This window comes from Sinohyriopsis cumingii, chromosome 9, assembly GCF_028554795.1.
Source record: "Sinohyriopsis cumingii isolate HCF-2022 chromosome 9, ASM2855479v2, whole genome shotgun sequence".
NCBI lineage: Eukaryota > Metazoa > Mollusca > Bivalvia > Unionida > Unionidae > Sinohyriopsis > Sinohyriopsis cumingii.
Window position 1 is genome coordinate 96,434,029 of NC_142969.1, and position 260,592 is coordinate 96,694,620.

Sequence of the window (260,592 nt, forward strand, 5' to 3'; positions counted from 1 at the left end):
CCATAAACTGTAAATTTTATATCAGCAGTATATATTTTCCAGTATTGGAAGCGTAAAAACGTTTCTCTTCTTGTACTGCCTCTTTGTTATTTGGTTAAATAGATATTAGAAAATAACGATTGACACATAGGCATACTCAATGTTTTCTAATTCTGATATATTTATTCATATACATATTGTATCAACAGTATAAAAAAATTAAATATTGTAAGTATTTGCCATTTATTTGCCAGTCTTTATTCTATCCATTTCTTTTCCAAACACTTACTGTAATTCAATTTTTTTAGAAATTTACACGAAGAAATTTCACCCTCAGTAAGAAAAATATAGAGTAGAAGTAGCAATAAAATTTCAAGAAAATAAAACCTCCATTTTTAAAAATATTTAATTATATAAAGAATAAAAAATCAAAACAGACTTAACAAACATTACTAATTCTTATATATTGATTTATACAAAATTTGTATCAAGAGTAAATATTTTCATTATTGTAAGTATATATAACGTATCTATACCGCCTTGCCCATCCTTACGTTTCTAATTCCTTCTCTCAACACTTGCAGTAATTAAATATTTATAGAAATTTACATGAGGACATTTCAATGTCATTAAGGATAAAGGAGATTATTATTAACTTCCATATGTAAAATATTTAATTATTTAAAGAAAGAACGACCAACACACGACAATCAAACATTTCTATTTCTGATAAGTTATTTTTATATATGGTGTATCAACATGAAATATTTTCCAGTATTGTATGTATATAACATCTACGCACCATCTTTATACACTTCTATTTTTCCATTAGTTACTATCTGTACACGAGAAACTAACTGCATCAGTTTTTAATGAGATAATTTTTATATGCAAATAATGATGAGACGACTCCATTCTTTTGAGAAAAGTCATTATTGAATATTTACAATAATTCACTGAATATATTTTTAAAATGCGAAGATTATCACATACACAAAACAAAAATGTCCAATTTGTATATGTTTATTGTATAAATTTTCTATAAACAGCGAATATGTTCCACTATTGTCCGTTTAAATGTCTATACCGTCTTTGCAGAGTCTTTGTCCGTCTTTGCGCGTCTTTGCGATATTAGTAGGACCGGAAAAGACACTTGAGATCAATCGTTCCATCGAGTTCGAATTTTGTTAGGGGAAGTCACTCAAGAAAAGCAAAACGTAGGAAAGCAACACTGTCTCCACAAGAGGTTGAAACTCAATCAGTTTTTGAAATTTAAATGTACTCCGTACAACCTGTCCTTCTTTTTATAAAAGTTAAGTTTTTAGCAGCAATTTTTTAAAATAAATAAACAAATGCCTGGTTAATACTACAGTACAACAGTTGCACTGTTTTAAAATTATTATATTTATACTGCAGCATTAGAGTTACATCTGAGCAATCAAACTTTATTTGCATTTATTGAATTCGTACGAAGTTAAAATAAAGTGGTTGATCGAATGATCAAAACGGAAGTAATCGGAACGGACAGTAAAAGTGGGTTTATTGGTCTTTTGAGTCGAAGAATTAAGCTTTTAATTGATCAAACATCCTTTATTGTTATTTTGATAATTTTGTTCTTATTAAAACAGATAAGTCTTACGGCAACGGGATTTACCCTAATCGACAGGGGTTCGTTACAAAGAAAATGTGGAGTATCCGTCCATAAATCAAGGGATAGGAGTCTAACTTGTAACAATATAACACTGTTAGAGGTTAAAACTCCCAACCCTTGATTCATGGACGAATACTCCAGATTTTCTTTGCAACGAACCCCTGTGCCCTACGCTACCACAATCAACTAAAATCTGTCATAATTGACTGCAAAAATACCACAGTCAACCATACTTAGCACAATTTGCCACAAACGACTATAACCACACCACATTATTCTATAATCAAGGTTAAAATACAACAGAAATTATCAGAATTGACTAGCGGTGATATGATACACCAGTGATGCGTATCAATACAATTCATGTTAACAGTCTACAATATGATACATTATTGATTCTGATCAAATTGATGGTCTTTTCATCTTTTCAAGGTCTCCCGCTAGTAGGATGTTGACATATTGGTTGTATTTTTAGTAGCCTGGAACGCTGTATTATCGCGGTACTTAATGTTCTTATCGGTACATATTAAAACTGTTTTGCTATTGCTGCTTACTTATTACTTATAAAGTTTCAATAACTTTCCCTCTTTCTATTCCTATAAGAATGCTTTGTCAATCGAAGCTCATAAATGTAAATATAACAGCATATGGTGACTGACCTAGATTAACGTACCATGGGGGAACAGCTCTATATTATCGTGGTATTTGCCTAAGTTACATGTGGTAGCATGCAGGTATTATAATAAATATAAAATACCACTTACCTATGAAAAGAAATGTCCACGCTTGTACTGGCATAATATTTCCAAAATAAATTAAAGGATCCAATAATAAAATCAAACACACATATGTAATTCAACTGTAATTCCATAAATAGCAAAATTACAAATTAAAAGCAATTATTATTTAACTTTATATGAATTTTAAATGCAATGTGGGCAATGAAATGTAAATATATAACAACTATTGTTAATATTATTATTGAAATATTACTGATTTCAAGAATGTTTAACTGTTATTATATTCTTATATATTTATGAGAAGTATGGTCTTAAGCAACATTTTGTAAATTTTGGTCCATATTAGCTACCATGAAATGAAATTGCAACCTTAACCTTGTAAGGACATGTATGACACAAGCAGTATATGACCTATACTCATCAAACATCAGACAATACACTGAATATATTTTCATAATCAAAGCCAATGCTGGTATAGCAAGTTCCACTGGAGTTTTCTATATGATGATAAACGTAAATGATTGCACTTTACAAAAATAGTGATGTTCATTCTTTTTCATTGTAAACTTATAACAAATGTAGACATTTTAGAGGATATTGTGCTGTACGATATTTGCGTACTTACTGGCTACAGCTTTATATATGTAAACAACTGCTAGACGGCGCATGTCCAAAATTAGTCGAGAAATCCCATTTGCTGCGATAATATAGAGCCCCTGATAATATAGTGTTGGAGTATATGTAGATTACTTACAGACATATGTGTAGACATATCATCAGTTCTTTCTTGACAAGATGAAAAAAAACAATTACAAACAGTCTACCTGTTTGGTATCTGTTTTTTTATTCATTTGTTATGCCTTTCAGGTTGCTCCATTTCATCAGGTGCAGGGCTCATCTCAGTCACCATTCCTTTTGTTTTGCACTGTATGAATGCTTTGAAAACATTTTATCATACATGCCAACCATAAAGCTTTTAGCATGGTCATTACACTTTTCTTTACCAGATTATATCTTACGCTCACCTGTGCAGGGATCGTCCTGGGCTTCGCCAATGTCGCAAATTGCGATTTTATTTCCTTCTTGGCGACAAAAATATCCCATCTGGCGATTTTTTTGGCGACATACGTTTTGGTTATTTAATTTGTACATACAATCATGGATTTGGACTGGATAAATTAAAAGGCAGAACGAAAGGAAGCCACAAACTTGACTAAGCAATGCATTGGTATCAATCTGTTACACAAACAATCCTTTGTTCTTATTGACAACCCCATCTTTACAGTACATTGTTACATCATAATCTGCTTATGCTGACATCTGGGCTGAGTACTGTATGCTGCGATACAGTCAATCATGCTACCGCACTATACCTACAACTGACCGACTTCTGAAGACGCGAATAGAACAGATACAATTAATTGTATGGCTAATCCTTCTGTTTTTTTTTATACATATACCAATACAATAGTTTTGCTGAACCTTCATAGAAAACTGATAAGCTTTGAAGTACCGACAACTGTGTATGAATACAAAGCAAATGGAAACAATCTAAATCACAATTACATCTGTCGCCAGTGCAGCATTTTACTCATTGACCTTTTCCTTTTGCCATCAGTCCTGTGTTACGGCTGCAGAGACTTAAACTCCGCAACAAGAAATAGCAAAAAAAACCAAAAAAAAAACAACAGTTTTGCATAATTAATAATAATTATTTATTTCTCAAAATACAGGAGTGAAAGAATCCCGAAGTTGGGTGTGAATTTATGCTTATATATACGGTCCAATATTGCCAGGTGTTGACTCGTGTAAGTTTCATTCGTGGGAATGGAGATCCTATTTTTCTTGTCGAGAAAATTTATACAGCATTCAGTGATCATTCTTGGGATTTAGGAAGCAAATCGCTACAAGCTTTGTGAAGCTAGCCATAAAAGGGGGGGGGGCTGCTGAGAGACTACTGGTGTCACCTGTCAGCACTGTACACTGTGAACGTGGATTCAATAAGATGAACTTCATAAAAACTGACATCAGAAATAAGCTCTGCATCTCATCTCTCGAGAATTTAATGAGAATCAGCATGTACAGATGTGAAAAATTAGACTTTGAAACTGCATTCAACAAGTGGGCAACCCTAAAATCGCGACGGATCTTCATGTAACACTTTGTAACATTTTGTTAATGCTTCTTGTAATTAAAGTATTAACTAATCCATCTTTTGTAATTTTCATTGCCTGTTACATTAATAGACTAAATTAACACTTGGAAAAATGTACACTACTTTTTTTGGCGACACTTTTTGAAAATTGGCGACAAAATATTGAGGTTGGCGATTTTTTTGGCGACAGCTTTTTAAAAGCCAGGACCATCCCTGCCTGTGTATGGATTACACTCTTCTGATACATTAAAAATGAAAAATAAAGCAATGAGTTGTGTCTGTCATTTATATTAACATAATTTTAATTCCACTCATCTTAAAATTGTAAGAAAATACCAGAAAGAAAGACTGCTGCATGAGAATAGTGGAAGAGCTAATTTGTTGAGCATTGATCTACATATAATTTCCTAATTTTCTATTTTTAGCAGCTGTAATTGACCCATTTCCAAGAAAACAGACAGGTTCTTTAATTTGAAACTATGCCTTGCAGATTCATTATATTTTTATTCAAGATAGGTAGTGGACCAGTCTGTACTTTTAATGAAAACGGCACCATATATTAAGTAAGCTTTTATGGTTTGACTTGTAGATGAAACTTCTTAGAACTGATCAGTCTTTTTAAACTAAAATAAACATTACTGATCAGAAAAAGGACAATCAACACTGCTTTACAGATTTGTAAAAAATGAATATGAGAGTGACGCAATACAGCACTCAGGTTGAGCACTTCATCATGCCGAATTTGTGGACTTCACAAAGATTCAACAAAAGTTAAGCATACAGACTAGTTAAAGTTAGTGTTGAATATAAATAATTTTTCAGTTTGTTTTGTTTTGATATTGTGGTTTTAATCCACATTTGCCTACTTTTCCAAATATTTTGACCCTTAGATCCAGGTTAAAAGCAAAAATAAACATGTAAATTTTTAGCTCCTTTGACATACCCTCAAGGAAGTAGGATTATTAATAATGGTACTTGTAGTACATTGACTACACCTTTTGTGCTCAGATTATGTTTATTTGGCCCATTATATTAACAACAATTATGCTTACAACTCTCTCAGGGATGGCATGGTATGATTTTTTTTACCAGACTTGAATCAGATTGTTCTTACTATAGTCTGTTTTTTTTATATCTCCGATCTGTTTTTTTTTAAAAAAAACGGTCTATCTGCTCCCATTCTGCAATGACCCTTGTAAATTATTCATCCCATATATTAGTTAGTACACAACTCTCGTAAAGATTATTCTGATTGTTTGAAGGTTTAAATTCATCCAATGAATCTTCGTGTAATGGAAACTGATGGCAATGGAAAGAAGAAGCATGCTTGAAAAACATGGCATCCCGAGTTGTTGAGAGAGACCATGACACAAAAAGTTTATATAAAGGTTTAAAAAACTTATGGAAATGGGAATGGCTGGAGCGAAAAGTTGACCGAAATTTAGTGGGTCAGTTTATGAGAAAACTGAACACTAGAGGACTGCTCATTGGTTCACAAAAGTAAAGGTGTATTTTCTTTGGGAGCCAATAGTAACTGCTCAAAGAATGATCCATGTGGATATCATCCTGCTGTAGTCTACACTTCTTCAGTTAGGGTGACTATTCCTAGTTATTTTTCCTTCGCTGGTTGTAATACCATAAGCCCCCTGCCCCAATCTGGTAAGCTCAGCAACACAATAGCAACAGTTTACATATTGCTAAGATCGAAATATATTTTTTTTAATGATTGAGTACTTATCTGTGACAAGTGCCAGATTTCATCCTCCTGCTCTGAAGTGATGTCCTTCTAGTTAAGGAATCACCATATGCCAAGAATGTAACTTATAATCCTTTTTATTACTGTTGAGTGTATATAACTTATAGTCATTTTTATTAATGTTGAGTGTATTTATGTAAAGTCCTATTATTCCTGTTGAGTATATGTAACTTAAAGTCCTATTTATTACGGTTGAGTGTATGTAACGTAAAGTCCTTTTTATTATGTTGAGTGTATGTAATGTAAAGTCCTTTTTATTACTGAGTGTATTTAACTTAAAGTCATATTACTGTTGAGTGTATGTAACTTAAAGTCATATTATTATATGCTCATTTTTTTCCCTGTTAACTTTACATTTTCAGAATCGTTCAGTATTAACCGATACTGAACTTGCACGACAATACACATATAGCATTCACGTGCATAAAGGAACTACTTTCTATTGTAAACAATCAATGGACACAGACGCCAGCACTTTTGATTTGTACACAAATCATGTACACTCGCGTAAGAGGCTTTTTACGTTGTGGTTGTTTGAATTTATTTCTGAATGAACTAAAACAGATGTTTTGTGGACTGCCACATACCAGTTGCTTTGGCACATTCCACGTTGATACAGTGTTATGGATTTAGGCTAGCTACAGTATATAACAGACACAAGATAAGGTCCTTACAAATAACATACAAGTGACAAGTCATATACTCTCTTCTTTAGCTGGTGATAAGAATGGCAAAATAAAATATACTTAGTTTTACATCCTGAATTTCCTCAAAATGTATTTTCTTAATTCTGCAAATCCGAATTGCATGAGCCATGTCATAGGTTTTCAATCTGGATTACACATTTCAAAATTGTGCTATAATTTAGATGATAAGTGCAATTGCATCCTCCTTACTGCACTCAAAATGAAATAAGCATTAAATTCCATAGCGTCTTTTTGATAATTGCAATTGAAAGACTTCATATTTTTCCAACATTATAATTTCAAACATTCAGTGACAGAAACAGAAACACATTTGCAGATGTCAACATGCTTCTCTCTAGCTTCAGTGTCATGTATTTCATGTGGAATCGTCACATACAAATCCAGTCCATAATCATGAAATTTCCTAGAATCGCGAAAAATACCAAAATCTATTCATTCCAGATCAAATTCTCTTAATTCAGTCAGTGGTATTTTCCATCCTGAAAAGAGTACTGGCACTGCTGTGCTCTGCATGCCCTTCAAAGGCATCATCTTCACTTTGAACCAGGGGTCAATTTCAAAAGGACCAGGTCATTGTGAGTTGTTGTTGTTGTCTTGGGTTTAACACTATTTTCAGTGCATGATAGGCTATACCTTTGCATGGTGATAAATATTTTCCAGTCCTTAAAGTGGAATAAAATTAGACTATATTATGATTATAAAAGTAATTTTAAAACATCAGTATACAAATTATTAAAATTATTTATCATTTTTCAGATTTCTTATGAAAGGCAAACAAAATGGAGGCAGAGGTGCTGAGAGAAGTTCCAGAGTCATTGAAGAGGCTGGTTCGACTGATTGTTCGTGGATTCTATACCCCAGAACATGCCATTGTTATTGACATGCTTGTTCGCAATCCTTGCATGAAGGAAGAAGATTTATTGGAGCTCCTGAAATTTGAACAGAAGCAACTGCGTGCCATAGTGAATTCACTGAAGAATGATAAATTTCTTAAATCAAGACTCAGAGTTGAAACAGATGAAGAAAAGAAAATGAAGAAACACAACTATTACTTTATCAATTATCAGGTGTTTGTCAATGTTGTCAAGTATAAACTGGATCATATTCGGAGAAAAATCGAAATGGAAGAGAGAGACAATACCAGTAGGGCATCGTTCAAGTGTCCAAGTTGTCAAAAGACATTTACAGATCTGGAAGTCGACCAGCTGTTTGATTTCATGAGCCAAAAGTTCATGTAAGCCAAGTCAAGTTTATGCTGCATATACATTCCATCTAAACCTATCTCTTTCTGCTACATTTCACTGCATGCATGTGCCATTAAGGTACTAATTAAACATGCACCTGACCTGAGAAAGACTGAATAATAGGAACAGACAATGCAAATACATCCATATTCCTTTATTGTTATGAAGGGAGGCATCATATCTTTGTTGTTAGAGCATCAGGTTCCTAACCTAAGGGTTACTGGTCCAATACTCACCCAAGCCAGCTTAGATCAGTGACATGGTGTGTCCTTGAGAAATGCACTTAGGTCCCATTTCATTGCCAGTGATGCACTCAAAGTAACATTAAATCGAACAAGCAAGTGTTATTAATATGCATACCTCTATTTCATTGGAAAGGTTTGAATTTGTACTTGTCAGTACATAAGTAAACAGCTACATCAGAATATCATCTTCTAAAATTGACATGTTCACAAAATTACATTGTCTGTATTTGAGTGAGCTATTGTGCTATGATCCATTAATTGTGACATGTTCACAAAATTTCATTGTATTTAAGTGAGTCATTGTGCTATGACCCATTAATTGTGACATGTTCACAAAATTACATTGTATTTGAGTGAGTCATTGTGCTATGACCCATTAATTGTGACATATTCACAAAATTACATTGTCTGTATTTGAGTGAGTCATTGTGCTATGACCCATTAATTGTGACATGTTCACAAAATTACATTGTATTTGAGTGAGTCATTGTGCTATGACCCATTAATTGTGACATGTTCACAAAATTACATTGTCTGTATTTGAGTAAGTCATTGTGCCAGTAAGTGTAGCAATAGACTATCTCTCCCTTTAATTGAAGCATGGAAATTTGTGTCAAGGAAGTTTTTCAATTTTTATCTTGCAGAGGAGTTCTGAAATTTGACAAATTATATGCCATAAAATAAAACCAAATTACCCAAGAATCAGAAAATTCCCATTTACCATGCTTAATGGTTTCCTTTTGTTTTTAGCTCTTGATTTATCATCACAAACTAGAATAAATGTGGTTGCAGACATTATGGGTAAGTTCATCCATTTCTTCAAAGTACAAACATGGTTTCTATAGTACTGAGCACTGTGTGATACCAGTACCATAATGGCAGAGTGTCACTGAACACTGGATGAGGCCAATACCATAATGGCAGTGTTATTGAGTACTGGACAATATCAGTACCATAATGGCAGTGTCATTGAGCACTGGGTTTATGTCAGTACCATAATGGTAGAATATCATTGAGCATTGGGTAATAGCAGTAACGTAATGGCATGGTGTCATTGAGTACTGGACAATATCAGTACCATAATGGCAGTGTCATTGAGCACTGGGTTTATATCAGTACCATAATGGTAGAATATCATTGAGCATTGGGTAATAGCAGTAACATAATGGCATGGTGTCATTGAGTACTGGGCAATATCAGTTCCATAATGGCAGTGTCACTGAATTCTGGATGAGACCAGTACCATAATGGCAGTGTTTTTGAGTACTGGGTTTATATCAGTACCATAATGGTAAAATGTCATTGAGCATTGTTGATGTCAATAACGTAATGGCATGGTGTCATTGAGTACTGGACAATATCAGTACCATAATGGCATGGTGTCATTGAGTACTGGGCAATATCAGTACCATAATGGCATGGTGTCATTGAGTACTGGGCAATATCAGTACCATAATGGTAGTGTCATTGAGTACTGGGCAATATCAGTACCATAATGGCAGTGTCATTGAGTACTGGGCAATATCAGTACCATAATGGCAGAATTTCATATGATCATAATATGGTCATGTCTTTTAAAACTGTCATGGAAATATCTATAGACTGATTCTTGATCAGGGTAACTTTGCTAACATTATTGATGATATGTGTAACATCAGTTTCTTAATCAGCTAAATAATACCATCTATTGTTTTTGATTTAATTGAATCAGGATCTATCTAATTGTTAGTGATCATAGAGGTACATTCAGGCTGGTTACAAAATTTAAGTTTTTCAAAAGAACTGTCTGGTTCTTTCAGAGATGATATGAAGAATTTAATCATCTGATTAAAAACTTAAATTGATTGGATTGTTCACTTCCTGTTATAATGTGAACATTGCTTGTTAGTTTATTTGGAACAACCCTTTTTAGCACACCTCTGTTAATTCGTACACAATAATAATTGGATATTTACTACTCTTTTGTAGTGTTATTGATAACATTTAATTATCTTGCCTTTTGTGACATTTCTCAAGATTTTTTACATAAAATACATGAAGGACTAATATGTCTAGAGTCATCTAGGCATGCCATCAGTCATCTAGAGGATATGAAGTAATCTAGGGTATGATTTTAGACGTGTATGCCTCCAGTCATCTAGGGTATGTCTTGAGTCTTCTAGGGTATGCCATCAGTCATCTAGAGGATATGAAGTAATCTAGGGTATGCTTTTAGTCATGTGTATGCTTCCAGTCATCTAGGGTATGTATTGAGTCATCTAGGGTATGCCATCAGTCATCTAGAGGATATGAAGTAATCTAGGGTATGCTTTTAGTCATGTGTATGCCTCCTGTCATCTAGGACATGACTTGAGTCATCTAGGGTATGCCATCAGTCATCTAGAGGATATGAAGTAATCTAGGGTATGCTTTTAGTCATGTGTATGCCTCCAGTCTTCTAAGGTATGTCTTCAGTCATCTAGGGTATGTCTTGAGTCATCTAGGGCATGCCATCAGTCATCTAGAGGATATGAAGTAATCTAGGGTATGCTTTTAGTCATGTGTATGCCTCCAGTCTTCTAAGGTATGTCTTCAGCCATCTAGGGTATGTCTTGAGTCATCTAGGGCATGCCATCAGTCATCTAGAGGATATGAAGTAATCTAGGGTATGCTTTTAGTCATGTGTATGCCTCCAGTCTTATAAGGTATGTCTTCAGTCATCTAGGGTATGTCTTGAGTCATCTAGGGCATGCCATCAGTCATCTAGAGGATATGAAGGTAATCTAGGTTATGCTTTTAGACATGTGTATGCCTCCAGTCATGAAGTGTATGCCTTCAGTCATCTAGGGCAGGGGTCAGCAACCTTTTGATAATAGTGTGCCAAAGTAGGATTTCGAATTCATTCAGCGTGCCAGCAGCCTATATTCCTATAAGTCTACCGGAAAATGTTGTTCTTTTTCATCAAGAAACACCATAATTGCTTCCAGACAAGAAACGAATCTATTCAAGACTTTACCTTGACTAAGCCAGCGAACATTGCTGTACAACAGGAGATCTGCATATTCACTCTCAATTTCTTCTAGAAGAGACTTGAATTGCCTGTGAATCAATGAAGAGCGGGAAACTATAAAGTTGACTGTCTTAACAACAGTTGCCATCACATAGTGCAAGTCCAATGATGAGATCTTTGCACACAAACTCTCCTGGTGTATAATGTAATGGAAGTTTAATAGTCGATGTCCAACGTGATTCTCAAGAAGTGTGACGAATCCTTTCTTTTTGCCAACCATTGCAGCAGCACCATCAGTTGTTACACAGAATAATTTATTCAGCTCGATGTTCTGATTTTTGAAATAGCTTACGAATGCAGTCAGAATGTCCTCTGCTTTGGTTGTATCAAGAAGAGCTAACAAGCAACACAACTCTTCACAAATACGATTATTTTCACAATATCATGCGACTACAGCTAGGCATGACAAGTCATTCAAGTCAACGCTTTCATCAAGAGCAACACTAAATACAATAGCTTGATTTAATCCAGTCGTTTGTTTAACTGTTAAATTTCAGACAAATCAGTTATGCGCCTCTCAATTGATCTTGCAGAAGCTGGTATTTCTTGAATCCGAGACAGTATAGTTTCTTTATTTGGCAAATCACTGAACATAATTTCAGCACAGCTCAAAACAGTTTCTTTGATGTACTCTCCATCTGTAAAAGGTTTGCCTTTCGAAGCCACACACTGAACAATTTTGTAACTACATTCAGTAGCTTTATTCTTCATTCCAACTGCTTGATTCAAAATACCAGTTTGTTTCTTGCAACTGGAAATAGCCCTTTTGATGGCTTCACTTTTCTCTTCAGAGGTTTTAAACTTGGATTGATGTTTGGTTTCATAGTGTCTTTGTACACTAGACGTACGACACACAACACTTTCACAACAGAAAGCACAAACATCACGATCCTTTTGTTGTATAAATCCATATTCTTTTGTCCAATTTTCTTGAGATGGGCGTTGATCAAGTTTTTGCCTTTTTTCGGCTATTTTAGGGGTACTGTAGTTAATACAAGAACATAAGAAATATCAATAAAACTATAAACGTTTAACACGTTGGCCGCATCCCTCAGTAGCGGCAGCATGCAGTGACTGGTGTAGCGCCTTCGGTGCCACACTAATATAGCCTGCTGCTAGACAGTGAAAGCGGACATGTGGCAAAACCTAGTTAATGGAAGAAATATTAAGAAAATGATATGGTGCCGTCCAGTGCACGCAGCAGCCATTATGCTGACGTACGTTGTTTTGACTTGCATTGAAAAAAATCTTTTTTTCCACTTATTACCTTTTTGGGGGGTCTTCCACGTGCCATTGAAAATCGCTCTGCATGCCAAGTCTGGCACGCGTGCCGTAGGTTGCCGACCCCTGATCTAGGGTATGCCATCAGTCATCTAGAGGATATGAAGTAATCTAGGGTATGCCTCCAGTCATCTAGGGTATGTCTTCAGTCATCTAGGGCAGTAGTTCCCAACCTGTGGCAGGGTTATTCCAAGGGGTTATTTGTTTAGCACAGCTATTATCATATGGAGGTCCATGAAATTTGTAAGAAGTGGTCATCATACTTGAAAAGATTGGGAACCACTGATCTAGGACATGCCATCAGTAATCTGTGGTATGCCTCCAGTCATCTAGAGTATGTAAATAAATTTCAGTACATCCAATCAAAAAGCAATGATCTCAATAAATTTTGCATTTCACATTAGTCTCATTTTGGAATATGCATTAGAAGTCGAGTCATCTTGTGTAAATTCTGAAAAACGATACAGTTTGAATTCACAACAATCATTACTTATCTTTGTAAATGTGCAAGCAGCAATGGTGTCTGCTCTAAAGCTGGCTGGAAATCTGTTCAGTAAAGGAGGGAAATAAAAAAAATGTATGCATATTTTTTAAAACCATTAATGAAAACTGTCCAGATTATATGAGAGATCTCCTGGGGATGTCTCATACAGTCTGAGAAGTTCAAACAAATTAGTGAAACTTCAAACTCTAATTTCTTTATATCAAAACTTGTAATTAGCCAGCAAGATAAACTAAATGTTAAGGCATGTTCTTTTGTACCAGTTTATCTTACAATTCTATGTACTCAGAAAATACACATTCCACCTCTTTCAAGATATGTATTTTGACTAATGAAAAGATCAGAATGTTTGCTACACATTTGTAAATGTCCAGCAGTAATATTGTGTACATGTACAAAAAGAAGCGGAATTCACATAATGTCCTTTGTTGATACATGCTGGTATACCATGTATTTCAGGTGCTTTGCCATTTGACAGCAGGTCAGTTGCCATTTGACAGCAGGTCAGTTGCCTTCTCAGTTTCAGTCAGAGGTGGAGGATAAAAAAATAATAATGTTGATTTCCATATCAGGCAGTTTACATGTTTCCTCCTCATTTTTGGATGACTGTTGATTGAAGATGTTGTTAAAGTGTTCTGCCCATCTTTGAAATAATCTTTTCTTTGTCAGTGAGCAGTGTTATTCTGTCATCACTCAGTATTTGAGATGTTTTTGATGACTGGCCAATATCTTGCCTTCAGAGCATCATGAAAGTTTCTCACGTTATTCCTGTCTGCGTTGGACTGAATCTCATCTGCCTTGTTGCTCAGCCGTAAGTCTTGCAATGCTCTGTGTTTGCATTGGACAGTCCTCTTGATGTTGTTGAAGGCCGCCTTCTTAGATGATGAATGCTGCTTTCTAAACAGATGTTTCTCGTTCAGAAGTCTCTGTATGGCAGCTTTGTTTTGTCAAACCAATTCTATTGTTTATGTGTGATGGGACCCAGGGTTTGGATGCAGCTTAGTAAAAGTTTCTGAAGGATACCAGGTTTTCCTTTTCATTTTTGGAGTTTATGTCAGTTGTTTATAGTTGGATGCACAGTTCTTCAACAAATGCCTGTGTTCACATTCTCCTGTTTCATTTTAGACATGTTAAACTTTTGGGGCACTCTTTTGCCTTGTGGTCATCTGCAAGGTTGAACCTGGATATTGAGCTTGGAGACTATGAGCCTATGGTCAGTCCAGCATTCTGCACCTCTTGTGGCTTTTTCACTCGGATATCATGCCTGTCTCTTCTCCAGTCAATGACATAATCAGTGAGAAGCCACTGCTTAGAGCATTGTGCATCCAAGACATCATGTTGCAGTTTGGAGGCAGAAGACTGTGTTGGTAATTTGGAGGTTGTTCAGTGCATTTCATCAGTAGGAGAGCTCCTCTGTTGCTGCATTTTCCAAGACACCTGGTCATTTTCTGGTGATCTGTGCCAAATCTAGCATTGAAGTCACCAAGGATGATAAACTTGTCTGCCTTCAGTACTTCTGTGATAAGAGACTCCAGGTCTTCATATAATTTGTCTTTGATTTCATCTTGGTGGGTGAACAGGTGATGAGGACAATCACATGTCTTTTTTGAGACGGTGGGAGTCTCATTTGCATTAGTCTGCCATTCATGCTCTTTGAGTGATTTATGAAATTGCTGACTAGCGGTGATTTGATGGCAAACCCAACATCAGCTTCATATTGCTCTTTATTTTGGGCACTGTGGTAGAAGGTGTAGCTGGCTCCTGCTTGGGTGAGTTGTCCTTATTCAGATAGTTGAGTTACACTCAGTGCTGTTATCTGAATGTTGAATCTGGCTAATTTTCTATGAACTAGAGCTGTTCTCCTTCCTGGTTTTTCTACTGATTCACTTCCATTAGTGTGTGCACATTCTAGGCACTAATGGTGAGTTGTGCCACCTTCATCTTCTTGTTAGGTTTTTAACTGCTAATATGGGATCCCCATCAGATACAGTGTGCTGACCTGGGTTAAGTTGAAGCAGGTATTGTGTAGGGCACCTTCATCATGCTATGGAGGTGAGCAGTGTGATCCTAAGAAAGGCTGCTCTGTCACCAATGGTGCTGATAAATTCTGTTGCTGCTTTTGTCCAATGAAAATGACCCTGTGCTTGGAGCCACCTGTGCGCATTGCCACAGGACTTGAAGCTAACTGATGGGGACAGGGAATAATGTCATGATGTGTGCGTGAGTTGGATTAAGGTGAGGGAAAGTTGTGCAGTCACATGCACTTTCTTGTCCAAGTTTGTCTGAACCCAGTGGCACAACAATGTTGAGATGTCTGGAGACAAGTCCAGCTGTAGTGGATGGTCATCAGTTACTAATGCACTTGAGCTGATGCCCAGGAGTATCGACTCCACATTTCCTTCTGCCTTCACAGCTAGGGGATGAGTGTATCTGCTTGGCTGCCAGATCCATGAGAAAGGACTTTCCAAAGGGAGCCTGGTGTAGCTGTCCACTATGGGTCAACAGTCACATGCTGTACCATATATTGTTACTTTAAGCAGTAGGCATAACCTGGTCTGACTAAGGAAAACAATAGTGACTCTTTATCTAGTCCATGAATTAAAGTGCCAACAAGTTTATAGAAACAATATTAAATGAATTCATAATATTTTCTTATCTTTTACTTTGTGAATGAAAAAAATGGAAGTCCAAATTTGCTTGATAGAGACTTTATAGCAGAAAGTGACTTAAGCTTTTGGTAATGCATGGAAAAAAGATTTACAAGTGTTTGTGGAATTATTAGTACCTTGTGGCTGTTTTTGAGGTCAATAGTAGGCAACATAAATATGACTGGTTTGCCAAAAGTGCTACATTTTGTACATGCATATAAATCTTGGCACACAAACATTTTTTCTCTCTCTTGTCCCAATATTTACAGCCATTACGGTAGTCCTGTTGCAATGGATTATTTAGTACTTGTATATGCTTTACCCTTTTTAGCATTTGTGTTTCATTTTATGGGGAACATTTGCCATTTACCTTTCATCTTGTAAAAAATATTGACATATTTCAAAGAGTTTATCATCCTGAAGATTTTAGAAATTTTCTACCTTATTATTTGTACAGCTTTATTAGGATCATTACCTTTTATCTTGTAGGGCAACATATTTATATTTATTTGAAGGGTTTACCATCTTAGGATATTTAGCAATGTTTTCCTTTATATCTTTAAAACTGAACTTTCAATGATGATTGTCACTGTATTGACAGGATTTGTGCTGACATGGCATTAAACCCTATACATACATATCAATAGATCAGAATATATAGCCAGGATTGTGCTGACATGCCGGTAACCCTATGCATAAATACATGTAGATCAGAATATATAGCCAGGATTGTGTTGACATGCCGGGAACCCTATGCATAAATACATGTAGATCAGAATATATAGCCAGGATTGTGTTGACATGCCGGGAACCCTATGCATAAATACATGTAGATCAGAATATATAGCCAGGATTGTGCTGACATGCCAGTAACCCTATGCATAAATACATGTAGATCAGAATATATAGCCAGGATTGTGTTGACATGCCGGGAACCCTATGCATAAATACATGTAGATCAGAATATATAGCAAGGATTCTGCTGACATGCCGGTAAACCTATGCATAAATACATGTAGATCAGAATATGTAGTCAGGATTGTGCTGACATGCCAGTAACACTATGCATAAATACATGTAGATCAGAATATATAGCCAGGATTCTGCTGACATGCCAGTAACCCTATGCATAAATACATGTAGATCAGAATATATAGCCAAGATTGTGCTGACATACCAGTTAGCACTTTGTGTAAATACCAATAGATCAGAATTTATGGCCAGAATTGTGTTGACATTTGATGAACCCATATACATGTACATGTTCATTCCAATTAATCACAGATGGATAGCACCTGCATTGTGCTAATTTGCTGCTTTACTATATATATGTATACACATAGACCACAATTTCATTTTGCCAGGGTTGTGCTCACATGAATTTAAACTCCATCCATACATACCAATAGATTAGAATATATAGTCAGGTTTGTGCTGACATGCATATAAACCCTGTACATACACTAAATCATAATATACAGCCAGAATTTAGCTGACATGCTGTTAAACACTTTACATATATACCAGTAGATTATACTTTTGCAATGCCAGGAGTGTACAGACATGCGTACATAAATCACAAACTATCAGTAAATCAGAATTTCTAACACAAGCTTTAAACCATTCATTGTTACCTGATGTTTCATGTAATTATGGTTACGGCCCACTTTACAAGAAGGTTTGACATTGTTATGTGATAGACCATTTTCTGTTATGACCCTCATTTCAAGCAGATGTTACAGAGATGGAATACTGCATCACTCCAGTTTTATTACTATATTCTAGATGTACAATATGTAACACAGACGTAGAGGAGGAAGAGGGGGCATTGAACAAGACAGACGCACGGACACTGTTGGCCAAGTTTAATGAGCAGATTGAGCCAATATATGAACTCCTGAAGGAGTGTGAAGATATCAAACTGGCACCAGAGCTCTTAGAGCCAGAACCTGTAGATATTAGGACCATCCTGGGGTAAGTTGCTATATCGGTGATACCAATTGCAAGAATTGCCAACGGCAACAATACAAATTGTCAGATAGTGATTTATAAAACAACAGTAATTTGTCTCCGGATTTTTGCCTAGAAATCATAGATGACTGTTAGGATAATATATTTTCAAGGTTATATAAGTGATGTAAGGGACTGCTTTGAATTTCTTCACAAAGAACATACATAATTTAACAATAAATCAAACTTCTTTTTGTTTGAAATGAAAAAAATTCAGTGTAATAAGGAAATTGAAAAAGAAAATACTTTTAAGTAATAACTGAACATGTTTCTTCCTTGCTCAGAGCATAAATATCTTAAAGAGTTCAAAATTTTCAACAGTATGACACTACCTTCATAGACTAATGTTGATCGGGTCATGTGATATGAGAAGACTGGTGTAGATGGGTGGTAATTCAAGCCCCTTGCCCCTTTTTTGTGTTGGCCTCCACTGTCATATTTTGATCGCCTCCTTTACCTTCCTTTTCCATATGTTGTCCTCTGATGTGATCACCATGGTTTGATTGGGGATGATGGAGCACCCTATATTGCTACACTGTTCATGTATGACTGATGACTCTCTACTGATTTGTTCCTTAATCCTGGTTTCTACCACTGCATGTTTCCACGATGTAATCTTTCTCTCAATCATTACATTTGATATAATAAACCACACCACATTACAAATTTTCAGTTTTGTCCTTCACATGTGCAAACTGTTGATCACATCAGAGAACAATATATGGAAAAGGAAGGTGAATACAACAACTGAGGCCAACAGTAAGCAGGGGCTTGAATTACCACCCATCTACACCAGACTATTCTCCTCGTATCACGTGACATTTATAGGTCACAGGATCAACATTAGTCGATGGTGAAGACAGTATGATATTTCCAAAAATTTCAAACTCTAAAGAGAATCATATTTCAGCATGGGAAATTAATAATGATCTTTTAATAATAAGTTAGTACTACAGTTGAATAGTTGTTAGTTCTAGAATATCCTTTCTCTAGTACACGTGAGAATCAAACATATCAAGGTTTACAGTGCAAAATTTCGCAGCTATTTGGTATTTAAGAAATACTGTCGTCATCCCTGCAAGATTTTGAGTGATTTGAAATTCCATAAGGCAGCTGCATCAGGATGTCATCTGGTGAACCCCCAAAAATAGTTAAAACCATTATACAGGTGTTTTTTTTCTTCAAGTGTTGAGTATTTACAGGTCAAATTTGTACTAAAGAAGATTGATTAATGAGCACTAGATAAAACAGATTAATTAATTTGGAGAACACCTCATTATAGTGTTTTGTAAAATCAACTGCTTCTCTGGTGTTCCAGTACTTGCCCTTTTTTCATTTTCTAAGTTGTGTCTTTATTGTCACAACAGTGCTATAAGGTGTTGCACTTGAGGTCATATCTTCAAGATCACAGTCATGGCTGAATGTTTTAAGTTTTCCGTCACATGTTCTTATCTGGACTATGTCATCTTGACAAGAAGAAGAAAACAAAAAAACTTTCAAAGCGTATGAGATAATTGAATGAAATTTTACATATGTATAGATCATCGTCATGTTTCATGCCAAGGTCAGGACTGAATATTTTAAATTTTCACTCATACTTTCCTTTCCATTCAATAACTTTCAGGTCATTTTGAGATTAATGGATATAATTGACACTTTCCTTTCCACTCAGTGACTTCAAGACTATTTTAAATTAATGGATCTCACTTTCCTTTCCACTCAGTGACTTCAAGACTATTTTAAATTAATGGATATAATTCTCATTTTCCTCTGAATTCCATGACTTCAAGACTATTTACAATTAATGGATATACTATTTTCAGGGCATTTGAGATTAATGAATATTATGGTATACTTATGCATCATTATTTGAAGGTCATCAAGGTCATGGCACAATATTATAAGTTTTCCATGAAACTGTTCAGTTCACTCTATCACTTTAAATCACTTTACGATAAAGAATGAAACTGTCTGTTTAATGTCACTGATTATCTGGTAATCAAAATAAGCATGATGATAAGAAAGTCAAAGACCAAGAATTTGATTAGGATCTTCTGTAATCAAATGTAAATGATTATTAGTTTTATTTCTTTAAAATTTTTGGGACAAAATCTTCAAGGTAAACTTAACAATATGGACACTTGCTTAACAGATCCTTTCATTGTTTGGTAACAACCCAAGCGCCAACAACATGGCAGACAAAAAATGTGCAGGCAAATTCTATGACATAATGGGACACAAATAACTTGACCTTTATAAATAACTTGACCCTTATCAAGTATATGAAAATGAGATTTCTGTAACAGAAGTACCGAAAATATCTTGAACTGATTAAATCAGTAGTTGATAAATTACGATGAAGCAGTCATCGATTGTAAACTTCAGTAGATTCCCAACACTACATATTATACATCGTTGTTCGAAGGTGTCTAGCATACTACATTATCTTCAAGGTCAAGGTCATTGGTCAATATTATAACCTTAGAGTATTGTGATTAAGAGATGAAACTTGGCCCCTTATTATCAAAATTTATTGAACAGGAAGTTTAAGCTAAAGGTAAAAACCTGAAATTTAGATATAATGCTTGGAATAAAATTAATTCTGTGAAATGAGCAGTTCAAGAGGGTCAGTAAACCTGTTCATTTCAATAGAGGGAATAAAATTACATCATGAGCACTAAAATATTTCCAGGAAAAAGAATTATCCTTTAGAATCCAAATAATTTGACTAATAATTATAACTCCAAACTGTCACAACAGACACTTTCCAGATAATAAAATAAGCCCAACTGAGATCTCTCTCTCTCTCTAAGCATCACCATTAAAACTTACTAATGCACAATTTCACAAAGCCCAGAATTGCAAAATGGAGGCTGTTTACATATAAAAAAAATCATGGAGCCCCAGTATGACCTTGATAAAAACCAATCATTTTACTCCAAGAATACAAAATAAATAAAAAGTTGTTTACTTCTCTCACTGATTTCTAATCACAGTTGGGAATTAGGTCAGCTTTAGGTGTTTACAACTGAAGTTTCAACGTCAAACTATCTTCTGAAAACATATCGAGTTCCTAGTAAACAAAACCACATTATTTTGACATGTAATGAAATTAAAAATAAAAAGATTTTTAAACTTATAGACAGTCAAATATAAATCAGATCAAATATACATAAGTTGGTGTATTTTAGTGTTTTTTTATTCAGTCTTCTGGGACAAGGTCACAAGTTGATATTTTTAATGATTTGTTTTGACTATTTATTATGAAAGTTCTTTGAGGTTTTGGAATGAACCATGGCACTCCTTTATTTCCCTGATGGCTTTTCACCTTCAGTGTCTGTCACAAATTTTTCCACTTTTCTAAACTTTTCTCTAATGCCCTATACAGTAGAGACATGCAACTTGTTGACTTTCCATATCTGCCAAATAACTTTACAGCTGTTGTGAGGTTCATGTTGATATTTCATCATTCACCACAGTAGACATGGATGCACATTGACTGAATTTGATTGTTATTTCTATTCTTATAACTTATGTAATATAGTCATTCCAATTGCATCTAGTTCTAGGTCACGAGGTACCACTAACAAGCCCCAAGACGGGGAGGGTAAATGGAGTGGAGACCAGACTAAAAGAACATCCTATGGTTACTCAGAGAGCACAGTCAAGATCTCTCTAAATGAGAAGAATACCGAGCAGGATGTGGCAAAGAAAGAGAGACCTGTCTGGATGGTACAGAGCACTGTAGATGGAGTGTCATCCATGGAAAACAAAGACATGGTAATTTTGATAATTTTGGTGTATTACTCTCAAGACTAATGAATCTAAGATAAAATAAGAGATGATAAGTTGTTTATAGTATCAACATATTTATTAATCAGTCATTTTAAAGATAACTTAACCGTAAATATTTGCATAGCTTTAACTTTTTCATGTTAAAAATCCTTTTACATTCAGTGTGAATACATCATCTCACCCCAAAAGGAAGGATAAGTCGAACACCCCTTGTATTCACAGTAGAGTGTTGCTGCTTCCAAAAAGAAGGAAGTGCACCACTCCTTTCACTCCCAGGGTAATGTGTCACATCCCCCTATGAGAAATAGCTCCTGCACACTTAACACTTCTAGGGTGGTGTGTTGCACTCTGCTGGATGGGTTGCCTAACTGATCACTGATAAATGTCTGGTGACTGGTTGCCAGTTACTGGTCAGATCATCCCAGTGACCAGTCAGATCATACTGGTCACCAGTCATCAGCCACTGGTGTCATCTCATACCAGTTGCCAACTTTCCAGCAGTCATTACTCAAAGGCTTCATGGTATGGGGAAAGGGATGAGACTAAGTTCCACCCTCTCCTTACCCCACCATCACACTTTGTACAGGATTTGTGGTCTGCACATTGAGTCCAGACCTGGAAAAGGGATCAGATCAGTATCCCCCTCCCTTTCCAATTATCCCACTGAATCCTTTCGGGATGTGGGACCTTCCATCTCAGAGTAATTGGTCCCTTATGCCCCCCCTCCCTTTAGATACTGGATACTGGACCCAGAGTAGAGGTGATGCCATGGCTTGTGTTTTGCCATCACCAAGGTTGGAGGCACAGCATCATTCTGTTAGGCCCATCAGCTCCTCATTTGGATGGGTAGGAAGAGATCTGGTCCATTGGTAAGGCAGTAAATGAAGTTTCCCACCTCTTACCCAAGGATTTGTGCCCAAAACCATCTGGTTCCTAGACCCAGAAGATCCTTTATATTTTGTAAAAACCTCAACCACAACCAGATCTGCCTTTTTCTCATCCCTCCACGATTGAGGAAATACCACAGACGTCTTGAACAGGCCAGGGCATGACTCTGTGATATAGAGGGTAGTCCATTCTTCCCTCTATCTTCAGACTTATGGTCTCTGCTTTGAGTTACTGGGTAGATTCCCTGAAGTGGCCATTAAAATTCTCAGGTGGATGCAGATGCATCCCAAGTGGGTATAAAAACTGGAACCTGTGCCATTAAAACACTTTTTTGGTAACCATAGCTTCTTGTGCTGACCTCTTCTCTGCTTTTGTTTTAGTATGCTGAAGGAGACTGCACTGACTCTAGACATTTTTGTTTGTGGTGGAGGCTGTGGCCAAGACATCCTGCCATGTGCTTTCTGTTTCAATGGTTTTATAGCCAGAACCACTGCGCATCTGCTATGTTCAGAGGACTCTACCCTACCATGGCTTCACTAGATTTAAAGGATCATCTACATAGGTCTTTCACTCCTGCTCCTGACTTATTGCAGTTGGCCAGGAAACATGCTGATGTGAATTGTCCTAGGGACCATCCATTAAATTCATTGACCAGATGCAACCTCATTCAGTGCATGACCTCAAATAGACATCAGTGTACACGGGGTTCATGGCATGGAAATCAGCAAAGAGTAACTAATTCAGCTGCACAATATCAAAAGTTAGGTTATGCCTATTAAAATATGGTTGGGGGTGGAGGCTTAAACTTATTAATTATGCAATACTTACTGGTTTTTTTACTTTCTACATAAAAGACAATTATAGCACATTGTCTTATGACCAATACATCAACATTAGATGATTCTGTATATGTATAAAAGATGAAAGAGTAACTTGTTGCATATGAGCATAAAAACCACCGTCATTACCCACACACACACTTTGGCAAATACCTAGCTGTACTCCAAAAACAGGTTAGCATACATATGGAGCCAGTCTAAAACCAACAGGGCCTCCTCTTTACAGTTCTACTTGTCCAAGTGGCCAAGTTCATCTATATAGATGTGCTCCAAAAATAGGATTGTCTTACACCTGGAGTCTACCTGAAGTCAACAGTGGCTACCCTTCTTTATAAATATACTTGCCCAGCTGGCTTGTCGATCATTTATACATAGCTATGAACTGAATAGTGCTTTACCAGGAGCCTGACTAAAGCCAACTAGTGCTAATATTCTTGTATTCACCTATGTGGCTTGTTCACTTTTTAGCTGTTGCTATAGAAAACAAAATTATCTTGGTAGTCCTATACCTGGGTCCTGTCTGAAGCCAACAAGATTCCTCTTCCTTGTAGAACACCTGCCCAAATGGCTTGTTGAAATTGTTTACATATCTGTGGTCCAAACCCAGGATAGCCTTACAGCAGGAGCCTAAAGTCAAAATGATTCCTCTTTAAAGAGCTACTTGCCAAAGTGGCTTGTTGATATTTTATACCAAGCTTAACTCCAAAACCAGGATAGCTAACAACATGAGCCTTGTCGAAAGCTAGCTGGGGCTCACTTATCTTTATAGAACAACAGTGTGACTCTGCTATAGCACACTCCATTATAACATGAATTCAGATATAACACGGTTGTGGCGTGGCTCCCGAAATTTATATACATTTATTTTGCGCTTACACGAGAAAAATAATCTTTAATAAAAGTACCAAAAAAAGAAGTTTATTATCATTTTGGGGAAGAAATCATGCATGAATAATACAAGATGATCGTGGCCTGGTTCCTGAAATTTTATATGTATTTTACTTCTTAAAAGTACGAAAAATAACTTATTGAAAGTTTATTCTGGAATTGCATAGAGCTTTGCCAATGTCGCAAACTGCAATTTATTTTTCCGTATTGTGGCAAAATATACCATCTGGTGAATTTTTTATTAGTGACACTGTTGGCTGTTTAAACTTGTATATACAACCATTGGTTTGGAGTGGAGAAATTCACAGGCCCCATGAAAGGAAGCCACAAACTTGATATAAAATGTACTGAAATTTATCTATTGTTACATAAACAATTTCTTTGTCCATATTGACAAACCATCTTAACAGCGCATTGTTATATCATAACCCACTTATGTTGACATCCAGCATGAATACTGTATGTTGTGAGATATCCGCTTTTATTGTTGTTGACATTTCTGGTAACAGAAATCAACCTGACGAGGCATTATCTTGTAATCTATCTTTTGTCAGATTTTTGGCCGCTCGCTAGTAATTAACATATTTACATAGACTGACATTTGCATGCGGATGGTAAGTAAACTTCCTTTTCTTTTCGCTCAGAATTAAATCCTTCATAACACTTTCATTTTCTGTGTAATTCCATGTCATCAGACCAGAACACCTGCGTCTCTATCATCTGTTGACCCTTTGTTAAATTTCTGTTTGAGTCTCAAATTCAGCCAATGTGGGTATGTGGGAAAGCTTGCTAGTAGCTTCTCGTGGGTTGGTGGTTCTTTCCGGGGTTTTCACGGGTTCTTCCTCCACCATTAATACTGGCCACCATGTATAGCCTATCGTGTGCTGAAAAATGGCATTAAACCCCACAACAACAACAAATCCTTCACAACACTCACACTTTCCATACTAATCCTTGTCATTAGACCAGAACACCTGCATCTCTATCATCCGTTGACCCTTTGTTAAATTTCTGACGCTTGGATGGAAGGCAGCATCACTCCACTACCACAAATGTAAAAAGAAAACAAAACAAAACAAGAAAACAAAACAAACAACATATTGCTTGTTGGTCTGTTCAATAGGTAGAGAGGAATAGTAACTACAGTCAACCTTTGAAGCACTGATTGTTATAAAAACTTACTAAGCAAATGGAAAAAACATCAGCCTCAGTCATGCAGTACAATTATTTGATGTTGCCGCCACAATAAGAAACGGGTATTTGTTTGGTTCTACAAAGCTGTCCTTCAGCAGTGACTTCAATAATGCATGCACCTTTCATCAAAGAAACCCGACTACAAGCTTCAATATAAACAAAGAACTTTTCTTCGAAGGAAGTCAGTACCAAACTTACATAAAAGCAATAGGATCTTATGGATTTCTTTATTTTCCAACATGACTGGAACACGTTTGCTGTGCCTTGAAAGTTTCCTTTTTGCAGGAACTTTTTTATGCTTATGAACACTACCAACATCGGCTTAAAACTCAAACTAACTTTTATGGACTTGGGACGTACTAAAAAGTAAATGTGCTTCATCATTCGTTACGTGATTGTGCTATGTTTTTCCACTGAATTCAGACTTATATGACCTGTGACAAAATTATTGAATATTTTAAATCTGTGTGTATGCATATATTCAATAGAATCACTTCATGGGTGAGTACACGGTCTTGATGCTATTCATGCTATACATTAGACATGTATATATAAACAGTATACATGTATATGTACCAATCCATGGTTCTCTAAATAAAGTAAAATGTTATATATGCCTTCTCTGCTTTCACTACAGGTGTATTTCCCATTTAATATGCATCGATTTAAGATGGTATCTGTGCCAATGAAGCATGTATTTACTGCCTGCATTTATTACCTACCCCACCCCACCTCCCACAATTTTTTTGGGGTACATGCATCATTTTCTTTAGCTAACTGACTTGGTTGCTTATAACATGGTTCGGTCTATAACACGGTTGGGTTCTATGGCTCCCAACTACCATGTTATAGCAGGGTGGCCATCCTGATAATGTTATTGTTACTTCTCTTAAATGGAAATTCATTTTGACATGGTGTTTTCATCAGAAGAGTTTTTTAGTGTCTAGTGATCCTAAATGACTCTCAATATGCACATCATGATGGCCACCTTGAACTTTGTTTTCTCTGCTTTTCCCAAAGGGATGGCTTTATCACCATGGGGTTTTCAACAAAAGAATTCATATGCTACCTAGTTGGTCCTAAGTGAAAATGGTGCCACTGGTCCATTGATTATGGCTGCTATGTCAGCAGTCTTGAAAATTGTGTTATTGCATCTCTTCCTCAATGGATGGTGACATTAACATGGGGTTTTCACCAAAAGACTTCTAATGATGTTTGTTTGGTACTGAATGAAAACGTTGCCAATTTGACAGCCACTATGTCCACCACAGCATTTATTTGAAAATCATTGTCGCAGAAGAATATCAGAAATAGTTTCAACACTCAGCAGTCAAAATGGTTTTCAATTGAATTCCTGGAATTCTTTTCACTCAGTAGGGCAACAGTCCATTTGAGGGACTTTTGTTTGGTCTCTGCATTATAAAGGACACTAGCCCATAAAGAACAAATTATTTGTTGTTGTTGTTGTAATGGGGGTTTAACGCCCTTTTGCTGCACAAGATAGGCTATACATGGTTTCCAGTATTAATGGTGGAGGAAGAACCCGGGAAAACCCTGGAAAGAACAACCGACCCACAAGAACCTACTGGCAAGCTTTCTCACATACTAACATTAGCCAAGCCCGAGACTTGAACACACACAGACAGAGGTGAGATGACAGTGATCCATAACTGAGCTCTTTAGACCGCTCAGCCACTCCGGGCACCTCAAATTATTTGTAAGAGTATATCCAGGATTTTGTCTGCATCAGGTTTTATTGAGATGGAGGAGGTTTGTTTTGTTTAAAGATGGTCAGCTTTCTCAGTTTATCACTGTGAAATGTACTATTTTAACTAGACTATAGTTAGGAGTTGGACTGAATCCTCTAAGCCTTTCAAAACAGGACACTGCCTTAAGTGTCCTTTATGTAGAGGTTTACTGTTTTTAACTCGGTGTGACATTTTAAGTCCTCTGATGATATTAAGCTGGTCTGTTGTTGTAAAACCAAAGCTTATGGCACAACTCGATCTATACATTGTGACATAATTAATATGATGTCACTTTTGACCAAGGTATATGTTAGCACTCTACTAGAAATTGGATGTGAAATGAAGAGATTCTGAATTTGGCCTCTAATCAAATAATGAAAAAGAAACATTATTATACAATTTTAATCATTACAATAAAAATGATATAAAAGAAAAGGATGAAGTCAACAAAAAGCATACATAACCTTTGGAAATCTTGGGTTATTTATTACCTGCTACAAATCAGCCATGTTGCAAAGACAATATGAATAATTATGACATCCTGACCAACATACCCACTATGTTGTATACATTTTAGATAAGAGAAAGGAGTCTGTGATTTTCCATCTGTACAAATATTTAATATTTTTAAACTTTCATTCGGCTGTTATAATTGTATATACCAATAGTGACATACTTTTTTATGTAATGATCCTTTCTTGTGAATACTCAGCTGAAAGTAGTGCAAGAAAATGTACACCAATCATACATTTGTGTGATTTTGGATTGTTTGGATCTTTAGCTTATGTCAAAGCATGAATCTTAAATACTCCAATATTTCAGAAGTGTTCACTGTTTTGTTTTTTGATCAAACAGTTCACACAGCTGCTTATTAGATTTTTAGAATTAAAAGAGGGAAAGGAATAATAATTTTACTTTGAGAATATGATCGTAATGATAATTTTACTGACCACCATTTTAATTTAAGTTTGAAGATTGTTATACTTCACACCCATAGGAACATTTTCTCATTTTTGGAAAATGTATCTAGAATGTAACCTTGGAATCTATATTATTACATGTACATGCATCCTTTCAGAGTGTATTGACCATCTTTCACATGTGTTTGTGTAGTTCTCACCATATTAAACCCAGTTTCACAGTGTAACATCCAAGTGCTTTAAGTGTAGTCTAGCTGGTGTTCTGCTTTGGTGTGACTATTAGCTTGTGATAGATTTATGACAGATGTGGGTTTTGGTGTGAGTATTAGCTTGTGATAGATTTATGACAGATGTGGGTTTTGGTTTGAGTATTAGCTTTGTGGATTTTGGTGTGAGTATTAGCTTATGATAGATATTTTTGACAGATGTGGGTTTTGGTGTGAGTATTAGCTCGTGATAGATTTATGACATGTGGGTTTTGGTGTGAGTATTTAGCTTGTGATAGATTTATGACAGATGTGGGTTTTGGTGTGAGTATTAGCTTTGTGGGTTTTGGTGTGAGTACTGGCTTGTGATAGATATTTTTGACAGATGTGGGTTTTGGGTTGAGTATTAGCTTGTGATAGATTTATGACAGATGTGGGTTTTGGTGTGAGTATTAGCTTGTGATAGATTTATGACATGTGGGTTTTTGTGTGAGTATTAGCTTTGTGGGTTTTGGTGTGAGTATTAGCTTGTGATAGATTTATGACAGATGTGGGTTTTGGTATGAGGATTAGCTTGTGATAGATTTATAACAGATGTGGGTTTTGTGGAGAGAGTCAGATACACAAGGGCGTATACTAACATTCATGGTATTGAGTCTGGAATGTGAAATGGAATTAGCACCTGTCACATGAGGAGCAAGAATTGCTTGAACTACACTAATACTTTAAAGCATGCGTGCATGTGTGTGTGCAACTAAACTACACTCAACGTAACTTCACTAGCACATATTTAGTACAGACAACCCATTTTGTGCATACATTTACATCAGGAATTTAAATGGAACCATTTTATGCTAAATTAATATGTAAACTGATATTTTTTATCCATGTACATGTTGCCATAGTAATCCCATGTATCACAGGTGGATAAGACTGTTCTCTTCAGCTTGCGTGGCACTGTGTTAGAAAAAAGATTTTGTACAGGGATAAAAATACAAATCTTCATCTGCAGGTTGACTTGATAGAAGCTGGAACATCTAGACCTGACACATCTCAGAAGACAGATCTCAATGAGATTGAAACCCTCCTGATTCTTCATGAAAAGAAAAATGCAGGTGCCATTGCGATGCCAGCTATTCCAGGTGAGGAGAGTTCCAGTAGTGATTCTGATGTAGAGTCAACAATCAGGCCCTCAGTATCAGGCGCAGGTATGTGTACAATCAAAGTTATGTGTATGTTCAAACATTATTTGTCCATACATATTTTATCAATAATTCATAAGTCAAAATATAATGAGCAAAGTAAAGGTGTAAAGGATATTCCATTTTCTAAGTAGGGTCGAGTCATACCAAAGTCTTACAAAAATGGTACTAACAGCTCCCTCACTTGGTGCTCAGCATTAAGAGGTTAGTGTTGGGACTGGTCAGCCTGGTGTCAGGATAATGTGACTGGGTCTGCTGCATGATGCCCCAGTGCTAGACATCACTATAAACTGCCACACTGCAGACATCGTAGCGGTATGGCTGAAATTTTTTTAAAGCTGTGTTAAAAATGCAAATCACATACACACATACACACATGAAAGCTTGACAAGTGCATTAATTTTTCAAGGAATATACTGTACAGTTCTAATTCCAATCCTCAGTTGGTCACATTTACCCTTTTATTGTGCTTCATTTATTCCGGTATTTAACTCTTAATGTACTTTACACTGCTGTTTATCGGTGGTCTTATGTATTCAGCTAGATTTGTATCATTTAGATATTTCATACAAATACTTTAAATTATATCACTTGATAGAGTTATTTTTTCTCCAAAAATTTATCTCTAGATTTAACTTAAACATAGCATTTGGTTTTATCTGAGACATGCTCAGTGATCTTTTGTTTTATCAGGTTCATAAACATAGCTGCCAACCCTCATGAATTTGGTGTGAATTTCACGACTTTTTCAGCGATTCATGGATTCATGCTGTAAGCCAAAAATTCACGAATTTTCCAATCCTCAATTGTTTTAAATCTTTAATAAAATAACTGATTTCCCGTTCAGCGCTAGTCGTGATATTCGCAGTTGCCAAAACGGTCCGGTACTGCTGGTCACGATATTAGTAGATCTACAGCCGATTAGTACAGTTGGCCCAGTAACAAGCATTTTAGCCTCTTTTAATCTATATGTATAAGAGTAGTTTTACAAATGCTTTTGAGAGAAACTGGGGCTTAACCGGAAATTTGCTCCGCGCATGCGTCAAAACACTGATTTGACTTACCATTCAGCCTCGCATGTAAGATTTTGAAAATGTCTTCACCACCAAGGAAAAAGAAATGTATTACTCAAAAAGTGAAGTTTAATTTGGAATATATCAAAAATTGGCTGTGCATTCTGCCATTAAACATTGGTATTCATTGATTCTTCATGCGCTCAGTGTGTCATCGCAGAGACGATGTGAGGAAGAATGTCGGTTGCAAAAAAAACACGTAGAAGTTGGGAAAATTAAGAATTCGCAGATTTCATCTCTGGAATATTTTAAACCATTTGCGGCAGACCTGCAGGCTACCAACGCTGAAGCATTATTTGTGAGTTTTCTTGTCGAACGCAATCTACCTTTATCAGCTGGAGCATGCTAAACATTTGTTCTGACAAATGTTCCCAGACTCGAAAATCGCTTTTTTTCGTGTGGAAGAACCGAAAATGCTGCAGTTCCTGTGCATTACTCATAGCAACAGTGACAGCGTAAGAATATTTTCTTTAGTGAGGAAAATTAAGGCAGACATTAGGGCCTGCTTAGCTGCAGAAAATTTGTCAGCAATTTTAGTCCCCAAGATCAACCTGCAGGCAATAAGTCGGAACTGTTTAGAAAACAAATTTACGATCAAGCAGTTGAGGAAGTTCAAGTCTGCCACAGTATAATGTCTTGATAAATAAATATTTCTGCATATGTGTAGTGTTTTATATTTATTTTGCGAACTTGATATAGTGTAGTATTGACGGTCGGAGTGGTCAGAGTGGATGGAGTTATTGTCATGGTTTTTTTCACGAATTCATGTCCAAATTCACAACTTTTTATCCCTATTTTCACTAATTGTGAGCCTGGAAGGTTGGCAGCTATGCATAAATAAGAATTATGTACAGCTTTTACAGGTATCTTAGAAAAAAATTATTTTTTTTACCAAATTTGATATGTTGCAGTTTTTCAAAAATATCAACGATTGTTTCAGTCCTCATTAGTTAAATGGATAAAATGCTCATCTTTTCTGATTCAGTTTTGAGCAAACTTGGAATAATTTGATATATGATTAAAATCTCCGACAGGTTCAACAATGAGCATGATCTATGCATATTATTAGATGATTTTGATTAACTGACCTTTGTTTCCACTCTGGCTGGAGGCCATTTTTCTGATCCAATTTTGAGCAAACATTATGATCTTATTCAGAGTTGATAATGTTTATTAGCGAAGTGATCTTACATCATCTTCGCTAGCCAAGGTTCCAATAACCCTATCTACACCTTGGCATATTGAGCAGATAGTTCTGTGCTTTGGGTTTGTGAAAATCTGATGCAGCAGCAAACCACCACATCCAATCAGTATTAAGTTGTTCAAATTTGAACACTGTTCTTGTGATCGAGAAAAGGGGAGCACATGACTTGAATAGGCTGATAAATAGGTAATTTTCCATTGCCAGTCTGTGTTTGCACAAATGCCTTTCACTCAAATACACATGTAACGGCTTCCCTCTGGTGCATAGTCATACCTTCGATGTTAAACTTACAGTGTATCCATTTTAGGTCAATTCTCACCACCGTTTTTGGCCGATGTACAATGCACAAAGCTATTGGTTAATTGGAATTAATACTAAGGGAGGCAACACAAGAAATCCAAAAGATATCGTTAGGACAAAGCACCACTATAGTTGTTAGATATGCCAAGGTGTTGATAAAAATATTGGAACCGTGGCCAGCAAAGATGATCTTACATGTGATTGGCATTTATTTAATAGTTATTTAGTTATGTATATCATGAAGATCTCAGGTGAGTTTGATAATGAGAGAGATACATAGCATTCTAATGAACTGATCCTGCATCTTGCATCTGATTGGCTGAACTTGTTACCAGTCTGGAGGCTATATTTCTGGTCTGATTTTGATCAGTCTTGGAATATAGGCTTTTTTTGTCATCAAGATCTTGAACAACATCTATAATAGGAGATGCATGCATATTTAATGAAGTGACCTTGCATATGATTGACTGAGTTTGTTACCACTCAGGAAACCATATTTCGGATCAAACTTGAAATATGGGCTATATCATAATGATCTTGGATGGGTTCAGTAATGAGTGAGAATCTCTGATGTTAATGATGTAATCTTGTATCTAATTGGCAGAACTTGTTACAACTTTTGGAAGTCAGGCTATTAGATTTAATTTGGATTAAACTTGGTATATGGATACTTATCGTCAGAGTCTTGGTGAGCAAAATCCATGCATGTTAATGATGTAATCTTAAATCACATCAATTGATCTTGCTACCACTCTTGAGATCATACTTCAATTTTGATGAAACTTTGAATATAGGCTTATATGATGAAGATCTCACATGAGTTGAATAATCCATGCATATTGATGAAGTCATTTTATGTGATCAGCTGATATTGTTACCAATCTAAAGACTTTATTTCTAATCTACTTTTGCACAGACTTGGTAAATAGGCTTAAATCATCAAGATCTCATATGAGCAAAATCCGTGCATACTAATGAAGTGATTTGATCTTATTTTTATCGAAACTGTCTTGTTAAAAAGGCTTATATCCAGGCCTATAATATGTTTTTAATGAGCAAGATATACAGATATTAATTAGATGATCTTCATGTGATTGGCTGAGCATCAAATCAAATGAGAGACTATTTCTGACTTGATTGTAATCATACTTGATAAATAGGCAAATTCTGTCAATATCTTAGATGATTTTTATTTTAGATGTGAGACCTATGTTTATTTATGAGGCGATTGTTTTTTTTTTTACTGTTCTTGAGACTAAAGTTTTAATAGCATTTTGATCCGACTTCATTAAAGAGAACTCTGTCTTCTTGACTGAGAAGGACTATGAATGAAATCGGTTTATATTATAAATGATGTAACATTGTATTTGATTGGCTGAGCTTTTCAGCATTCCCACAGTTATATTGATGATCAGATTTTGATTAAACTTGTTGAATAGTCTTATGTTGTCTAGAGAATTGATGTATTTAATTACACATATACTATATACTAACTTATAAGTCAAGTCAAACTTAAAACAACAACAAAAAAATGATCTGCCATAGCATAATGCACATGCAGATTAGGATCTGTGTTGTTTGTTCTAATAGTTTCACCTAACAAAATGCACAGACCCAGATCTGCCATTATGCACATGCAGATCAGGGTCTATGTTGTTTATTCTACTGGTTTCACCTAACGAACTGCACAGACCCAGATCTGCCAGTGCATAGTGTGCTGGCAGATCTGGGTCTGTGCACTTTGCAGTTGGACTTGACTTATGAGTATATATGGTATTCCTGATGTAATCTTGTATCTGATTGACTAAACTTTTTACCACTTGAGAAACTGAATTCCAATCCAATTTTGTACCACTTTGGTTATAAAAAGCCTTGCATTATCAATGTTGTACACAGGTTTAATAAGTGAGGTCCATGCGCAATGCATCTAATTGGCTGAAGAGACCTCTAGAGCAGAAGAATAGATTTCTGATCCAATTTCTATTGAACTATTGGTATTATAATGATCTTGGATGAGCTTGATTATGACCAAGTGACCATGCATATTAATGTTATCCATGCAATGTTTTAATAACATATGGAAGAAATAATTTAGTTTCCACAGCCAGAAACTATTGCTTATGCTGCCGGTAGGTATATGTTATTGAATTGTTGTGATGTTAATGAAGTTATTAACAACTGTGGGCTTGAGGGCAGTTCAAAATGTCCACTATTTACGTTGAAGGTCTTTTTATAGTATGCAACAGAAAATGACCAGGGCTGTTCTGATTGTTGGCATGCAGTGTGACCACAATCTGAGTCAGTGTTGTTCACATTTTGTACATTGTACATGGATATGTATAGTGTTGTTCACAGTTTGTACATTGTACATGGATATATACAGTGTTGTTCACATTTTGTACATTGTACATCAATATATACAGTGTTGTTCACATATTGTACATTGTACATCGATATATACAGTGTTGTTCACATATTGTACATTGTACATCGATATATACAGTGTTGTTCACATTTTGTACATTGTACATGGATATATACAGTGTTTTGCTACCATTTCAGATGTGGAAGAAATGGAAAGTGAAGATGATGAAGATTCTCCTATGGTGACAGTGGATGGTAGAAAAATTGCAGTTCAGGACATAACACCAGAAATGGTGAACAAAATGACGCCAGAGGAACGAGAAGAATACATCAAATTGTCAAAAGAACTGTATGCTGACATGTATGAGTGATATGAGAAACAGGATTTTAATAAAAGCTTCAATCGTCGAATCAACTTCATCACTAATTTAATTTATTCTTATGTTAAAGATGAATTATGTACTGGCCCATTATTGTAGATAAAAATGCATGAAACGCTGAATGGTTTAATTATTCAAACATTTTCCACAGTGATGTCCTAATCTTCTAGCACTCACTGGTGTTATGGATAGTTTTCATGCATAAATTCTTGCCACATTGACCTGCATGATAAAAAAATTCATAAATAGACCCAGGACACCAGCAATGCCAACATGGTCCATATTATGGGATAGCTATATAAAATCAAAACCTGATATCATTCATTGACCCAAGAAGTCAATGCAAGCTCATAGCAAATGAAGTGTTTGCACCCCAACCTCAAATTTTACTTGCATTTTTCATGTTCGATGGTAATTTTAGACCAGAGGTGGGCAAACTTTCCAGTGCAAGTGCCACATACACAAATTTACACCTAGTTGCGGGCTGCTTAGTTCATTAAGTAAAATAATATTTGAAATAGCATAAACAAAAGATTTTTCTAAATAACATCTAATTAATTTTCAGTTGTTAATATTTGAAAACTTAAACGTAAACTTCAAAAGAAGCACATTTATTTGATAAACAGAGTAACATAAACAGAGTCAGTGCGAATGATGACTTGTTCCTAGGCTGTATGAAAACCCTTGGTGGGCCGCATGTGACCCATGGGCCATAGTTTGCCCACCCCTGTTTTAGACTGTGCTATTCGCAGTGCAAATGCAGACACATTATCTGGATGACAATTTATTTAAAAAATATTGTTCCATTCAAAATTGTTGCCTCTTATGTTGTTGTTTAGATATATTTATTTTATTTGCCTTGAATCCATCAAGCTTATTGTTGTAATTGGCTAGCTCCAATTTCTAACTGACTGTAGGTATTTCATTGTATAGATACTGTGATGTAACTAGGGTAGGTGTACATGCCTATATACTATAATGTAGTGAGGTGTACATGCCTCAAACCAATTTCCAGACAATACAAGCCTGAAACACCTCCATATATTTAATTTTATAAAAAATGAAGCTCAAGAAGTCATGTGATTGCCATAAGTTAGAGTTTGACAGGGCCCAATTTACTGAATTGTACCCTACGACCTTAAACATTTTAAACAAAATATGTTTTGCACATATTAACTAGAAAATGGCAGAAAGGAAATTGTCTTCTATGCAAAACTAATAGAATTATTACTTTAGAAAAGTGACTATTTTGTATATTTTGTCACAAACAGGATTGCATTTGTATATATTGTGTGTTGGTTGCAGTTTTTAAAAGATTTAAAATTGTGTGCAACCTCAGATGCTTCTTGTCCTTTCTTCACCATCATGGGATCATCACATTAGCAAAATTGTTTGATGCTTGAATGTGAAGAAGGGATTTTGTAATTACAGATTGTGTGATTTTATGTTAATTGCCAGAGATACATTAATTGCCAGTGATACATTAATTGCCAGTGATACATTAATTGCCAGAGATGTAACTTTTACGTTCTGGAGCAAGTTATTTGTTGGAACAGGTTATCTAAAGTGTACCAACTTAACAAAATGGGACCACACAGTCAAATAAATAATGTGCTTTCAAAGTAATTTTAGATAGATAAAAACCAGTTTCTAATTTTTCATTATTGTTCCAGTGATGATGACAGCAGCAACAAAACTTGACGGCAGAGGTAATCACAATGGTCTAGCTAATTGGGAGATCAAAATTTAGTGAACAAATAACAGAATATCAGATCACGTTGGAACATTGGTATACTGCTGTGTTGGACTATATATATATATATATATATATATATATATATATATATATATATATATATATATATATATATATATACTCAAACCTGATCACAAAACACAGCTCTTGCTGAAGCAAAATTCTGTCAAAGTCTGTTTTATGGCACTTGAATCAGGATTACAGTATCTGGCAGTGGTTCAAACTGTCTATCTGTATGACTGATGTAATTACTCCCAATATTCAGCCATGCAGATTGACAGCCACACCCCTCTTTGCAAGAAAACCTAAGTAAAACTGATGCACCTTTTAATTCTTTGTGAACACATGAAAACTTCAGAGAAAAACTGTATTGTTGACTTCAAGGGAAAAATGTATTGTTGACTTGGTAGAAAAACTATATTGTTGACTTCATGGAAAACTGTTTTATTGACTTCAGGGAAGAAACAGTATTGCTGACTTCATGGAAAAAATCCTATTATTAACATCATGGAAAACTGTTTTGTTGCTTTCATGATAAAAAACTATGGTTGGCTTCATGGAAGAACTATATTGCTGACTTCATGGAAAAACTGTATTGTTTATGTCAGTAAACTTTCTTAACTAATTGGAGTGTTTCAACCCCATGAATGTAAAAATGTTTTTCTGATTTATACAATCCATAAAAGACAGGGCATGCAAATTTTCCTTAAGCTGCTAAAGGCAGAGTAGCTTTAGTAAATTGATAATATAGAATGATCCACTCTTTAAACAATCTACACTCTTTGAAAAGAATGATCCACTCTTTAAACAATGTACACTCTATGAAAAGAATGATCCACTCTTTCAACAATGTACACTCTATGAAAAGAATGGTCCACTCTTTAAACAATGTACTCTGTATGAAAAGAATGATCCATCTTTAAACAATGTACACTCTATGAAAAGAATGATCCACTCTTGAAACAATGTGCACTCTGTGAAAAGAATGATCCACTCTTTCGACTATGTATACTCTATGAAAAGAATGATCCACTCTTTAAACAATGTACTCTGTATGAAAAGAATGATTCACTCTTTAAACAATCTACACTCTTTGAAAAGAATGATCCACTCTTTAAACAATGTACACTCTATGAAAAGAATGATCCACTCTTTAAACAATGTACTCTGTATGAAAAGAATTACCCACTCTTTCAACAATGTGCTCTTTATGAAAAGAATGATCCACTCTTTAAACAATGTACACTATGAAAAGAATGACCCACTCTTCAAACAATGTACACTATATAAAAAGAATGATCTTTCAACAATGTTCACTCTATGAAAAGAATTATAAAATCTTTCTACAATGTACAGTCTCTGAAAAGAATCATCCATTCTTTCAACAACGTACACTCTATGAAAAGAATGATCCACTCTTTCAACAATGTATGCTATGAAAAGAATGATCCACTCTTTCAAAAATCAAAAATGTACACTCTATGAAAAGAATCATCCACTCTTTCAACAATGTACACTCTCTGAAAAGAATGATCCACTCTTTAAACAATGTACACTCTATGAAAAGAATGATCCACTCATTCAAAAATGTGCACTCTATGAAAAGAATAATCCACTCTTTCAAAAATGTACACTATGAAAAGAATCATCTACTTTTTCAACAATGTACACTCTTCTTGATTTTGGCACATGCTTCTTGTATAATGACAACATCTGGCATTGATAGCACAGTGTTGGGATGAATAAAGTATTTAATAGTCTTTTTGTTTCCATGGGGATTTATGGGTGTTTTAAGATACAGTTTAATTTATAATTTATAATCCGTGACGGAGAGCGCTTTAGACCACTAGGGGCCCCGAGAGTGATGTGTAACTTAGTGACTAAACAATTTAGATTCGCCACTGGAGTACGATCATCTCTGCAGCAAGTACACTTATTACCTCCAACAAAAAAGAGGTATAAAAACCGGCAACCATGCCACAACCTTTATCAGTGGAGATACAACAGATTCCAAGAAGAAAATGAATGAGAGTATTCAAACTGTGAAGGATTCCCAACACTTATTATGAGAACTGTGTCCCATGTATTGGTGTATGTCTTTGTGACTCTCTTTATGGGATTTTGTTTACGTGCCGATTTCTTGTGGGCTCTTTAGGAACAGTAGTTACCACCAAAAAATCATGAAATTGGTCCCTTTAAATGTCCACAAGAGATTCAGTCTGTTAAAACCCTTGTGCTTTCATCTGGATACTTCTTGATCTCTATGGGAAAACAAGATTCGTCAACTTTTAGATATTGAAGATGTGTTTGACGATGTTTGTATAGCTTGTGACATGAACCTCATTGGACAGATGTGCGTGACTACAAAAGTTGGGGTATCAAGGCATGGACCAAAGAAGTGGCAAATTATGCGAAGGAGTTGTGATCCTAAATTAAGATGTTCAGTGAAAAAAGTAACTTTTAAACCTGTGTTAGTGACAGTGTCAGAAGAAAAAGAACCCGTCAACGAGGACAACCACTCCATTCAGGACAGGACTGTCATGGCCATTCTCGAAAGGCAATTCCGGGAGGACACCAGTGTAACTGTACCCAATGTAGAGACTGTAAGATTATTACACACTGTCCCTAGGACACCTTTGTAACCAAAAACGTGTTGTACAGTCACTTGGTTATATTACACTTTGATTGTTGTGTGTGTATTTTATAGCTGTCCTTAACTATTTGGCTTTTATGTAATTTTGTCTTTGTGTTGTTCTATTTTTAAAAAAAATCAATAAACGTGTCTTGAAAAAGGATAAAAAATCTTGTCTTGTCTGTCTTCATGTCAAAAGTGACATTCCTACACAACTATGGCTACATCTGCTGCCTCTGCTCCCTCTTCATCCACTTTCAAACTCATCGACGAAAAATTAGATCATGCCAGTTGGGAGACCTTGTATCTTCACCATCCCTTGAACATGTTAATTGCCTGACCCATCAGTTCAGGCAAAACCAAATTTGTCATAAGTTTGATCGAACATAAACATCATTTGATCGATCGTCCACCTCAACGGATCATGTGGTGTTACAGTGAGTGGCAATCGGCGTGCAGTCTCATGCGATAATGTCAAGGCGATTCCGTTGTGTTTGTGGAAGGCATTCCTGGCAATGACGACAAGACCATGTCTGACCCCAGTCAGACCAATTTGGTCATTTTTGACGACATGTTAGGAAAAGACGATGAAGAAATTAAACTGTGGTTAACGCGCAAAGGGCATCGTCATAATGGCAGTGTCATTTACATCAGCCAAAACTTGTTTCAACAAAGTAAAGCCCATCGCACCAGTAGTCTTAATGCTCATAACGTGGTCTTGTTTAAAAGTTCTAGAGATAAATCGCAAGTGCAAGGCTTAGACAAACAGTTAGGAATGCCTTGGCTGACTCATGTTTACGATGATGCCACTCAAACCCCACAGGCCTATTTACATATGGATTTAAAACCCACCCAACCCGATTATTTGCGATTTCGTACGCGTCTGCTTCCCCACTGGTGCCAAGACGGAGGGTTTGTCGTGTACACGTTCCCGTCGTCGACTTAACAACAACAACAACAAAAATCTATAATAAACAAAATTCGGATACTTTGGGTCTGTCTTTCTCCTCGTCAACATGACGTCCCATCAGTCTCATCTTCCCGTTAAATTGATTCGTGCCTTGTACGGCATCAGTCGCGAAAAAGATCCAAAAAATTCGTGCTCGTGTCTTGGAAGTCATTCTCAAAGAAGTTTTACAATGGTTTCGGTGACAAATCCTCAATTACTGCAACGCGTCATTCACATCCCTCATCAAACCAAACTCTTTTATGAGAGAAACAAAGTAACCTTTACGCAACTGGCCGATCCTTTCATCGACACTCAAACCAAAAAGCAAATCATTTTGAAACCCGTAAGTAGCGGTTCGATATGAGGTGGCATCAGTCGCGCCCACTTAAAATGGGATCCCATGGCTCCAAAAGTCCTACCCATGAAAAAAGCCAGTCCCAAAAAAAGCCAAACTGACCCAAAAGAAAAAGAACAGTGGTCTCAAGACCAGGTTACATCCCCAGAAAAAGGAAAGTTCCCAGAAAACGAAAAGCTCCCAGAAAACAGTTTCTACCCGTAAGAGATACACTTCGGCAAGGGTGCAACCTTACATTCGCAAACCACGACCTTCAGTAACAGTGACAGCATCTCCAGTAACATCAGGTTCTTCCACTTCTCCGTTGTTGGTGATGCCTGCCGAACTCAATTTGAAAGCCGTTCTTCCTCATATGATGAAACAATGGACACCAGAGTCTCCAAGAACGTCTCCTCCAGCAGTGACATCCTCCTCTTCTTTAGCTGCTCTAGCAGTTGCGCACAAAGTACCTGCCCCAAAAATCAAAGTTCAAGAGAGATTGGGCATGTTGCAGTGTTTAGTGAATTTGTCCAAGCAAGAGCTGACCCGATTTAGTCCTCTGCGAACTACTCCACGACGCATGATACCTGTCATCAAGTTGATAAGACATAAAGACAATCAGTGGCGATGCATTCCAGTATAAAAGATCTATTGTAAAGGATGGAGATCAATGTATTGTGCTCCTGAATGCCCAGAGATGTCCCCACAAGATGCGCACATCATCAACATCATTGTTCTTCTGTCCAAAAAGGAAAGGGAAAAAGAAACGGACAGTCACATGATCCGAAACAAAACTTATCTAAGTATCGACGTCACACCCAGAAGACGCAGTCGAAAGAAAAAGAGGAGCAACCAAAAGGGATAATGTTTGTCAAAACTTCTCAGCCAAATAAGATAAAATGACACATGTCAAGCGATGGAATTCAGTGTATTTGTTGCTCCTGAACCGACATGTCCCCTAAAAGAAGTACACACCACTCTCTGACTAAAAAAGGTAAGTAAAAGAAAGGACTTCCTCCTCGTTTAGGTAAACATTGGGACATATTGTCTGTCCTGTCCAAATCTCTTTCACCCATGCGAAAACGACTCATTCAAACAGCTTCCAAAGATGTCATCGATCCAGTGAGTGAATGTTGTCTGAATGTCTTGAAAGGCACAATACCTTTGTCTAAACACTAGAAAGAATGCTTAGCCAAACATCGACAGGTTCTTCGCAAAAGGATCCAAATGAATATGCCCATCTGTCAAAAGAAAAATATGATGGTGCAACGCGGATAATTTATTTTAGGACCTTTTGTCAAAGGAGAGCGGAAGAAATGCTGCGAAGACTCCTGGGATGTGTTTTACCCATGGGTCCAAGAAAAAAGAACCAAGTAGATAAAAGAGAGCTCTGGAGTCAAACGTTATCCGACTTGCCCTTTGGAATCGAATTGAAGGGCGAAAACGTACTCTAGTAAGTTACAAAAGATGGATGGAATACCATCGTTGGCAAGAACAACAGACCCTGCATTGGCCTCCCAATCCTTATTTGTCCGAGATGTTCCAGTTACACAACGAATTGCAATCGTTGATGGATCGCAACAACTTGTCCGAAACAGAAAAATCGCAAAGGTACGATCAACTTATGCAACGACAGCAACTCTTTCACCAGAATGCTTTAGGTGAAACAGCTCTAATACTCTGAAAGATTTTAAGGCCCTGATGAAACGTCCATCACCACCACCAATCCCGGAACGGTCATAACAGGTGCAGTGCCACGAATGCCTGAGGAAGAAGATGTACGAGAAGTCTTTCAAAAACCGTCAGCAGCTTATATTCCTAGTAATATTGCATCGCCCTTGTTGACCCCTTCCCCCACTCCCCAACTAGAAGAACTTAAAGCTTGGGTTAAAAACATGTTGTCCACTCCTCCTTCGACGGAAGTAAAAAAATAAAAATAGGGGAAACCAGAAGTGAAAAAAGAAGAGAACACCAAAGCCATCCCAATGCCACCACCATTACTACCGCCACCACTATCCTCGACTTCTACTATCGTGGCACATCGGACACGTAAACCCGTTTCCAAACCACCATTTCGCCCCATCCAAGGTAGCATCAGTGAAGAGTGAATGACTTATTAAAAATCGGAGATGTTAGTCAGTATTTACTACGATCCAGCCGATCCTGCAGGTTTTGGAGATAAATCATATCGTGCAGCCAAAACTCATCTGAAAAGTGTCCGTTTACCTCAAGTGCAATGATGATTACAAGAACATGCCACATACACTTTACACAAACCCATTCGACCAAAATTTTAAGACGTTGCACACGAGTGGAGGGCATCGAACATAAATGGCAAGCCGATTTAGCCGATGTCTCTCATTTGGCGACCTGCAATCGTGGCTACAAATATATGTTTTGTGTCATCAACGTCTTTTCTAAATTTGCCTGGGTTGTGCCATTGACTTCCAAATCAAGCAGTGTGTTAGTGCGAACCCTCCAACTGGTCTTGAAACAAAGATGTCGTCAACCTCTATGATAGGAAACCGACAAAGGCACCGAATGTTTGAAATAATCTTTCCAAAAAGAATTGAAGAAACGTGACATTCATTTTTTCACCACCGAGAATCCCAAAACCCAAGCCAGGATCGTGGAACGTTTTCAACCCACCTTGAAAGAACGCATTTGGAAATATTTTGCGCATCAACACTCTCAAGTACATCGACGTCTTTATCGCACGTGGTCCAAGCGTACATCCAATCCTACCATCGCAACATCGGATGTGCCCCCCCCCCAAAAAAAAAAAACAAAATGGACTCCCGACAACTAAGTGACTGCTTTTAGGCACTTGTTTGGTACGTCCCTGACAGTGGCTGTCTCCAAGAAAAGTGTGCATTGGCAAAACCAAACGCACTTTCGACAAAGGTTACTTACCTAACTTGACCATCGGATTGTTACATATCACCAGACGAGTGCGTGGCCTTCATCCTGTCTTCTATTTATTGGAACACATGAACGTGGAAGTGTTAAAAGTAACGTTTTACTTGACCGAGTTACAATGCGTGACCAAAAAAGAAGACGAAGTATACGACATCGAAAGTATTCCCGAACGAAGAACCCCTAAAGTGAAAAAACAACGTGTCAAAGAAGTCAAAGTATGTTGTAACGGATATCCTCCCAGTTTTAATTCTTCGATCGACGCTTCGCAAATCATTGGCTATAAAAAGAAGTAACCATCATGCCGCTATCACGGCAGTGACTAATCCTTCACCTAGTTCTTATCTGCAAGATCTGCAAAAGCAACCCTTGTGGGTGTGGTGTGGAGAACGTGTCCCTAAAACGCAAATCGTCTTTTTCTGTCAAATTTTTGTGGTGTATTGTGGCATCGTTGCTGCCATTGCCAATCTCAGTTTTCAGCAATGATACAAACAATTGTGAACCGTATTACTGAGCAGTTGCATTGGTTATCTTCTCCACCATCCTTCTCTGAAATACTCATCAAACCGAAACAACAGGATCCTTGCGTCCAACGTCAGTCACCACTAGATCACGAAGGCCATTGGGAAGTGGCTTTGGTGGAAATGGTTTACCCTACACAAATCAAAAACATCACTGAAACTTAAAACATTTTCCAGTTGGATATTCTGAACATTCAATTGCAAGAAGAGATGAATAAAATCAGTTCTTCAGGTGAAACATATACAGCAAGCAATTCAGCATTCGGCATCTACACGTTGAACATTTCGGCAGGCTATTATTTTAGCGGTGAACATTTGGTGGACACAATTGCTGACAGGTTCGAGGCAGCATTTTGAAAAGCCCTGAGCAGAGCAAAAAAAGTGTTAAGATTGTGCACCATAAAATGGCTCGTCGCCTACTGGTGAAATGATTGGATACGGAAACGTTGTCCATCAGGTTTAACGGTAGTTTGTTTGAAATTTTGGGTAGACATCAACAGATGGTAGCACAGAATCTGAGCCCTAAGATCAACAGTAATATGGATTTTTACAGGGCTTTTGGATCTCCTTAATAACTGAACCAAAAACTCAATTTGATTTTTGTGTATTCCGATGTTATGGAGTACAACATAGTGGGACACACCTCCGTACCGTTATTACGTGTCATTCCTTTCAAACTGGATTCTACCACGACCAATGATCCGGGAGGTGGAAACACCTATCACGTTAACCGCGAATTTGTACATCCTCACTATTTACCCGCCAGCATGTCGTTTTTAAACACTATCAACATTGCTATAAAAGAAGATCTGGGAGAAAATATTCCATTCTCCCAAGGGTAAGTCACGGAGAAACTCCATTTTCGAAAATGATTATCCAACGAGTTGTAATCATGTATCCAGTGTACCGAGGAGTCGCTCGACACCGAGGACATGATTTAGGAGATACGTGAAATCGGCCTTTTGTTCGGTGCCCCCCCCCCCTTTTTTTTGAACCCGATTGTGACATAAGGATTGCACGCCTTGAAAGATGTCGCATTGATGCACAGTAAAGAATTTCTCCAAAATGTCATCATCGACAAACAAAACCCCAAAGAAGCTGACGAGAAACTCCTATGAATGCCATGGACGCTATCGAGCCAGGCATTTCTGCTTCCCTGACCCCACAACAAGAAAGAGATGACGAAGATACCCTTCCAGAGGCCTTCACACGCCTAGAGCTAAAAAGACCAAGAAAAGAAAAACCGTCCGAGACGTTTTTGATTATAAAAAAAATAGAGAGGAAAGAAAGAAAGAAAATGATGCACCGAGAGTCTTGCGCATGTTCCAAATCGGAACTGGATCTGTTTGCCATGCCACAATGTGATTCAACGGTCGACAAAACAAAATCAAAAGACCCAATTAACATTTAGAACGTTTGCATTTAGACATGTCGTTGCAAGAGAAGTATTTGCTGAACGGAGTAGATGTCAGCCTGAGACTGAATCGTAGCAATGCCGCTTTCCATTTGATAGCTGAGTCTGCCTATTACAAAAGTCATTCAAAATGTCAAACTCCACGTGCGTCGTGTGGAAGAGTTACCTAAAGTGGGAACCGACACCAGTCACACTTTGAGCATAACGACCACCAAGTATCCGATACAACGCGTGGAAGTGAAAACTTTTACCATTCCCGCTGGACAGGAATCGATGACCGAAGATCATCTGTTCCAAAGACAGTTACCCAAATGTGTGATCACTGGTATCGTCAAAAATATAGGCTTCAATGGAGCCTTGGTGGAAAATACTTTTGAGTTCAGCACTAGAACGCGTCCAAGATCGAAGTCAGTCGAGATGGGAAAACCTTGTGTACCAGGCCTTTCGAACCTGACTTTAGTGACGAAAAGAAGAATTTCTTGAGATTGTACTTGTCCCGGTACGAAGCAACGGGACAGTTAGGAATATACACCAGTCACGGCATTTACGAGGATTATGCAGAAGGTTACACTTTGTGCGCCTTTGATTTCACTCCAGACCAAGGCAGCGACGACGGACATTTCCACCCTATAAAATCCGGCCAAATTCGTGTGGAACTTCAGTCTGCAGAGCCAATATCTGTAAACAACACAGTGAACGTCATCTTGTATGCCGAATTCGACAATTCCATAGAAATTAACAGTTTGAGAGAAGTCATTCTAGATTATTATATTCAATGGAAGACACTTATCCCTCTTAGAATGGTGAAGAACCTATGGAAATGGCATGGGATGATACCGTGGAAGCAGAACCCCAAGACAAAGACGAAGAGGACATAGTGATGAAGTTCGTTTATAACATTTAGAATCCTATTTTTGCCAGACACCTGACGGATAAAATTACGGAATTGATCAAGAAAGATTGCTTTGGATGTCAAAACGATCATTCCAGTCAATTTTAACACGATAAATGTTTGATGATGAGTCAAGAAGAAAAATGGGACGAGTATCTGGAGAACGGTTGGAGTCTCATCTCAGAAGAAGCCGTGTTGCATCAGTGGTATAAAGACTTGCGTGATAATTCGTCTCCTCCACTGATTGCTCCAGAGATCCATCACATCGAAGCTGTTTTGGCTCAGAGTTCAGAGACAAAGCGAAGAAACATATAACTGTCAGGGATTTTCAAGCAAAAAATCTGGATTGAATTGAAAACTTATCATTATCTGTGGGGGGAAAAACAAGAAAAAACAACAAAATAACAAGAAATGGATACCTGTGAACTTTATTATCTTTTGAACCACAGTTCGTACACTGCCTCTTGGAATCCAGTGGTGTGTGCTAAAAATGAACTTCCTCATCGCAAACCTTAAGGCTGTGTAGCCGTCTACTTCCCTAAAGAGGGTTGTGTGGAGTATTTTGATTCGTATGGATTACCACCTTTACAAGACAACATCATCGATTGTATGTGAATGAATGCCTAGAGGACACGATTCAATAATATGAAATTACAAGGCACAGATTCCATTGTGTGTGGACAATATCCAGCCCGACAAGCTGTTTCGACCTGCAGAAGAGGCCCAGCAAGCCTGCCTAACCGTTTCGAACTGCATATGAGGCCTAGCTGCCTAGAGTATAAATATCCATATCTCATTACTGACCTAGACCCAAGGACTTATCCCCTAAATGACCTTTTCAGCTTAGACGAATGGAGATCAGCCCTTAGAAATTAGAAATCCCCCTCCCCAGGAGAAGACAATCTAGGATATGAAATATATAAGAACAAACCAAACAATATGGAATAAATCATATTAATATGATTAATCAATCATGGCAGACAGGACCAGTTCCCCACAAATGGAAACAGGCTATAGTTATCTCGATCCCAAAAGCTGGCAAGGACCACACATAAATATCCTCATACAGACCAATCTCCCTCACGGATACTGTGTGCAAGGTGATGGACACAATGATAAACAACAGACTCAAACATCACCTTGAAAGCAACAATCTTCTCTCACAAAACCAAAGTGGCTTCCGCAATTAAAGATCCACTCTAGACCAACTAATAAGGCTCGGGTCTCGCACCAGACTAGTTTTCAATGCTAAACGAAAATGCGATCGACACCTCATAGCTATTTTCTTAGACCTTGAGAAAGCCTTCGATCTAGTTTGGACTAATCATCTCATTGCCAAATTGAACCACTATGGAGTCAATGGCAACATGCACAAATGGATCAAAAACTTCTTAAAAGACAGACACATCAGAACCAGAAAAAGTGCACAATATTCAGAAGAATATGTGCTAGAGAATGGCACCACACAAGGAAGTGTCCTAACTCCGACCCTATTAAACATCATGATAAACGGCCTAGAACGTTCTGTTGACCTCAGTAAAATCGATGTATCACAATTTGCTGATGACAGAGGCATATGGAAAGCGGGCAACCCACTTTAACTAACATAGGCAAATGGGCTGCTAAATGGGGGTTCAAACTATCTAAAGGAAAAACAACGGGAATACTATTCTCCCCCATAAAGAGTATATTATAGAACCACCAAACCTATACATCCAAGGCGAACTAATCAAATTTGAAAATTCGTGAAATTTTTAGGTATGTACTAATGTCAATACTTCTTATGGAATCATCACATCACCCAATTAGTACGAAAATGTAACGGAGACCTTAATCTCCCGAAAACCATCAAAGGTTTAGAATGGGGTGCAGACCAAGACACAATGGTACTCTACAGGGCCTTAATTAGATCCAAACTGGATTATGGATGTCAGATCTATGCATCTGCCAAACAATCAATTCTTAAACGCCTTGACATAATCTAAGCAAAATCTCTGTGCATATGTACAGGCACACTCTAAAATACCTCAGTCTAAAGAAGAACTATAGATCCTTACAGGCGGAACATCCTTAACATTAAGAAGACAATAATTAACTTTAAGATATGCAACTAGAATTTCCATACACAACTCCAGCCATCCCACAAGTGACATCATTAACTAATGCAACATCCCATTTAGACACCTCCCACAATCTGGGGAAAAGATTATGTAAAGAACTACAACTCGACTGCCTTCGTGCAGAATCAACACGATTTGCAGACCCTACTCCATGGACTAGGAAAAACATTAATATCAAAGCCATAGCAATAACCTTCGTATCCAAAGAAGAACAACCATTAGAAACAAGATCAAAGATCCTGACTATATTAGACAATTCTTATAAGGAATTCGTGAAAATATACGCAGATGGGTCAAAATCAAACAACCCAGACAGAACTGCTACAGCACTCACTATTCCGGAATTGAATATGGAAATAAGAAGCAGACTCCCGGATAATTGTTCAATATACACCGCAGAATTTTTGGTCATATTTGAAGCAGTAAAGACAGTATACCAACATAAATTCCAGAAAACATTAATAATAAGTGACTGAGTGTGCTAACAACCTTGGAAACAGGCAACTCAATGGGGCGTGAAAACCTCCTGAAAAAAAGAAAACTTGCTAGTTAACAGCATGGAAAAACGAGACCAAATGGTACAATTCATGTGGGTCGCCTATAAACATCCCAGGTAACGACAAGGCCGACCTAGCAGCAAAGAACGCACTAAGCGAACCATAACTGGCCCACATTGATTACAGCGTCCCAGAATTATACAGCATATATCCAAACAAAATCGCCTCTAAACCCAGTGTGATACTTGCCCCAAAGGATGTACGCTGTACTTGATACAAAAAACAGTGAGTCGCAAAAGCAAAGCACTAAAAACCAGTATCAAACAAAATCAACGGATCATTAACCAATTAATACAGAGAAGAAAAAAAAACCTACTTGCAAGTAGTATGGGGAAACATGTCCTGGCTAATTGTGGAAATGGATCAAAATGCCCCCACTGCGTTGATGATGAAGATCTTCAGCGTGTTTTCAACATATGCCCGAGATATGAAGAACAAAGGAAAAAATTAACCATCACATTAAAGAAAATTGGCTCAACATATACCTACCCCGAACAACTTTATCAAACTAATCATAACCCCAATCAAACAAATGTTGCCATGTTCATCTTCCTCAAGGAGATTGACAAAATCGACAAGATATAACCCTACCTATTATACTCAGACCGGCTTGACATCTCATAAGTCCTATATATACTTACAATTAGCCACTTACTCAACCAAATCACCCCTCCGCTAGTTTCATGCATTGAAACAGGGGGGAAGTGGGTGCGGAGCTAGTATAAGGTTTATCGCCCAAGTAGGGGCGTGTACTGCCAAATGCGGTCTGATGCTGCACCTGCACTCATCACCCATAATGGCACCCTGGACCCATCACCCACAATGGAAATTGGGAAACAGAAAAACGATCCCGGATGTAGGGCGTATCCCTTCCACTCGGTCCGGCATACCTTTGCCACTGCCAGAAATGTACCATATAAATGAGTGCGTGTGGGCCATTCCTACTCACCAGGAGTCACGTGAGATATCAATGTCTCGAAATCGGACTAATCAAATAGCACTTCCTAAATGCATTAGTACAGTGGGTAAGTGGCACTATTCATTCCTCCTCGAAAAAATCAAATAGCCCCAAACAAGGCACTAACTAATCGTAAATGCCCATATGGGTGCAAATGACTTTAATTAAAACGACTGACTGACTGACTGGGTGCAATCCCACACATGATAGCCTTTCATACAGGTCGAAAGGGATTTATTGTCCCACGACCTGTCGGCTAAATCAAACAGCACTCTATGAGTGCATTAATGCGTTGGAGGAAGTGGCACCATTCCTGCCCCCTCGAAAACATCAATCAGCCCCTCGTGGGGGCACTATCTAGTCGTAAATGCCCATAGGGCACAAACGAATCTAATTTAAATTCAGTCAGTAAAAAATTAAGTCTGACCATCCAATGTCGACTCATTCACCTATGAAGATGTCTTCTAATTTAGCTAACTAATCGAAGCCTACGTGCATATACATCGTGTAAGGCAAAGCCTGATACCCAAACCTGAAGAGACAGAGAATGTCAAGATGCTGAAAGTGGCCGAAGACCTGATAGAAGATGTCTTCATAGAGGAAATCAAAAAGGAGAAAGAAAAATGGACTTCAGAGGCAGAGAGAGCAGGGAGAGTAGCAGCAGCAGCAACAACAGCAGCAACCAGACAGGAGGTTTTATCGACTGCCGTGTTCTCCTTCTCTTTCCGAAGAAGCCGGCCCTATCCTGTGGGAAATCCTGCTGCTAGACGGGGACGCAATCTTAGACGATGAAAGATTGCATAACTCCCCCTCTACAAAAACAACCCTTTTCAGGCTACCTCAATACTCTAGAAAAGACATACTAGTCGAATTGCCAAAATGTGTTTATTTGTGTTTGTCTGTACGTTAAAAAAATAGAAGAGTGTATATAAGTACTTCGTTTTTTATTTTATGTATAAAAAAATAGAAGTGTGCCTATCCACACTTCGTTTTCATGTCTTGTCAAATATTGCTTTTTGTGTTTGTAAGTAAAAATAGTCAACTTGAGTGGTTTTAGGTCCGCGTGTCCCATGGTCATTTTTTGGGGTGATGATATGGGTCTTCTGAATTTGGTATCAGGTGGATGTTTTCCTTTATACACGCACTTCACACGTATAAAGGTAAACGTCCTTCAGTCTGGATAGCCATCGTTAGTTCATCAACTTCTAGAAAAAATTAGCGAAATTGTTAGAACTTCAGATGCACCTGGAGTATGCAAGGCGGCTTTTAGATGACCTGGCAAAGGAGGCCATAGCCGAACAAGCCAGGATAGAGGAAGAGGAAGAGGAAAAAAGAAAAAGAAGAGGAGAAAAAGAAGAAAGGGTTCCTTCCTCACCTCAGGCTAAGACCTCTATGTGAGGTCAAGCCTGATGTGAGAACGCTTCCACAGCCAGTACCAGCACCACCACCACATCCTCTGCCACCAGTACAAAGAGCAGTGGTTCGCCAGACCAAAAACTGGGAAGAGAAAATAAGGAGACCTCATCATCCACGTATGTGGCATAGGAGAAGACAGACAGAAGTCTTCACTATTCCACAAAGTGTAAACTGGGATGATGAGGCCACTCATCCCCCTTCCACGCTTCCAACCACTCAAATCAATTGGAACAACGACTGGAGCCTCCGATATGTCTGCAGTACCCGGATTGGGAGATGTCACTATTAACCGGGTGCATATGAAATTCTAAAAACCGATCCTTCTCATGGCAATCCAGATCTCTAGAAAAGAGACACTATTGAAGTTACCAATTATTGTATATGTGGAGTAATGCGATTATAAACACTCACTCCTTTCCTAATGTGTGTGTGTGTGTGTTTGTTTGTTTGTATGCGTACGCGTACGTTGTATGGATAGTAGATTTGGGGTTTGTATGCATTCGCGTACGTTTGTGTGGATAGTAGACATTGTGTTTCTTCTCCTTCCCGTGTGTCAATAGTGTATTTTGTGGTTTGTATGCGTTCGCGTACGTTTGTGTGGATAGTAGATATTGTGTTTCTTCTCCTTCCTGTGTGTTGATAGCATATTTTGGGGTTTGTATGCGTTCGTGTACATTGTGTGAAAAGTATAGATTGTGTTTGTATGCGTTCGCGTATGTTTGTGTGGATAGTAGATTTTAGGTTTGTTTTTTTTTCCTCTTCCCGTGTGTAGATAGTATATTCTGAGGTTTGTATGCGTGCGCGTACGTTTATGTGTGTAGTAGATTTTGGGTTTGTGTGCATTCGCGTACGTTTGTGTGGATAGTAGATATTGTTTTTCCCCTTTGACACATAAAGTCGAGCGTTCATCATTCGCGCCATTCAACATTGAATACACCAAAATTGCAACTAACCACATTGACAAAATGAAGACGTTGCAAGAAACAGCAGACGATCTGGGCATGGTGGAAGAGATGTTCCTGAAACTAAATGATGACTACTATTATAGTCCCTACCGTCTCAAAATGGAAATCAACAACTTAAAGAAGTCAAAGGAAAGACTAAGAGAGTTATTGAAACAGGAAAAGGAGGAAAAGGATGACGAAGAAGATAAATTAAGAATGAGAGCATGGAATTTAAAAAAATAGAAAAAGAAGAAGAAAATGAAAGGAAGGAAGGGAAAAAGGAAAAACAGGAGAAAAAAAAACTGAAAAAAGAAGAAAACAGCAATAACAAAACTAAGAAGATGGTGCAGGAAAAGAAGAAACTAGAAGAAAAAAAGAACAAAAAGAAACCCAAAGGCCCTTATCAGGGCCACTCATATGCTTCGAAAAGATTTGCTTTCTTGCCGAAACGATTTTTAGTCGATTTTATAGTTTAGGTGTGATAGATTGATGTTCATCAATCTATGTATATGTGCTATATCTGTCGATGTCATGTCTATATTGTATTTGTCTCTCCCTAGAGCAGCGAGTATTCAGGTCACACCCTTGCCATATTGTTGCCAATGTCCAGTACCGTGACGTCACCTCACCTGTTCCATTCATATTCAACCCAACTTTCTCTTGTCCGTAAATATACCAATATTCCCCATGTTAAATTCCCATTGACCGTGAACAGCGGGGGGGGGGGGGGGCTGGCTGAATAACCTTGTCCGTAAGCATCCCCAAAGGGTTCTGTAATGTATTTTCCTATTGTCCGTAAACAGCCCCTCCTTCACTACTTATATATACATACTCACCGATGGCAAACTGAAACTATACTAGATCATTAAAGTATAGTCTTTCTCTACAACTGTGTCAACCCACGTTCATGTTGAACATTTTTGGTTCAGTTGTACACGAAAAGGTAAGGACTGATCCTAGCCCTTGCCCTTCATTGTTTCATAGTTGAGTTAGTAATTTTTAAATATGATTTTTTTTTTAAAAAATGTTTTTTTTATAAGTTCTTTCTTTGAGTATTTATAAGAGGACTTTCTTTCACGCCCTTGTACTGAACAAATAGGATGTTTTCAAAACGTCCGTGCCACGAGCATATGTATTGGTGAGTGCGCAAGTCATGCCATCCATTGTCAACTCAACATAAAAGTCAACAATGAGTCAGCCAGTGCCAGTGTGTAAGACGGTGTATTTGTTCCAGAGGGTTGAGCACCTCTGCGCAAAGCAAAAGAGTACTACGAGAACAAAACGTATTAAAGAGAGATGATATCCTTCTTTGACGATGAAAGAGAAAAGATATAGAGACCTCAGCAGAGGAGAAGAGCGAACGAGAAAGGACTAAAAGGAAACAACATCAGCAACGTGTCTCACAACAGTTAGAGAGGGTACGATATAAATTGAGACAGACATGGGATGAAATAGAGGAACAACAGAGATGGCAAGAACAGATAAAACTAATTTCTAGTTCCCACAACAGAATATTGGTAAATGGAGGCAGATAGGACTAGTTTTAGACTGTCAGTGTCCTTCGGTGGATAGACCGACTTTGACGAGATACACCTCTCCTGTCAAGCCCGGCCCAGGAGGTGCAGTTGTCCAAGATAGCATTAATGATATTGGACATCAACCAACGGTTCTTTTCAGGGCCACCCAGATCTGTTAATAAAAGAAATGATACTCATTCGTTGCTAATAGTCGTGTGTCATTGTCTTTGACTAAAACTTAAATCCGTAAGAATGGTTGTGTGTGAAATATTTGAGCACTCATGTTTATGTATATAATATGCAAGCACTCATATCCTTGTATGTCACGTGTGTAGCATGTGAGCAGTCATACCCTTGTATGTGATAGTAAAGAAGTATATTTGTGTATATAATATGTAAGCGCTCATACCCTACATAAGTATATTTGTGTATAATAGGTAAGAATTCATACCTTGCATGTGATCGTATATTAGTATGTTTGTGCATAGCGTGTGAGCACTCATACCCTTGTATGTGATAGTACATAAGTATGGTTGTGTGTGTAGCGTGTGAGAACTCATATCCTTGTATGTGATAGTACATAAGTATACTTGTGTGTATAATATGTAAGCACTCATACCTTGTAGGTGATAGTACACAAGCATGGTTGTGTGTATAATATGTAAGCACTCGTACCTTGTATGTGATAGCACATAAGTATGTTTGTGTGTGTGTAATATGTAAGAACTCATGCCTTGTATGTGATAGTACATAAGTATATTTGTGTATATAATATGTAAGCACTCATACCTTGTATGTGATTAAGGCCGGCGCTACCATATAGGCAAACTATTCAGCCGCCTAGGGCGCTGATTTCAGGGGGCGCATTTCTCTAAATCAGTAACAGTTTTGAAAAAGAAATAAATAAATTACAGTTTTATTGAGGGTCGTTTTATTATCCTGGTTTATTTCATACAGGGACGAATAATCGGGTAGATTCAGTCTGACGGAAACACAAGGCTGACCGGAACAAGCAAAATGAGTGAGTGAAAATCGCGCGTATACGAAAGTTTCAAATGTTGAGGGAAAAAAATTTAAAAAATGTATTGTTTATAAATTTTGAAATTGATATTTTCCGAGGGGGGGGGAGGGTAGTGCGCCAGAATCTAACCTTGCCTAGGGCGCCAGATAGTCTGGCGCCGGCACTGTATGAGTAGTGAATGGGGATACTTTACGGACAATGGGAATTAGCATTAAAAACACCCCTGGGACACTTTACGGACAATGGAAATTTAACATGGCGAAAAATCGTGGGACACTTTACGGACAAGGGGAATTAACATGGCGAATAAATCGTGGGACACTCTACGGACAAGGGGAATTTAACATGGGAATAAATCGTGGGACAATCTACGGACAAGGGGAATTTAACATGGGATTTTTTTTAAAAAAAAAGGGGTAGGCAATGGAAAGGCTATCTCTTTTCGAGAAATATGACTGGCCCTGAAAAGGGCCTTTGGGTTTTTTTCTGCTTCTAATTTCTTCTTTTCCTCCACCAAGTTCTTATTTTATCTCCTACACTCTTCTTCTCTTTCTTTTTTTTCTTCTCCTCCTCTTCATTCTTCTTCTCTTCCTCCTCTTCTTTCTTCCTCTTTTCATTTTCTTCTTCTTTTTCAATTTTTTCGTTCCAATTGCGTATTCTTATTCTTTCCTCTTCATCCTCCTTCTCCTCCTTGATCTCTTTCATGACACCACTAATCTTGTCCTTTGCTTTCCTTAAGTTATTAATTTCCATCTTCACACGATGGGGACTATAGGAATAATGGTCTTCAACCAGTCTTAATAGCATCTGTTCCATTATTCCTAAGTTGTCTAAAACGTCTTGCAAGGTTTGTATTTTGTCGATTTGGTTTGACGCCATCTTCTTTTTATTCTTTGCAGAATGGTTTGAACAACGAACACTGTGGGTTCTTATAGTGAAAGTGCGGACGTGAAGGAAAACATCCCCCTAATAACATAAATTTGATCTTACCTAGATCATGACTAACATCGCGGGGACGTAAAGGAAAACATCCCCACTTTTCTCATTTCATATAATATAACCCAAACTATACTCTCCACATACGCTAAGAAACAATAAAGAAACCCATAATCTACTATTCACACAAACTTACTTTATTAGTTACTAACACAAACACAAACACACAATCACATACACTTCCACTATTAATAAAGAGTTAGTGTTTATATTCACACTACTCTACCTACACACATTGGCAAATCGATCGTTATTTCTTTTCTAGAGTATTGGGTAGCCCTGAAAAGGGCTGTTTTGTTTGGAACTTCATGGACACCTGGTTAATGGTGGCACCTTCCAGGCCTGGCGCCACATACACATCTTATCCCCCAGTTACTTTTTACCTTTTGGGGGGAGAGAGCAGAGGCAGGATATGTCGCTTCAGAATCCCAATTTTCGCTCTCTGGGATTTTGAAATTTCTTCTCTCCTTTTCCTCCTCCTCTTCTTTGTTTCTTCTTTCCTCTTTATATCTTCTTTCTTCTTCTTCTTCTTTATATCTTCTCTCCTCCTCTTCTTTGTTTCTTCTTTCCTCCTCTCTTATCCTTCCCTCCTCGACAATGGCTTCCGCGGCCAGTTCATTTAATATGCGCCTGGCATATTCCAGATGCACATGAAGCTCCAACAGTTTCTCAAGTCTCGTGTTCATTTTTTGGTGTTGATCAATCAACAAGGGTAGCTGGACTTCCGAACGAGTTTCAATTTATACTGAAAGCGCGGACGTGAAGGAAAACATCCCCCTAATAACATAAAATTCATCTTACCTAGATCATGACCAAAAGTAAAAACAACAACGCGCGGACCTAAAAGAAACACTCACTCACTTTTTATGCTACCCATTACTATTTTAAAATTTTTTTATAAATCACTTCAGTAGACTATCCACATACGCAAATCAATCCAATCTAACCCCAAATATACACCTCAAACAGCCCAAAAAAAAACAAAAATCATTTTAATCTACTATCCACACCAACCTACTTGATCACTTACAAACACAAACACACAAACACACCAACACATACCCTCACATTTTTAAGAAAGAGTTAGTGTTTATTTTCACACTACTCTACCTACACACATTGGCAAATCGATCGTTATTTCTTTTCTAGAGTATTGGGTAGCCCTGAAAAGGGCTGTTTTTTTGTTTTGCTATGGCATTCTTTTTTTAGTTTCTAAGAATGCGATGTCCTCTGAGGATAGACTTTCTGGCGATAGGTCTGCTTCTTCGGAAAGAGAAGAAGAACTCTTTGGTGTCGATACGACAATCGACAAAGCCTCTGTCAGGTTCAGGTTGCTGCTGTTGTTGCTGTTGTTGCTGCTGTTGCTGCTGTCTCTGAAGTCTGTACTTCTCTGTCCATTCTTCTTTCTCCCTGTTCATTTCTTCTCTGAAGAGCTCTTCTATCAGGTCTTCAGTGATTTTTAACATTCTCACATTCTCTATTTCTTCTGGCTTCGGTATCGGACTGTGTCTGACCCTATGCAAATTCACGTAGGCTTCGTTGAGCTTAGCTAGTTTGGAACACATCTTCGTAGGAGGATGAGTCGACAATGGATGGTTAGACTGGAAACAACCCCGGTTCTTAAAGTCAAAGCGCGGACGTGAAGGAAAACATCCCCCACACGGTTTTCGAGCCGCAACGTTCAGTGAGTGTCATGAGAGGGATAGTAAGAAATGAAAGAGCATCAATCCAACATTCTTATAGCTAAACAAACCACAAAGGCATTTTTTTTCAAAACACAACATTTTTTATTCAAAAATCACTTAACACTAAACAACAACATTTCTAACATTTTTTAACAATAATCCAACATGATAACATCAAACAATTTTTTTCAAATCACTAACATTTTTTTCTCAATAGACAATCTACTTTAAACAGGGCTGACAACGTTGTGAATGAAATTGTGATTTCCACTGTTGGAAATCATTAGGCCATTGATGGACACTACGTTTCCTAGCTTGAGACAAAAGATAAGCATAATGGTCACAAAACCATCGATCTACTTTCACATCGTTTCTAGCAGAAGAACGAGGATCGAAATGAGTCACTAAATGTTCTAAGGAATAGCCCAGGCTGCGATGATGTAGAAAATACACACAGTACTGTCCGCACACCAAGGAATCTGTGCCTTGTAATTTCACATTATTGAATCGGGTGGTTTGAGCATTTCTTCTCATAAAGTCGATGATATCGTCTTCCAAAGGGGGCAATCCGTACGAATCGAAATATTCCACACATCCTTCTTGAGGAAAGTAGACGGCTACCCAGTGGGTTCCTGGGAGATGACTGTCGTCCGTGTTGATCACGTAAGCTTGATGGTCTTTAGGTTTGCGATGAGGGAGTTCATCTTTAGCACAGACGACAGGATTCCAAGAAGTCGTATACGAACTGTGGTTCAAAAGGTAATAAAGTTCCCAGGTATCCATTTGTGTTTGTGTGTTTTTTTCTTCTTCACAGGTAATAATACGTCGTCAATTCGATCCTGACTTTTTGCTTGAAAATGTCTGACGAATAAACGGTTATTCGTTCTGTTTCCTCACTCTGATTCAGGAGAGCTTCGATACGATGGATCTCTTGAGTGGTTAATGGTGGACAAGAATGTTCACGCAAGTCTTTATACCACTGGTGCAACACGTCTTTGTTCGAGATGAGACTCCAAGCTTCGTCCAGATACTCGTCCAATTTTTCTTCTTGACTTAACATTAGACATTTATCGTGTTGAATTTGACTGGGATGATCGTTTTGACATCCATAACAATTTTTCTTGATCAATTCCGTCATTTTGTCGACCAAGTGTTTGGCAAAACAGCAGACTAAATGGGCTTCTTGTTCAGGCCATCTCGACTTCATTATGATATCTTCTTCGTCTTTATCTTGAGATTCTTCTCCTTCCACGGTCTCCTTACATTCCATCTCCAAAGTTTCTCCACTAGGTAATGAGGGATAACAGTCTTCCATAGCTTCTAATAATCTAGAATGACTTCTCTCAAACTGTTGATTTCTATGGTATTATCGAATTCTGCATACAGGATGACGTTCACTGTCTTGTCCAGTTCTTTTGCAAACTGAAGTTCCACACGAATCTGGCCAGATTTTATAGGGTGGAAATGTCCCTCGTCGCTGCCTTGGTCTGGAGTGAAATCGAAAGCCCACAAAGCATAGCCTCCTGCATAATCCTCATACTCAATGCCGTGACTGGTGTTGGTTCCTAACTGACCGGTAGCTTCGTACAGGGACAAGTACGATCTCAAGTAATTCATCTTCGTGGGATCAAAGTTAGGTTCGAAAGGTCGGGTACACAAGGTCTTGCCATCGCGACTGACTTCGATTTTCTTCACTAAAAAGTGTTGAAAGTTGAAAGGATTTTCTTTGAAGGCTCCGTTGAAGGCTGAATTCAGGACCATACCAAGGATTAAACGCTTGGGTAGCTGTCCTTGAAACAGATGATCTTCGATCATAGAATGCTGTCCAGCAGGAATGGTGAATGTTTTCACTTCCACACGTCGTATGGGATACTTGGCGGTCGTTCTGCTCAACGTTTGACTGATGTCGTTACCTACTTTGGGTAACACTTCCACGCGTCGTACGTAGAGTTTGGCCTCCTGGATTATGCTTTTAGGAGCCTTATCAGGTTCAGCAGCTATCAAATGGAAAGCGGTACTGCTGCGATTCAGTCTCAAGCGGACATTCACCCCGTTCAGCAAATATTTCTCTTGCAACCACATGTCCAAATGCAAACGATCCATCAGTTCTAAACTTTTCTTGTTTAAGATTTTGTCTTCTCTTGCCTCAAAGCTGGGATTGCTTCCATCTGTTTTTTCGAACTTCTTCGCTTCGTCAGCTACCCACAGCACGCAGGCATTGAGATGACTATCCTTGGCATCTGTTCCGTACGTCAAGAGATTTTCCAAGTAGGCACGGTAAGGGTATGTATCCATGCTGCTGCTGACTAGTTTGTTATTCAAGTACAAATCCACTGAGCTGAACAAGGAATGCATGAAATTGTTGACGGGAGCTATTTCGTCAGCGTCATCTACTCCACTATCATCTTTTTTTAGAACTTGGACTTTCAAGTACAAGTAACTGCTATTCAGATCGATGTAATCTTCGGGCTGTCCTTTGATTTCAAACTCGATGGGAGCGGAATCGGTCAATGAGGAGACGGGATGAAATTCCACCCATTGGGATTCTTGCATGGTCATCATGGTGGGGGGCATGGCAAACAGATCCAGTTCCGTCTTGGAACAAGCGCAAGACTCTCGGTGCATCATTTTGTTCTGTGTTTCAATAATCGAAAACGTCTAAGTCTCGAACGGTTCTTCTTTTCTTGGCCTTTCTAGCTTGAAGCCTGGTGAAAGGGTGTTTTCTTCGTCGTCTCTTTCTGCCTTGTCCTTGCAGAATGCCAGACTCGGTAGCGTGCAGGACATTTATAGGTGTGTCTCGTCGGCCCAAAATGTCTTTGCCCGTTTGCAGCAAGACATTTTTGCCTGCCCTCATGAAGGTTTCTTTAGGGTTTTCTTTGTCGATGATGACATTTTGGAGAAATTCTTTGCCTTGCGTTAGTGCCGCATCTTTCAAGGCGTGCAATCCGCGTGTCACCATCGGTTTCAACACCGGGGCCACTGAACGAAAGGCCGATTTTAACATGTCTCCTAAACCGTGTCCTCGCTGTCGAGCCACCCCTCGGTACACTGGATACATGACTTACTTACGAATCGTGAGAGAACCGTTTTCGAAAATGGAGTTTCACCGTGACTTTTCCTTTGGTGAATGGAATATTTTGTCCCAAATCTCCTTTTATAGTAATGTTGACCGTGTCCAAATACGACTTGCTGACAGGTAAATAGTGAGGATGGACAAATTCGCGGTGGACGTGATAAGTGTTTCCACCTTCTTCGTCAGCGTTCGTGGCAGAATCCACTTTGAAAGGAATGACACGCAGTAACGGTACGGAGGTGTGTCCCACCACGTTGTATTCCACCACATCGGAGTACACGAAGATCAAATTCAGTCCTTGGTTCAGTTCTACCGGGAAACGAAAATACTTGGCAAAAGAGTCGTTGTCATAAATGACTGGTAATTCGGGGTTTTTTTTTTTGTTCTCCTATCTTCCTCATCTCCGTGTCACCGCCCAATATGTCAAACAATTCAGGACAAAATAAGAAAGACATGAATTTTTTGGACCCCTCAGAAAATTTCATCAGAAAGCGACGAGCTATTTTGTGGTATTCCAGGGTGACACTTTTTTGGACATTCCCCAAAGCTTTATGGAACACGCCATTAAACTTGGAGGCTATGGCGCTGACCAAATGATGACCACTGAAATAATAGCCTGGGAGAATGGACAAGTTGTAGGTCCACGTTTTAGTTTTGTCATCATAGGTTTTATTGCTATATGTGCCAATCTTATCCAACTCCTCTTGCAATTGTTTGTCATGAACTTCTACCTTAAAATAATTTTGATTGGGAATGACATTGTGGACTTGGGTTGGGTGAATCATTTCCACTAAAGCCACTTCCCAATGGGCTTCGTGATCTAAGGGGATGGCTTGAGGTAATTTGGCCGTGTAACAGCACAACGTGTTGTTGGGAAACACCTCCATGGAACTGTCACTGGGTAAGGTTAAGTAAAATTGATTTTGGTGACTCATAATTCCAGAGTTCTGTGGCTGTCCGAGGGAATATTAGTGGATGTCAGAGGTGTGTCTCCGCCCAAAATGGGGTTCTGGTTGTGGTTGTTGTTGGAGTGGTGACTGGCACTGGCACTGGACACAACGTTCCCGTTCGAGGAGAATTTCAGGGAGGGATTGGGAAGCAGGTAACCGATGCAACTGCTCAATAAAATGGTCCACAATTGTTTGTCTCCTTGTTGCAAACTCAAATTGGCAATGGCTGCCCCGATGACACAATACACCACGAAGATTTGGCAGAAAAAGACGATTTGCGTTTTAGGCACACGTTCTCCGCACCACACCCACAAGGGTTGTTTTTGTAAATCTTGCACAGAAGAACTAGGGGAAGAAGGAGTGGTCGACGTAGCTGCGTCTGCTGCTGTGTGAAAGGGCATGATGGTCACTTCTTCTTTTTATAGTCGATGACTTGCGAAGCGTCGATCCAAGAATCGAAACTGGGTGGATATCCTTTCCAACGTACTTTGACTTCTTTGACACGTCGTTTGCCCACTTTACGGGTTCTGCGTTCGAGAATGCTTTCGATGTCGTACACGTCGTCTTCTTTTTTGGTCACACGTTGTAACTCGGGCAAATAAAACGTTCCTTTGAGTACTTCTCCGTTCATGTCTTCCAATTTATAGACGGCAGGATGACGGCCATGCACTCGTCCAGTGACGCGAAACAGTTCGGTCGTCCAGTTAGGTAAGTAACCTTTGTCGAAAGTGCGTTTGGTTTTGCCAATGCGCACCCAATCTCCTACGGCCAACTCTCCACTTTTCTTGGGGACAGCCCTCGTCGGGGACGTACCGAACAGGCGCTCAAACACCAGCACTTCGTTGTCGGGAGTCACGTCTTGCGGGGCACGTTGGATGCTTCGATGGTAAGATTGGTTGTACGCTTGCACCAGGTGCGGTAAGATGTCGATGTACTTCAGAGTGTGGTGATGCGTAAAATATTTCCACATGCGTTCTTTCAAAGTGCGTTGAAAACGTTCCACGATGCTGGCTTTGGTTTCGGGATTCTCGGTGGTAAAAAAATGAATGTCACGTTTCTTTAATTCTTTTTGGAAAGCTTGGTTCAGAAATTCGGTGCCTTTGTCCGTTTGCCATCGAAGAGGGTGACGACCGCTTTGTTTCAACACCCGTTGCAGGGCTCGCACTAACTCGCTGCTCGATTTGGAAGTCAAGGGCACGACCCAGGCAAATTTGGAAAAGACGTCGATGACACAAAACAAATATTTGTAGCCACGATTGTAGCTGGCCAAATGAGAGACATCGGCTAAATCGGCTTGCCATTGATGATCGATGCCTTCCACTCGGGTGCGACTTCTGGCAAACTTGCGTCGAATGGGTTTGTGTAAAGTGTAGGTAGCTTGTTCTTGTAACCATCGTTGCACTTGAGGTAAACGGAGACTTTTCAGTCGCGTTTTGGCAGCACGATACAATTTTTGAACTCCTGCGTAACCTGCAGGATGCGAGGGATCGTAGTAAATGCTGGCTAAGACTTTTTCCATTTTTTTGTGTTTGTGTGTTAATAAGGCACCCACTCTTGGAAGAGGCTACTCTTTTTCTCTTGGGGTATTTTCTTGGATTGCAAGGCTTTGCGTGTGCGACCGGCAATAGGTGTCGAAGAGGAGGAGGATGTCTGAGCGGGGGATATCGGTTCTTGTTTCACTTCTGTCTTCACTTTCTTTTTCTCTTGTGAGGAAGAAGGGGTGGTCATCATCTTTTTAATCCATCCAATTCTGGAGGTAGGTGGTGTTGTTAACTTGCGTACTTTTTCTGGTGGAGTTTGAAACCCTTCTTCTTCTTCTTTTCCTTTTTCTTTCTTGACCACTGGTACCGGTACTGGTACTGGTACTGGTGATGGTGTTGGACTTTTCATCAAGGTCTTAAAATCTTTCAGAGTGGGTAGAGCTGTTTCGTCTAAAGCTTTCTGGTGAAAGAGTTGCAGTCGTTGCAAGAGTTGACCATACTTTTGCGATTTTTCTGTTTCGGACAAATCTTGGCGATCCATCAAGGATTGCAATTCGTGTTGTAACTGGGACATCTCGCTCAAATTGGGATTGGGAGGTAAATGCGGGGTGCGTTGTTCTTGCCACCGATGGTATTCCATCCATCGTTTGTAAGGCACTAAAGCTAGTTTTCGTCCTTCCATGGGGTTATCAGGGGTCGATTCTGAGATCTTGGGACTTCCGAAGGCCTTTTTATCTTGCTCCCACCAGTCCTCCCAACATGGTTCCCAAGACTCCTTTCAGTATGGGGCCTAACAAGAGAGGTAAAATGCCTCCACGTTGGACCAACATCTTCTTTTTTTGACGAATGGGAATTTTCTTTTGAACCATTTTCCGAAGAACGTGACGATGTTTGCCTAAGCATTGTTTCTGGTGTTTGGACAAAGGGATCGTGCCTTTCAAAACGTTCAAACAACATTCGCACACGGTATCGATGACCTCTTTGGAGGCCGTTTGAATGAGTTTTTTTCGTAGGGGTGGAGAAGCTTTGGACAGGACAGATAACAGGTCCCCATGTTTGGCTAAACGTGGTGGCAGTCCTTTCCTTTTCTTTCCTTGGGGTTTTCTGGAGGGTGACATCTTTGAGTCTTTAGGAGCACCTAAAAACACTGATACCCTACTCGGTCACAGGCCTTTTTTATACTGGAACACGTCGCCACTGATTGTCTTTACGGCGTATCAACTTCATAACAGGCATGACACGTCGTGCAGGGGTACGCAACGGACTAAATCGAGTCAGTTCTTGCTTGGACAAATCCAGTAAACTTTGTAACATGCCCGATCTTTCATGGACTTTGATTTTGGGAGAAGGTACTTTGTGAGCAGCAGCCACTGCCGCTAAATGGGAAGGTCCTGCCACTGGGGAAGTTCTTTTGGGGGTCATCAACGGAGAAGTTCTTGGTGTGATTAACGTCTCCAAATACTCTTCAGTTCCTGGTGACATCAACGGAGAAGTGGACAAACGTGAGGCTGTCGGAGACACAGTCACCGCTGTGGCAGGTCGTGGTTTGCGAGTGTAAGGTTGCGTCCTGGCCGAAGTGCCTCTCTTGCGACTAGTTTTCTTCTTCTGTGGACTTTTCTTTTTCTGGGGACTTTTTCTCTGTTTCTTTTTCTGGGGGCTTCTTTTCTTTTTCCGGGGTGGTGTCTGGTAAGAGGAGGGTCCCGCCACTGGAGAAGTTCTTCTCTTTGGGGACCTGGTCTTTTTCTTCTTGGGGCTTCGTTGGACTTTTGTCTTAGGGATAACTTTGGGGGCATTAGGATCCCATCTTAAGAGTGAGCGAATGATGACCCCGCCTAGAGTACCGCTCCCTCCAGGTTTCAAAATGATTTGTTTTTTGGTTTGAGTGTCGATGCGGGGATCGGCCAGTTGGACCAAAGCGACTTTGTTTCGATCGAAAAAGCGTTGGGTTTGATGAGGAATCTGAATGATTCCTTGGAGTAATTGACGTGCCGTCACCGTAAACCATCGTAAGACTTCTTTGAGACTAGCTTCTAAGACACGAGCTCGTGTTTGTGGATCTTTTTCTCGACTGATGCCATACAAGGCACGAATCAATTTGACGGGAAGATGCGACTGCAGGGACGTCATGTTCACACTGTGTGAGACAGACGAAAAAGGGTCTGAGGTTTTTATAGATTTTTTGATGGGGAGTGAAATGAAGTCGAGGACGGAGACGAGTACAGGACAGGCCCTCCGTCTTGGCACCAGTAGTGAAACAAGTGGGTACGAAATCGCAAATCCTCGGGAGTAGTAGGTTTCAAATCGACGAGTAAATAGGCGTGTGGTGTTTGAGTGGCATCGTCGTACGCCTGAGTCAGCCAAGGCGTTCCTAACTGTTTGGCTAAGACTTGCACTTGCGATTTATCTCGAGGGCTTTTAAACAAGACCACGTAATGCGCATTGAGACTGATGGTGCGATGGGCTTTACTTTGTTGAAACAAATTTTGGGTGATGTAAATGACACTGGCATTACGGTGATGCCCTTTGCGCGTGAACCACAATTTAATTTCTTCTTCGTCTTCTCCTAACATGTCGTCGAAAATGACCAAATGGGTTTGACGGGAGTCAGAGACGATGCCGTCGTCTTCTTTAGGAATGCCTTCCACAAACACGATGGAATCGCCTTGACTTTCTCGCAAAAGGCTGTACGCCGATTGCCACTCTTTGTAACACCACACGATCCGTTGAGGGGGCCGATCGATCAAATGATGTTTATGTTCGATCAAACGTTTGACGAATTCGGTTTTGCCTGAACCGCTAGGTCCAGCAATGAGCATGTTAAAGGGATGGCGAAGATACAAAGCCTCCCAACTGGCACGATCTAAGTGTTCGTCGATGACTTTGACAGTAGAGGAAGAGGGAGCAGAGACAGCAGAGGTAGCCATGGTGTGAGAAATGTCACTTGTGACACGAAAAACAAACAAGACAAGAGTTTATATACTTTTTTCAGAACACGTTTATTGAATGTTTCAAATATGAACACGAAAGACAAAAATACATACAACCCAAATAGTGATGTACAGGAATATAAAACACAGCAAAGCGATCAAAGTGGAATATAAACAAGTGTCTGTACAACATGTTTTGGGTAACCAAGATGTCCTAGGGACAGTGTGTAATGTTCTTACAGTCTCTACATGAGGTATTGTCACACAAGTGTCCTCCCGGAATGACCTTTCAGGAATGTCCACGACAGTCCTGTCCTGAAGCGAGTGGTTGTTCTCGGTGACGGGTTCTTCTGGCACCGTCACTAACACAGGTTGAAAAGTAACTTTTTTCCTTGAACAACTCTCGTGCATACTGGGCCACTTCTTGGGTCCAAGCCTCAAAACCCCCCTTTTTCCAGTCACGAACATCTATCCAATGAGGGTGTAAGTCACAAGCTACACACACATCGTCATACACGTCTTGGGTAGCTAAAAGTTGACGAATCTTTTTTTCCTGTTGAGGTCGAGAAGTATCCAGATGAAACCGCAAGGCTTTGAGCAAAAGGAGTTTTTCGTGACCATTTAAGGCCATGGAGGTGGTAAGTACTGATCGTAAAGAGTCCACAAAGAATCGGCTGGTAAACGAAATCCCAGAAAACAAGTCACTAAGACACACACCACTTGTCGTCCCAAATTGAATGGATAAAGTTCTTGTAATAATCGATGGTAATGATCCACGGTTTGAATATGGTCATTGAGTTCCTTCCACGGAATCTGTTGGATGACATGTGACATAAACCGTGGCATGGCAGCCTGTTTTTATATTCTCTTTTTTTTGGATGCAATACACGTACTTTCTAGCCAGAGATCTTCGTTCTCCAGTAGGGAATCTAAATCTTGCAAACTGTAACCGAAACGTCAGAGTTCGATTAGGTGTTTCCTCTTCCGCTAAGCAGATTCCACGTAAAATATGTTTGTAATCCTTTAACTTGTCTTCCTCAATGCGTTGCACTAGGTGAATCTCGAAGTAACCATAATCATGAACATGTCGATCATTAGCGACCTCAAAGTTTTGAACAATGTCTGACCATTGAAAGAATTTCTGACGAATCAGTTCTCTTATACCATTCAGGTACCAGTGGTTAAAGATCTGGTGACGTAACGGATGCAATTGTTCTTTACGTTTCACTTGTATTTTGACCAGCTCTCGGTAAATGCGTTCTCTCAACTCCACAGGCAAAGCACGAATGTTCTCTAGCAAAGTATCCATGAATAGGTCATACTAAATCCTCTTTGGTCTGACACAAGAAATGTACTCTTTGCACAAACATGGTTTTACTTCAGTGTCGAATTTAAATCGTTGAGTCACTAATCTACACATTACAATTCGTTCAGAAGTTTCCTCTTTCACCAAGTTGACATTGTGTTTAAGATGTTGGTAATTCGTTAACTCTTCCTCTGGAATTCGATGCAGTACGTTTACAATGATGTAGTAGATAGAATCGTCCATACCAAACCAATCCTTTTTAAAACTAGAGGATCGTTGATCAATGTCCGTCCGATGGAACACTTTCAATTGAATCAGTCCTTGTATAGCCTTCAGGTACCAGTGGTTCAAACACCGGTGACGTAACGGATGCAATTGTTCTTTACGTTTCACTTGTATTTTAACTAGTTCTCGATAAATGCGTTCTCTCAACTCCACAGGCAAAGCACAAATGTTCTCTTGTAAAGTATCCATGAACAGATTATTATGATAAGAAGTTACTTCAATGTCTCGGTCCCACTAAGGGTAAGTAATGACAATTCGGTGACCATCGAGCATGTTCTACGTAGGCCGAATCTTGCGGTTCCCAGTGGTGAAGTGACACACCGCAACTGAAGCACTTGACTTTATCTCCTTCGCTCAAGTAGAAAAATCCGGCTCTGGCTAATTCTTCGGGGGTCGGTCCTCCCAGATACTTTGGCCATTTTCCTTTGAACGATTGAAGACGATTTTCAAAGTCGCAGTATTCCGACAAACGCACAGGAAACGAATATTCGTCTTTCACAGGTTCGTTTCGATGAGGGTTGGGTGACAGGAACAGGAGTTTGCTCAGGGCTGGATGACATCCGTAGGGGGGTAGACGTGATGGTGAACATTCCCCTTTAAACCCGGTAAAATGTCTAAGAGGACGAGCGGCATCACTTTCGCATCCCACAGGTTTGACACGCACAGCATCACTTTCCATGACAGGGGTAGTGAGAACAAAGTTCCCATGATGCTTTACGGCATCGCTCAGGTCACAACGTACAGCATCGTACACATCGCAAGGCTCACAATCGCACTCGTCTGCAAACTCCGTTACGCAATTACAATGGTAACCGCATGGACAATCGCAGTTTCCTTCCGGACATTTTCCGTCGCAATGCATGGGTCTTATCCATCCAGTATTAGTCACACCAGAGGAAGATACAACTTTTTTACAATCCCCAAACTGGAACGATGTCTCTTTCAAAGTATTCATCTTGTTCGCTCGATCTTGGTAGTCCCAATGAACTATCGATCTTGCCTAGGGTTCCTTTTTTATATACAGACCAATACCGACGTGACCGTACGGTAAGGTGAAATGATTGGGAAGTCGCACTCGCTTCTGGTACACGATTTGATAGACTTTTTCCAAGGGTCGACTGACGATGTGGTGAGTGGGTAAACGTACAATCTTGTTCGGTTGATAGGTGGTCACTTTAAAGTTTCCATCCTCTCCCGATTGCAAGGCTTCTTTCAATACCCCAAAGTTGACCACTCGACTGGTACGATAATTCAGAGTCAGTCCTTTCACTTTGCACGTCGTGTGCACTTCTCCTTGTTTGTCACGGTATTCGTAGCCGTAATTTTTGGGACCGCCACTGACGAAACTTAGAATCTTGTCGTCGGGATGCTCGTCTGTCCAGGCTCCTAAACGGTCTCCTTCGATGTTAGGGTGATGTTGAATCGGGTGATGGATGTAAATGCAACTGTCCGTGTCAAAGTACAGGACACGTTCTTCTAACAGTTCTAAAGCTTCGTACAATTTTAAGCGAGCATGGGCTGTCACGTAAGCCGCAATGATGACATTTCCAAAAGGGTCGTCTTGTACAAAGTCCAGATCTTCTTCGTAATTGACCAAGATCAAATTCTCTCGAACGACGTCCACGTGTTTCATGTATTTGGTTTTGTCGTGAATCATCTGGAAGTAGCGGGAAGGTTCTGTCAAATATTCCGTCTTGGGTAAACACGGTCGTTGTGCCATTTTACCCCACAAGCAATTTAACATCACTTTGGCAAACGATCGCCTGCCTTCGTTTTTCTCGATGTGGTCTAAAGTGATGCCTTCTTGTTCGTAGTATTTCTCTTTGAATTGTATTTGGTCTTCGGGAGTGTGACACCAGGAAGGATAGCCGCTGGCTTCTTGCTTCAGTTTCAGAAAGGCATCCACGTAGTCGGCGAAAATGCCTTTCTGAGTAGGGTCACCCTTGCGGTATTGTTGTGTCTTGGGAAAGTGGCAAATTTCGTACACTTCTAACAGTTGGTATCCCATGTCCAAAGCTTTGAACAATTCTACGCTGACCCAGGTTCCCGTCAAGGCCCGTTCTTCCTGGCTGTGCTGACAAGCTTGGTCTTGGTTGCACGTTTCGGCACAAGTACGGCACAAGGGAAACATCAGTTTGCCTTGACAATGGTGAGGTAAGACGGGATGGTATAGGTTCGTGGGAGGCAAAACTTTGCACTTGATCAAGCCTTCGTATTGTCGAATGTTTTTCAGGTCGATGTGTTCCGTCAGCAATTGTGGGTGCCCTACGGGAAAACGACAATATTTGCACACGTAGGGATACAGCGAACACACGTCCAAGTATTTGATTTCTTCTCCTTTCTCTTCGTCGGCTTGGTACAGCAAACAGGTAGCATTGGTCCTTCCTCCGTACAAACTATCCCTCGGGTTCAGCGGATCCATGAACTGGTAACTTTCCACGGCACGTTTAAACTCGGGATCGGTTTTCAAACGGTGATCGTACTCGTGTTCCCACATTTCCACCACTTGGTATCCTTGCTGTTCCAACTTTAGGCGTCGCTGACAAGTGTCCTGGTACAAGTCTTCCATGGTTCGTTGTAAAAACTGATTTTTAGTGCTACGATCAGGGTAACAGACGGGACATCCGTGAAATAAGCAACCGTTAAACTCGTACACGATCTTGGGGTTTTCTAAGTCCCAGCCATCGACCGAATACGTTCCGATGGTCTTTTCACCCCCTCCGTTGCGGGCATGCTGAATCCACTTGTCTTCCTTGTCGCACAAGTAATGTAACCAGCGTAAGGCTTTGACCGAGTATTGACGTTTGACAAAGTGGGTCGTTTGAGGGCTGATGACAACCACTGTGTTTTCAGGCATGAATCGTTGGCGGTACACTAAGGAACACGCTTTGGCAATGGTGCAAGCTTCTTTCAAAGGATCGACCCCTCCGTGTTCCATGAACAGTTCTCGAAATTTTCCACAGCAACGCCGTAAAATGTCCACGTCGGAACGACAATACTTTAGCATTTCTTCCTGAAAGTCGAAAGGGTCCGAGGCGTGAGCCTGGTACCAAGCGTAGAAAGCTTCTCGTTGTTCGGTACGCATGTTGTCGGGGTCGTAATAGTGAGCCTCAGGTAAATGGGGTAGAACGGCGTGTTGATTGGCTTCCGTATTGAAAAAGTGTGGAAAGTACCCTTTAGCCATTTCTGTCATTCCAAACGTTTTAGGCATTCGACTCAAAGGCATGGCCAAATAGCTCATCGAATCTTTAAACTGCACTTGTCCCACTTGCATGAAAATGATTTTGGCTCCGTTCAAAGTCACTTTAGGACGCTCGGTGCCTTGTTCCGTATAGTATCTGAGAAGAAACTGTCCATCGTATCCGGAGAAATTGTGAGCCATCACCGTGGCATGACGATGACAATCTCCGTAACGTTCGATGTCCTCTTGGCTCCACGTCTTGTCGACTGGGTCTAAGACCCATTTGGCAAAATCGGCTAACGTGTTCGGTCCCCGAAAGATTTTTTCACGTCCTCCGGGAATCTTGCTGCAGTGAGGACAATGACTGAAGATAGGTTCTTGAATACACTTCTCGCACGCTCGATGAGCCACGCAGAAATTAGGAATGTGAATGCCAGTCTCTTGCATGCATTCGAAATCGAAAAAGATGAAATTGCCTTTCTTCTTGTGACCGTCCTCTTTCTCTGGTGGGGGTTGGTATTTTTGCACGTAACATTCGTGTTCCAAGTCCACGATGTGATGACAAATGTGACATTTCTTTTTTCCTGAACATACGTGTGCCTTGACACTATTGGTACGTATGCCTTGTCCACACGTAGAGCACAATCTCAGGAGTTGACAAGCGCATTTTTTCTGTGAACCTTGCGTCTTCAAATGTTGTTGGTAACAGGTAGGGCTGACAAACGTGCGCAGACAAGTGGAACAAGGCACTGGTTCTTCGCTCAGACAGGGTGAAGAGGCCAAACATCCTGTGCATTTCGATCCACAATGCTTGTGTTGCTCTCGATTGTTATAACCATGGTCACATTTCTCACAGTAATAACCGTATACTAGGAATCCGGTGATACTGGTAATGGTATCGAAATGGTCATCGTGATGATAAACATGAATGTATTTTCCGTCCTTAAAATCTTGGCCTCGAAACAATAGAGGCCCGCGCATTTATTGAGGGTGCACTTTCAAGGTGTATCGTGGAGCTAGGACATCTTGCAATTTTTGCATCTCAGGAATGCCGCAGGGTGTGTCTTTGGGCAGTCCGGCTTGTTGTAACAGGAGTTCTGCTTCATTTCGTTGTTTGGCTCGGTCGGAACGTTGAATAGTGTCCCAGGTTCTTTTCCATTCTTCCGTGTCGTTCTTGTTGGCATAGGTTCGTCCCACCACGATGGCACGGGCTAAGCACATCTGGTCATGAGGGTTGTCAATTCGGACGAGACTCTTTTTGGTGTTGCGAAGGTCGTCCACCAATAACATCTTTTTGCGTCCTGTCCCTTGAGGAGGAGAGACGTGGGTCATGTCCAGTGTGGCTTTACCATCGGTGATGTCAAACTGATCATTAGATTGTTGTACGTGTTGAATCTTGTCCATGACTTTGGAAGCAGTCAATTCTGCAGGGGTGCTAAACTCGATCCAAACAGGGGATTTCAAACCGTCGTGTTGTATGGAAAGTCTCAAGCGATCGTCTTCTTTGGGTTGACATTGTCGCTTGAGTGCGGTGAGCAAAGAATCCCACACCTCGGTGATGAACACTTCTGCTTTCTCTAACGGTACTTCAGCCTTGAAATCTTTAAACTTCACCGTGTATTTGTAAGCCGTGGTTCTAAATTTTCTAGAGGAGCGCTTTTCCGTCTCTCGAATGGAATAGTACTTTTCAGGGTTGACAAAGGGTGGTGGACTTGGTTTAGAGGGTTCGGATTCTGGTTCACTCATGTCCTCTTCAAAATCACTGGCATGAATTTGTGCCAAGATTTCAGCCCTGGTACGAGGCGATAGATCACGTTTCTGCCTCTTACTTCTTTCTTCTTCTTCTTTCTTCTCGAATGAATGGGATCGTTTCATCTTGAAAGCAAAAAGTCAAATGACTCAAGTTCAAACACCATAAACTACTTTATAGTCATGGCAGACCAGCGTATATAAAAGGGTGTGTGTCTTGTCCTTTCACTATTCATTTCACTCTCAAGCCGAGCACAACGATGGAAGAGACTAACCAGATGGAACGTTTCGTCAGAGCTTTGCGAGGGGTCATTAGAAAATTCTCTTCAGACCAGCCTACGGACTACTCTCCTTCCTTTAGAGATAAAAGTCAAGATACTTGCTATATCTGTCAGAAGAAAGGGCATTGGTCTTCAGAGTGTCCAGACCGTGAAAAAAGAACAAAAACAGGGACTAAAAAAGACAAAAGTCAAGATACCTGTTATTATTGTAAAGAAAAAGGACATTGGTCTCCAGATTGCCCAAAAAAGAAACAAGAGGAGTCAGAAGAAAAAAAGGATTCTTCAGAAGAAGAGAGGGATTCTTCTAAAGAAGAGAGGGATACTTTAGAGGAAGAAGAGGAAGAAAAAAGACAATTCTATTTACAAGAGGCAAAGAAACAGGAGAAGAAGAAAAGAAGAAGGGAAGAAAATGAGGAAAAGACGGTGAAGAAATTCAAAAAACAGAGAGACTAAACAAGGAGAAAGAAGAATTTAATGAACTTTTAATTAAAGTGTTGTGTTGTGAATTGTGAATTGAATTGTAAAAAATGGAGAAAAGAATAAATTAATGATATAAGGTAAGTGTCTTTGAGTTTTGATTTTAAAATAAGAAGCTACACTCACGCACTCATACACAGACACGTACTATAAGGTAAAATGGGTGGGGTTTTTTGAGTTATTGGCAAATTGAAATTGTATTTCTTTTCGAGAAATGTGGGTGGCCCTGAAAAGGGCCTTTTTTGGTGTAGGGGTGAGTTTAAGCAATCAACTTTAACTGCCTTATGCCTTTGCCACGGCCAAGGCCTACTTCTGGACTGCGTAATGTTGATGATGATTGGGTTGAAATCACTAAGGGTGGTACGGTAGGCTTAGTCACAGGGTTGACGTGTTTAGCTCCGGAAGGTCGTATTCTCTTCGGTCGTGATAAAGAAGTCTGATACATTTGTTTCAGACTTCTTAACTCCGCTAAAATGTCCAACAGTACCGTGACCGTTTGATTTTCACCCTCTTGTTTCTTTGCTGCTACTTCTTCTTGCTGTTGCTGCTGTTGTTTTTTTTCTTACCTCTTCTTCTTGTTGCTGTTGCTGTAGGAGAAAAGCCTGTTCCGCTTCCTTTTGTCGTTGTATAAATTTCTCCAATTCTTCTTTCTGTCTCTGTCTAAAATTTTCCACTTGCGGTAATGAAGAAGGTAACGAAGGTTCCGGAACAAATTCTTGCGAGGAGAGAAAATCCACAAAATCCCAATTCACTTTTTCTGAAAGTAAGTCCGAGTTCCCTTGGGCAGTCTCCCCTGCTGGTGCACCCCAATGGATCGTTTTCTGAGTTTCCGTCATGTTGAATCACTGTCGCATAGATTGACTGCACACAAGCGCTAGCTACGTGACGTCACAGACTACTCTCTTCGGATTGGATGCGGGCTGACTGAATTCTGTAACGCGTGTTCGGATTGGTGAATGAACTCAATCCGTTTCAATCCTTCCTGTCCCTATAAATAAGCGCCGTTCACTGCATTGATTCACCTATTCTCGGAGCCTCAACATGTGGACAGACGTTGAATCTTCAACCCTTGTGTCAACAATGATGTTCAGGACGGACATGCTCATGTATGTCCGATCCAAGTGGACCGTTGTCCACAGGACCAACAGCAGCCTGTGGATAAGAAGAGTCTATATAGAGAGACAAGGTTGCCTCAAGAGGACTCTGATGTATGGCCCTGCTGTAAGACGAAGTTTGAGGACAAGAAGATGTCGCAAATGCCCTTTATGTTAAGGGCATATTAACATAAACCAAAGGCCCTTTTCAGGGCCAGTCATATTTCTCGAAAAGAGATAGCCTTTCCATTGCCTACCCCTTTTTTTTAAAAAAAAATCCCATGTTAAATTCCCCTTGTCCGTAGATTGTCCCACGATTTATTCCCATGTTAAATTCCCCTTGTCCGTAGAGTGTCCCACGATTTATTCGCCATGTTAATTCCCCTTGTCCGTAAAGTGTCCCACGATTTTTCGCCATGTTAAATTTCCATTGTCCGTAAAGTGTCCCAGGGGTGTTTTTAATGCTAATTCCCATTGTCCGTAAAGTATCCCCATTCACTACTTGTATGTGATAGTACATAAGTATGGTTGTGTGTGTATCATGTGAGCACTCATACCATTGTATGTGATAATATATAAGTATATTTGTGTGCATAATATGTAAGCACTCACACCTTGTATGTGATAGTATATTAGATTAGCATGTGTGTGTGTGTGTGTGTGTAATATGTGAGCATTCATACCCTTGTATGTGATAGTACATAAGTATATTTGTGTGTCTAGCATGTGAGCACTCATACCTTGTGGCATATTGGGTAGTAGGTATTTATGTGTGAACATTCCCACACTTTTCAGGCTATGTGTTAACACTCATATTCTTTTCGTGGGTTAGGAGGTTTGTTCTGGTTATTACATGAATGGGTTTTGGTCAATTTGAACGGCTTATTGGTCAAAAAGTCTAGTATAATATTACACTTCTCCCAGTGCTTCAATTTTGTAAACAGTTTATAGGATGAGTGTGAAATTCATGTTAATTTTAACATTACATTTCCGTTGTTCCCATATCGTCATGTTTGTATTCAAGACCAAACACTATTTCTTGGGGAAAATGGGAAATCTAATGTCAGTGTTACAATTTCATTTCCATTAGTCGCCTGAGTGTCATTTTTGTATTCAGAACCAAAACCTAATTCTATGGACGATTGGAATCTCGTGATAATTTTATTGTTACATTTTTCCTTGTTCAGTGTGTGATTTTCAAACTAAACCTATGAAGAATTTTGACATTCCCGTTCCCATTTAATCAGTAACATTATATTAATCCTGTGGAATAATATTAAATTCTCATTGTCCCGGACCTGTCCATCTATTCCAGAGCGGCCTATTCAAGATGGCGATCGTAATGTGAATTCCCATTATTTCAATGCCGAACCATCTTCAATAGGCAGGTTCCTGTACAATTAACCCGTCTAAAGGGTCAAATGTTGGTGCCCAGTATGTCTCCTTTATTCTTCAAATAATAATAATAATAATAATAATAAATGTCACCATTGCTTACCAAAAAAGTCCACGACCCCAAAAATTCAAAACTGGATAATACAATATGAATCATTCCTTCAATGGCAAGAAAATCTTATTATTAGTTGTCTAGGCTTATTTCTGCATACAACATGCATTCCCAATCCATTTCACCATCATGTGATTTCTCTTAAGCTTCGTTTACTTTGCTTAATTTTGTTTTGTACCTAAGCTCATTTTTATATTTGTGTTAACATGGCTTCTATCATAAATGACTTTATTGAAAAATCTATTTTAAGAAATTAAAAATAAATGAATGAAAAATTACCTTAACGAGCTGATCATCAAAATATAAAATACAAATACGACAATTAGTTTTCCATGCGTGTACTGCTGAAAATGGTTTTTGCTTAAGGGTACTAAGTTCGGAAAGTTCAAATATGAGCAGAAAAAATAAAGGAAAAAGTGTTTCCGGAGTCTATATCAAGTAGTTTTTGGCATAACGCGCGAGACTGGGCTAACGAAAGACATTATCTAAGTGATATGCTACCCTCTGCAGTTGCAGTTCGCAGCATGCAAAATTATCATGAATTTATACTAATATGTTGGCAGAGGACCTTTCACACAAGTTCGTCTACTTGATCATTGAGAGCTGCCGCATGATATTTCAGAGAAAGAAAAAAAGAGTTCCTATTATTAATTTTCTTTGTTAGTATTCCATTTGCTTATACTTCTAAATCAGATAATAACAAAACAATTCCTTCGCGTCTGCTCTTCACGTGTTGCTGTTTGCTACTTGTCGGGTACTTCAAAAAGGACCAGAGTAAGCGATAATGGGTACTTGTAATCCTGAACAAGCGGTAACTGTCTACATGTCAATATTTGGCCACTGCTTGACTTCAGTTGGTTTATTATCGAGTCAGTACATGTGCTTGTCGCAGGTTGAATGAGAAAGGGTAAACACTCCACTGCCTGTATAACATGAAAATCTTAGTACTGTTTACTTCTCCGTATACTTATTCAAAAAGCAAATCGTTGCTTATCACTTAAGTTGGAATGAGACGGCAGAACTTGAGAGTGGGAAGATAAATTCAGTGTTGACTTTTGGAGTTGTAAGAGTGTATTTTAAGAATGAAAAGTGACATGGGAAAAGGTAAAATTTTGGGATATCCTAGTTAAATTGGTTACGAGTTATGAATTCTGTTGACAAATATCCCCGTCCCTCAGAGGAGTCGCGCCTGGCAGGGGGATTAAGGAGGAGGCATGTGTCTGTGGTATTCGATGAGGGACATGTAGGGGCACGAAGCGAGACGGTGCAACCCCTTATTCTGGACTGGCGTGGACATGGGGGCCGACACCCTACCGTCAGCAGCGTCGAGTTTGACCGGCAGCTGGACAAGGTGGCAATGTGGTTGGAGAGCTGGACACACGATCAGGTTGGTATATATTTACTTCGCGAGAATTTTATTACTTGAATATACTTTTATGTTAAATTAGGTGTATTCATATATAAGAAAACCAAAACAAAGCGTTGATAATAGACCCATATTTGATGCTGATCAAAAATCATCCGATAAATCCGTTGCTGTTACATATTATGTTGATGTTTACCTAGTGCAGTATATACAGTATGAGAGCTAATCCATAAATTAATTAACAAAACTGGTAACTTCTTGTCGGGAACTTTCATTAACCAGGGCATATATTTCTAAAGAATATGAACTAATTTTATATATATATATATATATATATATATATATATATATATATATATATATATATATATATACGTTTCAAGTTTACTGTTTGAAAGATTATTACCGTTAGCTAAAACATCGCTTTCTCAAAATTCTTCAAAACATGTAAATTGAGTATAGAGGATTAACACTATCTGCCCTCCTCTTCCGCCCTGTAGTGTAGGCATATGTCTTGTGCCCTGTAGTGAAGGAAAACGTATTCTGCCCTGTAGTGTAGGCATACGTCTTCTGCCCTAAGAATACCAGTCATAAGTGAAATCTAAAATGTAACAACAAAAAGTTTGACCATGTTTTTTAGCCATACAAAATAGAGAGAAACTTAGTAATAAGTAAGTTCTAAACGTCCACAATCAGCAGGTCTTGTTAAAAATATATAAAAGTGTTGATATAGATGTCAGTACATTCGAGTATAAATGAAATCAATTGTATTTGTTAAATTAGGTGTATTCATATATAAGAAAACCAAAACAAAGCGTTGATAATAGACCCATATTTGATTCTGATCAAAAACTTCAAAAATCATCGATAAATCCGTTGCTGTTACATATTATGTTGATGTTTACCTAGTGCAGTATATACAGTATGAGAGCTAATCCATAAATTAATTAACAAAACTGGTAACTTCTTGTCGGGAACTTTCATTAACCAGGGCATATATTTCTAGAGAACATGAACTAATTTATATATATATATATATATATATATATATATATATATATATATATATATATATATATATATATATATATATATATTCATGAATGCCCTTGGTCATTATTAAGATTTACTACCCATCCATTTGGTACTGATTTCATATTACACAAATACTGACTACATGTGGGTTCATACAAGTTATGTCAGTGTTCAGAGAGAAAAAGGAAACAAAGTTAATATATTGTTGTATCTACATGCTAGTATATATACATGCTAGTATGTATTTTGGTTTGGTGAGCACAAGATAGATCAGTTTTCCAACTAAATATGTTGTTAACCTCTTTAAATAATTTTTTATTATTATTAAAATATGAATAAGTGACCAGGGTCTGAAAATTATTGAGGTCCGAGTTTGAGGAACAATTTTTGAGGCAGTGGACCTGTAATTTATTACCAGCAGTAACCCTTCAGACCTCATTCTTCATTTTTGCTTTAAATTAAATAAAATGGGCTGTTTAATTCTAAATCTGCTATAAAAGCTCTACAAGTAATGCAAGCAGAAATTGATTGTTGATTAGTGTGAGATTTTTATTGTTACATATTTCCAGAAATCAATGGAGTGAGCACCAGTCAGCATGATTATTTCTCAATCAACCTAACCTGCAATGTAATCTAACTGAAGCATCTACATGTACTGTTTGGATTTACCAAATTTGGCATGTTACACCAATGCTTACCTTATGTGGACCTGGACTGTATAGGGTCCTGTCAGATTTGGACCAGTGAGTCAGAAACAGAATTTTAGAACCCTGAGTGACTGAAAATTTATATTTATACTTATTGGGAATGATTAATACAATATTGACATCTGTATTGTATTTAAACCACCTTTATGTGTTTCGCATTGGATCCAGCTTTGTCAGGTGACTATTTGTATCTGTATTCTTTGGTACATTAACAGCTAGAACATCCCATGGATACATATCAGTTGTGTATCATGTGTTAATAGGTATTTACCACATATATGTCTGTGAAAGCATTTGTTGGTTATACGAATATCCTGTTATTGGATTTTGGTGTAGGTAAGCATCACTGACACTGAGAGGGTGGGGGTGAAGTTGTCCCTTTATGAAAAAATATGTTGCTGGTTCCTGTCACTTCTGTTTTATGCAGCAAAGTCTCTACTTGGTATACATCTTTTTCCTGCACAAAACAGAAGTGACAGGAATCAGAAACATATTTTTTCCAATGTTATACCATTTGGGAGCACATGTCACTTAGACCTGTGCAGACAATTTATTTTGACATTAATAAGCATGGCTGGTAATGTCTTAAAATAATAAAGGTGTCAGAGTCTGAGTACTCTCAGTCGTATCAGTGTTGGTTTTAATGGCACTTTTAACGCATTGCTTGTGATATCATGCAAATGTTATGTGGGCTAAGTGCCCTTCCCAAGGGTATGCTGAGACAACTTACCCAGGCTGGTCTGAGTGGGTATTGAACCTATGATACTTGAATTGCAGTCTGATGCTTTACCAACTGAGTTACCATGGCTCCCTGTCAGGTCAGATTAGTGCATTATGAACAATTGAAATTCCGTCAGACCATGTGATTCCATCAGACCATGTGCATTTCCATGCTGATTATTTCATCACAGTGAAAGAAAGGTTGGTTTAGATTCAGTATAATCAACCAGACAGCTCTGTGTATGTCAGTATTGCAAAATTACCATTAACAATATATGCTTGTAAGGATAGGGTCTAACAGCACATCAGAACAATCCTAGCTGTATGATGCCAAGTAAATTTAAGTATTGCATAAAAAAGATTCAAACAAGTATAAAGGCAAGAAAATGGTAAAATCCCTAAAATACAAATTCCTTTACAGTAGAACCTCTCTTGAAAGACAACCCCTTTTGCTAAAAATAATGTTCTCTTAAGACAGATCATAATGTTATATAAACTGTAAATTTGTGCATTGATAACACAGCCTCTCAAAACAGGTTTTAATGGTATAAACCATACGTTTAAAAAAAATTTCATGACCATCTCTGGTAGTAGATTTATGGGACTTATCTCAGGGCAAAGAGGTTGCCTCCATTTGTCAACGTTTTAATTGCATCACTGTACAATTTCACAGCAATCTGATTATAAGTACTAGTTGTGTAGTTGTTATATGGATTTGGCCCAAGTCTGTATTGTTCTGAAACAATTCAGCATACACTGAGAGGGCAGTTAGAAACAAATCAGCACAGTCTGGTTTCAAGGTCATCCCAAAACAACACAGCACTACATTAGGGTTAATATTACATGCATCAGGCTTATTCCAAATCTGCCAGCCTATGGGGGTATGGCAGGTCAATGAAAAGGAGGGTACTTTCAGTCACCAACTGACAAATTACTTCTTTTGTAGAAATAATCATTACCTGAGTTTAGATTAGAGATTATAAAACATTTTTGACAGTGACTTTATTTAGCATTCCTATGTCATTAGTTGAAAGTTTGACAATATTTCAACAGTGACACTGATCAATGATGGCCACAATATAATCAGCTTCTTTGTGTTAATACGGTATTGAATTTTCATTTTTATAGCAGTAATGCATCTACAGTCCAAACTTAATATTCCTATTGTAATTGGAGTACCAGTCTGATTCTTTGTGCATATCCAACAAATGGAATATTTTCTCTTCTTTGGAGAATCACATGTATACATATGTATGGGCACTCAGTGATTTTAATCTTTGTAGTTGTCTTTTAGCTTATTTTCTTCTCAAATGCATCTGTTTTGGTGTGGTTTGCGTTATCTTATTCCCATTACATTTTCTGTTTTGTGTATCTGCATCGATTTTTACTGTTTTTGAGAGGGTTTTAGCATCTTGGTTAGTGAAGCAGTGCTTCAGTAAATTTATCCCTTGTCTTAATAACAGATGCAAATAATTGTTTGTCCCTTTAATATTTTGGTGTTTCCCCAATTTGTTACAGAGGCAGACTCATTATCCCTAGCCAACTGGATACTATTGCAGTACTGCATGTACTTCATTGTAAGGCAATATCACGATAAGGCAGTATACACTATGCTAGGCTTAAGATTAACTTTTTTCAAATGCATGTGTCTTTGTGAGTGTAAGATTTAGATTTTTAATGTAGCTTTAACAATTTTTCAGTCATACCGCTACAATGTCTGCAGTGTGACCGACCAGTCCTAACTCTAACTTCTTAATGCTGAGTGCCAAGCGACGCAGCTGTTAGTACCATTTTTGTAAATCTTTGGTATGACTCATCTGGGGATCGAACCCATGACCTCCTGCATCCAAGGTAGCCGTTCTAGCCACTAGGCCACTGGAGCAGTCACTTTTTTAAATGCTAGCATTTGATGTTAAATTTTTTCAACTTGCCAAAGTCAGGCTCTTTTCAATGTACACATGCATACTGAATAAAAATGAAACTTCTAATTAGTTATTTAAGCTAGTAATTCAATAATTGTAAGTAGAAATATGCTAATTGCTGGTGTCAATTTCAATCTCTGTCTATGACAGCAATGCACAGTATTAAAATCAATATTGTTCTAAACTGCCTGTGTTAGCTAATGGACAACACTATAATGAGGGAATCTGTATTATAATGAATAAATTTCAAATTATAGATATTTCCCTATGTTTAAAATATCTTTTAATTAGTAGTGAAATGCTTTACACTGTCATCGGGTAAAGGCATGCTTATAGTAAGGTCTCAGCTTTTGCATAGAACATTATATGGAGAAAATATACATGTTTCTACAGGAAATATACATTTGCTACAGGAAATATACATGTTTGTTAAGGAAATATGCATATTCGCTACAGGAAATATGCATATTTGCTACAGGAAATATACATGTTTGCTACAGGAAATTATGTTTGTTACAGGAATGATGTATGTTTGCTACAGAAAATTATGATTGTTACAGGAAATATGCATGTTTGTTGTAGGAAATATACATGTTTGCTGCAGGCAATTATGTTTGTTACAGGAACGATGTATGTTTGCTACAGGAAATTATGATTGTTACAGGAAATATGCATTATTTTTACAGGAAATTGATGCTGGAGTCTAAGTTCCACTATAATGAATGTCACTATAATAAGGAATGATATTTACCACAATAACTACTGATTGATGTTCTTGAGTTGCTTTAGCTTAGTGGATAGAGCATCGGACTCCTACTCCATTGGTCATGGGTTTGATATCTGTAAAGGTCAACTGCCTTGGTATGACTTTACAAAAGCCACTTATCTCCCATTTGCTCGGAATGATACCAGTCCACAGGTCAACTGCGTTGGTGTAACTTTGGGAAAAGGCACTTAGCTCCCATTTGCTTGGAATGATGTCCAGGTCAACTGTCCTTGTTTGACTTTGGGAAAGCTGGTAATGGCCTGGCACATAGCTGCCATTTTCAGATCAGCTGCCTTGATTTGACTTTGTTAAATTGTTAAATGGCACTTAAGTTCCCCCAGTAAAAAAAATTTTCGTACTCTACAGAGATTCAAACCCAGGTCTAAAGGTAAACGGCACCCATTGCCTTGCCCGCACACATGAGCCCATATTCCCTCACTACTAAGCTCACATCACCAAAAAATGATGTTACTCAGTCGGTGTTATGTGCACTCATGTGTAGCAGACACACTCACCTGACGACCCAGTAATTAATTCTCATGTCTCTACACAGGCATTCTGGATTCCTATTAATAGAAATCAAGGTATATAGAATTAATTATAGAGAATCATAAATATATACCAGACAGAACAGAAAGTGCTATCCCTGGATTCTGTAGAAGAATGCTTGATAATAGTAGGCACAATTAATATTTTAATGCAAATAATACTATCGTACAGTTTAGAGAATTTTTAATTCATACTCTACAGGGATTTGAACCCAGGTCTGCGAGTAAATGGCACCCATCACCTTGCCTGCACACATACTATCATACAGGTTAGAGAATTTTTGTGCCTGCACACATGATCCCATATTCCCTCACTGGACTAAGCACGCATCACCAAAAAATGATGTTACTCAGTAGGTGTTATATGCACTCATGAGTAGCAGACACACTTTCATGATGACCTAGTAATTATTTCTCATGTATCGACACAGTCATTCCGGATTCCAATGAAAGAAATCAAGGTATATAGGATTAATTATAAAGCCTTATAAATATACACCAGACAGAACGGAAAGTGCAATCAATGGATTCCTATAATGGAATGATTCAGGGATAGCACTTTCCATTCTGTCTGTTGTATATTTATAATTCTCTCTCTTGCTCTCTCTCTCTCTCTCTCTCTCTCTCTCTCTCTCTCTATATATATATAATTTATTTTTTTCCCATTAACTTCCATTTCCTTGGAACAATACCTGTCAGGTAAGCTGCCTTGGTGTTTGCATGGAAAATGTACTTAGCTCCCATTTCCTTCTCGTGGGTCGGTGGTTCTTTCCGGGGTTTTCCGGGTTTTTCCTCCACCATTAATACTGGCCACCATGTATAGCCCTATCGTGCTGAAAAATGGCGTTAAACCCCACAACAACAACAACAACAACAAAGCTCCCATTTCCAAGTCAGTTGCCTTGGTGTAACTTTGGGAAAAGCACTTGCCTCCCATTTCCTCAGAATGATAGGAAATAATGCAGTGAAAGTGCTATTAAAAACCAACAGACAAAGCAACCCTTATAGGCCTATAATAGGCCCAGCAGGGTAATACTTTACTGTGTCAGTGTTCCTTTTATCTGTCAGTGTATAAATAAAATAAGCATATAGTATGCTCTTTTTACTCCAACTTTGTAACATTTGAGGGAATTGAGACTTCTTTACACCTGAATACAATCGGTAGGTTTGGTGAAGTTATAATGCTATTAGACCACAGACCAAATGATATAAGAAGTACATGTAACAAGTACAGAATTCAATGACTGGTATTATATTTCTTGTTCCTCATTAAATAAAGGGATGTTTTTCAATATTTCTAGCAGAAGACAACTTAAGAAAGGGGACCAGAGAAGGGATGAGTGCACTTGAATTTGTCTTGTCCCGGACACATTTACATTTGTTCATGTGTCAGGATTTAATGATTGGCATGTAGACGTGGTAGATGACACTAAGCATCTCGTATTAAACTGGTTACACAAAACACTTCAAATCAATTTGATTCACTTAACTCAGTTTAGAGAGTGAAACACCAAAAATGGAAATATAATAAGTAATTAAATGGAATTTGTACAAACATAGATACTAAATAATATCAATTTTAGGTAGAAGGTTTATTTAAATACTTAAGACTGTAATGTTTTGTATATATTGAAAAATGAATACAACTTTAAAACCTGAATTTGAAACAGTTCAATTTAAAAATATACAAATACACTGTATTATTTTGAGATCTTTTGTAACAGTATTTAAGGTCAAGTTATGTACACAAATTTTAAAGTGTAACTTGTTATACACACTATCATTAGGTCAGTATTTAAGGTTAAATTATGTAGACAAATTTTAAAGTGTAACTTGTTATGCATGATATCATTAGGTCAGTATTTTCTGGATATTTGGTCATATTTAGTGTGCCTGTGATACATTAAAATAATGTTCCCACAGTTGTACAGACTTATCTTCCCTGTGATACATCAACATTATATTCCCACAGTTGCATGGGCTTTAAAAAAATGTCCCTGTGATACATCAAAATAATGTTCCCACATGTGTATGGGCTTAATGTCCCTGTGATACATCAACATAATGTTTCCACTGTTGTATGGGCTTAGTGTGCCTGTGATAAATCAAATAATGTTCCCACTGTTGTATGGGCTTAATGTCCCTGTGATACATCAAAATAATGTTCCCACAGTTGCGTGGGCTTAATGTCCCTGTGATACATCAACATAATGTTTCCATTGTTGTATGGGCTTAATGTCCCTGTGATACATCAAAATAATGTTCCCGCAGTTGCGTGGGCTTAGTGTGCCTGTGGAACATCAAAATAATGTTCCCACTGTTGTATGGGTTTAGTGTGCCTGTGATACATCAAAATAATGTTCCCACTGTTGTATGGGCTAAGTGTCCCTCTGATACATCAAAATAATGTTCCCACAATTATAAGGGCTAAGTGTCCCTGTGATACATCAAAATAATGCTCCCACTATTGTATGGGCTAAGTGTCCCTGTGATACATCAAAATAATGTTCCCACTGTTGTATGGGCTAAGTGTCCCTGTGATACACCAAAATAATGTTCCCACAATTATAAGGGCTAAGTGTCCCTGTGATACATGAAATTAATGTTCCCACAATTATAAGGGCTAAGTGTGCATGTGATTCATTAGTGCTTAATGTTCGTTACTGTGGGGTAAAAGATGATACTGTGGGGTCAGAATGTACAAGTTTGAGGTTGCAGTGGTATGATAAAAGAATGCTTGGTGTTCTTTCCTGTGGGCTACAAAGATGATACTCTGATCAGAATTAGGAATCAATGAGATATAATAGGCATGGAAAAAAAAATTAATTTACTCACCCATGGGATATTATTTTACATGTGCTAAATGTTAAACATTGTCAAAGTTCTGTGCTTATTACATGTAGAAAATGTCTATAGATTTATTCTAAAGGGGCAAATCTGCATCTACTTGGCCCAGGAAAAAGTAAGTAGTAAAGATTTCCTGAGCCAGTTTTTACATACATACATACATACATACATACATACATACATACATACATACATAATACATACATGCATGCATGCATGCATCCATCCATCCATACATACATACATACATACATACATACATACATACATACATACATCCATCCATTCATCCATACGTACATACATACAAACATACATACATACATACATACACACACATGGGGCCCCGAGTGCCCGAGTGGTCTAAAGCGCTCTCCGTTACGGATCACTGCCATCTCACCTCTGTCTGCGTGGGTTCGTGTCTAGGATTCAGCTAAAGTGGGTATGTGAGAAAGCTTGCCAGTAGCTTCTCGTGGGTCGGTGGTTCTTTCTGGGGTTTTCCTGGGTTCTTCCTCCACCATTAATACTGGCCGCCATGTATAGCCTTTCGTGTGCTGAAAAATGGCATTAAACCCTACAACAACACACACACATACATACAACATACATACATACACCAAGCTTTTGTTTCCCCTCCTGAAGTGTTTTTGTTTCTAAGTATGTCCTGCATCTGTCTATGTTATTGTTAATGGCAGAAAAATAATTCTCTTTTCCAATTCTCACAACCTGGATCATTCATTATGTTTTTGTGGTCTCATAAATCATGTAAGTCACATTACTGAAGAGCCATATACACTGTCTGGCACTTAAAGAATTTATCAGTTACAATCTTATTATTTTTGTTTCTATTGCTTTAATTGTTTTGCAACGTGAATGCAGTTCATTGTAGCTGAGTTACTATCTGCTATTTGTGTTAGTTTTGTAGAAAGTATTGTTCTCGGTGTGGAGTGATTGATTTCTTCCTAATTGTTTGTAGAACTTAAACTTTCATGCTAAGACAGTTGAGTTAATGGGTACATGAATGACACTATTTTACCTTTATATCCAAAGTTTCCATGTTTGTATTTTTTCTTTAAGTTTCAAGTACAAGTGAACTACAATGAAGCTATATGTTTGATTTTTCTAGATATAAAAGGTACCCATGCTATACCCTAAATCTACATAAATATGGAGTAATGTTGTTGTTGTTGTTGTTGTAGGGTTTAATGCCATTTTCAGTACAAGATAGGTTGTACATGGCGGTCAGTATTAATGGTGGATGAAGAACCCGGAAAGTACCACTGACCCACGAGAAGCTACTGGCAAGCTTTCTCACATAACCACATTAGCCGAATCCGAGACTCGAACCGACGCAGAGGTGAGATGGCAGTGATCCGTAACGTTGAGCACTTTAGACCATTCGGCCACTCGGGGCCCCAAATATGGAGTAACTACTTAATAATTTTTGTGCATTCAGCAAAGTTTATGGTCGCTAATAGTTTATAGGAATGGATACTGTACTTCACTGATTAATTAGTTTTGCAGTATTTTTACAAGTTTGGTGAAATGTCTGCTTTGTCTATAGTATAATTGAGGAAATAAAATAGGCATTTATAAATTTAATCCTGAGATAAAATAGGCATTTATAAATTTGTTCATAGGATAAAATAGACATTTATTAATTTAATCATGAGATAAAATAGGCATCAATATCCTGTGATAAAATAGGTATTTATAAATTTATTCCTGGGATAAAATAGGCATTACTAAATTTGTTCATAGGATAAAACAGGCATTTATAAATTTGATTTTGGGATAAAATAGGCTTTATAAATTTTATTTTTGGATAAAATATGCATTTATAAATTTAATCATGTTATAAATTTGTTCACCGGATAAAATAGACATTTATAAATTTAATCCTGGTATAAAAAAGGCATTTATAAATTTGTTCACCGGATAAAATAGTCATTTATAAATTTAATCCAGGGATAAAATAGGAATTTATAAATTTGATCATGGGATAAAATAGGCATTTATAAATTTGATCATGGGATAAAATAGGCATTTATAAATTTGATCATGGGATAAAAAAGGCATTTATTAATTTAATCCTGTGATAAAATAACCATTTATAAATTTGATCATGGGATAAAATAGATATTTATTAATTTAATCATGGGATAAAATAGGCATTTATAAGTTTAATCATAGGTTACAGTAGGAATTTATAAATTTGATCATGGGATAAACTATGCATTTATAAATGTAATCCAGAGATAAAATAGGCATTTATAAATTAAATCTTGGGATAAAATAGGCATTTATAATTTAATCCTGGGATAAAATAGTCATTTATAAATTTGATCATGGGATAAAATAGACATTTATTAATTTAATCATGGGATAAAATAGGCATTTATAAGTTTAATCATGGGATAAACTATGCATTTATAAATGTAATCCAGAGATAAAATAGGCATTTATAAATTAAATCTCGGGATAAAATAGACATTTATAAATTTAATCCTAGGATAAAATAGGCATGGATAAATTTAATCCTTTGACAAAAATAGACATTTGTAAATTTATTCATGAGATAAAATAGGCATTATTACATTTAATAATGATATAAAATAGGCATTAATCAATTTAATCAGGAGATAAATTTGGCAATAATAAATTTAATCATGAGATAAAATTGGCATTAATAAATTTAATCATGAGATAAATTTGGCAATATTAAATTTAATCATGAGATAAATTTGGCATTAATAAATTTAATCATGAGATAAAATTGGCATTAATAAATGTAATCATGAGATAAAATTGGCATTAATAAATTTAATTAGGAGATAAATTTGGCATTAATAAATTTAATCAGGAGATAAATTTGGCATTAATAAATTTAATCATGAGATAAAATTGGCATTAATAAATTTAATCAGGAGATAAATTTGGCATTAATAAATTTAATCATGAGATAAAATTGGCATTAATAAATTTAATCAGGAGATAAATTTGGCAATAATAAATTTAATCATGAGATAAAATTGGCATTAATAAATTTAATCAGGAGATAAATTTGGCAATAATAAATTTAATCATGAGATAAAATTGGCATTAATAAATTTAATCAGGAGATAAATTTGGCAATAATAAATTTAATCATGAGATAAAATTGGCATTAATAAATTTAATAATTACTTTTTTGAAACATAATTTCAATATGCAGGACAGTAAACAATTTTTCAGCTGATTCCTGACTTTTCCTATGTACATGCTGGAAAAACTCATTTTGAAATCTTTTTGAATTTTTTTCTCTGCAATTTGTAATAGCATCTGTTGTTAAATAGTTATGATATATATCATTAAATGACTAAATATTAATTTCACAGTTCAGTGTTCAAGAATGTTAGTATAATAACCTGTCAGAATTTATCACAGCTTTTCAGTAGTCGGAGTAAAATTAAAAGTGATTTTAAGAACCCAGAAAACAAAAAGTTTATAGCACTGAGTCCTATCAGATGCCATTTAGGAGTTTATAGCATGCACTCTGATCACATGGCATTCAAGAGTTTATAGCATGCATTCTGATCACATGTCATCCAAGAGTATATAGCATGGAGTCCTATCATATGCCATCCAAGAGGTTATAGCATGCAGTCTGATTACATGTCATTCAAGGGTTTCAGTTTATAATTATTCTTTCTTTCATGATGCAGTAGAGTATAGAATTGCAATTAGTTATAAAGATCATGATATAAAATAGTATACAAATGTCAGCAGTCATAAAGACCATGATATAAAATAGTATACAAATACCAGTATTCATAAAGACCATGATATAAAATAGTATACAAATACCAGTAGTCATAAAGACCACGATATAAAATAGTATACAAATGCCACTAGTCATAAAGACCATGATATAAAATAGTATACAAATGCCAGCATCATAAAGACCATGATATAAAATAGTATACAAATACCAGTAGTCATAAAGACCATGATATAAAATAGTATCCAAATACCATAAGTCATAAAGACCATGATATGAAATAATATACAAATGCCAGAATAGTCAGTAAAGACCATGATACAAAATAGTATACAATTACCAGTAGTCATAAAGACCATGATATAAAATAGTATAAAGTAGTATGCAAATACCAGTAGTCATAAAGACCATGATATAAAATAGTATACAAAATATTATTAGTCATAAAGACCATGATATAAAATAGTATACAAATACCATAAGTCATAAAGGCCATGATATAAAATAGTATACAAATATAATTAGTCATAAAGACCATGATACACAATAGTTTACGAATGCCAGCAGTCATAAAGACCATGATATAAGATAGTATACAAATACCAGTAGTCATAAAGGACATGATATAAAATAGTATACAAAATATCATTAGTCATAAAGACCATGATATAAAATAGTATACAAGATACCAGTAGTCATAAAAACAATGATATAAAATAGTATACAAAATATCATTAGTCATAAAGACCATGATATAAAATAGTATACAAAATACCAGTAGTCATAAAGACCATGATATAAAATAGTATACAAAATATCATTAGTCATAAAGACCATGATATAAAATAGTATACAAAATGACATTAGTCATAAAGACCATGATATAAAATAGTATACAAATACCAGCAGTCATAAAGACCATGATATAAATTAGTATACAAATACCAGTAGTCATAAAGACCATGATATAAAAAAGTACATAAATGCCAGCAGTCATAAAGACCATGATATAAAATACATATATACAGATACCAGTAGTCATGAAGACCATGATATAAAATACATGTAGTATACAAATACCAGTAGTCATAAAGACCATGATTTAAAATAATAAAATAAAATAGAGACAAACAGTCACACATATAATCATTTTGTTATAAAGGATATACAGTGTATCAATTTAAATTATACAATTATATATAGTGCATTGGCATTAAGTCCATTAGGATACAAAGTGTCTAACTTACGAATCCAATAAGTTTCTTTTATGAGTCTATTCATGTCACCATGCACAGTATCTATTGGCATGAAAGAAAAATCGAGTAGAGAGTGATTATTGGTGTTAAAGTGTGTTGAAATATTAGAGGAAAACTGAGGATCTCTATAACTTTTTATATGAAAGGAATGATTATTCATTCTGTTAGTAACTTGTTGAAGTGTTTGTCCAACATATTGCATGCTACATTTTTTACAGGTTATCAAATAAATCACATCAGTTGATATGCAGTTAGTGTTATCACATAGAGAAAATACCTCTTTTGTATTAGCACTACTGAAAGAAGTACTTTCTCTTATGTTTGCACATTGAAAGCACTGGTGTCTGTTACATTTAGATGACGAAAAGTGTCTTTTTTATTTTCTGTCTGTTTAATTCTAATTAAAAAATCTTGCAAATTCTTGGGTCTTCTTCAAGCGAGAATTGGTTTAATTTTGTAAAGTGATTTTATGCTGTTTTTATTGGCTAAATTTAGGAGACTATAATATTTATTAATTATATGACCTATATTAGGTAATAAAGGATTATATTGTGTTGCGAAAGGAGTTACATCCTTCTCTTTTTTACATTCCGCTGTGTTTAAAGCCTCATGTTGAGTAACATTACAGGCTTTGTTCAGCGCAGAATCAATTATATGTGTAGGATAATTTCTATTTTGGAAATATGTTTGTAAGTTATTCAACGAATTTTGTAATTGACAATCATCTGAAATGATACATCTGTATATTTTGGCCTGGCTCTATGTTATACCATTTTTACATGACATGGGATGACATGAAGAATATTCCGCATATTGGTGGATATCAGCTTCCAAGGTATGAATATTTGTAGAGATAGTGTTATCAATATTTTTTATGTCATTTACATCTAAAAATGAAACACGTGTACTAAGATGCAGTATGAGTAAATTTAATCGTCAGGTGAAAATGATTTAGGCGATCAATACATTTTTTCAGTTCTTCATTTGAATGGTGACAAATCATAAATATGTCATCTAAAAATCTGAACCAAACAGATGGATTAAACTTTTCATTTTGAAGAAAATCTTTGTCCAATTTACCCATGAAAAGGAAGCATATGAAGGAGCCATAGGATTACCCGTTGCCGTACCCATTATTTGGATGTAATTCATATTATTAAATTGAAAATAATTGTTTTCCAAGATAAGTTTTATTATTTTACAAATATCTTCACTAGATAGTGTGCTTTTATTAGGATTGTTATCAAGAAAATATTTACACACTTCAATACCATCTGCATGTGGAATGTTGGTATCTAGTGATGTTACATCTAATGATAAAAGGATTGAGTTATCAGATAGCTGTTGAATAGACTTCAACTTTTTAATGAAATCAGTAGTATCTCTAATATATGAAGGAAGTGATTTGATTAAAGGTTGTAAAACACTATCAATAAATTTGGATAGGTTTTCAGTATATGAATTACAACCTGATATAATGGGTCATCCTGGATAATTTAAAGGTAAATTATGGCCAGGATTTTTATGAGTTTTGGGTAATATGTAGAATTGAGGTGTACGTATGTTAAGAGGGAAAGTATCAAATTCCTCATATATGGAATTATTATTTTTAGCAATCTCATTAATGCATGTTGAAATTTTCGATTTAATTTCTATTGACAGCATTTTGTTAATATGTTTGTAGTATTTTTCATCATTTAACTGACGTTTAACTTCTTTAACATAATCTTCTTGATTCATAATAATAATAGCGTTTGATTTATCAGCCTTTTTAAAAACTATACTGTCGTCATTCATTAGATTATATAAAGATTTAATTTCACCCTTAGAAATATTGCTATCATATGATATAGCTTTTTATGATTACCAGTTAGCATGTCTTTTGTGATCGTGTCAATATAAAAATCTAAATATGAATCACGTCCACTAGGTGGTGTAAAAGATGATTTAATTGTGTTAAAATAACCCTTTTTTTTAGATTGAAAAGATATTGATTTACTCTCTGAATTGTTGTATGCTTTGTCATTAAAAAAATTATTTTAATTTTAGGTGTCTAGAAAAATTAAAAATTTATTCAGCTAATTTAATTTTATTGTGACATTTTGGTTTGGGACAAAATTTTATCCCTTTGCCTTACAGTATATAGTCATTATCAGTTAATCTTCTACGTGAAAGGTTTAAGACTGTTTCTTTACCTCTCTTAATTTGTCTTCTTTGCTTTATTTCTTTTTTTCCACTCTCTTCTACTTTTGAATCTGTGGTACCTCCTATTCTTTTGTCTTGTGATGTCATCTCTATTAACCCTTGTAAAATCTTTACCAGGTTTGTCAGTGTCTTTCTCATGGTCACTCAGTTTCTGATTCCCCCCCGTTTTACGGCTTCTTTCTATGTCTTCTTTGTTGTGCCCTGGGGAGTCAAGTTTTTTCACTGTTGTTCATCATATTGATTCTTGTTTGAATTTACAAAATTCCTATTTATGTTGACTCTTTGGTTTACTGATGTTTTGGGAGGTGCTATATGTCTATTACTGTTCGTTTCTGTAGTTTCTTTGGGTTTTGAATACTTCCTTTCTTGCTGTTCATTATTCTGTTGTTGTGATGATTTGCTGCTTTTCTGCTGCTGCCTTTTCGGTTGTTTATGGATTATATGCTGTTCTCCAGTTTTTTTAACTTGCTGATTTTTCTCTTCTTTACTCTTTCATAAATTGTTCAGTTTTTCATTCTGCTTCAGAAGTATATCATTTTTCACTGATTCTGTTTTCTGATATACTTCTTGGTCGAAACTGAAAAAGCTTTGCCCATCTAGTTTCTTCCTCAGTTCATCCCATACATTTTCCATCTGTTTTCCAACGTTTTGTAATATTTTTTGTTGTTCTTCTGCTAATCTCTCACTTATGTTTAGCGAGACTTTTTGTAACAGACTGTCGATAGAATTTTGGAAATCTTCATTTCCGCTTCCTATGTATATCTTCAGTTTCAGTCATAAACGTGATGGAATGATACCCTCCTCAACACATTTGTTCAAGAAACTGCTGTGAAGGCAGCTTTTCATTTGTTTTTCAGATAGTTTTAGTATTTGATATTTCAATGACGTCATTACTCTTGGCGGATCATAATTTGATGCCATTATGCTGTTGAAAAATTTCAGAATTGTGATAAAAAAACAACACAAACACTGAAAATTCTGTGCACAGAATTTTCGGCGTTTTTGTTGTTTTTTTTTAAATCACAATCATGATTTAAAATAGCATACAAATGCCAGTAGTCATAAAGACCATGATATAAAAATGTATAAATAATGTATAAATATATAGTATGTCTATCAATCATTTACAGGTACAGTAAAATGTAATTCAAGGTGTAAATGAGCCACTTTGAAATTCATGAAAATTATTGTAAAAATGAAAATATAATCCAATTTATTGTAATTGTTCCATCAATTTGTTTCAGAGATGTCATGTGATGGAGGGACTTATACAAAGAAGTAATTTTAACCAGTTCCAGTTTCTGGCAACAGCGTTACAGCCAATGCTTCACAGAGACTTTATGTACACAGCTCAGTCCCGATTCCCAGAACAAGATTTTCAGCCCCTCAGTACTCACACAAGCAGACGGCTCAAGGTAGGAGCACTGTTGAAAAATGTATTTTCTTTCAGAGATGAAAAAATTGTTTTAAATATACCTCTGAAATTATACCACTGTTTTATACCCCCACACAAATGTGGTTTGGAAATTCAGTGTTACTATGGCTGAAATTATTAATTAATATATTGATGCATCAATACTCTTTCCAAATGAATTTCTTATATCAGTACAAGAGCTGAAAAATTGAAACAAAACAATTCTTACCCCATTTACCTTGCATGCAGTCATGAGTAATTATTAATTTTTTTTTATTTTGTATTCTATGAAAATTTATCTAAGACAGTATTTGTCTATGCATTCATTTTTGTCAGATTTTTAAAAAAGAGCAGAAAATGTGACACCCACTTCCCTAACACAACTCACATGGTTTGAAATTTGCCTCCCCCCCCCACTACCATGCAAATGCTTCATCCCCATAAGTATGTTCAGCCAGTGATAACATAAGTCAGCATGAAAGAAACATTCCAGGCTGGTTCCTCATGTATGTTCAGCCAGTGATAACATATATTAGCATAAAGGAAACATTCCAGACTGGTTCCTCATGTATGTTCAGCCAGTGATAACATATATCAGCATAAAGGAAACATTCCAGACTGGTTCCTCATGTATGTTCAGCCAGTGATAACATATATCAGCATAAAGGAAACATTCCAGGCTGGTTCCTCATGTATATTTAAATACTTTACTGATCATTAATAACCACTTTTATGCAAAGCTTCTCTGTTGCTTCATATCTTGTTTACTTGCATTATGTGAAGGCCACACTTCAATTGTGTTTAACGCAATGAAATATATTACATTAGTTTCTGGTTGGCAGTTATTTTTTGTTCAACCAATAACAACCAATCAGAACCTAGTTTATTCACTGCGTGACACACCAGAAGCATTGCGTCAAAATACAATCTAGATAGACACAAAGAAACAGATAAGCTTCATGCAAAAGTGGCTATTAAATGATCTGTGAGGTAGGTATAAGTCAGACATTGGGAACAAGTTTGGAATGTCTCTTTTTAGGTGAAATATGTAATCAGGTACTGTAAGTCCCAACAAGAAAAAAAATGAGCACAGGATTGTCAAGGAAACTGTTTCCAAACCACATGAGTTATAGTCAACTTGTTATATTCTTCTAGAGGGCCAGTAGGTGTTCTTAATAATTTCATTTTTCACTGACAAGAATTAGTACAGTATGATGGGGCTTGTTGTTAGTCATCTTTGCTCCCACACTTGGACTTGTTCTAGATGAGATTTACTTTGCATACAATAATTGCACTGTTTCTTCTGTTTTGAAGATACAACTGTTTAAGTGAAGACATGAAGTAAGATTTTTTTAAAGCATTCATGCAGCGCAAAACAATAGTTGTTGTGAGTCCTGCATCAGATCAAATCGAGCAGCTGGAAATGGCTTATAAGGTTGAATTTAAATCACTGACACTAACCAGTTGTCTGTTTAGAGGGTATTTTAATCATCTTTTCAAGGATGGGCAGTACCAGATTAAGGCCTTCCAAGGTCCAAAGCATTGAAAATATTATGGTGCCCCACCCCTTTTCCTAAAAAATGTGAAACTCAAGAAAACAATATTAAAAGCTAAAAAGGTGGGAAAATACTAGTGTTGTCATCATTCCAAATCAAAATACTTGTACATGCAGATCGAAATGGTCATATCATATTCACTAATTTTTGTCATCCACAATTAATTTGAATTATTTTCTGGTGCCCCTGTTGCAGTTTGCTTAATGGGTAATCCAGCACTGGATGAGAAAGGCATATGAACAGATAAGTCTGTGTCTGTTTGTAATATGCATACTGGATGAAACGGGCATATGAACAGATAAGTCTGTGTCTGTCTGTAATATGCATACTGGATGAGAAGGGCATATGAACATATAAGTCTGTGTCTGTCTGTAATATGCATACTGGAAATAGGAGCAGTATGTCAGCATTTATAAAATGGCACCACCCTACCAATAACAGACCTTCAGCAGATGATAAGATCATCAAGTTTATCAATAATGTATCATATCATAGGCTGTGCATAATGAATCATATCGATACATGCCACAGGTGTGTAATTACAGCCCTAAGTGTTACCATGTCTGTCCATCAGTCCAGTTAAGTGTTAGTTTAGGTCAGTTTTGCAGGACTTTGGTGGGACATCTCTAAATAATTTCAGAATATACAGCAGTGAAATCCACAAACATCAGTCAGTTTATTCATCATTATAAAGTCCAAAGCATGCCTAAGGAGGAGGAAGAGGAGGCAACTTTGCATTTAGTTCAATTTTTTGGGCACTATTACCTTTAGAGTCACCTAACTTGGAATGTTATTGCATCATGAGGAGTAACACAGTCATCATTTTTAGCTAGGTTGCTGTGACCAATATTTCAGTCCAGTGATATTGTTTAACATTTGCATTCAGCTCATTTTCTCAGTCATATTGTCCATGGAGTCACATAACCGGGTGAGATGATGATTTATATGGCTATCAGTGAAAACTATTGTAACAAATATTTCACAGTCAAGTGATTTTTGTTAGTTTTAGTGTTTAGTTCATTTTCTGTTGGTCTACATTTGCATTGAGTTCTTTTTCTCAGACACTAATACTTTCGGAATCACTTAAGTTGGTATTAATATTCATCATTTAGAGTACTATACCTTCAATGAAAATTAGGTTACTGTGGTCTGTACATGACATTCCAATAAGTTTGGTTAACATTTGCATTTAGCTCATTTTCTTGACACAATTATCTGGATAAAATGCTTGGTTTGTAATTGCATCATGAGTACTTTTTTGTAACAGCCATCAGTGAAGACCGAGTCACTGTCACCTGCAATTCATGGTTCAGTGATTTATGCATGCCTTTGCATTTGGCTTGGCTTCTTTTAGTAAGGGCTTGTGTTTTTGGTCATTTTATAAGACACAATTTCTCTTTGAGTCATATAATTTGTTCTGTCGAGTTTGAAAGGAACAGAAAATTGACAAGGATCGGTTACATTAGTCATGGTTTGCAGTCTCAGCCAGTTTCCTTATGAAATAATATCAGGTTATTACATTGATGTAATAATATCAGATTATTACATTGATGTAATAATATCAGATTATTACATTGATGTCTTAGTCAATTTGCAACACACATAACATGAGTTGCATTCAGTACTTTTGGATACATTTTAGACACTGATAACCACAAAACATTTTACAAGAAAGGAAACGAAACTTCTATTGTATAAAAGAATCACAAAAATTATTTTGAAGTACCTCACGTCACAGCTATTTATTAAAATTCTAACATGTCATAAATTCCAACATGTCATAATGAAAATCAGTGAATGTTGTAATGCATATTTCTTAATGTTAGACTTACATGGCTCTAGTGTCACGAACTCTTGAATAAAATAATACTTTTGTTTCAGTGATAAAACTTAAATACATTTAAAGGTAAGTAATATACATGCATATGTTATGGGGCATGTTGGAATCCATGAAAATTCTGAATCACCCAAAGGTCAATTGAAATTCTAATCTACCCTGATGTAGTTTGGAATTCCTATTACTAGGACTAATGGGAATTGAGCTTTCAATGGGGCAAACTGGAATCATGCACAAGTTTTGAACAATGTTTGTATTTTGAAGAACAAACCAACAGGGAAACAACACTGGGTATAACTGCCCATATAATGCTCAAATGGAGAGCAGAAACTATTTATACTTGATTGAGTTAGGCCTAAATGCAGAAAAGTAACTATTCATAATCTAGTGAGTTATGTCCTAATGCAGAGCAGAAGTAATTAATACTTTAGTGAATTATGCCCAAATGTAAGGCAGTTACTATTCATACTTAAGTGAGATATGCCCAAATGTAGAGCAGTAACTAAATGTCAAACAGTAAACTGTTAATACCCTAGAGGGTTAGGCCTAAATGCAGAACAGTAACTAGTCATACTTTAGTCAGTTATGACATACTCTGATGCAGAGTAGAACTAGTCATAATCTAGTGAGTTATGTCCTAATGCAGAGCAGAAGTAATTAATACTCTAGTGAATTATGCCCAAATGTAAAGCAGTTACTATTCATACTTATGTGAGTTATGCCCAAATGTAGAGCAGAAACTATTTATACTCTAGTGAGTTAGGCCAAAATACAGAACAGTAACTAGTCATACTCTAGTGAGTTAGGCCAAAATACAGAACAGTAACTAGTCATACTTTAGTGAGTTATGTCATACTCTAATGCAGAGCAAAAGTAATTAATACTCTAGTGAGTTAGAGCAGTAACTAAATGTCAAACAATAACTAGTCATACTGTAATGAGTTAGGCCCTAATTCAGAGTAGGAACTATTTATATTTGAGTGAGTTATGCCCAAATGCATAGCAGTAACTAGTCATACTCTAGTGAGTTAGGCCCTAATGCAGAGTAGGAACTTTATCTCTTGTGAGTTAGGCCCAAATGCAGAGCAATAACAAGTCATACTCTAGTGAGTTAGGCCCAAATGCAGAGCAATAACAGGTCATACTCTTGTCAGTTTTTAATGCAGCAATGTCTGTATTTTTTCCAATACTTCTTGCTAGAGTTCACACAATATCTTTGAGTTCCATAAATGGAACATGTAAAACATTTTAAATGACAACCCTGCAGATGTTCTGGCTTTACAAAATTGAAGATCTTTTTATGTTACATTTGAGAAAAAAAAACACAAATATGTGATAGAGAAGTAAAAATTAATCACTTTTTTCCAGATCCCAGATCACCTATTGTGTAACAGCTTTTGTTTACCATTATTTGATATTGCTTTGTACCATTGTGGTACTTGTGTAAATAACTGTCTACTTTAGTATTTGACATTTATGCATTAAGAAAATGATATTTTTAAATGGTAATTTTGGCTTATTCAGAATGAACTCATTGTGACAGCTGCCATTTTACATTATTTTGCAAATTGACAATCTTTCATACCAGGAATTCATCCATAACAAAACTCTTTATAAAATATCATAATAAGCATTGTTCTTCCTTCCCAATGGGGGGCCCTGAGTGGACGAGTGGTCTAAAGCACTCTTCGTTACGGATCACTGCCATCTTGCCTCTGTCTGCGTAGGTTCGAGTCTTGGTTTTGGCCAATGTGGGTATGTGAGAAAGCTTGTCAGTAGCTTCTCGAGGGTTGGTGGTTCCTTCCGGGGCTTTCCCGGGTTCTTCCTCCACCATTAATACTGGCCGCCATGTATAGCCTATCATGTGCTGAAAAATGGCGTTAAACCCTACAACAACAACAACAAAAATCCTTCCCACTGGAAAATAGGGCCTTCAGTGCAGCACTGTATATGTGATGGTCTTGGGCTAATCTGATTTGCTTCTCTCCAGGAAAAGCAGATGTTCTTAAGTTTGGTGTCCAGGGTTGTTTACCAAGTCATGGCTGATCATCCTGTTCAGTGTTTGCCTTGAGGGTTTCAATCCAGGGCATTGTGTGTAATGTTGGGCTGGTTGCTCTCCAGGGTACATACAATCCATTTCCACTTGCATTCCTTAATGGTGATGGTTGTAGGTTTATGTTGTGTCCTCGACCATAACACCTGGTTAGGGATTCAGTCTTGCCATCTATGTGCAGGATTTATCTGAGACAAGTAATGATGAAGACCTGTAACTTATCTTCCAAGTTCTTTGTGTGGTCCAGGTTTCTGTCCCATAGAGCAGCTTATTTGATATTGGAGTTGAACAATCTAAGCTTTGTTTTCTGGTGTATGTTATCATCCTCCGCCCCCAGACTGGTCTGAGAGTGCTGAAGGCATGGTGTGCCTTGGCAATCCTGACCTTGGTGTCCTCATCTGTTCCTGACTTGTTCACAGAGCTGCCAAGGTATGTGGACTTATCAACATTCTTAATGTCTTGTACTTTTAAGAGAACAGGTGCATCCTGGTTTGTTTTTTGTCTTGTTGGCATTGATCTCCTTGCTATTGGTTCGGGCTGATCTCTGGTGAGATCTCTGTCTTTAATTGCATGCACTAGAGTGTGTGTGACAGTAGTCCAATATCATCTGCAAAGTCTAGTTTCCTGTTTTGGGTTCAAGGTCCACTTTATTCCTTGTGGTTAATCCATCATGACCTTCATTACCCAGTCCATCACTAGTGAGAATATCAATGGTGATGGTAAGCATCCTTACCTGACATCAGCGTCTACACAGAAAGAAGTACCGGTAGACAAATATTTGTTGTGTATGACATGACAGATTGTCTTTGTAGTGGCACTAGATAATCCTATCTTCTGTGGGATGCCATAGCACCTCAAAATTTTCCAAATGATGCTTCTGTCTAACATGTCAGCAAGTGTCCACTTTTCTTTCCTTTCCTTCTTCTTGAGTTCCTTATTCTTTATTGAATTCTTGAGTCATATCAGACGATCTGTCAGCACAGGTTTGTTATTGCTACTCCTCACAAACTACTTGGAAGAATGCCAAGAAACTTAACTCACACACACATTCATCCCAAGATTCAGTTGGTCTATAACCAAAATGGTGCAGTTCAAACATCCAGTGGCCATCTTGACAATCTTGTTATATCTATTCCTCAAGAAGAGAAAGTTATATTGAAATAAGGTTTTGCACCAATTTCTGCTTGGTTCTGAATGAAAATGGAACAGATCTGACATCAATATGTCCATCTTGAAAATGTTTATAACTGCTTCTGGATGGAAAATTATACTAACATAGAATTTTCACCAAAATACTTTTTATGATGTTTTGAATGTCATATATGAAAATGATGCCTGCCATTATGGTCATCTCGAAAATCTTTTTATAGTCACTTGCACTCCATCTGGATGGATGGTCATATCAATATGGTGTTTTCATAAGAAAACATCTTATGATATCTAGTGGATACTAAATGAAAATGGTTCTGATCTTACATGCAATATGGCCACCATGATCTTGACATTGAGGAAAGTTGAATGGTACTGATCTGACATCAAATATGACCACCATGTTCTTGACATTGAAGAAAGTTGAATGGTACAGTACTGATCTGACATCCAATATGACCACCATGATCTTGACATTGAAGAAAGTTGAATGGTACAGTACTGATCTGACATCAAATATGACCACCATGTTCTTGACATTGAAGAAAGTTGAATGGTACTGATCTGACATCCAATATGACCACCATGATCTTGACATTGAAGAAAGTTGAATGGTACTGATCTGACATCCAATATGGCCACCATGATCTTGACATTGAAGAAAGTTGAATGGTACTGATCTGACATCAAATATGACCACCATGTTCTTGACATTGAAGAAAGTTGAATGGTACTGATCTGACATCCAATATGACCACCATGATCTTGACATTGAAGAAAGTTGAATGGTACTGATCTGACATCCAATATGGCCACCATGATCTTGACATTGAAGAAAGTTGAATGGTACTGATCTGACATCAAATATGACCACCATGTTCTTGACATTGAAGAAAGTTGAATGGTACTGATCTGACATCCAATATGACCACCATGATCTTGACATTGAAGAAAGTTGAATGGTACTGATCTGACATCCAATATGGCCACCATGATCTTGACATTGAAGAAAGTTGAATGGTACTGATCTGACATCCAATATGGCCACCATGATCTTGACATTGAAGAAAGTTGAATGGTACTGATCTGACATCAAATATGACCACCATGTTCTTGACATTGAAGAAAGTTGAATGGTACTGATCTGACATCCAATATGACCACCATGATCTTGACATTGAAGAAAGTTGAATGGTACTGATCTGACATCCAATATGACCACCATGTTCTTGACATTGAAGAAAGTTGAATGGTACTGATCTGACATCCAATATGACCACCATGATCTTGACATTGAAGAAAGTTGAATGGTACTGATCTGACATCCAATATGGCCACCATGATCTTGACATTGAAGAAAGTTGAATGGTACTGATCTGACATCAAATATGACCACCATGTTCTTGACATTGAAGAAAGTTGAATGGTACTGATCTGACATCCAATATGACCACCATGATCTTGACATTGAAGAAAGTTGAATGGTACTGATCTGACATCCAATATGACCACCATGTTCTTGACATTGAAGAAAGTTGAATGGTACTGATCTGACATCCAATATGACCACCATGATCTTGACATTGAAGAAAGTTGAATGGTACTGATCTGACATCCAATATGGCCACCATGATCTTGACATTGAAGAAAGTTGAATGGTACTGATCTGACATCAAATATGACCACCATGTTCTTGACATTGAAGAAAGTTGAATGGTACTGATCTGACATCCAATATGACCACCATGATCTTGACATTGAAGAAAGTTGAATGGTACTGATCTGACATCCAATATGGCCACCATGATCTTGACATTGAAGAAAGTTGAATGGTACTGATCTGACATCAAATATGACCACCATGTTCTTGACATTGAAGAAAGTTGAATGGTACTGATCTGACATCCAATATGACCACCATGATCTTGACATTGAAGAAAGTTGAATGGTACTGATCTGACATCCAATATGGCCACCATGATCTTGACATTGAAGAAAGTTGAATGGTACTGATCTGACATCAAATATGACCACCATGTTCTTGATATTGAAGAAAGTTGAATGGTACTGATCTGACATCCAATATGGCCACCATGATCTTGACATTGAGGAAAGTTGAATGGTACTGATCTGACATCCAATATGGCCACCATGATCTTGACATTGAAGAAAGTTGAATGGTACAGTACTGATCTGACATCCAATATGACCACCATGATCTCCATGATCTTAATATCAAGATAAGTTGAATGATCTTCAGTTCATGATATCAAGTTCAATGTCAGTGGCCATGATGAAGAAATTTGTGCTTCACTTACAGGTATCAGCAAACATGCTACTGCTAACATCGAAGAAAATGTTTCTGCTACCAAATTTGGTACATTGGAATTTCACAGTAATATCAGAGATGGTTTCAGTACTCAGCAGTTGGAAAGAAAAATGGTCTTCTTTGATTCCTCTAATTTTTTTCTGGCCAGTAGGGTACAAATCCCTTTAGGGACTCTTGTTTTTTTATTTGGTTGATCATTTTCAATTTAAATAAAAAAAGAAGGCATATATATATATATATATATATATATATATATATATATATATATATATATATATATATATATATATATATATATATATATATATTCAAAGTAGCACAAGGCCAATACTTTAATGTTTGTACCTAGTTTTAAATAATGGTGAACTGAGGTTACCTGTAGATTCCAGTCTGCCTCAGTTTTAAATTCCAGATCTGCACTAATTTCTGCTATATCCAAGAGATAAATCAGAATTTTCATCTGTCTAAGGGCAGACTCAGATTTTAATTGAGCCTGGGTGATTTGGATTTGCCCCAAATACATATGCATTTCAATATCGCTAATTCAACTAATTAATACAAAGCCTAATTTACTTAAAGTTTCTGTACAAACTTTATAGATGAAATATTTTCTTTATAAACTCAATAACTAAAAAATTATAATCATTTCATAGATTCATGTTGATAAAGATTTGTAACATCTAATACAACTGAAGCAGCTTCTCATTTCTCACCATACTAATACTATAGCTACACACATTTAATACACAGTGTTTATTATTAAACAATAATTTTCATATTTATCAAACTAAGCGTTCTTAATCTACAGGAGGAAAAATGTACGGAAGCTATCAATACAGACAAAAACATAAGTGGTGTTTTTGTATTTGCACTTATGTACAATTCGCAGCCAGTTTCATAGAACAGAAATCTGACATCACATAAAGCACCTGCAAAACTGAGTCTACACTGTTTATATAAAATCAGAAATTGGACAAACATTGTAGACTCTAATTCGCACGTGCCTTATATGACAAGAGTTCATTAGATCCTAATGATGAAATTGGTTTCATGGAAATGCATATTGACCCATGGGCCTCATCAGTATGCTGGAGGCCAAAACAGGATAAATTTTTAAGGTTGCAGGCTGCATGAGCAAGAACAGTTCCTTATCACTTATTATTTATATCAATTGAACAGCATATTTTCAAAAGAAATGCCTACATTGCCATTAGCCACACATGTGAAGGATAGGGCCTGTGGATTGCAGGTTGGACAAACCTGTTCTAAAATAGTCTTAATTGTAACCTTAGCCTGCCTTGGATGTATGCAATGTGGCACTGTTTCACTGTGCCACATTGAAATAGCAGATCGTCTACATCAGGGGTCGGCAACCTATTTTACATTGCGTGCCACATTTTCCCCGATTAATTACAAAATGAACGAGCGAGTGCCACCAATAAGAGAGTATCACTGTTAAATTTAGATTTTTGGCTGCCCTTTGCGTGCAAAACAAAACCTCCTTGTGGCATGCATGCCATAGGTTGCTGACCCTCTGATCTATATCCTCACTTGAAATGGGTTTCAAGGGCATATTCTTGTTTTAAAAAATTTCATTGGATAGTTGTGCATGATGAGAAATAGTGATGTGCATGCACAATCCATGTACACCACTTCATGTCATTTTTACATAGCCCCAATTCTGTAAATCATTAAATTTTCACAATTTCATAAAATTTAATTAAAATGAGTTATAATTTTATGATGGTCATTGAGACAGCTCTTGGTAAATTGTTTGATAACTAACAAATTAAAAATACACATAAAATGTGCAGCAAAAGAAGTGATTGTCTTTTCATCAGTGTGTGATTTAGATTTTTAACGTAGCTTTAACCATTTTCCAGTCATATCGTTATGATGTCTGCAGTGTGGCAGTTTAAAGTGATGTCTAGCACTGGGCCATCATGCCGCAGACGTGTAGCATGATGTCCCACCCAGTCACATTATCCTGACACCAGGCCGACCAGTCCTAACACTAACCTAGAGAGGCAGCTGTTAGTACCATTTTTTGAAGTCTTTGGTATTACTCGGCCAGGGTTTGAACCCACGACCTCTCGCATCCGGGGTGGATGCTCTAACCACTTGGTCACAAGACCGGTCCTTTTCATTAGATAAAATTGCTATAAATTTGATTGTGCAGTGTAATGAAAAATACAAAGTCGACATTAAATGTTCAATACAAATAATTTTTGCTGTTCCCATGTAATTATGACCTTGATGCAGACAAAAGAAAAAGGGGGGATGAAGCAGGTGAACAGATGGAAATATCATCCATCAGTGATAAGTAATGCATGATGCACACTCCAATAAAAGTGCATCTCTGATTAGGTACAGGTGGACCATTTGAATCTCGCATGTACACATGAGGGTACTAGAATATTTTGGCAAACACAGCAGGTGGCAGTTTAAGAAATCAGAACATAACAAAATTCCAAGCCAAATAATTAAAGGATGTATGAAATAACTGATCATCATTAATATATGGCAGGCATTGTAGCACATAACTGGTTGTCTTTACTTTATTGCAGGCATGATAGAACATAATACTTGTACAAATTTTCCTTAGTAATTTCCTAACATTTTATGATTTACAATATACATGTATACAGGAGTGCCTTGATATTAGATTTAATAGCCAGATCAGACTATAAAAAATAGTTCAACAATAGGTCCGACTGCCTATTCTGATTACAAATTGTATTCTAGAAAGTGACAGACTGCTTTTTGGACTACAGACAGTTTTCTTACAGTATGTCAGACTACCTATTTGGACTAGAAACAGTATTTTAACAATAGGTCAGACTTCCTGTATGGACCATAAACAGTATTCTAACAGTGGGTCAGACTGCCTATTCTAGACTATAACTATTATTCTAACAATGTCAGACTGCCTATTTGGACTGTAAACAGTATTTTAACAATAGGTCAGACTTCCTGTATGGACCATAAACAGTATTCTAACAGTGGGTCAGACTGCCTATTCTAGACTATAACTATTATTCTAACAGTGGGTCAGACTGCCTATTTGGACTGTAAACAGTATTTTAACAATAGGTCAGACTTCCTGTATGGACCATAAACAGTATTCTAACAGTGGGTCAGACTGCCTATTCTAGACTATAACTATTATTCTAACAATGTCAGACTGCCTATTTGGACTGTAAACAGTATTTTAACAATAGGTCAGACTTCCTGTATGGACCATAAACAGTATTCTAACAGTGGGTCAGACTACCTATTTGGACTGTAAACAGTATTTTAACAATAGGTCAGACTTCCTGTATGGACCATAAACAGTATTCTAACAGTGGGTCAGACTGCCTATTCTAGACTATAACTATTATTCTAACAATGTCAGACTGCCTATTTGGACTGTAAACAGTATTTTAACAATAGGTCAGACTTCCTGTATGGACCATAAACAGTATTCTAACAGTGGGTCAGACTGCCTATTCTAGACTATAATTATTATTCTAACAATGTCAGACTGCCTATTTGGACTGTAAACAGTATTTTAACAATAGGTCAGACTTTCTATATAGACCATAAACAGTATTCTAACAGTGGGTCAGACTGCCTATTTGGACTGTAAACAGTATTTTAACAATAGGTCAGACTTCCTGTATGGACCATAAACAGTATTCTAACAGTGGGTCAGACTGCCTATTCTAGACTATAACTATTATTCTAACAATGCCAGACTGCCTATTTGGACTGTAAACAGTATTTTAACAATAGGTCAGACTTCCTGTATGGACCATAAACAGTATTCTAACAATGGGTCAGACTGCCTATTCAGGCTATAAACAGTATTTTAATGATAGGTTAGACTGACTATTCAGACTATTTTGACTATTAATAGTATTCTAACAACAGGTCAGACTGCCTATTCAGACTATAAATAGTATTCTAACAAGAAGCTAGTCTATCTATTTGGACTATAAATATTATTCTAACAATAGATCAGACACCCATTTGGACTATAAATAGTATTCTAACAATGGGTCAGACTGCCTATTCATACTATCAATATTATTTTAAAATAGGATCAGACTGCCTATTTGGACTTTAAATAGTATTTTAACAATAGGTCAGAATGCTTATTTGGACTATAAATAGTATTCTAACAATGGGTCAGACTGCCTATTCATACTATCAATATTATTTTAAAATAGGATCAGACTGCCTATTTGGACTTTAAATAGTATTTTAACAATAGGTCAGAATGCTTATTTGGACTATAAATAGTATTCTAAAAATGGGCTAGACTGTCTGTTTGGACTATAAATAGTATTCTAAGAGTGGGTCAGATTGCCAGGTTGAATTATAAAAAGTATTATTTTAATAGATCCAGCTGCCATGTTGGAGGCTTAAGTATTCTAATAATAGGTCAAACTGCCAGGTTGGACTATAGAATATTCTAATAATAGGTCAAACTGCCAGGTTGGACTATAGAATATTATAATAATAGGTCGAACTGCCATGTTGGACTATAGAATATTCAAATAAAAGGTCAAACTGCCAGGTTGGACTATAGAATATTCTAATTAAAGGTCAAACTGCCATGTTGGACTATAGAATATTCAAATAAAAGGTCAAACTGCCAGGTTGGACTATAGAATATTCTAATTAAAGGTCAAACTGCCAGGTTGGACTATAGAATATTCTAATAAAAGGTCAAACTTCCAGGTTGGACTATAGAATATTCTAATAAACGGTCAAACTGCCAGGTTGGACTATAGAATATTCTAATAAAAGGTCAAACTGCCAGATTAGACAATAAAGAGATGAGAAGAAATTCAAAGAATTTGTCACCACAAAATTACAATGGATACAAATATCAGATTTTAATTTTATTGATACCAAACAGCTAGTACAACCCTCCATGTACTTATTATACATCATGAGTGAGACAATTATATATCAGGCATTTAAAGAAATAAAACTTCTTTACACAAGTTTGCACAAGGCCCAACCACATAATTTCGTTTTGCACCAGAAATAAACACAGGTCCCAGGTAATTATAGTTTTGCTTTGTACAAGGCAAACATTGGTAAAGGTGTTTCTAGAGACCTCTATTTACCAGTATCATTACATTTCATTTTTTTCATCTCGTAGCAAGTTTACAAACTTTTTTATTGTAGAGGTTGTATTTGTTCCATAATATATTATCAGCACTAGCTGTAAGAACATTGTTCAGTCAAGAGAAAGGCATGATGTGGTTTTTTTTTCTTTCTTTTCTTCTTAATAATATTCATTAGTATGGTGCAGCCAAATACATTGGTCTATTTGTATGGCAATGATGTTAAAGTTAATATTGTACAGAACTAAGCATGTTCTAGAAGGTCTCAGATTTTTCTGTATTACATGTATTTAGTTTAAATCCTAGAGACAGATTTTTCTGTAGTATGTCTTTTTGGTTTGACTGTATACTAGAGACAGATTTTTCTGTATTACATGGATTTTATTGGACTAAATACTAGAGACTGATTTTTTTGTATTACATGTATTTGGTTGATTTTTCTTTCTCAGCCATGCGACAGTGAAATCTAGCTGTTTTGCTAACCTTACTTTCTTATCTCAGTCTAGTCACCTCAGACCAGCCATCTCAGTCAAGGTGTCCACATGCTCAGAACTATTTTAAATGAAAGAAACCCGCTATCTTCTGCTGTGCCTGACATAGTTATTTTAAAATCAAACAACAGCAACAACTAATATATAACAAAAACTTAATAACTTAAGGTAAATCCATGTTTGAGAACACACCATACAAAAACATTTTGAGAGAGACAAATGCACACGCATATGATGTCGAGCTTTTTGGTATTATGCTAGTTCGTTACACACAAAATGGTCAGTTTTATCCTAAATGCAGGCCTAGCTCAATACATTTTCAGGTCAGTGTCATTAAATGTAGCTAAAGCTACATAACTAGTTTTAAATACTTTGTGTGAAACAAATTATATACTGTTAACTACATTTAATGACGCTGACCTGAAAATTGACTGTGCTACAGAGAGGATAAAATTCTCAATGTTGTGTGAAATGAACTATGACAGAAAACTCTCATCCATAAATATAGACTCATAACCTCCCAACTCTCTTAATAACTACGGAAAAGTTTGTACCAGCGAGAAATGTGTTATGTCAAACATGCTTTGTTCTAATTTTGTTAAGCGTATCCATTGTGCCCCAGTTGAATAAAAGATATACTTACAATATTTAATGACAAGTAATGCACTTACCAGCCAGAAGGAATCATTTATCTGTCAATACCTTAATCCATAAGCAGATTTCACTGTAGCACTTGCCATATTTCCAAGACAGAAAAATAAATTTTCAAAGAACCAGTGAACTTGGAATTTTAGCACATGGTTATCTGCCAGGGTCCGTATTTGGAGGGTCTTTTATACACAGGGATAATTTTACAATTAATATTAAGGACAACCCAAGTTTGTCACAGACAGTTTCACCTCCTCCACAAAAAAGGAGTTATATACGTTAGTGACACTGATCACTAATTACCTGTGAATAACCCAAGCATGGACACTCATGCTACATGTAACTTTTCGTTATAATAATAGCCTATACACTACAGCATAGGTGTGGGCCCACAGCATTGATTTATTATTTATAATATAATTTTCTAAATTGGGACTGATAAAAATGAAATATTTTCTTGTAATAAATATTAACTATTTATTGTTGATTTCATATAACATCCATATATTAAATGTGATAATGATTCAATACCATGTAACGTTTTATGTTGTTATGTTTTTTGGCTCATGCATACAAACTGTATACTTCGAATGACATGCCACAGTCCTCATTAATTTATTTGTATTAATGCACCGTATGTAAAGATTGGCATGTGCACTATATTGCACATGTGAGAAGTTCTTTTTTACTTTAAAGGGAATCATTGAGTGAGAAAAAGAATCTATGTTGGGGTTTGGGCCGAGACAAGGAAATCGCAGTCGTGGGGGTACATTATATGTCTCCCCCCCACCCTTTGGCAAGCCTTGTGGGGAGACAAATAATGTAACCCCTTGACTGGGATTTCCTTGTCTCAGTCCAAACCCCAACATAGATTATATTTATTTGCTAGAACTAAAAACACTAGACACAGATTTTTCTGTATTGCATGTCTTTGGTTCAACTAAATACCTCAGAATTTGTTTCCATATTACATGCATTTGTTAGAATTAAAATTACATATATTTGGTTTTACAAAAATATATAGATTTTTCCAAATTACATTATTTAGGTTAAATACAAGAATTAATTTTTTCTTTATTAATTGTATTTGGTTAAAATACTAGAGACAGATTTTTCCATATTACATTATCTAGTTTAAATACTAGACATATATTTTTCAGTATTGTCTATACACGTATTTGGTTCAACTAAATACTAGAGCGAGTTGCTTAAATTTAATTTACCGGTAGATGCTTTTATTTTCTTCTGCTTTTGGTGATGGGGATATAAATGGACTTTTCTTTATGTCCTTCTCTCTGTCTTTACTTTCATACATCTTTCATTCTGCATGATATCTCCCTTAGTCATTATTGAATTCCATCCAATTTGGTATGTAGCTATGAGACTTTGGCTGAGTTCAGTTGTTAGTGTTTAGTGACATTATTTTTCTGAGTTATTGCTCATGGCTGTCCCACCAACCTGCTTTTGTTTTAGAAAAGTAAGTCATTAAATTATTATTGATTTTGGTTCCTATTTTGAATGAATTTTGATATTAACAAACTTTTGGCTGAGTTCAGGTGTCAATGTTCAGATTCACCTTTTAGTGGAGTTACAGCCATGATTGTCAGACCTACCCACACCTGTTGTCAGTGCAAGAACTCTCTTAATTAATATTGGATTTCATCCTAGTTTTGTATGTATCAATAAGACCTTGTCTGAGTTCACTTTTCGGTATTCAGTCTCATCATTTAGCAAAGTTATTTCTCCTGATTTTCAGACCACCCAAAGTCCTTTTCTGTACAGTAAATTCCATGATTATTATTGAATTTTAATCAAGTTTGGTATACAGCTTTATATTGTTCAGACCTTGGCTACAGTCAGTTGTTACCCTTGTCATGTGTGGCCGAGTGGTCTAAAGCGCTCTCCGTTACGGATCACTGCCATCTCACCTCTGTCTGCGTGGGTTCGAGTCCAAGGCTCAGCTAGCGTGGGTACGTGTGAAAGCCTGCCAGTAGCTTCTCGTGGGTCGGTGGTTCTTCCCTGGGTTTTTCAGGGTTCTTCCTCCACCTTTAATACTGGCCGCCATGTATAGCCTATCATGTGCTGAAAAATGGCGTTAAACACTACAACAACAACAACCCTTGTCATGTAGTGCAGTCACAGCCCCTTGGTTATTAGAACCTAACCACTTTTGTTTCTGGCAGCACAGTAACTCCCTTAATTATTATTGGCTTTCAACCGAAACATAGCATGTGGCCTAATTTCCATGAGACACTGGCTGGACTTGATTGTTAATATTCTGTAATATTAGCAGAGTTATAGCCCTTGATTGATACGCCAGTTTCAGTTGTTGCGGTTTTTACAATTTTGAATAAACTTTTATCTATGCAGTTTGATATCAGCAAAGCCAGCAAAGGTGTGGGACATCTGTTTCTAGAATTTGCTTGATTTAACAATTGCACACCAAGGAAGAAAATGTGGATATGATCAAACTTCTAACTATATTGACTGATTAACTGAACTTCCTTCCATATTGCCTGATTGTCTTAATAATTCCATATTGCCTGATTAACTTAATAATAATAATAATAATAATAATAATAATAATAATGAAGTGGACTTAGTACAGTGCCTAATCTTTAGAGGCTGTAAGTGCTTTACAGTATTGGATAACACATAAAAGCATATACAACGACAAGATAACAAAAAACAAACACCATGAAATTACAAAATAAATAAAACTGACAATAATTAAGGAAGTAAGCATTATTAAGTCTTTAAGTCTGTTCTTGTAATTGAAATAGGTGAGTTTTAAGAGCACTCTTTAAATGAGATCACAGTGTCCTAATGTCTAAGATCCATGGGTAGTTTGTTCCATGTAGCTGAGCCTTAGTACACAAAAGAATGTAGTCTGTATGACTTTGTTTTAACAATGGGAACATAATGAGAATTCAAGTGTTGGAAGAGGAGGGTAAGTTTATAGATGGGGTATGCACATGGGTGAGGTCAGATAAGTATATTGTACTGGAGGCAGTCAGTAAATTGTAGCATATCATAGTGAAAAGTTTTTATGTTTGATTCTGGATCAAATTGGTAGCCAGGTTACAGAGGAGGGGGGAGGTTTGTTTAGTTTTTCATCCTCTAAGGATAATTTGAGCAGCTGTGTTTTTAACTGTTTGAAGTTTCCATAGTAAATACTGAGATGAACCAGAGAGAAGTGAATTATAATAGCCCAGTCTTGAAAGTACTGAGGAGCACATACATATTTTAGTCACATCAGCTGAAGGATAATTGCAAATGGAGCTAATTTTTCTCAGCTCCAGATTCGCAGTTTTGCATATGTTCATTTATGTTGGTGTGATGACAGCATACTGTCTAGATGGGCACCTAGGTTTTGTACTGACTATGTGAACTTAATGTTGGTATTGCTGGTACTTATTGTTTAAGATAAAGGATGTAACCTAGAAAGTCATTGTGGGATGATCAGGATGGCATCATTTTTATCATCATTGATCTGCAGCTTGTTGTATGTCATCCAAGGCATCACATTGAAAATGCACCTCTGTATGCTTTGGATGGTAGCCTCAACTTCATTTGGGCAGCTAGATTTGTCTATTTGAGTATCAGCAGCACATAGTTGGTGAGACACCAGATGTTGATCATGATACTTGAGAGTGACTGAGTGTGTACAATGAAGAGAACTGGACCAAAAATAGAACCTTGTGGAACACCAAATCATGGATCATCAAGGCTGAAATATTTTCCATTTATGGACAAAATATGTGTCCTCTTGACTATGTAGGACTTAAATCTAGTAAGATTGTATCATGAAAACCAAACATGCTGGAAATGGTAAAGTAATATATCAAAATCTTTTATGTAAAATGCCACAGACAAGTCAATAGCATGAAAACTAATCTTTCCACTATCCAAAGCAGGGAGTATGTTGTTATCTAATCTCAGAAGGGCATCTTCAGTACTATGATGAGGGCAATATGTGGACTGCAAATAGCTGAAATGACTATTTGAATTCAGATGGGATACAAGTTGGGATAAAACAACTTTTTCAGATATTTATGACATGTATAGTAGAATAGAAACAGGGCAGTATTTCCTTAAAATTGTCATGTTAAGTGTCTGTTTCTTCAACAGAGGCTTAAATTATAGGAATTTTTCAGGTGATTGATAACATCAGTTAGTGGGGGTAATATTAAATCTAAGCTCTCAAGCAGCAGTGATGATGGAATAGGATTGAGTTCACATGACTTTGGGGAGCCCTTTTTCACAATTGTTTGTGCCAAATTCATAGAGACAGGTTCAAATGCTGTTAAAGGTTGACATTGATATTCTTTATCACAACTGTATGGTGATGATCAGTCAGTTGAAATTGTGTTGTCAGGCTTATTTCTAATTGATTGTACTTTGTCAATGAAGAAATTTGCAAATGGGTCTGGAAGGTCAACAAAAGAGAAGTTCATTAGAATTGGTGTACATTTATTTCAAGACATTTGTTTGTCCATAATCTCAAAGAGTTCTAATTGCAGCTGGAACCTTCAATGATTGCATTGATCTTAGAACTGTAGTAGGATGATTTCACTTCATGAATTTTGTGACAATCTTCTTAGCAACTTCAATCTGCTTATGAATAGTGAAAAACCAGATCCTCAAAGCCTTTTGGCCTTCACTTTTAGCAGTGTAAACCTGTGACCTGGTCTCTAACACTACTATACAATGGAGAACACTTGCTTTTTTAAATGATTCTCTGCACTTGGTTGCTGGGGCATGTTAACTTAACATTGACATTAACTTAACTTGGCTCATTAATTTAACATTAATGTAGATCTTTAAGTTGGATGTTTGCCAAGATGTATTCCTGACATGAATGTCAGTTTCATTAGGCTATGGTTTTCTAAAATTTTCACTTTATTTCTATCGAAGTTTAGATGATGATATGAAATCTTTGCTGTTTCCTTTTCATGAATGTTTATGCAATCTTTAACAGGTCACACACTCTTTTCAGTTGATACTGAAACTAGTAACATTCCCTCTCAAACTCATTTATAGGAGAAATTAGTATACACAAGACAGGATAATTTTCATCGTGTGAAGAGTGCCTATTACCATACTGATGATGATGTAAGGGAACTTGCCAGGCAACAAGTCAAATATCGGGACCATGTCAGATTTCCAGACATAACAGCCATTTCAGGAGAACCAACATTAAACAGACAGACATCAGAAATAGCCAGGTAATTATTGACTGATTTCATTGAAGTTCATTTGGATTGATTTACTAGTTAGCTGAAACTGGTTCTCCACAAATAGTACAGCAAATGATAATGAATATGATTATGGATTTAATTTTATAATAAATGGTATTGAATATAAATACATGTATGACTATGGATTTAGTTTTATAATAAATTTTATTGAATATGAATACGACTATGGATTTAGTTTTATAATAAATGATATTGCATATAAATACATGTACGACTATGGATTTAGTTTTATAATAAATTTTATTGAATATGAATATGACTATGGATTTAGTTTTATAATAAATGATATTGAATATGAATACGACTTAGGATTTAGTTTTATATTAAATCATATTGAATATAAATACGACTTAGGATTTAGTATTATAATAAATGATATTGAACATGAATACATGTATGACTATGGATTTAGTTTTATAATAACTCATATCGAATATGAATATGACTATGGATTTAGTTTTATAATAAATGATATTGAATATAAATACATGTACGACTATGGATTTAGTTTTATAATAAATTTTATTGAATATGAATACGACTATGGATTTAGTTTTATATTAAATCATATTGAATATAAATACGACTTAGGATTTAGTTTTATATTAAATCATATTGAATATAAATACGACTTAGGATTTAGTTTTATAATAAATGATGTTGAATATAAATATGACTTAGGATTTAGTTTTATAATAAATGATATGAATATGATGATGGATTTAGTTTTATAATAAATTATATGAATACAATAATGGATTTGGTGTTATAATAAATCATATCGAATATGAATACGACTATGGATTTAGTTTTATAATAAATTTTATTGAATATGATTATGACTATGGATTTTGTTTTATAGTAAATCATATCGAATATAAATACGACTTAGGATTTAGTTTTATTTTTTATAATAAATGATATGAATACGATGATGGATTTAGTTTTGTAATAAATTTTATTGAATATGAATATGACTATGGATTTTGTTTTATAATTAATCATATTGAATATAAATACGACTATGGATTTAGTTTTATAATAAATGATATTGAATAAAAAAAACGACTTAGGATTTAGTTTTATAATAAATGATATGAATACGATGATGGGTTTAGTTTTATAATAAATCACATTGAATATGAATACGACAATGGATTTAGTTTTATAATAAATGATATGAATACGATGATGGATTTTGTTTTATAATAAATCAGTTTTATAAGTATGTGGTACTTAAGTCACAAAGAAAGTTTATGAAAGAATTCATACACATAACCTTAACCCTAACCCATAGCTGGTCAGGTTACCTCTACTGGTCAAAGACTACATGCACATTACCCTAACCCAAAGCTTGTCTGGTTAACTCTACTGGTCAAAGACTACATGCCTCATAACCCTAACCCATAACTGGTCAGGTTACCTCTACTGGTCAAAGACTACATGCACATAACCCTAAACCATAGCTGGTCAGGTTAGCTCTACTGGTCAGAAACTACATGCCTCATAACCCTTACCCAAAGCTGGTCTGGTTGACTCTACTGGTCAAAGACTACATACACATAACCCTAACTATGGGTTAGGTTTGGTTTGCTTACTAACATAGTTGGCTTCATGTGACATTTTGATATTGTATAAAGACCACATAGTTTTATTTCGATATTTCAGTCAGTATTTATTATCAGTTAAGTTTAAAATTCCCATTGAAACAAGATTGATTTAATTATATTAGCAAAATATTTGTATCCAGTATAAATTGTTATTGACTTCAGCTGCATGCAATGCCCCTCCCCACTTGCAACAACAATATTACCCACTCCAGTATGAAACTGAAAAGCTCATAATCTCTGGCAGAAAGTTGGCAGATATGCATCTCAGAAATCTCTGCTCCGCTTGAAACAATGGTGGCAATGATTTCACTAAACACCTCTGCAAAATGTAATTTTGTTCCTGCTTGAATATCATCTGACCATCAACACATCCAAAGTATTGAAAGGGAGCACTGTGTACATGTGACCTTTGGGTTAAGTCCAAGATCACTGCTGATATTTTTGGATTTCATTGAACTTATGAATGCAAACCTAATGAATTTTGAGCAATGTTTTCAATAATTTAACAGTCATCACTCTAACATTGATTCCAAGGTCTTGACCTGGGGTGTTATCTGCCATGACTTATGAGCATGAAAACAAACAAGTATGAATGGATTTTTATCAAACCCAGTTAGTGGATATATCTGAGGAACACATTGCATGATGACAGTTCAATGATATATCTGAGGAAAACATTGCATAATGACAGTTCAATGATATATCTGAGGAACACATTGCATGATGACTGTTCAGTGATGTGTCTGAGGAACACATTGCATGATGACAGTTTTATGATATATCTGAGGAACATATTGTATGATGACTGTTCAATGATATATCTGAGGAACACATTGCATGATGACAGTTCAATTTTATATCTGAGGAACACATTGCATGATGACAGTTTTATGATAGATCTGAGGAACACATTGCATGATGAGAGTTCATGATATATCTGAGGAACACATTGCATGATGACAGTTCAATGATATATCTGAGGAACACATTGCATGATGACAGTTCAATGATATGTCTGAGGAACACATTGCATGATGACAGTTAATACCTGTTTCTTTTCCCCAAAAATATTCATCACATTTTTTAACCAAACTTAGCATTGACAGTATCTGAGACTAGTTCAGCAATCTTCTATCAAAGTCCTTATCAAATAATGTTTTACTGCACTATCTCATCATGATACAAGATAATGGCTTTGTTACTTTAGTCTGTTTGCATGTTTAAAGAATATCTGAGATCATTTCTGTACTCATTAGTTAAAATGAGCAGACATTCAGAAGAAATTGACTTATTGTGGATTCCTGGAAATTTCTTACGGCTAGTAAGTTTTAAACCCCTCAAGTGACCCTTCTTTGAGTCAAACTGTATCTTTAACTGAAATGCAGAAACTCCTGTGTTTCTTCCATTCACGTATATTTGTACAAAATGTTAACATGTCAGATTATCCTCTTCACAATACTACTGACAGTACCACTGTTCTGTGAAGATAAAAAATGATAACACTAAAATATTTATTGAATTCAGTGTGCATGTTTTACAGTTGTAAACTTTATTTTATTTAGTCTCAGACACAAATTAATTTGGCACTGATAACTACCATTTTGTTTTTCTAACCCATTTTAAGCAGTTTTGGAGCTGGCTCATCAAGTCTTCCAAAGCTTGTGCCTGATGGTACCTGGAAAAATGTTCACAAGGTCCAGAGATTTGTCAGTTCAAAATGGCCCAGTCGATTTCAAGGGGATGGGATCAACCCCATATTTGCCAGTGTGCCCTATCTTAGGTAAGTGTCTACAAGATTTTATTAACCATGCTTGGCAAAATGAGTAGGGCTGCCATTCATTAAAGTTTTTATTGCTGTTATATGTATATGTACCAGTAAAATCCATTATAATGCGATGCTCGGGGTCCAAAGAATAACTTCACTATATTAGCGGGATCGCTTTAATTTTTTTCTTCAAAAAATGTTCATTGAAATTACAATGTCATCAATTTTAAATAACCTCTTGATCATATATCATTTGTTTTGTTCGCTGTATTTCACAGACATCAAATATACTTCAGTTTTGAATTGTTTACATGCCAACATGGCAGAAATGGTGTATGGCGAAGTTAAGGCAACATTAAACACAGTGCTACAATTAAAAATCTGCTAGGGATACGAATAATCTGGTTTTCTGAGAGCATGTATGTAGGATGTTCAAAAGAGAGGTCACTGTAAATTAAAAATGTGAGCCATGTTGCCATCACATTATAAGCAGAATCGCGTTATAACGAATTGCATTATAACATGTTTACCTGTATAAGTATATTGTTTCGACTTAAACAGAGTAACAGAAAAGAGCAAAGCCAACAGGTTTTGTAAAATTAAACAAATAGTTTATTTTCCTAGACTACAAAGTGAAAGTGTAAAGAAAATAACAAATACAAATTAAATCTAAAAAAATGCTAGAATTTCTAACACAAGTCCTAAAGATTAAAGTTCTGAAAAAGCTTTAGTGGTATTCCAAAATAAATCCAAAGCTGGAAGTGTTGATGTGCCTGTGGTGACCTGTGTTATGGCAATGTGCCAGCAGTCTTTTACTGAATCACAATAATACAATCCAAGAATAAATCCTTATTTTAATTTCACTCTAATTCCATGTCTTTATGTCCAAGAATATTATTTTTTGAGCACTATGTATTTCCAGAGAAGAATATTTTAAATTAAATAATTTACCCATTAGTCAAACTACTGCACAAGAATAATACAACTTTATTCTGCTCAGATGTTGTTGCAGTAATAATTAGGTTTGCTACTAAAAACCATAACAAAACATTTGGCAATCATCACATTGCCAGGTCTATGTGAAAAATGCCAATGCCCTTGACTCAACTTAAGATAATAATCCTAATATTTATCCCTCAGTCAGGAAAAGATAATCCATGCTGTTTATAAAACAGTCACTGATTTTGGAGAGGGTTAGGTACTAGATACAATTTTACATAACCCATAACAGCAGATAATAAAGCAAAAAAACTACAGAAAAAACTAACAAACAATGCAAATCAAATATACATAACAATATTTATAAAGGTTCTGGAGAAAAGTTTCAAATCACTTACCCATGTGATTAGTGAGCTGCAATAGTTAAATCATTCACTTCCTCATTTTCCTCAAAACCATACACTTCTCCAGTACACTGCTTACACTAGTCTGTTACTAAAAAGCACAAGTATGTGATGCTGTTGTTGCTGTTGTTGTTCTATGGTTTAACACCATTTTTCAGCACAAGATAGGCTATACATGGCGGCCAGTATAACTGGTGGAGGAAGAACCCTGGAAAACCCAGAGAAGAACCACCGACCCACGAGAAGCTAATGGCAGGCTTTCTCACGTATCCACGCTAGCTGAGCCTTAGGCTCAAACCCACGCAGACAGAGGTGAGATTGCGGTGATCTGGAATGGTGAGAGCTTTAGACCACTCAGCCACTCAAGGCCCCAGTATGTGATGCAAGCATGGTATTAAAAGCGGGTTAAATTCATGGAAATATTTTTTTCATCATAGTGAAGACAGCAGGTTTGAATCCTTTCTATTACATAGCCAATGTAGAAAATATATGATAAGAGACAATATATTTAACTCTATAAATTACGGCTGTACACCTAGCCTGCAATTTCTTAAAGGCATTCCCATTTAAGGTGATAACTTACTTTTAGCAATCTTGGTAAATTTATATACTTAAAGAAATAACTGGGAGTCTTCACACTGTGAAAAGTAATTACTTATAGATATATCTGCAGGAGTCTTTACTTTGTCTAAAGCAATTACATGCTTACTGAAATAAATGGGGGAGTCTTCACTATGTGAAAGTAATTACATATTTGTAAAAATAAGTATGGAAGTCTTCACTGTGTGAAAAATGATTATGTACTTTTAGAAATAACTGGGGGTAGTCTTCACTTTGGTGTGGCAGTGTATCAATAAAGCTGCAACCTTGAAAATCTGAAGACCTGGGGCAAGTTTAAAAGTGTTTAACGAGAGTACAAATAATACAAGTTTGATATTCTCGGGCTCTTAACTTTTGATAGATCAAACTTGTAAAGATGTGTGATAGCTCTTTGTAAGGCAAAATATCTCAGCATTAAAAGATGCCTACAGTACTGAAAACTGTCGCTATCAGTACAAATACCTTTCGAATATTCAGGGCTATTTGTGAAACTGCAATTACTCGAGTTAGTATACAAACCTTGTCGCTTGTTTGTCAAAGAGGCAATGTATTATGAGGGTCTCAAACCCATTCTGTTCATTCTGAACATAACATTTTTGTGACAGTATGAAACTTGCATCTGGTACTTGCGGACAAAAAAACAAAAGTCTGTTTCATTTTGTGATATGTTCTCGACTGAAGCGGTGACAAAATTAGTCAATAATTGACACGCACTAGATGTTAGGCAATGGCCAATGTTTATTGTCATCAAATGGACAGAGATTTATTCACAGTGAGTGAATCTGCATGTACTTGGTATGGGGATGAGTAAGAAATAAACATTTTACCCAGTCAGCATATTGAGAAGATGCGTGGTTTTTTTGAGCGATGATATAAATGTAATGAGAATCCAACAGCAAGTAAATCAGGTATTGATCTGTGATTTCATTATGTTCTTGTAGACAAGGGTCTGTTGTATGCACTTAAACTTACAAGTACTACAGTGAGTGTAAACCTTAATCTGGTGGTGGATTAAGTGATAGTGGGCCAGGGTCTGTCATATGCACTTCAAATCATAAGTACTACAGACTCTGTGTAAACCTTAATCTCGTGGTGGATTAAGTGATAGTGGGCCAGGGTCTGTCATATGCACTTCAAATTGTAAGTGCTACAGACTCATTGTAGACCTTAATGTACATGGTGGATTAATCAATGGTAGGTCAGGCTCTATGCTGCCCATATTAAATGGAAAGTAATGTTATAATATCTCCCATTATAATTCCCCATTAGCATAAATGTCACATCTCACACAGTTGTGTTAAAACCCATCCATTTGTTTCACACTCTAACTCCTTATAATATTTCTTCTCATAAAATAATAACTTTCTTTAGTTATCATTTATTTGGTCTTATTCTTTTTAGATATATGTGGTTAACCGATTGTCATTTAGTACAGAGGTTCCTTTTTTTAATGTTGTACATGGGAGCCCAAAAAGCGACCCATAGTACAGTTAATGGAGGTCTGTACTGTGAGATGATCCAGCAAAGCTGCTAGTACATTACAACAACTACTATTATGCAACAGTAAGGTCCCTTATGAACATGACCATTACTGTTGGTACTGCAAATCACTAGCACTGATAGTTCTAGCACAGCATGCGAAATAATTTGGGAATATTTTTTATTATTCTGTGGAGTGTCAGGTAATTCATTTTGCATAGATTCTATGATGGAAAGAAAAATGCATTTGTAGAACATATTTATGTAAGACTTGCTGTTTATTTTATGCCACCATGAACAAATAGAATTGGTTGGCATATGACATATGACAGATTTATTTTACAATTAATGCACACTTGACGACAGCAGTTGTTGTGGAATTAACACTCACAGTAATTAGAACTGAAGGACTACAGTCTGCAATAAATATAATGCTTTTGACCAATAAATTTCTTAAATTGTTGTCGTTCTAGTCAAAACTCTGGAAAAATTTATATTCTGATGCATTTTATAACATTAATTAATTTTAAAGTTACTTTCTTACACTGGCAATTGATATATTATTCTGTTAGACTGTGTTTTTTGCTTGTTTGAGCCATCAATGCTCCATGCATTTGTATTTTTAAAATCTGAATAAGCAAATGACACAGTCTTTCATGTTTATATGGATTTAGCAGTAGAAAATAATTTTACATATGACTACATCTTTACTGAATCAGCATGTTAAACAATCGCATGATTACATTAGGCAGTGGGGGCCTTGAGTGGCCGAGTGGTCTAAAGCGCTCTCCGTTACGGATCACTGCCATCTCACCTCTGTCTGCGTGGGTTTGAGTCTAGAATTCGGCCAATGTGGGTATATGAGAAAGTTTTCCAGTAGCTTCTCGTGTGTCAGAGGTTCTTCCCAGGGTTTTCCCGGGTTCTTCCTCCACCATTAATACTGGCTGCCATACATAGCCTATAATGTGCTGAAAAATGGCGTTAAACCCTAAACAACAACAACATTAGGCAGTAAACTAGAATCACCCAGTGTCAAATCAATGTAGTCTGGAAACACTCATTAGAGATGAAATATTACTTTGGAGTCACACATCAATGTGTATCACAATACACAAGCTACAATATGGTTCATGTAAATACATGTAACAAAACATATAGGCAAAAAACTAATAATTATTCCAGGCCATGGAAGAGTCAAAGTAAATTGTATGCAGTAAAAACATTTTGAATTGATTCTCTCTCCAATTTCCAATCTGCAGCATTAGTATTGATATGTGTATTGAAATCTGCAACATTAGTATTGATGTGTGTTTGAAAATAAAGCTGGTAAAATCGTCATTGAATCACTTCATCCCCTACTACCAAGAGCCGAATCTATGTAGTTGCTGCATATGCATTGACCTGCAAAATGAATGTGGTGTGCATGTTAACATCAAACTATAAATGGGGTACAACTTTCTTGCAAATGGAATCTGTCTTAAATTCAAATCTCAGCTAATACTAAACATGAATTTCTTTCCAGACAAAGATTGCATAATTTAAGCTTACTTTTTAAGTTACCAGATGAAATATGTTACAAAATGATATATTGATTTTTTTATGCTGGTTATAAAATATTCATTATTTAAACATGCTGATCTTAATGGCTAAATCCACTTGTATTGTTTCCTTCACAATATCTTGAGTTGGAGGTGGGGAATATTATCAGCCACAACCATCTGTCTGAACCATATCTTGAGTTGGGGGTGGGGTATATTATCAGTCACATCGATCTGTCTGCACCATATCTTGAGTTGGGGTATATTATCAGCAACACCCATCTGTCTGCACCATATCTTGAGTTGGGGGTGGGGTATATTATCAGCCACACCCATCTGTCTGCACCATATCTTGAGTTGGGGGTGGAGTATATTATCAACCACACCCATGTGTCTGCACCATATCTTGAGTTGGGGGTGGGGTATATTATCAGCCACACCCATCTGTCTGCATCATATCTTGAGTTGGGGGGTTGGTATATTATCAGCCACACCCATCTGCCTGCACCATATCTTGGAGGAAGAGACTATTTTGTCAGTGACATCCATCTGTTCAATCTGAAGCACATTTAATATGGGGGTTTTGTAAAATAAGATTTAAATTAGCTTTTTACCAATTTACAAAAAAATTTATTCGGGTTCTCGACATTGGACTTGGAAATATATCATTGTATCTTGAATCAGGGTTTCCTGAGTGTCTCCATTTTGGTGACAGCATCCTTGTCATATTGGCACATTTCTAGTTCTCTCATGATGAAATAAAGTTGAAGTATAGCTTCAGTTGTACATCCCTGTTTTTGCTGAGGCCACATAGTCATGGATTTTTTATGACTGCTGAGATTGATAATTGATTTCTTCTGTCACATAATTGTTGAGCAATATCAATAGATTTTTTTCTTGCTGTCAGATTTGTGTAGGACTGTTCCACATTTGCCATCTGATCTATGTAGGACTGTTCCACATTTGCCATGAGATCTGTGTAGGACTGTTCCACATTTGCCATGAGATCTGTGTAGGACTGTTCCACATTTGCCATCAGATCTGTGTAGGACTGTTCCACATTTGCCATCAGATCTGTGTAGGACTGTTCCACTTCTTGCCATCAGATCTGTGTAGGACTGTTCCAGTTTTGCCATCAGATCTGTGTAGGACTGTTCCACATCTTGCTATCAGATCTGTGTAGGACTGTTCCACATTTGCCATCTGATCTCTGTAATATGTTCTATATATGCCATCAGATCTCTGTAGGACTTGTACCAAATTCATTCTTACCAGATTTGTGTCTGACTGTATAACATTCACTGTAATCTGATTGGTATGATACTGTACCACATTTGCTTCTATCAGATTTGTGTAAGACTCTACCATGTTTGCATGTGTCAGATTTGTGTAATACTGTATCACATTCTCTGATATCTGATTTGTGTATGACTTTACGACACATGCAAGTTTCAGATTTGTTTAAGACTGCACTTCATTTTGCTCATGCATAATAACAACTGTGTCTAGCAAAGACCTAAAACATACTTTATTGCATGCTAACTAATCTTATGTGGTTGATATAGCATTTGATATGGGCCTTTATTGCATGCTCATTTAATCTTATGTGGTTGATATAGCATTTGATATGGGTCTTTATTACATGCTCATTTAATCTTATGTGGTTGATATAGCATTTGATATGGGCCTTTATTACATGCTCATTTAATCTTATGTGGTTGATATAGCATTTGATATGGGCCTTTATTACATGCTCATTTAGTCTTATGTGGTTGATATAGCATTTGATATGGGTCTTTATTACATGCTCATTTAATCTTATGTGGTTGATATAGCATTTGATATGGGCCTTTATTACATGCTCATTTAATCTTATGTGGTTGATATATCATTTGATATGGGTCTTTATTACATGCTCATTTAATCTTATGTAGTTGATATAGCATTTGATATGGGTCTTTATTACATGCTCATTTAATCTGATGTGGTTGATGTATCATTTGATATGGGTCTTTATTACATGCTCATTTAATCTTATGTGGTTGATATAGCATTTGATATGGGTCTTTATTACATGCTCATTTAATCTTATGTCACATTGGTTGATGCAGCATTTCAGATGGGTCTAATTACAGAACCTTAAATATAGGATTTGATATGGGATTTTATTACATGCTCATTTCATTTTTTTGTGGTTGATATAACATTTGATATGGGACCTTGGACTTGCTTGAGATTTTAGGAAGGAGTGATTTATTGTATGCCAAGATCAGAGAACTTACAAGCAACAAAGTCATGTTTATTAAAGACCAAAACAAATCTTGAGAAAGAAGACAGCTTTGGAGAAGATGTGAAAAGACTTGATGTACTTTAATCAGTAGTGAGAGGTCAGTCAAAGAACTAAAGCTTAAGAAAGCAGGAGGAGTTCATGGCATTCCAGCAGAGTTCCTCACAAGTCTTTGTAAAAACATGTATACAACAGGGGAGTGGCCTGGAGGACTTTACAGGGAAAATAATAGGCACCTTACCAAAGAAATCAAATGGACTAGAATGCACAAACCATACAACAATGATCCTAAAACAAGTGGAACAACTAGCCTAAAATTGCATGCATCAAAAATCATGCAGAAAGTGTTGATAAAGCATTTGGAATCAAAGACAAACTACTTCATTGGTAAGACTCATTTTGGATTCAGGAAAGGTTGCATTATTTGAGAAGCTATAACTGTGATGAGAACCCTGTGTGAGCATACTCTAGGACACAAAGAGTTTTTCATTTGTTTTGTGGACTTTGTAAAGGCTTGTGATGAGTAAACTGGGTTGAACTGTTCGAGTTACTGAAGAAGATTAGAATTGCCTGAAAGAGACACAAGTGTTATCACCAATCTCTACATGGAGCAAGAAGTAGTAATAAGAGTTGGAGAAGTTAATTCAGAACTAGGACAGATACGATGTGGAGTCAGGCAGGGCTGCTTGTTATCACCCTTTCTATTCTCTGTAATTGCAGAAATGATGATGATTGAGGCAATGGAATAAATGGAAGAAAGAGTAAGAGTTAGAGGATAACTGGTGCAGGATGTAAGATTTGCAGATGACCAAAGTATGGTTGCCAGGTCACAAGTTGGATTACAAAATCTAATGGTCTCCTTAAACAAGAACTGTAAGCGGCATGACATGAAGATCAATGTGAAAGAGGCCAAAGTCATGAGAGTATGTAGAGAAGGAATCTAGTACTCAGTATCACAATTGATGGTGAAGAAGTTTAACAAATGATAAAGTTCAGATATCTAGGATCAGTTATTGAGGAAGATGGAAGGTGTGAAGAAGATGTGAAAACAAGAATTGGAATGGTGACAGATGTATTTAACAAGTAGAAAGAATTACTAACACAGAAAATGAACAAAGATTTGAAAAAGAAGATTATCAAAACCCTGGTAAGGAGATTAGCATTGTATGGATCAGAAACTTCACCTCTTATGAAGGAAGAAAGAAGAAGGCTAGAAGCTTTTGAGATATGGATTTGGAGATGCATGGAGAAAATCAGCTTGTGTGAAGAGGTACTAAGGTTAAAGTATCCTCACACCATCCTGTTTGTTTGTACATCCCCACCAATTTTCAAAACAGAAGACATAAAGAAGCACAAAATATAGTCATTTCATTCATTGATTTATGTGTTCTAACCTGGTTGTCACCCCAAACACTGTCAGCTTGTTGGCATTTCAAATCAAATGAGAGTTTCTTTTGCAAAATGGTCACCATATTTGCTTGGGCCAATCATTTTTTTAAGCAACAGGTTTGATGTAGTTTAACATCTTTGAAAATTGCAATAATTCCTGAAAATTGTGGATTTACATCTCTTTGAACACATGCATAAAAGAGTTCCTCCTATTTCTTTGTTCATTTGTTTTAGAAATATTAAAACTCGACATTGCAGATACTGGACATAGACAAAACAGTTTTTATTGAAATAGACTATTCTAGACACCAGTAATGTTTTTTTGTTTACGCTGAGAGTATCCATTTGCATTGAAATGCCAATAATTTGACAGTGTTAGGGACCAGTTGTCACCAATCAGAAATTATAAGTCAGTGAGTGAAATGAATAAGTTTTGTGTATTTGTATGTCCTTAATGCTTTTCATGCTAAACATTGGTGGGGGGTACAACTGATGGGAGGGTGTGCCAGTACTAAAGTAGATACAAAGAGAAGATTCTTGAAAGTTATTTTGGCAAATAAGAAAAGATGGAAAGGACATATCTTGAGGGGTGAAAACTGATTAAGAAATGTAAAAGAAGAGAGAATTGATGGAAAAGAACCGAAAATCCAAGACTGGATGACATCAAAGATGAAGTAACGAAGTCATATGAAGTAACAAAGTGTAGAGCAATATCTAGAGAAGAATGGAAGAGATGTCTGCTTCAAACCTGAAATATTGCAGAAAATGAATGAACAAATAAATAAATTAATGAATGAATATGTCCTTATTGCATACCCATTTAGTCTTATATGGTTGATACACTATTTATTATGGGTCCTTTAAATATGATATGGTCAGTCTAGCATTCAATATGGCAGTTAAGTACTGTTAAAAAATAATTTCACTGTCATCCACATGTAGATAAAATAAATCAGATTAGTGCAAATCTTAATTTGATTCAAATTTCATTTACAACTTTGTCACTGAAAATATTTGGAAAGTGTAAAAGAAGGGATACATTATGAATGCCAAATCTCATTCGTTTTGTTCTGAATTGGGGCTAAAAATCTCATTTGTGTTTGTTCTAAGTCAGGGCAAAATATCTCATATGAATACATTTTAGTTTGATGGCCTCACTGTATCCATGCACCATATCAAACGTTTTCTTTCGTCGCACTCAAAACAAAATATGCATGTAGTTTTGTACATATGCTGTTCATTCTGTATAAACTAATCTTCCAGTGGATAAAGTGCCACACTTCATGGTCAGTGATGTTTAAAATTAGGTGTGCCTTATAAATAAGTAACATCAGTGCCTATGATGTTTAAAATCAGGTGTGCCTTATAAATAAGTAACATCAGTGCCTATGATGTTTAAAATCAGGTGTGCCTTATAAATAAGTAACATCAGTGCTTATGATGTTTAAAATTAGGTGTACCATTTAAACAAGTAACATCAGTGCATGTGATGTTTAAAATTAGGTATGCCGTATAAATAAGAAACATCAGTGCTATGATGTTTAAAATTAGGTGTGCCTTATAAATAAGTAACATCAGTGCCTGTGATGTTTAAAATTAGGTGTGCCTTATGAATAAGAAACATCAGACCTGTGATGTTAAAAATTAGGTGTGCCTTATAAATAAGTAACTTTAGTGCTATGATGTTTAAATTAGGTGTGCCTTATAAATAAGTAACATCAGTGCTGATGGTGTTTGTGATTAGGTGTGCTTGATAAACAAATAATTAAGTTCAGATGTGCTGGACACTTGATTCCCATAACCTATATACACTTGATTCCCATAACCTATATATATATATATATATATATATATATACCGTATTTTCGCGTATATAAGATGCGTCTTATATTAAATTTTACTTACCCCGCACCCTAAGTGCGTCTTATATTCGTGGGCGTCTTATCTAATTATTTTTTTACACAAATCTATTCATCTTCATCTTCATCGTTATCAGTTTCAGCTTTAAATCCATCGAAACTTTCATCGAATTCACTCTCGTCACCGAATACCTCCATAGCCGCTGATAATCGATCCTCATTGGCGTCAGTGGTATCGGATGCAGCTGATTCGTCGTCCAAAGAACTGATATCGGCGGTTCTGGAATTATCCGACACTTTCTGAAGCCATTGACGATTTTTGTTGTTTTCACTTTCTCCAATGCCCGGAGAACCCAATTACATACCTCTACGTACGTTGCATGACGTTGTCGACCAGCTGGCGTGAAGGTGTGCAGCTCTGTTGCCATGCTCCTTGGCAAACTTGATGATGTCTAATTTAAAATTGGCCGTATATGATTTTTGCTTTGTCATCATGAAAATTTTATAAATTTTATAAATGCTTAAGAGGTTGATCACTCATTTATTTATAACAAGAGACTGATCCCACGTATACCCTATATACCGGAATATACCGGTATATACTAACCCAAGCCGCTGAAGCCTAGGCCTAGCGCCTACAGGAAGATAAGATCAAACGATAACCGTTGCGGCCCTGCCTCAAACAATTCTTTGAACTCCAGCCAAAACGGTCAATAAAGCCTTGTTTACATCAGGTGAGTGATCGAAACATTAGAGATATTTGCGTTTATGACAAAGGAAAGTACCGGTAGCCACTTTGATGCACGTGGTTTGAAAACGGATTTTTACCGGTACATATTTGAACAAAACAACACACACAATTATTCAAAGGATTTGATTAAACTTTATTGGAACAATAATGTAATAGTAGTTAAGAAAATAATATTAGATAAGATCAATATCGTAAGTAACTTATAAGTTATTTTAAAAAATCAATGCTATGTCATCTGGAGTCATAATAGGGTTTGCTCAGTTCGGCAGATCGCGAAACCGAGTGCGTCTTATATTCGTGGGCATCTTATTTAAAATATTTTTTTACACAAATCGCCAAACCCTGCGTCTTATATATGGGTGCGTCTTATAATTGGATGCGTCTAATATATGCGAAAATACGGTATATATAAAAAGCAAGACCTGGTACTAAAATATGCAGCACACATGTACAGATACATTTTGCCAGCATGGTCAAATTGGGTAGTAGTAATGATACCGTGATAATTTACAGTTAAAGTTTACAAAATTGAAAGTATTTTTTGTATCTAATTGTATTTTACTCTGTCAATTTCAATTTCCTATTCCAGTTCTACTGAACCAAGGTTTGTTTCCTTGCATGAGGTTTTTTCGTACTTATGAGTGATTGTTTGCTTGTCTCTCTTTCCGACTGTCTGCTTATAGTATGTAAGGGTCACTGCAGGTCTCTTCTTTACTTTCTGAACTCCTAAGAGGGTAATCAGTCATTAACAAATCTGACCTATGAGTATAGAGTTTGAAACAATTTAATGAGATCCTTGTCTATAGGAAGAATTTTATTTCCAACACGTTCTTTAAATAAGCTGTAGAAAACCTTTTAGTACAAAATTGTAAAGATACTGAAAAGATGATCGAATGTAGGAAGCAGAAAGTTTGTCACATCAGTGCTCCCTCTTTAACACAATTAATAGATCCCAGAGTCATTAAAGTGACTTAACGTTATAAATGAGGCCACTTTATACTGAGGTGTTTTAACTAGATTGTTATAACACAGTACATCAGAGTCATTGCATTGAACTATGTTATAAATCTTTATAACACAGTTTGTGGGAACCATTAAAGTGACCTATGTCATCAGTCTTAATAATGACGTTAGTTTCAGCAAGACTGTTATTTAACACAGTTCATCAGAGCCATCATTGTGACCCATGTTATAAATATCAGTAACAGTTCATCAGAGCTGTTAAAGTGATCAATCTTTTAAATGAGTGTGTGTGTGTGATTTGGATTTTTAACGTAGCTTTGAACAAAGTTTCAGTCATATCGCTACGATGCCTGCAGTAAGGCAGTTTATAGTGATATCTAGCACTGGGGCATCATGCCACAGACATGTGGCACGATGTCCCATCCAGTCACATTAACCTGACACCAGGTTGACCAGTCCTAACACTAGCCTCCTAATGCTGAGCGCCTAGCGAGGCAGCTGTTAGTACCATTTTTGTAAGTCTATGGTATGACTCTGCTGGAGATCAAACCCACGACCTCCTGCATCCAAGGCAGATGCTCTAACCACTAGGCCACCGGAGCGGTGGTTGTTTTAAATGAGGTCATCTTACAATATTGTATGTTATAAAAACAGTATGTTACAACACATTTCATCACACCTAATAATGGGACCAACATTATAAATGAGGCCATCTAACACTAAGGTATGTTAAAACAAGGGTGTGTTGTAACACATTTCATCACATCCAGTCATGTGACCTATGTTATAAATGAGTCTATCTTTACATTGAGGTTCATTAAAGGAAGTGTGTATGTTAAGCATAAAACACAAGTAAATTAAATACGATGTCTCATCATCACAAATCTCCATGCTTTTTACTGCATACTAAAAAATCTCCCCTTTCTCCTGCTCCTCTCACCCCCACCCCCATGACACTGACCCATGAATCAAATGGTTTGCAGAGGGTAGTTACATAACTGCAGTTTTCTTAAATTCTACCCAGCATTGACTGATTGGATATTCTTACAGTTGATGCACAGAGCGCATCACAATTATCACAGATGCTTTCTGCAAATTCTTGGTGATAAAACTAAGGTATTTGTGAATTACAGTACAATTCATTCTTGACAAAGACCAGAAATTCAAATAAATACATAATAAGTGTGGCAACTTTCTGCTAAGGTTGATATAGCTACATTGTTAGTTTGATAGAATTATACCCAGGTTAAATTAGCTATGTTGTAAGTGTGGCAAAAGTGTACTAAGAGGTTTTTAAGTGAGGGAACACTGTAGTTAAAAGTAAACTGAATAAAAAAAATATGTGCTGAATCATCAATCTTTATAGGTCAGTTTTGCCATGGTTTCTCAGAGATCAGTTGTGTCATGTTTTTTTCATCCCTTGTAATAACTCTTCATTTTTGAACCTTTGAGAGGGTTAGTCCATTTTGTGTCTGCAGAATCTGTGACCTTAAAGTTTCCATAACTCTTTGAATCTTACCCAAAGATTCTCAAGTTTAAATGAACTTCAAGTACTGGTATAACATGTTTTGTTGTGTATAATAATGATAATAGCAATATCCTATGTTCCTAGTTTTAAAATACTCGTAGCATGTTCAGTGTTGTATTTCTTTTTATCTGGTCCACTCTTTGTTATGCCTTCTGATTTTACTCTTTGATCACAGTGTTTTCAACCTTTAGATTATTTCTTTTGCTAATAGTCTGGACCTTTTCCAGGTGAGGAAAATTGATACATAAGATTTTTAAACTGCATAGTCAAACCCGTCAATAGCAATCACAATAGGAAAAAGCAAAACTGGCCTTTCTACACAGGTGACTTCTGAACACTGGTTCACCATTCAAATTTGGTTTTAAACAAATGCCATGCAGTGGTGTCACTAGGGTTGGTGTCACCCAATGTGGTAACTCATGGCGTCATCCCCATGGACCTCCTTCTTGCACAAAAATTCCAGTATTTTATTGATGTTCATGTGCAGTAACTCATGGTGTCACCCCCGTGGATCTCCTTCCTGCAAAAAAATTCAAAGATTTTATAGACAGTCATTTTGGTGTCACCTCTTCTGATGGTGTCACCTAGTGCGCTCTGCACCCCCCTACTGATGCCACTGATGCCATGCACCAAATATCATTATTGATATTATTATTATTATCATTATTATTATTATTATTATTATTATTATTATTAAAATTATTATTATATCAAGATTGCCTTATTTGCATTATATAAGAAAATCTCAAATCAGTCTGTTGTTGATTGGATTAAAGCTACATATTTATCTGTAGAAGTCATCATATAAAGGACATCAAATCAAACGAGATTTATAGAGACACAAGCTTATTAGTATCTCTCACCTCGTTAACGATAATATTTACCTGTATAATGTGGCTGATGTTGAAGGCATAATATTTACCTGTATAATGTGGCTGATGTTGAAGGCATAATATTTACCTGTATAATGTGGCTGATGTGATTACTGAAGGCATAATATTTACTTGCTAATGTTGAAGGCATAATATTTACTTGTATAATGTGGCTGATGTGATTACTGAAGGCATACTATTTACTTGTATAATGTGGCTGATGCTGAAGGCATAATATTTACTTGTATAATGTGGCTGATGTGATTACTGAAGGCATAATATTTACTTGTATAATGTGGTTGATGTTGAAGGCATAATATTTACCTGTATAAGGTGGCTGATGTTGAAGGCATAATATTTACCTGTACAAGGTGGTTGATGTGATTAGTGAAGGCATAATATTTACCTGTATAATGTGACTGATGTTGAAGGCATAATATTTACCTGTATAAGGTGGCTGATGTTGAAGGCATAATATTTACTTGTATAAGGTGGCTGATGTGATTACTGAAGGCATAATATTTACCTGTATAATGTGGCTGATGCAGTTATTGAAGGCATAATATTTATATATATAATGTGGCTAATGTGATTATTGAAGGCATAATATTTACCTGTATAAGGTGGATGATGTGATTACTGAAGGCATAATATTTACCTGTATAATGTGGCTGATGCGATTATTCAAGGCATAATATTTACCTGTATAATGTGGCTGATGTTGAATGCATAATATTTACTTGTATAATGTGGCTGATGTAATTATTGAAGGCATAATATTTACTTGTATAATGTGGCTGATGTGATTATTGAAGGCATACTATTTACCTGTATAATGTGGCTGATGTGAATATTGATGGCATGATATTTACCTGTATAATGTGGCTGATGTGATTATTGAAGGCATAATATTTACCTGTATAATGTGGCTGATGTGATTATTGAAGGCATACTATTTACCTGTATAATGTGGCTGAATGTGATTATTGAAGGCATAATATTTACCTGTATAATGTGGCTGATGTGATTATTGAAGGCATAATATTTACCTGTATAATGTGGCTGATGTGATTATTGAAGGCATGCTATTTACCTGTATAATGTGGCTGATGTGATTATTGAAGGCATAATATTTACCTGTATAATGTGGCTGAATGTGATTATTGAAGGCATAATATTTACCTGTATAATGTGGCTGATGTGATTATTGAAGGCATACTATTTGCCTGTATAATGTGGCTGATGTGATTATTGAAGGCATAATATTTACCTGTATAATGTGGCTGATGTGATTATTGAAGGCATACTATTTACCTGTATAATGTGGCTGATGTGATTATTGAAGGCATAATATTTACCTGTATAATGTGGCTAATACAATTATTGAAGGCATAATATTTACTTGTATAATGTGGCTGATGTGATTATTGATGGCATACTATTTACCTGTATAATGTGGCTGGTGTGATTATTGAAGGCATAATATTTACCTGTATAATGTGACTGAATGTGATTATTGAAGGCATAATATTTCAAACATTTAAACATACTAGTGAGGTATAAAAATAAAAAGCATTTACAGCAGATACATGTCACTGCATACTTGCAATCAACTAATGAAGAAAAAGAAAGAAAAAATATAAAAATGGTGGCATTGATGGAATGGGGATTGTAAGATGAAGGACTTTACCTTAAGCTCAGGTGGTATATATATATTTATTTGTGTGTGTGTGTGTGTGTTCTTTGTATGAAGGTGTCCACTAAGGCAGGTTTAAATGGATTTAAATACCACTTTGATTAAGGACAGAATGAATTGATACCAAACATTGCACTTCATTAAAAACATGACTGATGACAAAACTGACTAAAGTATTTCCAAATATACTCAGATTTATAAGGAAATGTTCTGACTTTTGCTTGGTGCTTTTGAATTAGTATTAGATAATGCACACCATAGAATTTTGGCTTGGCTCAAGTATTGACTTTATCTCAGATCTTACTCACTCCATAATGTATTCTTTAGAAATGTGGACTTTATGACTGGGACTGAGCTCTTTCAAGTGTGTTATCTAAATGACAATCCATTCACTTTTTTCATCCCTATTTTGCACTAGTTGGTGGTCACATTTTTTAAATTGTGATATTTTAAGTTACCTAGCAATAGCCAATAGTATTTTGAATAAAAGCATGAATAACATTACAATATTATGAATAACATTAAGAATAACATCATAATATTTTCAATAACATTATGAATAACTTTATGAATAACATTTTTAATACCATTTTATAACATATTGAATAACATTTTGAGTAATATTATGAATAACATCTTGAATAACATTTTGAATGAATTCAATTTTGACTAACATTTATGGTCATATTTAGAATAACAGTTTGAATAACATTATAAATAACATTTTGAATAACATGAATAAGATTACATTTTCAATAACATTATGAATAACATAACTTCTTGACATTAAGAATAACATTATGAATAATATTTACATTAATATTTTGAATAACATTATAGCTAACATTTTGTATAACATTATAAATATATGAATAATATTTAGAATAACATTATAAATAACATTAATTTGAATAAAATTATGAATAACATTTGAATAGCATTTTAAATAGCATTTTAACATCATGAATAACATTTTGAATAACATCATAAAATTTTGAATAACATTTTAAACAACATCATGAATAACATACCATTTTGAATAACATTACGAAAAACATTTTGAATAACACTACGATTTTTTTAAAAATAACATAACATTATGAATAACATATTGAATAACATAACATTTTGAATAACATTATGAATAACATTTTAACATACAAATAACATTTTGAATAACATTATAACATTATGAATAACATAGCATATGAATAATGTTTTGGGTAACATTATAACATTATGGATAATGTAACATTTTGAATAACATTATAACATATGAATAATGTTTTGGGTAACATAACATTTTGAATAACTTTTTGAATAACATTACCAGTAACATGTCTCACCAGCAAAATATGGTCAGGATATTGGAATCACTTTTTCAATGGCATTGTCATTGTTGTCAATGGAAAGCATCTATGTTAAATTTTTGCATGTACCATACCTGCTCACTTAAAAGTCACATCCATCAGCAAACTTCATAGACCCAGTTCTTCCATTACATCATATGTGCAAGCAGATCTGGGTCTATGCAGTTTGTTAGGAGTAATCAATAGAACAAACAACATAAACCCTGATCTTCTGGCACATTTGGCAAAAGTAGATCGGGGTCTATGTTGTTTGTTATTTGACTTGACATAGCAAGTACAGCATATATAATAGCTTGGTTTTCCTGACACTTTTGTATGCATACTATTATATGTATAGTCATAAAATATGATAGGTGTATTACTCTTCATGGGGGGGAATGGGTCAAAGTGACCTACTGTTAAAGCTTGATTGATTACAAAGCCTCATATTTACAAATCTCCTTAACTTGAATGGACACTTAGACTCAAACTTGTATAGCTTATAATAAATAAAGTGATACAAGGGATTTCAGAGTAGCAACACATATTGATACAGGTGTCTGTTTAATATATATTGTTTTGTTTGTGATAAGTTAAGAAATACAAGACATATGACAAAGGTAGTTTTGAGTCTAAGCGTGTACACAAGTTAAGGAGTTCTGTGAATTAAGGGCTAGAACATTCAGTTTCTCTGTATAGCTGAGTTTCACTGTTGCTGCTTAAGTGTTCTTGGAGAGTTCTTCTCAGCATGGGCAGAAGTAGGTTACAGTGACATTCTTTTCATGTGTATGTAAGTAATAATATTAAGTTTTTTTTATTTTGTTTTTTTTTAATTTAGCTCAGTTTTGTGCTGCTATATGTATAGTCAGTCATGAGCTTGATGGATCTAGTGATATCCCAAAATCATACATTTTGTTTTACCTTTACTAAATACATCTAATTTGATCTTTGAACTCTAATACGTTCGGAGTCTAATCTTGTTTGGACAGCTTCATTATCAGAGCTAGGTGTATACAATGTTGCATCATCAGCACAAAAATCTGCATTACTGGAATCATTATTTAATGTAAGATCATTTAATACGTAGAAAGAGAAGAGGAGAGCAAGCTACTAAAACAGTCTTGAGAGACCCCTGAATGAATATTGTGAGTTAATGAGGAATATTGCTAACGTTTACTTGTTAAGGTATTATCTAAACCAGTGTAAAGAAGATTTATCAGACCAATGGAAGTATCTCCTTAGAAAACACCCCATAGATACCTTATCTTTTTTATATCTCCATTGAGAAGAACAACTCATCCTATCTTTTCTGTATCTCCATAGAGAACACTCCATAAATTCTATTTTTCCTATATCTCCATTTAGAAGATCACCCCATAGATACCCTATCTTTTCTATATCCCCATTGAGAAGAACACCTTATCCTATCATTTTTATAGGGGGCACTCACCAGTTATTATGTACTTTTGAGAGAGTGACGTATGTAAGTTGAAGTCGTTTGCATTTAAAACACACAGAGTAGAGAGAACATTGATCTCACAGTATTGAGAATGTTGGCATACCTATATGCTACTTTGATGCAATGTGACTGACATTTCTTGGATATTGTACTTATGGAAATTGTACATGATCTAAACACACTGCTAACTAAAATGAATGCTCCCTTGTGCTAAAAAAATCAGCCTGAATTAGTCCAAAGTACACTATCTTTAGCACCTATTAAAATAGGGAAAATGAATTTTGCCCAACTGGGTAATGCCAGCTTTTAAAAGAGCAGTGGATGAACGTAAAAAATGTTATCAGCTTTTTTTTATACAATTTACCTCTGAAGTCCAGGAAGTGAAAATGACCACGTGGAGCTAGCAGTTTTTCAAAGGTAAACTCTATAACCCATATTACACCCATCAATCATACACCAAATAAAGGGCATTAAAGGTTCCCTGAACAATACCTAAGAAATACAAGTTGTTTTTTTTAAATTGCCAGTATAACCAGTGAGGTAACCAGAGAAATTCTTCTTCTTTAAATTTTAACCCTATGCAAAATACTAAACTGTAGAGTGCCACCTTAATACAAATAGGAAAATACTAGACTGTAGAGTGCCACCTTAATACAAATAGGAAAATTTATGCAATTAGTTTTCTTATTTTCATATCGTGTTCTGAATAAAATGGTACATTAAAATTGATTTTATCCAAGAAAATAAGCTAATTATGCTTATTTTGCCCTTGCTTACCATAATATGCCTTGAGACAGTCTTGTGTGAGTAGTGACCTTAATTATAGGGAAATTAGAAGTCATAGAATACAGGAATGAAGTCAACTTAAATTTAAAACTGTTACACTAAGTAAAAGAAATATATATTGAAAATGTTTTTTTTAATTTATTTGCAATGAAATTAAACAATAAATGATGATCAAGCAAATTCACTTTCTTCCATATTAGACAATAGGCCAATATTTTGACCTTTGACCTTCATGAACTGCATCTGTTCCATCCCTTTTAAAGCTGTAAAATTTATTGGTGACATCTCAAGTTTCATGTTCCTGTCTTTCAGCATAACATTGGTTGCTATGTTGACAAAATGTTTTATGCATTTTTAAAATGGCTCACTTTTCATCATAAGGGGGTGGGGCTGGACTTGTGTGAGACTCTGACACCAATAAATATTCTTCTGTGGGGGGGAAATACAGGAGAGTTATTCAAAATTACTGTTTTGATGCTTGCAACTAAATGTTTCAGCTATACAATCAAAAATTAATCATATAATAATAATATCCATGTATTAAGGGGAAACTCACCAGTTACTATGTACTTTTGAGAGAGTGACATATGTAAGATGAAGTTGTTTGCATTTGAAACATGCACAGCACACTGAACAGTTTGATGTATTCTCTCTACTTATGTGAAATTAATCTAACATTGAACATTTTGATGTATTCCACTCTCCTTATTTGAAATCAGTCATACAATGAACATTCTGATGTATTCCCTCTACTTATGTGAAATCAGTCTTACATCGAACATTTTAATGTATTCCACTCTGCTTATTTGAAATCAGTCTTACATTGAACATTTTGATGTATTCCACTCTAAAGTAAGTGATCAACCTTCAATAGATGATTCTGACAATGTTATGTATGTCATATATTTATGCGTATAATTTTCAGTGTGATGAAAAGCAATCTGTCAAGTCTTATAACAATTACAGTGTCATGCCTGAAAATCAATCTCATAATCAACACTGTCCTGTGTTTGGCTGGTCTGCTTATAAGTAACTGACCTATAAGTCCAATGTATGCACACTAAATTGAACTAGATTAATGCTACAGTAAACTAGTTCAGTCAGTTTTCTGGCTAGATTAATGCTACAGTAAACTAGATCGGTCAGTATTCTGGCTAGATTAACGCTACAGTGAACTAGATTGGTCAGAGTATTCTGGCTAGATTAATGCTACAGTAAACTAGATCGATCAGTATTCTGGCTAGATTAATGCTACAGTAAACTAGATTGGTCAGTATTCTGGCTAGATTAATGCTACAGTAAACTAGATTGGTCAGTATTCTGGCTAGATTAATGCTACAGTAAACTAGATCAGTCAGTATTCTGTCTGGCTCTATATGAAACCTTTCTGAGCCTCTCTGAAGATACTGATAATTTTGTTCTCCAATCAAAAGGGTTCAGCTGTGTAGGAAAAGATTGGGTGCCTATGGGATGATCTTCTCTAAGTAGGTATAGGAAAGAAACGGTATCTGTGGGGTGTTCTTCTCAATGGAGACATTGAAAAGATAGGATGAGGTGTTCTTCTCTGTGGAGATATAGAAAAGATAGGGTATCTGTGGAGTGTTCTTCACTGTGGAGATATGCTGGGTACCTATGGGGTGTTCTTCTTTGTGGAGACATCAAAAAGATAGGGTACTTAAGGGATGTTCTCTAAGGAAATATAGAAAAGATAGGGTACCTATGGGTGTTCTCGACCACTCCAGTGGCCTAGTGGTTAGAGCATCTGTCTCAGATGCAGGAGGTCATGGGTTTGATTCCCGACCAAGTCATACCAAAGACTTACAAAAATGGTACTAACAGCTCCCTCGCTTGGCGCTCAGCATTAAGAGGTTAGTGTTAGAACTGGTCAGCCTGGTGTCAGGATAATGTAACTGGGTAGGACATCATGCTACATGTCTGCGGCATGATGCCCCAGTGCTAGACATCACTATAAACTGCCACATTGCAGACGTCGTAGCGATATGACTGAAAAATTGTTAAAGCTACATTGAAAATCCAAATCACATCACACACATCAAAATGTTCAGTGTAAGACTGATTTCAAGTAAAAACAGAGTGGAATACATCAAAATGTTCAAGGTAAGACTGATTTCACATAAGTAGAGTGGAATACATCAAAATGTTCAAGGTAAGACTGATTTCACATAAGTAGAGGGAATACATTAAAATGTTCAGTGTGAGACTGATTTCACATAAGTAGTGGGAATACATCAAAATGTTCAATGTGAGACTGATTTCAAATAAGTAGAGTGGAATACATAAAAATATTCAATGTAAGACTGATTTAACATAAGTAGAGGGACTACATGAAAATGGCCAGTGTACTAGACTGATTTAAATATATAGAAAAAGACACTGATGATATTAGACACTTGAGGAACATCATTGGAAGAAGTAACATCAACAAGATAACACAATTTGCTAGCGTCATACAGAGACCATATGTGTCATGCTGCAAAAGCAAGGCTTTTTATTTCTTTAAGTATTACTTGGATCATCATGGTAATCAAATGATACTACCTGACATACAGATGACAAACATTCAGTCTTAAGTCTAATAAGGGGTTAAATCTATTTCTGTCACTGTTGGTATTAACATGCTAATGAGGTTATAAAATAAAACTGTACATGCAATATTAATACAATGTTAGTAACATAATAATAATAATAATAATAGTATTAAAATGAGCAAGACAGAGGGAGAGGAATAGATTATGCAAGTACATACTTGAAGACGGTCAGTAGAAGAATGAATACACAGACTAATGTGGTATGTTAGGATATGTTAAATGTAAATGTAAATATTATTGTCAGGGGAGAGAGATTAAACTGAGTAAATAAAATGGCATAAGCCCATTAGCAATCTTCAGTCAGTCATTGCATTACACAACAATTTTTTTAACCAAATTTGAAATGGCATGCATAACAAAATTGCCTGACATAATTACTTGGTACTTAGTAAGGGCCGTTATGTCGCTAGTGACCTAGCTAGCACAAGATTCTGCTACCTCTCAGGTGCCCTATGTGGTTAGAGCATCCTCCTCAGATGTAGGAGGTTGAGGGTTCAAACCACAGCTGAGTTATAACAGAGGGTTATAATAATGGTACTAACAGCTACCTCGCTTGGTCTGCAGCATTAACAGGTTAGTGTTAGGACTGGTCAGCCTGGTGTCAGAATAATATGACTGGATGGGATATCATGCCACATGTCTGCGGCATGATGCCCCGGTGCTAGACATCACTATAAACTGCCACATGGCAGACATCTTAGTGAATTGACTAAAATTGTTAAAAATCCAAATCACACAGATGCACAGACATTTCACAGCTGATTGACCTGTGTCATGGAAGTTCACGTCTAGTGTCAGGTTTTGTACATAGTCTAGATCAAGTTAAATAATTTATGCATTGGGCAAACTTTTCTTCATTCATAATGTAAAAGCAGCTGAAGTGACCGATGCATAATCTCTGTTTATTTCTGGGAAATACAATAAAGAGCACATAACTGAAGGCCGATACCTTACTCTACTCTGGTAGAAAAAAGTGGTTTACATGGAAATAGGCATTACCCATATTTTTGGAAATTATTTTTGATGTCTTGTAATTATCATCCAGTAAAATATTATATTTTAGGAGATAAAGATACTGAACTTTTACTGTATACTCAATTTAACCCATTATTTATAAAGGAAGTTATAAAACTACAGGGTTTGAAATGAACTTCACAAATTTATAAAGGATTTTATTGTTTTCATGCTTTTCAATCATCCTATTACTTTTTGGTGTCATATCAGGGTTTTTTTCTTCAGTAATTCAATTCACAATAACAAAAGAATCCAATAATATTCTGTTTTGTTTTTGAAAATGTTAAAAATGTTAAATATATTTAAATTTGCTTGTTGAAGCATGTCAGCACGTAAAGTCTAATATAATGTGTTGTTCATTATCAGCACACAGTCATTTATTGTAATTGATTTGAGAGGGCAGTCCAGTCAGTTGACTACCTGTGAATAGCAAGTACTATAGACTTAAGGGTGAGATGGTGTAATGATGTAATTGAACTCGTTCACATATTTTCCTTTAATTCCTTTTGGACATGTGCCTAATACATAAATACAGCATTTATGCAGACAGTATTGATGTGTTACAGGATATAAAATATAGCTCCATTTCACTTTGCAATTAATAGAGACCTGGCAGTTCATGGATGAGTGAATTTTTGTGCTGATTAATTGCCCTTTTGCAATAAATTGCATGTTGGGTAATCTGTCAGATCATATTTATGCAGTAAAACCTTCCAAAAAGCAGTGAAATTTAAAACTGACATTGCACGCCATACCTAAATCAAAATTTTTATGTCTTTGGTATATACTGTTATATTGAATCCTTGATGCATGTTGGACATGTTAAGAGAAACATAAACCTTTTACATGATACTTTTTTTTTAAATGCCAATAAATATGCCAGAAATGAAAAGAAAATGACTTTCTTATACTAAATGCCTGATTCATCCATGGAGATTTTGCTGTATTTTCTCATGTTCGAAAAAGAACAATGCCTCCCACAGATTGTTGGAAAAATTGGAAGACACCCTTCATATGCCAGATGAATGGCTTCTAGAGCATATATGGTGCCATGCTAGTGCAACAGAACTTGCATGCCATACAATGGTGAGAAGAAAAAAAATTGGAGTGAACTATACACTAGAAATATAAAGGATAAAGGTATTGGGACCCATGTTTTGCTTTGCAATCACCAATCGTGATGGAGCAAGATTGAGCATTTGTGGAATCCTAGACCACACCAAGTCATACATTAGCTTCAAGACTACATTTATATCGTTCAGATTCTAGATCATATTGGGTCGACCAAAAATGTAGCCCACACTGACATAGAGAATTAGGGTACAGTCAATGGCAAAGTGCTGGGGAGAGATAACCAGAAGGACTTAAAGTCTGCAGGAAAGCCATCAGTTGAGAGTCATACAGTGACAACTCATCTAGACATGGAAGATGACAGTGGAACACAGCCTGTTGAAGAAGCAAAAGCCAAATCTACGGTAGCCTTGACACAATCTTGTCAGAAAATTGCAGGGAAACACTCAAATATGCACCAACTACCTGAATCATCATACAAAGCCAACAGTGCTTCCAGATATATAAATATGCACAGCATGCAAACAATGACAGTGTACAAATTAAGCAAAAGTTTGTCCCAGCATCCTATTCTAATTTGAAAGAACTTAGCTAGACCCTAGCAGTGATAGGCTACTCTTTGAGTACGGGTATATCCTTTGCTAGTACTTTGCAGTCAGGTCGGATTAATTAATACAGTAATATCCCTCAAAAATGTTTTGTTATTGTCAAAATAGTGTGTGTGTGTGTGTGTGTGTGTGTGTGTGTATGGTGTGTGTGTGTGTGTGTGTATATATATATATATATTATATTTTTTAAAATAATCTTTAAAGTATCTTCCTGATTCAGTCAGTCTTGTAAGTGTGGAATCATTTATTGTAAGCTTACAGTCTAATTTTGTAGTTGATGAGGACATCAGCTGTACATATTTAGGTGCTTTCAAAAGAACTGTATTCTGCAAAGCATCAAAAGAGTGACATTGTAACATTACTTATAGAAAAGTCTTTTTCCCATATTTTTAACAACAACTGAATATTGTCATATATTATGTTGTAAATATTTTAAATAATTTGTCCACATTTTAAACAGAAGGCATCAAGGCAGGGTAGTATTGTACTGAGTTACCTTCCCTAAATAAAGTTTTGTTATTAGTAGTAGTAATAGAGAAGTAATGTAGCTGAAAATAATTGTTCATTTTAAACACTGTTTATTCATGCAGTCTGCATTAAATTATTTCAAATTCCTTAATTTTTGCATTTAAACCCACTATTGTTGTGTATTATGTATGGCAATGTGTGCATGTAGACATTTGTCAGCTTTTAATATTGCATATTCATTTGTCACAAAAAGTATGGCTGCATAATTTAAATGTAAGTCATAAATATTACATAATTTCTCTTGTTACGAAGAATTGACCAATCAGAACACTTCCCACTCTTTTTGGGATTAGTACTTTCAATTTTTTCCCAGCATTAGTCAGTTCATACCATTGTACAAATCAAATTACTGTTTTTGATTTAATGATCAACTTACTTTGAAAATGGAAATGACATACCATGTCCATTACTTAGGACACATATCATCAATTATATATATATATATATATTTGAGATGGCTATTTCTGAACATACTGCAATATGTATAATGGTTAATACTTCAATTATATTAGGGACCAACCAGCATTGTATTGAATGGTGCAGTAATTGGATTGTGCTCAAAGCTGGCTGTACAAAGTTCATAGTAACGACTGCAGTTACTTTGCTGCATGAGTCGACCTATAAGCTAACTGATATTTGATTTAAATTACCCAGCAACAAAATTAGTTGGCACGATTAGAATTGTACGAGTGCTTATACCATTAGAAAAACAACTTACACCTGACATATTAGTTACTTAAATTCATCACCTATTAAGGGTTTGTAAGTCAACTATCAGTGACTATACACTTTATTTTGTAGGTCATTGTTAATAATAATAATAATGATAATAATAACAATATTATTATTATTATTATTATTATTATTATTATTATTATTATTATTATTATTAAAGACTTGATTTTACATCATCTGCACCATCTAGTTTTAAACTGTTTCAAATCTCTTCTTAATAACTGTTTATGATTATGATTTGCCTAAAGAACAGATATGTTTGTTTACCTTTGGCAGGTTCCATAATCAATCAGTCTCATGTCAAAAGTACACTTCTGTAACTACAGGATCAAATTTTTTAATTACATGTACAAAAAGCGACTCTTTTTCAACATGTATTTAATGAGTGGTGGTATTCTGACCTTTGATATGAATGGTATTGAAAGTATTCTTACATGAAACAAATTTAGTAATTTTAACTATATTTTGATATGTTTACATGAAAATTCACATTGGTACAAACTCAGACACTATTCGCCATACTATGCCAAAAAACGACAGTGGAATGATTCCAATACCTTATCCTTACAATTTTAATAATAATAATAATAATAATAATAATAATAATAATAATAAAGACTTTATTTAGAAAAGGTAACTCAGTTAGTTACAGAACTTAAATCTACCTTGAGGCCTTCTGTCTGTTATATACAATAGATACAGTATATACAACATAATGTGAAATTTGGATCATCTCATTTTAAATAGCTTGTTTAGTATCAATTTTTGCTGAAAGTATTTTAACAGAGAAAAAAACTTTGCACATAATTTATCCCCCAAGTAATAAATGCAGTTTTCCTTGCAAACATTCATCTTGGACAGAATCCATCATCATCAAGTACACTTAAAGCAAACTAGGGAATTTGAAAGCAGGTTTTTCACTCACCCAGTGATAGTGTAGTTTTCTTTACAATGCAATGGCTATCATACTATGGCTGGAAAGTGAATCCTGTCTCAAAAATTGATGGTCATTTTACCTTGGCTGGTAAATTAATGTTGTCTCCCAATCCAGTGGCTATTCTACCTTGGCTGGTAAATGAACATTGTCTCCCAGTCCAATGGCTATTCTACCGTGGCTGGTAAATGAATGTTGTCTCCCAGTCCAATGGTCATCATACCTTGGCTGGTAAATTAATGTTGTCTCCCTATCCAATGGCCATTTCACCTTAGCTGGTAAATGCACATTGTCTCCTAATCCAATGACCATTCAACCTTGGCTAGTAAATGAATGCTGTCTAAGAAAATGGATAATCAGCAGGTGAATCATAGAATATTTGTGCATCTCATATCATGCTGGAAAGAACAAAAGGCGAATGAAACTAAACTACCACAGGTGACATATAAGCTTAGTTCCATCTGCAAATGATGGTGTTTTAAATTCCAGAAACATGAGACAAAGCAAGGCTATATGTCTACATTATGATAGCCTTCTGCCAGAACAGGGTCCATATTTTTGTCAATGAAACATTTTTCTCTATGCCAACTAATTTATCAGCATCTAGTTATAAAATATATTCAATGATTTAATTAAAGTACACATATTTTAGTGCCAATTAATATTGTTTTAAGTGAAATTATGGAAAATATTTTGTTCCTGGATGCTGAAAAAGACCTTTTCAGATGTAGAAAATGAAGTCAAACAGTATATAGCAAGACCTGTAAATTATGGTGGTCCAAGGTCTGGGATTGAATAGTTTTGACTATGGACCTGTAATTATGGTGGTCCAAAGTTTGGGATTGAATAGTTTTTGACTATGAACCTGTAATTATGGTGGTCTGAGGTTTGGGATTGAATATTTTTGACTTACGGACCTGTAAATTATGGTGGTCCAAGGTTTGGGATTGAATAGTTTTGACTATGGACCTGTAAATTATGGTGGTCCAAGGTTTGGGATTGAATAGTTTTGACTTATGGACCTGTAAATTATGGTGGTCCAAGGTTTGGGATTGAATAGTTTTGACCATGGACCTGTAAATTATGGTGGTCCAGGTTTGGGATTGAATAGCATTGACTATGGACCTGTAATTATGGTGGTCTGAGGTTTGGGATTGAATAGTTTTGACCATGGACCTGTAATTATGGTGGTCCAAGGTTTGGGATTGAATAGTTTTGACCATGGACCTGTAAATTATGGTGGTCCAAGGTTTGGGATTGAATAGCATTGACTATGGACCTGTAATTATGGTGGTCCAAAGTTTGGGATTGAATAGTTTTGACCATGGACCTGTAATTATGGTGGTCCAAAGTTTGGGATTGAATAGTTTTAACTATGGACCTGTAATTATGGTGGTCCAAAGTTTGGGATTGAATAGTTTTGACCATGGACCTGTAATTATGGTGGTTCAAGGTTTGTGATTGAATAGTTTTGACTTATGGACCTTTAAATTATGGTGGTCCAAGGTTTGGAATTGAACAGTTTTGACTTATGGACCTGTAAATTATGGTGGTCTGAGGTTTGGGATTGAATAGTTTTGACTATGGACCTGTAAATTATGGTGGTCCAAGGTTTGGGATTGAATAGTTTTGACTTATGGACCTGTAAATTATGGTGGTCCAAGGTTTGGGATTGAATAGTTTTGACTTATGGACCTGTAAATTATGGTGGTCCAAGGTTTGGGATTGAATAGTTTTGACTACAGACCTGTAATTATGGTGGTCCAAGGTTTGGGATTGAACAGTTTTGACTATGGACCTGTAAATAATGGTGGTCCAAGGTTTGGGATTAAATAGTTTGACTACAGACCTGTAAATTATGGTGGTCCAAGGTTTTGGATTGAACAGTTTTGCCTATGGACCTGTAAATTATGATGGAATTTAATAGTTTGACTACAGACCTGTAAATTATGGTGGTCCAGGGTTTAGGATTGAATAGCTTTGACTATGGACCTGTCAATTATGGTGATCCAAGGTTTGGGATTGAATAGTTTGACTACAGACCTGTAATTATGGTGGTCCAAGGTTTGGGATTGAATAGTTTTGACTATCGACCTGTAAATTATCATGGTCCAAGGTTTGGGATTGAATAGTTTTGACTATGGACCTGTAAATTATGGTGGTTCAAGGTTTTGGATTGAACAGTTTTGACTATGGACCTGTAAATTATGGTGGTCCAAGGTTTGGGATTGAATAGTTTGACTACAGACCTGTAAATTATGGTGGTCCAAGGTTTGGGATTGAATAGTTTTAACTACGGACCTGTAAATTATGGTGGTCCAAGGTTTGGGATTGAATAGTTTGACTACGGACCTGTAATTATGGTGGTCCAAGGTTTGGGATTGAATAGTTTTGACTATGGATCTGTAAATTATGGTGGTCTGAGGTTTGTGATTGAACAGTTTTGACAATGGACCTGTAATTATGGTGGTCTGACGTTTGGGCTTGAATAGTTTTGACTATGGACCTGTAATTATGGTGGTCCAAGGTCTGGTATTAAATAGTTTTGACTATGGACCTGTAATTATGGTGGTCTGAGGTTTGTGATTGAATAGTTTTGACTATGAACCTGTAAATTATGGTGGTCTGAGGTTTGGGATTGAATAGTTTTGACTATGAACCTGTAAATTATGGTGGTCTGACGTTTGGGCTTGAATAGTTTTGACTATGGACCTGTAATTATGGTGGTCCAAGGTCTGGTATTAAATAGTTTTGACTATGGACCTGTAATTATGGTGGTCTGAGGTTTGTGATTGAATAGTTTTGACTATGAACCTGCAAATTATGGTGGTCTGAGGTTTGGGATTGAATAGTTTTTGCATGATGGACCTGTTATATATTAGCAGCTATTGTTGTATAAATTGAATAAATTGTGCTTTGTAAATTCATTACAGTTAGTTGTTGGATTTGTACTTAACTTATGTGAACCCGAGTACTGGTCCTGGACTAGCAAGTCAGAAACAAACAGATTTCAGGCCCAGGGTTCAATTTATGTTCTCCACATGTACCGGTACACTGTACATGTATATACATTTTGAAAATGTTATGACTTTTTGTAAGTTTTTTTATACTTGTATCTAATAAATGCTGTAAAATGTAAATGTATAATTAAATGCATTAATACCATTGCAAAAGTTTCTTTTGATAGGTTAATTATTTGTTGTTTTTCTTTATTATGCTATTATTATTATTATTTATTCCACATATGTCTTTGATACTTATATTACCCGGTACCATCATGTGCAAAGGGAGGGGGCATTTATAGGCACATCAAAATAAATCAAGAGATAATGAATATGCTGCAGTTTTTCTGACTCCTTCCTCAGATATGTAGAGATGCCAATGAGACGTCATATTCAGGATGAGATCTTAAGTCCACGGACATTGTCAGGGAGTCAGTCAGATCGCTCAACTATGACCAACAGGATTGGATCACTGAACTCTGCCAAGTCAGATCCTGAGCCCAATGTCAAAAGTTTATCCAGTAAAAAAATAAAGGTAAGATGAAAGATTAATCATCTTGTGATGAAAAATGTTTTTGTATATACCTGACTGATCTCAAAGTATGATGCTAAAAGTTTATGTATATACCTGACTGATCTCAAAGTATGATGTTAAAAGTTTCTGTATATACCTGACTGATCTCAAAGTATGATGTTAAAAGTTTCTGTATATACCTGACTGATCTCAAAGTATGATGTTAAAAGTTTCTGTCTATACCTGACTGATCTCAAAGTATGATGTTAAAAGTTTCTGAATATACCTGACTGATCTCAAAGTATGATGTTAAAAGTTTCTGTCTATACCTGACTGATCTCAAAGTATGATGTTAAAAGTTTCTGTATATACATGACTGATCTCAAATTATGGTGTTAAAAGTTAACCTGACTGATCTCTTAGTTATGATAATTGTTATCTGGTTTTAATTTGAGGTTAACTGTATTTATATGTGTTACAGTAAGATGAATTATTGGTTCTAATACTATTCATTGGGAAAGCTCCGGTGGCTTAAGTGGTTAGAGCATCTGCCTCAGATATGGTAGGTTGTGGGTTTGAACCCTGACCCAGTCATACCAAGGACATAAAAATGGTACTAACAGCTGTCTTGCTTGGCACTTAATATTAAGAGGATACTGTCTGGACTGGTCAGCCTGGTGTCGGGATAATGTGACTAGGTGGGACTTCATGCTGTATGTCTGCGGCCTGATGCCCGAGTGCTAGACATCACTATAAACTGCTACACTGCTGACATTGTTGTGATATGACTAAAAAAAATTTAAAGCTAGGTCAAAAATCTAAATCACACACACATACACACACACTATTCAGTGGCACAATAATTTTATATCTGATTAACAAAACTCTAATGTATTTCAGTCCAGTGTTATATATATAAGTTTTACACTTTTAAAATAAATCATCAAAATAAAACTCACCACAAACATTGGAAAATGTAGCTGCTTCATTCTTAAAAAATGCTCTGCCAGATTTTTTATGGCTAGCAAATACTGCAGTGTGCTGAAAATGTTGAAAAGCAAATGAAGTTGAAATGGTACATGTAGGAAAATCTGAAATCTTTGCACCCAAAAAATTAGAGCCAGGCTTTAAGGTAAATTATTAGTAACTGTATGCTTGTAGATAAGCCATTTAAGAAAGACTATATGTATCAGGTTATTATCTAACTGTTTATAAATGATCCATGATATGTGGGTTTTTTAAAAATTTTATTTAAGACTTGGGTATTATTAACCAGGCACAAGGCTTTGCATTTAATGAATTGCTGATTGAAACCAATTAAACAGTTTAATAATTTTGATGTTGATGTTGAGGAGAATTCTGATAACTGGGAAGGTGAACTTGTTTCATGTTTTCATGAAGGCAATCATGCTGATGACAAAATAGATCAATATGATGCCACCCTATTGATATATCAAATTGTGATCCGTCCATGATGCAATCAAAATATATATATATAATTCTTGCAACTGTGTGCTGTTGATTCTAGATCAGTGATGAATTTCCATTCATTAATAACCATGAAACATATTAATAATCCCAGTTATACTAATTGAATTTCATATGGTACAAATTTCATCGAAATCCTTTCTGTTTTCCGTTCTCCCCTCCCTTCTCATGCATAAGGGACAAAAAATGCAGAAATCTGGAGTGTCAGAAAAGGAATTTGGGCTGGATGGAAATCTTGAAATTGAACTTACACCAAGTAACCTACAAGAATATGGCTCATCATGTCAGTATGTGTACACTTTCCTTGGGATTTATCTACAGTGTTTATATATCCAATGATACAAAGTTGCAATAGCCTATCGACAATATATGGTAAATTTCTCTGTTACAAGGTACACATACTGTAATATATTTAATGCTTTATTGTTGTTGTTGTTTCTTAAACCTATTATAATGTTAAGAAACGTCAATCATTATTGATTAAATATGAAAGTTTGCAAAGGCTGCAGAGGATTTTTGCTTGGATTTTTGCTCTTTTCATATGAAAATGTATCTGGACCTATGAATGATGGTGTAAGTTAACTCAAACTGACCAAAGGAAAAGAGAGAGATAGAGACAGAGAGAGAAAATAAGAATTTTATGGTTGGTAGTTATGTTAATTAAAGCAGAATAATGACTTAGATCTGCTGTAAATATATTAAATGTTTCAATTACCTCTTGCTGGTTCGTCACTTTGTTTCTATGCCATACATTTTTCACTGTGCTTGTACATGAATGGCTGAGCATTCAGTGTTTGTAGTGCTCTACTTTATTCATTAAAACCATCTTTTATGTTTAAATCATAAGTGTGTCTTATATTGATTTAATCAGTGTGAACAAAAAAAGAAATTCAACAAAGAAAACAATCAATTTATCAATAAACAGAGGTGATTGTGAATAGCCACAAAAGTCCCAGAACTACAGTTTTTAGTGGACACACTCAACAGTTCATTCACTAAATACATAGTTGCCTGTAGTCAGTCTTAACTCCATTCGAAGGGTAAATATGTGTACATGTGTCTGATATAAATAAAATATATGTATAGTATTCTTGCTGTATCAATGATATATCACTTGTATAAAAAAAACTATTAAAAGGAAACTCAGCAAGCCTCGGTTTCTTGAAAAATGTATACATTTTGTGGTATATCATTGATATAGTATACATACTATACATGTATTCCAAATACATATATATGGTCTTAAAACTCACCTATTTCAACTGCAAGAACAAACTCAAGACCTAATAATGTTTCCTACCTTAAATATTTTCAGCATGTTTTTATGTTTTCTAATTTCATGGTGTTTATTTTTTGTAATCATATCATTATATGTTTTTTTATGTTGTAGGTGTTGTCTAATGTTGTAAAGCGCTTAGGGCTTCTAAAGATAGGTGCTATACAAAGTCCTCATATATATATATATATATATATATATATATATATATATATATATATATATATATATATATATATATATATATATTAATAAAATAACAGTATCATACAGGTTAGAGAAATTTTAATTTGTACTCTGTGGAGATTCGAACCCAGGACCGTGGTTAAATGGCATACCTCGCCATGCTTGCACACAAGAGCCCATATTCCCTCATGACTAAGCACACATCACCAAAAAATGATGTTACTCAGTCTGTGTTTTATGCATTCATGTGTAGCAGACACACTCACATGATGACCCAGTAATTCATTCTCATGTATGTACACAATCATTTTGGATTCCTATGAAAGAAATCAAGGTATATAGAATTAATTATAGAGAAATATAAATAAATATACACCAGATAGAACAGAAAGTGCTATCCTTGGAATCCTATAGAAGAATGCTTGATAATAGAAGGCTGATTGAGTAACATCATATTTTGGTGATATGTGCTTAGTTGTGAGGGAATATGGGCTCATGTGTGCAGGCAAGGCGATGGGTGACGTTTACCTGCTGACCTTGGTTTGAATCTCCATAGAGCGTGAATTAAAAATTCTCTAACCTGTATGATAGTATTATTTGTATTAAAATATTAATTCTGCCTACTATTATCAAGCATTCTTCCATAGAAATCCAGGGATATCACTTTCCATTCTGTCTGGTGTATATTTATAATTCTCTCTCTCTCTCTCTCTCTCTCTCTCTCTCTATATATATATATATATATAAAAATATATAAATTGTTTAACTTTTGTTCATGATTATAGATTGTAAGTGTCATTTGTAGCCAACATATTTAACATATGACATACCTACTTTTTGTCCATGATTCTAGGGAATACTTTAAGATAATGATCATTTGTAAACAACATATTTACTTGGATTTGAGTTCAGGACATCGGTTTTTTGTCTGGTAAATTATATTGTCTGTGTGATTGTTGTCATGATGTTTTCTTTAATTTGAGTTCTAGGTCTGGTCTTGTTTGCCAGTTTGGTATTTTCTGAAAGCAATGTTATAAGACTAATAGTAATATTAGTCGGTGGAATCACTTTTCGATGTGTTCAGTTACATCTGGAGAACAATTAAATATCTAAATTATTCATTGAATTTACAAAGAGCTTAATAACTTTTAGAATAGACCACTGCTTTGGGATTATTGAGGACTCTTTCTAAGACAGTCTGAATTATATCATTGTAACACATCAAGACTATTAGTATATCAGCACATTTAAGATTCTTTTAATTTGTTGGGAAATTTTTATACTGTTGGACCTGTGGTAGAACATTTATGATATTTGGGGATTTCATTCACAATACTGTATGCTTGTCCACACATAAATACTGTGGTATGCTTATCCACACATGAATACTACATCTGTATGCATTTTTAGTGACATGTTTGTCCACACATGAATATTACATCTGTATGCATTCTTAGTGACATGTTTGTCCACACATGAATATTACATCTGTATGCATTCTTAGTGACATGTTTGTCCACACATGAATACTACATCTTTATGCATTCTCAGTGACATGTTTGGCCACACATGAATACTGCATCTTATGTATTTTTAGTGACATGTTTGTCCACACATGAATATTACATCAGTATGCATTCTTAGTGGCATGTTTGTCCACACATGAATACTACATCTGTATGCATTCTTAGTGACATGTTTGGCCACACATGAATACTGCATCTTATGCATTTTTAGTGACATGTTTGTCCACACATGAATATTACATCAGTATGCATTCTTAGTGGCATGTTTGTCCACACATGAATATTACATCTGTATGCATTCTTAATGGTATACTTGTCCACACATGAATACTACTTCTGTATGCCTTCTTAGTGGTATACTTGTCCACACATGAATACTACATCTGTATTCATTTTAGTGACATGTTTGTCCACACATGAATATTACATCTGTATGCATTCTTAGTGGCATGTTTGTCCACACATGAATACTACATCTGTATGCATTTTTAGTGACATGTTTGTCCACACATGAATGCAACATCTGTATGCATTCTTAGTGGCATGTTTGTCCACACATGAATACTACATCTGTATGCATTTTTAGTGGCATGTTTGTCCACACATGAATACTACATCTTTATGCATTCTCAGTGACATGTTTGGCCACACATGAATACTGCATCTTATGTATTTTTAGTGACATGTTTGTCCACACATGAATATTACATCAGTATGCATTCTTAGTGGCATGTTTGTCCACACATGAATACTACATCTGTATGCATTCTTAGTGACATGTTTGGCCACACATGAATACTGCATCTTATGCATTTTTAGTGACATGTTTGTCCACACATGAATATTACATCAGTATGCATTCTTAGTGGCATGTTTGTCCACACATGAATATTACATCTGTATGCATTCTTAATGGTATACTTGTCCACACATGAATACTACTTCTGTATGCCTTCTTAGTGGTATACTTGTCCACACATGAATACTACATCTGTATTCATTTTAGTGACATGTTTGTCCACACATGAATATTACATCTGTATGCATTCTTAGTGGCATGTTTGTCCACACATGAATACTACATCTGTATGCATTTTTAGTGACATGTTTGTCCACACATGAATGCAACATCTGTATGCATTCTTAGTGGCATGTTTGTCCACACATGAATACTACATCTGTATGCATTTTTAGTGGCATGTTTGTCCACACATGAATGCAACATCTGTATGCATTCTTAGTGGCATGCTTGTCCACACATGAATACTACATCTGTATGCATTCTTAGTGGCATGTTTGTCCACACATGAATACTACATGTGTATGCATTTTTAGTGACATGTTTGTCCACACATGAATGCAACATCTGTATGCATTCTTAGTGGCATGTTTGTCCACACATGAATGCAACATCTGTATGCATTCTTAGTGGCATGTTTGTCCACACATGAATACTACATGTGTATGCATTTTTAGTGACATGTTTGTCCACACATGAATGCAACATCTGTATGCATTCTTAGTGGCATGTTTGTCCACACATGAATACTACATCTGTATGCATTCTTAGTGGCATGCTTGTCCACACATGAATACTACATCTGTATGCATTCTTAGTGGCATGCTTGTCCACACATGAATACTACATCTGTATGCATTCTTAGTGGCATGCTTGTCCACACATGAATACTACATCTGTATGCATTCTTAGTGGCATGCTTGTCCACACATGAATACTACATCTGTATGCATTCTTAGTGGCATGCTTGTCCACACATGAATACTACATCTGTATGCATTCTTAGTGGCATGCTTGTCCACACATGAATACTACATCTGTATGCATTCTTAGTGGCATGCTTGTCCACACATGAATACTACATCTGTATGCATTCTTAGTGGCATGCTTGTCCACACATGAATACTACATCTGTATGCATTCTTAGTGGCATGCTTGTCCACACATGAATACTACATCTGTATGCATTCTTAGTGGCATGCTTGTCCACACATGAATACTACATCTGTATGCATTCTTAGTGGCATGCTTGTCCACACATGAATACTACATCTGTATGCATTCTTAGTGGCATGCTTGTCCACACATGAATACTACATCTGTATGCATTCTTAGTGGCATGCTTGTCCACACATGAATACTACATCTGTATGCATTCTTAGTGGCATGCTTGTCCACACATGAATACTACATCTGTATGCATTCTTAGTGGCATGCTTGTCCACACATGAATACTACATCTGTATGCATTCTTAGTGGCATGCTTGTCCACACATGAATACTACATCTGTATGCATTTTTAGTGGCATGTTCGTCCACACATGAATACTACATCTGTATGCATTCTTAGTGGCATGCTTGTCCACACATGAATACTACATCTGTATGCATTCTTAGTGGCATGCTTGTCCACACATGAATACTACATCTGTATGCATTCTTAGTGGCATGCTTGTCCACACATGAATACTACATCTGTATGCATTCTTAGTGGCATGCTTGTCCACACATGAATACTACATCTGTATGCATTCTTAGTGGCATGCTTGTCCACACATGAATACTACATCTGTATGCATTTTTAGTGGCATGTTCGTCCACACATGAATGCAACATCTGTATGCATTCTTAGTGGCATGCTTGTCCACACATGAATACTACATCTGTATGCATTCTTAGTGGCATGTTTGTCCACACATGAATACTACATCTGTATGCATTCTTAGTGGCATGCTTGTCCACACATGAATACTACATCTGTATGCATTCTTAGTGGCATGCTTGTCCACACATGAATACTACATCTGTATGCATTCTTAGTGGCATGCTTGTCCACACATGAATACTACATCTGTATGCATTCTTAGTGGCATGTTCGTCCACACATGAATACTACATCTGTATGCATTCTTAGTGGCATGCTTGTCCACACATGAATACTACATCTGTATGCATTCTTAGTGGCATGCTTGTCCACACATGAATACTACATCTGTATGCATTCTTAGTGGCATGCTTGTCCACACATGAATACTACATCTGTATGCATTCTTAGTGGCATGCTTGTCCACACATGAATGCAACATCTGTATGCATTTTTAGTGGCATGTTTGTCCACACATGAATACTACATCTGTATGCATTTTTAGTGGCATGTTTGTCCACACATGAATGCAACATCTGTATGCATTCTTAGTGGCATGTTTGTCCACACATGAATACTACATCTGTATGCATTTTTAGTGGCATGTTTGTCCACACATGAATGCAACATCTGTATGCATTCTTAGTGGCATGTTTGTCCACACATGAATATTACATCTGTATGCATTCTTAATGGGATACTTGTCCACACATGAATACTACATCTGTATGCCTTCTTAGTGGCATGCTTGTCCACACATGAATACTACTTCTGTATGCCTTCTTAGTGGTATACTTGTCCACACATGAATACTACATCTGTATGCATTCTTAGTGGCATGTTTGTCCACACATGAATACTACATCTGTATGCCTTCTTAGTGGCATGTTTGTCCACACATGAATATTACATCTGTATGCATTTTTAGTGGCATGTTTGTCCACACATGAATGCAACATCTGTATGCATTCTTAGTGGCATGCTTGTCCACACATGAATACTACTTCTGTATGCCTTCTTAGTGGTATACTTGTCCACACATGAATACTACATCTGTATGCATTCTTAGTGGCATGTTTGTCCACACATGAATACTACATCTGTATGCCTTCTTAGTGGCATGTTTGTCCACACATGAATATTACATCTGTATGCATTTTTAGTGGCATGTTTGTCCACACATGAATGCAACATCTGTATGCATTCTTAGTGGCATGTTTGTCCACACATGAATATTACATCAGTATGCATTCTTAGTGGCATGTTTGTCCACACATGAATATTACATCTGTATGCATTCTTAGTGGCATGTTTGTCCACACATGAATACTTCATCTGTATGCATTCTTAGTGGCATGTTTGTCCACACATGAATACTACATCTGTATTCATTTTAGTGACATGTTTGTCCACACATGAATGCAACATCTGTATGCATTCTTAGTGGCATGTTTGTCCACACATGAATACTACATCTGTATGCATTTTTAGTGACATGTTTGTCCACACATGAATGCAACATCTGTATGCATTTTTAGTGGCATGTTTATCCACACATGAATGCAACATCTGTATGCATTCTTAGTGGCATGTTTGTCCACACATGAATACTACATCTGTATGCATTTTTAGTGGCATGTTTGTCCACACATGAATGCAACATCTGTATGCATTCTTAGTGGCATGCTTGTCCACACATGAATACTACATCTGTATGCATTCTTAGTGGCATGTTTGTCCACACATGAATGCAACATCTGTATGCATTCTTAGTGGCATGTTTGTCCACACATGAATATTACATCAATATGCATTCTTAGTGGCATGTTTGTCCACACATAAATATTACATCTGTATGCATTCTTAATGGTATACTTGTCCACACATGAATACTACATCTGTATGCATTCTTAATGGTATACTTGTCCACACATGAATACTATTTCTGTATGCCTTCTTAGTGGTATACTTGTCCACACATGAATATTACATCTGTATGCATTCTTAGTGGTTTGCTTGTCCACACCAGCAATACTACCTCAATATGCATTCTTAAAGATCTAGGTCAGTTAAAAAATAATATGCATGGAAATCTTCATTGACATATACTGGATCTGCACACTGTGACCTGACAATCTTACCTTGTTCAAAATGGTATGTTCCACCTACTTAGATGTAGAATCTGTTCTAGAGATATCTACCAAGGCAAGTTAATAAATAAGCAGGTGGTTTTTTTGGCATAGGATGCCAACTGAGGCTGATTTGTAAGGCATGCATTCTGTATACAAAGATATTCATCAAGGCACATTTATAAGAAGCTCTTTACATAGATATGCCAATAACTTAGGCTGATTTATAATTATGTGTTCTTTTTATATAGACATGTTGTTAAGGCAGGTTTGCAAGCAGGTGTTCATTATGTAGGGATGCTAGAAACTAAGACTGATTTGTAAGCATATATTCTTCATTTAAAGATGCCCACCAGGAAAGGTTTACAAGCAGGTGTTCCTTATATAAGGATGTCCACTAAGTTGGGTTTACAAGTCCATGTTTTTTATATAGGGTGTCCACTGAGAAAGGTGTACAAGCATATGTTCTTTATATAGACATGTTGCTAAGGCAGGTTCATAAGCAGGTTTTTCTTATACAGAAATGCCACCAAAGCAGGTTTCATTTTACTGCTAAAGCAGAAATAATGGGCATTAAATGGGGCATTATAATTTTTATTAAACTGACAAATTTGATGCCAGTTTTATTAAATATAAATTTTCTTTCCTTCCTCTTTGTAGGAAAAATTCCAAATGAATACTGTCATCCCTGAGATGCCAGGTGAAGCAAGACAACTGTTACATTGGTATTCTGATCAGTGGTCAGGTATGTTGTTCACTTCATTACTGCTTTTTTGCTTCACAATATTTAGGGATTGGTACTTTTCGGGAAGCTATATTTTAGGTGGCAGGGATCAGAAAGGCAAGAGCAGCTTTCATGCAGCTCAAGAATATCAGCAGCGCTAAAGAGATTTCACTTGACTAACAAAGTCAGACTGTTCAGCTCCAAAGTGAAGTCAGTCCTACTGTATGGAGCAGAGACCTGGAGAACCACCAAGTCAACTGTAAAGAGAGTTCAGACCTTCATCAACAGCTGCCTAAGAAGAATTCTCCAGATCCGCTGGCCAGACACTATCAGCAACACCAACCTGTGGCAGAGAACCTCCCAGCTTCTGGTAGAGGATGAGATCAAGAAGAGAAGATAGGGTTGGATAGGACAAATCCTATGTAAGCCACCAACCAACATTACCAGACAAGCATTGAGGTGGAACCTCAAGGCAAGCAGAGAAGGGGCCAACCAAAAAACACCGGGAGACATGACCTTGAGGTGGATGTCTCTAAGCTGGGTCACACCTTGAGTCAGCTCAACGTGATCGCATAGGACAGAAATCTCTGGCAATCTTTTATGGGTGGCCTATACCCTGGCAGGGTGACGGGTAAAACTGAACTGAACTGACAGTTGGACCAAGAGTATAACACTGTATGTACAGCTAGACAAGAGTATAACACTGTATGTACAGCTAGACAACAGTATAACTCTGTATGTACAGCTAGACAAGAGTATAACACTGTATGTACAGCTGGACAAGAGTATAACACTGTATGTACAGATGGACAAGAATATAACACTACATGTCATACACAGATCAGTGAGAGTATAATGTTATATGTCATGTCCAGATAGACAAGAATATGACACTATGTACAGCTGGACAAGAGTATAACACTATGTACAGATGGACAAGAATATAACACTACATGTCATACACAGATCAGTGAGAGTATAATGTTATATGTCATGTACAGATAGACAAGAATATGACACTATGTACAGCTGGACAAGAGTATAACACTGTATGTACAGATGGACAAGAATATAACACTACATGTCATACACAGATCAGTGAGAGTATAATGTTATATATCATGTACAGATGGACAAGAGTATAACACTGTGTTATGTACAAATATAATGCATGTGTGTAAATAAGTATTTTGTGTATTTTTGTTGCATGCTATTATGACTTAATAATATATTTCCAAGATAAAAGTATACATGTAACTAATATTCAGTTGGGATAATAAAGGACCCACACATTCGGATTGACCACCTTTAACAAAAGATCTTACTATCACAGACTAGTCATTTTATACCCAAAGAAATACATTTCAGCAATTGAAGTTTAATCTCATTTTGTATTTGGACCATCAATGAGCTTGTTGGATGTTTGTGTGTGGCCTGTCGTTGAGCTTGTAAAGTGTTTGTATTTGGGCTATCATTGAGTTTGTTGGGTGTTTGTGTGTGGCCTGTCATTGAGCTTGTTGGGTGTTTGTGTGGCCCATCATTGAGCTTGCAGTGTTTATATTTGGCCTATCATTGAGTTTGTTGGGTGTTTGTGTGTGGCCTGTCATTGAGCTTGTAAAGTGTTTGTATTTGGCCTATCATTGAGCTTGTTGGGTATTTGTGTGGCCCATCATTGAGCTTGCAGTGTTTATATTTGGCCTATCATTGAGTTTGTTGGGTGTTTGTGTGTGGCCTGTCATTGAGCTTGTAAATTGTTTATATTTGGCCTATCATTGAGCTTGTTGGGTGTTTGTGTGGCCCATCATTGAGCTTGCAGTGTTTATATTTGGCCTATCATTGAGTTTGTTGGGTGTTTGTGTGTGGCCTGTCATTGAGCTTGTAAAGTGTTTGTATTTGGCCTATCATTGAGCTTGTTGGGTATTTGTGTGGCCCATCATTGAGCTTGCAGTGTTTATATTTGGCCTATCATTGAGTTTGTTGGGTGTTTGTGTGTGGCCTGTCATTGAGCTTGTAAATTGTTTATATTTGGCCTATCATTGAGCTTGTTGGGTGTTTGTGTTTGGCCCATCATTGAGCTTGCACAGTGTTTGTATTTGGCCTATCATTGAACTTGTTGGGTGTTTGTGTGTGGCCTGTCATTGAGTTTGTAAGTGTTTGTATTTGGCCTATCATTGAACTTGTTGGGTGTTTGTGTTTGACCCATTATTCGGTTTGTTCAGTGTTTCTATTTGGTCCATGTTAGAAGTTGCTTATTGTTTTTGTTTGGCCATTCATATAACTTGTTCAGTGTTTCTATTTGGGCTATCATTGAGTTTGTTGGGTGTTTGTGTGTGGCCTGTCATTGAGCTTGTAAAGTGTTTGTATTTGGCCAATCATTCCACTTGCACAGCATTTGTGTTTAGCCCATCATTGAACTTGTACAGTGTTTATATGTAGCTCATCATTTTCAGCTTGTACAGCATTTACATTTGCCCCATATTGATCTGGTACAGGTATTGTATTTGGCCCCTCATTGAACTTATTCATTGTTTATATTTGGCACATTATTCAGCCTGTACAATGTTTGTATTTGGCCAATCATTGAACTAGTACATTTATTGTATTTGGCCCCTCATTGAACTTGTTCAGTGTTTATATTTGGCACATCATTCAGCTTGTACAGTGTTTGTATTTGGTTCCTCATTGCTGGTACAGGTATTGTGTTTGGCCCATCATAGAGCTTGTTTCATTGTTTAATTGTAGTGAGCACAAATGGTTCTTAATGGTTTACAAAGAAAAAGACCCGCTATAACAGTTTGTTTTAAAAAACGCTTTATCAGATTGTCAAAAATCTGCACAAAATGATAATAAAAAGAGTGGAAAGAACAATGAAGCTTATAATATTTATGGAGTTCTTTGACACTTATGTTTTGTGTCTGTTTAACCAGAAATGCTCTCAAACTGCCAACAAATGGTCTCCACATTGAAACATCATACAGGACTTGAAACACTTTGATTAGGAAATGTTATTAAATTATTTAATTTGCAAACCCTACTACTCAGTTAGAAATATAGCTATGTCACTACTGTCTTAGGAACATGGTATCAGCTTTTGAATACTGTCTTCAATAAAAAAAAATACTCCCCAGAATAAAACAAAAGAGGTTAAAAACCAACTTAAAATCTAATGGATTGCCCCAAACATCAGTGAGACAAGGCTAAAGGAATAAAATTTATCAAGATGAAAGGAATTAAAAACTAGTAAACAATACATAAAATCAGGTACTGGATTTATTAGGCAAAATAAAAATATTACAAATACGGTTTTTATGAAAATAAGAGCACCTGGATATTGTGGAAGCATCTAAGAGACCTGAATCCATCCAAAAACTGCCCTTGGCACCCTCAGACTGAATTATGGCATAGCATCATGTCTACAAGATATTATTCAGACATTCATTGATTTTTTTCACAGACCTCTCTTCAGTCACAGTGATCAGCACAAGTTGAATTTTTAAGCATACTGCAGTGTTACTTTTGTCTCAATTAGTGGCGTGAATAGCTTTATCCCAGACTCTTGTCTACTGATAAATCCAGATGCCACTTATTTAATACAACTTGTATAAGCAAATTCTTAATCTTAACTTTCGTATGATGTTTAATGCAACAAATCTACATGTAATTATGTAATCTAGATCTCTAGCGGTAAAGATGACAACAAAACCAGCATTTGGAATAAGCTACTACTGTAAATAATACATTAAATAGGACTAAGAAACAAACTATGCATGAGAATGGGTCTAAAGATAGCAAAATGGATAAAAACAATGTATATGTATGTAGAACCAAATCAAACAATGTATGTATATATATATATATATGTATATATATATATATATATATATATATATATATATATATATATATATATATATATATATAAACAAATAAAACAGTGTAAATGTATGTAGAAACAAATAAAACAATGTAAATGTATGTAGAAACAAATAAAACAATGTATATGTATGTAGAACCAAATCAAACAATCTAAATGTATGTAGAAACAAATGAAACAATGTATATGTATGTAGAACCAAATCAAACAATGTATATATATGTAGAAACAAATAAAACAATCTAAATGTATGTATGTAGAAATAATTATGTCTCCTTGAGCAACCAAAATAGTTATTGCAATCTTGTTAAAGTTACAGTTATGAATTTAGGAATTGCAGGAAAAGGTGTCAATATTGGTCATATAAATATTCAAGGCATCAGAGGTCAAATAGATAAAGTTAAACTCATGTTAACATTTTCAGATGACAATGTAAATTTGCCTTGCATATCAGAAACAAAACTTACTGATAGTCAACTGATAATTTTCTTTGCATTGATGGATATGACATACCTGTTCACAGAGACAGGAAGGCGGGGGGGGTGTGTGGCTCCTAGCATATGTCAAATATGGTAGTTTACAAAAGAAGGATGGATCTTGAATCCAAAATATTTGAATTGGTATAGATTGAGAACACTTCAGAACAAACCCTGTCTAGTTGATTTGCATGTGTAGGTATCCATCTTCAGATGTTGACTGGATTGAAAATTTTGAATTTCAGATAAAGTTATAAATGAAGAGAATTTGTTTTACATATTAGGTGACAAAAAAGGGACCTCTTAAATGAACAGATAAAGAATCGTTTGTTGGATTTTGTTGAACCTTTAGGTATTTCACAATAAGTCAGTGAAATCACTAGGGTAACATCCAATTCAAAAACACCTGTAGACCATATATACACAAATGCTAAAAAGACAAAGTCAAAAGCCCATCACGTTATTTATTTATGTCACATATGCCAGTGCAGTGACCAAATGGAATGTTGTGCAACATAATCTGTCAAAATCCAACATTTCAGTTTAAAAAGAAAATTACATAAAAAAGGGAAAAAAACATGTCATAGCTTTGTTGACATTTTCAGATGAGGTTAACCTAAAGGTGTGATCCAGTATAAACTGGAATGAATGTCATGTACAGTGAGATCACAATAAGAGCAACATGCATTGGAAACAAATTGTTACTACCCTGTTATTGTTATGATAGACTTGACCCAGTTTAGAACCTGGCTACCATTATAAATGTCTGTAGCGATCAACAATTTTCATCTAGAACTTTTTTTTATGGCATTTAAGATGCAGAGAATTCAACATTCAGGGCTGAATAAGCCTTGGTTGAACTATTTTAGTATTATGTTTCAGAAAAACAATTAAAATTTAATTTCAGTAAATTTGCCTACATGACCTGTATGAGTTAAACTTGAGTATTCTTCTAACTATGGCTTATTGTCCAGCTGTGTGGGGTAGCTGCAGTGCCAAATCTCAGCCTTTTTAGTGTTTATATACTCCAGAAAGGGGCAGCATGCCTTATTTACATGCATCTACTGATCATTCCTCAAAACTGTTGTTTACAGAACTAAAATGGCTTGCAGAATATGAAACATTTATTTTTTGTATATGTATAGTTTCGTACAGTCATGGAACTGTACCAGTACCAAGAGGATTTATTCGGCCTTATTCAGCACTACCAGTTATGGTCAGCATTATTTGCAGGGTCCATTCTAGAACTGAAAATTATGGGGCAAAATTCTTCCCTTCATTTGGAAACAAATTTATGAACAAAAGATGGATTTTAGAGAAGAAATAAAAGCTAGGCTTCAAAATAAGATGTACGATTTTTGTGCATTCTTTAAAAAAAAATTGGGGGGGCAACAGTTTTTTTAGAAATTATAATAAATTATGCAGTTATACATTCTAGAGCAGACCATACACATGGAATTCTTCATCTTTCAAACCAAGAACAGAGAGCTACTGAAGAAAAGCCTGCATTAATCTGGTTCATGTGTGTGGAACAAGCTTGCACTATGTATTACAGTACTGTAGAAGAGATATAACAAGTATGTATGTGTGTGTGTGTGTGTTTGTATGTGTGTTTGTGTGATTTGGATTTTTAACATAGCTTTAACACTTTTTCAGTCATATCACTACAATGTCTGCAGTGTGGCAGTTTATAGTGATGTCTAGCAGTGAGACATCATGCTGCAGACATGTAGCATGATGTCTCACCCAGTCACATTATCCTGACGCCAGACCAACAAGACCAAACACTAACCTCTTAATGCTGAGTATCAAGCGAGGCAGCTGTTAGTACCATCTTTTTTATATAAGTCTTTGGTATGACTCGGCCAGGGATAGAACCCACAGCCTCTCGCATCTGAGGTGGATGCTCTTACCGCTAGGCCACTGGAGCAGTAAACAAAAATGTTGATGTTACAAATAGATTTTAATAAAATTGGTCATTATAATGCTTAACAGATTTTAAACAATCAAGTAGTGACTAATAAAGCATTGATTGCTTGATGTACATTGTTATACTTTCAACTCTAGAGGACCTCAAGGGAGAATATACTTTGATTAATGAATCACCCTATGCAAAAAAAATATTATTATTATTATTATTTTTTTTATATATATTTTTTTATTATATATATGTATAATAAGATGGTTTAAGAAATTTTATTATGCTGTGGACATGTATGAAAAAAAAAATAACGGAATATCTTGTTACCTATCCATGATAACTGTGTGACTTAGCTGTAGTAAAATATCTCCAAGCAAACAGGATTATATATCTAGACACATTTCTGTCCAACATTCCATTTTTCCTTTGCTTTGGCAGTATTAAAGTTTCTTGTTAACTAGTTTGCAGTTATTATTGTATATACTCATTTGTAAGGAGAGTCCAACTGCAAACTACACAGACCCAGATCTGCTGTCTCATTATATGCCAGCAGCTCTGGTTTTGTGCAGTTTGTTAGGAATGATCTGTACAGCGAACAACATATTACTCGGATCTGAAAGAGCATTCTGCAATGGCAGATCAGGTTTTCAGCTGTTTGCAGTTAGACCCAACTTATAAATGAGTACATATAGCATGTGAAGAACTTCACACCATTCTGTGTTATAATGGTTGTTCTGTATTGATCTATGGCTCCCATGTTAAACTATCTTAAATACTAGACTCAGTAAATCTGTTCATCCCCGGGATATCTGTGGTATTATTCTAAATTCACTAGGTCTAAATCCCCTAATCCTGCTAACACACTGTTATCCCTTTATAGAGTCACTTGTCTGACCTGGAACCTCACTTCCAGTCATAATTTAGATTTGACTGGTTCTCTAGGTGTTAGCTTTTAGTTATATTTGCGGAGATGAATTCCTTCATCAGCTAGAAACCCCATGCAATACAACTGAGCCACTTGTCAGTCAGACTTGAAGATATGCCAGCCAAGAGTTTTATTGGTAAAATAGATATTTAGTCATTCAAAGTCAAATTTTGGCTGATCCAACTGAAGGCAATACAAGCTCATGGCATGCATCCATCATCAATTGTACATATACCATTGTGCGTCATCTACATTTACCATAGTTTGACAATTTAAATAAAACTTTTATTATTCAGTTGTTTCTGTTCCTTTAGTAACCAAAAGTAAACAGTTTTTCACATGAAGACAACTGGAATTATTTAGATCAAATTTTGTTGGAATCAAAGATGTTTCTTGTGATATATTCATTCAAAGTGATCTTTTGGATAGCTTCCAAAGAGTTTCATTTCCATAGAAACATAAGTAAAAAGTCTATCTATTGTATTCAGCTTAATACATAAACTGATCTCAATAAATACCCCAGGGGAACATAATACATCTGTCCCAGTAAACACCAAGGAGGAATATAACACACCTGTCTCAATAAATGCCTTTAGGGAATAAAACGTCTGTCTTAATAGATACTCCTTGGGAATATAACACATTTGTCTAAATAAATGCCCCTAGAGAATATAACACACTTGTCTTAATAGATACTGCTTGGGAATATAACACATTTGTCTAAATAAATGCCCAGTGGGAATATAACACACCTATCTCAATAAATGCCAGAGAGGTATAACACACCAGGATCAATAAACATGCTGGAAACATAACACATGCTTGAATAGAAGCTGCCAGTGAATATAACACACTGGTCTCGATAAACACCCTGGGGGAATATAACACACCAGTCTCAATTAATACCCTGGGGTAATACAACATACTTCACTCAGTTCATGCACAAGTTATTAATTGAAGAATCTACACTTTTTTGTACTTGTCAGTAATATGACATTGAATGAAAAGACATTTGGATGGTGAACTATGACACAATCTCTTAGGCAAACATTTTCAGATGTCAATTTAACACCTGAAAAATATGTCATCATAATCATCTTCATCAATCCCTTAACCCAAGGGGTCATTGCGGCACTACAGTTGACTTTACAACCAATTCTCTCCATCTTTCCCTGTTCTCTACTGCCCTTTGGGAATCTCCAAATCCTGTGCCTGTCCACTCCTTAATGTTGTCTTCCCACCTCTTTTTCTGCCTGCCTCTCCTTCTGCACCCCCTCACTGTGCCTTCACCCCCTCACTGTGCCTGCATCCCTTCACTGTCCATATGATCTAGAGACATGACCGTACCACTCCAGTTTATGTCTTTTTACAGTGGTCAAGAGGTTTTCATAGGATCTAATGGCTCATTGGATCCTTTTGTGGACTTCTTTGTTGGTTAATGGTCAATGTATGAGATGCCCAACATCTTGCGGTAGCACCTCATTTCAAAGATTTGAATCCTTCTTTGTAGATCTGATGTGAGCGTCCATGTTTCACAAGCATACAGAAAGATGGATATGACAACTGAGCATGTCAGCCTTATTTTGGAACCAAAAGCAATATTGGTATCTTTTGATATTGGTCTCGACCATATTGTTGCTGCTGTTGTCTGGGCAACCCAGCAAAGTAGATTTGGTTTGGAGCCCTCGTCTGTGATAATTGATCCCATGTACTTGAAGCTCATGACTCTTTCCAGCTTCTATCCACTGACCTTTAATTCTGCACTGATTGGTGGTGTTTGTCATCATTTTGGTTTTTTTGGTGCTAATATCCATACTGTATGCTTTGGAGGTTGTGTCGAGGCACTCAACCAAGTCAGCCAGTTCTTTTTCATTTCCTGCTAAGCCATAATATCATCTACAAAGTGAAGGTTGGTGATTGTTCTTCTTCTGATGCTGACAGTGCCCTTGTGGTTGCAAGGCATACTCCATGATCCTTTGCAGAAAATGTTGAAGAATGTAGGTGACTTCTGTCTGACACCAACTGTTGTTCAAAACCAATCTCCTCTACTGCTATTGGTAAGGGCAGCACTGATGGCTTTGTCATAGAGGTGCTCAACAACCTGCACCAAGTTTGAGCTGATGTTGTACTTCCTCATAGTTGCTCATAAGGTCGCATGCCATACCCTATCAAAGGCCTTTTTGAAATCTATAAAGACATGATACAGATTCTGCTGATGCTCTAGATATTTCTTGCAAAGGAGTCTGAGATTGAAGATTTGTTCTGTGGTGCTCCTTCCTGCTCAGAAGCCTGCCTGCTCTTCAGCAATAATTTTCTTTGCTTGATGCTTTAGTCTGTTGAGAATTACCTTCAGCAATGACTTTGCTCAGGTGACTGATCAGACTGATGGTTTTGTAGTTTTGGCATAGCTGTAGGTTTCCTTTCTTGGGGATCATGATGACCAAGGACTGAGTCCATGTGGTGTGCCATTCTTCTCTCTGCCATATCTTGTTGCATATCTCTTCTCGAACTGCAGCTTAAATGAGCTCTGCTGGTATGTTGTCATCACCAGCTGACTTTCCTTTCTTTAAAGACCTAACTGCAATTTTTACTTCTTCACAAAGAATGGGATTGTCATCAATTTCTTCTGCCTGGGGGCAATTTAATACTGCTGGATCTCCTTGGGTCTTATAATTGTACAGTTCTGAGCAGTATTCTGTCCATCGATTGATGATCTCTTGGTCTCCAGTGAGGCATTTTCCAGATTTGTCTTGATGGTGGTAGTTTTCCCTTGTTTATGGGTTGTTAAGATATTTCACCAGCTGATGTCATTTTGCTGTCATTTATACTCAGACTGTGTTCAATTTTGCAGCATATTCTTTCTATCCAGGATTCCATTGCCTTTTTCTCCCAACTATAGGCAAAATAGTGTAATGATAGCACAGCATCACTGGGCAGAAGTCTTCCTTGATGAAGTCAATGGCCAGGGCAGAATGGCTCCAATATGAGCTCAGCAGCAACCATGTGCTCAGGGCCAGGGCATGCCACATTATATCAGTGGATTTTGGCTGTGGTCATCCAGTCTGGAGAGTGATGGGCTCTGCCAAGCTGTATTTTGCCCTTGACACCCCACAAAGACAACTAGCAATATTTCCTTACTGGATCAGTCACAGCCCAGGTCAACAATGACCATGCCTTCCGCTGCACATCAGCATGGAGGTGACAAGTATGCTACTGGTGCCCCCGCTACCAAGATCAATGGCAGAGACAGCATCATCATCAGTACATGGAACATTAGAACACTGAGGGCAGTGGGAAAATTGAAAGAACTTACACATGAGTTGGAGAGGTACAACTGGAACATTATTGGTCTCTCTGCAAAGTGTGCCGGAAAAACTTTGGTGAAATAACAACAGATAAAGAGCATATGCTCTACTCCAGTGGAAGAGGGGACAAACACAATCATGGCATTGGATTTCTTGTCCACAAGGGCATTGTGAACAGCATTATGGGTTGCTGCCAAGTCTCAAGCAGGTCATTATCATCCACCTGAGGGTGACTCCCTTCAGCATCACAATTATTCAGGCCTGTGCACCAAAATTTAACTACGATGACAACAAATTGGAGAATTTCTATCATCAACTGCAAGATGTCATTGATGACTCACCCAAGGAGGACATTCTGTTTGTACAAGGAGACTGGAATGCAGAGGTGAGAGTTGATTCACAGACAAACTGGCAAAGCACTTGTTGACCCTGCTGCAATGCAGAAACAAATGAAAGAGGATTCCAGCTCTAGGAGTTTGCCACTAGAAGATGGACCTGGCACAGTCCAGATGGACAACATCACAACCAGATTGACTACATCTTGGTGAAAAAACAATTCTGTTCAGGACTGAATATCACCAGAACACAGTTTTCCAGTAGCAGATATTGCAAGTGACTATGATTTATTAATGACATTTCACCTCAACCTGAAAATCATCAAAAAGCCTAACCAGCCAAAAATCAGATTTGACCTTGAAAAATTGAATGGTCCAAATGTTGCAGAAACCTTAGAAACAATGATAGGTGGTAAATTTGCACCTTTGATAACCCTGGACAACCAAGACACCGGCCTCAAGTCCTTAACAATGACATTCAACACAGCTGTGACTTGCACAGGTAGCGAGATTATTGGCAAATATCATCGAACAAAGAAACCTTGGGTCACAACAAATGTCCTTGAACTATGTAACAAAGAGGAGAACTGAAAAAGGGAAAAAGAGATCATGAAGGAGCTAGAAAATACAGATTTAAACAGCATGATGAGGGAACTCATGAAACATATGTAAAACAAGGTATAAGCTATTCATTGCTAAGTTGATAATTGTAGAAGAAGCTAGACATGTTTTCTGAGTTTTACTTATTGAACATGTTTTGCAAGGATGATGGTACTGTCATTCTTGCAACACATGTTTTATACCTTACTTAAAAATTGGCATCCAAGAAATAAACGTTATAAGAATGGGTGGATTTACATTTGCATCCCAGCCAGTGTAGCTGCAAGACATCACATTTTATTTAATGAAAAATGAATACTTGTGAAGTAGATGAATCGCTGTAGACATTGTAAATGGGAGTCAATTGCAACCATTGAGCTTTCTAATGGAAAATAGTCTGCACTTGTTTCTGCCAGAGCCAACAAGTCCAAGTAACTTATAACCTTCTGAACTAATCAGCATGTCATGTGTCAAACAGTCCATGCATACAGTCTACCAGAAAACATGAGATTTTATCCAGTCTGTGGTTCTGTAAAGCCTGAATTGCACTGGTTGTAACTTGTCCCATTTGCATATTATTGTAAAATCCATATTTCTATTTATGCATGAGAAATATCAAATATGGCTGCAGCAATAGTTCTTTCACTCCATAATTGCTTTTGTTCAGAAGTTGACAAGCAAAAACTAGAATTATATTTGTGCTAAAAACTCCAAAGCTTCCAATACCTACAAATGTAAAGGTGCAGACTGCTCACCTTGGTCAGGTACTGCAGTAATTCTTTGATTTTATTGGTTTTTTTCAGTTAATTTATACATTAAAATATGAAATACCTAGGGTGAAGAGCTGTAAGTATAAATATATGCACTACTTAAACTTATATGTAGATGATTTCAATCTGGTTATTGATATTATATCAATGTATGTACCTGTAGCATGGATTTGCTGTCAGTGTGTAGGATGTTTTTATGAAGGTATTATGATCTAGATAATGCTGTATGGATTAAGTTATGCTGCCAGATATTAACCTTGTGTTACATAGCTGATACTGGGTCAGATTAGACCTGTAGACCTTACTCCATACTTGACTTACATATGTACACCTGATAAGACAAAACATTAGTTTTACATCACAGACCTGGACTAGAAATTCTGATTGCTTGTACTAGATAATGAATATTGATTTGAGGCCAGAAGGCATTGTCTCAGTGACTAAAATAAGAAGTTATCAGTTATATACCTTCACCATAGTTTATGGATGACATAAATATTGGATTGATTTTAGGGTCGAATGTATAAAGTTTGAGGTTAGTGACAGAAGAAAAAAATAATTTTAGTTGTAGACCAGTGGCTCTCAACCCTTTTTTGCTGTGACCCTATATTGGCAACCAACAGGAACTCCCAATGCTTGGGGCACTTTTCAGCATATAAAAGCAATATACAAATGTGTTGTTATGGCCCTTGTGAGGCCTCTTCCCCACAAACCTGATTTGTGTTGTAATCCGAAGTGGGAACCACTGTTTGAGACCATGTACCTTGACCAAAGATTGTAGAGAACTTGCATTTAAAGTCTGGAAGATGCCTATATATCTTTTGCATGAATGGTTTGAGGTCATTGTGGCTCAAAGGAAAACCAGTTTTGCAGAATAACTTTGTTCTAGGACAAGTTCCATGGCCAAATGTTAATGATGACTTAAACACAGAGTATTAAAGATATCTTTAGATTCTATTGGGCAAAGGGCAGAGGTCATGGTCTTGTTTTGTCTGAACAGAGATTATTTTTTTTCTGGACATACAGTTTAGTTCAAGAATGCATACCTTGACCAAGAGAAAATGAGACTGAAAACAACTGTATTTTTGTATTCATGAATGAGTATGTGCATCATTAATTATACTACTCATCACTAATTACATATTGCATGTATATTGACTATTTCAGTTCAGTATGTGAGGATGAGTATCCATCTTGAGAGAAAACGAAAGAAAGTGAATATATTTTTGCATTTATAGGGAAATCATGGATGAGTTTTTTGGATGATATGCTGCATGACCTTGGGGGTTATAGAGGGGGGGGGGTACAGCCCTAATTCTATCCATGTATTTTCTAATCTTCCTTGATGCATTATTGTAAATGGCTGATGGCAAGTGCTATTTTCATAATTCTATCCATGTATATTGTATTCTTCATTGATGCAAATTGAACGTGGCAGTTTGCAAGTGCTACTTTCCTTCTGCATTATTGTCGATGGCTGCTTGCAAGTGCTTACATTTACTTTCCTTCTGTATCATTGTATCTTGCATTTTGCCAATGAATTGATTCTGTAGTTTGTCATATGGCAAATGCTATATCAGTTATTACAAGTTTCTTTTATATTCTGTTTATAAACTTGCCATATTACAATTACATCATTCCAGTTGCTGTTTTCATACAGATTTGGCCTTAAAACATACATGACCTGCTAAGCTTTATCAGTATTGTCTTTGTTGTCCAACTCATGTTGCCATCTGTTGTCATAATGGCATACTGGCATGGCATTATGATAACAGATGGCACTCTAAATTTCTAAAGGTTTTCCATCACCAGAAATAAGTAATGCCTTATGGCATTCATTTTGTGTCGATAAACATTGTACTTCTTTCAGTTCCTTTTTTTGAAGAGTACATTAGCAACAAATTTGTTATGGTATTCTAAAACCATATGCTTTCTCGAAGATCTAAGTGATTTATAGCACCTTATGAAAACAAAAATGCATACTGTTACAGCAGTGTGGTCCATCTTCTTCAGCTCCAGTTTTGACGCACTTAAGTATTTACTTTTTACCGTTTAAGAAATCTACTTCTTAGTGATATGTCTCATTACATTTGGAAACATTAGTTATTTTAGCAAAGTCAGGATCAGAAATGACAATGATATATTCCCTCCTAACTCTTAACGAGCTTTCATCAGATGACCCCTGGTTTTGTGGATCGTATTATACGTCACCCATTTTAACACACCTCACAGACATCCATACTTTCCTGTGATACTATTGTACATAGGCTCAGGTGAGAATAAATTACTTCATAGCAACATCAATAGACAAAAACAAAATTCATAGGTAAAATGACATTAAAAAGAAATTAAGAATTCGTAATGGTTTTCTTATTCTCATCACAATCTTCATTTTGGAAGATATTTTGTCGCAAAAACTGAAATAATCAACTTGTGGAAAATCATGTTTGTATCATGATAACACTCTTTACTTGTGATTAGAAGTATTAGATTTACTGTATGACTTTTTTCAATACTTAATTTCCATTGTTAATGTACAGAACCTCAGCATTTAAATTTTGAATGTATTTGTTAAAAAAAACTTCCTTATAACTGGTTTGCATCCTTTAAAATGTGTGTCTCTAAAAGTGGAAATAATTAGAGACAAAAGACATTATGTTACAGGAGATTTTACTTTTATTGTAATTCTTACCATTATCAAGCCAATTAAAAATAATAAATTGGTTCAAGAATTTAAAAAATATAATTATTATATGCTCATTTTTTTCTCTGTTAACTTTACATTGTCAGAATCGTTCAGTATTTTTTGATATTGCATACCATATTGCATTCATGTGCATAAAGGAACTACTTTCTATTGCAAACAAACAATGGACACAGACAACAGCACTTTTGATTTGTAAACAAATCATGTACACTCGCGTAGTAGGTGCTTTTGGTTGATTAAATTTGTTTCTGAATGAAATAAAGCAGATGTTTCGTGGACTGCCACATACCAGCTGCTTTGGCACATTTCACATTAACTTTTTGATACATTGTTTCAGATTTAGGCTAGCTTTACAGTAGATGCAAGAAAGGATCCTTACAAATAACATACAAGTGACAAGGCATAAACTGTCTTCTTTAGCTGAAAATAAGAATGGCAAAAAAATATACTTACAGTTTTACATCCTGAATTTCCTCAAAATGTACTTTCTTAGTTCTACAAATCCGAATTACATGAGCCATGTCATAGGTTCTCAATCTTGCTTACGCATTTCAAAATTGTACTGTAATTTCGAATATAAATGCAATAATTTTATTACATCCTCCTTACTGCACTCAAAATGAAATTCCATACCGTCTTTTTGATACTTGCAATTAAAAGACTTCATCTTTTTCCCCCATTATGATTTCAAACATTCAATGACAGAAACAGAAACACATTTTCAGATGTCATGAGGCTTCTCCCTTGCTTCTTCAATCCGATGTATTTCATGTGGAATTGTCACATATAAATCCAGTCCATAATCATGAAGTCACATAGAATTTTAAAAAATACCAAAATCTATTCATTTCAAACGTATTTTGTTAATATAATTAAGCATTAGGTAGAATTAAAAAAATTAGCATATAATAAAAAGGTTGCTGCATTTGTATGGGAAAATATGAAATTGTTTTGTCGGATGGATTTTCTATATTCCATTAGAAAAACTCATTCATATTTTCCCATACAAATGCAGTAACCTATAAATATGGAATGATTCTGACAATGTAAAGTTAATGGAGAAAAAAAATGAGCATATAATAATTACATCTACATGCTATGGTGTATATACGCATTTGTGTGTATATAAGTTCCTTTGTATGAGGGCCACAAGGTAAATTAGCTCTTCAGCTAATTGTGACACACTCTTTAAATAAAGTCATTATTATTATGATTATTATTATTATTATCCTGCTTGGACCAGTTTGGCTCAGCCTCTGTTAAGTCACTTTGGTCAAGGCATTATAGTTCCATTGCCTCTGCACTAAATAATCTGTATGTGCTGTTGTGCCAATAAACAGCCATAAAGCAATCAAGCAAGACTCATTACAATGCACATTTGCATGCTGATCCACATATTATACAATGTCATGCAGAAACACAGCCACTATCAACTTTATAGATTCCCCCCAGTAAAAATGGTACAAATATTGAAATTTTTCATGCTATTTGTCTGATAGATGCTATTTTGTGTTTCAGATGTAAAGAGGAATGAATTTCTCCACAAAATGTTGCTGAAGTTGGACCCTAGACAGCACTTCTTTATATCCAATTTCTTAGCGGTGAGCTCAATATTTCGTAATATACATTAAACACCCGTGATATACATGTACATTAATAAACAGCCATGATATGTATTAATAAACACATATGATGCACATTAATAAACAGCCAGGATATACATTAATAAACAGCCAGGATATATATTAATAAACACCCATGATATACATTAATAAACAGCCAGGACATACATTAATAAACATCCGTGATATACATTAATAAACGGCCAGGATATATATTAATAAACAGCTTTGATATACATTAATAAACAGCCATGATATACATTAATAAACACCCGTGATATATATTAATAAACAGCTTTGATATACATTAATAAACAGCCAGGATATACATTAATAAACACCCGTGATATGCATTAATAAATGGCCAGGATACACATTAATAAACAGCCATGATATACATTAATAAACAGCCAGGATATACATTAATAAACAGCCAGGATATACATTAATAAACAGCTTTGATATACATTAATAAACAGCCATGATATACATTAATAAACACCCGTGATATACATTAATAAACACCCATTATACACATTAATAAACAGCCAGGATATACATTAATAAACAGCCAGGATATATATTAATAAACAGCTTTGATATACATTAATAAACAGCCAGGATATATATTTGGTAGATAAAAGGACTGCAATTCTAGGTTAAAACTAGCAAACTTCTTGAGATCAACCATTCCAAAAAACATTCAGCATGCTGAAAATTTTGATCCCTTTTAAAGACAAGTATATTTTTTTTCTTCTAAAGACTTTGGGCTGATTTATATATGCGATAATGATTGTTCATCACTATTAAAACTTACAGCTAATTGTTTATGATAGGATGTAAAGGGAAATCTTTTATTAGGGGTCCTAAGCTAACAATCTCATAATAAATAGCATAACACCTGTTTTGTTGGGATTAAACATTAACCATTGGTTAAATCAGAGTTTCAATACACAGATAAACAGTTTCAAAGTGCACATGCGTACACTGTAGAGTCACATAAGAGTTGTTGTTCTTGAATTGCGAGTAAAAATTGGAATTAATGTGTGCAGTGAAGCTTTAACTGTAGGAAGTCAAGTCATATTTGATTAGGCAAATAAAAAAATAGAAATTTTTTTTCTCCAGTTGGCGGAATGTCCCTGTTTCTCATTGCTGATCCTCAACTTTTTCCCCAAAGGTATAAAATTTGTTGAAATTGATTTGTGTGTCTATAGTCTGGCTATACATTCCCTTTTGTTTGCACCCCCCTACCGATTTCAATACCAAAATATTTATTGTGATAAAAATTGCACTGAACTAAGTCAATTGAATCATTGATTTATAATTTATAACTTGACTGTGACCAGAATGGCACTAATACTGGCATCTCCTGCACCTTTCATACTTAATGGACTTTCCAGTGGGTTGGAATGGTCAGACTGTAATTGAGCCAGTTTCACCCAGTACTTTGAAGTGCATGAAATATTATTTGATTTATAGATAATGTATAAAAAAAAAGGGAAAAAAGTAATGCTTAACCTAATTTTAAAATCAGTGAAATAGGAAGCACACATCACAGCCTTTTTCAGTCAAAAACAATATTTTATTTCAGAAGCCATTTTTTTAATACTAATTTGTGTCTAAATAGCTTTTCTTACTAGTATTTAGAACCGAATGGCGCTTGTACTTAAATCTACCTTGTGCTAAAAATAGACCATAACATAATTCTGCCCAGCTGCCGCCATTCTGTTTTCCGACAAAACACCGAGAAACGCTTAGTAACACGTAGTAAATCGCGACATATATGCACAAATATTATATTTTTTTTACACTTCCCTCACTATGTAATGTTTTCATATATTCAACTATAATATGTGAGCGTGTACAGTAATAATTTTGTACATTTTATTTTTATGTCATCCGTTTGTATTGTTTTCCAATCTTCGTTTAGTAAACTCTCCTATGTGCATATTATATATGTGTTTGTGTGTATGTATGCATGTATGTATGTATGTATGTATGTATGTATGTATGTATGTATGTATGTATGTGTGTGTGTGTGATTTAGATATTTTAACATAGCTTTAAAAAAAAATCAGTCATATTGCTACGATGTCTGCAGTGTGACAGTTTATAGTGATGCCTAGCACTGGGGCATAATGCCGCAGACATGTAGCATGATGTCCCACCATGTCACATTATGCTGACACTGGGGCCGATCAGTCCTAACACTAACCTCTTAATGCTGAGCGTCTGTTAGTATCATTTTTATAAGTCTTTTGTATGACATGGCCGGGGATGGAACCTACAACCTCCCACATCTGAGGTGGACGCTCTAACCACTAGGCCACCTGAGCGGTATGTATGTATATATATGTGTGTGTGTGTGTGTGCATGCGTGCATGTTTGTGTGTGTGTGGTGTGTGTGCATGTATGTATGTATGTGTCACAAATGAATGTGTTGAAACCATTAATATTTATTTATATCTACTTTGTTTTCTTTTCAGTTAGTGTTTGTGTGTAAAATATGTATTATTTTTAAGGTTGGCTGTTGTCATTAGGGACAGCAGTTTTTGTGTTGTTGTTTCCATGAATACATGCAGAAAATTATACCTCCCGACAAAATTTAATTGTATATATCTTTTAATTAAGGAAATGTATTACCCACATAGTATAAATGTAATCAACCAGTCCTGCTCTTTTCTACACCATAATGCTGACGAACATAATGCATTATTATATGTTCTAAACTGTCATTCAAAATTACGATTTGTTTGTAAAACAGTTAACATAAATTTACTCTCTTTTCTTAACTTTGTTACAGATTAACACATCAGAATCAGAAAAGGTTAATAAAATCACTAATGCATAATAACAACAAAACAAACAAACAAATAATACCCCAAAACACACATTGATGCATTGTTTTTAAATATATGGAATATCTATGCAACATTTCTAGATTATACAAGCATATCAAACAAATAAGCAGAGTGTAATTTTATGCGCTAAACAAAATGTAAGAAATAGTCACTTACTGTATACACCCTCTCTATTTAAAACATGAATCACATATAAGAATACTTCATCAACATTATTTAATGGGTGGGGGGATGTGTTATTGACATTGTATAAATATAATCATGACAACCAGTACTGTTCCCTTCAACAACATAACTCTAATGAACATAATGCATTCTTATATGTTCTAAACTATCATTCAAAATTAAGATTTGTTTGTAAAATGGACATTGAAATAAACATATAAATGTTCTCTCCTCTTTTCTTAGCTTTGTTACCAATTAACACATCAGAATCAGAAAAGGTTAATAAAATCACTAATGCATAATACAACACACACACACACACACCAAAAAAACAAGAAACCCCAAGGAAAACATCGATACATTGTTTTTAAACTTATGGAATACATATTAAACATTTCTAGATTCTACATGCATAATATCACATCAACTAAGCAGAGTGTAATTTTGTGCGCTAAACAAAATATAAGAATACTTCATCGGCTTTATTTAATGGGGTGGGGGTGGCAGTTTCCTTGGAATTTTCATCACAAAATATATCGGGTATATCTATCGGTGATGAAATGTAAGCAATTTGTGTATTATAGTGTTCTAGAAAGATTCATCAAATTTGATCGTATGATTTATACAGTCTGCAGGCTTAAGTACCACTAACAAAATATTGGATTGCACATCTGTATTCAGATGAACAAATTTAACGTCTGGTACATGGTTTTCAGTAAGAACAATAATACGAACAATATCACGGAAAAGAACACTGAATGCCATTACACCAGTTTGCCTTTTCCGAATGGCTATATTTAGAAACTGATATCACTGCGTGTAACTTCTTGTTTACTAGCATTTTATAGAACCTGGAAAGGTTACTCATGCATCCGGGCTCTTCTAAGCAAATGGCAGCAATGATGAAACTGTTTATTGGTGTGTACCTGAGTGCTCAAAACCTGTTTGGTTAAATGAGCAATAACATTTATATATCCAAGAAAAGAATAGCTGGTCTTTATGGAACGCCTGCTTGAACTGGCTTATGTTCCTTTTGACACAAGTTTTTGCCACACACTGAATCAACATTAAATCTTATGTTTAGTCAAAGTTCATCTGCATGACATAAAAGAAAATAATTAAACAAATTCTAAATATCAAGAAATCGTGTAGTGAAAAAGAATTCATAAAGGTTTGTAATATCTTGGTTTCATTATTTCACGTTACCATGAAATACTCAAATCTGCTAAAGGTTTATATGGAAGGAAATTATAAATAGCATTTAACTAATGGTAGTTATGCAAGGAAATTACAGGTATTGTTAAACAAATTATAGTTATGTATGGGGATCTTTACAGCAGAGATAGCACAAGTTCACTTACTTGAAGTTACAAAGATTTTTTAGGTGAATAATGAGCCTTATACAGTTTATGATTTCAACAAGAATTAAACTTTGTACATGACATTGCAAAGTCAGCTCTCAGCCCAACCCACTGTCCTTTTTGGCTTGTAACAAATGAACAATTGGTAGGTGATTCAGCTTGTCTCATGGCTACATATGTGTGTCCATGAACTGGAGCGGTATTTAATGAGGTAATATTACCCCAGTTGACAATAAAAGTGCCCAAGTGGAGCTATAACCCATGAGATACAATTTGTTGGTACTTTCGTATCTAAAGCTGATTGGTACCATGTTTTCCAAAATAATGTTTTATATGGGATTATCACACACTTTAACATTACAATCTCATCAGTGATAAATTTCTTTGAAGCATTTAAAGCAAAAAAGTGTTTGGTTTGTTCCTTGGCAAGTGATGTATTTATTGTTGTGTGTTGGTTCTAATAATACAATATGTTAACAGTCAGAAAAGATATAAAATTGAACAGCAAAATTGAACAATGGCTTAATACACATGTCATAAACAGGTTCGATATTTTAATAGTTAGCTTTTCTTTGTTTATTTTTTCTATTCTTTCATTTCATAAGAGGAAATTTCAGGTCAGTGCAAAAATGTATGCTCATAAAATGATATATGGCTGTCAAAGCTGTATTTAATGCAATTTGCAGCAACAGTTTAATCTGTGTAGGGCCATTAAAATGTCAGACCATCTCAATCTTGTCAGATTAAATCTGGCACATGTCATAAACCTAAATTTTAATGGCAGCATGCATTTATAAGCATTGTGTATTTGTATTTATCTTAATTTTCTATAATGATAACAAGTTTGGACAAAATTCAATGTTTGATGTGATCAATAACTTTCATTTGTCAGGTGTTTGACATAGTGTTCAATTTGGCATTTATGTATGTGTCTGTACTTTGGTTGACACCGTAGATGAACTTTAAGGTTAATGTTTTTTACTTAGCTAAATAAAAGGCATGCTCAACAAAAAGTTTGTTGTAATTAAATTTGAAACAAAGTTTTATGAGGAAAAAAATAGATGCAAGAATAGCTCATATTAGCTGACAGCTGAAATATTTGTTGAGAAACTAGCCATAAAATTTTGCAGTAAAAGTGTACATTTGAGTATTACATTTGTGTTAGAGTCCGATTTTTACATTATTTATATTCGTTGTGTGTTAATTCCTGAGAGGGGTTGGTTATATTGGCTGCTAGGGTTGATTTCAGTGTTCATAGTCTAAGCCAGAGTCATCCAGCTTGGGTCTACAGATCAAATGTGGCCCACAGGTCATTTTTTTGTGTGGCACATGCTTATACATAATTAAAGTAAAATTAACATAATATACCACATGTATAGCCCACAAACTTGACATTTTTTATTCATGTGGCCTTTCGACCACCGTATTTTGAACATGATTATATATCTGTACACAGGTTAGGAGCCACAGAGACTTTCTTGCCTTGTTGCCGGAGAAGCTAGCTCTGAAAATCCTAAGTTATCTGGCAGTCAGAGAGTTGCTAATTGCTGCAAATGTAAGTCACTTTAATGATTTATTCAAGGTCACTTAATTACCAAATATCCTGTCACTTAATTACCAAATATCCTGTCACTTAATTACCAAATAACCTGTTTGTAGTACTGTACTGTGAATACTCATTTTTAAGACAAATCCACCTGCAAAATGCACTGACCTAGATCTGCCATCTCATAATGTGCTGGCAAATCTGGGTCTGTGCAGTTTCTCATGAGTAATCATGAGTAAAACAAAGAACATAGACCCTGATATGGAGGTGCAATACGCTGTGGCAGATTGGGATCTTTGTTGTTTGCAGTTTGACTTGACTTATTAGCAAGCATATTTGTTGTGTGTGATGCTGCCTTGATTTCTTAAATTGAAATGCCTACCATTACACAGAGAGAACTGTTATTAATGTTTTTCTCACCTTAGAGAGATGCATTTTATTTGTAACAAACCAAAAATCAATGATGAGATATTATTTAACAAGTTTTATTGATTTACAAATGCAGTTATGACCTGTAATAGATCCAGTAAATAGGTTCCACTTTTCAAGTGAAATTTAAGGTCTTGTGATATGTTTATGTCTGATTATAAAATCTCAGCATGCTCAACAAGTTTCTTAATAGTTTCAGAACATAAATGAAATGCAGGCAGACTGGTATTTAGATATGACATTAACTAATTTATGTTTATTAACCAGTCTTAGTCAAGGAAAATTGTTGGGTGATTAAAAATGAACTAAAAATGAAAAAGCAGCTCTTTATGAACTACTTCATCAGAAATTTACCAACGTCAATAGCTTGCTGATAATCACTAAAAAGCCTACTTGTTTTACTGTGCCTTAAACACCGGTTACCAAGTGTTCATTGTTATGACCCTCTCTCTCTCTTTCTCACACACACACAGAGTAATTAATGCTGTACATTTAGTACACCAGTATATCTATTGTGACATCAGTTCTTTTAAGCTGATGTTATATAATAATCATGTTTATTTTCTTTTATCAAGACATATTCATTGGTATTTTCTCCTAGCCAATCTGACATTTTGGCTTTAGTTTCCCATTATATTTCCAGTTTGAAGAATTGCTGAATGTCATTCAGAGGTTAATAAACTTGAAGTATTGACCCTCAACTAATGTATATGTATTCGTGTACTGGTATGTTCTTTATTAGTTCTTATTTGATATGAAAAATTATAATCTTTGAGCAGAGGAGAGTCACATAATCAATGCATAATTTGTGTACAAGGTGAGCAAGACATGGCAGAGGCTGTGTAATAGCAATGATCTGTGGAAGGCTAAATGTATGACAGTGAAGTTAGAGGTGGAAATCGTAGACAATCCAATATGGAAGACAGTATTCAAGGACAACATGTATCTCCGGCTAAACTGGAACCAGGGTCGGTGCCAGACGATTGCACTCAAAGGACACACAAACAAGTGAGTAGAGAAAATAGTCACACAGACAGAAGAGTTGCTGTTTATAACCATATCAAGCCAAGAGTGGAGATACATTTTTAGCTCACCTGGACAAAAGGCCAAGTGAGCCTATGGTATCATCCATTGTTGGTTCATAATTGTTTTTCTACAACCTCTTAAAAACACTGAACAAAATTATACCAAAAGTAAGTAAATTTATTTGCAATAAGGGTTAATGGTCTGAACAGTTTCAAAGCCCCCATTTTCTGGGAGAAATCCAGGATCAATGTATAAATAATTTGTCCTTTTTTTGCAGAGAAAGTGATCTGATATATTTTATGGTCTAGGAAAGAAGGTAAATCAGACCAGCATAAATAGGTGTAACAAATGTGTGCTCCATGCTTTTCTTTCACCTCCATTGTTTTTGCATGTGTGCGAATTTGCATTCACATGCAAACATACATCAACTACCCAGATGAGAGATATTAGGCCAACTTTTGCCTCTTGTTTTTTTGCATGTTTGGATAAATGTTTTGATGTTTAGAAATAAATGTATTAAAATAAACCCTTCCAAATAAATATAAACATGAAGTACTGTCTTTACCATTTATATTAGTATACTGTATTTGTTGGGACACCATAAATTAATTTTTAAAGTAATTCTTGTTTGGTACCGTATGTTTTGTGACACTTCAGGGATTTTTTAGTCATAAGTTATGTGATACCTTTTAAATCATTCAAAAATGTCAGAAAATGCTCTCAAAATTAAATTTAAAAAAAATATTAATGTGTGTACTTGAGATAAAACACTTTAATCCACTGCAGCATCTTCTCATCAACACAACCCTTCACCTACTGTACACATACGATCCATACTTTGAGTTCATGAATATTTTTAGCTTCCTCATGCCATGAAAAATTCTCATTGGAGACAACACATCCCCTGAAGTGAAAACTGTAAAGACAAAAGTAAGATTTTTTAATATTTGCACCAGTCATGCAAATTCTCAAACTTGCTATCCTTGTCTTATCAACAGTCCATCCAGGAATGAGAACAAAGTCCACAGAGTTTCATCCATCATCATATTGTTGTCTAAATCTCTTCTGGTCTTCAAAAATTCATTGAATGATTTTATTTTTATTTTCTCCTCCAAATCTTCTGGGAAATGCTGGGTCATCAGTGTCCAGGCATGAAGTACTAGATTGTATCACTTTAAAAACTGTTCCATTGTTTCAATTTATTTTCAAAATTTCCATGAATACAGGTACAAAGGAACCAAAGTTGGCTTCCCTATTTTGGCTGACTTGGTATTAAAAAAAAGTCAGCATACTTAAAAGAAGCCAAAGTTGTCTTCTTAGGTAATGAAAATCCTTTGTATTTGATATCCTATCGGTAAGTTCAAACAATGAGTTTATTGCATCTCTGCCAGTTGTGTTTATTCACCACCCGGGCTTGTATTTGCTTGCCATCTGTAATCGTAATTGATACAAACGAGCATTTATATTTTCAGGGGAAATAGTGTACATAGCAATAACTTTCTTTAATAATACTTTTTGTAACCTATCTTAATGAAAAGATTGTCATCTGTACTCACAGTGAATATATTTTCAAATAATGATTTTTCTTTTCGAGATACTGTTATACAGTTTACCTGCATATAATACAGATTTGGTTATTATTTGCACCTTACACCATCTCATGTGTGAACGGCAGGGGCCTCAAGCAATTGGTTGATATTTCCCTCCCTCTCATTTGCGATTTTGTTGGATTTTTGTTTTCGAGATACTGTTATACAGTTAACCTGCATATAATACAGATTTGGTTATTATTTGCACCTTACACGATCTCATGTGTGAACGGCAGGGGCCTCAAGCCATTGGTTGATATTTCCCTCTCTCTCATTTGCGATTTTGTTGGATCCAGTTTTCAGTCTGATCGCATATACAAACCTTTGAGTACAACCAAGCACGATTCAGTTCTCTATATTCACATCAATGTTATGTTCATTAATAATTTCCCATACTCAGAGTATGGGAAATTACTAATGATTATGAATTATCTAGAGCAAGGAAGCAACCTTTTCAGTTTTAATGTATCATGTGTTATCTGACATAAGCTATACAGACTGCAGTATGTATGTATATGCAACATATACAGAGTGAGTAGATATTTTTGTCTTTAGTAAATTGCTCATGATGAACAAAAAAAGAGGAATATAAGATAACAATATAAAGTTAGTTTCTTTCATTTTATTATCAAATAATCGTTTTTGTTTATCTATGTTATTGCAACATGCAATGGTTTAAGGAGGGGCACAAATTCAGCACAAATTTTTTTTGTTTCTTAAGCCTTGGGACACATGACCTAGGTGAAGAGAAGTTTTACCATAAGTTTTGGGACAGGAAAAAAATAATATATGTGGTAAATACAGCACTATAAAATAAATATAAATGGTAAAGATGTTAAAATCAAATTGGTCAGGAAGCATCCAAAAAGTTTGAATCCCCAAAAGAACATTTTGTTGGAAGCTATATTTTTATGGAAATTAAACACTAAGTTGAAAAATCTTGTTTTTATTTGCAATGTTAGTTGATTCACTTCTAATTGTAAAAATATGTTAAAACTAATTGTGGTAATTTTATTCTGCAGTGTGGTATGTGTTACTTTTGACAAGAAACGACTTGCCAGTGGTTCTGTGGACAGAACTATCAAGATCTGGGACATCAAATCAGGGACTCTTCTATCGAACCTTAAGGGGCATGCCAAAGGGGTCTGGTGCCTTGACTTCTTCACCAAGAATCTTCTCATTAGTGGGGGATATGATGGAACAGTTAGGGTGAGTTAGAAAAATGTGACAAGAACCAAAAAATAAAGGATGTCATGGACTTGTTATGCTATAATAATTGGAAGCTCAAAATATGAGTCATTTTGATGTTGTCAATTTCGCCTGTTTCACATGACTTTATATTTCTTAGCAAACTCGTACATTGGTTAAAAATTGCTTTCCAACATTACAATTAATGTAAACCCAAGAAATATGACCTGTACTTTTTGAAAAGGGGTAATGCTTATTATGTCAGATTTCTTTGCTAAATATTAAAACTATTAAAATGCTTCTGTTATTGAAGAAAGTTAATTTTGCTCTATGCATTAGGTTGGGACTTATGACTGACCGTGGGGTTGTCACTGGTGAATCACAGTAGGACAGGTTTTACTGACCAAGAGATAAAAGTGCTGCTCACAGTAAATTGGCAGAGTGAAAATTTTAATGAAACTCTTAACTATAAATTGACAGTTTCCTTCCACTACAAAATGGTTTGCTCAAAAAATTGCAAATTTCATAAGTTCCAGTGGTGTTTAAAACCGTTCACCTCCATTTATATGCATTATGTGATTGTGGACTAAATGTTAGATTTACTCGACTTTGAAATTGAAAAAAAATTTTCATCATGCAAAAACTACATACCTCTGAAGCTGAAGATTTAACAATAGAAGTGTTACAAAGAGTATAATCAATTTTACATTTTGCAAATATATATGTTAACATATTTTTATGAAGAGTTTTACTTGGTTTAAATTAAATTAGACTGACTTTAGCAAGTTGTCATAACAAAGTAAAGTTGCCAAGAGTTTGAAACTCTTTTGTTAGACTTTACACATGTATACATTTCTCATCCATTCAACAGAGAAATGACTGCTCTGGTGGCCTAGTGGTTAGAGCATCCGCCTCGGATGCAGGAGGTCGTGGGTTCGATCCCCGGCCGAGTCATATCAAAGACTTACAAAAATGGTACTAGCAGCTTCCTCACTTGGCACTCAGCATTACGAGGTTAATGTTAGGACTTGTAGGACTGGTGTCAGGATAATGTGACTGGGTGGGACGTCATGCTGCATGTCTGCAACATGATGCCCCAGTGCTAGACATCACTATAATCAGCCACACTGCAGACATTGTAGTGATGTGACTGAAAGATTATTAGAGCTACATTAAAAATCCAAATCACACACACACACACAACAGAAATTTAGTTGTTTTGCTAACCTTACTTTTCTTATCTCGGTCTGGTGTCCACATGCTAAGAACTACTTTTAAAAAAAAGAAACCCTTGTTATTTCTGCTCTGCTTTTCTAAAATCAAGCAACAACAACAGCAGATATATTATACAGAATATCCCGTATAGCAATTTATGGTCTCTCTAACTTTGAGAACATCATGTAAAACATTTTGAGAGAGACAAACACACACAAAGTCAAGTTATATTGTATCGTGCTTGAAACTGTAGTTCATTCCGCTCAGCTTGGCGAATTTTATCCTATTTTTAAGCTAAACTCGGTAAATTTTCAGGTCATCGTCATTAATTGTAGCTAAAAGTACCTAATTAGTTTTAAATACATTGTGTAAAATGAATTAGGTACTGTTAGCTACATTTAATGATGCTGACCTGAACATTTTCTGAGCTACAAACGGAACTTTGACATAAATCACTGCTCCATGCATGCAGACTATACACATCACTGGCTAAAAGAATGAAAAATTCTAACTCTCTCAAGATCTTTTGTAATGACCACTACAGCTAGAAATGTGCTATATCAGACCTGCATTCTTCAAACTTTGCCAGTTAACATGGCGCCCTTAACAGTGCCAGTTGAATACAAAATTTTAAACAAATGAAAATTCCTACACTTACCAGTCAGAGTGGTTCATTTGTCAGTCCACACGCTATTCCATGAGAAAATGTCCACATGGTATATCATCCATTGATAATAATAGCAACACTTGCCATATTTACATTAATTGAAAATAGTAATTTCCAAGAATATCATGAATTAGACATATCCTCTGGCACTACATTTTAGTTAGAACTGTATGGAAGATGTACCCAATATTGTCATGTATTGTACTGTTCCCTACCATAGAACATTTTCCAAATTAGAACTGATGAAAGTTAAATCTTAACCGTATCCAAGATATTAATTACTTATTGTTATTTTTATATGACACCCATCGATTAAGGGTGATACTACAGTAATAATGGTAAATGGTTTTATGCTTCTATTTTCTCATATGTAGAATTTGTTTACTTAGGGTCAACAGGTGGCCCAATTACCCTCATTAACATATTCGTATAAATGAACAGTACTGTATTTTGAACAACAATAGCCTGTGTCTCTTTATGCTTTTTGTGAAATACTTCCACACCTAATAATTATAACTTTTTTCTTCATTCTTTTCCCTATTCTAAGAACATTATATATACCAATAGCTAGATTCTACTTTGGTAATTATTCAGATTTTCATAAAAGAGTACATAACCTGATGACCTTCATATAGAGTGATTAGCAATAACAGTACCTGATGAAAAATACTGTTTTGAATCTGTTAACTAAATTGCAAAAGTGCAGGGGTATTTTAATTTAATTTGAAAAAACTGACTGAGAAAAACAATCTGTGTCAGTGTTTGTACCAGACAAGGAAATCCCAGTCATGGGGTTACATCATATATCACTTTGCTCCAGTGTATTTGTCATAATGTATACAATAATGTGCTAAAAGTCTGATTAAAATTAAATAATAAAATCAAAACAATTTTTTTTAAACATAAAATTTTATGTTGATTGTAGCTTTTGTTAATAGATTTTTAATCTTCCTGTACTGGTGATTGACATGCACTTTAATCTTCCTGTACTGGTGATTGATGTACACTTTAATCTCCCTGTAATGGTGATTGACATACACTTTAATCTTCCTGTACTGGTGATTGACATAAACTTTAATCTTCCTGTACTGGTGATTGATGTACACTTTAATCTCCCTGTAATGGTGATTGACATACACTTTAATCTTCCTGTACTGGTGATTGACATGCACTTTAATCTTCCTGTACTGGTGATTGATGTACACTTTAATCTCCCTGTAATGGTGATTGACATACACTTTAATCTTCCTGTACTGGTGATTGACGTACACTTTAATCTTCCTGTACTGGTGATTGATGTACACTTTAATCTTCCTGTACTGATGATTGATGTGCACTTTAATCTGCCTGTACTGGGTGATTGATGTACCTTTTAATCTTCCTGTACTGATGATTGTTGTACACTTTAATCTGCCTGTACTGGTGATTGATGTACACTTTAATCTTCCTGTACTGGTGATTGACATGCACTTTGATCTTCCTGTACTGGTGATTGATGTACACTTTAATCTCCCTGTAATGGTGATTGATGTAAACTTTAATCTTCCTGCACTGGTGATTGACATACACTTTGATCTTCCTGTACTGGTGATTGATGTACACTTTAATCTCCCTGTAATGGTGATTGATGTAAACTTTAATCTTCCTGTACTGGTGATTGACATACACTTTGATCTTCCTGTACTGGTGATTGACGTACACTTTAATCTTCCTGTACTGGTGATTGATGTACACTTTAATCTTCCTGTACTGGTGATTGATGTACACTTTAATCTGCCTGTACTGGGTGATTGATATACCCTTTAATCTTCCTGTACTTGTGATTGTTGTACACTTTAATCTGCCTTTACTGGTGATTTACATACACTTTAATCTTCCTGTGCTGGTGATTGACATAAACTTTAATCTTCCTGTGCTGGTGATTGACATACACTTTAATCTTCCTGTAATGGTGTTTGACATACACTTTAATCATCCTGTACTGGTGATTGTTGTACACTTTAATCTGCCTGTACTGGTGATTGACATACACTTTAATCTTCCTGTATTTGTGATTGTTGTACACTTTAATCTGCCTGTACTGGTGATTGATGTACACTTTAATCTTCCTGTACTTGTAACTGTTGTGCACTTTAATCTTCCTGTACTTGTGATTGTTGTACACTTCAATCTTCCTGTGCTGGTGATTGTTGTACACTTTAATCTTCCTGTATTTGTGATTGTTGTACACTTTAATCTGCCTGTACTAGTGATTGACGTACACTTCAATCTTCCTCTACTGGTGATTGACTTGCACTTTTATCTTCCTGTACTGGTGAGTTACTTGCACATATTAAACTGTCAGACTTAAAATTGTACCATAAAATCCTGGCATCTGCATTTGTTTATTCCAGTTGTGGAATCTGAGGACTGGGAATTGTGCCAAGACAATTTTAGCTCATGATGGTCCCATGTGGGCAATGAAACGCCGAGATAATACTTTAGCCACTGTCTCTCAAGACAGGACAGTAAGTTGAGTATGAATTGGCAGTACAGAAAATGGCACTGTAAATTATTATATATCTAATTCTATTACTTTAATATTTTATTTAATAAGTATAGAATAATGAAATTTATGACAGATATATGAACATGTTTTGAAAATAACACTTAAGATTGTAGTGTTTCTAATAATATTGCAATAATAGTAATGTACAGTTATTAAAAATATATTCAGATAGGTAATTAAAATATATTTGTGCTGAAGTCATTGTTTTTCAGTTTTGTTATATTGTTGTCCTGGTTAAATATTTCTCTACAAAAAATTATTAGCAACAAGCATCAAAGGGTGTTGCTATAAATTATATTCACTGCAGGTACTTGTTGGTAATATTCACTAGTTTAGGTTTCTGCATTGTAAGTTTGATTTGGAACCACATACCTTGGAATACATGCATGATAATATTTCATTCATGGCACTCTGATATAATAATGTTACTTAATATTTTGGTGCCATCATCCGCTTGAAGAAAATTTATATTTCATAAGTATATCACACCTTTGCTTTGGGGAGGGCTGATTATTTGGTACATAATTTTAAGTAAAGAAAATACACTCATATAAACCTTTTTTTTACCAGATAAAAGTCTGGGACATTGGTCGATGTCTACTGCAGACCACACTGTTTGGTCACAATTCAGCTGTCTTTGCCATAGACATGGATGAAGAGGGAAAGCTAGTCATTTCAGGATCTGCAGACAAGGTACTGTAGAAAAATCGTATTAACGTTTCTCAAGTCCCTCTTTTCATGGACATGCCTGCAGAGTTTATCTTGATAGATGGAGCATATTTGTGGGGTCTTTAAAATTTGTATTTGAAGCAACCACAAATTCTCAAGAATTGGGTCACCAGGAATACAAAATAAATTGACAGAATGCAAATATTACACATTAAGCAAACCTTAGACTCCAATCTGCCATCACACTGTATTTTTCCCATGAGAAAAACAGGGGAGCAGTCTAATAAATTTATCAAAATGTAAGATTGGTTTTACTATCACACAAGCATATCCATGGTGAATATTTGCCAAAAATGTGTCAAAATGTGAGTGTATTATCATCGGACAAATATGGTAATGTAAGAGCATGTCTGTATTCATACTGTGCAGTTGGTAATGGGTTGTACATTGTATACCAGCATGTACAGTACTTGTACTTAAGACATGTTTCATCTATATATTGTGTACAGGCATGTACAGTACTTAAGTAATGTTTCATCCATACTTTCCTCGTTGTATACAGGCATGTACAGTACTTATGACATGCTTCATTCATATTTTCCTTATTGTATGCAGGCATATAGAGTACTTGCATCACGTTTCATCCATACTTTCCTCATTGTATGCAGGCATGTACAGTACTTATGACATGCTTCATCCATACTTTCCTCATTGTATGTAGGCATGTACAGTACTTATGACATGCTTCATCCATACTTTCCTCATTGAATGCAGGCATGTACAGTACTTATGACATGCTTCATTCATGCTTTCCTTATTGTATGCAGGAATATACAGTATTTTTGACATGCTTCATTCATATTTTCTTTATTGTGTACAGACATGTACAGTACTTATGACATGCTTCATCCATACTTTCCTCATTGTATGTAGGCATGTACAGTACTTATGACATGCTTCATCCATATTTTCCTTACTGTATGCAGGCATATACAGTACTTATGACATGCTTCATCCATATTTTCCTCATTGTATGCAGGCATGTATAGTACTTATGACATGCTTTATTCATACTTTCCTCATTGTATACAGGCATGTACAGTACTTATGACATGCTTCATCCATACTTTCCTCATTGTATGCAGGCATGTACAGTACTTATGACATGCTTCATCCATACTTTCCTCATTGTATGTAGGCATGTACAGTACTTATGACATGCTTCATCCATATTTTCCTTACTGTATGCAGGCATGTACAGTACTTATGACATGCGTCATCCATACTTTCCTCATTGTATGTAGGCATGTACAGTACTTATGACATGCTTCATCCATATTTTCCTCATTGTATGCAGGCATGTACAGTACTTAAGTAATGTTTCATTCATACTTTCCTCATTGTATGTAGGCATGTACAGTACTTATGACATGCTTCATCCATATTTTCCTCATTGTATGTAGGCATGTACAGTACTTATGACATGCTTCATCCATATTTTCCTCATTGTATGTAGGCATGTACAGTACTTATGACATGCTTCATCCATATTTTCCTCATTGTATGTAGGCATGTACAGTACTTATGACATGCTTCATCCATACTTTCCTCATTGTATGTAGGCATGTACAGTACTTATAACATGCTTCATCCATATTTTCCTTACTGTATGCAGGCATGTACAGTACTTATGACATGCTTCATCCATACTTTCCTCATTGTATGTAGGCATGTACAGTACTTATGACATGCTTCATCCATATTTTCCTCATTGTATGCAGGCATGTACAGTAGTTAAGTAATGTTTCATTCATAGTTTCCTCATTGTATACAGGCATGTACAGTACTTATGACATGCTTTATTCATACTTTCCTCATTGTATACAGGCATGTACAGTACTTATGACATGCTTCATCCATATTTTCCTCATTGTATACAGGCATGTACAGTACTTATGACATGCTTCATTCATACTTTCCTTACTGTATGCAGGCATATACAGTACTTGCATCATGTTTCATCCATACTTTACTGGCAAAAAAAAATGAGATGCTGAAATGGAGACTGATGTCTCTTGCAAATTGGTTACAATGACTTTTTAAGAATGTAAGAATTTAGTTAGAATTTTTAAAGTTTATATAAGAAAAAAGACCATTGTAAGGTTGGTGATATTCAATACATAAATTGGTGACTTTTTGAGTGTGTTCTTTTACAATGCCTTCTTATCAAAACATTCAGTCTTGGTTGCATATTCAATCTAAAGAGGAACACATTATAAGTTATGCTTTCTTTCTTTATTTATTGATTTTATTATTATCTATCTATGATGGTCCTGACAGCTCATACACTTGCAAAATATATCAATGCTTAATAATGTTCCATCTTGAGAGACAATGGCTAGAGTATTATCTCTTTCTGAGCCGCAGTTCATCATCTCCAAGGATTAGTACACAAAAGCCATGACTGGTTGCAGCTGTTGTTCCCTATACATGCTTTGAAAAAAGATCAAGAATTAGGATAATGGAACCATACTGAATGTGACAGAGCAGTGTTATGATGTGATGTTAGTAGCATTTTAAAGCTATCCTTAAACTTCATCTGCATTATGATTTGTCACTAAAAATTAAGAATCCATGGGTTTCTTTCTCAATTATGGTGTTCAGATTCAGCACGAAAATCACAGAAGAGAAAAGATCACAGTAAAATCAAACTAAATTAAGTGTCATAAATTTTTCACTTTTCTCCATATAGCATTTTAACACCAAATTATCAAAATTGTATCACTGGCATTATCCTACCAAGGGAGGTAACCCACAGTGAGGAATATGACCTATCTGTAACATTTAGATACACAATTCAAAATACAGTATCTTTAAAGAAATTAATTTGTTAAAAAGTAGGTGGGGTTTATTATTATACAAATATATCCTTGGCAAATATTTGCCAAACGTTTGTACAAAGAGGGATGAGGAGGCTCGTTATCCAATAAATGGGAGTAACTTGTGAATAGAATAGAGCCATTTCCCATGCAATAAATACTTTTGTTTAACAAATATGTATGCACTGGAGATTTTCTATGAAATAAAATAAATTAAAAATACAATTAGAAAGTCTCCAGTGCAAATCACTAGACCGCTCCAGTGCCCTAAATGGTTAGTGTGTCCACCTGGGATGTGGTAGGTCACAGGTTTGAAACCCAGCCAATTCATACCAAAGACTTATAAAAATGGTACTTGCAGCTGCCTTGCTTGGCGCTCAGCATTAAGGGGTTAGTGTTAGGACTGGTCGGCCTGGTCAGGATAATGTGACTGGGTGGGACATGATGCTTCATGTCTGCAGCATGATGCCCCAATGCTCGACATCATTGTAAACTGCCGCACTGCAGACATCGTAGCAATATTACTGATTTTTTTTTAAAGCTACGTTAAATATCTCAATCACACACACACCCAGTGCAAATCACTTAAAGTGGTCACAGATATAATTGCACTGACCAACTTTATCACTGGTTGCTTCCAAAAGATTATAAAAAGTGCAACTTGAGTGTAATAAAATTCTACTGAAAGAATATTTTGATAGTGGTAATATATTGATGCTATTATTGCATTGCTATATATTTGTCCTGGTGCTAGTTCCCAGTGAAAAGTTAGTATTCCCTTTTCAAATTAGTAATTGGAGATCAAGAATTAAAAAAAAACATGATCCCAGTTTGATATCTTTGCCCACCATTTTTCCTTGGGCTTTATGCACTTCTACAAATGTATCTTGAGCACTCAACAGTTTCACCATTTAAATTATCTTATGGCATTTCTTCTGTCAATCATATCCTTTTGTATGTAACTTATTTTTCTCCACAGCTCTTTTATGATTTTCTTGTATCTGTGTCCCATTTAATTGAGTTTCATGGTTTTTAATACCTCTCTACTGAATTGGTTTTTCAACCCTGTATTTGTAACTGATGTTAGGATAATGATTTCCGTCCCAATGACTTTTCTATCTGTGTTATTTCTTTATTTCATTTTCAGCATTATATATCTCAAGTTGTTTGTAAATGCAGCCATAAAAAGGCTGCATGATACACAAACTCCACTTGTTTATTGTGTGCTGTGTGTGTACACAATGACAGTTGTCCCTATTGTTGTCTTAGGCCTGAATAAGTATGGAAATTAGCAGAAAAATTGCCATGCTTATAGGATCATGAAAAAGGGACCTGCTTCTTCCTTTTCATCTGTGGGAGACTCTTCCCATCCCAAGAGGGGTCTGCAACATTTCCCAATTTAGGGAGGTTGCCATGTGTCACATGCAAGTGGTCCATTGCCTTTTCCTGGGTATGGAAGTCGCAAGCTCCTGAAAGGAGTGAGAAACACTGCTGATTGGTGGGACTGCTTCTTCAAGATGGGTATCCTCATTATGTCCTAATGGAGGTAGGTTGCCAGCATCCAGTAGCAGGACCTGCCTTCCCAATGCAAGGGAGGTGCAGTGTTCTCCCTGCTAGAGTAGACCTGTTTAAATTAATGGAATGTCATTCATTGAAGTCAAGTTCCTTGAACAAAGACCACCCAGTATGGTCTACATCATCTGAATGGACATTAATTTGCCTAGTCATCAGGCATCAAGCAGCTGGCACTGGTTACTGGGTGGTGTATCAGCCACCAAGGTTGTGAGTTTCTCTTTTTTTCCTACCATGATACTTTAGATGACTTTGCCATCATTTTATGAATCAGCGGACTGGGCATCCTTACTTCCTCCATCCTTGTTATTAAAGGAGGGGGAGTTGGACTGCCTCTCACCACCTTCTGCATCCCAAGGAAATCATCAATCCCTTTCTTCAGGGAAGAGAGAACAGTGGATTAGTCTTGTTGAACTTCCAATCATAGGTTCCAGTCTCCAAGGAGGGATAGGAGATGGAATAGTCCCACCTTGCTCCAAGAGCAAAGAAAGAACAATGTAGTGTCAATTTTGGTTGACACAGATAAGTTCCCCTCAAAATACAGTTTTGTTTTGTCCTTCCCCTCAGTTGGGGACACCATCTTTGTCCCACCCTATGGATCAGTTGATGAAGAAGGATGAAGTGTGAATCTTTGAGAAGGTGGTAAATGTAGCTTGGTGACTTCTTGGTGGTTGACCTCATTTACTCCCAGTACCTTCTTCCCCCAGATCAGTGTCCAAAATTCTTGAGATCATCAGATGTTTGGATTCGTTCCAGTTTTGAGAGGCTGTCTTGGGCACAACCTTAACTGGATCTGGTGTTGCTCCCTTCATCAGCATTGGGTAAGGAGCCAGCACATATATCTTGAGGCCAAGAAGCAGCCAGACAGTAGAAGAGTGGTCTGTCTCTTCTTGATCACTTCAATCAATCCCAGGTTGCAGCATCATTACCAGGAATTATTATCTGCAGCTCTTTTGCAGAGATTGTTGGAGGCAATTGCCAAGAATTGAGACATGTGCTGTTAATATTTTTGGCATTCTCTTTTGAGCTTCTTCACCTCCATGTGAAGAAGGGTTTGGAGACAACAAAGGTTTTTCTGGAACATAGCAAAAGCCTTTTGTGGTCTGTTTTCTTGATGTATAGACATTCGTTTGTCTTATTTCCAGTACCCTTGTTTCCGTTCTTCCATCCCCTCCTTGTCAGTACTTCAGTACCCTTGTTCCATTCTCTCAGACCGCCTTGTCAGTACTTCCGGTACCCTTGTTTCTGTCTCTGGCCCTGCTCCTTCGCACTACTGCCTATTCTCCTGCCCCTCCATGTCTTCTTCTCTCTCTAATCTTCAGGTGGCATCCTATCCCACCCAGAAAGCTTCCCTAGAAGCCTTTGTTCCAAATCTCATCTGAAGTTCCCAGGACTCCCTTCCTGCCCTTTTAATGAGTGCACACCTTTGGCACTCTGAGCACAGTCTAGCGTCTCCATCTTCCCTATGATCTGCTCTCACTAAGTGTCCAAACATGCACTCATTCTTTCACAGTGAATCACAGTAACAGAATAATGTCTGGCTGCATGAGAAACCCACTCAAAATTTGACTATCTTAGTTCTGATTGGATAGCTTTGGTCTCTTTAAAAACTGTCTTGGGTATCAGCACTGATACATTATTATGTTGGGTTTCCAGCCTCTAAGACTAACCTGACCAGTGACACCACTGCTGATTGCAAAACAAACAGAGTTTCTCACCACCATGGCAAGGTTCCCCTTTTGAAGTAACTGCGAATTTGACCATAACACAATGGCTGAGGTAGTTTCTTTGTTTCAGAATCAGTCTAAAGTCATAATATTATATAACATGTATTGACATTACCCAAAGTACTTCGAAAACATTTGTTAGCAAATTTTCTCACGCAACATGAAATAAATGTTCGCTGAAACGTGTCTCTGTTCCCATATACATGTCAATAAAAGACACTCAGAGACTCACATAATTCTCATATGAAAAGATGTCTTTTATATAGAGGTAAATTTGATTTAAAAATTAACTAAATATTGGTCTTTAGGACCAGTGTCACTTATATAGTACTGTGGTAATAAATTGATCTTGAAAATTTACTAAACATTAACCTTTAGGACTTGTGTCATTTAGGTAAAGTTGATTGCAAATTAACTAAACATTGGCCTTTATGAGCAGTGTCCTTTATATACATGGTGTTGACAAATACAGGTCTTCATAGTAAGTGTCTTCTTGGTGTCCCCAAAAAAAGACATGTCAATACTTTTACAACAACAATAGCACTAATGCTTGAATGATCTTTGTTTCCAGAGTGTTAAAATCTGGAGTTTGGAGACCGGGAAGTGCAAAAGAACATTTTGGGTCAGTCCAACAACATCCGTCATGGCGGTCAGTTACAGTAAGGGATACTTTGCCTGTTCATATGGGGAAACCATCTGCCTGTACAAAGCTGAAGGACCAAAGACACCTCTACGGACCTATCAGGAGCACAATAAAAGGTAAGAAAGGAAGTCATTCACTTACTTAACAATGATTGATGGCATAGTAATGTTTTAAAACTTTTTTTAAACATCATATATTTTCATCAATAGTGTTTCAAACAATCTAGAACCACCGAATTTTTTGTATCAGTTCTTGTTAATTTTCTCACACCACAGTTTTAAATATATGTGTACTAATAGGGATTTTATAGACAAGGTATCAACACACTACACTGATTTAAATACATATTCCCTAGTAGGGACTTTATACAGACAATTATCAGCACATTACACTGATTTAAACACATATTCCCCTAATAAGGACTTTATACAGACAAATCTCAGCCCACTGTACTGATTTAAATACATATTCTGTAATAAGGACTTTATACAGACAAGTATCAGTACATTATACTGATTTAAATACATATTCCCTAGTAGGGACTTCATACAGACAAGCAAGAGCACACCCTACATGGATTTGAATACATATTCCTTAATAGGGACTTTATACAGACAAGTATTAGCACACTACATAGATTTAAATACATATTCCCTAGTATGAACTTTATACAGACAAGCAAGAGTACACTACATGGATTTAAATACATATTCCCTAATAGGGACTTTATACAGACAAGTATTAGCACACTACATGGATTTAAATAAATATTCCCTAATAAGGACTTTATACAGACAAGTATAAGCACACTACAATGATTTAAATACATGTACCTTTTTCATATTAGGGACTTTATATAGAGAACTGCTCCGGTGACCAAGTGGTTAGAGTGTCCGCCTCAGATACAGGAGGTTGTGGGTTTGATTCCCAGCCAAATCATACCAAAAACTTACAAAAATGATACTAACAGCTGCCTCACTTGGCGCTCAGCATTGAGAGGTTAATGTTAGGACTGGTGGTCCTGGTGTTGGGATAATGTGACTGGATGGGACATCATGCTACATGTCTTTGGCATGATGCCCCACTGCTAGACATCACTATAAACTGCCACACTGCAGACAGTGTAGCGATATGACTGAATTTTTAAAAAATCGACATTAAAAATCCAAATCACGCACACACACTTTATATAGATAAGTATCAGGACCCTACACTGACTTAAATAGTTGTAGGGACTTTATATAGATGAGTGTCAAAAAAGTACACTGATTTAAATACATATTCCCTAATAAGGACTTTATATAGGCAATTATCAGCACACTACACTGAATTAAACACATATTCCCTAATAAGGACTTTATACAGACAAGTATTGCACACTACACTGATTTAAACACATATTTCCTAATAAGGACTTTATACAGACAAGTATTGGCACACTACACTGATTTAAATACATATTCTCTAATAAGGACTTTATACAGACAAGTATTGGCACACTACACTGATTTAAATACATATTCTCTAATAAGGACTTTATACAGACAAGTATTGGCACACTACACTGATTTAAACATATTCCCTAATAAGGACTTTATACAGACAAGTATTGGCACACTACACTGATTTAAACACATATTCCCTAATAGGGACTTTATACAGACAAGTATTCGCACACTACACTGATTTAAACACATATTCCATAATAAGGACTTTATACAGACAAGCATTGGCACACTACACCAATTTAAATACAGCAGATTGAAAATGTATTCATGTTTTCTCAGGGTGTCATGTACTTTTCATTGACTTTATCAATTTCTTTCACATGTCCGTTATTGCAATTATCGCAATTGCATAATGATTTTATCCTTCATCATTAAATAAGAGAGACCGCTCCGGTGTCCTAGTGGTTAGAGCATCCACCTCTGATGCTGGAGGTTGCAGGTTTGAACCTCAGTCATACTAAAGACATATAAAATGGTACTAACAGCTGCCTTGCTAGGCGCTCAGCATTAAGAGGTTAGTGTTAGGACTGGTTGGCCTGGTGTCAGGATAATGTGACTGGGTGGGACATCATGCTAAATGTCTATGACATGATGCCCAAGTGCTTGACATCACTATAAACTGCCATACTGCAGACATCATAACGATATGACTGAAAAATGGTTAAACCTACATTAAAAATCCAAATCACACACACACACACACATTAAATTAGAGACAGAATCACAATCATGTCAGCATTGCTCAAATCTCTACCAGAGTTCATAGCTCTTGGACACACTAAAGTAATAAGTGATACGATATTTAAAGCTATGTAATAATCACATCATCTTAGGCTATGTATAAAATGTTCTTGTTACAACAGTTACATTTGTAAATACAGTTGTGCTTTCATTAATGTCATATTAAGGGATTATAGGCTGATGATTGTGGTATGACAGTATTGAATTTAGACTTGCTGAATTGTGCTTGGTGACAGAGTGAAGTTTGGTCTTTCAGTAAGCATACATGCCAACCATTATGCTTTTGGCTTAATCATTACACTTTTTTCCACTAAATTACGCCTTACACGTAAATGTATTCGGATTACACGTTCGATATATCCCCCTCCAAAAAAAGTTATAATTTGTTCTCATTTTTATTAACATCTCATTAATCCCACAGACCGTATTCTAAAAAAGATGGCTTCTGTGTAACTACGACATAAGAGTACGCTTGTCCGTGGACTTACATGCACTTTCTTAACAGTATTATGTTCTATTTAAAGCAGTTGCCCTATTTCCAAGAAGTAGGCTGGTTCTACTTTCAAACTTTTGACCTCGGTTTCTATTTATAGCAGCTGTATGGTTTAGTTAGGATAGAACAGACTGGTTTTCTAACTTGTAATCTTTGCTCGCAGATTCTTTGTTCAAATTGATAACTGGTACAGAACCAGTCTGTAGGTATTTGTCGCTAAAAGTCAAGTTGGACTTATTCTAGTTGATGTGTGTGTTAGAGTAAAAATGTTTTCAAATAATTTCACAGATGGATTAGAAAAGATGAAAAATCGATTCAGAGATGAATACATGAACTACATATTACAGTGTTCCATTCTAGGGCAGCTTCATGCCCCTTGCAGGCTGTATGGAAAGGATTTTAATATTGGTCATGGTGGTAAAACAAAGAAACCTTGAATTAGCTCGTTTTACTAACTCCAGTACTAAGGTAACTTCTTTCTTCACAGCAGAACTAAATTGTGGACACAAATTTTATAAATGCAGAGGCTTTATGTACCGAGTTCTTAAAAGAACACAGACTACCCCTAGCAGTAGAAGACTACATTGGTCCTTTGTTCAAACGAATGTTTCCTGATTCCAAAGTTGCAGAAAATATGCATGTGTAAGAACAAAATCATCCAATATTGTTAGGTGTTTAGTAGAAGATACTTCACTTAAAATCGCAGAAGCCATGAAAATGGGTCATTTAGTATTGCAACAGACAGGAGTAGTGATTATGATGACAAAGAGTTGTACCCAGTCTGTGTAAGAGACTTTGACAACAAAAAGGGCAAAGTCAGAGTGCTCTTCTTTCATTACCAGAATTAACAGTAGATTCCACTGGAGAAAACAATTTTTTATTTGCTTTCTAATGCTTTGAATAAATATAAGTTGGCAGAACTGTATGGGGTTTTCAGCTGATGCTGCATCAGTGATGACAGGAATTCATAATGGAGTTGCATTCTATATTTTGAAAAATGTCTCATCATTGTTCATATCAGGTTGTCTCTGTCATATGATGCACCATACTGCAAGAAAGGCTGCTGATAAATTAGAAGGAGAACTCCTGAAGTATCAAGTTGGCACTCTACTGACAATGTACTTCATGGGGACAGAGTTGATTTTGTCATCTTATTTGCCAGCTAAAAGACCCAGTAACTGGAAGAGATAAATTTCCTCTTCTTTGTCAGGTTATGAAAGGAATATTGGTTCTTTACCATTCTAATGCTGACTGTGAGAGATTGTTCAGCATTGTTGACAAAAGTAAAACTGAATTTAGATCCAGGCTCTGTAATAACCCAGCACTTAGTGTTCTGCTGTTGTGCAAAACATTTATAGTCTCAGCTGGTACAAAGTGTTTTGAAATGCAATATGAGAGTATGTTGCTTTTTAAAGCTCAAAGTGTTATATATGAAAACTTGAAGCAGTAATTGATGTTAAAAGTCCAGAGGGATAAATAAATCATTTTGTAAATGTGCTCATTGAATTTTATCATGTTATATGTGGATTACTCTTTTTCTGCTTGGATTACTCTTTGTCCGCTTGGATTACACATTTTCCTCAAAGGGGTTGGTAGGTATGAGTAAGGTATGTAAAATACCTGTCTCCATGTTCATCAGTCTATCTCTTTGTCTCCATGTCTATCTGTCTATCTCTTTGTCTACATGTCTATCTGTCTATCTCTTTGTCTCCATGCCCATCTGTCTCTTAGTCTCCTTGTCCATCTGTCTATCCCTTTGTCTCCATGCCTATCTCTTTATCTCTTTGTCTCCAATTCCATCTGTCTATCTCTTTGTCTCCATGCCCATCCGTCTCTTAGTCTCCTTGTCCATCTGTCTATTTCTTTGTCTCCATGTCTATCTGTTTATCTCTTTGTCCCCAATTCCATCTGTCTATCTCTTTATCTCCAGTTCCATCTATCTCTTTGTCTCCATGTCCATCAGCCAATCTCATTGTCTGTGTTTCCATCTATTTCTTTGTCTACATGTCCATCAGTCGATTTCTTTGTCTCCAATTCCATCGGTCTATCTCTTTGTCTCCAGTTCCATCTGTCTTCCTCTTTGTCTCCATGTCCATCAGTCAGTTTCATTGTCTCCATTTCCATCTATCTCTTTGTCTCTTTGTACATCGGTCGATCTTTTTGTGTCCATGTCCATCAGTATATCTCCTTGTCTGTGTTCATCTATCTTTGTGTCTCCTTGTCCATCAGTCAATGTCTTTGTCTCCATTTCCATCTTTCTCTTTGTCTCATCATCCATCTGTCTATCTCTTTGTCTCCATGCCCATCTGTCTATCTCTTTGTCTCCATGTACAGCTATCTCTTTGTGTTCATGCCCATCTATCTCTTTGTCTCTATGTCCATCTGTTTGTCTCTTTGTATGTACATCTATCTCAGAGTCTGTCTCCATGTCCACCTATCTTTGTCTCCTTGTCCATTTATCTCTGTCTCCATGTCCATCTGCTGATCTCTTTGACTCCATGTCCATCTTTATATTTCTGTGTCTCCATGTGCATTTGTCTATCTCTTTTTCTCCATGTCTTCTGCCAATCTGTTTGTTTCCATGTCCATCTATCTCTTTATATCCATGTACATTTGTCTGTCTCTTTGTCTCCATGTCTATCTGCTGGTCTCTTTGTCTCCATGTCCATCTGTCTAACTCTTTGCATGTCCATTTGTATATCTCTTTGTCTCCAATTCCATCTATCTCTTTGTCTCCATGCCCATCTGTATATCTCTTTGTCTCCATGTCCATCTGTATATCTCTTTGTCTCCATGTCCACCTGTCTAACTCTTTGTCTCCATGTGCATTTGGCTATCTCTTTGTCTCCATGTCTATCTGCTGGTCTTTTTGTTTCCATGTCCATCTCTCTATCTCTTTATATCCATGTGCATTTGTATGTCTCTTTGTCTCCATGTCTATCTGCTGGTCTCTTTGTCTTCATGTCCACCTGCCTAACTCTTTGTCTTCATGTCCATCTGTCTAACTCTTTGTCTCCATGTCCACCTGTCTAACTGTTTGTCTCCATATCCACCTGTCTATCTCTTTATCTCCATGTACATTTGTTGGTCTCTTTGTCTCCATGTCTATCTGCTGATCTCTTTGTCTCCATGTCCATGTGTCTATCTCTGTTTCCACTTACATCTGTCTATCTTTTTGTCTCCATGTTTATCTGGCTATCTCTGTCTCCATGTACATCTGTCTAACTCTTTGTCTCCATGTCCACCTGTCTATCTCTTTATCTCCATGTACATTTGTTGGTCTCTATGTCTATCTGCTGATCTCTTTGTCTCCATGTCCATGTGTATATCTCTGTTTCCACTTACATCTGTCTATCTCTTTGTCTCCATGTCCATCTGGCTATCTCTGTCTCCTTGTACATCTGTCTATCAATTGTATCCATGTCCATCTATCTCTTCACATCAGTTATCTGTTTGTTTCTATGTCAGTACAAGTTTTCATTTCCAGAATCAGTTTAATAAAGTACTGAAAATATTTACCAAACTTGATACACATATCAGGCAAGTTGCATAGATATGCATTTTGATACTTAGAATTTTCAATATACAGTATTTATTATGCTGCCTTCTTACTGGTGCCATAACATGACATGTCATGCCAAAAACGCAACTTTTTCCTCCAAAATCCCTTGACATGGTCGTGTTTTGAAAAGACAGTTTTCAATAATCTTCAAACCATAAAATATTTGGCACAATGAATGGAACATTCTGATTAGGTCTCTTCATTATTTTCTACTATCTTAAAAATTTTGAGATGCTAACTGTTAATTAACTGATACTTTCCAAGATGATTTGAGCCATGAAATTGATTGATTGAAAGAAAGTAATAATTACTTACTCATGTGCACACAGTTGATTTATGTTGATAAAGAGTTAATATACAGACTGGACAGAGGCATTTATTACTGCTTTATTACATGTAAGACTACCATTCAAGTTGAAATTATTATGTCTTTTGCCCCTTCCCACAGTAAAATGGCCTGTCTCAAATGTGATGTATATTCATTTTCTATGGTAATATTATTACTTTTAATACTTTTACTACTACTACTATTAATAATAATAATAATAATAATAATAATAATAATAATAATAATAATTATAATAATAACAACAACAACAACAAAGACTTTATTTTCAGAGGGTGACACAATTACTTTTAAAGAACTAATCTACCTTGAAGCCCTCTATTATAACATACAAGATACAAGCTAATAATAGCACACACACATGCACACAGAAGCAAATACACAGTATATAAATAACTATTCACATAAATGTTACGTTGCTGCAGAAAGGAAAATAAAACACAGGAGGTGGTTGATACTTTGATAAGTACACCATTTTTTATGATTTAATCCATTCAATACATCCATTGTGGAAGGAAAAGATGCTTAGAGCTGATTTAATATGATGTTGAATGTTATTCCAAACAAGTGCACCTAAAAATAGAAAGCTATATTTATATAGCTGATCCTTATTTGGCTTGGGTTACCCATACTTTTAAAGTTTGCCCTTGTATTACAAGGTGATCTTAGATTTGGGGTACTGGTACATTCTCTTTCCCAGAAAATGGTGTTCAGGGAAGTGGGGGGAAAATTTTGTAAACACCTGATACATTTTTGCTTTGCCTTTCTCAGTAATATTCTTTCATGTATTGGTAATACTTTGAAAGTAAGCACTGCAGTTTGAACATTTTCTCTTTGCTGATTAAGAATTATTTTACATGCCCTTTCCTAAAATCTGGAAATTTTTCTCATATTTGTAGGAGTTGTGTTCCCCAAAATTATATATCATTAGTCAAGATGTGGTGGAATGTAACTTTTGTAAAAAGTAACTCCGTAATGTAATGCAATTAATGCCTTGATTTTCTTTAGGAGCCAAAGGTAAGAGTTTATTTTCTTAGAAATATTATTTATATGATGAGACCATTGCAAGTTATTATCTATAAATAATCCAAGAATTCTATCTAAATACATGATTTTTGAGATCTTTGTTATCAAAGAGAACATGGAGCATATTAGTTTTCAGTCTTGCTGTTTTCTTCTGTCTTTGTTTTGTCCTTATTGAGATCATACATATTCCATTGCACCGTATTTGAAGTCTGTTGAGTTTGAAGGTTTTTTCAACGTCATCTTTGTTGCTTTTGAGCATCAAACAATGTAGTGTCATCATCATGCATGTCAGTTGATGAGACTGTATCTCCTATTTTCAGGGGTAGTTCATTTATCAACAGAACAAATAACAAGGGCCCCAATATAGAACCTTGTGGAACTCCACAACTTATAATTTTAGTTCAGATAGGTGTCCATTAATGTTATTTAAACAGAGGCAAGGACATCTCATGGTCAAACTGTGCTTTGGATAGAGTTTTAACAATGCTAACATTATGGTCATCAAGAACAGCTCAGACCTGACCAGGATTCGCTTAGAGAATCCAACAGTACCATCCAGTCTATAATGGTACAAAGATTAACACAAATGAAATTTGCATTACCTTCAAAACCACTGTTGAACTAATGAGAGCAGCAAGGAGTTTGCCATCCAATGGATTTTAAAGATGGAAACTTGGTGTATTTGTTTATTTAATGTCATTATTGTTGTTATTACATGTTTGCACGTGTGTATGTGTGATGGTGATATTTGACAATGCTATTTTTGGGGGGGGGGTGTATTCAAATGCTTCAAAGAAAACAGGCAAGTTATATTCTTTTATTCAGATTTGAATTTCAGCTCACTTTCTATAGGCTTATATGAAAAGATGGTTAATTCTTAATTGGACAATGTTCATTGGGGGGTGGGCACTTACATGCACTGAACCCCCTGGTGACTTCAAAAAAAACACTTTTTGAGACTCCAGAACTCCCCAGCACTGGATGGGAATATGACCATTAGATTTGTCAATTTTGTGATGTTGAATCAAATTCTGGTTCAGCATTTTGATGATAAAACAATCATTACATCAAGATTTCACTTACCAAATTTGATCATGATTTTCTTCACATTCAACAAAAAAGGGACAACTGTTTGTATTTTCTAGTTAAAAAACATGGAATCTACACCTTACCCTACATTATAACTGGGTTTGCAAGATATCCAAGTGTGAGTTATTGAGGAAGTTGTATGTTTTAAACCAAAATTGGTTCATATGTCAAGCAATTACATAGAGGTCCTTTTATACTAAGAATGTTTTGCATTTGATATATTTGTATTACCATGGGAACAAAGTGAGATACAGGTATTGTACAGACTGAGAGTGCAGAGGACTTTAATTTGATTCCAGTCTTGACATTGGTAGAGGACCTGGTGGAATACATCATCATGACACTTGTCTTAATTAAGGATTAAACTTTAATTATGTATATGACTGATATTGGTCCCACTCAGACTCTCAGTTTATATAATATAGCACAAATTCAAAATCTTATGACGTCACTGGTATCCAGTTTTCATTCAATATTTACTATAAAAACAATATATTAGTGTTATTTTTTTTCCCAGGAAAACGTTTTTATATTTTTTTTCTAGCAGATCATTCACTAGTGTGCAGGCAAAGTTGGGAGGCTGTTGTTGACATTGTCTTTATTTTTACAGGGTAGAGACACTGGAACTCCGGATCTCAAACCCTTCTGTTCCTGATGGCCTTATCATAAGTGCTGGAAAGGATGGCAAAATTATTTACTGGGACATTACAAAGTATGTCACTTGCAATCAAATTATGAAATATTGCTCTGTACTTGGAATCATTACTCAACCTTCTTCATTTTTTGCCTTGGAGAGGTTTCATTCCATGTATGCCATATTGCGCAGTGTCCAAAATTACCAAATATAGCTTGTATTACTAACAAAAATAACAAAAACATTATGGTATTTATAAAATTAATAAGAAAGTATTGTTTCACTGGTTTTTAAAATCAGTTTAGGTAAACGATCATACCTCATAGTAGTTATCTCCCTTGGATATCATTCCACTTATGTTAACATTGGAACTGTAGTAGAAAATGCTTTCAGAAGGAAATTATTGCAGTAGTTCCTCCAGTAACAATTTTCTAGTGACATACAAGGAAAAGAAAATTTAGAATAATATAAAGATTATCAGATCAGTTTCAGTATGTACAAAGAACTATGAATATAATCTCTCTGGTGTTGTGTTTTTTCATCTCAGCTTGTAAAAAATAGTATCACTTCAACCCTCCATGCCATTTGTATTCTTAATATTGTGATCAAAAGACAATAAAATCACAATGGCTGTAGACTGGATTTATTTTATCATGTGGTACTAAAATGGGATATTTTTATGAGTGGTAAAGCCATGAGTAAAATATATAATTTCAGGTACCACAAGAAGAAATATATCTGGTATTTATGAAGGAAATTTTTGTCTTTTTCTTTTATACCAGACATGCTCCAGAATTAAAGCTTTGAATGTTATACTCATTCTTCAGCACATCACCCCATCCCCAAACCCTCTTCTTTTATTCACCTCACTTTTCATTGGCTGATATATAAATATCAGTGACTTTAGAGTGATAGGATTAGGATGACCTAATCTGTCACAGTAAATTACATTTTTGATATTTTTAATCATATCTGATCACAAGGCAAGTCCAATTCTGCAATACATCACGGTGGGTTTACTGTTGTCAAGGCAGTAAGGGGAAATAACTTCATAGAGATCTGAACGGTGTTGCTTCAGGCTTCTTCAGAAGAAAAAAAATAATTTCCCTGTCTGCAGTGTAATGCAGTTTCTATTATTTGCTAGTTTTTCTTGCTGCAGATATAACTTTTATAGGCACAAAATATTAAGCATCACATGGGGGAAATCATGTATGTTCACATTAAAAGTATTAGGATATGTTTTTACATATAAAAATATAGAAATGAAAGAATATGAAAAATTTTCCACCAATTAGTTTCTGTGTTTCACTCATTAGTATGTAATAAAATCCTTTGATAAATTTCACAATGAGGGGTATATATAACTTCAAGACTTTACTGAAGCAATTCAAGATGTATTAGTTGTTGTCTGAGAAAAATGTCATTTTCTTTTACAGCCTGACGTAATTTTGTAAAATGTATTGAGGAAGATTACAAACACAGCAAATCTCCACTCAGTCTTGAACATGGAAATGAACAAAATTGTATCAGCCTTTGTTTAATATAATTGTTTTTGTGCAGACTGTGACTGGTCAAAATGAGAGACACAAAACAAGTTGAGGCTGGTCAAAAATGAGATAAGTACAAGTTGAGGCTGGTCAAAAAAAAAGACACAGTACAAGTTGAATCTGGTCAGAAAGAAACTGTCAAAGTTGAGGCTAGTCAAAAGGAGAGTGTACGAGATAAAGGTGGCAAAATTAAAAGAAAAACTCATTGGACAAGTTTATTTTCAAATATGATACTTGTACCTTTCTAGTTGATCATTTATCTTTTATAATTTTATGAATAGAATTTCCAAATATTTTATTTTATTGTGCTCATAACAGTATGTCTGTAACGAGAAAGGTAGATTTTACTCCAGTTCTTTTGTTTCATTGCAGGGACAAGAGCATTCACACTTTTGTGGGTCATCATGGGGAACCTGTCAATGCCATCCATTTTGATGAATTACGTATCGCCAGTGCTTCACATGATCACACTATCAAAGTCTGGGATTTCAGCATCTGAGACTCCACTCTTTAGTAGAATTGACCACTTAATTCATGGAAAATGCTAAGAAAATCTTAATCTGTTTTGGGAACAGTCAACTTGAATAATTACAGTTTTAGTTTGGCTTACATTCTGTAATGTTTTTACAGTACCAAGATATCTCTATCCAAAGTGTTGATGAATCTGCAAATAATGTTTGACTGTAACCTTTTGTTTTAGTTTACTTTACATTGACCAGCACAATTACACTTAAGATGTACAACCCAGCATCTTCAATTTGAGACAGAATGTTGCAATTTCAAACATATAATTGATAAACCAGATCATGCAGTATGAAACCAGATCATATGATATAAACCAGATCATATGGTATAAAACCAGATCATATGATATAAACCAGATCATATGGTATAAAACCAGATCATACAGTATAAAACCAGATCATACAGTATAAGTATAAAACCAGATCATATAATATAAAACCAAATTATATAAAAACAGATAATATGAAATAAAATCAGATCATTTTTAAACTTAGCTTAAATTTTGAATTGGAGTGTCTTGTTATAAATAGTGTAATAATAGAAATCTGATGCCTCAGCCAAGTGTATATGCTGAAACCTTACACAAACGCTCCACCATGCTAGATACTTGCATCTGCATGTATTAAGAAAGAAATATTTGAGAAGATTTGGAACTAATCACCATTCCTATAGAAATTCCAGTTCCTGTGAATTATTTATTTTCATTCATACCAATTTTTATAGTTTTGCAGAAAATTACATTTTAACTCTATTTAAACTAATGGATTTAGGAGATTATCCTATAAATTCCACATATAAATGATGTTTGTTTGGTCTTTTTAATTTGGTGGTTTACAGCAACAATAAAAACCAGAAAATTAGTACCCTATGAAAAATTGTCATTCACAGTATGAAGTCCATTTTTTATAAAATGTGAAAGCTTATCTCCAGGACTTGTAAAATTTTTATTATCATTGCCCACATAGAGTCTATTCATGAAATGAAAATTTAGCAGGGAAACTCACACCCTCCATTTGAAATAAAATCAGGAATGTTCTGAACCTAGGAGAGATTTAGTGAAGAAATAAAGGCAAGGCTTGAAAGAACAATGAACAATTTTTGTGTATTCTGTTGATATTTTGTCACAGTTTCATCAGAAATTAGCATAAACCTCACAGACATGTTCTGGAGTACCCTGCCCCAGTCCCTCGCATGTGTTCTGGAGTACCCTGCCCCAGTCCCTCACATCATGTGTTCTGGAGAACCCTTCCCCAGTCCCTCACATCATGTGTTCTGGAGTACCCTGCCCCAGTCCCTCGCATCATGTTTTCTGGAGTACCCTGCCCCAGTCCCTCACATCAGGTGTTCTGGAGAACCCTGCCCCAGTCCCTAACGTCAGGTGTTCTGGAGTACCTTGCCCCAGTCCCTCACATTAGGTGTTCTGGAGTACCCTGTCCCAGTCCCTCACATCATGCGTTTTGTAGTACCCTGCCCCAGTTCCTCACATCATGTGTTCTGGAGTACCTTGCTCCAGTTCCTCACATCATGTGTTCTGGAGTACCCTGCTCCAGTCCCTCACATCATGTGTTCTGGAGTACCCTGCTCCAGTCCCTCACATCATGTGTTCTGGAGTACCCTGTCCCAGTCCCTCACATCACGTGTTTTGTAGTACCCTGCCCCAGTCCCTCACATCATGTGTTTTATAGTACCCTGCCCCAGTTCCTCACATCATGTGTTCTGGAGTACCCTGCCCCAGTCCCTCACATCAGGTGTTCTGGAGTACCTTGTCCCAGTCCCTCACATCAGGTGTTCTGGAGTACCCTGTCCCAGACTCTCACATCCTGTGTTTTGGAGTACCCTGCCCCAGACTCTCACATCCTGTGTTTTGGAGTACCCTGCCCCAGTTCCTCACATCATGTGCAAACATTTGTGTATGGTGTTGTGTCAGCACATATAAGGCATTTAGAATAAAATATTTGTTGCCTTCGCCTTGATTAAAAAGAAAAAAATATTGGCAATTACAGCTAGCTTTTATTATCAACCTCCAGCACTTTGAGGACCATTTATAAAAAAAAATCTATCAGTTACAACTAGTTTTTATTATCCCCCTCCAACACTTTGAGGACCATGACAAATAAATCTATCAGTTACAACTAGCTTTTATTATCCCTCTCCAGCACTCTGAGGACCATTTATTTAAAAAAATCTATCAGTTGCAACTAGCTTGTATTATCAACCTCCAACACTTTGAGAACCATGTCAAATAAAACTATCAGTTACAACTAGCTTTTATTATCACCCTCCAACACTTTGAGGACCATGACAAATAAAACTAGCGTATATAACTAGCTTTTATTATCAACCTCCAACACTTTGAGGACCATGTCAAATAAAACTGTATCAGTTACAACTAGCTTTTATTATCAACCTCCAGTACGTGTTTCAGGACCATGTCAGATAATAATGTGCTGTCTGCTTGACTAGAATGCCCATTAATTATTATGTATGTTGAGGCAGCAAGGATGCTTGTCGTCATTTACTTTTTAACAACAGTAGGGTGGGAGAAAATGTTGAATGAATGAAATTCTTAAAAATAGTTTCTGAAAGAAAAAAAATCATTTTTAAAAATAAATACTTTGAGAGAAAACTTGTAGATCTTGGAAACATAACAATAAAACTGAAGCAACAACAAATCTAGAAATGAAAATGGCACGTTGCCTGTTATTTTGAATAATTGTGTACAGTCAAACATGGCAAGAGTAGATGGGACAAAAGGCCTCACTGGCCTCTTGTAGACTTTTGTAATTTTATGCATGTTCACCTAGAAAACTTGGTTATTGACAATCACCTTGCACTGAATACTGTTGTTGTTGTTGTTATTATTATTATTATTATTATTATTATTATCAACAGATTTCATTTGGTACACTATTCAGCAAAATCATAAAATGTATAAATTATGTTGTCTCTAAAAGTTGTATTCGACACATGATGACTGTATCCTGCTCACTTTTTTTAGACTTTTAGGTGGAGCAACATTTTTTCTGTGTTGCTTTGATCTCATGAGAAAGCCTTAGCTGATTCTGGTTGTTGTTAAGCATTATTTATTTTATAAAAATAATTTCATGTACTTAATTTGTTCAAAATGTTATTTTTTTCAGATTTTATTTCTATAACTTATAGTCATTGTAGCTTTCATTTTGCACATCTTTTCATTCTACCTCAAAAATTCAGTAACTATGACAACTATGAGTCTCATAATTATTTCATTTACATGAACCTGTATTGTCTAACACTTCAAACAGTTTACTTTTTTAACATTTTTTTTATATTCAGCATGGCTATGTTCAATAAAGTAAATATTTTGAGATGAATTTGTAATGTTGACTAGATCAGAAAGGCTGTTAGTCACAATTGTAACTTTAACTGTCACAAAGGCTGTTTGTCATGAATGTAACAATTGTTGTATCAGAAACATTGTTAGGCACCATTGTAACAATTGCTGGATCAGAAACATTGTTAGTCATCGTTGTAACAATTGCTGTATCAGAAATATTGTTAGTCACTGTTGTAACAATTGCTGTATCAAAAACATTGTTAGTCACCATTGTAAAAATTCCAGTATCAGAAACATTGTTAGTCACTGTTGTAACAATTGCTGTATCAGAAACATTGTTAGTCACCGTTGTAACAATTGCTGTATCAGAAACATTGTTAGTCACCATTGTAACAATTGCTGTATCAGAAACATTGTTAGTCACCATTGTAACAATTGCTGTATCAGAAACATTGTTAGTCATCGTTGTAACAATTGCTGTGTCAGAAACATTGTTAGTCACAGTTGTAACAATTGCTGTATCAGAAACATTGTTAGTCACCCTTGTAACAATTGCTGTATCAGAAACATTGTTAGTCACAGTTGTAACAATTGCTGTATCAGAAATTCTGTTAGTCACAATTGTTACACCTGCTGTCAGAAAAACAGCTAGTCATGATGATAATGTTTGCTCTATCAGAAAGACTGTTAGTTTTAACTGAAATAAAGCCAAAGGTTGCAGTAGGGTTGCTCACTACAATGGAAGTAGGAAAAAATAATTTTACCTATATGAGGGAACATATTTTCATCTAGAAGCTTTGGATATGAGCTTTATTGCTGTCCTATTTCCACTTGTTTAAATATACTGATGTTCCTATTGCTGTCCTATTTCCACTTGTTTAAATATACTGATGTTCCTATTGCTGTCCTATTTCCACTTGTTTAAATATACTGATGTTCCTATTGCTGTCCTATTTCCACATGTCTAAATATACTGATGTTCTTATTGCCGTCCTATTTCCACTTGTTTAAATATACTGATGTTCCTATTGCTGTCCTATTTCCACTTGTTTAAATATACTGATGTTCCTATTGCTGTCCTATTTCCACATGTTTAAATATACTGATGTTCCTATTGCTGTCCTATTTCCACTTGTCTAAATATACTGATGTTCCTATTGCTGCCCTATTTCCACTTGTCTAAATATACTGATGTTCCTATTGCTGTCCTATTTCCACTTGTCTAAATATACTGATGTTCCTAGTGCAAATGAAATTTCACTGAAAGTTTTGACGAAAACATTAGTGAGGTTCATTGTAATTTTTGGCAAGATCTCAATAAAATTTTATTGACATTTTTGTGAGATTTCGCTAAAATTTTCACCAAAACTTTCATTCGAATTTCATTGAAAATACCAGAGAACTGAGACTGAGATAGTGAAATTTTAGAGTTAAGATTTTTCTAAAGATTTCAAATGAAATATTGGATAAGAATTATACAACACTTTATTAAATGGGGTGATAGTGTACTATAAATGAAACAGAATCGTACAGCTGTTATATTACATACATGAGATATGGAAGTTGTGCTGTAGACTGGACTTTTGAATGAACAAACTGTGATGCTGTTATGATCACCTGAACGTGTCCTCATTCAATAAGCAGCTGTGGCAAATGTTTATCATGATGTAACTACATTGATTTTATTTAGAATTCTAATGTCACCAGAAGGTTTTGCTAATATAAACAATAATATCATTCATGACATTGAAGGATGATTCTACTCGTGGGCCATAATTACAACCTGGTAAAGACATGACCGTCTTTGATAGACATGGGTATCTTGCAACAGTATCATGACTTCCCAACCAGTAAGGAATCAGTTTAGAATTATAAAACTTCCAAATCATACTGGTCCTTCTCAATTAACACATTAGACTGTACTATAGTGTTAGTAATAGTAGTTCAGATCTTTGTGTCAAAAATCGCAAAATACTTGTCCTGGTCATTGTTTTGCTACAAACTGACCAACTACATTCCTATCAACTTTACATACAAGACATCCTCATTTCCACACTTTTTTTCTCGAACCATTATTCAAACCTTTTGTGTCCATATCTCTGTTGATAATTTGAGATGCCTTGTTTGTTAAGCATGCTTACTCCAATCAGTTTCCATTACACAGATATTTATTGGACAAGTACAAATGCTTGACCAATCAGAAAGCTCTTTACAGTGTTCATCTGTTAAATAATATAAGGAAAATTACTGTTATAAGGATTGTTGTGGAATGGGACTGGACAGACCATTATTTGAAATCTGAATGGGAGATGATAAAACAAAATGGTCCATATCTAAAAAAAATCAAATCCAGGTAAGGAGTAGAGTTAGCTTCTGCTTTAAAATGGAAAACAATCTTGTCTGAAGGCAGTTTGATCCAGTTAATGTTTAAAAAAAAAGGAAAATGAACAAGAACAAATGTGGAAAGAAGTTACTGTTCCCAAAGTGAACAATAAAATTAGAGCTATCAGAAACAAGAAAGTATAAGTTTTGCTGAAAATTGTTCAAAATCTAAAAGAAACTAAAAATAAATTATATTAAAATGTAATAAAGGTACATTTTTTAAAATATAAATGAAGCACCATTTCTGATTGATATTTTTCAGTGATATTTCAGTCACAAAATCACACTGATATTTTAAGAAGGTTTGGCAAATTCTTGGTGAAATGAAACTAGGACATTTCCGTGACTTGCTGAAATTTTAATCACCTTTTCACTAGACATGTGTACTGTAAATATGCTGAAGTGTGTTGAGAACTGTGTACTCTGAGGTCAGTCGAATATAGCTTTCCTTTAAAGGTCAGTCATTATTATTTGGAAGAAGAGAATTCAGAAACTATACAAATTCTTGGAGATTCTGCTTCTTCAGTAGAAATGTTTAATTTTCTCAAACATAACAGGCCATTCTACATAATAAGAATGCCTTCTGCCCAAACATAGCAAAGTGTCATTTTTATCGAATGCAGCCATGTTACCAACTTGTGATTCATAATCAGCAGAATGCTTCATGTCTGTAATATAAATGCATTCTGAGAAGTACATGATAGATGGGCATTCTAGTGGATCTGTATCTCAACTGCTCACACCACTGATTACACACATGGTATTAATTACTGCTGAGAAGTACATGACAGATGGGCATTCTAGTGGATCTGTATCTCATCTGTTCACACCATTGATTACACACATGGTATTAATTATTGTGTAGTCTGTTAATTTATTTAGCTTTTATTTTCATACAAACATAGTTGATAAAATTCCTCATTATTACTTTTACTGAACATTTGTTACAGCTAATGTTTGTCCTAAGATTTTGAAACTTTAAATGATAAGAATGAACTGAAAACTTCTATTAATATTCTGTCTTATAATTAGTTTTTCATCCTAAAACACAATAAAAAATGTGTACCAACAATTGCAGACATTACAGCAATATGTTCAGTACTGGATTTGTTAAAATCCAGTTATATCATATCTCGTTTCTGTTTATTTTGTTTGTTTTTCATTTACGTACAAACTATGTCTCATTAGGAATCTTTTGCTTGGTATTATCTTGCCTTTAATTCAAATTAAGTGCTTGCCTTCCATGAAAATTGTTAAAAAGATTTTATAAGCCCTCATCTTCCCTCCCCAGGCCCCCCTCCCCCAACCAAACTTATGGGTACCTTGAAACAAATTTTTGGGTGCTTTGCTCCCCAGAATTCCTCATTCCCCCTGTAATTTGTGACATAACTGTACATTTTGAATGAAATGAACACTGGATCACTGTGACCTATTTGTAGTTTGGTAGTTTTCACCAAAAAACAATGGGAAATTTCTTTTTTTTAAACTTGTTTGAAACTGGAACCACCAAGCACATTCTCAAGTCAAACACTGTAACATTTTGAGATGTGCAGGTGATTATGTCAGATGAATTTAAGTTGTAATTGTTTGTTTAGATGTTATTTATTAATTTACATGTTTCTGGACTCTCCAAAGTTGGAGTGTGTATATATGGTTTACTTACAAAAATCTATAATCAAATATTATGTATATTTACTGAAATTTTCAATGATTATGTGTATGCATTCCCTTGAAACAAGTCGATGATTATGCATTGTACCTGAAATTCAGACCACAATTTTAAATGTATCCACTGCATGTTATGGATGCATCTGCTTATTATGATTTCTCTTTTAAATATTTATATCACTGTGTGTAATCATGGTGGTTAAAACTTTGTTACATGATTGTTAATCTTCTTTTGATTATTTGTGTCACTGTGTATAATTATGGTGGTTAAAACTTTGTTATGTGATTGTTAATCTTCTTTTGATTATTTGTGTCTCTGTGTATAATTATGGTGTTAAACCTTTGTTACATGGTTGTTAATTTTTTGATTATTTGTGTTACAGTGTGTAACTATGAAGGATAAACCTTTGTTACATGGTTTTCTGGCTTTTAATCTGCTTTTGATTGTTTGTGTCACTGTAATTATGATGGATAAACCTTTGTTACATGGTTTTCAATTGTGGCTTTGATTATTTGTCACAGTGTGTAATTATGGTAGTTAAACCTCTGTTTCATGGTTCTTAGTCTGCTTTTGATTATTTGTGTCACATTGTGTAATTATAATGGATAAGCCTTCACTACATGGTTGCCAATTGGCTTTTGATTATTTGTGTCACAGGGTGTAATTATGTTAGTTAAACTTTGTTACATCGTTGTTATTCTGCTTTTGATTATTTATATGACAAGGAGTAATTATGATGGATAAACCTTTGTTGAGTTGTATTTGATTAGTCTTGTCACTAGGTTGGATTATAATGGTTGAACTTTTGATATATGATTCTGTTTTTATAGGGAAAAAATAAGGTCATATTTTACCTATCTTACCATTTTCACTCACAAATATAAACATGAATGGCACATTCAAGATAAATGAGACTTTTTCCTCTAGTTTCTTACTTTCTTGTACGACTGACTGAGTCATTGAATATGTTTAAATTGTGGCCTTATTTTCACACACATGCACACACACACACACACACTATATATATATATATATATATATATATATATATATATATATATATATATATATATATATATAACCCCAAGTTAAGCAGATATGACACATAATCACTGAAAATTTCAGTTAATTTATTTATTTATTTATTTATTTATAAAATGATGTTCAGTTTATGTAAATACTGTTTTGTGATATTTATTTCTTTATGGGACAAGGCCATTGTCATTCATTTATGTCAATGTTAAAATACATTTATATTGTCTATAGCATGTCAAACTATATCATAGAATGCTGTCATCATGATATGTATGTTTTAGTGGGTGGGAGGGCCACACTAAGGTAGAAAATTTATTAGTTAAGTGTCAATTATTCAAACTTTTCAAAATTTCTGAATGAGGAAATTACACACACACACAAAACCAACCAATCAACCAACCAACTGTAAAGTTGTTCATTGTGCCATTATCAATTATACACATAAATTATCCTCACAAAGTCTGTATTTTGTAATGATTTTGGTAAATGTTACTCTAATTAACTGCGATTCTATACAGGCCAAGCTTTGTTTACAGCTATATCAGAATAAATTTTGATTAAAAGTTTTCAAATCTATAGTTTGTAATTCATGTAAAATACACTGTAAATAAATGGGATGTCCAGATTTGAACCAGATTCAAGTCACTATGGCATCATTGTTGAACACACCTTAGTAGGAAGCTAGGCATTGCAGTCTCGTTTCTCACACAGGCAATGGTAGTATCAACAGTCTGTTAAGGTTTTGATTCAAGTTTTTCAGTATCATGGGTTTGGCACACAGACCCTGTTTTTGTTTTTCATATTTGCTTCTTCAGTCATGTTGTAGCCTAAATCTGGTCTTTAATCTAATAATGATTCCCTTTTGTAGAAATATTTTTCTAACCAATCAAAGTATTTGAACTATTTGAAATCCAGCTCTGTACTAAAGGAAAAGTTGCTACAGCCTTGCTTCATTTTAAAAATAAATGAATTACAGAAATTTGCAATTAGCAAATTTTGTTTAACATGGTTACTGTTATCATTGATAACATGGTTACTTTTGACATGGTTACTGTTATCATTGATAACATGGTTACTTTTGACATGGTTACTGTTATCATTGATAACATGGTTACTTTTGACATGGTTACTGTTATCATTGATAACATGGTTACTTTTGACATGGTTACTGTTATCATTGCACTACATATACTTCCTTATAAATCAAGAAAAACTGCACAGACCCAGATCTACTATCCTATGATGCACTGACAGTTCTGCTTCCATGCAGTTTGTTAAGAATATTAAGTAGAACAAAACAACAGATCCTGATAAGATGATGCATTTTGCAATGGCAGATTAGGGTCAGTGTTGTTGTTTTTCACTTGACTCATAAGCAAGTATGTACAGTGGTTCTAATTTTCAGTATTAGATATGTAAGAAACTAGTATGTGAAACAAAACCTGAATTGACTTTTAGTATTGGTGTTCTATAGTTAGTGGTTGTTTGAATATAATTTTTCATACCTTTGATATGTCACAGAGTTAGGTAAAGTCTTACAGAATAAGGGGCAGTTTAAGTCCCATCCTGTTATTTCTCACAGAACAACTCAGGTTTTTGGGGATAACATTTTCCCATGTTTGGTTTTGATGTTTTTTTTTGGTATGCTCTTAACAGTACTACAATTGGCATGGATGATGTAAAACTTCCTGATCCTGTCTTGTTTTCAGAACAAATTGCAGCTAGAATTGTGCCTCAGTAACCAACAGATTTCCAAAATAAGGATGGACTGAGTCTTTATTTAGAGTGAGCATCATTCAGTTTGAAACCTACATATCTCCTTTATTATAGTCTTTCATTTTGATGCTGTTCTTGCATGTGATGCAGTCATGCCATTGGTCATATTATAATTTTTGAATATAAGCAAGTTAGTTGTTGTTGTTGTAGGGTTTAATGCCGTTTTTCAGCACTAGATAGGCTATACATGGCGGCCAGTATAATTGGTGGAGGACGAACCCTGGAAAAACACGAAAAGAACCACCGACCCATAAGAAGCTACTGGCAGGCTTTCTCATGTACCATTGTTAGCCGAGCCTGAGACTCGAACTTACACAGAGGTGAGATGTCAGTGATCCGTAACAGTGAGCGCTTTAGACCACTCGGCCACTCGGGGGCCCCCAAGCAAATTAGTATCTCCAGTTCTAATTTGTTTAAAGAGTTATATAACCACTCTATATAAGCCATTGCTGTGTTCTGAGATTGTCAGCTTTTGTATTCCCATCATGTTATAGGATATCCTAAAATTGGAGTAAGTTCATATGTACCTTACCTATTACATCATTATTTCAGAGCATGTAGTGATTAATACTGCCACTAATATGATACAGTGCTTGTGTCAATAAACAATTACCAGTTTGATTTGTCTCTCAAGACAAGTAAATGTAATACTTAAATACAACACACCAGTTCATGATGGGGTGGCCGAGTGGTCTAAAGCGCTGTCCGTTACAGATCACTGCCATCTCACCTCAGTCTGCATGGGTTCGAGTCTCGGATTCAGCCAATGTGGGTATGTGAGAAAGCTTGCCAGTAGCTTCTCGTGGGTCGGTGGTTCTTTCCAGGGATTTTCCTCCACCATTAATACTGGTGGCCATGTATAGCCTATCGTGTGCTGAAAAATGGCATCAAACCCTACACCAACAACAACACCAGTTCATAAAGATTGCTAATAAACATCCTAAACATGTGCTATTTAGTACAGGGCCTTCCTCAAGCATATGTTTATGGTAATATATACAGTATGCCACTAAAGACAAACCAGTGACAACTTGGAAGATAATTGGGTCATTATGTGTGGAATATGTAGGCCCACATTGTGGTATGTTAGTATATACAATATATACAAGAGTGGATTTTTCCATTTTCAAAGTCCCAAGCAGATCTCATCTTCATGTACTCAACTGTGTGTTTTTTTGTGACAAGAAGGAAAATTATGGAAGTGCACATGAACACAACCTGAGATATAGATATAAACCAGGTGCCCCATTTCTGTTTAATAATCAGTCATTAACTATAGACCATCATGCACAGGCATATATTTATTAAAAGTAAAATAACACACCAATTTCCTGAAGGAAATTGTTATTTCCATCAATGTGACTTTTTGATGCTGTTTTTGAATGGTATTTTCTGTACCCCAAGCACATGCAATGCACGCACATATTTATTCTCGAGCTTTTATGTCCTACAGAGGTTAGGTTCATAATGCAGTTAGTAAATATAGACCCCAACTAAGGAGGGATAGTTAAAATATAGTTTAAAAATATTAAAATAATGATGTGCATTTCAGACCCATCCACATGGAAGGAAGCAAAAATTACCAAATCTTACTCAGATCACAATACTTTGCCTAATCGCCCCGAGTGGTCTAAAGTGCTCCCCATTCCAGATCACTGCCATCTCACCTCTGTCTGCATGGGTTTGAGTCCAAGGCTCGGCTAGTGTGGATTTGTGGGAAAGTCTGCCGGTAGCTTCTCGTGGGTCAGTGGTTCTTCCCTGGGTTTTCCAGGGTTCTTCCTCCACCAGTTATACTGGCCGCCATGTATAGCCTATCTTGTGCTGAAAAATGCATTAAACCCTACAACAACAACAACAACAACAACTTTGCCTAATCGCACAGACTGGACAGTCATTCCAGGAAAATGGTTACAATTAAGAATAGAAAATTAACAAAATAGAGTGTGACCCCAATATAACATGGTGGTTGGAGTCAATGGAACCCAACCATGTTATAGACCAAACCATGTTATAACCAGCCAAGTCAGTTAGCTGAAGAAAATGATGCATCTACCATAAAAAAATGGGGGGTGGATAATGAAAAATAGGTGCAAAAATATGTGCTGTTGATTTAATGAAGACAACACTAGTCTGAAATACACTTGCATATCGACAACTTATATTTGTTTAGTACAGTCCATAATGCGATAAGTAGTGTAGATGCATATGAAAAATCAATGAATTCAAGTATAGATCACATGTTATAAAATTCATGTATAAGTTACATCCCATTAGAAAACAATTATAACATAAACATATAAAAATTTTGTAGTCCTCATTTGTTCTACATTTCATTGTCAACAGACATGTCACTAAACAATTCACTATAATTTTTTCACCTGAGTAGCATATGGCTATATTTGTTTACCTGTATGTACATGTACTTAAATTGGTCACGATTTTGGTAGGCCTGAGAAAGATATCATCTTGCCAACAAACACATGTCACTAAACAATTTTTACACACAAATTAAATTTGTTATTGAGCTATGCTATGTTTAATATAATATGGATGTGACGTTATGGAGGTTATGTCTTTGGAACTAATTTCATAAACAATTGTTGTGATTGTCAAATGATTTATATAATTTTAATACAAAAGATGTTGATATACTTATAGAATATGTGTATAATTATCTACTGGGAAACAAGTATTAAATTTTTTGCATCATGGGAAACAAGTATGAAATTTTTTGCATCATGGAGGATAGAGCTACAGCAGTTAGAATTGTATGTAAAATAAGTAATACATATAAAAATTAATAAGGATTTGTTTATGAATGATGAAATTATTTTGTCCACATTGTTTTTGATTATATTATATTCCTAAGACATTTGTTCTGATGTTTCTGAAGAGAGCAATGTTAGGTAGGTTAGATTTTAAATGTGACAAGAGGAAAAAATGGAGTTGATGTGTTGGGTTTTGCTTATATTGCGCTATTTACGATATATAAGCATGGCAGTGAAATTAAATTCCTTTTCTTAATTTGATATATGCATTATTATATGCAGGTGTAAATATTAGTTTCATTGGTTAGATGTTATTTGGCAACATTAAGCAAACAACCATAGACCAATTATGTATCGATATATTTAATATTTGCCTTTCTCCTTCAAAATTTCACACATATCCTCTCTTAAAACCACTTTTGTGTGAGATCAGCTTTGGAATAACATTGAATTTCATGATCTTTCAGAATGTCTATATGTGTTAAGTTCAGGACACATTCAGAATTCTGAAATAAACAGAAAAATTTAAATCATGTTTGATAGTTTGTTATTATTGCGATCAAAAAAATGTAACTTTGGAAAACAAGAGTATTTGATGTTATTTTAGGAATTCAACTCTAGCAACCTCAGAAACCTCAGCAACATCCTGTATTTCTAATTGCTTCCATTTTCCTGGAATCACTGGAATTTTAAATATGTCTCAAGAGTTTCATTTTAGTACAACACTTTTTATCGTCAGGAGCACAATTAATGTTTAGATAGCAGTCAAATCATGTCTACAGTATTTGTTTTTCATTGTTATTATTATTATCATTATTATTATTATTAAATATTATTATACAGAAAAATTGAATGAATTTAATACATCTGATACATTTGGAATAATCAAGATGCTGTGATAAGTCCTTTGTGGGCTAACAATCAACATTATTTGTATCCATTGATCAAAGAGTACAAACAGATTATCATAAACACAAATGTACTGTATTGTACATATTAAGAGAAGACAAAAATTTCAAGTTTTTTTATATAAAGATTTTACGATCAACTCTATATTTCTTGTAGTTTTGAGGCAGTTTTTTTTCCTTTCTTTGATTGCTGAAGTTATAATATCTTTGCTATTATCTTAAAAATATTTTTCATTGCAAGTGAAAAATTGGTTTGGTTTTTATAGCACGGCAACATGCCCTATCAGTCTTGAGTCAGGCACATTAACTATTGAGCCACTGCAGCTATTTTACTTGTGAACAAGCCATTAATGTATGATTTCATGAACCAAAAGCATACCTGATGAGACTTGTCTGCAATCAAAATGCTTAGATCTAATTTTTTGTGACCATTGATTGTATAAATTAAAAACAAATTCTTCAACTTAAACTGCATAAAAGAAACACATTCTTCAACCTAAAATTACAATTTTGGTTTTAACTAAAATAAATTAGTCCTATATTTTTAAATTGTGCGGTGTCATAAATTCAATTTGAATTTTTTCTTTCTTCAAGATCTGCAAAGTCTCAAATTGGAAGGGTTGTTTGGTTTGCATTTTTTGTGTGCAAATTTACATTTTATTCATTTTTGATAAATGCATGACTTTTGATATAATACTAGAACTGTGATATCTTTCCAATTAATTGATTTGTACTTTTAAAAAATATATTTTTTATAGATGTGTCTGTTGTATTTATTGTTGACCCTATTTTTATACATTAATAAAATCATGAAAAAATGTTCATGACACTTTGACTCATTTATCGGGGCCCTGAGTGGCCGAGTGGTCTTAAGCGCTCTTCGTTACGGATCACTGCCATCTCACCTCTGTCTGTGGCGGTTCGAGTCTAAGATGCAGCCAATGTGGGTATGTGAGAAAGCTTGCCAGTGGCTTCTCAAGGGTCGGTGGTTCTTTCCGGGGTTTTCCCGGGTTCTTCCTCCACCATTAATACTGGCCGCCATGTATAGCCTATCGTGTGCTGAAAAATGGCGTTAAACCCCACAACAACAACAACAATTGACTCATTTATCTCCCTTATATTCAAAGTACGCTATTAACAGTAAAAACCTAGGTAACTTTAGACGTTAAACACTGTAGGAATTTGCTATTAATCTCAAAGCTCATATTTTCTATTGGACAGTTGCCCACAAAGACTCAAACGGATAGAATAATCGGACACTCTGGATCACATAAACAAATTGCTAGTTCAATCACAACACTCATAAACTGAATTTCACCATTTAAGTCATCCCAGTGAACACACTGGAAGTTAGAAACCAAATTAAATTCATTGACCTTCAAGGGTATCAGTATTTTGTGGTTCTGAAATGAATGACGTTTTAATCAGTCAAATGATGATATAAGTCATGTTGTCATCTTAGATCATTGCTTTTTGGGTCTTTAAATCGGTGGTTTCTTGCAACTACAGATTCCATGCAAATTGTCGTCTTTTTAATTAAAGTGAGTCTGTAATAAAGCATGTAATGCACATTTTATCACAATGGCACTCATTCAAATAATGCATGTGATACACAGAGGTTTTACCAGAATGGCACTCATTCAAACAATGCATGTGACACACAAGAGGTTTTACCAGAATAGCACTCATTCAAAGAATGCATGTGATACACAGAGGTTTTACCAGAATGGTACTCATTCAAATAATGCATGCGATACACAGGTTTTACCAGAATGGCACTCATTCAAATAATGCATGTGATACACAGGTTTTACCAGAATGGCAATCATTCAAATAATGCATGCGATATACAGAGGTTTTACCAGAATGGCACTCATTCAAATAATGCATGTGATACACATAGGTTTCACCAGAATGGCAATCATTCAAACAATGCATGTGATACACAAGAGGTTTTACCAGAATAGTACTCATTCAAATAAATGCATGTGATACACAGGTTTTACCAGGATGGCAATAATGCATGTGATACACAGAGGTTTAAATAACGCATGTGATACTGCGTTGGTCGTTCAGATAATGCTTGTAATAAACAGATTTTACCAAGATGGCATCATTCAAATAATGCACATAATACACAGAGAGTAGTATGATTATGACAGTTTTGCCCCATTGTTTACTCCTTTAGGCCCCGATATACGTCAAAGCCTGTATCCCCCATGATTTTGCAACCTATAGTTGATTCGCATTAAAAAGTGACCAGCCATGGGGGTTTGAGGCTTGTGACAAACTTCAGAGCCAAAAATAGTAAAAAGGGTTTTAAAAAATGCTAATGCTATTTACAACCATGGATGATTAAAACGTATATACAAAGAGAAATCTCTTTTTATATTAAAGAATTACTGTGGTATGTACAATAAATCAGAATGACGCTAATCATATATTGACAGAGTTTACTGAGGTCTCCAGAAACAGTATTAAACTATCAAACGAATGGGTTATAAAGGTGTCAGACCTTGACTATTACAATGTATGATAGGCCTGTTTATGTGCCCGTTTACTAGGGAAGTAAGCAGCATCTGTTCACAAATATATGTGATTAAAAATGACATTTCATCTATAGCAATTAATTACACATTTACATTGTCATCTCTTCGTTCAATAAATATTACATCAATCCATCACATAAATCAATCTAAATTCAAAGAAAGTATGACACGAAAGTCATCACCGGGAATAAAATATGTATATGCCGTAAGGTCTCATAATATTTCTCTACATAGGACAGATTTATGCTCTCACGCAGAACAATAATGGTCCACACAGGACTAAATTATGCAAGCCAATACAGGATGGATATGTGCAAACACACAGGGAACAATTACATGTCTACACAGGACTGGAATATGTATGCCCAAACAGGATAGAAATCTGCATCCATGAAGAAAACAAGTACATCTCCACACTGGACAGAATAATACCTCTTACTAGCTTGTATAGTTCAACATGGTGTAGTACAACAGCGATACTGTCGGGATTTACATGTACGACATCCTGGTACTCTATCAACCAAGATAGCAAGCCAAATTTAGCTCATTGTTTATCTTTACACAATGGAAACATTTATAAATATAGTACGTAGTGTTGTCTCCTCTTGCAATCCCGAAGCAAGAATACTTAGTTGTAAAACTCAGATCTTTTTATGCAAATTCACGCAAACTCTCACCCATGTAACTAATGCATCACAACATACCATGTATTGTGCACCTAGGGCAACTGAAGCTTGCAAAACTAGTTGCAGGATATTTTCTATACTGCATAAATTAAGCAAGGTATACAAATGTGCATTCATCTGTCAGTTACACTGTTGGATGAGCATTAAGGTAAATAAAATCATTAATGAATTATGCACTTCACTGCTAACTATTGAGATCTCTAGGAATGGTATTAAACTACCAAATGACTGGCATATAAAGTCTGTGACAGAGAAAAATCGTTCGCTGTATATTTTGAGTGCATCATATCGATTTATCAAAGAGACACAAAAGATGTTATATGTGCTTTCAGAGACATATTGATAGATTGATTAACTTTGTAGTGACCTTAGAAATGGATCGAAATAAACAAGGGCAGGATTATGAAAAAAAGAAAATTTTAATATGGTGCAAGAAAATGTAGAGTGTCTGACTAAAATGACCACTAAAACTGAAGCGTTTGAAACAATGTTCGATGATTTTAGGGAATATTCAAGCAATATCGAATAAATTAACGATAGCAAAAGTGTGTAACAATTGTATACTTCAAACTAATACAACAATCATTGTCTAGAAAAGTATGTTAATAAATTTAACCTAAAATACCAAAATCTCATGCTGAATAATTTAAAGAATGTTTTATTTTGAAACTAATTATTACTGAGCAGGAAGTTGGTAATAAACTCGTCTTAACAATAGTTAATAGTATGATTACAAATAAATATAAATTCTTAATGCAATGTAACTTTCCAATACATGATAATAAAGAACAGTTAAAGAATATTCAAAGAATACAAAAATGTTCCAAATGCGTCGATCTAAGTTTGAACTGCTACCAAAATACACCAACAAAATGTCTTGACATTAATTTCCATATACCTTTAAAAAAATCTTACAATTACAGACAGTTTCTTACATATAAGAAAGGTGGACTTCAAGCAATCTTGGCGAAAAGAACTGGTCTGGCAAAGCCGCATATCGTTTATATGCGATTCAAGAAGACACCCTCAAAACCAAGTAAGAACATCCATTTGATGCTTGTTCCTCTATTAACTGCTGACAGTACACTTTTTAACTTTCCGTCAGACTACAGGGTTCCCGACCTTTTTACTGTCTCTTTTCTGGGTTTGAATACGTCATTACATAAAAAATTATGCAACAGCTTTTTTCATGAAACAAGTGTGCTTTAACTGTTACAGTCAGCAGGAAGGAATTTCGCTTGCTCAACACACCTTGTATTAATGTAAGAGAGTCTACATTTGCCGACTTAGAATATTAGAAGACATGCGTTTTACAGTTACAACATAAAAAGCACAATCTTTATGTTACCGACGTGAAAAAAATAATCGAAGCATGAACAACTGCGAGATAAAATCACCAAGAGGACCGAGTTGATTGTGAAATACAAACGCGTGTCTTTGGTGGTAGATACTATTTGTGGTCTTGCCGCAGCAGCAGCTGTTGCTATTGGTGTGGCTGGATCGCAACAGCAACAACCATTCTAGGTGCACCAATTGGAATTATTGTCTGGGCTATATCGATAGTAACCGGTCTTTATGGTGGAGCTAGCAAAGTAATTTCGATATGATTACTTTGACGAGTACGTGTCTACTCAGAGTTGATTTCAGCGGCACAGAGCAGTTTCTACACGGTTAGTAGATAAAATAAATAGCATTACCAAATTCGAGATTGTTTTGGAGGAAATGGACAGTCACCGGCAAATCTGAGCACAGATAAGAATTGTGCGGTTGCGGATTTATAAACAATAAAAGTAAAGTAAGATCGACTGTTTTGATAAAAATCTGCCTCGATTGTAATCACACAGCAGCAAGCTTTAATTAGTCTGAGAAAGTATCAGTCGATCTAGTACTGGCGGTCTGCCACTGATATGTGCACATACAAAGTCTCAAAAATGTATATCCAAGGCTGTACATAGTATGAGTCATGTTAATCTGGCCGGTTCTGTCCCCTTTTAACTATTTTGGGCTCTGTTATATGTCATAAGCATCTACGCCACATGACTGATTATTTTCGTGAATTATGCATGATTTAATCATCCATATATTGTACATAATATGCAGCACCCTTGCAAAGTCATAGGGGATACATGTTGTTATGTGTATCAGGGCCCAAAGAGGTAAAAATGGGTAAAACCTGCATAATGTCACTATTCAGAAATCTTACCAGAATGACACTCATTTCAATAATGCGTGTAATACTGTTATGTGTATTTAATTTGTATTTGTTACTTTTTTCTCCATGATGATATGTTATGTATAATTGTATTTTGGACTCGATCTTGTACAAAATCAAGTACATTGTGTACCTGGCCAGTACCTTTTATTTTGTAAACCAATAATACATAGATAATATTTCTTTACGAGTGTGAATTAAATACCCACTCCATGATTAAGCTGGTATACCTGATCTTTCCCGTGTTCCTTATTATAATTTTTGGTAATAGACTTCATCTTGTTGACAATTTAGGATATTCTTTAAATGAGCTTTTAACCCTCATCCTGGTTCTACTTTTGTGTCTTAGCATTTAATATATAAAGTTGTTACCATGAGTAATTACTCATTCTTGTATTTGACAGCTGAGGTAAAATCAATAATATTTTTGTGCTTAGTGTTTCATTTGGATGGAATTATTTTTTTTAAGATTATTATTCAATGGATATACACAATATAACATTCTTGGAACGGAACATTAATTTTGAATTATAGTGAATTCAGACAAGGACATTTTTGGATTATAATAGTGTGATATATCCAAAGACTGTCAGCACATTGACACACTACATGCCACTGGCACATTAACCTATTAAAAACTACAGGCACATAAACACATTTAATTTTGGAATATATTTGGAATAAGATTGGAGTTCAGTAGGAACGTTATAAATTTAGCCTTGTGATAAAACGTTAAAGACTATTTGAAATTAAATTCACAATACTATACATTTTGTTATAAATTTTCACTTTTGTATTCTAGGAAAATGAGACGTTGTTGATTTTTACAAAACGTGTCGATATTCGTTCTTTTCTGTTACTTAGTTTAAGATCATAGAGTCGTAATAATACATATAAAGTGCATATTAACCAAATAGGGACTCAGTCAAACAATATGTGTAAGACACAGATACTTATATTTAAACAATATCATGCATTCAAATAACGCAGGTGATACATGGAGACTTGACCAGGTAATAGTCTTGATAGCCTCATTAACCTTAATGTTACTGGGTATTAGGTGCTTGTTTATAAATCAAAAATAGGTTTTCTTGATGAAACAAAATTGTTCCTGAATGTCATTCCTTACCTAATCCACCCTTGTATAATTCAAACATCTGAAATTACCTTTTGAGATAGAGACGTTGTTCATTCTGACCTACTTAGGTATGAATAGCAGATTTCAAAATAAGAGGATTTAAAATGTTTTCTGGATGTACAAGCAGCAGTATCGTAGAATTAGAGCTAAATGCAAAACCTTTGCATTAGGATAGGAAAATGAAACTCTCGCTGCAAAAACAAATATTTTGCCATCAGTGAATAGAAATCCTTACGATAAAAATACCACTCAGACAAATGTCATAACATAAGCACCACTGTTTCAGGGATGAAAAAAAAAATGTATACTTCTGAAGCCACAATAACATGACAAATATGACACCATATTTCCCAATCAGATCAAGCTGTTCTGATGCAGGCCAAATAACTTCGATTTTGTAAAGGTAACGGAGGTAACCATAGTGATATTTTCCAGTGTTCATCCATGCTGTGCATTTCATTGTCAGGGTGCACATTACAGTATTTGTCCTAAAAGTATGTTCCCCAAGCACCTTAACATTAGGGATATTGTTCTACTAACTCCCAAATCCAGCCAAACTAAAATTATGAAAATTTGTCTTTTCTGTCTATATGGTATGGACAGAGGGCAGTAGCACATGCCCAGTGCCTCCCCTTGCCACCACCAGGTGTTGCCAGTTTTCAAGCTTCACTTCCGTATAACATCGTATTATAAACCTCCCATGAATATAAAGCCAAATTTGTATTAAATCCGGAAGATCCATACAGGATTTGGCATTTATTTGGATTAATGTTCATTCCTAAGCATGTGGTAACGGTAAACACTATTTTGTGAATTTTGTTCACTTTCTTTGACTTAACAATTTTTGGACCACATGGTACAATTTTTGTCGTTGCTTCGTGTTGTTATTCAGTTTCCAGCACATTGCCTACTTCTTTCAATCCCAGTAACGAATGGGTGTTGTTTTAGCGACTTATTAACATACTCATTGTTAATTTATAAAGTTTTGTTGCGTTTTGTTTTATCTTGGCATTTCAGGGAAACCTGTAAATGAAATGTAATAAATGCAACAAATTAAAATTCAAGGAGAACATGCACGACTCGTGCCTTGCGTGTACAAAATGTACTTCATCATTACCATGCTGTGTGCGCCATATGGACCAAGAGTGCATAGAATACGGTTTTCCAAAAGTCATCCAAAGCAAGGAAGAAGGTGAGGATGATGCAAATTTTAAAATTCCTACAAGTAATTATGATACAATGGAGGTCCGAACCACCATTTTGTGGCAGTGCTCGTAGCTTAAATCCCATCGCATGCCTGAGTATGACCTTCCAGCCGCTATGTCCGGGTGCATGGGCTTTGTAATGCATCCAACGGATCTATCCTTTGCCACCATATCTCCGTCTGAAGCTATACACAGTCATCCGACCAGGTGAGCCAGCCTTCCAGGCGGTCCAGCCGACTCCAACATGGGAATATTACTAAAATATCTGCCCATTTCGACAGACCTTCGGCTTTATCCTTCGCCAATGACAGCTATCTTAATGAGGGATCTGTCCGTTCTACCATGCTATGGCAATATACAATTACAATTAAAAGGATCTCAGTGAAACATCAGTCTGACTTTGAGCTGGAGATACTAATGATAAATTAATGCGGCATAAGGCTACCCAACCATATTTTGATGGGATATTAGTGATTGATCCATTGCCCAGCCAAAATTTAACTGTATTAATATTTCATTATATAATTTATGGACTCTATTGGAAGCTAAACATTTTTTGAGTAATACTTGCACAACCTTATTTGGCTTTAATTGGACTTTATTTGAAACATGATTCATCTAGTTGTCACATATTGAATTTATTATGCTTAAATTGACTTGGAATGAATATTACAAATATTTCCAATCCATGGATAAGAAAAGTCATATTTTTTTGGAAATTTTAGTATATTTAGCTTCTTTAAAAACACTTTCGTAATCATATTAATGTTAGGAAGAACCTTGGCTTATTATCGAATCCAGCTATCTCTGAAAGACGCAAACATTCGTCTTTCTCGTCTATTTTAAAAATACACTATGGGAGAAAAATCTTTTCAACGTATCTCCTGATCTTCCTCATCATCGCTAAGTGGCTACTACTGTTGTTTGCGAGGTTTTTCTTGAGCATTTCAGGAAGGAGAGTGAGGGTTTCAAAAGTAATGTGATTGGACAAGTACATCTCCCGCCCCAACCAAGCACTTGTATGTGCTCTGTACATAGTGTTTGAGTAACGCAAACCGGGTTTTGCATAAAAGACTAATCGATGAAGGAGAGGGTTTTGATAACTACACATTTATTGTCCATGGACATCAGACATACATGCTGAAGCAACAGCAATCAAGAAACATTTTTATATGACATCAACTTCAAAGAGGTGATAGTTGAGAGCTTAGGATGAATTGAGAAAAGAATACGAGCTGGCGTTTTATTCTTGACAGATCATAACTTACAACTGGGCTTTTATAGCGGAATTCCTGTCGTGAGCCACTGTTTGTTGCACCATATGCGCAGGGAAGAGGGCACTGGTTTGTTGATCTAATCGACCGGAAAGGAGGGTGACAAAAGGTTAGCATAACAATTTGTAAAGTGCGCAATAGAACGGCGGTCGAGGAGAATCAAATTCTCGGCCTTGTTGAGTAGGTCGAAGAGCTACAAAGCGCTTGCCGAGATCCACTCCCTGTCTGAAATTGACTCTGCAAACTTCATAATCTGTGCCGCGTTGAGGTTTGATAAAAAAAAATATCCATGCCCATGTAGACAAAATGCCTGGATTGAGAAAAGTCTAACTTATCCTGATTGATCCGAATGACTCAAAAGGGGAAGAAGAACGTTTCTGCCACTGACCAAAGGTAAACTTACCGTGTGATTTTGGAGAATTTCAATGAGATACTCTGTTGCCATTGCTGACGATGTAGACCATACGAGAGAGAGAGAGAGAGAGAGAGAGAGAGAGAGAGAGAGAGAGAGAGAGAGAGAGAGAGGATATAGTTGGTAATCTTATTGAAAGTCCATGAACAGATATTGAGGTCGAATAGGAGAACAAAAAATTGGTAAATGATTCCATGGAAACCAAACTGAAGGAATTTGCCCGAGGATGTGTGTATAGGGACGGAAAAGTATGATTCGGTTAAGTCTAAACTAACAGCAAATTCTTCCCCTTTGACAAGAATCTTACTGGTCTTGCCGTCTCCAGTTAGTTCTTTGCTGCGGTTATGTATTTGTTCAGCCGGTTGGAATATATGATTGGTCCGAGATTCACATTGGTCCCAGGTAATGGAAACAGCCTGGAGTCAAATCTCTGAGAATTTGGCTTGTGAATTATCTTCACTGCTCGCTTGTCGAGTTGTGACTAGATCTCCTTCTGTAACATTCCTGCATTCTCCAGATCAGGTGGTAAATATATCATAAAAGAAAATGTCGAAAGGAGTGGGGTTTGGATAAATGAAATCCGAAGCCCCTCCGAAACAACTTGAATCACCCATTCGTTCTCGGGAAATAGGTTGTCTTCGTGCACTTGGGGTGGCAAGTCAACATCGGCTGTTATGATGCTTGAAGTAGGTGAAACCTTAGTTTTGTTTCATGGGACTTAACACCATTTCTCAGCACATTCTACGTAAAAATGGTGGCGAGTATATTTGGTGGATAAAGAACCCAGGAAAACCACCGACTTTTTCACATACACACGTTGGTTGGATTGAGACTCGAACAGATGAGATGTGAGAGATCTGTAAAGGCAAGCGCTTTAGACCACTAGGCTATCCATGACCCTAAGGAGAAACCTTGCTTCTTTTCTCCTTTATTAGACTGCTTTCAGACTGGAGTGGCCTGCTGCCGCCTTCAGTTGGATTGAAGATGAAATTTTTGACATTGAGCTTAATTCTTTCTCTTATCCTATTGTCGGCATTTGTCTTTTCTCTGCGGTTCAGACTGACTCGGCCTGAAAGTATGTGGAGGCGGCAAAGCAAGTTGAAGACTTAGTCATCGATTAAGTATGTCCTTAATTTTTCTACCAAACATCAATAATGTGCCAAAAGGTGACGACCGCCGGGCCAAGGCCTGGTGCGGCTTTATGGAGGCAGACGTCGCATAGAGAGAGATCCAGGTTAGCCGAAGTTGTCAGGGTGTTAGCCATTGTGTGATACGTGACCCTTTTAATCACTTAGGCAATGCGGTCCGTGAATTCCCATGCATGATCGCTACCTACTTATTCGATAAATAGAGCAATTGCTAGTGAAGCCAAAACAAGCATCATCAAGGAAGAAGCGACAATGTTTCACATTAGATGTAGATAGTTTTAAGCTGAGCAACATATTAACGTATGTTTGTATGGCGGGAAGGCTGATCGAATAAGTTTTCTCGAAGAATCATAATTTACTGAAAAATTTGCATTTGTTTTTTCAGATGTATTCCCCAATCATGTTAAAGTTAGGAGATTTGGTCTAAGGAGAAGCATTTGCTGAACACTCTACCTATACCACTGACATATTTTAAGGTAAGCATGGATTACATGTAAGGAAGAAAACCAGATCTTCTAATTTAATTAGAAGTTGCACGGCCGACGATCACGAGATCCCTGACAACTATACCAACTAAGAAGTTTATTGAACCCTTCTTACCGACAAGCTTTTTACGGTCGAAACCAGTGGAGGCACTTAACTGTGTATATGAGGAGGCTGTGCTTACATTAACTGGGTCCGGTGGTTATCTGGCCAGCAGCTACTACCCACCAGGTTCAAGTATTGTCTCTGCGAAGCTAAATCACAGAGATGGTTGACGATGCATACCAACCAACAACTTCTATCATGTCTCGGATCGAAATGTTATGTTCGAACGCGAGGTTCACAGAGATAAATCTAATTTCATATGACTAAATCTTAATGAGCTGAGTTTGATCTTTTGAGACTTAAGAGTGTGCCAAGCGATTAACCCACTTCCACTACTTTAATAGGGCTTGAGGGGTGATATCCTTTTTCCCAACATTCACCAGGAGAATGAATCGTTTTACTGTTCCACGACTTTTCTGTCTGCTTCATGCGTTGCTTGAAGGCGCACACGGGATCTTGCATGGTAGCTTCTCTGAACATATATACGGAAGAGATGGTGGAGCTTATGGCGACTGCCGCTGATATCAGTCTATTCTTGACCACAAAACCTTGTGCCAGTATGACTGGGGAGCCATCTGAACTGGAAATAGCTTGGGTCAACTGAAAGGGCATGCAACTCGCTCAACCTACATGCCTAAGCTAATACTATCAAGAAATGTGTTTTGTAAGATCGTAGCTTCAGCGAGGCTATGGCAAAAGGTTCGAATTTATATGAATTGATCCATGTCAAAATTCATGAAAGATTCCATTTCGGAAACAGGGTGAGGAATTTTGGTCAATTCACGTCAAAATTGGGAAGTAGGTCGGGTAGATCTTTATCATTACCAATATCCTGTCTGACCAGATACTAAAGTGTCAGATATAATTTACCGATGGCTTTTGATGGTAATCTGGGCCAACGTTTCTCCTCGTGCTGCCGGTGGAAAAACCAAGCCAGTTTTGGGGTTGACTTTGCACTAGTCCCTAAATACACGTCTCTTTCCTTCATACAACTTAAAAGCAAAAGGCTTTCATGCTTGCCAGGTTCTCTCTTCAATTGAACATTTAAAATTACTTCCTTCTTTCCTGACAAACGCCAGGCATAAAGGGGTCAATCATGACAGGAATGGAATAGCTGTAACTGTGGTTTCTGAGAAGATTGGCTTGGCCGGCATTTTCCTGGACAGATCCATAACCTACTCGAGTAGACTGTTGACCCAGGACTTATTCCCATTGAGAGCTGCTATCAGAATCAGTTTGCATTTTTGACCCAACTACAGTGTAGTACCCAGCACTAAGACCGTGGGTGGAAAGGCAAGGTCCAGACTCCTCTCAACTTATAATAAATGGGTCCATGGCTAAAGCTTCTGGGTCTATAACTGGAGAGACCAATGTGAGTAGTTTATGACTCCACCTTGTTGCAAAAAAAGATAATCATGGTATGACCCCACAGCGCACAAATTAGACAAAAGACAGATTGATGAGTAAACCATTTGATATGAATCATCTGACCCTTTCTTGACAGAGAATCGGCCAAGATAATGACTCAGTTGGGACTGTGGATTCGTGCATTTAGCAGCAGGGGGGGCGAATCCGACATTTTGTCCAATCGTCATTTGGCTTAATTAATACTTTCTGCACTCAGCGGATCCGGTGTCGTCAGCGCCTGGTAAAAAAAAAACGACGTCGTCGTCGAGGGGATCGTCCAATCGTCATTTGGTTTAATTAATACCTTCTGCGCGCCGATCCCAGCGTCGTCAGCGTCCGGTAAGCACAGCGACGACCGCGTCGATGTCATCGCCCCCCCCCCCTGCTGCTTACAATTTAACCGAATATTTGGTCAAGTCCGATACGATATCGTGTCCGAGGATCATGTAAATTTATCGTTACAAATCCATGTGGGGTTGACTGAGCATGACTAAAAAAGTTTCGAAAAACATTAAAGTCCATGTCACCGCCGCACCATGTCTGCCAAATATTTCGTAGCGTGTGTGTATCAACGCCGTTGAATACAGCAAGAATATTACAGTTGTCTCTGATTACTTTTGGAATCTGAGTATACCGTTGAGTGACATATATCACGTCAGTGTTTTTATGCCTGCCTCTGGAAAATATCCTAGCTGGGTTTTTTTGATTGTCTAACATAACATCATCGTACACGACTAGATTGTTAACGTCGCCATCAATATCATCGATACCTGGTGCATCATTGATATCCGTAATAAACTCAATGCCATTTTTTTTAGCGATCGCTGATGCATTCTCGTTGAAATCTTTTAACACCTCGTAGCATCGTTGATCATCTACGCTAGGAGCAACCAAATACAACTTATCCCACTTCATCCATCTCATTATTAAATTAAGTAACAATTGCGTCTTGCCGGATCCAGATGGTCCGATGATAATCATCCGGATCGAGTTTGGTAACGCTGCAACATGCTTAACTGGTTCTCTTGTTTTAGTCGCTGAAAAGTCAATTATATTCATGTCTCTATACATAAATTATGGATCTATATTGTGTAAAGTGTAGAGTGCGTACTGGCACAAATGATATGACAACCGTTACAACAAGAAATAACAGATCGGCGCTTACTGGCAAGTGTGTACAATGCGGTATAAAGAAATTTAGATTTATTTCTATTAGACCCGGGGGTGTTTTAAAAAAAAGCGAGGAGGTGATATTGCAGCCAAGTTATCAAAACTCCCCGGAACCCCGTGGGCAAAGTATCCAGGAGAAAAACACCTCCCAGGATATAGCTACTGTGGCCCCGGAACGCGATTAGATATCAGACTCGATGATCAAAATCAACCCCGACCCGGTGAGTATCCAATAAACGCTATCGATAAGGCGTGTCATGCTCATGATGTTGCTTACAAAAGTAGCGATTTGCAACAGCGTCATATCGCGGACGTAAAATTAATTCACGCGTTAAATGCTATTCCTGATAAATCCGTCAAAGAAAAATTGGCCTCATGGTTGGTAAAATCGGCTATGAAAGGTAAATTAATGATGGGCGCTGGTAATTAATAACAATATGGAATCCATCTATTATTCTCCGAGAGGATACTGGAAGGGGAAGGCCGCAATTGGTAAGCTTGCAAGCGCTACAAAGGTAACAAAGGCCACTGCGGCTAATTGGTTATCCAAACAGGCTATATGGCAAATCTATCTACCACCGCCTAAACAAATCAACTTCTCGCGCTTTGATGTCAGCGTACCTAATGAAGTTCATCAAGCTGATATACTATTTCTGCCGCATGACAACGGTTACAAATACGCGCTAACTGTAGTTGATGTTGCGAGTCGATACAAACAAGCGGAGCCGTTAAAAACAGAGTCAGCAACTGAAGTAGCCGCTGCGTTTGAAAGAATTTATCGAAGAGGTCCTCTGCGCTGGCCAAATCTATTACAAGTTGATCCCGGTAGTGAATTTCGCGGCGCTGTTTTATCAACGCTGAAACATCATAGCGTCGCGGTACGACGAGGTCATACTGCGCTACATCGTGATCAGGCAATTGTTGAACGATTCAATCGGACTCTTGCTGAACGGTTATTTGGATATCAATACGCGAAGGAATTCATCCAAGAAAAACGATCTCGTGAATGGGTCAAAAGGTTGCCAGGCGTAATTGCAGCGTTAAATAACGAGATTACCCGAGCAATCAACATGAAGCCCAGCGACGCGATTAAATACGAGTATATACCCAGAGGATCAAAAATAGATAGCGTTTCCAAGCCGATTCTCGGCGATGTTACCGTGAGATATCTATATGAACCAGGAGAGCTTGAAGGCGGTAAAAAAAGAGCTACTGATCCTATTTGGAGTGTTACCACACATAACATATCAACGATAACACGATCAACTGGTAGACCACCGATCTATAGACTGGATTCAACTGCCCCACAGCGGGGGTTTACACGCGAGCAACTACAAGTGATACCTGACGATACTCAATTGCCCCCGCGTGGTCTTAACTAGCGCCGTTGCGTCTATTACACTCAAGACAGGTCAACCTCACATTGTTTTTGACATGACCGAGACTGTTATCGATCCTGTCCACGGTAAATTGGCGAGCGTCTTTATCCGAATAGCGCCAGCGCATTACACAATTACAACTCGCGCAGTGATTATTCTGTTGTTGTCGTAACGCAATTATTAATTCGGCATCAATATCAAAACGCCGCTGTTTTTTTTATCCTGTTGGCGGTAACCCGAGAGTTTTCTATCAATGACGCTTGCATCGATGACTTCGTCAGTGACTCCGTCGGTGACTCCGTCAATAACAATTCTTCGAAGCTGATTTATCCTCCGTACTCGGGACACTGCAAGATAGACTAGATTCGACCATTCGATGCGATTATCAACTATCCAAACAATTGTGTCCGTGATGGTTAGTCCCTGCGAGGAATGTATTGTTGTTGCGTATCCTAGCGTCCACGGGGATTTATCAGCACGTAGCGCGTCCTCGACGACGCTGATATCAACGAGCACAATATCATTCAGCACGAGAATTTGTTTTTTTGTCCCTGACGCTGTCAGGCCTGGAATTTCAACTTCAATGTTCTGCCGCCGTGTATCCGCGGGTCTATAACATAACGGCACTGGACGCGTTGGAAACTTTTCCTTATGCAACGTAAACAACTTCCGCTGAAGTGTGTCTCTGACTATCTTTCTACTCGCTACAATCAAATCGTTTGGTCTCCATGTTTCCCAGAATTCATTTAACGGCGTTTCCGGAATCACCTCGCGGATTATTTCACATTGAATTCTATCCGGCTGTAATCTGATTAATTTTTTAACCTCGCGTAGTTGTTCATCAAGTCCTCGGTAATCAGTATCGGTTTCTTCATAATAGTCCACAAAACCCTTTAACCAATCATGTGGACCCTCGCCGACAAATGGTGGTGGTTGGCCATGGTCGCCACACATGATCACCGCTGTATTCGCGAGCAGCAACCAATCAAGAAACATTTGTAAAACATCTAACGAAACAGTACATATCTCATCCCAGATGATAACCTCAGGAATAAATTTTTCACCCATTCGATCAGGAGTCCACTCACCGCCGCTGTATCGAAAAAAGCTGTGATAAGTAACGGCGTCAACATTTCGTTGTTTTATTTCTCGCGCTAGTCTATGGGTCGGTGTAAGCACGATTATACTTGCCCGCGTTCGAAATAATTCAATTGCCCGAGTCGTCTTTCCTGACCCGCCACAGCCGCTTAAATAAACCGTCTTGTGTCTACAAATTGGATCAGAACACGGTGGTGCATTAGACCATTCCGATAATTTATCACCGCGTAAGTAGTTGTTCTCAACGGTGACATCTGCTGACGGGGAATAATCGCGTCGCATTTCATTTTTAATTCTCCATGTACCCCAACTCTCGTCCGGACTAGTAAACCCGGCTACGTTTTCCTTGTACGCTACGTCTATATAAAATGAATCAACGGCTACTCTAACCGCTGTGTCGGGGAATCTATTTATCATCGAGAATAAATTGATAGCGGCGTAACCCAGCATAGATGTCCTCAAATGCGGGTATGCCGGGCTGTCTCCATCGCTGTAGGCAACAACTGTACCCAACTTTGTTCCATTGGACAAGAAAGCTGTTTCGCAGTTCACGTATCTATTTTTCGCCACTGCGTCCTTGATTACGAAATCATATTCTGCGTCATCTATAATCAGCCGTGAGCAATATCGTTTGTAATCGCAGTTTTTTCCACCTTGTGTGAACTTACCGATTATTCTTCTACCGAGATCTTTTGCCTCGTGGTTTCGTTGGTTGAATATCTTTTTGGACCATTCGACGATATATTCCTCGTCGGCATCGATGTGTTTTCTGGATTCGTCAATTATGCTATCTAGACGCTCTGGTTCTGGTAACCAGACTTCAGTCTGCGCCCGATATGATATAATCGCGTCACTGACAATCAACGAAACTAGCATTTTACAATCAATCATATACCGTAGCAGCGCTATTGGCAACCACTTCTTTTCAGACATGTGTCTACCGATCCAAATATAGCAACAGCGATGAAGTCCTGCCGCGAACTCAAATGATACTATGCGAGCGAATCCGGTTAAATCAAAATCAGGCAGTGGTCCATTAATAGCAACACGAGTCATTTCATGTCTGGGGTGTCCAAATCGTTTGAAATACTCAGCGGCGGATCCATACCCGAGAAAACTCGCTGGATAACAGGCAACCATATCAACGGAAATCATAGCGTCGCGGTTGTATTCAGTGTTCCATAGTCCACCGTGATAGTATTCCAAACAACTGGATTGTACATCCGGTAGAAATTCCTTGCGCGTTGGACTCCACGCATTTTTCCTTGCTGCAACATGAGCTACAACCGATGGAATCGTAAAACAATTTGTTAGCAGTTGTTCATCATGCTCCTCAAATTCTATGGCGGTTTTTTTCATCCTGTTGTGAAATGCTTCAGTGCGATATAATTCACCGTTTGGTCTTACAAACTGATCAAAGGTATCAGCGCTGCGAAGTAACCACACTGATACAGGGTCGTTTTTACACAAATAAGCGATAGCATCAAATAGTTTCCTCTCCGCGAGAAAACCATCTTGTATAAATTCCCCCGGGATATACTTTACCGTTCTATCCCGTGGAAACACTGTGATCGCGGGAGTCCATGCGTGTTCGTTATGATCAATAATTTTGATTGGGGCCCCATTTGATTTGTACTTTGATTCGTATAATACTTCACCGGTTATCGTTGTAACGGTTATTGGAAATCTCAACGACGTTTCTAATCTCGCTATGTCGCTGATGGTTGCTCCACGCTCTTTTACGGTTAGTTCCCACTGGTTGATTTTGCTACGTCGTAAATCAGTCAATTTGTTTCCTCGACACGCATTTGTAAAATGCTCTATTACTCGTTCTGCTACACAATTTATCCCCGTTGACTGTTTCATTGGTTTCAGTTTTCCGATATCAGGTTTCTTATTTAACGGGTATATTCCATAAACAACTGCTGTTTCAGGATACGCTCGTTCATAGTATGGTCTGTCAATTCCGGTTAACAGCCCCGGCTTGGAGTCGCGGCTAACAATGACTGTTTTCTTGTCGCTGAGAACTGGTTCAAATTTATCACGTATGATCCAATCACCTGATTCCACCCGGACAATGAATTTTACTCTGAAGAAATACTTTTTACCGTCAAGTTGTGATATTATCGTTGCTGCGCGGTTGTCGTTCATGGTAGCATCAACAACGCCATCAATTCGAAATGTTGACCAACTATGAGATGCACCATCACGCTTGAATTCATCGATACAATCGCGTATTTTACTCAACAGGGTTCTATCGTTTATTAACGCTTTTGGTGCGTCCTTGAGGACTCTATCGAGATTGAACTTAATATTTTTCCAGGGCTTAATTGCTGCTAATCTCTCGAACTCATCCATATAATTAAAACAAGTATTTAAATGAAAGAATATAGTATAATGAATCACTGCAAATGGTTGATGATTGGGTCGACAACCCCGTGCAATAAATCATGTAGAGGTGAATTCTGCGGGTACCATTTACAAAGCGTTCGTAATGGTTCTCTTGGCCCCCTCCCGTGCTTGGTTTGCCACGTCGGTGTAAGAGGAAAATCGCAGTTGTGTATCAATTGTGGCGAAAAGCGATACAGAGAGTTAAAACGCTATTATGACAAGCGAATTAAAAACGCCGTCATTGACCCTACCGCTGACTTCGTCATCAAAACCCCCCAAGACTACGTTGAAAGATTCATAATTAAACCAAATAATAAATTAGACAAGTAGTATTATTATATAAATGGACCAAGAGTTCAGACCTCACCCCTTGCTCGTCAATTACGAGGCATCTCGCGACGGCATTGTTAGAAATTGTAGACTGAAGAAGCCGGTTGGATGGAAAAATAATCAGGGGTATTTGATGTTTGGTGCCGGAAAGAAGAAGTACTATGTTCATAGGGCGGTATTTGAGGTATTCAACGGATTAATCGAGAATGGACTTGTGATTGATCATATTAATAATAATAAGACTGATAATTCTCTTATAAACTTGCAAGCTATCTCGCAAAGTCAGAATGCCAAAAAAGGCCAAACTGGTAAATACCCAAAGAAAGCAAGGGGTGTCAAATCGTTTGATACAACAACGCACGAAGAAAAAACATTTCACTCCATGAATGCGGCAGGAAAATATTTTGATATTTGTATAACCTCAGTACGATTTGTTGCAGAAGGAATACAGAATTCAGCGATCTCAAAAAAGACTGGGCACAGAATTCGATTTTCATATATAACAGAAATTAGCGAGTGACGAAGTCACCGTGACAAGGCCACCGGCGCCTATGGCGCTGACGAAGTCGCCATGACAGTGCGAACGCTACAACAAATCGTCTGTTCCGGAAGAAAACAAAGTATTCAGTATTGTTGAACACCTCGGGATTGATACACGGGGTTTCATTTTTTTTATTTAAAAACAAGATGTTTTATAGGAATAATGAATATCGAAGACATCAATAATATATTAGCCGAGATTTCAAAATTAAAAAATCAAGGAATTGAATTATCTGATGGTCTCGACAGTGAAAAAATATTATCCGATTATGAAATTATTAACGAGCAATCAAAACGGGGACGTTTTACCCTGGCCCGCGAGTACTTTTTTATAAAACGATTACAACATACGATCAATGAAAACTTGTACCACAATGACGCAAATGCATTCATTGGACTATTCACTGCCGTTGAAATAATACGAAAAAAACTCGGACGTGTTTATGAACGACGCCGGGAGATTTCTAGTAAGATCAAAAACATTAGAAGGATTATAGACGAAAACTCCGGCGAGAAATTAGAAATTGCTTCGCAATTGCAATAATGGTAGGCGAATCACTTACTACTCGGCTAGCCAGAGAGCGGCTAGCGGCGCTTAAAAAGTTCATACCGTTACGAGACAGGGTCCGAGAACAACTTCAAACGCGGCAGCAACTACAAACCGATTTTACTGTTGGAAGCGAACAACTCTTTGCCCCGGTAACTAAAGCGACCAAAGATGTTACGGCGGCAACTGTACCCGTCCTCGATGCGCTTGAAAAGATAGCGGCTCAGACCGAACAAACAAAAAGGTCTTTAGAAACACTCCCTGCAAAAATAGCGGCTGCTACAACACGGAGGCCACCACCACTCGCTATAATGGACCCACAAGAACCTTATGTTACAATGGCCGACGAAGAAGAACTAGGTGCTACCGCAAGAGAACCAGAAGAAGAAATACCGGAAGAAACACCGGAAGAAAAAGAGAAAAGGGGGAATATACCCCGTAATGTACTCAAGAAGAGCACAATAGATCAAATTAGAGGCTTCAGCGGCGGGAGGGAAGAATTAATTGATTTTACTGCCTCTAATTTTGCTAAGAGCATACGAGATAAGGAGCATATCAATAGCGGTTACGAGAAAAATATAAAGACGTTAAAGGATTGGACAAGAATAGTGTATTTAGCGAGTAAACACGAGAATGCATTACCACATCGTGGTAGTCCCGATTACGACGCATTCCACAAAGAAGTTGAAAAAAGGGTAAAACTAAAAAAAGGAAAAGGATACTCTGTTGGTAAAGAATCCTACGGCGTTACCTGTCCTAACAGTGTTTTCAGTGATATATCACGGCTAGAGGTACTAATCGGAGGAAAACGAGCCGGAAATAACTCTCCGGAAATAATCAATGAGGCCGCTGATATTTGCAAGCGGTTATTTACGGGCGGTATCATGGACGTTAGTGCGTATCGAACGCTCATAGACGAACTCGTGGATGATTAAAAAAATTATCGTTTTGTTAATTTTGACCGTTTTTGGTCGTTTTTTGACCGTTTTTGGTCGTTTTTTGCCATTTTTTGACTGTTTTTGGTCGTTTTTGGTTGGTTTTTGGCAATTTTTTGAGGGCAAAAACCCCAGGAAATCATTTAGAGAAAATCGATGTTTTTGCTGAAAAATCGAAAAAAAAACGACTACAGGCAACAAAAAATGACCAAAAATGACTAGAAATCAAGAAAAAACCGGAAAAAAACCGGATTTTTATCGAGGGCAAAAACCCAAGGAAATTTTGATAAAATTTATTCCGGTTTTCCACAGGAGGAAATGTCAGAATAATTATTTATAAGAACTATGACAGTTCCCCCATCGATGGAAACTGGTCAGAGTAAAAAATGTTTTACAAAACTAACCCGCCACACATGTCAACCGTTTGCAAAATTATATAATATTGTAAATCCGCGTCAATTTTGACCGTTTTTGGTCATTTTTTGCCATTTTTTGACCGTTTTTCGAGGGCAAAAACCCCAGGAAATCATTTAGAGAAAATCGATGTTTTTGCTGAAAAATCGAAAAAAAAACGACTATAGGCAACAAAAAATGACCAAAAATGACTAAAAATCAAGAAAAAACCGGATTTTTATCGAGGGCAAAAACCCAAGGAAATTTTGATAAAATTTATTCCGGTTTTCCACACGGCGGTGGGGAAGGGGGTGATCAATCACTGGTGATCACAATCACTAATTGAAAAACCGGTGTTTTTATAATAAAGATGATCATACACTACAACCACGATAAACCAGTACTCGTCTACGTGGTAAACTCGCGATTGCCTGTTTACCGCGCGTACTATGGAGATGGTCTCGGTAGCACCATTGCGGGGTTATTTACAAGAATGGCTCCAAAAGTAGCGCCGTTAGCCAAACAATTAGGAATGAAGGCTATTGATGTTATTCGTGATAAGGGTATTAGTGCTATTGGAGACGTTGCCGGAAAGGCGCTTTCTGCAGCAAAGGACAAACTAATGTCGTTGGTGAGGAGAAAAAAACAAATACCACCGGTGATGCCATCAACGACGGTGATGCCTGCAAATGTCAGTAAAGTAATAAATAACGCGTGGAAGAAAAACTAGAGTCGTTGGCGGCTCAGTCGTCCACCAACGCGCCCATAAACGCAATAGCGGGGGAGTGGTCTTAAACAGAATTCAAAGAATTTACGACGAAAAAATCGCAATTGAAAACATCAACATGATAAATAATAAAATGTTTGCGCGAACCGCTGATCCCGCGTTTGATATGGATGCCCCAGTGCGCAGGGATGATTCTGTCCGTGATTATCAATATTATTCTTATTATGCAGCGCAACCCGACCTACGATCGCGAATTGAACTTCAAGTCCAAGATACCAGTAAATATTTTTTGCCGTGTGAAGCGTTTATCAAAATTGAGGGAGAACTCGTGACAAATGCCGCCGATAATGCACCATACGCAGATGACGATCGTGTTCGAGTTGGCTTCGTCAACAACGGTATCATGGCGTTATTTGAGAGCGCCAGATATCTTATTGACGGGCGAGAAATTGAATCAATAGAACGCGAGGTTGATGTTGCAACGACGATAATTGGGTTAGCGAGATATTCGGATGATTATACAAGATCGGCGGGTCCATCTATGATGTTTGCGAAGGACTCCGCCGATAACGCTGACCATTTTCAGTACGTTAACGTGCTGGTAGAAAGAGATACCGCAGTTGACCCACAGGCTGAAGCAAATAACCCAGACCGCAGAGCAAGACCAGGCGCTAATTTCAATATTATAAAGAGTATCAACAATGATTACAATATGGGATTCGCAGCACGAATATTGATGCTAAAAAGACCACGCCGACAGTTTTCATGCGCGATTCCACTCCATCACATATTTGGATTCTGCAGAAATGTCAGGAGGGTTATCTATGGGGCCAAGCATACAATCGCGCTGACGCGAAGGGGCGATGATAACAATGCAATATGGCGTGCTGCTGGCGTCGCTGCCGGTAAAGTCATTTTAACTAAAATGGCATTGTGGATGCCGGTGCTGACTCCATCAGTTACCACGGAAGCACGATTGTTAGCATTTATGGAACAGGGAGGAAAATCGTTGTTGAGTTGGCTAGCGGTAACAACTGATGCTAAAGAGGATAACGTCGCCGATACGTTTACATGGCACTTGGCATCAAAACAGGGTGTTTCAGCCCCGCGTCATATTTTTATAGCGCTACAGAATAGGGAACGATTGGGTAATCAAGAACGCAGCCATATGATATTTGATCAATTAGGAGTCAGGGATGTTTCGCTGAGAATAAACGGACAACAGGAACCATCCGAGGATATACAGCTTAATTACGGCGACAACCATATCGCACGTGTGTATCATCGATTGCTGTCATATATGGGTCGTGATCAAAACGTCGACACCGGTTTGCAAATATCACAACTTGATTTTAAAAAGCTGTATCCGATTTATTATTTTTCGTTGGAACATCTTGATTTAACGAGACAATCCGTCGTTGATATACACTTCCGAGCTCGTATAGCCCCGGCTGGTGTTAATTATAGAGCGGTTGCTGTCATTCCCAGCGATAAATCAATGCTGCTAGAAGGTGTTGGCGGACGAATGAGAATCATTGATGCACCAGTGGAAAACATGTAATTGAAAGCACAAACGCGTTTACAATAAAATGTCGTATAGTGTCGTCAGTGTAGAGTTGACTGATGGTCAAGTCAAGAAATTACGATCAAAGTCGGCTAAACAATGCGGAACCACAATAACGCTGAAGCCGTCACAGATGGCAGGTGGTAATCATAAGATATCGTTGACGGCGCGTCAAATAAAACATTTCAATGATGCGATGAAGAATAAAAAGGGTGTTCAAATAGATTTTTCAGCCGCAGCGATTAAAAACATGGAAAAGACCGGTGGGATATTTCCGCTGTTAGCCGCGATTCCGGCATTGATTTCCGCGGCCGCAACAGCAGTGGCTAAGGCGGCAGCGTTAGGAGCCGTTGGTACCGCGGCGGGAATGGCATTGAAAAAGGCAACCGGGAAAGGCTATAAAAAAAAACGACCCGTAGCCGGAAAGGGTCTAAGACTACCGGGAACCCCGTATTCATGGTACTCGGGAAAGGGTCTAAGACTACCGGGAACCGTTTATTGACTCAGGAGTCAATGACTCCCATGTCTAATTTTGATTTAATAGACGCCGCAAACGCGCTAGCGATAAAAAACTTCAGAGGTGTTTTTATGAGGGATCAATTACCGGCGGCGCCAAGGAATGCTGAAACCGGCATAATTAACCTCGATGGGTCCTCCGGAGCGGGAACTCATTGGGTTGCGTACGCGATTGATCCGCGTGCGATCGTCTATTTTGATTCATACGGGTTAGCCCCGCCGAACGAGTTCATGCGGTATATCCGGGCGTGTTCAGCCCCGGTTTTTTATTCCACGCTGCCAACACAGCGATTAAGCGACCCACCGATATGCGGCCGTGAGGTATTGAACGTACTCGCGGAGATTTCATCATCGCGAAAACCACCTCATGTGGTTGTAAACGAATACACTAGTGGGGTCGTAGAGGCCCGGCGGGTTAATTAGAAACGCCGTTTTTTTTTACAATAACGATGATTGATATTTGGGGACGACCGGTTTCGGCGCTGAAAGAATCCACGGAAACGCTCGCCACCGATGACATAAAAAAACTAATCGAGGATGAAATCGCTGATACGTTGAATTTAACCAGTGTTGACCCAGGCGAAATAGTTGTATTTCAAGACCGCCAGGGTAAATTGAAATCCAGTAATGTGTCGCTGGATGATGTTTTAACACGACAGCGTGATGCCGCCGAGGACCTATCGCGTTGTATACCGGCGACGGACGACTCAAACCGGGTGAACATATATCGGCGGTAACATTAGTCAAAGACGGTTTTATAAGGTTGGATAGATCGGTGACCGAACTTGACGCGCAGGTGAAAAAATCTATCACCGATATACAACTCACTACCGCTAGTTTTTTCGGGACCCCGACGGTAACCGAACCGAATCTTGCAACAATAAAAAATACTATTTCGGAGTTTACAACGCTGTCGGGCCAATTTTACACGTTACGAAAAAATTTTAACAGGGTTGATAGCGCCGTTGATAAATTCCTTGGTAAAAAAAATGTCAAACCGGATGAGATTACAATAACTATAAATGATATCACTGCGTATGGACAGGAAATAAAAACAATCAAACTTGATGTTGCAACGATCATAAATGGTGTAGACGTGCATGAACGGGAAATAGAAATAATCGGCGCTAATGTTGCAACGATCATAAATAATGTAGACTCGCATGGACGGAAAATAGAAACAATTAAAACTGATGTTACAACGATCATAAATAATGTAGACGCGCATACACAGGACATAATGACAATCAGAGCTGATATTGAAGCGAACAAAAGGGGTGTAGACGTGCATACACAGGAAATAGGAACAATCAAAACTGATGTTGAAGCGAACAAAGGGAATATAGACGTGTATTGGCGGGGAATAGGAATAATCAAAACTGATGTTGCAGCGAACAAAACAGGTATAGACGTGCATACATATGAAATAGGAACAATCAAACTTGATATTGCAGCGAACAAAAAAAGTATAACCGAGAATACACGGGAAATAGAAACAATCAAAACTAATGTTGCAGCGAACAAGAATAATATAGACGCGAATTGGCGGAGAATAGAAATAATCGGAACTGATGTTGAAGCGATTAAAGACGGACTACCGAGAGTAGCAGAGCAATTCGAAAAAATAAAAATCCCTCATGAGAACACCATCAACACAGTATACACAATTCGGCATGGATCATTCGATTGGACTCCTACACAGAATACAGTAAATATCACCGCAACTGTTAAGGGCATTTATCGATTCACACTGGTTTCAATGATGCAGTTTAATATATTATCGTCGAGTTCATCCGGGTTTAACAATACAATATCAACAATTATAGACAGGAACGCAACTGAACAGTTTACAATTTATGCCGTTGATGGAAATCTAGCCGGGGCAAACATTACATGGTATGTGGAATTTGTAGCGAATCTAAGTAATTAAAAACACTAGCTCTTTTAAAATAAAAATGACCACCAGGGTAATTGAATCAGAGGTATCACCGACGTCACATCAATATCGATTCGATACCGCAAAAGAGTTCTCCGCGAAATTGAAAACGCTTTCCGAACAATACCGTGCAAAAATAAAAAAATACCGCAGAAAAATAACCACCATCGACGCGGTCGTGTACTCGGTGTCGGGTATAGTAGCCGGTACCGGTGTTATTTTATCCACGGTGACCACGATAGCCCCGATCGCTGTTCCAATCGCTATCTCCGCGATGACAACAATTGCTGGAGTCGCCAATGCAATCACTAAAAAGATATCATCGTGTTTTCAGAAAAAACTCGACTAGTATACAGTAAAACATCAAATAGTATCCGACGCGTACTCGAAATTATCCGGGTTGATCTCGTTATCGATTGATAATTTGTTCATATCCGATGTTGAATTCTCCACGATGGTCCAGTTGTATAGCTCCGCGATGTCAAAAATCGAGGATTTTTAACTGGAAGCCGGAACCACCTGGTTGTTGAAATTAGACACTAAAAACAACGAATAATAATAATGTCGCTGAACCCCGAAGGGTTTCAGTTGCTTCAACGGATCGCGGAGAACACCACTCCGGTACAAACAAATATGATATCGATAACGTCAACGAAACCCGAATTCAGTGTGAACTTCCCATCGCCGGTTCCAGTGAAGGAAATAGCGCTGGCAAAATTGCGAATATATCACAGTTGGCCTAATATTCGAGCGGACGCATTTAACGGACAACAACCTAATAACTCGCTGGTTTTTGCACGGACAAATAAACCCGATGGGACCCCAGACTGGGAGGAGGTTACAATACCAACTGGGTCATACCAAATAGAACAAATCAATAAAGAATTTCAACGCAGGATAAAATCGATCACAGGAAAAGAATCAAAAATCGCTATTACGGTTCATGAACCGACGTTATCGTCGACGATTGAAATAAGCACACCGGGGTATATGGTTGATATTTATAACAGTTCAATAAGAACCATACTAGGATGGCCTAAGAATCCACCTCATGAAATCCCCGCGGACACGCAGTCGTATCATGAGATTACCCCCCGGTATCGAGATAAATTATCTGTTATGAAAAACGCGGTATTACCCAGTATATTTGCATTTCAAGACAGGAATAACATGCAATGGTATTTTCAGCATGGGGAAACTCCTGAATTGCGCACCACATTCGTAATTAGTTTAAGGAATATCACTGATATGTTTGCCGAGATTAATCATTATTACCAATTACAACTAGAACAGCTACGGGAAACAAAAGAACGAAAACACGTTGAGGTGTTAAATCAACTTATATCAGACATGGAATATATTAATAAACGAATCGTTGAGATAATATCTGCTAACAGCAATGATAATAAACAAAAATTCCTAACCGAGTTTAATATCACAGAAGCCGATTTACCCGATTTAAAGGTTCCAGGATACAACGCGCCAGAACTAAGAAAGTCTCTTAATGATTTTCTCGGTCCATCAACTTATATCCTCAAACACGATAACGGAGATGATGGTAGGCATATTGCTCCATACAACGTAAATATCGCATCGGTGATAGCGATTAATCTAGTGTGTGATGTTATCGAAGGGAGTTACCAGGTGGATACCAAGCAATCAAATCAGGCTCAACAGGGGTATATCCTTTATTAGTTTTCACCAACAGCCCCTCCGGGATTTGTTGGTTCCCCCATTTGTAGAGGAATCAGATCACCTGTCAAATTCAGTTCTAAATGCTCTCTTGCTGTAATCCACTTCATACTGGAAATTGACTCTATGAGTCTGATGATCCGTCCCACGAAAACTTGGGAAATCAAATGATTTGGTGATAATCTCCATAACCAGATGGTCAAAACCCTAAGACAGTTGGTGTGTGTGTGTAATTTGGATATTTAACGTAGCTTTAAAAACATCCAGTGTTATCGCTACAATTTCTGCAGTGTAGCAGTTTATAGTGGTATCTAACAATGGGGCATAATGTCGCAGACATGTAGCATCATGGCCTACCAGGTCAGATCATCCCGACACCAAGCCAACCAGTCCTAACACTAACCCCATAATGCTAAGCGCCTAGTGAGGCAGCTGTTAGTACATTCTTTATAAGTCTTTGGTATGACTCGGCCGAGGTTCTGAGACAGTTGCAGTTTGGACAATCCCCAGTTCACTAAAAAATTGAGATGACTCAAAAGGGAAGATCGTCCCTGCCCATCACAAGAATAGTACTTACCATATGTTTCTGGAGAATGTCCTTCAAAACATGTCGCCATCGCCGAGAATGAAATGGACTTGAACAGGGTGACGACATGACTAATAATCATTGTAAACAGCCATTATCTAGTGTTTAGCCCAAATGGAAGAGCTCAAAACTAATAATATTACGTCGGTAAGCAAATCTAAGGATAGGGACGTGAACGTATGCATCTGTCCGAATAAGACTGAGAGTAAACTCGTGCCTTCTGGTGGATAGTCGGATCGATCTTGCCATCTCCATCTTGATTTTCAGCAGAACCATGTATTGGTTGAGGTGGTTTAGGTCAGTGAGCCTGAGCTTGCCGTTGACCTTTTGCACAAGCAACAGTCTGCATAAAAACCACAGTGGTTTTTGAACATTCCGGAACACCTGTTGATAAATTAATGACCAAATCTTGTGCTGTATATCTTCCTTCTCCAAGTATGACGTTACATCCGTCACGAGTGCATAAGATAAATGAAGACAGGCTGCATAAATTAAATCCAAAGCCCCTCCAGAATAACATGGATCACCCACTCATTTGCGTTAAAAGAGTGATCCTATGATAGTTGAAATGCGGATGCCTTGAGCCTACCAGTAAGATATATAAGGTGGTCTCTAAAACTGATTGGGTTGTTGCCTCCTGGGACTTGATTCGTATCGAGGCTGGTTCTGTGATTAGGTAGTAAGTAATCCGTTATCTCTTAGTCTCTGATCATTTCTTGTTTGAGACTGAGATTGATCGGGCTGGTACACCTTTGGAGGTTGAAATTCAATTTGGAGGGGGAGTTACTAGTTTCAAATTTCTTCACTTTCTCGATTTTACCTCCAAGCAGCAATGGCAATCCTCAATATCTAACTGAAGCAAGTCAAAGATAGCAGAGACATCAAAAGCATTTGTTATGGAATGATGTGGTACTCTGTTGATGACTTTCGCTAATTAGGTCGCTGACTCCCAGGCATCATCATCATCTGATTTTTTGGCAAGCTGGAAAATCGCTAACTACTCCTAAGTCCAAAATTGATGATGTTGATTCAATATTATCTACAAGTTTAGATATACCATGAAAACCGTTTTTGTTAACTTCATAAAAAACATAAGCATCATTTTTACAGCTGCAAAGTTCTTGTCTCAGGCCAAAAGACACCAGAATTATTTTTCCACCATGGGGTTTTGAAAACATTGCTGGAAATTTTTTTTTGGGAAGACAAACTTAGAATTTCCCAATCAAATATCTTCTTGGACAGATAGGCTGCAATTTCCTTAAATTGTGATGACTGTGGAAGTAGACAGAAGGAGGAACTCTCCTCCTCCTATTCTAAGTCTATTAAAGAACTAATCTAATAGGCGTGATTATCAGGTTTTAAAAAAACCAATGTGCCCCGACTTACAAGCTCGAATGCAATGCTCAGACATGCAGGCAGAATTATTCTCACTGAACTGCCTAAAAATGAGAAGTACTCCCTTGTACACTTAAAATTATCTATTAATGTGTGAGATTGACTTGTGGTCAGAAACTGTCATGAATTTAGTATCATCATCATCACCTCTTGCACCTCTTTACACATCTGTGGTTCTATAAATAAAACCTGTATAAGATTGATTGGACATCAAAACTGCAGTACTGTAGCTTGTTCCTCCAATTCTGCTAATATAATTGCAGCAGATGGTGTCATATGTCTCATTGGGGGGAGGGGCCAGTGAGCTCGTAACAGATTGTCTCAGGATTGATACTCAAAGAGTTCAAATGATCAGTATGAGGCATGACCCTCTTCATTCTTCTTTAACACTCTTCCACAGGACAGTTCATGTATTCATTGTATAAATTAACAATTCAAACCTGTCGATAATTCAGAAAATCAATGCCCCTTACCGAGTCAGAAAAAAACATGTACAACAACACACATCAGCAATATTCTGTTGCAGAAAAAGATCAGAATAAATGAGGTACATGCATGCAACACATTCATCTACAAAATTCGGCATAATAAAAAATATCATGTAAACCAAAATTTCAGGATGGATGGTAGAAAACCATAAGATAGAAGACGTTTTGGGAGGTCTACATTACAATGTTGCCTGTACTGTATGTCAGGAAACCTTAACACAAGCAACATTTGGCAATGGCAGGGGAAATAATGGGCAAGAGTATTTTGCCCTTTATATGATATAATCGGCCGTTCACCTATATGATATAGAAAGAACAAGACAATTTTTCTTCTTTTGGGGAGAGCTGGATTAGGGAATTAACAAGCTTATTTTCCTTACATTAATGTGATCAAGGAATGTATTTACAGGAGTGGGCATGGAATTGCCTGTGTTTTTAATCCATCGGGCAATCTGAGATGTCTTTAACCTTTGCAGAATGCGGAAGAAGATGGAAAGATGGCTGTTCTTCCTCATCTTCCAAATTCATGATGCCACGACATTATAGATCTGGGTTCCAGCTGACAGGGCTGGGCAATTAGAAATCAGCAGAACTCTGTATATTTCCTCCATGTCAGCTTTAAAACTGTATTGTGTACACTCTGTTGTAGAATTTGCTTGCATTAAGTCCAGGTTATCACTGCAATCAATGTGGGAGTTGTCCTCATTGGGTTTCTGTCAAGATCATCAGAATAAAACTTCCCTGGAGGCATGGACAAGACTCTATTGTTTTATGTCTTCCCAAAAGATAAGCATTAAAGATTTGAGACAGCAGTTGCATTGGTGGCTGAGAAAATGCCACATTTTGTCTTTTCTCTATGAAATGTCAGTAAGTCTGTGGCCATTCAGCTCAGCTCTCACTTTGATAAGTGGCAAAGCTATAGGATGACCGGTCAACTCTATTTTCAGCTGGATGGACATCCACTTTAATAACCACCTTGTTCATCCATATGGCAACACAAACATTACATTATATTGTTTAATCTAAAAAATGACAAGAACGACAACAATATAATTGCAAATAACAACCCAACTGTTCACATATAACAAAATCCACAGGGAACAAATACTATGTGCAAAAGAGACATAAATGATGTGTGTCTTAATAGACTCTGGCATACAGCAATGTCATTTAATATGAAATGACAATAACAAGCAAATATCTTAAATAACATTCCATAAGTGTTTACATGTAGCAATAACAGCAAAAGAACATTTTGTGCAAGGCAACCAAATAGCATGCATCTTCTTGTCAGTTTAAAATCTTGCACTTTGTGTGAGTTGTTGTCATTTTTCATCTGAGATGGAAAAATATTCAAACAGAAAAACAACCAGAAAGTGTTCAATGATAACAGTAACAACACTTGTTATTTAAACAAGTCAAAATACATGCACTGTGTGTAAATAAACAACCATCAATGAGCACATTTGATAGCAGGCTGGAGCACAAGGTCAGAAAATCAATGAAGTCCACAACTGCAAAATATTCCAATAAATATCAACATATTTCACAAAATAATGATTCCAAAAACGTAGTAAATACCTTTAAATTCAATACAATACCAACTTTGTCAATGGATGCTTAATTATTGACAAAAAAAAGCTAAGATCCTGTGAGAGGTTTTATATATGATATATACTGTTTCAGTGAGTGCTAAAACTGGCAAACAACCTTAGCCACTTAAGTGGTGATGGAGGCATGGGGAATGGTTGGGAAGAGTTTTTCCCCTTTGTCTATATGGACTATGGATGGGAAAGATGAATTTGTGTCTTGACACAATTGCTATACCAAGAGGTAAAAGTTCTTCCAGATGTTAATGTGATCAGGGAATGTATTTTAAAGAGAAATGGCTGATCTCTACATATTTCTGTTGTAATATAAATCAATACAAGCAGAATGGCAAATATAAAAACCAATACAAATAGATGCCAAGTATAAAAACCTGGGGCCCTGAGTGGCCAAGTGGTCTAAAGCACTCTCCATTACGGATCACTGCCATCTCACCTCTGTCTGCGTGGGTTCGAGTCTTGTATTCAGCCAATGTGTGTATGTGAAAAAGCTTGCCAGTAGCTTATCGTGTGTCGGTGGTTCTTTCCGGGGATTTTCCAGGTTCTTCCTCCACCATTAATACTGGCCACCATATATATCCTATCATGTGCTGAAAAACTGCGTTAAACCCTACAACAACAACAACATAAAAACGAATAAAAGTAGATGGCAATTATAAAAACCAATACAAGTACATGGCAAGTATAAAAACCAATACAGATAGGTGGCAAGTATAAAAGCCAATACAAGCAGATGACAAGTATAAAACACAATACAAATTGATGGTAAGTATAAAACCAATATAAGTAGATAGCAAGTATAAAAACCAATACAAGTAAATGGCAAGTATAAAAACCAATACAAGTAGATGCCAAGTATAAAAACGAATACAAACAGATAGCAAGTATAAAAGCCAATACAAGCAGATGGCAAGAATAAAAACCAATACAAACTGATTGCAAGCAATAAAATACTTTATTGTACATGAGAAACCAGAGTACAGTTGTAAATCTACAGCGAATGAAGAAAAAGGTAGTTTCAATTTTATACACCATAAAAATGCACTTCTGAAAAATGGAACACATGAACTATATATACTTGACAATTTGGACTGAGTAAAGATTGAATTGATTTCAAGCGAATAAAGAAGATGAATCCTTTTCTCATGTCCTTTAGAGAAATGCGATATAAAGGACTGCTACATAAGGTGATCAAAACAAATACAATGCTCAACTGAATACTGCATAATTGAGATAACACTGGTTTTGATATAAAAATCAACAAATTGTAAATAAGGTTCGAGAGAAAAAAGTACTCCTCAAGTTCATCTCATAACATTTTCCAAATGTAATGAATTACATTATAGTGTTGATGTAATAATAAATTTGTCATCCTGAGTTGTACAGTGAAAGTAAATCTAACACCAGTGAACACAAATTAACGAGAACAAACAGCTGGTGACATCTACATCCCCCCACCCCACCAAAAACGACATCAAGACTGTATCAATGTTAGGGATAAGTAGACGGAAACTTCTACTACATGTACTCACTTGTAAGTCAAGTCCAACTGCAAACTGACAAGACCCAGATCAGCTGACAGACCTGGGTCTATGAACTATGTAAGGAATAATCAGTGGAACAAATAAAAGGATATGTTATTTCTAGTTGTACCCAACTGATAAGCAGGTATATGTGGTATATCCCTCCACTCCACCAAAACCTACATGAAAACTGTAACCAAGTTAAAGAAAATTAGCAGATGTAGAGACCTATATGGTCTGCACAAAAATGTCTACTAGTAACAGAATGATCTGTCAAATACTTCTTATATAGGAAGTTCATTTTTCCAACGTGGAAGTGATCAGCATCACAAGTTCCCCCCCCCCAAAAAAAAAGGCGTGAATAATGGATGAATGGAAGAACAAATGGACAAAAGCACAAAATAATTTTGAAACTCTTGAATTGTGGATGGTAAAAAGGCACTTCTAAATCATTAGTCTAATGTGTGTACCAAATTTCTGAGAGATGTCTTAAAAGGCTTTGATGTTTCGCTACAGGATTGAAAAGTGAGGATGGATTGATGGGCAAATGAATAAAAATATTGAAACTGAAGAATTACGAATAGGAAAAGTCACTTCTACACCACTGGTCAAACATATTAGCTGAGTTTCAAAGAGATTTTTTTAAAAAAATTGAAACTGTGCTCCAGAAATAAAAGTGTTAATGACGGATGGTGAATTGTTAAGGAAAGCCTTTACACCTAGACCACTAGTCTAAAATGTGTACTAAATTTCATGAAAACACCTTAAAAAGTTAGGCCCTTGTAAAGAAAGTATGAATAATGAATGGATAGATAGGACATGAAAAGGACAAAAACAAAACCCAGGAAAAAGTGGCGAGAATTGGTCTCCAACCAGTAGATATCACTAGATGATTACAACAGCAAAAAAACACATTTTAATAAACTGAAACATATTATGTAAAACATACAAATAAAATTTCATGTACAAATATAACAATATGCAGTAATCACACAAAATAAATATATTAATCAAAAGAGACTATCCTAGTTTTATCTCTTACAACTATGATTGATGTCATAATCCTAATAATGATCAATGTGATGTTCACCCATTAGTATAATTCCAATCTGGATACAAATGATCAATGTCATGTACACCCATTAGTATAATTCCAGTCTGGGTACAAATGATCAGTGTGATGTTCACCCATTAGTATAATTCCAATCTGGGTACAAATGATCAATGTGATGTTCACCCATTAGTATAATTCCAATCTGGTTACAAATGATCAATGTGATGTTCACCCATTAGTATAATTCCAATCTGGGTACTAATGATCAGTGTGACGTTCACCCATTAGTATAATTCCAGTCTGGGTACAAATGATCAATGTGATGTTCACCCATTAGTATAATTCCAATCTGGGTACAAATGATCAATGTGATATTCACCCATTAGTATAATTCCAATCTGGGCACAAATGATCAATGTGATGTTCACCCATTAGTATAATTCCAATCTGGGTACAAATGATCAATGTGATATTCACCCATTAGTATAATTCCAGTCTGGGTACAAATGATCAATGTGATGTTCACCCATTAGTATAATTTCAATCTAGGTACAAATGACCAGTGTGATGTTCACCCATTAGTTTAATTCCAGTCTGGGTACAAATGATCAATGTAATGTTCATAAATTGGGTTAATTCTAATCTGGGTATAAATGATCAGTGTGGTGTTCATCCATTAGTATAACTCCACCCTGGGTACACGTTTCTTCCAACTAGTTTTCTCCAGTTCAAGTTTTGTTTTGGCAACCATATGCATGGTCTACAATAATAAATGATGTTTGTAGTGGAAATACTATTAGAGTTCAAGACAAAAGATGTAAATGGGCCAGTTAGGTATTCATTCTGTACAGATTATAAAGTTTAATAAAAATTTACCATCACAAAAACATGGTTTCTTGAAGATGAAGAAAGAACAGATTTATAAAGTTTGGATTTAAGTGTATGCAATATTGTAGAACACAACCAAACAATGATCAGCAGGTTGGTAATATTATGTAACAAATTATCTGTAAATGCATTAAAAAATATACTATGAAATTTGGTCACTAAGAAGTATGGACAAATTTTATCTTTTATCTATACAGAAATACCAGAAAGAAAGTCACAGGTGGCATGTTTTAAAAAATGAAAGAAATAAGTTCTTTGATTGATCATCTTTCTTATTTTTATTAAATAAAAACATTAACTCTGCATATATATGCTATCACATGTAAGTTTTTAAATTCAATAAAGTCTAAAATGAACAAACACCTGAGATGCAAAACAAATTATATGATTTTATCCTATTTTCACTGTACCAGAGGAAAAATATATAAATCACTAAAAGGGACCATGAATCAGACTTCATAATATGTCCTATATTATCTTCGACAAACTCATATATCGACCCAATAATAAATTCTCATTTAAGTACATAATCATTCCAGTTTCCTACAACTGAAATAAAGGTATGTGTGTGTATACATATATATACATTTTATTTTTGTTTTCTTCAGGACAACCATATTCTCTTTAGTATTTCCTTTTTTAATTTGAGAAGATTTAAATTTAAGTGAAGGTGGGAATGTTTTACAGAAACATTTATGCAAGAATAAATTCCCTCTCAGTGATGGTAAGCTGATGAAAAGAGAAGATAACAGCTCTGAGCTACTGGAAAAGTAACTATGTTACAAGTTAACTCCAATCTCTATTACTGACGCCAATTGAGACTGCCTGAAATCACTTACATGGTTCTATAGGCATGTTAAGAATAAAATGACACAAGTCAAAGACTATTACAGAATTATCAAATTAACAGTAGGACATGAGTATCAAACAATTAAAGAATTCTTGAGTACCATGCACCATTCAATATATGAATTCTTCCATTCTAACAATTACATGTCATCTATATTATTTATAACAGTCCAAACAACCAACCATTCAAAGTTTAATACACATGTCACACTATAAAGATAGTATAGTATTTAATCCAAGCATTGATTACTTTGCATACCTGTTTCATACAGCTTTCACATCCTTGATACTATTCATACATGAATCTTTCAACATACAGTCAAGTTTAGTTTAACAGGCATCTGTTTATCTTACAGTCATCTTTATCCAATCTTTTTGAGAGGCAATTATTTTCCATGGCATTGAATATATCCTTTAAAACATCTAACACTACATTTATAGTTGCTGTACCTTTTCTTCCAAGTGTACATGATATTCCAATTACGTACTTGGACATGAAAGGGTTTCTATAAGTTTACTATCAACACTAATAAATGATGTACATGGCCTGTACTTCATCCACGGGAAATGTTGTTTTGAATGAAGCTTTTAGAAATGAGATAATTTAATTCTTTGAATAATGGTTTTGAAGAGTATGTAGGTGTGGAAAAAAAAATTGGACAAGTTCCCATTTCTGACATAATAGCAAACATGGAACAGGTGGACTATCGCATTTATTGGCAAGTAAATCCAACCTGCATTGGCAGACAAGTTTATGATTATTAAACAGTAGTGGGAAATACATAACACACCCCATCTCTAGTACACCTGGTACCAATGACTCAGTGCAGCTTAAAATTAATAATATCTGAGAACATGTGATAAACTAAATAGCTGGTCCTATTCATAAAACATTTTAAGAATGAAAGGCAGACAATCTCAAAACCCCAAATTCAGATCTTACACTTGGATTACAATTGCATCATTGTATTTAGCACTCAAGCAGGGAAACTTAGGTTTGAACAATTCAGAAAGTACTATGAATATATAGGTTCAATCTAGTTCAAGGTACAAAGTGATAACACTTTCAACTTTTGAGATTCATTCTTACAAAGTCTTACAAATATGCAACTTCATCATACATGAGAAAAATTAATCATGACCAAATCATTATCACTATATCTTTTTACAGCATGAATTCTCTTCTGCATTAGTTTATCATTCTCTTTTATGATTTAGATTGGTCCTTTGAAACCAATT

The 260,592-nt window shown here is 36.3% G+C and overlaps 2 protein-coding genes across 2 annotated transcripts; both read left to right on the forward strand.

Moving 5' to 3' along the window:
- The first annotated feature begins 1,118 nt into the window (after nt 1-1,118).
- On the forward strand, nt 1,119-34,999 carry LOC149792287 (general transcription factor IIE subunit 1-like). The gene is made up of 6 exons (XM_089970849.1): nt 1,119-1,225; nt 7,745-8,222; nt 17,743-17,931; nt 21,531-21,747; nt 29,458-29,653; nt 34,787-34,999. Exons 2-6 carry the CDS (start codon nt 7,768-7,770, stop codon nt 34,957-34,959), a joined length of 1,230 nt encoding a protein of 409 aa, XP_089826975.1. The 5' UTR covers nt 1,119-1,225; nt 7,745-7,767; the 3' UTR covers nt 34,960-34,999.
- A 41,991-nt stretch (nt 35,000-76,990) lies between these two features.
- On the forward strand, nt 76,991-209,548 carry LOC149792288 (uncharacterized). The gene is made up of 17 exons (XM_089969553.1): nt 76,991-77,294; nt 94,284-94,454; nt 114,683-114,867; nt 118,135-118,290; nt 125,614-125,909; nt 147,391-147,493; nt 149,039-149,210; nt 159,118-159,202; nt 175,613-175,695; nt 181,560-181,658; nt 182,896-183,086; nt 185,716-185,902; nt 190,157-190,270; nt 190,882-191,004; nt 197,730-197,917; nt 207,177-207,278; nt 209,120-209,548. Exons 1-17 carry the CDS (start codon nt 77,052-77,054, stop codon nt 209,244-209,246), a joined length of 2,625 nt encoding a protein of 874 aa, XP_089825679.1. The 5' UTR covers nt 76,991-77,051; the 3' UTR covers nt 209,247-209,548.
- The last annotated feature ends 51,044 nt before the right edge of the window (nt 209,549-260,592 follow it).

Coding starts and splice junctions, on each gene's coding strand:
- LOC149792288 (XM_089969553.1), top strand. CDS start 77,052: ATGAATTCTGTTGACAAATATCCCCGTCCCTCAGAGGAGTCGCGCCTG. Junction 183,087..185,715: donor CTCAAAGGACACACAAACAA/GTGAGTAGAGAA, acceptor TTTATTCTGCAG/TGTGGTATGTGTTACTTTTG. Junction 190,271..190,881: donor CTGTCTCTCAAGACAGGACA/GTAAGTTGAGTA, acceptor TTTTTTTACCAG/ATAAAAGTCTGGGACATTGG.
- LOC149792287 (XM_089970849.1), top strand. CDS start 7,768: ATGGAGGCAGAGGTGCTGAGAGAAGTTCCAGAGTCATTGAAGAGGCTG. Junction 17,932..21,530: donor GATATTAGGACCATCCTGGG/GTAAGTTGCTAT, acceptor AATTGCATCTAG/TTCTAGGTCACGAGGTACCA. Junction 29,654..34,786: donor GCCCTCAGTATCAGGCGCAG/GTATGTGTACAA, acceptor CTACCATTTCAG/ATGTGGAAGAAATGGAAAGT.